The sequence below is a fragment of the Falco rusticolus genome, chromosome 7 (genome assembly GCF_015220075.1).
Source record: "Falco rusticolus isolate bFalRus1 chromosome 7, bFalRus1.pri, whole genome shotgun sequence".
Taxonomy (NCBI): Eukaryota; Metazoa; Chordata; class Aves; order Falconiformes; family Falconidae; genus Falco; species Falco rusticolus.
The window spans coordinates 5,690,490-5,944,350 of NC_051193.1; the positions used below are offsets into that span (position 1 = coordinate 5,690,490).

At 40.9% G+C, this 253,861-nt stretch overlaps 2 protein-coding genes and 1 non-coding gene across 6 annotated transcripts; 2 read left to right on the plus strand and 1 right to left on the minus strand.

The window, feature by feature from the left end:
• The first annotated feature begins 1,928 nt into the window (after positions 1–1,928).
• MEGF11 (multiple EGF like domains 11) lies at positions 1,929–217,022 on the plus strand. Of its 4 annotated transcripts, XM_037393890.1 has the most exons (24): positions 1,929–2,046; positions 4,547–4,648; positions 6,193–6,293; positions 26,435–26,527; positions 108,815–109,061; positions 110,732–110,852; positions 116,084–116,220; positions 121,728–121,940; positions 129,932–130,106; positions 150,524–150,644; positions 152,787–152,950; positions 153,355–153,457; positions 167,046–167,192; positions 169,851–169,985; positions 174,126–174,254; positions 177,138–177,266; positions 177,972–178,100; positions 180,644–180,772; positions 180,931–181,164; positions 187,895–188,013; positions 196,341–196,407; positions 203,219–203,275; positions 210,146–210,352; positions 210,914–217,022. In XM_037393890.1, exons 1-24 carry the CDS (start codon positions 1,931–1,933, stop codon positions 211,072–211,074), a joined length of 3,336 nt encoding a protein of 1,111 aa, XP_037249787.1. In that variant the 5' UTR covers positions 1,929–1,930; the 3' UTR covers positions 211,075–217,022. The 4 variants fall into 4 exon arrangements, with proteins under 4 accessions (XP_037249787.1, XP_037249789.1, XP_037249788.1 ...); XM_037393892.1 differs by lacking the exon at positions 210,914–217,022 and having other exon boundaries at positions 209,009–210,253; XM_037393891.1 differs by lacking the exons at positions 187,895–188,013; positions 196,341–196,407.
• RAB11A (RAB11A, member RAS oncogene family) lies at positions 215,918–235,149 on the minus strand. Its single transcript, XM_037393894.1, has 5 exons — positions 235,006–235,149; positions 226,880–227,075; positions 225,726–225,919; positions 224,652–224,732; positions 215,918–217,664 (listed from the first exon to the last, which is right to left on the minus strand). The coding sequence occupies exons 1-5, from the start codon at positions 235,043–235,045 to the stop codon at positions 217,525–217,527; spliced, it is 651 nt and encodes a 216-aa protein (XP_037249791.1). The 5' UTR covers positions 235,046–235,149; the 3' UTR covers positions 215,918–217,524.
• A 239-nt stretch (positions 235,150–235,388) lies between these two features.
• TRNAQ-CUG lies at positions 235,389–235,460 on the plus strand. Its single transcript has one exon. It is a non-coding gene; the product is annotated as a tRNA-Gln (tRNA).
• The last annotated feature ends 18,401 nt before the right edge of the window (positions 235,461–253,861 follow it).

Consider the following 253,861-nt stretch of genomic DNA (forward strand, 5'->3'; position numbering starts at 1 on the left):
GATTGTATTTCTCAAGCAGTTCTGCCCTGTTCATTCTTTGACCATTTCTGTTGATTAGAAGCAGGCTTTTCTCTAGTCCTATTTTTTCAGTCTTGCCATGTACCAAAGGTGTAGAGAATGAAGAAAGGGGTGTTTTGGGGTTTTTTTGCAACTTATAAATACAGTGCTCAGAAAAACTTGTCCTCTCTACTTTGGTATTGTTCTAATGGTAGCTAGTGTAATACATTAAAGGCATTTTTTGAATTTTTTTTATTAAAGGGCTGTCTGTCTTTTTGTTGAGCCTCATACTTGGGTAGCTCACATCTGTTGGTACATGATACGTTAAAAGAAAGTTCGATTCTACTCTCAGACAAGCTCTGAGATTTTGGACATTGGGTTTGTTGATCTTTTGTCCCATGAGCACTTGCAGGTCAGCCATTCAAGGCACTTTTCCTCCATGGAGGAAGTAGAGTCTAGGACAAGTCTATCATATGTCTTTTCAATAAACAGAGATACCTCTCATGTCCTTATCTCGTCAGCCTACTTAATTTCCAGAGTAAGCTTTTGCATTGTTGCCATGGGAGTTTGAAACAGCCTGCAGGTAGAGAATGGTCACTCATAGACTTAAATCCATTTCATGAGGAACATTAACATTAAATCATGTTAATTAACATTAATATGGCTTACATGGCTTAAGGCCTATCTTCGGGTTTAGCAGAGCTCTAGGAATAATTTAAAAGATGAGCTATTATTCCCATTGGGAACTTGACTTCGAATCCACTAAAGGCAATGGGTGTCCTTGAACTAGCTAAGAAGGCTTTGAATTGGGAGGTAATTTCAGATCAGCTTTCCTGGCTATCCCTCTGCTGTTCATTCTGCTTTCTGATGACTTCTTTATGCTGGGCTGTATATCAGTGCCATGCAGAGCAAACCCCTTAACATCCCTTTTGCTGTTCTGGACCAAGAGGCAATGAGCCATGTGGTTTTTAGATGATCACATGAGGATTCAGTCTATTTTTAGGAAAGTCTTGTTGCCAAGAACAATTTCTGGGACTTTTGATTTGAATGGTGGATTATGTGACGATGTAAATGCCTGAAATGGAGATCTAAAAATATTTTTTACTGACTTAATGTTTAACAGATTAACACCTCTGATACAGTTACATTTAGAAGCAGCTGTGTGTTTCCTAACTGTTTTGTAATTTTGACTGATGTCATTGGGAACCTCTAGGCAAACACCATGACTTGGGTTTCAAAGCCCCCGGTGAGCAATAAGTAGATATAAGTTGGTACACTTAATAGATGAACTGTAAGGTGATGAAGAGACCACACCTAATTTTATACAATCTGTTTCTAGCTTCAATTCAAATATTTTTATTTCATGTTTAGTGTTCTGCATAATGTGACCCAATATGTTGGCCTCCGTCATTTCAAGTGATTCCCCTCTAAGACTTGAAAAGTGGATTGATTTTCCTTCAGTCATCTAATAAACATATGTCTCAGATCTAGCCTAATATATTGACATGTGTAAAACTCATTTAAATAAATCAAAGGGGGTATTTGAGTATTCTTCCATTTGCCTATAGGTTAATGGAAGAATAGATTGTTTTAATACTTGTTACTTATTTTGTTGGTGCAGACAGCCAGGCAAAAAAATGATCAGTCAGAAATGTTCTTTGGAAGAATCATTGGGGGTATTGATATCTCAGGTGGCTTAATCATTAAATTAATAGGTTTTAGTAATTTTAAATGTATAAATTCCTTTTAGAATGCATTTGTACTTATATAAAAATTTACTGTTTAGTTGTTTGCTTTTTCAAGTATTTCAGTTTGTAAATAACTCCACAGTATTTGGATTTGCACAAAAGCAGGGATGAAAAGGCCTAGAAGGATGTTTTCTTCAAAATTGTCTTTAATGGCTATACTTTCTTTTCTTTATCTAGATACAACAATGGTGGCACATACGCTGTTCAAGCAGATTCTAAAAGGCTTTATTCTGTGTTTTCTGCTCAGAACTACTCTGTCCCTAAATCCAGATGATCCAAATGTTTGTAGTCATTGGGAAAGGTAATGTATAACATGCCAACATTTATATTTTTTACTAGCTGTTTCAGATTTTTACATTTAAAAGGCAAAATAAGATCTATAATTTGCTAAATATCACCCTGCCTCACAAAAGACCATGGATTTGCATGACAGAAATAGTACTTCTGGGTGCCTTTGAGGATTCGGATCATCCCAAAGAATTGGTTCTAAAGCTGGTGGTACAGACGGCATACCCCTGTGTCACCTGTCTGCTGAGCTGTGCTTTGGAAAGCTCCTCCATAGTTTCAGCTGGAGGACTGCACTCATGGAGAGACCTAGAGAAATGGTGGCTGTCTTGCTTTTTTCCAGTTGTTGTCAGGCAAGACTGTTAGAGTTTTTTACTAAGTTTTAAGCCCATCCTGCTGCAACATGCAGGCTTATTGCGTATGTCCTGAACTTTGTGGCTGTGTCTGCCAAGTTTGTGTCAGCATCAAAGAGTATCTGCATGAAAGCACTGAGAATTAAAGGCCCCAGTAATTCTTGTTCTTTCTATTGTTACAGTGTCCTACTCCTAAAAGTGGATCTGTGCTGGACAGTTCTTATGAGAACATAGAAACCCGCTAGCTTTGATAGGTTCACATTTATGCAGGGTCTGTTTGCAGAGACTAAAGTTCCTGTACACTTTAAGTTTAATTTGCTAAACCTCCAGTAATGTTCTGTGGTTTAGTTCCACGCAAATATGCAATACTGTACACTTTAGCAAAATAAACCCCTTAACAAGAGCAAAAATGCAATCATACTTTAATGGCACTGTGTTTTGAATTTAGAGGCCTTAATTACAGAATTAACTGTTTGTACGTAATGCAACTGCAAAGAAAAGACTATACAGGAAGAGGATTTTGCAGTCTGTGTTGTGAGGTGAAATGCATTCAGAGCACAGGAATAAAATATTGATTTTGTCTGAAGAAAGTCAGCAACCTAGAGACCCAATCAAGAAGAAACAAAAATTAAATACCAAAATTGATTGGTTGTACTGACCAAGATGACTTTGTTACTTAGATGTTAATAAATCAAAGGGAAAAGATTGTTAGGGCAATTGCTGGATAACAAATGGAATCATAAAATAATAATCAACATTTGTAAGTGTTACTGTCTTACATTAACAATGAGCAATATAAATATTTTACATTTTGGGATTAGTAGAAATAAAAACGTTATCACAGTTTGCTGGGTTTGACAATAAAGGGCAAAAGCAACACCTGGTAGAATCTCAGCTTGTCTAGAAGGGGCATGGCTAGCAGGGCAGTAATAGTCCGATGTTTGATTTCAAGACAATCAGATCCTCCAAGCAAATATTTTGGTATTACTTTACGGGTGCAATCTCACAGGGCTTAATCACATCAGCAGTCCTACTGATGAGAAGGAAATCACTTGGAGGATTAAGACAATCAATGTAATGAATGACTTGAAGGATCTAATTCCTGGGTCTTGACCCTGCCTAGAATGATTTCAGTATCATTCTCTAAAGATATCGTAGATCTGATAAAGTAGAGCTTGTTTCAAGATCAGGCCCCAAGATTGAGTCTCTTAAGCAGTGCACACTTACTATAGGGCGATACAGTGTTCTAAAATGACTGACACTAACAAGTCAATAAGATTTGTGTTCCTATATCATGTAAGAGACCTGGACGCTTTCACTATAATAATAGTAATTAATGTAGTACCTGTTGCATGAATAAGTAGTCTTTTGGGGAGGAGAACACTGAAATCTTAGTATTGTTGGAGCTCTGTGTTTTTTAATCGATTTGCCCAGTTTTTGTTTATGTCTATTCATTTGTACAAAGAGAGGCAACCCCATTCTAACTGTATGTCAAAGTGCTCCAAAACTAGATACCAGTTAACTCATGTTACAGTTTTCTGATAGTTCTGAGGTTATTTTTGCTACAAATTAAAAGGATTAAATTTGTGCAGAAAAATAAACACTCTTCAACCTTTTACAAATGATCCTATTTGGTGCACCCAATATTTGAAGTAATGATGCTGCTTCATCATAAAATGAAGTGTGAGCATCACATCATGCTAGCAAAATGCGGCAGTGCTGTTAATATGAGCTGTTATTAGCATTGTGGAATTCAAACAAAAAATCAGTCGTAAGGCAACTGAGACATTTTAAAAACATGGTGCATTCCTCTCTTTTAAAATTTGCACTATCAAGTTATCCAAATGCCCTTTTCACCTTCTAAACTACCATGAATTTTAGCAACATTAAGTTTCTTTTCCAGAAGGGAATGGTTTTATTACTCAGACTGAAATCTCTCTGCCTATTTCAGTTATGAAGCCCAAGCTGGAAGCATTTTCAAAATTTTCAGAAAGACCTGTGGTTGAAGGAAGCCCTTTTCTGGTTTTTGATAATGCCCCAAGTTTGTAAGACTATTGATTTAATTATTTTTCATACTGTTTTTAGATGAGTACCATATACAGAAACTGAAGCTTTTCATGTTGCAACAAACAGCTTTTCACTTTCTTTCTTGTCCACTCCTAGCTACGCTGTGACAGTACAGGAATCTTATGCTCATCCTTTTGATCAGATCTATTATACAAGATGTACTGACATACTGAACTGGTTCAAGTGCACTAGACATAGGTAAGAGCTAATCCCCAGGAATTTTACTTTTATTTTTCCTTTTTATCTCCTCATGTACCTTTTATTTATCCAATTTTTTGTCATATTCTAATGATATATACAGAAAGATGTATTTTAGTACAATAGCCAGGGTGTTTGGCATTCTAGGGCATTGGTTGAAGTAGATTTTTGCATGAAATTGGAGTGAGATTAATGGTAGTCAGTCTCTTACAGGGCCATTCAGGGGTATGTATCCTTGATGTTCACCCTGCCATGTGATTGGAAGTGTTTATTACATGATCAAACATGACCAACTATCTTTTCCAAGTGATCATTGCATATCCAGGTTGATGGTAGGAAGTCCCTGCAGCTCCTAAGTCTTGAAAATTCAGGCACTCAGAGGTTAGTGATAATTATAAATGGACCCATATTTGAAATACTGCACCCAAATCTGTATTGAAAATCAGGTAAAATGAGGATGGGTCCATTTCTAGCACTAAATGAAAGCTGATACCGAAGAGTTAACTTTTCCCAGGCTGCGAGATATCGCTGTTGTATTCATTCTGATTTCCAGCAGAAAAGTATCCTAATAAGCATCCACTAATATTTGCAATCTTTCAAGGGAGTTTTAGCAAGTTAATTGTTACCTTAACTTTCATGCATTCAGTAGCAAAGAGGTTGTTCAGCACCTTCCCAGTCTGGCTGGGGTTTTGTGTTTTAGCTTCTGCTTTACAATATGTGGAATTGAAAAGAGAGGCAGTGCTTTCTGGACTGTTGCGTAGACTGGAATGCAGCAGTGTAAATTCAACCAGTTTATCTAACATGAGGGACAATAGATTTTGTTCAATTTAGGCAATTTCAAATAAAGTAACATGAACAAAACTGTTTTGAAGTGTTAACTGTTAAAATATTCTCTATTAAATATTCCTTTTCTAGTGTGGTATCACTGCTAATGCTATGAGTAAGTCTAGAAAGCTACAGAATACTTAACACCTTTTAATTTATGTGGACTGTATATTGTGGTGGGGAAAACATGCTTTAAATACTGAATTGGAACTATAATATCATTTTGCAAGGCATTAGTGCCTTGGGAGGATTAGCAAGTAGGAAGAAATCACTTGGGGTTAACTTCACACTTTGTGTATTGAGAGGAGTTTCCACTATGGTGGTTTCTTGTGTAGCATGCTGGCACAGTGGTCTCTGTAGAAGGTTCTGTTCATTCCATTGATGATAACTGACCTTGCTGATGTGCAGAAATGAATCATTTATTCTTGAAGAAACTCCTTGCCCTTGATTTAGGATTGAGGAAATTTTTTGAAATAACAGTCCTAGGAAGGGCTATGGTGATTGACTGTCATGAGTATTGTGTTTATAATACAAGTTATATTTCAAGTTTCAAAACAAGTATTGATTTTTTTTTTATTGTGGCTTTTAATATCAAAAGCTTTCATGCATTTTAAAATAATTATTGAATGCTATCCTTACTATAATTTAACACAAATATAATTCCAACAGTAGGCATTGATTTTCAATATTGTCAAATGGCTTTCTGTCTTGCAATTTAGAATAAGTTATAAAACAGCATATCGAAGAGGACTAAGAACTATGTATCGGCGAAGATCTCAGTGCTGCCCTGGATATTATGAAAGTGGAGACTACTGTATACGTATGTACAGAGCTTTGATTCAGATGTGACAATTAAAAGTCATTTTTGGAGGAGCTGTAGACAAATTAAAGATGTATTGCAGTAGTAATATTAAGAGCTGATTTTCAGAGCTGCTAAGATTTTTCAGTTCCCACTGATTTCAGTCAGCAGTGCAGATACAGAACATTTTAGGTCATTTCAGGTATATGTATTTCAAGTACCTAAGTAAAATTTTGCTGAAATCATTGGGGAGGGAGTTAATCAAGTTCCTGAGTGCTTTCATGAATCAGACCTTACGTTAGGGAGTAATATATGCAAGTATGCACTAATGTTAAACAATTAGGGGGAATGAGAACGCTCTTAGGAATAAACTGTTACATAGTTTAAGAAGCAGTGTAAAGTTTTTGGCTTTTAACTTTGAGAGCTCTTACTTCAGGTAAGAACAGTTAAAATTTTATTGTTTTTCACACAGTTCCTGTCAATAATTTTGCTCTTTTTAAAGCTTTGCAAATGTCAGAAGCACTTTGTCCTAATTACACTGTGTAAGTAAATAAAAAGCTCTGGAGCGTGTTAGGTCAGTCTGAGGGGAGCAAAAAGCAGAATGGATCTTTCAGCAATGCCTAAGAGCTTTGTTAATTAAAAATGTCCTGTACATTAATGTCACGTGTTTTCAGGATTGCAACTTTCTAAGTACTTGGAGACAGAACACATTTGCTACACTTTGCTGTAAAGGAGTGTGGAGCTGGGGCTGTCTTGTCTACGTCTTATTAGAATGGGATTATGACATGAGAAAAACACAAGGAGGTTTTGATCAGCATCAGAATTCGAATTTTATTGACAGGTTTAGAATGCCATAGAATAATTTAAATATGAAAGTGATACAATTATCCAGCTAACTTTAAATATCTTGACATATAATGCTTTAAAGCTATTTCTGTCGAGTCCTGTTGGTGTTTTTATCTAAGTACCTGTATTGTACTTATAATATATGAGCACCTCAAAAACATGGGCCCTAACATCATTTTAAATGACCTTTACGCCAAACAGTTACTTTAAAGGGGCTTTAGACTGTGAAAAATTACCAGCCCTTTGAGATAAGGCGTTAGAATTATCCTGATTTTACAGAGAGTAATAATTTGATCTTTTGAAGTGCAAAGTACTGCGAGTCCTGATAAACATTTAATGTAACCTATTATATTTGCTAAAATCCTTCCTATGTTAAGTATGTGCTTACCTTTAAATTTCTCAACTGTCAATATCATTTCAACAGTTGTTCCACATCCTTTTATTACCAATTTGAATTTTGTAACTCAAAATCCTGTCTGGCACAGAACATATTTATTTTCACTTTTCTCTCTCCAATCTATTGATTATTTTTTTTAATTTTAATTGTTAATTGCCATACTGGCTGCAACAACATTTATTTTAAAGTGCTTTTTTCTTAGTATTAATGCTCAAGAGCTCTGCTGCTACCAGGCAGATTTTGTCTTTGTATTGTGGAAGAAGAACAGCATACACCATACACCAAAGTTTTGTTAATACAGAACAGACAGCAGGTATCTGGTTAGACCAGGAGTTTCATGTTTGACACAGTGCATATAATAGTTATATTCTCTCTGTTGTTCACATGTACAGGAGTCAGGTTCTCATATTTCATTATTTGCATGATAATAAATGCAAAGTGCATGCCTCAGGGACATTTTCTATCTATCCTTCCTCAGAGAGATCTGAGCAGCAAGTGCAGCTGAGAAAGAAATAAGGTAAAGGGGGAAGTTCTCCATCATGATTGATTCTACATACTTGGTCTTGTTGTTTTGATATCACAAGTAGCCATATAGCAAAACAAACAAAAAAGCTCATCGAAGCCCTCTGACCCTGCAACCTACTGCCATTCAAGGGACAACATCTAGCTAATGTGATCCTTTTCATGTCATCTCTTTTGTTTCTAACACATCAAGCCCTGGTGTCATTGGTTCTGGTTTGCATTGTTTTTTCCAAAATATGTTCCTGTGCCAACAAGCAAATTCTTCCATTACTCATTCTTTGCAGTCAGCACTGAACACCATTTTCATTCCTGGTGGCACCTCCCTGCTTTTGCCTCTTTCCTTACCTTCCCTTTCCCATTTCTTTCTTTTCTTTAAAGTGGTATTTTCTGCCATTTTGTACCAAGGTAGTCTAGTACTCCTGTCCCACATTCCTCTAGACATACATGTTCAATGCCTGCTCCTTTAATGGCAGCTGTGACAAGAGAGATGTCAGGAGACACCAGGAAAGCCATTCCACTTGGCTGTGCTGTCACAGGGCAGCACAGTCTGGAGGTGAGAGTGCTTCCGCTAAGCCCCACTGACGCGAAGGGACGAAGCTCCAGCCCTGCAGAGAAAGTCCTCCCCACTCAGCCAGCCCTTTAAAGACTGTTCCATTAGCAATCATGGAAGCCACTACAACATGGGGAGGAGAGAATACATCCCGCAGTGAATCTGATGATCAAAAGAAAGTTTGATTAAAAAACAGTTTGTAGATTAAAGGCTAATTGGTTCTTCTTTCATTAATAGCAGTCTTTATTTCTTGCAAAAGTTAAATAGCTTTGTAATTAACAGTGACATGTTTAGACTAGAGAAGGCTGAGTTTAAATATCTTTTAATGATGGTTTCTTGGATTTTAAAGCAAGAGTGAAGGCTTTCAGCTACTGTTTTGATCTTTTCCCTTCTCATTTACTATTTCTGAAATGAACATTAGATACATGTTGTTATCTTTGTCCTCCTGTTGGAACTTACTAAATGGATTAGGTCTAATAAAATCTACCCTCAGTTCTAAATAATCAGTTTGACCCAGATATTCTTACCTTGCCACTCTTTGGTGTCTTCTTTGCCTTTTTGAGATCTATGTATGCTACTTCCCCATAAAATGTGGAACTCAGGCACAAGGTCAAATAATTTAAATTCTTGACTGGCAAGTTATACATCTGGCCAGCCCATTAGTACTTAGGCTAAAGAGTTTTGGGGTATGAAACTGTCTTTGTGCCTATAAAGGGCTAGGAATATTTTTGGGTTGTAATGGTATTCAAAAAATACCACCTGAAAATGTTGGAAATGCACATCTGCATTTTTTTGCCATTGATGTCTCAGAAATGGTTGCTACCATACTGGTAGTTTTGCAGAATGATTCCCCTTCTCTGAATGTTCTTATACATGACATAGCTTTTCACTGAGCTGTCCCTGAAAACAAACAGCATAGTCTGGGTAGTAAATCAGAGCAACTATGATTTACTAAGGTAAGCTTTTGGCAGTGCAAATGCATAAACTGCAGAAAATCTTTTTTTAAACAACCATAGGGTTCAGCTGCCCTTCAAGGTTTTCATAAGGATGTTTTAAAATGATATTGCGTAGATTAATATCTGTGGTAGATAAAGCATCTCTGAATACTTTGCAGCTCAAAGAAAAGAAAAAGAAAAGGAATATTACATGGCTCTTTCGTGATTTTTACTCTTTGAGTAGATGGTAATTGAATACTTCCCTTTAAGAATATGTCAGGTGGAAAGATTCCCTGTGTACTAAATGGATACATTTTTGTCTGAGACACCAATGCTTTGTTCAGTCTGTCCATTTTAATCTTATTCTTGTAAAACAGATTTATATAAAAGAGACGTTCCTTCTAGGTAACAAAGGGTCAGAGACCCAAGCACGAGAGAAAAGATGGGACTTCAAGGAACATCTACTTATGTCTGACTTTTTGGCAGAAAAAACCAACCATGAAACACAAAGTTGAGAATTCAACTTTTCTTCATAGATTGAGATATTTTAGTTTTTAATAGTTTTATCTTTCACTCTCATAATTTAAACTATTTTTCTAATGTATAAATCTATACAATGTGACACGATGTAATAATGACAGGATTAGTGATTTAACAATCTTATTTGCTGCCATTTATCTGTCATTCTAACCTGCCAAAATTCAGTAGAGTTATAGATTGACCATTTCATGGTTCTTTCCTTTCTTGGCCAAGATATTATTGATCTCAGATTGTTTCTCAACATTCAGCTTTCCATGCTACAATTGCTACAGCCATCATCAGGGCCCTGTGACTTTGACAAATCTTTTTATAGAGAAAATCTTGGTCTCACTGGTTGAATATCAATTTGTCACCTGGAGTGGTAGTTCGTTCAGGCCAGAGGTTATGGACATTATTATATTCGCATGTAGTTATTTATGCATCTTTACAGGTAGCCTATGTCTGACACCTTTAATGAATTTAAAAAACAAATTAGGAACGTTCTTTTAATAGCTGACGATGAAATTATGCAAATTTGAGATCTGATTCTTTTCGGGATTTTAAATAATGTTTCTTTCATAAATTCTGTAATTCCAATAGATGTGCCAACTTCATAGCATGACGTATGCCTTTATATTGTAGCAATATGAACATTCAAATATACCTTAGGATTGCACTCAAATGTACAAGGCTGTATGTCTAGTGTAGCTTTTGTAATCTTTGAAAAAGCTGCCGTATTGGAGCCATATGGCTAGATTGTTAAACATCTGTACCATAGGAGTAACAATTCCAAAGCTTCCTGCCATCTGGATGAATTACAATACTTGCAATTCAATGCATATGTTACAGCAATGCACCAACACCAGAGTGGAGTGTACTTATGATGAAAAGAAAAATAATAGCTTATGTGATCAATGTAAAAGTTGTACACACTTAGAAAATGTTGAATCAGCGGCTTAAACTTCCTGAATATTCATAGTGTTTGTTCATATGTCAGATTTGTTGATTCTTTTCACTTTATAAGGCAGTAGCTCATTAACATTTTAGAAGAAATGTTGTCCCCCTGCTTCTCACCTCAATTTTAAATTCCTCATGGTGAGCATTCCTGTAACTTGAAAATATATTGTTTGAAAACTGCTGGACTTAGGAAATATATTTTTCTTATCTTTATAGACACACATTAAAGCTGGTGCTAGTGCTTTCTGTAAGAGCCTTACTGTTACATTATTCAAGTACAGCATTCTGTACATCAATAATGCAACATAAATTAAGGGAAATGATATAGCAGTACATAGATACTTTCTATCAGGAGACATTCTTTTTCTGATTTGGGATGTATGAGTGTGAGAAAACGGGTGGAAGGCCATTCTGCATATAGGGTTATTAATTATAGAGTTGAAATGACAATAGGGGACGCTTTGAAATTTCTCCTTTTATATGCATTCAAGAAGACTTCATACATCTTTTTCCAGTGAACAGTACAGGGGCAAATAATTTGGGTCCTGTGTTCCCATCTGAGGGGAAACTTCCACAAGAATTAAGAAATTTTGCTTGTAATAGTAGTAGTCATAGCCATAGTAGCAGCAACATTCTTACCATGTGTGGTGACTGGGAGGAATCCCTGTTTTTTATTTAATGAGCAGGTGGGCTGATAGGAAAGCAACAGAAGGAGCATGCAACAGATCTGGTTATCTGCATTCGGCTTCTACTACTGTACTGCAGAGTGTAACCTAGAAGCTGTATACCAATGTGTAATATGCCATTTTACAGAACACAGTGGAGCAGGCCACAGCTCTGTAAGCAGGAGAGGCCTTTGCTTATTCATTGTGAGCATCTTGGGAGGCAGATGTGTGTGGACAGGAAGAGGGAGACCAGCCTTGTAAGTAGGCCAGTTCATTTTGTGGCATAGATGAAGATGCTGGGTTACTATTTAGCCTAAAGATAACAGAGAGACCTTTTTGATGGGAAGGTGAAAAAATCAGTTCTCATCTCCCATCAGTCATTTTATATTTACAGTCGGCTGCTGGATGCTGATAGATTTGCAAAGATGCTCTTGTAGAGCAGTAACGAAATAAGGGAAGGACTTCTGGAAGAGATGCAGTAGAGGGAAGAGAAACAAAATGTTCATACAAACGAATGAAAATAGCATGAAGTTGGAAACGAGAGTATGCTGAAGCTATATAATGTCTCAAGGGGCTTAATAAATATCAGAGGAAAAATTATGCAGGCATTATAGTTAGAAGAAGATTTAGCCTATTGCTAGTGTAGTCGCGAAAAAGCTTTTCTGGCTGCTTTAGGCAATCTCAGATCAGTATAAAAGAAAACTGTGGTGTAGACACAGAAGGCGGTACTGGATCCAGAGCTACTCATAGTATTCATGCCAATGGCCTGGATGCCTGGAAGCTTCAGCAGGATCAGAAAAAAGGCACAAGAACCATAGGTGTGAGTTCATTGTTGAATTCAGAGAAACAGCCATGCAAAATGTAGTCCATTAGTTTGCTTACTTTTAGCAAGGACATGTTGGTCTGCAGCTGCTGTAAATCAACCCAAATCCACCATGTTTGAATGGGTATCTTCAGTTACTTCATCCTCACTTCCACATCTTTAATGTCTGGAGTCCCTTTTGGAATCCCCTTCCTCCTTCTCCTGCTTTGATACACTTCAGTGTTGTTAATGCTGGTTTGCACTGATCTACAATGGTGTGGAGGGCACCGATGCTAATCCGCAGTAGCTTTTATGGCTCAAACTTCCTATGTCGCTGGTATCCATTCACTTGTGTAGGCTTATAAAAACCAGATCCCATCCACCCCATATATGAGTGGAGATATAGACACAACACACTTGCCATTTATCGAATTATGAAGGCACAGAACTCCAGAAGATTTTTCCCTCCAAAAGAGTTTGAAGTTCATTAGTAGTCCAGACGTGTGGTGAGCTGGGTTAACTTATTGAAATCAATAGGGTCAGAAAGAAGACAGATGTATGAAATGAAACACATGTTTAAAATTGAAGTTGTTTTCTTGACTGCTCCTTTACATCCTTCTCCCATTTAATAGATTTATTTCCCTTGGCTCTGAAGAAGTTTTAAAGCCTGGTAGAAAAGGAGGGGGGGAGAGAGAGAGGAAAAGAAGTTACCTAAATCTAGATGGCCTTTAAAAAGAGCCTCTGATGTACATACAAAATCTGAGATAGTATCTTTTTCCATTTCTTTTCTATTGTAGTTTCCTCTGGCTGTGACCTTCCCCTGACCAGCTCCAGAGTCTTTGTCACACATTAACTCTAGATGTCTGGGAAGCCATCAGTCAGGTGTGGGGGAGCATTCTAAGGCAGATGCCTTGTTGATGAAAAAAAGAACTACTGCAACCTATGCCAGCTGTAAGCACCAGTTGCCCCTCTTCCTTACTTCTAGTCATTTTATAAGACTGAAACCATAAATGTCTGAAGTACAAACAATAGAATAATAGCATAGCACAGTGTGGTGGGTTAACCTCAGTACCTGCTTGCTCACTGACCCATAGAGCCACTCTCACTCACTTCCCCCCGTGGGACAGGGGAAGAGGAAAGGAAAAGTAGAAGAAAGAAAACTTGTGGCTTGAGATAAAAAAATAAAAATAATTTAATAAGCAAAATAGAAGTGGAAGAAGAAACAAAACAAGTGATGCAAAGGCAATCACTCGCCACCTCCTATGTGTAGATTGATACTAGCCAGTTACTGAGCAAAAGATGGCTAGTCTCCTAAAAGGCCCTCCTCTCCCTTTTTATTGCTGAGCATGACATTACAGTGCATGGAATATCCCTTTGGTTAGGTTGGGTCATCTGCCTGGTTGTGTCCTCTCCCAACTTCTTGCACACTGCCAATCTATTCGCTGGGAAGGGTCAATAGCATGAGAAACAGAGAAAGCCTTGATGCTGTGCAAATACTGTTCACAATGTTAGCATTATCAGTGTTGTTCTGGTCACAGATCTAAAACTCAGCATCATCCAAGCTGCTATGACGAAAATCAACTCCATCCCAGCCAGAGCCAGTGCATACAGTCAAACTGTAGTTAATAAAACATACTCATCAATATGATCCTCATTAAATTTCCTTATGGGTTTTTTTTGGTCTTTCCACCTCTTCGTTTCAGTAGTGACAGGGGACTACTTTGAAAGCCGATGTGAACCATTCTTTTCAAATACTTTTCACTCACTTCAGAACCTTGGAAAGGATGAGCTGACATCAGCAGTTCTCTGGGTGGCTGTGGGTTTGTCAGTCTTGCCCCTGTCACCCTCTGCTCTCCCAGCCATTTATAGCAACAGCTGTGGATGCCCTAAATACGCCAACCTGTGCAGGCAGGAGGAGGCATTTGGCTACCTGGGTGTGTTTACTTACCGTTCAGCTATTCACCATCTCCTTTATCACAGGAATGAGACTGACTGGAATCACTTCGCAGATGGAATTTGGCCCGAAAGCTGCAGGTTAGGCTTAAATATACCACTTCCAGCATCTTCCTGTGCATAGCATACATTCCTTTTATGCAAACTTTTGGAACCTGTATCTGTAATTATTATGTCCTTTTAGCAGTCTGTCTTAAAAATACTGATGACATTCACACTAGGAATACCACACAAGCCTGCCACAGGAAATAGAATGCCAAACTAGTTATATTTATTGATGTTGGTTTTTCAAATGCTAGGTAATACCTGGGAGTGGCTTTACAGGGTAGGAATTTAAAGAGGTTGTAGTTCCCTTTGTTCCCAATTAGCTTTGTCTTGTGTGTCATGTATTCCATGTCTCATGGTAGGTTAAAGACATGTTATTCCATTAATTTCCAATTGCTTTTGCAACTGCAACAATATCTGATGAATATGTGATAGCTTATAAAAATAGCCCAGCTACTCTGTAGTTTAATGCAAACAGATCATACTCTGCTATGACCATGTCTTCAAAATTTGTAGAAAACAATTATGTATGTTTAAAAAAATGTACTTGCAACTCTGAAGCCTAAATCATTTAGCCCAAAGTTTAAAAATACTAAGATGCCAAGTTATGCAGAAGATCACTGTGGAACTTTAGAAAATAAGTACCTTCTGCCTATTGAAACTGTACTTTTGCACCGGGAGCCTGGCTTTAAAAGGTGTTGAATGCTACAGTTTCCATCAACTTGGCTGAGAACTGTGGATATACACCATTTCTAAAGTAGCATTAACATCTCAACAAAAACAAACATTAACTGTTGCTGTTGAAGGAACATCTGATCTGCAGATTGAGTTGTGCTTTCATATGGATGTACTAATTTCTGTATCTCTACATAGCAAAGCATCTTCCTGAGACATTTGCGTGAGTGACTTTAGTGACATGAGTGATAGTGAAGCAAAATTGCAAGAATCCTTCATGGGACAAAAAAAGGGAGCGTGATAGAGCAAAATCAATAGTAAGAGTGAACTAAACGTGCCCAAAGTGCACATAGGTTTGCAATAGTCAGTTGGCAAATTGGTGTTCACTTTTGGTTCCCTAATTGTTCTCAGTGAAAGAGATGATGATGTCAGCTGATAGCTTGAAAAGCATCTGTTAACACTTCATACTCTAGTACAGTGTAAGAGTATTAATCAGATCTCAAAAAGGCTAATCAGAGACAGAGCTCTTCTAACCAGCCATGGATACTTCCTCTAGAACCAGGTATTCTTTGACTGTTCACACAGACGTTCTCTTTTTCTTTCTGTAACAGAAGTATAGTATTTCACTTCATATTTTTGTATTGGTGCATATGCTTTTCACTTTACTAAAGGTTTTTTAAGGCTCTCCAGGGAAATTTTTCATGAAACTTCAGTCCGTGGTCAATTTGATCACAAAACGTTTTTTAATAATTTATCTTAAGCTCAGTATTTCTATAAAAGTAGGTATTCATTTTCACAAACCTCACTTTCTCTGATGCAGTAAGTCAAGAGGTATTTTCAGTCTATTTAATCCCAAAGCTTTCCTTCTTTTTATCAAGACTTTTCCTTTCTGCATACTATCGTTTACTTTTATTACTGTAATGCCCAGAAATCCATGTGCGAAACAACTAAGATAGCCTTACTTGAAAAAGCTTACAACTAAAGTATACAAATTGAGTCAAATAAAGAGACTTTTTGGATTAAAAACAAGAAACTGTATAAAATGTTACAAGCACACTTACAAAGAAATTAAACCTGGTATTCGGTATAGCAAGCAACAAAAGGAGGCTTTCAGTTACAGCAGTGTAGTGCATATACAAGCTCTGCTGAAGCAAGTCACTGGTACATATCTTAGGAGCTGATATCACTACACCTGCATTCACAGGTGTCACGTTTCAGGAAAATTTACAGTTTAAATAGAATTCCTTTTAAAAGCAGCCAAAATGATCTTTTTTTTTTCTTCACCAAATACTGTGTGATGGTTTTCTTTACGCAAATGCCATGTAACATCTACCTGATAGTAAAGGGTAGACATCTGACATCTTCAATGGATTCTGATAATGCAGGTAAAAGTTTTTATTTCCAGCTCCCATCTTCTGTTTTCATGCAACAGTGTAAGTCACAGGAGTTGGAAAGTACATTTTACCACATCTTATTAGTAGAAAGTTTCTCTAGACACTTAGACATTCCTGAGAAATTGGGCTTGATCCGAAATCAGCAGACCCCCTGCAATCTAGAGTTGGTTACAGAAAGATTGAACTCCTGGCTTGAGACGAGAATCAGCCCCCAAAATTATACATTAATGTGTTTCCTGGGGTCTTTTTTGCAGCTCTTTTCAGTAAGTTGCTCTGAAACACATTGCTTCTGTTCCTTTTGAAATGTGAGAAAAGTGTCTGCATTTAAATGTTCCATCCCCGGTAATGTTAGTGTGGCTTATACATTAACATGATCTTCAAACAGACTATACTTCTATCCTTGATTCCATTAGGGTGACCTTCATTTGCAGTGTGTGGCTTGATCTTAAATGAAATCTGAAATGTGTTGGCCTTCTAGGGCCTGTGCTACCTAATAGCCTGGCTTCAATGATGGGTTTGCCTTTAGAAATTTGTCCATATTCATCCTGTTTTGGTAGAGAAACAAAATAAGGGTTTTTGTTGGATTGTCTGGATGAAATTTGGAATAAGAATTAAGAAAGATTTTGTTTGAAGATCAATAGTTTATTCAACGTGCTACTGGACTGACATTTATCTAGGAGAATCGGTGTCATTTAGTTTTATTAGTTGTTGCATTGCTCAGCAAAGATAGCCAGAAGTATCATTCAGTCCAGATGTCTTCATCTATCTACTTTTGATCTTTTAGGAACAACTTTTTGATGCACCCGTCCTCAGTCTTACACACAGCACATACCTTCTGCCTATGAAAATCAATCAGCAGTGGAGCTGTGTCATTTACTGACAGAAAATAGAAGTTTCTTGGCATAAGACCCACAATTCAGGGCAAGTCAGTAATCAGACAATTGCAGACATGTAGCAATGCTACCAGATCCAAAAATAAACATTTCACAGGAACAGTAATATGATGGAATTTGAACACAAAGACATTCACTTAATACCCTGAGTAGGTAACCAATAGCAAAATACGCAAGTGCTGTAACTTTGAGGTGATTTTCAGAGAAAAAGGCAAGATGACTTGGTTATTTTACTAGACTGTTTAGGCCAAAGTCCTGTTCATGTCTCTCTGACAGCCTGCTGTAGCATCTCTGAGAATCTTGCCCGTGTTATAAATGTTTTTTCTGATAATAGCTCATTTTCTTTGACATTATCCCATATGCTTCCTCTATCACTGCTTAAATCAAACAGCTATTCAGCCAGTATTGGAACCCATAAATTCTTGGTCTAAGTGATACAGTCATAGCAGGAAAGCAGAGGTAGCTGTGATATGAAGCAAGGCATAGTAATGTGCTAGAAAAATTTCTATAGTGAGGCTCACTCAGCTAGAAATGCCATCCCATAACTGGTGAGTTTCATACAGTTCTGCCATGTGTGATATAAGTACTTACCTGTTCATCTGTAATTTAGTTATCATCTTCCTCAGCTGTAGGACACTCTTACATTCCTCCAGTCTTTTTATGATGGAAATGTTTGTTTATTTTTGAGTTACCACTTCTAGCTAATTTTTCTAACTTTGTACTTTGCAACTGGCAGCTCACATTCTATTCCAACACAACTCCTAGGAGGGCCCAGACTCAGAAGAAGATACCCATACCTATGAGTGGAGAACAGTCATTCCTTCAGCAGTCTGTTGAGTGCAGTTTGGTACTACCTGCCGTCACAGGTATTTTGGTAGATCAGGTTATGCTTGCTCTTCTTCTGGTATGTTTGGCTGATTCTCCATATGTTGGCAGGAAAGCTGAAAGGACCAGGGATCTTAGTTAGGTATGAGCTTCTCCTCTATTCCCCAGCGTGTCAAGATTTTTATTCCCCCAGGCAACAAAAAAAAATATGCCCTAAGGTTAAGAACGGTATGATTGGGAAATACTTCCACTGGTTTTGGCACAGGAGAATTGCTTCTTTCCTCTTCTGTCCTCAAAATACCTGGAGCATCCTGCTGGCAAATACTATTTGACTGCATTTAATTCTAGTGGAGTGAGGTCTGCTATGTCAGAGAGAATGAAAGACAATGCAAAAGAGTAGATGTTAATATTTCTACATTACTTAGGAAAAGATAGTAATGCTTTTTGTAAAGGTGCAATATAAAGCACATTTGCAGACAAATTATCATTAAGTTTGCTGGTTGGATGAATCAAATTCTAGTAGAAAATTAACTAGTGAAAATGTATTTTCTACAAATTGCTGGAAAGAGTTGGTCAATTTGCCAAAATGGAAGGAGTAGAGAGAGGGCACAGAAGGGGAAAAGCTTTCCTGGATCATAGATTCTGCTCTGCTGATTCAGGATCTCTCTTAACCTCATTAGCAGTTTGAACTAGTGATAATGATTGTTTTGAACCCCACAATGGAAATCGTTTACCAGAATAAGTTAAATGCTGAAATTATCCCACAGAATGATATTGTATTAGAACATCGATCAGCAGAATTGATCTCAGCAGAAGTCTTTCCTCTCAACATGGTAGAATGCAATGATTATTTCTAGTTGAAGCAATAGCAGAAAAATGCATAAAATCAGTTGCAGACCTTTAACGATCAACAATTATCAATATGTAGCTGATCTCCAAATAGATGTCTGTGGGCTCAGATTAACTTTCTGTGATGGCAGTGAGAAAGACCGAGCCTTAGAAATGGTATGTGATTTGGGACTTACCTTAGAGTGGTCAGGACTTCACCTGACGATGGAATTTCACTCTTCACCCCACAGAGCAACCTCAGGTGCTTGTATCTCATGACCTCTGTGGAGCACTGGGGGTGAGCAGGAGACATCCCTGTGTGATTGTCATCTCTGACCTTGGTCTGAGGTCTTCCCTTTGTATGTGACATTAGTAATGAATCTGTTGACATCAAGGATTAGACAAATGCTTTGTCTTCATTGCAGAATTTGCCTAGTTTTTAAACTTAACTCCTTTGTGCCTTTGCACATATTCCTCTTGCAGAGCTCGGCTGTGACTAGCTACAGACTAAAGGATTAGTGCTGCTTTTACCCTACCTTGTAACCTGTCCACTTTGCAGGGCAAATGCATTTCAGTGATGAGTCCTGCAATGCCTTTCCACCGTTCCCTTTTTGTGCTCGGAAGTGCTGCAGAGCTCTTCTGTTATTCGCACAGCCAAAGATACAAAGCATTTCAGCTTACTGACCCCAGTTCTGCTCTTCTGACATTTGCTGCTACAAGGAGGCTGCTTTTCAGCTCTCATTCAAACATTATTAAATGGTAAGTACTGTCTCCCATTCCCTCCCTCTGCCAGGGCAGATGAAGCCAACGGGGCATCAAAATGACACTATTAAATGTGTGATTCCCATCAACCTCTCCTTTTGCAGGGCTCTAACCTTCCCCTCAATTATTGCCACTGGAACTATTCTATGGTCACTGGTGTGATGGCATTCCTCTCAGGGGTGTGCTGCTCCAGCTCAGCTGTTCCTCAGAACTACAAGACTGCAATTCCAAAAAGTGTTCTACCAGTCTTGGTTTTCTCAGGGTGCGTAGAAAAAGTGGTGGTATCTTCTCCACCTTGACCTTCCCCTGGCACAGTTTACTTCCCTAACTGCTGCCTACAGTAAAGGCCTACAGCAGGCAATAGATTGCAACGTGAACTAAACTAGATTCTTATCAGTGCCAGATCCTCCAGTGATCAGTAAACTGTGAACATTTCTCCTGTGAGGGACCTGAATGTCTAAAAACCTGAAGTCTGGCTGGAATTATTCTAGGACCTGTAAACCAGCCTGTGTCATCTGCCTGGGACACTTAGCTATGACAAGAATGTGGGAGGCCTTGTGTTTTCACTTTCTCATTAGTCATCGAGCCCCAGATTGCCATTTATCTGGTAATAGAAATCTAAGCTGAAACTATTGTAGATTTTATGCTTATTAGCAAATCTTCACCTCCTAGCAGACTGATATAGGGATTTACTGAGATTTTATCAGTGATGACACTGACATATGTCAGATTCTGCTCCTGGGAGAAGACAAAATCCTCAAAAATGTTTCTCCTCAATTCTTTTACTTCAGACATTCACAAGTCATCTCTGGCATAGCCTACTCCCTAAGCTTTGGCATGGTATCAAGACTGAGGATAACACAACCTAGCTGCTATTTTGAACAGATCAATATCTTGCTAAGGCAATGGTCAGAGATTCCCCATGTCCCAGACGACAAGACAGACCATTGATTCTGTTCTGATTGCATAGATGCGTAGTCTCTAATTCCAAATCTGCCAAAAAATGTGATGGAATTGCACCTACAGGAAAAGGAGTTGATCTTGCGACCCATTGCTTTTATATGATCTGCATCAGTGTCATCTTTCCTTTGCTCACATTGGTCTCCTTGGGTTTTCTAGTTTTTGATTAGTACTTTCATCAGCTACCAAGAGGGAGATGAAAAATAAGGGTTGCCATACATTGAAACAATAATTTCCTCAAAGCCTGACTGGACTTTGAGATCTCTTCATATCTTCATCTATTGAAGTTGCTAAACCCTACATTAAAGTGCTATCCGAGGTGATAAATTAATGGATCTCTCCTGAGTGATGACCACAGAAACAGACATTAAGAAATGCAAAGAACTATTATCCCACTTCATTGAAACAATTATCCAGGAAACCATCTAATCAGCATGATTCCTGCCAGATAGTCAGTAATTTAGAGAGGGAATCTTCCGTTCCACAAATAACCAATAATCTAAGAATGAGGAAAACCTACGTAGATGCCATTAGCTGTAGTCATCTTTCTCCTGCTATCAAACCTCCCTTTTATGAGCACATTCTAAGAATCTAGCCAAAAGCTGACTACAGGCTTATCTAATGAAGCTATTATTGTAGACTCAGCACAAACCAGATTCAGGCCAGTACATTAAGATGGAAACACCAGAGTAGCCCTGAGTGAATATGTATATTCCTAATGGATAAGGGATAAGCATCTTTTTCATCTTTTCTCATCTTCTTTGACCTCTCTGCATTATGTGAAACCACTGCCCATGAGATAACTGCTGTTTGACCTGACAAAAATATTTTTTCCCCTAAAGCTGGAATGAAGGACTGGGAGAATGTGCTAAAATGGCCCAAATTGTTTCAGGGACACATATTAAATAGTGAAGGAAAACATAAGCTTTTCCATTAAATTTCTACTTTGTATAGTCTAACAGCTATCAAGCATGGGGCAAACTGATTAGATGACCTGAAGTTAAAATACCAGCAACATAATAGAAAAAGTGCAGGTCTACCTTGGTTCACAGCAAGTAACTGAAATTGGTCAGAGTTTGGGTAAGATCCATATAGCGAATTAAAACTGGCAGAGACTGCCTAAGGTAGGACAGAGGGGAAGAAGAAAAGTATGTTGAAGAATTTGCTGTCATGGGGCAGTGTCCTTCTGACACGTGAGCAGTCACAATAGACAGTTCATTCTGTGTAGTTGCAGGAGAGTTCCTGTGTTTCTCATTGTGTCTGTGTTGTCATATAGTAGCATCTGTATCTTCATTTAGTAATGTTTTCCATTATTATAATGTATCTACATTTATTTATGCTTTCTATCACCTTCTGGCTGCACTACAAGCCCTGGGCAAAAAGCCTGCAGAGCGCAGGAAACTCATGCTGGAACACTCGAGCACATCTCTTCAGCAGCACAGGCTGCTATGAATGAGTGCAGTTCATGAAGTCTGTTTTCTGTGTTCTTTGCTGGGTTCCTTTAGACTTTGTAATTACACTGGTCTTTGTTTTGAAGGTATTTGCTTGTCTGGCACAACAAAGTTCCACCAGCTGAAGTGTGAGGGAGATGGAACTTGCTGGGTCAGTGGCTGTGAAGCGTTCCAGGTTCAAAGGACGACTGCAAATGTTACCACATTCCATCACAAGCACAAGACATTGGGGATTTTTGGCTCTGCTTTTTGTGAAATAAATACATGAGTGATATTTTTGGACAAGCTAACAAAACTTACGCAAGTTAAATCACTCTATATTTACTCCTCTAGAATGAAACTCTTCTCTAAATGCACTTTCACCTCTAGGAAAGAGGCTGAGAACGTAATTGTGGCAGGTGTTAGTTACATTGCTTAATGGAGTACAAGAAAGTCAATGGGTTGTTAATGTGGTGATGAGCAGGGTAACGGTGTGTATAAACAGTGCAGTACAGCAGGGTTAAACCCTGCGAAGTCATAGTTTGGGTCCATACAGAGGAATGCAGCACCAAGGAAGACAGTAGCTCTCCATCTCTGGACTGTGGCTGTTTTTGTCTGGGATGTACTAACTGTGGTGCCACTCAGTTGAAGTAGCTCTGCAGTGAAAGTATTCTCCAGGCAGAAGAGCCTGCTCCACTTAGCAGTGTACTCCTCAATAACAATATCCTGGCTATTTCATACACTGTAGGTAGGAGACACAGACAACACATTTAACATACCTAAATTCAAATTTGGGACAACAATTAAAAAATAAGTGCTAGTGTTAGAGAAATCTATGCAGTCATTTCAGGTGTGAAGAGTTTAATCTTTAGGTCTGTTTCCCTGAAGATTGACCTTATATGTTAAAAAAAAAGCACTGTTTGTAATTATAAAGTAAGTGATAAGCATCAAATGAATTGTTACAGAACCCTTTTGTTTACTTTATTCCATGATAAGGAGCAGTCGCTGTGTAACCTTGAATATGGCCAAATAACTCATGCTAAACACACTGCTACAAAGATGGCATTTTGGCAGGGCTTTGATGTAGGTCATTTTATTACCAGGCTGAATCAAACTACAAACTGATCTTAAACTCGTGCCAAGAATGCTAATAATAAAGTGATCAATGAGGTGCTGGATTGTTCAAGAGAATTGGTCAAGGGAAAATGCAGACATAAAAAGTCTGGAATTCCAAAGGTTGAACTGCTTGGGCTATTATACTAGGAGGAATTATATTCCTTGCATTAGTACAAGTTTTCTTTACTCCAGGGACCTTTAGCTGAGTGTTGAACAGGACAGTGTCAGAAAGTATACACTTATCTTTATTTTTCTTGACCTTTATGTGCAAGTAATTTTTATAGTTCCATTAAATAGTAAGATCATTTGCAAACCACTGTACAAAGTATATTATGAAGAATGCCTTGGGGACCATTGTGTCCTATTATGTTGAATGTTAATAGAATGAAAAATTAATTTAAATTCTAAAGATTAGAGCAAGGCAAGACTTCCCTTTTATAGGGGAAATTCAGAATTTTATTTGCTATGGTAAAACTTTAGGGTTGTACCCTGGTATGACCCTTGTACAGACCTTTATAGGCCTGATTCGAATCAGGCAGTGCAGGAATCTGATTATTTGCCTCCTTGAATAAAATGGCTTATACTCAAGCTTCCCCTTTTAAAAAAGGGGCACTTCTGTGACCCCCACATATGGGATTAGTCCTGTGTAATTTCAGAGCTTTAAATGACTATATAATAATGAGTACATAGCTGCTTTTTATTATTTCATAGTTAGTTATTATTATTTCATATTTATGTTAACATCGTTAAGGTGTGATATGTTTGTCTGGCAATATATCAACTACATTTAGACCAGGAATGAGCAGGAGTTTTGCTATTTGGAGGAGTGAAGAAACAGTCCACCATCAACCTTGTTGCTTACAAATTATTCCTTGAGCTGAGAACTTGCCCTAGTTAAAAGGATCAAAAAGTTGCACAATTTACATGTAAGGATGATTTTTTATTGTAAATGTCCATACAGGCAAGAGAAGAATCTCAGTTTCAATTTCCATAACTCTTATAAAACTAGTATGTAAGAGTCACATCAATAAGAATTGTATTCTTAGATAAAGCTATACAGGACACCATTTTTAAAATATCCCTATCCCAGCATATTGCATATCTTTTACTATCCTGTAGTTGTAATAACAACTTACAAGTTTGTGGCAGTTCTGTAGGTGGACTTCTTGTTCTAGATAACCAGCCATTTTTAAATGATTGCATCAAGGTGTGTATTTCTTTACTGAAAAATCCTGTTTATCTAATATCCTGTTTTGAATTTTATCTGACAGCTGTAGACTAGGGTGCCTCACTGTCTTCAGAAACCCTATCTCAAGTAAAATAAATGCACAAAAGATTAGAACAATTAGTGACTAGAGAATTAGCTATTAATATTTTATGCCCACTGCAGTACTGTCTAAACACAAGATATGAAATAAGAATAAATTACATTTTTGACATGCAGTGAACCTAGAAAGGAAATGACTAATCTAGAACAATCTTGCAGTCGTTATAACAAGGCAACATTCTACTCACTGGTCACTTGTGATTTCATGGATGAAGACAGGAAGATTTGTCCCATAGGATTATTTAAAGTTCACTCATAATTTGGAGTTGGATTTAAATATATTATGAATAGCTTAGTGGGTTTAGTCTGCAATAACTCAAACAGAGAATAAACAGCAAAATGTTTCCATGAACTTTTATGCCAGCCCGAGTAAAGATTCAAGATGTGATAGTCCAAACAGAATGTCAAATATAGCAGGAGTCCTTCAAATGCGCAAGACATTGGTGGAAAATTTTTGGCCCATGAGGGACCAGAGAACTGAAAGGATGTTTCATATGCAGGTCCAGTGCAACTTTGAAGAAGGTTTCCTGGCTGATTTAAAATGAATTGGGTAGTTCAGCCTGGTTTTCAGCAACAGAAAACTACTTCCCAAATCAGCTTTGCTGGCCTTGTTTTAGACAGGAATGAATTAATCTTTGTCTTGGAATAAGTCTTTTGTAGTCCGGCTTCAGCCAGTTCTTGGTTAAGTAAGCCCAATAGCCACATTTCCCATCTGATCTAAACCCACAGGATATACTAATATACTAACATAAGTTATGTATTATATAAATCATATATATTATATCCATATTTTATATATATTAATAGTGATCTCATTGCCACTGCATCATATTCATTAGTAACTCATACATGTTAGTCTAGATGGAAATTATATGTTGCAACTTACCCACCCAATTTGAATCACTGGCATGCTGAGGTTTTGGCAATATCCTAAGTGGTAAAATGGAAATAAGGTAGTAAGCAGGAAAGTTCAGCCTTTGAAGTAGTTATTCAGTATTGTTCAAGTTGGGGTTTTTTGTATGTGTTGGGCATACTGGCATACATTGGAAACTAAATCAGACACTGAAACAGCACAGAAGAAAAGTCTTAAAACCATGAGCTGTTCCTACTCAGGGAGAAGAAAAGGAGGTTCTCCCATGTGTATCTCTAGACAACTGGCAAGTGAGACAGTAAAACCAACCAGTTTTTCATAGTTTGAACCTTGAGGATATTGAATTTTCAGTAATCCAAGTGGACAAGTAAGATATAGAACACTGTAGTTAAGGGGAACTTGATGACCTTGAAAAGACAAGGCTGCACTTAGAGCTACTGCATCATGTAGTAGAATTATTTCTTTTCCTTGAGCTATTTTTTACAAATCTACTTTGGATCTTAATATACTTTCAAAACTGAGATCCGTTTTATCTTATGAACAGTAGCAACTTGAGTGCAATATAAGAAGCTGATATTTTGTAATACAATAATAATGTTAATTTGGTAAAAATTTTATTATGAAGCAAAACTGCTAACCAAAGTGATTTCTGGTGTTAAGAGTTTTTCATTACAAAGAGCTGAAGTGACAAATTAGTTTATCGCTGTCACGAGACCTATATTTCTTTTTTTGGTCACTTAGTATTAATTAAATCTTGCAAGTAATTATATTTTTGTGTGTTTGCTTTGTTTAATATTTTTAAACAAAATATTGCTCTCTAAGGCATAGTTTAGTGTGTTTACCAACCACTTAACGTGTTTACAATGCTGTGTATTGTTTCTTCTTAACAGCACTCTGCACAGAGGAGTGTGTGCATGGAAGATGTGTCTCTCCTGACACTTGTCATTGTGAACCAGGATGGGGAGGTACTGATTGCTCTAGTGGTGAGTAAAGATTACAAAAATATGATAAAAAAATATGTGCGCTACTATTTAAAAAAAAAAAAAAGGCCTTAAATAAAGCAGTGGCCTTAGAATTTGAATGCCTTAAGTGCAAAAATGAATGTTGTCCATTGGTTATTTTGCAACAATTAATGTGTGATGATACCCTTTCCTATGACAATGACTTTCACCTTTTTTGCTTGTTTTCACAAAGAAATGTTAAATGCAGTAGAGGATGCCCTTAATGCTTTCGGTCCTGCTATTAGGATACCGGTATGGATAACATGCCTCTATTATGAATTCTTTTCCTCTTAAATCATTAATACAACAGTCTTCATTAAATACTTTGTGGAATACTTGCAGTCTTTTGGAAAGCACTCTCTTTAGACAGAATCCTTGTCCTGTTGAAACCAGTGGGAGTTTTGCCATTGACTTTTCATGCAGCCCAAATTCTACCTTCTGACTTGAAATCGACACCTTAAATTATCCATACTGCAGAAGTTAGGGAAATGGTAGAGGTGGGAGTTCTGCACCTTTTGCTAAGAAATTAATTCACACTTGAGGCTTTCAATTCTCTCAGCTGACAAAGCTGTGTATGTTTAACTCTCTTAATTGGTAATGTTAAGTTTAAGTCTATGTGATTAGTTCATGCTGGAATGAAACAGCTAGCATTCTTTCCAGTGCAAACATCAGAGATGTTATGTAACACAGGCCGAATACGTTATTGACATAACAGAAATAAGCTTGTTAAATGAAGTCTATTTGTGCATCAGGCAAGTAAATAAAGCTGCATCAAGAAAGATGCTGTGAGTCATTTACTGAATGAATGTTTCATTTTGCTTTTACTTCCTCCCTTTCTCCCAAACTGATTGGGATCTTAAAAAAGAGGCATCATTACCAGGCAAAAAGATAACAGAAAAGCAATCTATAAAGAGAGAAGAGAATAGCGGTTAAATGACAGACCCTTCTCCAGTCAAGGTACCGGTGTTTAGTCTGCGGCTTTGCTGATGTCTCCTCAGTTACAGAAGAAAAGGCAATAGGGAGAGAGCAGGGAGGAAGGACAGAAAGAAAGGCCATACTTTGGGGTTTGGAGAAAACTTTTGGGATTACCTGACCTGATATGTAGACAAGAGGAAAACTGTGCAGCGTAACATACTGAATACTTATCCATAACAATATTTTAAAAACAAGAAGTAGTGCCTTCAGTTGTAAAATATTGTATAGAATCTCAGAAACTCATTTTAACCTTTGGTTATTTTTAACAATAGATATATTTAACCTAACGGCCAGTGAGTATTTATGCAGTGCATATGCACTTAGAGAAGTTAAAAATACTGTGACAACATGTGCATACACATATAGATGTATACATTTATAAACACATGCATACACAGAGTAACAAGCACTCCATTCTTTGTAAAAATGAAGAGGAAAGGATAAGATGTCAAAGTACAGAATGGTCTCATGGACTAAAACTACCCAGTGACTCTTATTAAATTGCACTAATCTTGCAAGTGAAGATAAAAAGAAAAAGAAGGTTTTTCCTATATTGAATATTTAGCTTTTTAAAGTAATTAGGAATATTAAAGCACTGACAATGATTGAGATAGAAACATTATTCATAACTTTTATTTCCGCACCGGGCAGCAATCCAGTATATTTCATTTATGAGGTTTCAGCAGTGGAAAGAGAAGCGTTAGCCAATTCCTAAATTAAATATGCCCTGTTAACTTTTATAAATGATAGCCCAGGATTAGCTTCAAAATTTAAGCTTTCATTTTATTAATATAATTAGTGTGCTCGCTGGACTATACTGCCCATTGTCTTTCATTCCATCTGTTAAACGTTCAGCAACATGCATTCTTGTCCTAAGGCCTGATCTGACAAGCACCGTCCGATGTAATGCCCGTAAGTGTGAATGGCCTTATAGAAGTTTGCTTTTACTACAGCCGAGAGAGCTGCTCACCTTTATGTCTGGCACTAGAAATTTGGATGACTGGCCTCTCTATTGCTGGGAAACTTTGTTTAAATTAAAAGGTATAGAACAGATATCAGCTGAATGCAGTACATTGTTACTCTTGAGTATTTCCAAGAGAGCAGAAAGAAGCTGAGAGCCTTTGCCTAACTGAAGTTAACTGTGTTTTTTGGATACATTGATGATCCACGTATTGAGTCGTGCCTTGCTGTTACCCAGTAATAGCAAGGAAAACGTTTTTCACTTGTGTTGGAATAATGTATTACCTGTGCCTACTTCTTCCTATTCATTTGTTAATACTGGGTAGCTGCTATGAAAGTTTCATGTTTGCAATGCCAAATACCACTTGTTGGATGTTTCTGAATGGCTGGCCCTGTACGGCTGTGCTCTGACTAAGCTGAAGCTGTTGGCTGTGTGCGTGCCACAGAACTTCCCTGTATGGTACTCAGTATCAGAGATTTTATTAAGTTGCAGGCATATTGCTTTTAATGTTGGCTGTATGAAACTTACTGGGAAGGGGATTGTTAGCCAAAACACTTCCCAGGAGCTGTAATTGTTTCCTAAAAACAATGTTGAGAAGTGAAGCCTACCTGACACTGGCAGTCGTCTATTGTCATTTACTTGGAAAAGATCGAGGGACACTCACTTTCTTTGAGATGGTATTTGAACACCCTGTAGACAAGACCATTATAACTTTCTAAAAGTTACACATATCTTTCATTTGGTTTGATGGGTGAAATTCAACCATAAGCAGAGCTCCAGCACAAGGTCCAAGTGTCACTTCAAAACCAGAAGTCAGATAAATGTGTTTCTTTTTTGGTGCACTGCAAAGACTGCCTATGCCAGGAGAGGGTATGAACTCTGACACTGGGCATGGATTTCCAATGGGGAGTCAAGGTTTTGGTGTTAAATGCAGTTTCCCAGTGTTACCGTTTTCCCTTGGCTAGAATATACTCGGCTAAATGATTTGAATAGTTACAGCTACAGCCTGTAGTCATCCAAGCAATTTAATAATCTTTCTCAGACTTTGCTTCATGCTTTCTTAAAACTCAGCCTGTAAGACAACAATCACAAAACTTGCTATTCAGTGCAGTTTTCCAGTGACTGATCATGGTACATGTTAGAGTTCATCTTATGTCAAGGTTAAAATAACTTCAGATGAATTGCTAAACAATTATAAAAAAACCCTGTGCCATATTCAGCTCTGCGTGGCTCTATACCTGTGTTTTACTGCATGCTGTTGTACATCTGTCAATGCCCACAGGCCTAGCCTTGATTTCATGCTATAAAGCTGCAATATATTAAGGCTAGATTACCATAACAATAAAAAGAGAAGTAATGAGGTATTAACTAAAGAAGCTCTTGAATAAAATGTTTTCAAGGTTTTAATGATGCTAAAAATTAAAAGGAAGTCTTTAAAAAAAATCCCATAGTTTTTCCCTTTCCTTTTAACTTGTTTTATTAAATCGTGCCCATTTTGTCCATGCAATCTGCACTGTTGTTTTTTTAAATACAAAGGAAAATTGCAAATGCTCTGTGTGAACTCACCTGCTCACCTGTCCAATTATTTCAAAGCAATTAACTTCAAACAGTATGATATGGCTTGAAGTTCTGGTAGGAATATAATTGACTATTGGTGGTTACCTGGCCTCTTGTGGGTCTTGATAATAGCCATCTGTATTTGCGAGCTGTTAGGCCCCAATCCAGCAAAGCACTTAAGCATATCCTTAACTTGACACATGAGTAGGACTTTTCATCTGCTTTAAATTAAGCAGGTGTTTAAGGATGTTGCTGAGTCAGTTTTGAAGAAACAGCTAAAAAGACCTCGTTGAAATCTAAACAAGCCTCTCATTGAATTTACCAGGCCTGTAAGGAATAAGGTGATTTTTCTTTCAAAATGCTAAAACTCATCAGGCAATGTTATTGAAGATCATTTTGACTCTCATAAGCATTTTTCATTGTGGGGAGATCACAGAAATCTTTCTGGTTAATAGGGGATTCACAAAACAGCGGTCAATGGGTAGGAAAAAGAAAGTTTAAAGCAAGAGCCCTGAAGTAAAAGCAAGAACTTTCCAAAATTGTGTGTGCCAGTTTGAGAAATTTCAAAGTAAACAAACACAGAGGTTATAATGAAAAAATAAAATGGTTTTCAAAATGTTTGCTTTGCTGTTAGTTTCAGAAGAAAATATGATATTTGCCCAAAGTGTAATTAAAGAGATGTCGGCATAATAATGCCAAATCATCTTTCTTCAGTGCTATGTCACCTCAGGGAGAGAGATTATAATATTGCTGTCTGGCATAGGCTGATCATTAATGTACACGTATGGATAACAGTTTTCTTTGGAAAGGATGTTTTGTACAAACTGCCATTAAGAGCAAGAACCTATTTTATCTTTATCTTTGTGTCAAAAATAGCCAAGGTCATAACAACAGGCAAGTATAACATCACAGCAAGATCACATTTAAGGGTATAGCCCTAGAGCAGCTGGAGTGCTTCAGTTCTGAGACTTGTGATGAATGAGAACTGCAGATACTTTGCTAAATCTGAAGGGAGGTTGTTTGACAAGCTATGGAAAGGAACAGTAGAAATCTCAGGAGAAAAATAGAGTATTCTGAAGTGAGTCTGTGGTGTTTTCAGGTTTGATATTGGCTTCCATGTTCTCAAAATGCTTTGAACTATTTCCAAAAAAGAAATAAAGTTCGAAGGAAAGATTCCTGGTTTGTGAGTACAGGCTCAAACAAAATTCAACCTGTTGTCAGGGACTGATCTGTTGGAATCATTAGTTAATTTTTTATTCTCAGGTTTTTGAGATAGGATTGACTGGGAAACCACCATGGTCCACCAAAGAGGTGCAAAGGTGCCAGACCCCAAGCTGTTCTGAACTGTTAGTGAGCTACTATTTAGGTTCAAGGCCTGCCCCTGAAGGACATCAGTCCAGGTCTCTTTTATGAGAATTTGTATATGCCATGGGTTTTTATCACAGTGACTGTTGTATCTAAGTGCCAGATGAGGTGACAGAACGGGGTACAACGTTTCTGTTTCCACCAAAGCCCATGTATTTTATGTGTCATTCCATTTGTTGGGTTTAGATGCAGATTCTAAAGATCTGTTGAAAGTTATTAAACTCCAGTTGGGATCCAGGCTCAATTATTGCTTTACCTGAAACAGGATTTCATATCCATAACATGTGGACTTTAAAGCTTTAATATGCTGTTTATTTAAGCCAAGCTCAAATTGTAGCTTTATTTTGGTGTGATTTGCAGACTCAGTGACAACTACATCATGCAAAGAGATGCAAATGTATAAAACCAAGCTCAATAAGGCTCGTACAAGGATCTTTCTGTAGCAATTACAGAATGGAATTGGTTTCTGTCTGTTTCAGTTCTAACAGTTTTCTCTTCCTTAAACTTAAAAAATATCCAAGCCCTTCAATCACTGCTGAACTGATGTAATCAGGTAAACAGCTTGTGTTTAATTTTTGCCTCTGCTGGATGTTGGGCCCACGCACTTGGGCTTGCATACCCAGGTTGCATGTGTTAAGCAGTCTCTGTAGCAGCATATCTTCATGGGCCCAGCCTACGCAGGACAGCCTGTAACCAGGGAATAAAAATGTAAACACAAGCTGCTGTTCAGTGCAGTTAGTAGCACAGCAGCATGTCCTGTATGTATTTTTACACAGATAATTTGGTTGCATTAAACTGGGCTAATCCATCATTTCTCATTCCGTGGAAATATTTTGTCTCTTGCTGATGCTGTTAATATCTAGTCAATTGTTTGTGGCAGTTTCTCCTCACTCTGTTAGAGATAAGATCGGATCCTCTAAGCTTTGGTGACTTAACCGCTTTGGAGGTGCTGCAAGCTTATGGAAGCGTATGAAAGTCATATTAATATTAGCCTTGGCTTTTTCCAGAGTAACCAGGGCTGAGCAAAGGACAATAGTCGATTCTGAAAAAGGAAAAGTAGATTCCAGATTTACTTTGGGAAGAAATTCCTTTCTATACTTCTGTGTGATTCATTGATGATGAATAGATCAGTTGCCAGTTATCCTAAGTCTATCACTAAAGAGAGTGAAAATTCAGCACCCTGTGTACTTTTACTTTTCACCTTCATTTTCATCTTCCTGTCAGAGTGTGGGAAAGGACTTCCTTCCTTAAATCAGGGGTTCCGTCTAAAGCCAAGGTAGTGACAGATCATTTCCCCCCAGCAGTCCCAGCCCTCCTTTGAGACTGCCTCTCTTGAACGATTTTGAAGAGTCAATCGGACTGACCGGACTGTCTGCTCCAGTCCCTGGAGTTCTGCCCTCCAGTGTGTGCCATTTCTCTTAACGTTTGATCTAGCAATGTTCTTCGTGCATATGAATGGTCCTTTTAAAGTCAATAGTGAACAACCTATGTTAAGTTAGATAAATGCTTAAGTCGTTATCTGAATGGGGACTTAAGAGATGACAGGGGAAATCAGGTTGGTGAGGATCTCATTTAGGGACCAAGAGTTATTGAGTATCATCTAGGCTGAGCGATGGCAGGTACTTCCTTCAATGAAATAAAACCACTGTCAGTTTCACCTGTATCAAGAAAAACAGGCTCAAGCCTAAGCCAGTTCTCTTTCAGAGCAGAGCATGATACACAGGTCAGTGATCTGAACATACTCCTTAGTTCTAGACAGAGATTATGTTTTGGCCTACCACATAGGTGAGGACCAGAGGATAGAGGTGGGCTAAGAAAATAATTTGGGTATGCAGTGTAATGGGCATCAGTTGTCCAATAAAGGTAAAAAAAAAAAAAAAAGAGTAAAATTTTATCAGAGTAAGTCTGCACAATTCTATGTATTTATTACAATATGACCTCAATTGTCTCCTATGTTGAAGCATCCAGTTCTTTCCATGTTTGGCTGCTTTGGTTTAAGACGTAAGCCCATAATGATTTGTGTACGGGAGTAAATACTCATAAAAGTCAGGTGATCTGTTAAAACCATGCTTCCCATTTGTACCCAGAGTAGTAACTGCTGAGGCTGCTGCATGTGAAGCATTAGTCTTCTAAATTGGCATGAGGCAGCAACATCATTTTAGAGTCTTTCTCTTGATGTAGTCTTTGTCTGTACACAGACTTTCTCTATATATTACTGTAAAGAAAGTGACTCTGTGGATCCACACTGAGTCTGCTGGAATTTATGTGGCCAGCTGCAGTGGTCAACAGATATGCCTGTATTGATCTGGTCCTTGAGTGCTTAACTGGGAATAAAAAATACATAGAAAAGGGTCCTTCCTAATCTAGATAAATGATACATTGAAAATTTTATGTGTTATATAATTAATAACCAACAATTGTATCATTATAATTTTTATATATTTATACATATACATTGCTTTAAGGCACATAGCTGACAAATGGGAGGTGAGGGGACAGGTTTAAGACCTAATGGCTATCTGGGTGTATCACCTTATATTTACCCTCTCACCAGCCCCTGGTGAGCAATATGGAAATTCTGTGTTTCATGTAACCAAATTATTAGGCAATTATATATGCTGGGTATATGTGGAAAATGAGGCTACTGGCTCTCTGAATCCAACACTGAATTCATGCTGAAAACTAGTAAGGGAAGCTGTGGGCAAACCTTGCATGAAACCTTATTGCCTGTCATTAGGACAGTGTGTCAGGGACCGATGCTTCAAAAGTGGGTGTGAAAAGACATCTAGATTTCAAAGAGAGTTGGGTGTTAACCTTTGGGAGCAAGCAGGGTCTTACATACTCCTGTGGAAATTCTGTACCAAAGCAAGACAATCATGTTGATGAGGTGTTTGTAACTGAACGTACAGAGCAGCTTTCCCCCTCAAAGCAGGTCTCCACTGAGCTTTGAGCACAACTGCCACATCTGGAAATGAACTTTATAATGTAGCTGTTCTCTTATCTGGGGAATGGCTTGATGGTTGAATAAATCTTCACACTTTAAGGATAATTTTCAGTAAATGAAACCATGGTTACTAGTACTGAATGGGCTAAATGCATTCCTGTGCAGGTTTTGTGTGGTTATGCAAAGGGGGATTTGGCTCACATACAGCTTTCCTTGGCTGCTGAACTGGTGAGAGCAGAGGAGACTTCATCAAAAGGCAGCGTACATGTGATGAGTTGTTAGTTTTATTAATCTGACTGAGGGTTTTCTCACTTTAGACAGGGCAATAGCTATAAAAGAAAGAACCTACTAAAATATCCTTTTTAATGAACTGAATTGCTAATGCTAAATTTCATTGCTGGAGCATCTTACAATAATGTGGCTTTAAATGTGCACTACACAAATGAATAGACTTTAGATCAATTTAAAAGTACCATTGGTATAATTTTATAGCCTGGTCACTAAAGAGCTGTCGCTTGGAGAAAAGAGCAGAATTCCCTCTCCCAAAGTGTAGGCAAAAATCTCGGACACAGACACCCACTCCAAAGTATTCCCAGGGGTTCTGCTTGCTTATCAACAGAAGAAAAGGTATAGTGGTCCTTTGGAAAGCGTCTAAACCAGTTGTCTCTGTGCTAGGTATGGTGAGGTATTTCAAGGAATGCTTGGGGAGGGCAGAGCTCAGCTCACTGGCTGACACTAAGGTATCAGGAAATCCCCTGGGAGCTATTTCAGGCACCTGAACCTAGAGAAGCCTCAGGGCTGCGCTGACTTCTGGGTTATCACAGAATCATAGGATTGTTTAGGTTGGAAAAAGATCGAGTCCAACTGTTAACTAAAGACAGCTCTTTGCATCTCATCTCATTACTGATGCAGAGCGGAGGTATTCTTGGATTATCAATAACAAATTTCAAAAATTCAATTATGACTAAAATGGAATAGCAGTGAGCAGGGAGAGTGCTGCAAGCAGTGATTTATTACTGAACCCCGAATCAATGAATAACAAGCTTCATCAAGTCCTTAGTAATGCCTTAGTGTTTTTTCTACAGAAAGGAACATACACATTGTAACTGTCTCCAAAGACACATGCTACGGCTGGGAAAGGCCCTACTGCCTCATTCAGTGCTCTTAGGATTTTTCAAAAGTGCTGTTCTTCCTACTTATACTATTTTATGGGCAGTCTTTAAACATTGAAGTCTAAAAGGGAAATGAAAGGTTTCATTCAGAAGGAAGACTTGAAATTTACCTTGGGTCCCCAGCAAGTAAAATTTACTAGAAAATAGCAGTCCTTCATCACCTAGGATTAGATGCAAGCCTTCTGGTGTACTGATACCTGAGAGATGAGGCAGTCAGTAAATCCATTCAAACAGCACCAGTGGGTACGCGCAAGCATGGGAGGAAATACTGCGGGGAGAAAGCATGTACTCAGCTTTCCCTGTTAGTGATTCTTTGTTTAACTTTAAATTCCAGCATCTATATACAAAGAAATTAAAATCCTTTGTTTCCAAAAATAGCACTTAGGTGTATTTAACTATACTTTGGCTGCTGTACTGAAGAGCTTTGTGAAAATGAAGCCTGTATCTGTCGTGTCCCCTCCCTTCCTATGCCTGCTCGCTGGCCCAGTGCTTAACGTAGGCAGTGCCTTTGCTAAAGGAAAATGTTACATGCTAAAATTTTTCCACAGACTTCACTCTGCTTTTGTGTGATCTTAGACAAGCCTTTACAAGGTGGGGAGTCCTTATTTCTTTTTGATTTCCGTGGGAGTTGAGTGTATTCATCATGTGGATTAACTGGGCCCGTATCAGAGCTGAAAAAGGAGGGCAAACTGCAGTGGTGTTGGTAAGAGCTTAGCCATCAATTAATATCCTTGCTAAAGATGAGCGATGCTGTAATGTGCAGCTGGCCTTGGTGTCTTAGGTGGGTTGCATCTAAAATATAGCCTGGAGGCAGCCTTACTAACCTTAGAGATGTGATGATCAGATCTGCAGAAGAGTATGCAGAAGTGATGCAACATGACAGTTTAAAATGAAAGAATGAAAATGCTGATTTACTTCATTGCCTAATGGGAATATGACAATATGTTGGATCATTCTATTATTTGTTGTTTTAATAGTTATTTCCATGCCAATAAAATATCTGTGTATGAGTAAGAGACTTCTTTTAGAACATAAGCTAAATGTGCCACTGTACAGGTAAAACTTTAGGTACCAATTTTCTTTGGAGTTTCTTTTTACCGTAGCTTTACAATCACTTGCATTTCTAGTAGCTTCCCAGTGCCAAGAGTAGGCCATGATGACCTTAAATCACTATGTGTGAGATGGGAAAGTTTCAGGAAGTTTTCTTCTTCGTTTTACCCAGTGTTTGTGCTATTGTAAGTGTGACAGCATACTTTTGAAGTGAAATATTTTCAGAAGTTTCTCTTCAAAATCCCGTTCTCCTAAATTATGCTTATGAAAATCCCTCCTAGACCCCTCTAATGATACCCTGATACGTATTTGTAGTCTGTATAAAACGCTGAAAAACAGTTTACCACAGGAGCAGATATCTTGTGTCCCCAATGAAATGAATGTTTGCTGACAGCTTGTCTGCCTCGGTGATGTGGAGAGAAATAATGAAATAGCAGAGGGCTTAACAAGTGCATATCTGACTGTAAATCCAGGGTTTGGCAGAACAGAGTCTTCACACCACTGCTCACAGGTGAGCATTTTGCTCTCACTGCTAATCTAGCTTTGGCAGGGAACGTAGAGGGCCCATAGTTATCTGTAAGGAAAAGCATACAAAATGAGGAAATGTGTTGTGACCAAAGGAAATAAATGAGCAGATGGTGAGCTAGCATCATACCTGACACTCCAGAGGAGATTGTTGTAGCATAACCACTGATTACAAACATATAGTTATGAACAGAGGCCAAATCCAAGAAGAGCAGAGGGAAGGTGATATGCATGGAAGCATGGAATAAAAAGCAGTGCAAAATAGAGATTGAGACATGACAGAGAAGGAATTTGGGGGAAAAATAGAAAAATAAGATGGGTGAGACAGCAACGAGAAGCAGCTGGGGATAGGAAGGGAGTTCCCAGTGGGCAGATAACTGGACTTGAGGCAATAAATAGCCGAATTCAGATGTTTTGCAAAATGTACGCTGCAGCATGTGAGGCACCAGAATTTCAGACTTGTGAGCAGATAATTATGGGTGATTCTACCAAGTAGAAATTACAGATTTTGCCAAAATAAGGAAGTGAAATGGAAGGAGAAGGGATAGATTGGTGGTGGGAAATACCATAGCCAGGGCAATAAGGGTGAAGACTGCAGTGAATTTGGGATGACAAAAGGAACAGCAATGGTAAAGGGAAGGAAAACTTCAACATGCCAGGAATTGCCTCAAACAGGAAAAGCCAGGATGTTGGAAGAATGTCTTTTTATCATGCAAGCAGTTTAGTAAAGTTGGAAAGAATCTAATGCTTCCAAACCAGTGGTGATAACCTGACATAAGAAGGATTTGGAGATGAAGTGCTCTGGTTAAAGTGGCATTTGTCTTTTTTTGGTGTTGGCAAAGAAACCCATTTAAGTGTTTATGGAGGGATGTAAACATCTATTCTGTAGTAGTCATCGGCACTATAGCTTCAATAAACACTGTTCAATGTTTAAACACAATGTATTGAAGTGGGATGCTGGAAGTTATAGCGCGTTCAACTGCCAAAACTGCCTTTCTTAGCCTTGAAGGGTAGTGCAAAGAAAGAAAACACAATTTTCAATCATCAGTTTTTATTTTGTAACTGACAAAAATTTTAGGGGAAATACCAGAAATTTTGCATATTAAGGAGATTGTCTACAGTCAAAAGTTCACTTGTATTGCTGTACTCATGAAAATACTTTACACTTTCAGTCTTAACCCTTCCTTATGCCATTTGATTGTCTTGAACGTGTGGTCTATAACAAGCATACCCTCCAGTCATTTCTTTACAGCTAAAAAAGACTTGATTCAGTGCAGATGAACTGCAGGATTTTATTTATTGAACATGCCTGTGATAACCCAGCAGAATATCTGAAAGTTTGGGAGTGTAAATGAGAGTTCAAAAGACCTGAAGCTTGTTCAAGAAAGCATGGTGAAGGCCATTTATCAGGGAAGCTGGGAAGAGACCCAAGTGTTACAGATATGGGTGTCACTCTCTTTGTAATGGCAAGAACCCATGAAATACGATCAGTGACTTAAAAAAATTGGTAGAATCAGATAATAACAATGCATGTTGAGTTTCTGGGTTGTGGAGTAAAATAAAGAGAGATCTACTGCTACACATAAACTCATGCTTAAAGAACTGTAGGGACTTCACTGAAGAAAGGTAAAAAAGGGAAAGCATGTGAGAAAAAAATCTCATCCACAGCTACTTTGTAACAGTAAGTTTTAACCACTTTCATGGCTTTGGTGTGTGCTGTACAAGAAGGATTTAGCCCCCATTAAGAACAACAGTAAATGCCAAGTAGAAATGATGTGTGTATTATTACTGAGAGTATTTTATATCAGGAAGAACTTTGTGGGCATCAACCAGAAAGAAGAGAGATAAAACACTAGTTCTTTGATCTTGGAGGGTGGTCATTCAACAAAAAAGTCTCTGCAGTTCATCATTTTCAATAGCTTTTCTGCCTATCATACAGTGCCTATTCGTATAAAGGCCAGAGACGGCTAGGCTATGTAAGCCCTGTCCAGAATACTTAACAATATGTGCATCAAATGCAGGGTAGATTGGGTGAAATTAGCCTGCAAGATTCAAATTTTAACAGAAACAGCTAAAACATGAAACAAAGGACATTTGTGGCAGTAATAGAGGTAAGGGTTTCTTACACTTCTTACTGTCTGCTTAAATCTCACCTTTATGAAACCTACGTACAGAGTTGCAGTGTTCTAGTTATGTAGCAGTATTAGTAAATCATGAAAATTGATTGCAGGAGTTTTTAGCCAAGGACCAAAGTCTGATACCTTATCTCACTTAGATTGTAGTGATGGCTTTCTAAATAAGTATCAAAGACTAGAAACAAACTGCCGAAGGGGGCAGGTTTGCAGAAGGATGTGAGAATTCACATTGAAGGCCCATTTTCCCATAGAGACTGCAAGATTTGCTGCTGGGCTGGGAGGTAGGGAGGCATGACTGTAAGCTTGTTGAATTCCTGGGAATCCAGAATAACCTTTGCTTCATGATTTACTTTAGCCTGTCTGTTAGTGCTTCCCAGTTACATAGTATCTAGTTCAATTGGGATAGCAGTAGGAAAATACATGCATTTCTGCAAATACTATTTCGGTCTTCTAGGATAAATTCCAGCCACTGAAATTCCCCAGTTTTCAGTCTGGGGATAGAGGGTGGTAACTCTTCCTTCCAGATTTGGTGGGGTTATGCTACACTTTGGAATATGAGTTTCAGGAGAGCCTGATGAATTTGTTTTCAACATCAGGTGATTAATTACTTTTGTTAGAGCTTATTCAGAAGTGTATTGGGAAAAGAGTCTTGTTATTTAGCCTGTTCATAGAATCTGATGGCAGCAGCCCAGTTCTGGGTTTCTTAGGGACCACCACTCTGTGAGGTCAGTAAGCCAGTCTCACTATCTTTGATCCTCAGCAGCTGGGTTCCAGGCTTCAAAATGCTTAGATTCACAGTTTACTGAGATCACTGAGTATAAAAATTTCCATTTAAGCATTAAACCCCTCTCTTTTACTGTAAGGGTGATTAAATACTGGAATAGGTTGCTCATAGAGATTGTGGAGTCTGTCCTTGGATATACTCAAAATGCAACTGGACACAGTCTGGCAGCTTGTTGTAACTTATCCTGCTTTGAGCAAGGGGGTTGAACTAGACGATCTCCAGGGGCCCTTTCCACATCAACTATTCTACAATTCTATGATTCTATGAATTATTTTATTCCTGTAACTATTCTTTGAATCAGAGCAAAGGACTTACTGAATTGCTAGATAATAGAAGACAGAATATATAAGCAGCAGGTCAGAGTATTCTGAAAGCCCATAGGAATCTTCTGCATATGAGAGTAGAGCTTTATTATGGTGAGCCTATCCAAAGAGTTATGTGGTTATTCTCATTTTGAAATCCTCAAGTGCCATGGAAATTCTCTTGACAGAATGGATTTGGGGTACCAGTAAATTCAACAGTACTCAAATTCCTTACTCATATTCAAGAATTGAGGCTCTATTCCCAACTCTGCTTCTGGACTGTGTCATTCTGGACGTGTCCCCTTCCCTCTTTTTATTTTTTTTACCATTTTATGAAATGGTGAACCTAACCTCCTTGTGTGGGATACTAGAGTTTCTAGGTGAGAACTGCTACAGAAGAAATAGGTGTTCTCATTAATTTAGTAAGATCAAATGTGAATGTGTGTTCTGTAGTGAATGTATGTGTCCTATCTGGCAGAAAGAAATGATGTTAATTAATTACTTTGACATGCAGTCATGATGTTGCAGTCTGTATTATAGATGTCCAGATGTTGGGTTATTCTTTCAGGATGCAACATGTTTGAATGTATTAGGAGGTGCATTTTTTCTTTGTGTATGACTATGACAAATTGAGGCACAGCCAAGCTGCTAACTTGCTTGAAGGCATCTTTCACGCTTCATCCATTATATGAGTGATAGATGGTATTAAACCACTTCTTTGTGAGGAAAAACACATTGTGGATAATGGAAAGGAAATCATCAGCGCTAATATTTATCCCAGCTTTGTTTTGTATCTGCAAGATCAATGTTTTTTTAATTCATGTTTCATTCTCTTTTGCTTCATTTGCTTTGTTGTTGTAAAGGACATGTCACATCTTGGGAGAGCATTGGATCATATTTTGATTGCAGTTTTATTAATACAGAACTACACAAGTAGAATTGTTCTGGATTCATATAAATGGCAGCAGAAAGTCACCCATAGCCAGATTTTTAAACTCAGTATTAAACATTTCTGGGTTGTTTCTTTATAGTAGGTACAACTACTCATCAGAATTTTTTTCTAGTCTGATTAGAGAAGACGTAGGTAATCTTCATGTGGGCCTTTTGTGTTTCCTGCACTGACCAATTCATCCAAATCTGACGGGTTGGGAGAGAGTTCAAAGTTATCAGCTTCCTGCATGTTTTGTGAAAAGTGTTGTCTGGATAGAGCAGGGAGACACACATTTGTTCCATAGTGAAGGGAAGCTTTATAGATCAACCTCAAAATTATTTATTCAGTTTGATTTGTCAGATTACCATTCATTATGCACACCCAGGCCAGCCAAGCAGCACGTGGTGCTCGGAAACAGGAACAGGTTTTTGGTTGCTCTTTTGGGGGTTAGATGGCATAGGAATGGTCTGTTAATGCTGAGCAGGTGTGGCAAGGGAGAGACGTGGAGAGGAGGAACTACAGATATTGCAAAGGTGTATGAAATCGCAGGGAATTCTATGGATTGGGCTGGCATCGTGATAATGGGAGAGCAGGGAAACAGATCACAGACCTGTCTGTAGGAGAACAATCTTCATTATGTAAACTAAAATTTAAACCTGAATTCTGATTCTCAGGATCTTTGCAAATCCTATTTCATCTATGTTTTTGAAATGCCAGTCATGTGACTATGTGGTCAGTGCACTGCCAAATGAGGGAGTTACTTCCTCTTGAAGTAATATGGTTTCTTTTAATCCTTTGTCTTCTAATGGCCAATTTTTCCTCCCTTTTGCTCAGTTAAGACATAACAAGCAGAGTCAAGATGAGAATGATCAGGTCAAATTAGAGGGATTTATGCTTTTCAAATTTCCATGGTTTCCTTTACAGTGGAGACACTTCTGAGAACATGGAGGGACCCAAGTATCTTCTGTGCTTAGTTCTGAATTGATTCTGCAGCTACTTAGGACAATTTTAATAAATGTCTGGTTCATGAACATTTAAATGTGCTGACTTTTCCATATGGCCTTACACCTCTAACTGTTATTCTGTTATTATATCATTTTTGTCTTTGCCTTTGCAATTTTAGGACAACTTTTAGAATTCAATACTAATTATTTTGTTCATTTAATTAATTCTTAAACAACATTTTATTTCTCTCTGTGTTTTCAATAGGAATTAATTTTTTTCTAAATTATTCTGTGCTCTGCTAGATTCTCTATGCAAGTTCTGCAGGCTTTAAAATACTGAAACTGAAATTATTTTAAGTACTTTAAAAAAAAAAAAAAAGGCCAGTAAAGAAACAGTTGTATTCTCTTGGTATCAATTCTTCCTTTCTTTTAAAATTTTCACAAGAAAACTCGTTTATTGTTTTATTACATCATTTGCCAGTGATACCAAGATCATTGAGTCTCTCTTGGTACGTAAACCAGCCTAGTATTCAGATAATACTGTGCAAAATTTGTTCCACTGGATGATTATTTTTTTATCAGACTTATTCAGGAGTAAATGGGGCTCTTAGTGAAAACAGGAATTTTGAACTAACCAAACTGTTTCTCAACGTAAGATGGTTTTGTCAAGTTGAAGACTAGAGGAGAAAAATTACCAATTTTTTAATATTAATTATTTTTTCTTAGAAAAGTCATAAAAATGAATTGTTTCTAATCCTATAACAATACTGCCTTTTGAAAAGACACTCCTTCCAGTTGTCTTTTAACAAGGCGGTTCCTCAAATTAAGATACAGGATGGCTTCACTCCTAATTTGCAATTAAAGGCTGCCACACAGTGCTCTGCTGCAGATAAAAGTCCAAATTCTACCTTTCCTGTAAGTCTTTCACACATTAAAAAATATGAGTAGCAGAATAGAATGTTGAAGTAAATAGAAATTCTAAAATTCTATGTCAGAGCAGAGTACCAGTCTTGACCAAGATATGTCCTGTCTTGATCAAGAGATATTCTGACTCAGTTCGTACCATTTTCCATGATGCCTCCTGTGCTTGTTGCACAACACAGAATTTCCACGTTTCTGTACCAAAATCAAATACTTCCTTTCATAAAATAAGCAGTGATCAGCTCAGGTACACGAGTCATGCGTCTTGTATATGGAACAGAGAGTTTCATAACATTCAAGAAAGGCAAGTTAAAATTATAGTAAATTAGGTTAAAAATCCTATTTTTCCTCATCACTGAGAATTTCTTCTTATATTTCCACTACAATGAGATTCAGGAGGGACACCTGTTTTGAAATTTTCTATTTGGGATATGGCACCTTTGTGAAAAAGTTATTTTGTCAATGGAAGTCTCTACACCGAGCATTTACAGCTATGCTCAGTGTTCTGTGAGGAGAATTATGAGGTTCCTCTACCATTTACATTTCACTGAACATCTCAAAATGGGTCTCAGATCTAGCTCCTATCCATCCTAAATGAGATTTCAGTAGTTAATGGATCTAGTGTGAGCTCTCTGCACAGAAACTGAACTTTACATTCCCCGTACATTGTACATAGGAAAGATGTTAATTTACCATCCAGTAACTCAGTGACTGATGAGCTTATATTTACTTCTCTCTCAGTGTCTTCCTCTAGAGCCACATATTTTCTTGGTTTCAATACAGAAATAGAAATTAAATGTCAAACTAGTCTCTGATATTTCAGAAGAGACAGACTTGAAAAACAGAAACATGACCAGAAGAAATGTTTAAAATTTTATTGTCCTCAGATATCTAGCAGCTGATTCTGTCTGTGCAGTGGCTGTATGTAATTGCCTTTTAAGTAAGTGAACAGACCAGTCTCAGTTGCAGGATGTTTGTTTTACTGTAATTAGGTAAATTAATCAGTACATTAACTTCCTAATGCAGAGCACAGTTCTGAAATGAATTGCAGATATTCACTATTTTGATAAGATTTAAAGAATAAAAACCTCCACAGCAGCTCAGTGTTACAAGGCTACTAGAGCTCTGTAAATGGGTAATAGCTTTTAAACTCCAGAAAAAAAATGTATAGAACAGAGAAAGTTACACTTGGGTTACTTTTTGTTTTCAAGAGAAAGAAACAGGTTCATTTGAGTTAGTTATTCTGGTTTCATCTAACCAGAATATGTAAACATCAATGCATAACTAGCCTTGACCTAACCTATAGTTAATGAAACTGTATTTCAAAACCATGAAGCAAAGTTCTTCCTCCCTGTCTTTTGTCTGCTTGTAGTGTTCCCACCGACATCACTCATATGATCCCAGAAATTTGTCTTCTATATATTTGGGATTGTTTCATGTTCTGCATAAGGGACAATTTGTGTAGCACCTGGATGATGGCACTGCCAGACTTTTCAAGGTCCAATGCTTCTCTTACCAGAATACTTTACATGCAGCCCCCCCATTGTTAACAAAGGGACATCTGACAGTTAATGGTAAATATAGGATGGTGCGTTAAATGAGGCTTTCTGGTTTCTCCTGACTCATCCACCCTTTCATGTCAGGCTTTCAACACAGTGATTCTCTGGACACATTAAACATGAATCAGTTCCGTTGTTTTTAGTAGTTGGGTGCAGTCCTGTATCTCATTAAAAAACTAACTCACAGTGAACAATGTCACATTACTAAAACTTTTTTGTTTCTCAAATAAATACAGGCCAGAAAGCAGGCTAAGTTTTTTTCTCATTGGGAAGGGAACTGGGGTTTATACTGAGTCATGGCTGGCATCACCAGTTCCTAAAATACCCTAGTCATGAGATGCTACTACTAGAGCAGGCTGAAGTTAAGAGATGATCCTTTGTGCTGGACCTAGGCTCTGACTGCCTTTTGTCCCCATGTCCCCCCTTCTGTCTCATATCATCTCCCTTCCATCTCATTTTTCTCTTGATTTCTGTTTTATCCATTCTTTTTCTTTACTTCCTCCCTTATTGCCCTTAATACCACCTAACTCCTGGGTGGGAAGAGAGTCAGATACCCTTGCTCTCAGGACCAGTCTGCCTTACAGCTAGTCAGAGGCCACAGGCTTGTTTGTGCAGAGGCCTCCTGAACTCACAGCTCCACATGGTGAGCTGCCTTCCTGATTACGTTATCCACTGGGCAGGGAGTAAAGTGGGTTTCAAGGAGCTGCCTACTGTTTTACCCACAGTAAGACGTTGCAACAGAGCAACGAAATGGCTCTCAAGCAGATCAGTGGCAGGATTTAGTACCTCAAGTTCTCTGTTATTCCCTGTCTTCCCTAGATTGCCCTGGTGCTGCTTAGGTAGCCTGGCTAAGAGACTGCAACACCATTTTATATCACAGAAATATTCCTTTAATGTATTTCAAAATTACAGTCTGCCTTTTCAGGCTATGCATCCACATAACAACTGTTCAATGTGGTTACTTTCTTAGCTGAGTCGCTATTTAAGTGGAAACTGCCAAGTGTGCCACTGGTGTCACACTGTGGTCCCCCTCTCGCGTAATAGTGGAAAACAGAGACAGGTGATCAGCAGCACTTATTTAATGTAATCTGTGAATTGAGCATTTGCAAGGGACGCCAGGCTGACACCCCAGGGGACTTCAGCAATGTATTTCTATATTTGAACTTAAAGTAAGGGGAGGAGAAGACAGGGTGGGGAAAGGGAAGAGATGTATGTAAAGGTTTTAGAGGCATTTTCTAAAATTTGGGAAAGAGTCTGTAAAACACTTGAGGATTTGTATTCACTTTAGTTCTATTAATGGCCAGAGGACTGTTTCTGCAAAATCATTGATTGTTGAAAGCATCATAGTCACCATCTGAGCCTACTTTCAGATAGCTTTTCAGTACAGGTGTCCCTGCTCCAAAAACCTAATTAGAATGAACAGTCTCCATTTCTTTAGAAATTGAACCCAAACCAATCTCAGATGCTGGCAGGTTTTGAGAACAGGTGGGTGTGATTAGTTTTCTGACTCCGACCATATACTGCGCTGAGTCTCCTGGCACATGGCACCTAACTAGTGTCTTTTGTTTGCTTATGATCATTAAAAAGTAATTAGTGAAATTAAGGAGTTCTTCTGACTGTAATGTACTGTCTATTTGAAAACAAGATGGATTTTGGTAAAGACTGTCAATTTAGATCCTGGCGAGCAGTTTACATTCTATGTCAGAGACCAAAGCATGCAAGGACACACGTCTTTGCCACATGTAGAGTAAGTTATGCCTCATGCCTCAGGGAAGAAGAGCCTGTAGCTTCTGCAGCCTACTTTGTATAGTGCTGAAGGGTGTGGAGGGGCTGCTCCCCACTGCCATTTCAGGACACAAATACTCCATAAATCACAACTGCTCTCAAGCAGCTCTGGCTATTTCTTCAGCTGAGCGAGGGGTTGCATTGCTCCAAGACAGAGAGCAACCAGCATGTTCTTTATGTAGGTGGGGAGTCCCAGGAAGCAGCCTGGTTAACAGCAGCATCATCTGTTGATATAATACCTTTCCTACCAGCCCAAAAGATCCTAAACAGGCAGTGCTCTCGGGCTGAAATGTCGGGAGTTGTTGAGGGGCACTACTTAAATTGCCACTGCAAAGCTGTCAGTGATGTTTTGACTTGTTCTGTGATGGTTTTGACCTTCACTTTAATACATAAGTCAAACGCTAACTGTAGTTGTGCGTTCACTCTGGTAGAAACTACTATCAGGACCCCCAAAACCTACCCAAAGTGAGATCATTAGCTGTGGCTTGAGAGAAGGTGAATATGCAAATATTCTTTCTAGTTGCAAGGAGTTGAATTATTTGTATCCAACATAATTTTTTAATGCACTCTTTTGTTCAGCAATTAATATTTAATGGTCTCAAATAAAACTGTCAAACAATATAGTCTTTGCAATACAGTTTTAAAATATCTACCAATCCTTCACACTCTATTATAATAAAATATTGGAATAGCTAATGTGTTGGTGATTTAATTTGGTTATATTATACAAAGATGAGCTTTAATAATCCTCTTTATTTCACTTAGGGTTTTTGCGTGTGTGTGTGCAAGAGAAATGCAAGGAAATGCGAGTGCATGGGGACATTAATGATTTTCAGGTGTCCATTCAGTGGCTTTTCTCTTAACCCATTTGTAAGTTGCCCGGAAATTTATCTCAACCTAATTCTCTAGTTATAAGCAATTTGCAACTTGAGCAATAATCTTCATAACCTTTGCTACAGTTGTGTCCTTGATGTAATAGGGAAGGTAATGCATTAGTAGTCACATGCTGAGCTCTGGCGGTACCTGAGATTTAATGATATTTAACTCTGGACCTAATTTCAGTTTACAAGCGATTACATGCTGTCCTCTGGGACACTGCTGCAAAGAATTTCCAAATAACTTGCAAAATAGTGACGAATTAACTTGTAGTCTTGTCAAAATCAATTATGTTACATGACAGCTCAACTACACTTTTCTATTTGCTGCACTGCAGCATGCTAAACATCAGCCAAAGTGTAAACATAAAGTCCTTGTATGTCAAACTCTGTAGTAGATTGATCTTGTATTTCATGTGCATGCAAATCTGTAGGCTTCATAAAATGTTTTACTTACGTTCTCAAAAAGAGAATATTCTTTCCTGCCATGTTTATAAACTGTTGCACTATGCAATCATATACATTTGATATAATATGATCAAACATTCTTATGGATGTTGTCCTTGGTTCATCAAAGTTCAAAACCTCCTTTCAGATTGATTCTAAGTCAGTACCAAGTGAGATCCTCCAACAGGCGCATGCTGCAAACTCTTGCTGCAAGGCAGTGGCAGTACGCCTGTCAGGTGAATGAAATGATACCTCCCTCTCCAGGCATGGTGGAACTGCTTTCAGACCAGTGATGTGACCAATTTGAGACCGGTTGTACAATATGGGAAATAAGCATGTGGTCTTTCGAAAAATTCAACCACCAGTCAGATACAGCCAACCCCCTCTCTGCACCTGATGGGGTTTTGGAGAGGAAAAGGAGAGCTGGAAAGACCCCATAAAGTCAAATCACTTTTTCTGTATTGAGGAATTTAGAGTTAAATTGCGCAGCCTGGAAAACCCAGTGTGATTTAGCTGCACTCACAGATCTCATTGGTTCCTTCTGTTTATGAGAAACTCGCTCTGCACAGAGCTGTTTTTTGAAGTCTCAAACATTTGGGAAAGCAAGACTCCTTCACTTCTTACTCAGTTTATAGTTTTAAAGGCTCCATCACACACTGCATGCAAAGAGGCATTATCTGTGAAAGCACAGACTTTTGTACAAAATTCTGTAATTACATGATTATAAAATGCACAGAGCCACTTTATTATAGTCTATATATGAAAGATAGTTAAGCTGACAGGATAGCATTATGCTGTAGGGTTATGATTGGCTTAAGAGAAATAAAGGATAGTAAAGATCCATCAACATCTGTTTAGGTCAAAATCACTGCGGGAAAGGCTGCTAAAAGTTTTGAGTGGTGTAGTGCTAGAAATCTGTTTTGCAGGTTTAGCACTTGAGTTGGCTATATGGAGAGGCCTGTCAAATGTTACTACAGAGAGAAATATATCTAGGACTTGTATCATTTCCAAGCTTTAATTTCTCTGATATATTTTGGAGAACAAGTGTTACTGAAATAGTAGATATTCCTGCCAACGGATTACTGAACCCAGAAAATACTATTTCAGATGTAGTATCACTAGATAATGAAGATAGAATAAATGACCCAGCCACAGAAAATAGCATCAGGCTGAATAATGACTGTTTGGTTCATTTAAATCCAAGGGAAGTAAAAAAGAAAAAAAAATGACATCTCTATAAAACAAACATTCAAAACTAAGAAAATTAATTTTGAATGTCTTCTGGCCTGGAACACTCAGGAAATTTCATATGATAGATGCCCCCAAGTCCAGGTTCTGGGAAAACTGTCAGGAATCAGCAACTTAAGCTTAAGAGGCAGGAACTTGTAGCTGGAGACCCTAGAGCCATTTTCATATTAGTTATCAAAGGAAAAGATAGTAGAAATAAATAGAGATCTGTAAGGAATGGAAAAAGGAACTGAAGAGCAGGCACAACTACATCTTAGAAGTCAAAATATGTTAGGGATAAAGTGATATTTGTTATAGTCAAGTTGGGTTATGCCTATCACGGACTATTAAAAAAATAGCAGCTGTGTAGGTAAAAAGAGAAAAGGATGGGAGAGTTCTGCTTTAGTTGAAATGGAGTAGGGCACCAGTGTCACCAAAACTAGACAGATTGTTTCTCCAGAGTTCTGCAAGAAAGGTAAATATGGGGTCAAAAAGAAGATAAGTAAAGGGGAAAGAAATAACCACAACTGAGGTAGGAGCAAAGTTTGAAGACATTAGTATGCTCAGGTAAGAGAAGCCAGATAATCTGCCAGCCATGCATACGAAATCTGACCTGATCGCGAGGATTTGTTAATAAATCTTGCCAAGGTGAAAGGGGTACTTGTCAGAGTCCGATATATGCTGACCAGGTTCTTGCAGATATTTATTGCACATGTGTGGGGTTTAATGCTTAATACAAAGATTACTTATTTGAAGTTACATGGTGTTTTTATTTAGCAGGGTGATACAGCAATGCACTTAAATTACAGTACAAGCAGAGTGTAGCAATTGCAGTTTACAGCTGAATCACAATACAAACATGAATTTCATTACTGGTCTTTATAAGTCACAATGCCCTGCATCCCCAGTTGCTGGGAAGGAGTATGTGGGTTGAAACCAGCTCAAACCCATGCTCCCTTTAAAATTAACTTCTTCGTTGTTGATTTTTTATATTCCATGTTGGGTTGTGTCAGGTGGACAGTCCCAGTGCTGGTCTAGCTGGCTCAGGAACACGTATGTTTGCATTCTTGTGATTAACACAGGGAAAAGCAGTTACAGAGGTGGTTGATCCACGCAGCTGATACAGCCAGTGGATCTAGAACAAAGGCTCCCCTCTGCTTCCCTTTTTGTTGAGAGAAGATCAACTTCCTTTGTAATCACTGTGATCAATCACTCATTCATCCCTGAGCCTCAAGGACACATAGCCTTTGTCTCTCCCTGCAGAGTCTTCTTCCACTGTAGCAGTTCATTGATTGGTCACAGTATCATGTACTCGAAGTAAATCAAACATAGTTGCTACAAAATGGTGGAAAAATAGCTCACATAGCTAGAGGCCTGTTTTTCCAATCTCAATAATATAAACATCATAGAATACATTTTGAAGGAAATAAGAGAATCAAATGCCTAGAAGTAAATGAAAAATGGGATAAACTACAACATATATTTATCTAAGGTACTAAAGGAAGCTGATAGCTTTCTTTGATAAAATAACCAGTTTTCCAGGCAAAGGAAAATGCTTTGTAAACATAAACAAGTGGAGGCAAATTGCTGGCTGATGGGTTCACTGTAAATGTTGCCTTGCCATGAATTTTGTAGCCTGTCTTAAGAAAAAAAATTGTATTCAGTTTATTTATATGAAAATATCAGTGTGAACCATGTAACACATACTAGGAAGCCAGCTACATTGTGTGTGCAGTATTGGAGCTGCCTCCTACTTGCCAAATACAGTTTTAGATGTTTGGTCCAGGTGGGGTTTACATCATTCTAACATATGCACTGCATGCCAGAAGAGGAACCCTTGTTCCTCAGTATGTGGGACTGGCACTTAAGTGACCCTTGGCCCCCATGTCCAGGATTCAGTTGTCTGTCTTGGATGCTCTTGTTTACCGGCTGCTCTGTAGCTAATAAACTGCACGTGTCTTGTAGGAAAATGTATGGGAAGGGCAAAGGTGGTGGTGCTGGGGAATATGTGTATATAACTGCGGAAAGCAGAACAGAGCCTTTAGTCTTCCTAAGAGGATGTTGCAGAAGTTTTAAATGTGCCATTGGCAAAGAATTTCTGAAAGAACATTTGTTTTCTGATGAAAGCCCCTATTTAGGACTTCACAGTTACTTTTTAACTATTAACTCAGCCACAGAGTTGACCTCTATGGGTGGTTTGAGAGTCTGCAGTTCACAGTGCAGGATGTCCCATTATGAAACCTCTTTCCATGAATGTAAAGATTGTTTTCGTACTGGGTGCATCCAATTCCTCATCTTGTTGACAGTTCCCCTGTTCTCTTTATAGGCATCACTGTCAGTCAGCATTTCAGCTTAAAATACTTTCCTGTTGACCCCTGCATGTTAGATAAAGGAGTTAGTTTCTAGCTGATGTGTGTAAAGAGCACTCTTTTAGTAAAAGTAGAAATGTATTTTTTGGTAAAATTGAACTTGGCTATTAGCCTTATAAAACAATTCATCAATATTTATACCTAGTAGCAGTGGGAGGGATACCCCAGCAAGATCAGGACTGACTTGTGAGAGAAATCTAGATATCTGGGCTGGAGTGACCTGGCAGAAGTTTCTGGGTGCTCTAATCCTCATTTAGGTGCCTAAACAGAAGAATAAGCTCCTGTGAAAACTTTATCCTGGGAATTTTTAAGGATCCTGTGACCCTGGAATGGAACCTCTGCCTTTAGAGTTCATATCTGACTTCACCACTCTTCTGGTTTTCAGATACTTTTCATCATTTTTGGTATTTTTTGCCTTGGTGAAAGTCTGAACACTTTATCCATAGAGCTCCATTATGCTAACTCAATTTTTCACTCTCATTTAATAATAAGAAGGAAAGGGAGTAGTTAACATACTGAATTAATAAAGGATGACATGCTAGTTCTGGAAGGCAATGGGAGTTTTGGAATTGCCTTCAGTGGGGTTAGGATTTCATGCACAACATTCATTTCCTTTTTCAGGAATCTTCGTGTCTGCTCTAATGTAAATAAATATTACCATGGAAAGTTATCCAACTGCAATTACTTTTTGCATTACATCCTAAATATCTACTTGTACATGACATTTACTAAAGAAAAACACTTGCAAATTACATGTTTGATTAACATTACATCTTTCACAGTTTAAAAAGGGTATGGTAATTGAAAGCTGCATTACTTAGAAACCATGAACTTTATTTGAGCTCTTCTCTATATAACTGCAAATCTTCCCTTTTTTATTGAATATTTCACTCTGGATTTATGAACATTTATAATAGGTGGAAGGAAAGTCCTCTTAAAGCAAACATCCCAGAACATGAAGGTAATGAATATTTCCTGCTTTGTCACTCAACAAACAACGATGCGCATGAAAGGAAAAGTGGGTAGAGTGATGGTTCAGGTTTTGCACCATCGGTACCTTGCACAGCTGACCACAGTTCAGTAGACCTCTACAGAGGGCCTAGCTACACCACTGATAAAAGTTACCAGCAGTACTCCCTAGCTTGTTGAGAGTGTATATTTTTGCACCTGCCAAGTGTGCAAACAGGCGTTGCCTTTGAAAATAGCCAGCCTTGAAAAGAGTAATAATTAAATTCTATCATTTAATATCACAAGCAGAACAATATCCCATGATGTTATTCATGTGGAATGACACTTGAAACACTGTTCTTTCAACTCTGGTGTCCAGATCCCACATTGGTGCAGTTCCAATGACTAGCAATATATTAGTTGATGCCCTCTCAACATCAGTGTTGGTTTCTCCAGGTGCTGTTAGATGAACTCCTCTATGTGAAGCTGAAAGGAGATGTCTTGTTGCATGCAGTACATTTTTAATTAGAAACGAGCTCCTCAGTTTTGGGATTGAATATACGGGGAATACAACAGTGTTCCTGTGGGAATTTATTTGTGCTGTCTTCCAATTCCTGTATCAAAACTAAGCCCAGAGTTAGACAGACAGTTGTAGCAGTTCCTTTTTGTCTTGCTGGGAACCTCAGGTCCTCACTCTGTTGGGAAGCAAGGCGACGAACTTTTCTGTTTGGGGGAACAGGGTTAGCATGAAAATGAATATGAAGAACACTGGCTCTAAACCTAAATAAATCTCACCTGTGCTCTTTTGTTGCCTCCTTATGATGCATGTATGACATAAATTCTCGAAATCTATTTTTATGCTATTGCCAGCAGCCTAGAAGTCGAGTAAATAAGAATTATGGCAGCCATAATGGCATCGCTTATGAGGAAATAAAAGAAAAGACAAACATGTCCATACAGTACTTACAAATCTATTATAAACTGTGGTCTATGCTTTGCTACAACATTCTTAATTTAATCTCCATTGCAGTGTACAGTTGATACAGTAAAGAAAATGTACTGTGCATTAAAGTTGTGAACTGATTAACTTGTTTAAATATCAGAATCAATTTTTGTATGTGTGTATATATATATATAAACCACCAAAAGCTTTTGAATATATGGTGGTCTTGTAGGGGTGAGATTTGTAAAGTCAGTTGGCTGTTAATTTGAAATTGTTATTCATCTATAATTGCAGCCAGTTGTTTAGAAATGTTCTTTCACAGCAGGCGATGCTAGGGCCACGTTCCAACACTGGCTACATATTGCACCTTGGGACTGATGTTGCAGAAACAGTTACTGCACTGATGTGCACCTGATGGCAATAAGAATCGCATGTCTTGCTCGAGTTGTGACCTGGTTCTAAAATGAGAGTCATGTATTGGGTGGTCGTAGCCCAGGTTATTTGCTTATGAGTTAAATGTCCTGTAATGGGATAATTTCACTTCATGGGCTGGTTTCTAATGTGAATGGCAGCCTCTAGTGAGGGATTCGGCCCATCTCATCCAGTTTGCTGCTCTGGGAAGCGTAATTCTTTGCCAGCCCTGTAATGATACAGGAAGTGGACAGTGCTCTGGTGACCCTGGTATGTCCCGTTTTAGTAGTTTACTTTGAGCTGGCCTATGCCTCCCCCCTGAGCACATTTGTGAGGCTTTGGGGCTTTGCCTTGTACCCTTCCCTCTGGCATATGGCGTGGTCCTGGGGCAGTATTCTAGAAAAGATCTGAGTAGCAGACAAAACTGAATGGAAACAGAGGAGTTTTGTGAGAACTCCTTTCGAACATGAATGCACGGTTAAGTCCTGTTGAAGTTTCCTCTCTCAGACAGAGGTTTGTGATTTTTAACCCTTCAGGCCACTCAAAGCACATTCATTTTACCTTCTCATCTCATTATTCAGAGGTTTGCCACACAGCTCCCAGTGGCATTCCTAGAAATGTCATGACTTTTTTTCCTTTCCTTGGGGCTTGACCCTGTGCAGCATGCTTATTTTCAGTAAGCTGTGCTGATTAATAACTGTATTTCTATCCATTTTATTTCTCAAATGGCCTTTGCACTCACTGGAGCAGCCAGGTCACCAAGCAGTAGAATGAAAACTGGAATGACACATAGTCAAAGCACTCAGTTGAAAAAGAAATATATAAATATAACACATGCTTTTTATGGAAAGCATTAAATAAACTGAATCTAAGAAAGATACCACACTTGCACTATTCAGGTCTTTGAAGTACAGTTGTATAATGTATTATTTGTTGTGCATCTGCCACTACTGCAGTATCAGCTAATAGGGGAAAGATGTTCCAGATGTTACTTAAGAATGTGATTTAGTGAGTCACAGGCTGTAGGAAGGGCTTTTTCTACTGCTAATTCTGTGGCTGCAGGTAACAGAACTTACTTTTCCTACTGAATAGTAATTGAATACATTGCAGTCCTGTCCACAGAAGGGAGACTATGTAGCTTTAGCAGCTGATTTGATTTTCATTAGATGAGTCAACACCTCTAAGAGTGAGTATCCTCCTCCCTCATCAGCATGGCCCCACAGCCCCCAGGCCAGTGCGGCCCTGGGAAAGGCTGGCTGTGTTTCCACTTGCTTTGAGGAACTGGACAGGTGAGCAGCTCTGACGCCCCAATTCCCAGTGCACAAGCAAGAGTTTAACTCCCACTGAGATCACTTGGAGATGGACTTTGGCTGCTATCCCTCCCCTCTTCATAGCCTACACCACAAATGCTCCTTTGCCAGGACAGGAGGCATTGGCTTTAATACATTTGCATCTGTTGGTGTCTTCACCAAACAGAATGCATCTGGTAAGGATTTTCAAAGAGTATTTCATTCCCACTGTTTGAGCAGAGCTATAATTTGGGAGTAAGTCAAAGAGAAAAACCCACCTTTTACCTCTGCTTCTAATTCAGAATCCCAACAAGGAAGCAAACGTGACTTTTCCTTGGTGACAGATGAACTGAGTGGGTGATGTCTCGTCTGCTGCATGTTTGGTGGACGAGATATGAATGCTGAGGAATGTACACACAGTACCTTGTTTTGCGAGGGAATGTCTCTGGTAGTTGGAACAAATGACTGACTCTCATGACTGGGAGAAACCTCCGTCCACTCCAGTGGCCAGTTCTGACCATGGACCTGGTGTGGGACCAGTGGCAGTTTGTTTAGTACCTTGTGCTTCAGTATTGTCACTGAAATGATGGACATAAAACTTCATGTAAGATTTAATACTGAAGTGCACCACGTTCCTCAAAAGGAAGTCTCTGCGTGAGGGGAAAGAATAACTATTGCTTCAACACACTGCTCAGCTGAAACGATTGTAAATATCAGTAAAAAATGTTTATTTAAAAGTTGCATAAGCTCTCACTTACTACTGTACATGAATTAGGGAGGATCCTGTTTCAATGTTACTGTAATTCTCATATTTGCCACCGACAGCCTATCTACATTATATAAATAATCTCTAGAGCACCTAATTTAGTACTATTACAGTCCAGATGAAATGTTTATGTAATTTCCCTTCTTTTGATATAAACTTCAGATACAGAGAGAAAATTGACTGTAAAAATGACATCGTAGGACTCTATATTTATCTTCTCTCAGTGATTTCCATAGCAAATTTACTCCATTTCCAGTTGAAGGCTTTTTTTCCCATTGCCTGTTTGTAAGCATGGCAAACTGAGCATGAAATTGTAACATCATGGTGTGTTTCTCCAAATCACACTTGTCACACTTGTAATCTCAGCAGAGGCAAAAGACAGCTTTGGTGTCTGGGCTGCACTTGTAGCAGTGATCCCTATGTAATTATAGAAAGGCTGTTTTATTAAATGATACCACACCTCTGCTATTCCTAGTTGGTAGACAAAGAGGATCATGTTGGTATTAATATTTACAGTAGTGTTTTGCAGCCCCAGTCAGGAACTTACGCTTTGTTGTGGTAGGGATTGTATTATCAGGAGACCAAATTTAAAACCTTTGCCTCCTACTTGTTAGTCCAATACGCATCCTTTGATGCTTAAAAAGAGGGTTCTTTTCCTCAGGGCAGTAATAAAATCATCCTTTTCTGTCTCATTGCCTAACTGCAGCCTGAGGATTGCAGCATTTTTGGTATGCTACTGGTCTGCCAAAAGCTGTTGAAGTTGGCCAGTGGGTTAAAATAAGTTCCTAGTGAGGGTGGGAGACAGGCAGGTAGGCAGGCAGGCAGGCATAGACACACAGTGACAGTATAAATCTTACTTCAGGAAGAAAACAAAAGAGATCTTTTACACCAGTAAAATCAGTGCAGCATTGTTTCAGCGCAGAATCTAGTCTGAATGCCCAATGACTTTGATAAGACAGGGAAAACATTAAAAATATTTTGATAATGTTGCAGAAGATAAAACACTGATCTCAGGCAGGGTTAGGAAAACCTCAGAAAATCCATTGAAATGAGTAGGCAATCATTAAACACCTACCCCACAGGATCTAATATTGTAGAACAACTAGCAACATGGGTATATGTGTGGACCAAGAACATGGAGCTAGATAGAGATCTGATGGACCTGGAGTTGTGTACTGTAGATATATTTAAATATCACATAGATTTCATGAGGTTCAGAGTATGTGCTCAAGATGAGATTAGGCAGCATATGGTCTTGGTATCTGTCACTGTCAACACATCCCTTCTCCCTTCATCCATAGAAAACTGTCTTCAAGAGGTAACCTGCTGGTGGAAAAAATCACTTATTTATTGGCAGTCTACTCAAAAAGCCAAACTTGAAAATCAAGAGTGACATATTAGAAAGTATCGAAGATTAATTCCAATTAAATAACCTTGTGAAACTGTTTTGATAAAGGGCTATATTTGAAGGGAGTGGCATACCCATTTTAGATAAAAAGTAGTGCATTTCTGTGATTTTGTTTTGTCCACAGAGGCACAGTGACATTCAGTGAAAATCTAATGCACAACCTTTAAACTGCTCCATCCACTACATTGTCTTCGTGCCAAAAGAAATTTGGTGTTCAGTTTTTCCTAGCATTAACGATGGGGGAGGGAGTTTCTGACTAACATCCATTTTTGATGTGCAACAAAAATGCCATATGGAGTCAAATTGGTGATCACTGCTGCTTCAAATAGAGTGTTATTTCTTATTTGTGACATCTTTTAAAAAAAATCACTTAAAGCTTGTCTTTTAGTGCTGGGCATTCATGTGTTGGCCAAGTCCATGATGAAAACAGGGAACAATCTGTAGAAGTCGATTTTTGCACAGGGTTTTTTCTCCATTTTATTTCAAAGGGCCTATTATCAATAACTTGTAAAAAATGTTATTTTAATCTACTGATATACCTTCTCATTAACATGAATTCATTTCCTGTGACGACCATGGTAATACAAGGTGCACCTCTGTAAATTCTAGCTTGGGCAGACCTGAAATTGCAGCATTCCTGCACTTCGCTGCTGCAGAAGGCATGGTGTGTTTATAACTCCAATTTACGGATGGCAATTAGCTTTCTAAAACTACCAACCTTTCAGCCTCCTCTCTCTTCTCACTGGGGATAATATTGACATTTAGAATCTGCAGACAAAAGCTGCAGTAAGAAAGTGAATGTTTTTTAATGGAGACTTGTGCCATATCTGTGAGGGTGTAAATGTATGTACACAATTTGCATGCATTTCAATATATATATCCTGTTGAATTTCAGTGGGCCATTTTATTCAGGGGGAAAAAGAGCTGATGTAGTCGCCATAATTGAATGAATATTATTTTAAATATTCCAATGTGGGAGAAAATCCTTCTCTGCAGAAGGCCAAAACCAAGCCTGTAAACCTATGAAATCAAATTTCAGTCCTCAAAATAGACCTGAAGTAATACATAGACCTTTTGTTCGCTTCTGGAACAGAGATAAGGCCCACAAAAAAGCTTGATGACAGTTATGTATCTAGTGTACTGGTAAGCCTGTCACTGACAGGGATCATCTTCTTGTTCCCTTTTGTTCTCTTTGGTTTTAGACATCTGTTGCCTCCTGACTTAGACAAGAAATATGTCTGCATTACAGCTCATTTGGTGTGACAGTCGTGTGTATATGCATGTACTCTCAAAATTTCTTGGTTGACACGCAGGGGTTTCAGCGTAAGTGGAATGAACTCACTCAAGGCTCTGGCTAAATAGGAGGTGCTGATGTCTGAAGTTTGGGAACTAACTTGTATGCATTAGGGCAGGTTGCCTTCACGCCTCTGCCCCACAGCCTCGACTCCTTAGACAGTCACCTCTTTGTGGCAGAGACTGCATTTTAGCTCTGTGTGTATCATGCTTAGCCCAGTGACATAGGAGAACACAACTAATGGTAAGATGAATTTTCTCTGACAAGCTGCCCCGCATCTGACTTACCCTTTTCTTTATTAGTGATGTGGGAACAACCAGGGCACTCAGCGTTTCACACTTTGAGCAAAGGCTTATCTACCACAAGCCGAATCCTTAGGGAGTTGCTTCTTTCCCGTATTCTGTTACAAACTCAGCTTTACCTTTAACTGTGTCTTTTCCTTCAGCAGCTTTTTTTAGGGTAAAGAATACAGAAGAGTTTTAGAAGATTGTATGGAACCTTGTTTCATCCCAGTGAAACACAGTAGACACACCTTGTCTATACATGTTTTGAGTTACTCGTTAAGGTCTTAGGTTGAAGACTTATAGCAAAAACTATCCAGTCTCATCCAAAATTGACACATTATATATTTGGTTGTCAGCATTAGGCAGCTGTTGAACCAAAGCCAGACTGTTGAAGGATACCATGACTGGTGTTCCTTGTTCTCCAGTTCACTGTTTTAATAGTGAATCAACTTTAGGAACACAAAAATGTTGTTTTGCTTTTCACAACTAGTTTTGATATTAACCAGTTGGCCATGTTGGTTTTCCTAAGAGCAACAGGATGTCATTCAAATCTGAGTTGTAAATGCTTTGAAGCTGGCTGGTTTGCAGACTGATGATCTTCTAACTCCACTGAAATTAAAATAGAAAATATGGATTGAAGAATCTCATTAGGCAGGAACTTACATTTCAATTTTCTCTATGAATGTTTGTTAACCCTATCTTGTTTAAGATTGTCAAGTGACTGTGAGCACCAGAATTACTTGTGGTATTATTCATAATATAATATTTTTATATATTCATAAGAGTTTGTAAAAATTGGTCTTTCTTTTCCTTTTTTGTGGATATGAAGCAGGATATTTATTATTCAGTGAAACCTGATTGTTAGAGAATTCAAGACAAGAATATGGCACAGAGTGGAGCAGAAGCAGCAAGGTACCAGGTATTCTTAGAACACTGTTTCTGGAATAACTCGAGAACAGCAGCTTTTGGCACTGAGACTCCCACTATTTGTACCATGGCACAAATGACTTTGAAGTTTTAAGGGCATGATGGAAGTAGGAACCAAGATAAAATGTGCATTAATATCCATCCTTTACCAAAGGCAAATTGTACAAAAGTGACAAATTCAGTTTATTTCCGTGAAACCTTCAAGTTGCCTAGAATGTGAGGAAACTATGTGATCCACCTAGATTTTCTTGCTTGTCTCAAATCTGAAAGGAAATCTCTAGTCCACAAATGATCAAAATTAGTATTTGCTTTGCTTTCATGAAAGGTTACCTGTAGAGTGCCTCACATTCATTGTGAAATTTATTTCCTGATGAATCCAATTTACATTAATGTGTGCTCATTAAAAGATAATTATTCTGCTGAGAAGAGGACCACAGCATACATCAATAGAACATCTGTAATTGTTTTAGTCGTATGATAAAGAGATAATTCTGAGTTCAGCTTTTCATAATGCCACTCTTATAAATGTCAAAACTGGATTCTTATTTTAACAGTTATAGCAAAACTTAATTACTGTGATAATTATTATCAAGAAGCAGATGCCTAGCACCAGCTCACCTTCTCTCCATTAGCACAGTATAGAAATCTCAAATGTTTTAACAATTATGATTCTGAAAGAGACTACTAGGGTCACAAATGTTGAAATATCTGGATCAGCTAAGTTTTGCTTAGAGGAAAATAGTACTTCTAAAGTCAGCATTTGGAAGACACTATTAAACAGTGGTCCAGTTCCAACACCCATCTATATAGTTTCCCAACACAGATAAAATTTGAATAGATTTAGCAAAGATCTTAAATACAAGATTCAGTTTTATCTGGTGAATTTTGCTCCATGTTTGGAAGTACATACTAGAGTTTTGTTACTATTAACTGGCTTGCCCTCTGCTTGACATTATACAATAATAATAATTAATGGATACTCATAGCTATATACCTTCATGTTCCAAGTATTACATAGAATTAATCATCACAGCAGCTGCATAAACTAGGAAGATACACACTACAATAGAGTTCATGTTCTTTAGCCCTGGCATTCCAGAGTAACAGCTCAATAATTTCTTCTTGGTGTATGCAAAGAAATGCTTGATAACACAGTGGAAAGAATAAAGATGAAACAGTCAGGAAAAAGCAGAAGGGCAGATGAAGGATCCAGTCCAGTGCTAGAAATCAGTGGAAACACAGTGTGCAAGGTGGTGTGTGGTCTCCATGTGTACTACTGGTAGAACAGTTAATTCCCTTATCTGTTATGAAGTACGTAATAGTCAGCCAACAGAAAATATACTAATAGATAGTGTCATAAGGACCCTGCTTTTGGAATAGTGAAGTTCCTTCTTTTTTGTGGGCTTTTTCTGTATCTCTCTCTATACCAGCTTACTGCAGGGTTTCTGTTGACTTCCAAGGGCACTGAACTGGGTCAAAACTGGAGAGGGTGAACACTGATTTGCTTATCTTGCTGCTTGTGCTGCTACACCTGTCACAAAACCAGTCTGTAGAATTAAACGTGCACTTATGCATGTACATGTTTAAGATGGCAAGAGTTTGTACTTCCACAATCAAGGCTTCTCATGAGGTTTTAAGGCCTGAATTCATAAACCAATAATGCACAGTCTGTAGTGATGTAAAATAGCATGGAATCACTGACAGTGAACAAAACTTCCAACCTTCTACAATTTTCATAGCTGGAAGCAAAACTGAATGGACAAATTGACCTGATGTAGCACAAATGCATCAGTCTCAGCAGCTATTCTGCCATACCATGTGCATCTTTCTAGTGATCATTGACCAAGATTCTTTTCTCTGCCTCACTGGGAAACTGATACAGAAAAAAACCCCAACATTTATTGACCCCTTTGAGAGTCAGAGAAACAAAGCAGTCAAGAATAAATTTGTAAACACACTTACTAGCGGGGCTCCAAGTGTTCAACAAAAAGAGAGGACTGAAAGAGTAGAGAAAAAAATCAGCACAATTGGATGTAAAGAATACACTATACATTCTCCTTCCTAAGAAGGTTTCTTTTCCCGTTTGTACTTATAGAAGGCACTTGTAATTGTGAGGATATTTTTCAGCCTGAAACTTTGCTCATCTGTTTAAAGAACATCCTCACTAGGAACTGAGTCACGCATTTAGGTTGGGTGTAGCTGCTGCAATCTACCACTTTGATTAAAAATTCTAATTTAAAATTAAAAATGTATTTTTTAAATAATTCTTTCAGCTATATGAATGTTGAGATTCTTTGTAAAGTGTAGTACAGTCACTTTACTCTGTGAAATAATACAGTTCTCAGTGTGTCTCGTGTAACATCAGACTCTTAGATATTCCAGCTATGCAATGAATTTCACTTAATAATGGGATATTAGCACCTTTCATCTGAAAATACTGAAGTAATATAAAAACAATACTTAAATGTCAGAGAAGGCCTTCTGATGGGCAGACCAAGGCACGAAATGTGGGACATTATTCATGTTTCACAGTAGGTCAGCCACTTCTCTTTAAATGCTAGGCTCTCAGATCATTTCCCATACAATAGGCATGAAGCCAGTTTTAACATTGTATTTTTATGATACTGCAAAGCAAAAACCACCTCCCACTGCTTCTTACATTTCACAAAGGTGGGAATATGACTGTGATAAGGCTTCAATTCAGAAGTTCATCCATATTTAGAAACATATTTAGCACATCCTAGGCCAAGTTTACATATGCATATGCATGTGATTAAAGCAAAGCAAATGCTGTAAGACTGCACTGAATTAGCATGAAGGAACATCCAGTCCTACGACATGGTCTAAAAGACTACAACAGGGTGAGTTTGGCATGTAACCCAATCCTCTGGCTGCCCCAGCTGAGCGCTTTCACACTTCAATGCTGTTCTGCCCCACAGCCTTTATGTGCCACATGCTTTTCAGAAAGCGTGTCTCCCAAAGATATTCCAAAGACATGCAGTATCATTTTACTAGAATTACTACAGATACTGAAGTTGTCATAAATTCACCAGTGCAGATCGCTGAGGTAGTAATGATGCCTGCCTAAAATAGTTTGCAATTGCTTTCCGATGGTTTCTGTGTAAGATTTTCATCTTAAGCCATCCCATGATTGGGAGAAAGTTCTGTATATCACAGTGAAAAGCTGGGGTTCTTGAGTTCCCTCCTGGATTTTTAAAGGATTATCACTACCACATACATGGTAAAGTAAATATACCTGTCTGTGGGAAGTTAGATGGAAATAGGTACAGACTATACCTCCAACTGAAATAAGGAATAAAGCTGTTTTCAGATGAAGAACACACATCTGAAACACTCTGCCACATAGCTTCCTCTCCTAGGAAAAGGTGAAATTGATTTGCTTACTGAATTGCTCACAGGAAAAGCTAATGTTGAAAGTTAAAGTAATTACAAAGAATGGAAAACAGTTGCATCCCAATAGCAAGTTTTTTAAATCACTTCTCCTCTATCCAGTGCCTTTGACTTTTGCAGTAATGTAGGTATCTATTCTTGTCACAGTGAGGATATGGTATGCATAAAGACATGATCACTGAGTTGCGTATACACTATAATGCCTGAAAAACAGATCTATAATTTCTTTCTTCTCTCTCATGCTTGGTTTACCAAGCTGTCCCTGGGGTGCTCATTGTTAAACATATTCATAAAATTGCTTCAACTTAAACAGAAACAAAAGATAGAGAGAAAAATCCTACTTTGGGCTATAGCAGAGCAACACCAGTAAAATTAGCCAGTGGCTCAGATCCTCACTTGGTGTATAGCAGCACTTTCAACCCCAGATGAAGTTTCGTCAATTTACACCAGCTTATTTTGTTTGCAGCGTTGCAAGTGACAGCTGAGTTTGGTTTGTCCTGTTAGAACAAATAGGAGAAGGAGAGATACTTTGCCAGCACTTTCCAGATGATCTTTCTTTGTGATAGAAGTGTTTGTGTTTTAGTAAGTGCCTTTTCCACACAGTCCAGCTACTTTTGCTTGAGCCTGCAGAGAAGTGGTATAAGTAGGTCCTCAGTGGATGTCCATTGATGTAGCCTCAGCAGCGTCAATGGAAAAATTTTTAAAGCATAAACCTATAGCTATTTGCCTACAGCATTGTTTACTATGAGGTGAGGCTGACAGAATAGCCATGAGGAGCACCTAAATTATGCAGTGATGTAATACAGACTGAATTTTTCCCACTGAGGAAGTCCCCATGCTTTCTTTAAATATTGTGCAGAAACAGTTCAGGTTTGTTACACTCTCTCCTTTCTTTGTGTTAGAAAATAATGTGTACTCTCCGAATTGTGACTTCTTATAAAATCTCGGTCTTGTGCTTTTAAATCTATATCATATGAAATATCAACTGTCCACTTTTTTCTCTCTGAATTATTTTTCTCTCTGATAATTGAATAATAATCATAAAGCTAATAACAATGATTGATAGAAAACCAGATCCACCTGAATTGAGATGGGCTAGCTGAAAACCTCTGTTGATTGAAAAAGAGTTAAAAGCCATGTCATCTTGTCACCTTCCACTGTGACAGTGCTCCCTGCTCACCCTTCATTTTCCTTGCGTCTTAACACCAACTGCTACACTGACAGTACCCAGCAAGAATCTGAGGGCTGGAGCACGGCAGCTTGGACAGACAGTTAATCCATCTTTCCTCAGCTGCAGCTCAGCGGGGGGTCAGCAAGCCCCCAGTTTTGCTGATTTGGAACATAATGCTTAGGAGTCTCTGCCTGAGAGAGACTCAGCAGATCTTGAATAAGCAAACAGCACCATCAGTGCTATTTTTAAAAAGGCTCTAACCTTCTGTTGTCCTCATCATTGATTTGTGATTGGGAAAAAAAAGAAGAGTAGAATTTGATAGGTGACCTCTGACATGAAAGGGTACAGCAGTTACACAGCCAGAAAAAGAAAGAGAGATGGGGAAAAAAAGAAAGGAGAATGGTTTAGATACCTGTGATGCATCATATATACATGTATGACTGATAAAGTATAAGAAACCATATGTTTCTTATTCTAATTGTCCTCTGCACCCCTTCTCTCAGAAGAAAAGATAGTAATGAAGTTTTATTACACATAAAATCAGCTTTGGTAAGGGCTGCCATTAACTAGATAATAAAAAGAGTTGCCTGAATGTTGCAAAAGAATTGTTTTTTTAAAATGTCAGTTAATTGCTAAATGGCCCCAGCTCCTATCCAGCTACTTCATCTTTGCAACAATGAAGACTTCAGCAGCTGAGTGAAAGGTTTTATATACTTCTTCTTTGTTCCCTGCAAGGAAATGCAAAAGACAGAGCCTCTTAGGCACTGCAGAAACTTTTGATATTAGAGCATCTCATCTGTCCCTGACCCCTTTAGTGTCCCTAGGACAGACTGACAGACCAACTAGTCAAGCTCCTTGGGATGTTCACCTGGACTTTGCCAGGCCCTGGCTCAGCCCTAATATCACTTGGACTTTCCAGAAGGAATGCTGCCAAAAAAATTACCGCACACATGCTTTGAGGCATAACTGAACATCAAAAGTGGTGTTCTGCAAATTCGTGGGGAAAGCTCTGTGAACCCTGAATGAAGGTTTAAACCCATTTCAGCTAAGATGTACTTCTCTGAAATCAGAGATGAACCATTCATGAACAAGCAGACAAGAGGGAAGTGGCACAAGGGGGCAGGTGGAGGCGAGGGGAAGATTCACACCAACAGGAGCAAAGTCTGCATTTTGAATCCTCTTTCAAGCATGTTTATTACTCCTTCAGACCTGACCCTGTGATACTGTTTACAGTACAGAACTGCTGCCTGAAAAGCAGCTGGCCATATTAAGTCGGAACATTAAACTAACAGATTGTAACATTTCATTACCATTGTGCCATTTGTGTGAAAACCGCGTCTGTGTTGTTGTTGGGGACAGTCTGTGTCAGGCTGGCATCCCATTCCTGCGGGCCCGTGGGACCTGACTCTGCTCAGTTTTGGCTGGCTCCAGCTCTGTGGTCGCTTTTGTGTCTGTTCTCCTTGCTCGCAATATCTACTTATTTAAACCTAGTTCAACAAAGCTTTTAAGCACATGTTTAAAGTTAATCGCATGCTTTGCTGAATAGAAATGGTTTTAAGCACGTTTAAATCTAAGCATATGGGTAAGTGTCTGGCTGGAATAAGTACTGTCATTATGAGCAACTTTTGAAAAGCCTATCAATTGTGTGCATAATGCCTGAGCGTCCCCCTGCAGAGCACTTCTATTTGGGAGCAAAAGATCCTAGGGACCTAGACAGTAGACTTTCTGGCTTTATTCGCAGCCTAAACCACCATTAATAATAGAGAATTGTATCACTTTGTCTTACATGTTCATTTGTTCTTAAAGAGTTCTGTTTAATTTATTCTATAGATTAGTATGAACAAGTTTTGCTTTGCTTTTATACAATGTCGCTGTCTTAGCATGCAAGCTCTCCACATACTGCATAGAAAAACCACTACTTTCCATCAAATCCTGTCACCTTTATCCTGTTCTTCTTGGATGAAATGCCTGTTGACTCAGATGTCAAGATTAGTTCCTGTTTTATTAAAAAGTGATAGGAACACATACCAAATACGTTGAATTTTCTCCAGCAAAAAATGCCACCTCTAGACTGTGGCTAGGCTCTGCATGAAGTTTTAATAGGGAGCTCAGGGAATTAATTAGGTATGTAAAAATTGTCAACAGTGATGAGAACTCATGTCCATCACCAAAAACATAACCTATGGTTGAAGAAAACATTGCTTGGGGACGCATCTAACATTGATTTTTTTTATGTGACATCCCATTCACTTCAGTGGGAATTCACTTATGGAATGATAGTGGAATATGACACCCTGGTCCTTGTTCCTTAAGAGGCTTTAGCTGCCCCCCAAGACAAGGTGGATGGTCTGAAGGTTTAACAGAACATGGTTCTGAGATGAATGCATAAGTGATGTAGAAAAGCCAGGTATGAATTAAGTGGGTCATCTGAAGTGCATGCAAATAAACCCAAATAGTCTATTTTAGATAGATTTACAGGAAAAAAAATTATTAAAATTTTGCAGAGTTAAAATTCATATTTTTGAGACAATTTTCCATATCATGGCACATGTAAATTTCATTTTGGTATGCTGGTGGTCCTTCTGTATGGAGATCAAAGGAATCTTAAATGTCTATAAAGCAAATGAAGCTCTCCAGATATTGTTGTGCTTTTGAATATGCAAAATATCGTGACTGTAATGTCTTTTAGCCAGGAGTATACTGAGTCTCTGAGCTGATATGTTGTTTAGGCCATTGATAATCCAAGAGTTTCTCTTCTCATAATGCTGAAAGTTCACAGTTCTCCATGGATATAGAAGCCCTATAGCTGTTCAAAGGGCAATTTTTCCACTAGGTGTAGTTTTAAAGAGATGGAGTAAGGGAGTTCTGTAGCCTGGCCAGTGGGCAAAGGTAGTTTTGTGGGATGACCTCAGAAATAGCAGCAGCTCTAAACTCAGAAGTTTGATTTTGTACTGGGGAGGTGGATTAGTGGGCAGGCCACCACTGAGGTGAATGGAGTTGGGTTTTATTTTTTCAAATTTATGGTATGGATTTGCATTCTTTCTCAGAGTATGTGTGTGTACTGCTTACATAGAGGCACTGGTGTTGACCTTGTTAAAACAAGAGTTAAAAAGCCTGTGGAGGACCCCACACCGGAACAGGGGGATGCCTGAAGGAGTCTGTGACCCTGTGGGAAGCTCACACTGGAGCAGGCTCCTGCCGGGACCTGTGGCCCCACGGAGAGAGGAGCCCAGGCTGGAGCAGATTTACTGGTAGGACTCGTGGCCCCATGGGGGACCCATGGTGGAGTCCTGAAGGACTGTGCCCTGTGGAAGGGACACATGCTAGAGCAGTTTGTGAAGAACTGCAGCCCATAGGAAGGACGGAGAAACTGAGGAAGTTTGTGGAGAAGTGTCCCCTGGGAGGGACCCCATGCTGGAGCAGGTGAAGAGTGTGAGGAGCCCTCCCGCTGAGGAGGAAGGAGCAGCAAAGAAAATGTGTGATGAGCTGAACACAACCCCCATTCCCTGTCCTCCTGAGCTGCTGCTGGGGAGGAGGTGGAGAATTTGGGAGTGAAGTTAAGCCCAGGAAGAAGGGAAGGGTGGGGGGAAGGTGTTTTAAGGTTTGGGGTTTTTTTTCATTATCCTACTCTGATTTCACTGGTAATTGGTGAGTGATCTCCCTGTCCTTATCTCAACCCATGAGCCTTTTGTTACATTTTCTCTCCCCGGTCCAGCTGAGGAGGGGAGAGATAGAGTGGCTTTGGTGGGCACCTGGCATCCAGCCTGGGTCAAACACCACAGTCACTTTTACGGCAGCACATTTGGATTCACTGTTTGCCAAGCTATCTCCGTAGTGTAGGCTCCAGAATGATTGGTGATTTCAGGATGTTGTTTTCTAAAGAAATTGAAAACACTTGGAAATGAACTACTAAAATACGACCAGGAACATTTTTAACTCTTTTGAAAAGTGTTTAGAAGTACCAGCTATTTGAGGGAGGTGAACACTGTGCATATTAAAATGATGCCTTTTCAAAGCTCTGAAGCTGTTACTAAAATGTTACAATAAAAAAGTCATTCCACCCAGAACACATTATCAGTTAATGCAAACACAGGATTTTAAAAAAGCTATTACATTCTTTGGTGCTCAGAGCAAGGAAACAATAAAATGAATACAATCTCATCAGGTCACACTTGTGACCTCATGTGGAGTGCTGGTACTTCACAGGACTCGCTGTAAAGCTACCAAAAACCTACTGTATGACTCAGTGTTTTCTGTTCAGACACAAGTCTCTCTGGAAAACATCATCAGCTTGGGACTTCAGTGGCACTGTGACTAATTAGGGGACAATAGGCAGGCAGAGCTCCTGAAGTTTTAAACGGGGTCAAGAAAACCTTTTGATCATCTAATAGAGGCATCTTAGGATGGAAGTCATGAATGCTAAAAGCCCATTTCAAAGCAACATTGGAATAGAATAAGCAACACTTCAAGCACCTGAGATCAAATAAGCAATTGTTTTGTAGAAGTTCTTGATCACAGTAGTTACCTGACTGGTGAATCAACAGACTGCGAGAGGGTGAAATAAAACCCGAAATTCAGATACATCTCAAGTTAAAGCAAGATACTGTGTAGACATGGGTAGCTGCACTGTGCAATAGCTGAGGATACGTCCCTACCTTTAGCACTACAGGAAACAACATAAGTATTTTCCCACTTGAGTTCCAGATGCAGGGAGAAAAAAGGATGTTACCAAGGGGAAAATGCAATATGCTGACCATCTGGTGAGGCACTTGCAGGCAGGGTGTGATCTCAGCTACAGGAACGGATCACCCACATCTTTCTTATCCAGACTGCCAAGCAGCAGCTGAGTTGCAGGAAAGGTTTGGCTATTAAGAGGTGCAATGAAATATCATCATACTTGAGAGAATTAACATAACGAAGTGCAGGCTTCAGCTTCTTGACTTTTTGCATGTTTTGCACTTGGATTATGTAACATAATGTAGCAGTAAGTAAGATAGTATTACATTTGACCATACGTTTAACATTAGCATGAATGGTGTCACACACTAGCTATCATGAACAAATGCCTATGATATCAACAGTTAATCAAACATTAAAGTTAATCAACATCAAACATCAACAATGGAAATGATGGGATTATACTGGGCAATTATTAGGATATATAAAATGCATCTCTAGTTTAATAACGGGGTTCTGAAGAACTGCTTGGATGCTTGCTTTCTAATTTCTTCATTTTTCTTTTCTAATTTGCTGCTTACAACATGCCTACACTTTTAAGAGTTTACAGTTAATGCCGCCTTTGCCTGTCAGTATACTGGCAAATCTGCAAGTAACTATGTTTTCCAAACCAGTGAGTGGTGTTGCCCCTATTGATGAGAGAGTTCTCTGTAATAAATGTATTAACATTAAACACTGGCACTTTCTTCCATGCCACATTTGATTAGGCCTTATTTTGTCGCCTTTTTGATCTCTGCGATGTAAAGCCTGGGGTTTTTCTGTGGCTGACCAATACTTAGATCACAGACTTCCATTTCTGAGTTTACAGAAGGTGATTAATCATGTCTTGAATCTCATACAGATGTATATAAAGTGGCGTATCGTCATCTTGTACATTTCTTTGCTTGCTCCTCATGAGTGACTTTTTGAAAGTCTGTGTTAGGAGACTTGCTCCAGATACTGAGGCACAGTACAGCAACTGTCAAGCAGATCCATGGTGATGAGGCTGGTCTGAGGTCAGGCCAGGATGGGCTCCACGGGCTAGGGGTCAACAGGGTTCATGGCCAGGCAGGGCCCTGGCTGGGACAGAGCTGGAGACAAACGCATCTACAGCATAGCTCAGGCAGGGACTGGAGGCCCAGGGCTGAGCTGAAACGGAGCTTCTGGGTCTTTGGGCAGGGACTGTGGGTGGCAGTCCCCGGGGAGGCTGGACAGGGCTGTCAAAGCCCATTGTGCACCCAGGACCCTGACAGTACAGTTCAGTATAGACAGCAGTACTTTGAACAGTATGTTCCAGAGGTTTCTCTCCAGTCACGGGCTTCCAGGTAGTCACTTCTGAAGTCGCTTTCAGCTGTGATAACCACAGCCTCTTCCTTCAGAGGTTTTGGTGTCTCGTGTCATCTATGTGTCATCATTTCAGTTTGACCAGTATTTCACTTCTGGTTAACAAATGTAACTTCCTTTCCAAGCTATCTTCTTAACCATCCCATGCCAGCATTCTTTGGTAACCTTCCTCTGAGTGATGGGTCAAATTTGGAACACATCATGAATTCCAAATTCTCTACTTTGACTGTGCAATGCAGAGGTTACATTAGTGGTCAGCCCTTTATATTTTGAAAGCTGTGTAACAAACCTAATGTTTAGAGACTATCATTCCTTGTTTCTCATCTTAGAATCAGACACAGCACACATATTTTTGATACATTATTAAATATATCCACCAGGTAGTCAGGTTGAACAGCATTCATCCTAAAGGCTCAAAAAAGAGTACATTGCAAATGCGGTTTCTACTTATTATGCAAGTCTACTTCTGCAAGCAGAAGTGAAGAGTGGGAGAGGTGGAGATACAATCCCATGTGTTGATGGAGTGATTACTTCAGAAATTCATTTGTGTTTTCAAAAAAACTTTATGCAGATTTGTCCAGGTCATCTGGATCTCTGCCTCTCAACTATACACATGCCGAGGATTATGAAACCCCACTGAGTTCTCATCTTTGGAATTCTTTTTATCTTGTTTTCACTTTGGACTGCACATACTGAAATTTAGTGGGAATATGTTATATCTGTAACTGCAAAGTTATTGTAATGCATCTAACATGGCCTGCATACCAATTACATTCCTGTAATCAAGAATACATGGGTTAAAGAGTCTGGAACAGCACATATAAAGAAATCAAGAATTTAGTTAGATTTTATAACCATGGGCTTATAGTTAGTGAGAAACGAAAATGCATGCAGACTTGGTTTTTCTTCTCTTTCCTTCCTTGGGCAGCTACCCAAATGTTGCATCTCTGAGTTATAAGAGGGAGTTCGATTTGGCTCCTGTACAGATTCCACATTCACTGAACTGCTTTCTTCATTTAGTTAACGGTCTTTCTGAGCAACACTGGGTTGCATTCATCTTTATTATGCAGTAATGGGAATCACTGCATGGGAAGCCTTGATCTTGAGTTTTGCATAATACTGCAGCTTGCAGATGCTCTAATCTTACAAGCTATTAGTACAATAAACTTGTAATTGATATATAGGTATAAATCTTCCACATCAGCTACCTGAACACCAAGAGTTATGAAATTTAATAAACTGCCTGTGTCCTTGGAGCTACAGTCTCCCTTCATTTAGGAGAACAAAATGTCCATCACTGCTCCTGACAATTATTAGAATAATTGTTAATGTACTATGAGAAGTAATTCAACATCAAGGCAATTTCTCAGACACAGTAGGCAAATTTAAAAGATTTTATTGTGTTAATATTACAGTTACAAGTGATATTTTAAAGCAATTTACCATGATAATGTCAGTGCAGGGCTAAGACAAGTAGTTCCTTTTAATGCTGTTCACAGAAAAGCTGGTATCCACATAGATGTAGAAAAGCTTCTGAAAAACTGGTTTAATAAAATTAAAAAGCAACATCAGTGTGATACAGTATAGTTGTGAAATAAAAAATGCTGGATGAATTTCTAGAAGTGTATGTAAATGCCTGGTATGAAGCAGTGTTGAGTAACATATTGCAGTCAATACATGCCATTGACTACATAACAGTGTGCAGTATAATTTATGTCTTTTTCTTTCTAAGAAAAATAGAAACTCTGTAAACATATGCAAAAATATTTAACTATTACCTCCAAGGCATTATTTCACCACATTTCTAGAATATGAAGACTAACTAATCATGTCTGTAATAACAAAATGCTGTTTTTCCTTAGCAGCATGCAAGGGAAGTACCTTCTTTTTAGAGGTATATATTTGATGAACTACAGCAATAGTTATTTGATTGATTTAACTATCGGAGAGGTTATAATAATCATAAACCAATTCAAAACATCGTTAACTAGCAGAGCATTTGAAATAATGCAAAGGAGACATTGATTCGTGGTCATGTTTAGATTTACTTTCATTTACTGTTGTGGTCCTTAACTGTTTAGGCTAGTTTACACATAATTATGGACACTTAGTACTGTTTTCTAAGAGAGACTCTTGATTATAGCTAGTTTGTAACCAAGCAGAAAACAAAAAGAGCATCTTGTGTCCCTAAAAGAAAAAAAGAAATAAATAAAATCCCCAAAGGGGTTAGAAAAATGCAGAAGTTTACAAGAGAGCTCAGCACGGGGTAAGAATGGAAACTACCTCACAACCATTATTATGGAGTGGCTGTTGTAACAGTAGATATTCGGCAATTAGTTACCTCAGATTTGGTTTGGAAGGCTTTGGAAATTTGTTATGCTTTTTTCATCGTTCTTCACCTACGGATGTCTTTAATTATGCATATGCATGCCTTAATGCAATTTTGCCTTTTTTTGCAGACAAATATTAGTGATATTTGTGAATGTTGTGTATGCCTAGGGTAAATGCTGACTTTTGAGACACTTACATGTGAGGTTACCGTGGGATTAAAAAAAATTAATTCATAAGTGCATTCATTTGATTAGTGAAACTTTTGAGTTTTCATTGCAGTGTCTTATAAAGTCCATACGTCTTTGCATAGGAGCGCTGACATTTTTGAGGATCATTAGCATAAACAAAGACTTTGTAATGATGGCTTCCCCATTCTTTCTTTCCTTCTGATACTGTGCACATCCTTTACCTCCAATGGGGAAAACTGATCTCTTGCACAGAATTTAGAAGCAACAGAAGAGGACTGGGAGGCTCCTCTTCCCTTTCTGAACACCACCAGAGACCAGATGGCCATAATGCGGGTATTGGATATTTCATTCAGATTTTCTACAGTTCCTCTTTTTTGCTGCAACAAAGGATTTTCTTTAACTAGGACACACATTAATGATCAAATACTTTTATCCTTTCTTGCCAGAGCCCCGAATCTTTTCTCCTATCCATAATGTTCTTTGCTGTTTCTGCTTGATAATCAATGTAATGTAGTCATTTTTATTAGTTATGGTACCCAATTTAACATCAAAAGAATCAGACCGCCTCTCTGGTGTGTGAATGACTGGAAGACCTGATTCAGGGAAGGCATAAGGCATGTTAAGTGTTTCATAAGAATCAGGTTTTCTGTCTGCCAGCATTGCTGACTTAAATGCAGGGAGAGCTAAGGGAGACACCATGGTGGGTACAAAAGCAGCAGTAAAGATTTTTTGTGCTAGATCCCAAAAGTGTGCCTGTGAAAATATTTCCTAAGGCAGTTCTCCATCACTGCTCATATTAAATCTTTTAAGTCAATGTGTAATCTGGGAAATCTTATTCATCCAGATAGATGCATTTGAATGAGAACTCACCCTGCGAGTAAAGACTGGCCGGTAGAAAGGTAACAGTTCTTATTTGTCATTCTCTATTATTGTAACCATATTACAGAGGATAATGAAGTGCAAGTTACAGCAATTAGTTGGTGGCAGCACAAATGGTAAGCACAGCACTATTACTTTCATATACTGTGGTGTGCAATGCAGCCTATTGATTTAATGGCAGCTTTTCTTTTTTCCCTTTCACTCTCTAGTAAAAAACAACACAGATTTATGTGAGCAGTACTGTTTTGGAATACAGATCAGGCTGGAGAAACACTGGGGTAAATCTTTGGATGCTCACTATTTAAAAAAAGACCAGTCTAGGTTAATTCATAAAGTGCTTTACAAAATAGGATGAATGCCGTGTGTTCCACAGTAGGGCTCCTTGGCTTTTTTCCTCACACCTGAATGCCTATTAATCTGCCTTTTAACTGTGCCTGCACGTAGCCACACATGGTTGGAGCCACCAGCAATGTATCTCTCTCCAGGCCTCTCCGAACTGGGTCACCCTTTTGCTGTTGGTTAGTGTTAAATTATTCCCTTTAAGATAACCAAGACACTCCATGGTGCTATCTATTGTCATATTCTGGCACTGAGATTTTATAACAGATTATGGGCAATCTGTCATTTCAGGCTGTTCAAGGATATATGAAAAATTAGACACATGTTGCTCTCTCACACCAAGAAATTTGAACAAAGACAACAAAACCCATATTTTTCCCCATTTATTATTCTACTATTATTCCCAATCAAAATATGGTAAATAAAGCACCTTGAAGCGCACCTTGAATAAAGAACTCTAATGATGTATGGCATTTGTCATTATCAAAATGTTCATATGGATTTCAATGGAGAATAATTTCACTTGTCTTGAGTCAGCTTTAATATGCAGCAGCTTCCACAGACCTCTTGGAGACTGAAGCCCCATCCTGAAAGTGGCTTTTGGTTGCACCAAAGAACACACTTCACCAGTCATTACTTCAGGGTTGAGGCAAAATGACTACAGGATGATTAATGTCTCCTGGTACAATTTCAAACATTTGCCTCCTCTTTTCATTGGGAAATGAGAACCCAGAAGGATTTTGTTGTTTATTTCATGGGGATTTTAAGTTCAGTCTAAATCATGGCTTTTGTATAGAATCAGACCACTAACGTTGTAGGAATACTTGTACAGACTTCAGGAAGTTTTGAATTTTATCCAGGTAAGTATCTTGTAGATGAGTGCGTATATGTACACCTGAATATTTCAGTTCTGGCTAAACAGTATACATTCAATATATATTAATCAGGTGTACATGTATTCTATATTTCATCTCTATGTGTTACATATATATGTAATATACATTTTTATAATCTGTATATTTCTATGTCTTTATATATGCATGTATGTGCCTTTCTGCATACAGATTTGTGCTTCTTGTACTCATGGCTGGCCATCTTTAGTCGTCTGTGGTTATGAAACTATATGCATGTGTAGATAGATAGATAGCTATTGTCTTTCTACTTACACACTTCCCCTCTGAGGTATTTCCTAAATCAGAAGCCATTGGCGCCGTTCAGGAGCTACTTTTGCCTTTGCCTGGATCGCTCCTTTTCCTTCTCTTTCCCTTTTGAAAAGACTTTTAACCTCTGTTGATTCTGGGCCTCTTCACAAACATGAAGGAGCAAGCTGCCCTCGGGCTCAATCCATGGTGCCGGGTGCTGTCTGGACCTCCTTTTCTCCAGTGCAATCACGGACTTTTCATTCTGGCATAGTACTTCTCTTTTTGCCAAGCCCCTGCAAAATGCTGTCTCTCTCACCCTCCTTTGACAGTGATGGCTGTCCCTGCCTCAAAATCAGTTTTGGTCTCCTTCCCTTCTCCATTTACGCATAATCTCATTTGTGTATGTGTTTGCCTACAGATGATCTCATTTCAAGAAACAAATTCAACTAGTATGTCTGTCCGGACAACTCACATTATTTGTGTTTCAGAACAGAAGTATTTGCATCCTCCTCTCCTTTCTCACTGCAGCCTGTCTACTGCCTCCTTCGGGAATTGCGAGGGACACCGCTGTCATTCTGTTACCCAAGCACACAACATGGTTTTATTTGCATTGGTCTTCTATACGTTCACATCCAGGCTATGTCAAAAGTTTTTAAGATTCTGGCTGCACAAAACCTCCTAGATTGATATTCCTTCCCCTCTAATGCTGAATTACATAATTTAGTGAATTGCAGGCTCAGAATTTAGCAGGGTATGGCTTTTATTGTGCTTGTCTCTGACAAATAGACATCGTCTGCCAGTGAACATGTTTAATATTTTCACCCAATATTGTATGTTAAAGAGAATTGTGTTGGAAAATTAATTCTGAAGAACAAGCAGTGAGATGATAAATGCCGTGAAAAACAACTCCAGTCACTACAATGCTTAATGTTTTCTAGTCTTGATTTTATATCAGTTTCCAATTACCACTACAAAGACAGAACACCAATGGTGATATAATTAAAAGACGTATAAGCAAATTGAGAATTGAATACATATTTCAGAGCTTAGAATAAACAATCCTAATAACCTTTTTACACCATTAAGGAAACCTGTTTTTATGTTCTAAAAAAGGGCATACTGGCAACGGTCGAACAAGGACTAGCAAGTAGTCGTTTTGCATGGAGGCAGAATTGGTGAAGAGAATGTTTTATTCTGGAATGAGTAATCCCTACCAGCCCTGTATCTGGTTTAGATTATTTCTCTTGCTGTATGTTTCCAGTACAGTCTGGATGGAGCCTCAACTCTTGGTTAAAAACAGAAAGCAACCCCATAAATGCTGCACTCCCATGCCCTCTGGCAAGTTGTAGAAGTAATGATCCAAAAGGGTTTAGGAGTTTTATTGCGGCAGGGAGGCAGCAGGGGTCAAATCTGCACCAGAAGACCTATAACTAAGTCTGTAATTCTTATATGGGCAAAGCTGCAGGGATTTCTGCTTGATTAAGGATTGCATGATTGAGGCCAGTGACATTAACAGGCACAACTTTCGCTCTGCATCTCAAAATGGTGATCTAACATGAAAGAAAAAGCCACGTAATAGCAAAATCCCAACACTTTCTTGCTGGTAAAAGTAGCTATATGCTTCCCATACATAGACCAATTCTGTAAATGGAATTTATTTCTCTATTTTTTTCTGCTATCAAAAGCAATTTTAGGAACTTTCCTGTTATATTTAATGCATGTCTTTTGCCTGCGTGGGCTCTGAACTTCAGCAGTATTGTTTTGAGGCTACATGATCAATAAATGTCAGCTTCTGAAGTGCTTTGCCAGTTTAGGTATCAGAAATGAAAACATAAGCTTCAACTCTCTTTTACTGGTCATGACAAATTGATCCTTTTCGGTCTACCTTGTGTTTCTATCACTTCATCCATCTGAAGAGAAGTGGATTTCTTACTGTTACCTGCTGTTAGGCCAACCTGAATTCCAAAATCCTTTCTAAGGTTTGTTCTTATATTTATCTGGTGGTCGTATGCACAATAAAATGGGAACCAGCGTGATTCTGAACATTCAAGGACTGGGAAAGCAAGTTGGGATGTTCATTAGCTTGCTTTAACTGTTCATAGAACCAAGCTTGAATTGCACATTTCCTTGGGCTAGTACCTTTATTAGTGTTCAGCCTTTGAGCAGACAGTTTGCAAAACAGGATCTAACATAACAGTTCACTTATATTTTGAAAGCTTCTGTGTTTTGGCAATTACAAATAGCAAAATAAAGACTGTATTTGCACAATAAATGTGCACTTGTAATTACAATTTGTACATGAATAGTCAGGGTTATGCAGTTAGGTGAGGAATTATATGCTTAGACGGTCACCTGGACACTTTATGGCCAAATAAAAAAGTAACCATTCATAAGTACAAGTGCATATATGTTTACTTAAAAAGAACTAACAAGGAATTGTTGGATCCCCAGCAGAGTGATGTATTCCCTTCCCCAGAAAACAAGAAGGCCAGCTTGTGATGAGGGAAGGAATTCTATCCTTAATGCAAGAAACCTTAGCAGGGTTGTTTTTCCATTACCGTTTTGACCAGCAGCACAAGTTCAGGAATAGATTGATCTGAAACTGTATTTGTAGTTCCCTAAAATGTATCCACAGTTTACTCTGTTTTACAGCCAGCTTTTGCTGAGACACAGAAGTGCAGCATGCACTGCAACTTGGTTTAGCTTTTTTTCCCCAAAAAGTCTGTTAACGAACACTTTTGTTGTTCTTAAGGGTTTGTGACACATGAAATACAGCCATTGCAATTTTGCAGAGTTAGTTAATGAACTGAGTGTGCATTGCTATCTACTGAAATCTGTCTCTGAGATTTCCAGTTCATTGTTGCTTAATTTCTGTGTTCTGGAAGTTTTAAAACTGTCAACGAAGATGTTTTACCAGTCTTCACATCATGACAGTAATGTGAACCCTAGTTTCATTAACGGGTGGCAAGGGATGCCAGTTACATTTCTTTTCCTCAGATCCCATAGGAGGAAGGGCAGGTGAGCCAAAGCTGCTGCTGAAAGAAAAAAGAGCATTTAAAATACATATCCACAGGAAAAAAATTAAAAAGGCATTAGTCATCTATGCAGAGCATATACAACACCTAATTAAATCAGGTTTCATTGAAATTAAAATAAATGGCATGAATTAATGAATGCATTTTGTGATGAACACTCGGCTGCCATTGTGCCAGCAGACTTTACAAGAGGCCTTTTAGATAAGACGTTTTGTGGGGCAGAAGCTGTCATGGACTGTATGTTTGAACTGCATATGAGGGCAACGGACAGAAGATAGATTTCTACCCTGGCATCTGGATGTATCCAAGCTCTTCTGCTTCCCTGCTGGGTGACCTTTGGCAAGTCACATCTCTTTCGATGTCTCCCTATTTGCACAATGGAGGTTATTTTGACAATCTGAAAGAGTTTTGTAGTCTACTCAGGAGTAGCAATATTTAGCAACAAAGCATTATTGTAACACCAATGCATGATATGCGTGTCACTTTATTACCCAGTATTGGGGCTTAAACAAAATTTATGTGGTATACTGGCTTGTGCTGGATCTCTGCACAGGAGTGAATCTTATCCAAGATCAATATAGTCATTCCCCAGTCCTGTGGTTTTTATGAGTTCCACAACATAAAGAAATCAGGTCCTTCCACAACAAAAGCACGATGCCTCTGCCATAATTGTTAAGCTTGGGAATTGGATAAATACTAAATTCTGTTCTTCTAGTGTTTCCACTGCTTCTGTAACCATCAATGAAATTACAGTCTTGCTAATAATAATATGACACCCTGTCCATGTAAAAGGTATGTGTGAACAATTTTGTCAGCAGATACAAGTCTGAGTGAAAAATGGAGGCCTTCACCTGTTGTTATCCTGCTGACTTCAATAAGTTTATACGTGGTTTTCAAAAATGCACAGGAAGTGGTAATTTTCAAGTTATCATTTTGATTTTCCATAAAATGTATCAATAGCACTTATTTACAAAAATTGTCATAACATTCTTTTTGTGGGAAATTGAATTTTGGGGAAAAAAGCACTTTTGGCAGAAAAATATTTTTTTGTTAAAAAATAGGTTGAGTTTTGCAGTCAGAAATGGTAAATTTTTCAATAAGAAGTGGCATTTTCAATGGAACAGACAAGATAAAAATAATTTTTGTAGTGCAGATTTGTTGAAATTTCCAGCTGCCTGTGTCTGCAGGTTAAGGACAGACTGCAAAACCACCCCGGGTGCCTGCCTGCTCTGGAGCCCTTGCGTGAACCTGCTTTTGTGTGAAACAGCTTCTTTATACCTGACCTGAGGCCAGTTAGGGTCAATGCAAAGCTGTCATTGACAGGCCCTAAGTGTACTCAGTATGTACGTGTAACAAAACTGTTGGAAGCGTTTGGTTACAGATGCTCCCTTTCCCTTCTTTCACCTCCCATGTCCCCTTCTTCCCTTTCTTTGTGTCGTCTCCTCCCTTTTCTCCCCATTCCGTGTCAGGAAGGGCCACCAGTGAAGGGCCAGGGGAGCACAGCACCGCACCGGCAGAGACTAGTGGGAACAGCAACTTCAACAGTGAGTGGTTTCCAAAAAATCCAATGGCTAATGTAGGGTGCCTTGGGTGGTGGGATCTGAGGGTGCTGCTTCCAGCCTTTCCCTGCGCATGGTTTCTCTCTTGAATGGCATCTAATCCTTTGGACCCCAGACCTGAGGGTTGCTGTGCCAGAAACTCAAGAGAATTGAGTAGTTTTGTACAGTGGTTCAGGCTTCCCAGGATTTTGTCATTTGTTACTTTTAACTGGTTTAACTTTTTAAACCTATCCCAAACCTGTGTTTTAGGCAGCTGAATGGATGCAATTTATAGTGCTATGTCTTTTAATGCCACCCTGTGTGCTGCAGGCCTGCCCGATGCTCCAGCTGTGCTATTTGACACCTCCAAAACACCACACTGGAGACACGAGATGCATTGCCTTCTGCTTTTCTCTAACATGGTCTTTGTAAAGTAAAAAAGGTGTCCTTACCTCTTCTGATCACTCAAGACCTTGTGGAACTTTGTGTTAAACCAGCACTTGGTCGGTATGTCCTGGCCAGATTTCAACGTGGGTAGTCATTCAGGGCCCAGAATTGGAAGTTATCACTCAATTTTTCTCACTCCTTATTTAGGCAAAAGCCACATAACACCATTTACTTTCTCTTGGTCATCTCTCTCAGCCTCGGTTATAAAAGGCACTAACCTTTCCTAAGGTTTGGTCTGCTGTCTTGATCTACAGGTTAGATAGCTGTGACTCGTTTGTTAAAGAATCTCTGTGTTGGTTATATTTTAGGTTAAATAATGCTTTGGCATTTATTTTGCCCCTTGTAATAAATAACACACACTGTATAAGTGAAAAATGTTAAAGTACATTATTTTCAGCAACCATTGGCTCCCTAACTGCTTTGTGCTGAGGTGGATTAGAAGTTGCTTTGAATCACTGTGGCTGGTTGAGCTAGTGACCCGGCGGTGACTGTTTTATGTACCTTCCTGTTCCATTTTGATGACTGTCAGGTAGGAGCAGTGCAGCTCTGTACTGATGGGTTGGTGATGTGTGTCGTTAGCGCTCTGAGGACCAGATCAGCTGGCATCAGCTGCCTGTGTAGGACTGTACCCACTTATACCCAGGATGAATTTGATCTTGCTTCCTTATGCAAAACACATAATGAGAGCACTAGAATTTCTTCTTAGTGCAGTCTGTGAAGATAGTACCTTTAGTGTATCGGTATTTTCCCCTTTAATATTTTGTCATATGTGTGGGTATATTTACAAAGCACGTGTAGTTAAATGTCATTGAAAAATATAATTAAAAATCGATTAAGAGACCATTTAGAAAAAAAGAGGTTGTAAAAGTGGAATTTACAGTAATAACCAGACTAAGCATTTGGCATTTACATGCCTGTACCAAATAGTGTTTCCCTTGTTAGCTGTGCTTGAGTGACAAGGTGCTCCCTTATCTCCTGGATATAAATTCCAATATTCTTGTTATTGCTGGGACAAATAAATACCTGCATAAAGACTTCTTGTACTGCCAACTGACACCAACTCATTAAATTCAGACAATTGGGTTTTTGTTCTTATCTGGGCCCAGTGCCAAAAATTGTATGAAGGGCCAGATTTTGCACTCAGCTTATGCTCAGTTAATGCATAGAAAATACTGGTCTAAGGATACAAGTCTAATCACAAAGAGACATTTTAAAATGTTTTAATTTCCTATATGAAACTTCAATATATTTAGAAGCAAGCATGGAAGAGGTATTGGCCTGTAACATGATAGGATGGCGAATGCAGTTGCTGTGACTAGAGCTGGAAAAAGGAAGACTGAGATGGGATCTTACGAATGTCAAGGGTGAGTGTCAAGAAGATGGGGCCAGGCTCTTTTCAGTAGTGCCCAGTGACAGGACGAAGGACAATGGGAGCAACCTGCTACACAGGGAGTTCCATCTGAATAGGAGGAAGTGACAGAGCACTGGAACAGGCTGCCCAGAGAGGTTGTAGAGTGTCCTTCTCTGGAGCCATTCAAAACCCGTCTGGACGCAACTCTGTGCAACATGCTGTAGGTGAACCTGCTTTAGCAGGGAGGTTGGACTAGGTGATCTTCAGTGGTTCCTTCCAACCTTGACCAGTCTGTGATGCTGTGATTCTATGACTTCTGTGAGGTCTAAGGACATAGATGTATGAGTGTGATTGAACGCTATGAGATACAGAAGTCCCCATGACACATTTTGGCTTGTGTCAAATATTTTATTTATATATATGTATATCCAGAGAGATATAACTGGCAGTGTCTCCACGAAATAAATCCAGTAGGGTGTGCATATATAGATGTGTAACATATGCCTGTATGGTCTGGATCTATAGCCATGCTTACATGAATAGGCTTTTACATGGTAAGAGTTCAAGAACTGTCTTGCTGTGGGATCAAGCATCCCAGATCTATAACCAAAACTTAAATCTTCGTATTTGTTAATATTTATAGTCTACTTCCCGCTTTTCCTCCATCTTCATCACAGTTAGCAAGTGTTTCTGGAGGTCTTTCTGAGGTTCTTGTAAGAAATGGCGATTAAATGTCTAAAAAACATTTTAAAAATCAGAAACCCATAGAAAATACTAGAATCAGTGATAATGTCCATCCGTGATGATTCCGTGGTTGAAGGGAATGGGGTGGGATTAGTCTTTGAAAGCTCTCAGCCTGTGCCTGCATTCGTGCCAGTTCTCTTCCTGGGCAATGGTGAGGTGGTTTGCTCTTCCCAAGCAGGTTAACTGCCTGCCTGCTTTGGAATCAGCCTTGCAGAGCAGGGAGGTTCTGCTGGCGAGCGGTGTGCCTCTTCCTGGGGAGGTGGAAGGTAGGTGGTATTTGCTACAATGGACCATTTCTCTCATGTTATGCATTAAAGTGAATGTGTGAAACATCACACATCCTCCTGTTTCATTCCTTGTTGATTGGGTTTTCCCCTTGCGTCTGGCTTTGGTTTCCACGATTTAGCTATTGCTCATTCCTCAATACATACACAGAGCAAAAAGAATCAAAGCCCTCTTGAAAATCTGACATTCCAGCCCTTTAGAATTTGGGTGACATGAAGAGTCTGTTTCCCGTATTTATGAGTAATCAGAGGCTTTGTATGTGCTACCCTGTGGTTTCATCAGCCTAAGACCCAGAAATCAGCCCCTTTCTTTTAACATTGCTTGCTTCTTTGTCTCTTCAGATTGTCATTAAAATCTTGCTGTAATAATCTGTGTTTTTCCTATTTTTTGGATCTATGGATATGCTTGAAATAGCATACTTACACGTGTTTTATGAGTATGGGTTGCTTCGAGTATTTTGTTCCTTTGTAAAGACTTGTTCTTGGGGTTTTTTTCTCATCCCACATTCAGGCATTTTACATAGGTCATTGCCTGTGACATTCTTGTGACACTAAAGCAGAAAGCACGCTGTTGTAGTCCTCACTATACATCTTCTCTCTGAACCATGTGATATGTGCTCAGACTTGGAGGGAAGATGGGTTTTTTGTGTTTGCATATGAACATCTGCTTCAAAATCCCAAGCCAAGAAAGACAAGAAGCAAATTAAACTATTTGTTCTTCTTTCTCTCTCTTTAATATCAAAGTCATTTCTTACATGCTATTTAAGCTTCCTCTTCTGATCTTTGATCAGGAGATATTAAAAATGGATCTAAACAACTTACATCTTAATCATACTCCTTTGTGAAAACAGGATAAGCGTGAGGGTGAGCTGGAGAAAAAAGCAATAGCTACTTTGCTGCTAATGCACACATCAGTAACCTATGCTATTAATTCTCTGCCCTGCCCTTAGGGCAGAGAGGTCTCCCTATCCCTCCTGACAAGCCCTGCTGCAGAGCAAGAGGCCTGTGTAACAGTGTGCAGCTTGAAATCAATCTCTGCCTGTATTGAAGCAGCGTGTGAGCAATTCCCTATTGCTCTTTGATTTGTGCTTGAGACCTGGAAAAGGGAGAGTTTTGAGGATGACTCAGATATTCCTTCTTTACCCTGGGATTTCTTGATATGCCAGCCCAGCAGCTAAGTCACTATTCTGGATGCCTCTATTGCAAGTTCTCACTCGTTTTCCTTCAGTGTCCTCTAATTTTAGAAAATGTCTTTAATGAAAAACAAAAACTTGCACATTTTCACAATCCTGAGCAGATTCTGGACAAGACGTTGTTAACTCCAGGCAGAAAACCAATAAATTATGGTACTAATTGGATGCAATCAATGAAAAATTAAAAGATAGGAATGAAAATGAACATTAGTTTTTCACAAGAATCGGTCATTCTACACAAACCTGATTTCATTCTTTGATGAGATCACAGGTTCAGTTGCTAGTTTTATTAGGATAGCTGTGCAAATATAATAATTTTTTAACATGTTTGATTCAATTCTGAAGGATATTCTCATTAAAAATTAGCACTATACAATTATCAATAGCATGCATTAAAAAATTGAATACTGGCTAAATGACAGATCTTGACAAGCAGTTGTCAATGTGGAATAATCATCAAATGTATTTTTGGTGTATTCTGGTATTAGAGTCACTGCTATCAATATTTACATTAATGATCTAAAAGTAAATATAAAATCACTGCAGATAAAATTTGTGAATGACAGAAAAACTGGCAGAGTGGAGAGTACGGATGAGGACAGAGCATTCATACAGAGTGATCTGCACCATCTGACAAATTATTTTAGCATTTCTAGAGGGTGGGTGAAATTTATCTCCATATTATCTGCAAGGGGTAGTGCTGCTTTTTGTAGGCAGCCTAGGCTCTGTGAACTGAAAGATGTGTGTGTAAGGCAGGAGATGAGGGTTTGTTAGGGTCTGCCAAACAAAGGGATCCAAGGAAACAGTAGGTATGTCGTTGGGCCAGGTGATTTTCTGACCCTGAGGTTAACTGGCACAGCCTCGGTCATGTCCATAGAGCTCAAATGTAGCGTTCTCCCAAATAAGCTGGCTGCATCCAGCCTGCCCTCTGGGATTAGTCCCTGGGCTCTGCTAACCCCTGCATGGCACCGAGGCATGGTCTGAAGAAATATTATTTCATGCTGGCCTAACCCTGTGTTATGAGTCGAGTATTCCGGGCAGTCACGTGCTGATACTGGCCCCATACCCTGGTTGGTTTACCGATATAGTTATAACTAATGAGGCAGAGTAGTCAGTGTGAGGGTTGATGAGAGCAGCATTCAGCACACCTGCTGCCTCCCTGCTGCCAAGTTTCTCATCTGCTGCAGCAAAGGAGGATTTCTAAGGAAAGAAGTGAAGAAGAACAAACGTGATACCTTTTCTGCTGATGAGGTATCTCTTAGAGGCAAGAGGGCAGCATGAGAGGAGACACAAATGCTTCAAGAATTTGTAAGCAGAAGTGCAGAAGGGGTCCACCATGATTTTCAGAAAAACATCAGCACTCCATTTCCATGCATCTGAATTCAGTTCAGTGTTTTGGTTTTAACAGAGAGACAGCTTAGGTCAGTGGAAAGATTTTAATTTATTTAGTAAGGTTTACTGCATGCCACAAACCATTCTCTTTGCTTGTAGCTTAAGGACACTAAGGAATGGACACTGTCATCCTTAAGGGAGACATTTAACTATGAGGACTCTTTTATACTTCTCCTACTTGTGCTAGCTCAAGCTTCATGGATAAGTTAAGAGCTGCTCTTTCTCCTGCTCTCAGCTTGGCCATGAATCACCAATACTAAAAACTCTTGGAACAGAAATATAACAGTGGTTTGGGGAAGATCTCGCCATGCCTTTAAAGGGGTGTGAGGTTTAGTGGGCAGCTGTATAAATGGCTTTGGTTTATGGACTTTGCACACTATAAAAAGCCAACTCACTACCCAGTCTTAATTAGAGTGCACTGTACTGTTAAGGGGGATGTGAGAGCTTTGTCCATGCCAGACAGAAATCACACAGTGTAAATCTTATCTAGGGCACAGTTTTTTGGGAAAAAAAAATCTCTATTTGGATATCCTATTCTAAAAATATCTGTTTGCAGTAAAGTGACAAAAAGAGACATTTCAAGTCTCGCAGCTCATGCCTTTTCAGAATAGCGCAGATCTTTGTGTCTTTGAGCTCCCACAGGAGTTAAATAATGATTTTTATGATAATTTGTAAAGGCGTTCCCTTGACTGTGTAATAGTTAGGAATGAGCCTTGCATATCTTACAGCACAAACAAAAAGCCTAAACCAAAATGCCCCCGTATACTGAGGACTTAAATAGCTAAACACAGTAAAGGAACCTTTATCAGTGAGCTGTCTGACATCCGTCTCCACTTCATATGTACTCTGCAGGTCAGTAGTTATCATAGTTATCTATGACCCCAGAAACCAATCTGCCAGACAGCTTAATCCTTACATCCCACCATTGCCTTTTTGCTTTGGATTGCAATGGTTCCAGTCAGAGTCGCTCCTTCCTCTAGTTGGCAGACATTAAGCTGTCATCTAGGAAAACAGTAGCTACAGGGGAAATCAGCATTTTTGGGTCGGTCACAAAAACTCATCCAAATCTTCCCAGGCTTGTTAATCTCACTCCACTTCCAGTTTTCATGAGCTGCTGTGTAATACCTCACTAACACAGTACAAACATCCCAGGAAGGCAGGGAGAAGAACTTCTTTCAGACCTTGAAAGCCCCCTGAAGGCAGATAGGCAGGAGGGACCTGTTTAGCTCGTGAGCTACAGCAAGGCTGCAGAGGCTGCAGTCCCACCTTGGCTTGTAATATTGTAAGATTTATTTTGAGATCTTATCAGCAATTCACTGTGGGCTGCTCTCTGCTGAGCGAGATTCATCCATCCATCTACTTCTATGGCCATATTCCAGCCTACACTGAGGTGACAGTTCAGTTCAGTCTCACATACACATTCCCCCCTTGGTCTGATTCTTCTTTTATGATGATTTAATTGATTGAACACACCCTCTCCTAGTCAAGAAGCTCTTCTCAGCTTAACTCTCACTTTAAAAAATTCACTGCTCAACATCTCTATAATTAGACTTAGCTGCTAAACCCTGTATCCAGGTGATTACTGGTATATAAAAGTGACATATCTGGAACTGATCAAATCTTAAGAAAAATGCCCTTGATCCCTGTTTCACAATTCGTTAATGTTTTCTGCTTTGGGTATTTTTCCTCTTTTTTGGTAGCTAAATAAAGCATGTAGAATTAGGACAGGGTTGGATTTTTTTTTTTTTAATTTGTATCCCTGTTATTGTTTGGGGAAGCTCAATATGGTTCATTAATATTGCATTTTCAATGAAAAGGGACTCAAAAGCCAAACAGTTCAATTATATTCTGAACCCTGCAATGCGATACAGAAATGTGCAGTGCAATGAGTTCCTGGGGTGGTTTAAGACCAACTACTACTGTTCCCTAGTCAACAGCACTGTTCTCTCCATAATTCCACAGTGCAGTGGTTTCATAATAAAAACTGAAACCAAATGACATGATTTGAAGGTTTCATTCAGTTTCTGATACTTGATTCAGGTTCACTGAGAGGCTCAGTAAACAAAAGAGTGGGTTGAGATCCCTGATAGACAGAGTATGACCCATCACGTGTACTGTGTTGACCTGGCTTCCGTGGAGGTGTATATTAAGCATATGCATTGAAAAGCTGACTGCATAGATTGTACTGCACTGGTAAAATGGGGGAGAATAAGCTAAGCTTCCGTTTCTACTTTTGCATTTTCTTGGTCCATTATTAACAATCAGAATGTGGTAAACTGCATCCAGAATTGTGTAGAATTGTGAACTACCCCTTTCAAACCTGACTGTTCCCCTTCATTATTCCCTGCTTCCCTAAGAGAAAGTCTGAACTTGCACTTGATTTCAATAAAAGCAAGATCATGCTTTATATGCAGAGTAGGCCATGGATTTTCCTGATGCAATGTGATCTGGTTGCTAGAAATGATGATACATATGAATTGAATATTTTTTTTCATTTTTCATCATAGAAGTCACCAAAGTAAAATTTTATTTTGCTGTATTTATGGTTTGATCAATCACACTATTATGAATAATGATTCCACTCTCTGACCTTGTAGGGCATCAGCTATGAAATTTGATATGATGGTCCAAACATTTTTACAATAGAACTCTTAGCTAGTGTATGACAGTCTATTGACTGAAACACTGTCAATGCACAAATGAGATTATAACCACAAAAGGTCTTGATTGCTTTGGTCTTTTATTCAATACACTCCTGTGTTACAAGCAACTTCTTGGCATTTTTTTCAAGATAGCCTAGACATTTCTTTTCTGACAAATGATGCATTAGTTGATCATAGAGACAGACTCTTTTCTGCAGTTTTTTCTATCTTTAGAAGACTTATCTATAATAGGACTCTTGTACTCTGTAATAGCCTTTTTGAGCCTTATTGGCTGTTCAGTTTTCCGGAAAGTCTGATATAGCTGTGATGGAGAGAACCAACACGTTTTTACATTGGGGTGGGGCATTGTTCCATAGCTGGAGAAGAAGAGAAGGATGGCTCTAGTGCCCAACTTTCATTTCATTTAAATGAGCAGAAATGCTTTACTTCCCCCAGAGGTATAACAATTATTAAGAATTTATATTGCTATTCATTCTGTATAATAATGAACAGAAACTGTTTTTGCACTCTTAACCTTTGCTGTTTGATAGAAATAAAGAAGCAGCAACAGTGACTACTATGAGAACTGTATATATCTACGCCATCATACTTACTGCCACTTTTTATGCTTTGGGAGACAATGAGTTTATGCTGTGTCATGATTGTACTTTCCCACTGTGAAAAATAACTAGCTAATGCATTTTTTACTTTCTTTTGTATGTTTCCAAAATAGATCTATTTATCACTTAAATAAATCCACCCAGCATTCCTCATGTATTCTGATTTTTCAGTTAAATAATGTTTGTATTTAAATATAAATATTTCCCAAAATGTAGCATTAATATTTTGCCTACTGAAGTGCAGTTCTGTATCTTATTAAAATTTAAACAGCCATTATGTACATGAAAGACTTTTTTGTTGCGGTTTGCAAGGTGGTATAACAATAATTACCAGAGTGCATCAATCATTTTTCATTGCCTCATTTATATCATGGGGATAAGTAACTCCAATTAAAATCCCATTTTACATAAATAGATATGGTTTGTACCAAACCAGTCTGCTTCCACTTCTGAAATGCTGGCCATAGGAAATCTTTCTCATTATTCAAAGTGTATGATGTGTACTGCTTATCTTTTTGGGCTTAAAAAGACATAACTGCAGGCAGGCATGCCTTACTGCAGGTTTGGCAGGGAGCAAATAACTGTTACTGTAATTATCAATGTTACTGTTCCAAATATTTTAGCCAAAAAGCGAACTACTAAAATCACATGTTTATTACTGACACATTATAGTTTGAGTAAGCAGAAAATGTTTAATATGAATTAACAGCTTTAGGAAAAAATCTGGTTTTTCTATTACTAGTGATTTCACCTCTAGTACAGCAGCTTTTCTGCTAAATCTGCTTTCATTGTCAACTATTGTGAAAAACCAAATAAGGGGAAACTTGGTTATCTTTTGCTAGACTATGATTAGCTTTGCAATGAAACAAGCAGATTAAAAGTCATACTTTCCCTTTCACACCTCTCTGCAAAAGCTGGTTCCAACCCCAGGCTATTCCTCCCTACACTTCAGGTAAAAGAATACTCTGGCCTGTGTTACCTGTGGTGAATGGTGTGACATGTCTCCGCCTTTCCATTGCATTCAGGCAGTAGCATCCACATTGTTTTTTCTTTTCCATTCTGTAATGGTATTTTGTCTGGCCTTCAGAGCTCGCTGCATATTTGTATAGAAACCTGGGAGCAGCTTGGTTCCAGAGGTATGGTTCAAACCCATCTCAGTTACAGTCTGTGCCATTATACATGCATATTCTGTGCTGCTGGCAAGAAGTTGCCATTTCCCTCTGGATTCCGATGCTTTTGATTCCTTTACTACAAATAGATTGAGGCAGTCACAGGTGAGAAATATTAGTTGCTCCACACCATAAACTAGGGCCACTCATTCCACTGCAGACGTTTAAGTTGCCACATGTTTGTGCTCTGACATTTTTCCGTAAAGCGGAGGGCCCTGGGCAGGTGTGCAACCGGAGAGCAGATTTCCTGCCGAGCCTTCGTACACTTTCAAACTTGGAGCATTCAGATTGCAAATAGTTAAAAATTCTCTATGCCACTACAGGTGGCTTTTTGCATCATTTCTGCAGAATTTGGAGCTCGATGAGCAAAAGGATCGCAGGACTCTAGCAAAACAGCTAAACAGGAGCTTGGACCACACTATGCCTTTTCTGTAAATTCCGTTTCCTTTCTCACCGCTAGTGCACTACTTCTGGAGCCAGCAATGGGCAGCTGCTGGGCACAGTCATACAGTGGCATTAGAATGAGCACTGACTGTATGTGAGCAGGTGTCAATGGCCTGTCCGCCCTGCTGCCCCTATAAGCACCCTCCCTAGATGAGCTGTTGAAAAAACAAAAAAAAAGGAAAAATGCTAGACTCAGGGTGAAAATTGGGCTGAAGCATTTACCACAGATATTTAAGCATGTGCTTAAAGTTAAATAGATGTTTTGGGGCGTCTCAAAATGAGGAATAATTAGGAACGATAAGCAAATTATTTAGTTCAGTTTTGCAAAGACTTTTCTAACTGCTGCCTTACCATTTGCTTTTTTCTTCAAAACTGTGTCAATCAGCTTTATTTTCCAGCTGCTATAGCTATGATTAAACTCCCTTATTTGTGTCGTAACTCAATCACCAGATTCCTTCTCTGAAGAGCTGAAGTAGTAGATAATGTCTGTGTTTTTATTTGTAGGGTCAGGATCACCAATTCACAGCTTAGGGATCATCGGCACAGTGAGCTGACAACAGAGTCAGTCCAGTTCCTGTTTTCTTATAGTCGTGCAACAGAAAATCAATGGTGTCAGGAACATTGGGATAATTCTACTGTTACAATCAATACATGCTGATTAAACTAGTTCTGTCTGTTGGGTAAATTTGCTGCATCATAATTAGAATTATTAATTAAAAATAGGAAATCAATTGACACAAATTAAGCAAAAGAGAAATCTGCTTTATTTCTTTGACACTCTCTCCAGAGGCCTCAATAGCTGTGACAACATGGACGTGACCGAGTGGCATTTGTCAGTTTTTTGATGCTGTCCTGAGTTTTAAAAATTGACTTCTAAAACCCTGCTAATAAATTGACTTCTAAAACCCTGCTAATGCAGCTCCCAGGAAATCAGACATCAGGTTTTGTATGTGCACGAAGCAGTTACTTGTTTTATTACAGTTAGTCATTATTCCCTGCTTATCCATGAGTGAAAATCAAGAGTCCTGTGCATGTCACTGGGGAGAGGAAGAGGCTGGGGGAATGAAAGCCTTGGGGAACAAGATGTAGCCTATCCCCTTATCACATTGTTTTCTGTTTTCAGTTAACAAAGATAAACAAATTGATCATTTCTGTGGTGGTTGTAATGGGCTACTCATTGCTGGCTACTTCCTATAATATGTTGATGACCTTCATTATTTTCAGGGACATATTATGTGGGACACTGTTTGTAAGGACAGCAGGCATGTATGTCTTCTTTCTTTTCAGCTGTTTATTTTTCTCTTGTTTCTGGATTTTGTGTGGTTTTTCTTTTCTTTCTTTTGACTTATTTCCCTCATTTTTCTTCTCATTACATACACTTTCTCCTTCTTTCCTCCTTGTCTTAGGGATTTTCTTATCTCTGTCTAATACTTTCCATCCTGTGTTTTCTTCCTCCTGTTCTGCTTGCACACATTCAGTAGAGGAGAGCAGCATCAAAGTGCGGGAATACTTTGGGTCTACATACTCCGGTGGTTTGCTCAGCCTACAGTCGAATATGTTCTCTGACCTTTCACACCTATGAAAGATCTGAAGGCAAAAAGTATGACTGCTTAAGGTAGATGTATGACTGGTAACTGGTGGTGCTGTATAATGTACTTCTGCTAAAAGCTGGTGGTAAACTAGTTATCAAACTCGTGATGCTTTGATTACTAAAAAGAGTTGGTCACTTATAAGACAAAATCTTTTGTGTGGAAAACCTTACAGGTAGACGAATGTGTAAGAAAGGGATCTATGGCAATTACCCTGTAAATAGTCCTTAACCAGGCTGTGCATACAAATGTAAACCTTGTCTTTGCTTATTTTTGGGCTATCTCAGGCATTTATTATTTTTTTTATAGATGCTGACTTATGAATGGCAGACTTTTAGGACCAGCTATACAAGATGAATGGCTTTGAGCTTTTCTCAAAAATGTGTGCACACCAGGGAGATTTAAGAATGGAGTGTGCAAGTATTCCCCTGAGAAAAGCTTTGCTATTGTTTCCTGCCATCAGGCACTGCAGTAGTTCTTAATGTCACAGCATACTTTCCAAGTGTTACACAATGGCTTTTCATTACCCCACCGTGAATTGTAATGGACATCATTTGTGTAAGCTCTAGCACCTTTATTATTATCTTTTTAATCTCCTTATTTTTCTCAGGAATACCTGTCCCTACGTTACTGTGCGGTAAGTAGTTGATAACCTGGGAAATCCATCTCAGTAAAAAATAATTCCTCCAATCTTCACAAAATGCAAGATCAAAACCTAATAAAAATCTTAACTGCTCCGCTATGTCCAGCTTAAAATATTTTGGGGGGGGAAAGCCCTCAGCTATTTTATTATGATTGCTATAAATTATATTTGGCTAAGGTCATTTGTAAAACAGGAAGTGTTTTATTCTTTTATGGGGTGGTGAAATGCTGATAGGAAAATAGTACTAAGCATTCCTTGGTTTTGAAGTTAACTGGTTTGTAGAGTTAACTGCTGTTATTATTTAGATCATTGCTGGTTATCAAAGTATTGTTGCCAGATATGCTAGTGAAAAAGATTAATATGACCAAATTCCTGTAGTTTTTCTAGACTTAAAACTGTTTTTAAGGTGTTTTACAATAACAGTATGTCATTGAAGTACATTTCCAAGCCCAGTCAAAAGTAACAACAAATAAAAATATCTTTAGTTTTAATGCCAAGACAGATTGAGTGGTTTGCAGAAGAATCAGGGAAAGCAGAGTTGTTAAAAGCCCTAATTCCAAAGACTTATGGCTGTATCTGAGGCGGGCTGAGCAAGCTGCCAGTTTTGACCTCACTGGCAATTGAGAACATATGGATAGCATGGAGGATCTTTCAGATATATTTGAGCACAACTGTTGAGCGCCTTAAAATTAAGCTGTAAAACCTTGGCATCAATAAAGAATTCTACAGCACTAGTGTAAATAGTGTAAAATAAGGTGGATGTACTCAAGCAGTCAGAACCTGTGAGGAGGACTGCTGGCAGCTACGCTCAGGGTGAGCTGTGCTCTGGATGGGACGTAATAAAGACCTCCCACAAAGAAAAAGTTACAATATTTGAGACTTGAGTAAACAAGGACTTGGATCGACATTTTCAATTTTTTTTTACTAAGATTCAGCCTGGCAATATTTTGTACATGGCAGCTAGATGGTCTGTTGCCAGAACAAATCTGAAGATCAATTGGGTTATAGGGCTACCTTTGGAAGACAAGTAGTGTCTTTTGCTTTCATTTCAGTGGGCTTAGATCAGGGTATTAACTAGCCTATTTACTTTATAAGTCTTTGTTGTAATATTTGTTATGTGTATAGAACGGCTGTCGGCATGGTAGCCCTACTCCACAACTGGGTCCTGTTGCAGTAAGTGAGATGTAAACAGACATCACAATGGTTCGCCTGTAATTGCAGGGCAGGCAGAAATCAATTGCAAGGTTATCTTTCTAGGTTGAGCTATGACGAGCTACAATTACTGTTTTTTCAGAGGCTTGGAAGATGGAATTAGTTAGCTTATGCATAAAATGTGCTCGTTGTTGCTTGGCAGTCAAGTGGTGTTTTGATTTTTAATGAAATTCAAGGTATTTGCATTATGAGGTTATAATTGTTTTAAGAGTCCATAGGTCTCAGAGTTAGCCTGAAGTCTCTTGGCTGGAGTACGCAAAGCAAACACTTTGAAATCTGTGTTCACCTCTGACATGCTTTAGGAACTTAAAAAAAATAGTGTTATCACCCACTAATTGTTGATTGTAGAACCCTGTATTTAAAAAATGTACAGAAACTGATACCAAACTTTTAAAAGTTGAATCCTTTTCCAGACTGCTATTAAAAAGTTGGCTTTAGCTCTTTTACACAGGTGCTCTTGCAATTCCTAGGAGGAAGAGCAGAGAACAGGACACTGGTTTCAACAACGACCATAAGCATTGGTGGCCAGAGCCAGCATCGCAGCAAATTAGGAGATTTTGTTATCCAGTTGCTGAAAAAGTGTTCCTGTATTGCTTTCAGCTCAGTTTAGCTGCTGTATTACTAGCTGCCAGAGAGTCTTTCCACTACTGACTGACCTGTTGGGTTAAAGAATCAGAAAGTTGTGAGATATAGTCTGAAAGAAGCTGATTGAATTGCTATGTTTACTGCAGTTCCTCAACAACTTCCTTGCTTTGCTAGCAAATTTAAAAGGTTAAAAATGCAGATTTTAAAAATTATGTGCACCTGTGTTCTCAAGTCTCAGTGGGAAGTCACCTTCTTAATCTTTTAAGTGCAGACCCAATAATTTCTACTACCTTACTATACTGATCCCCCAATTTAATTTTCTGTATGCCTTTCAAGAGCCAAGGATAATTCTTGGGCTCATAATGTTGCTTTCAAGTCTTCCTTCTTTCAGATCTGCCTAGGAATGAGTGAAATGAGTCAACGGTAGAGGCTTTTTTAAGCTTTCTTGAAGATTTACACCAGCTCACTGACAGAAAATGTTAGAATTCTTTTAGTTTGACAGAAATTAAGGATGTGCCAAATAGAGGAGTCTGCATATATGTGAGTTACAGAACAATAAAGCATTTAAACTTTGCTAGGTACAAGGTCTCTATAAGGACAAGTCCTTCTGGTACAATATGAATTTAATTCTTTTTACATTTAATGATTTTAATTAACAAGTATGTGAAGAAGCTCCAACAGTCTCTGTATGTGTAGTTTTACTGCCTTCAGAACCCTTGCCTTGCAAAAATTCCAATTCTGCAACCCTGGCAATCAATGGGGAAACAAAACGTACCAGCTCCCAGCACAGTCTGTGGAAAATCTTGCAGCACATATTGTGTAACTTATCTTGGTTTTTGTTTTGTTAGAGCCCAAGTGAGTAAGGAGATCAGCCCAGGTCTTTAAAAAACAATATAAGTGATAGTGATAATGGTGATGGAAGAAAATACAGAGAAACAAACTGTGGACGGATAATCCTGCCTTCCCTTAAAGAGAATGGTAGAGCTGGGACCTGTAAAACCAGGAGAGAGAATCATGTAAAGTGGAGCCTTTTTATTGAATTGCTGTATATAGTTTGTGTAAATGAAAGACTAAGATTTTCTTCAGTTTTTCTTCTGTGGTTTTCTGGTGCAAGCCAGTAAGCTTGATACAGCTGGGAAAGCCTTGGATCAAGAGGTGCCCCTTTTCTCTGTGCATCCAGCCTCTGTCTTGTTTTGACTGGAAGTCTGGACAATTGCAGTTAGAGAAAATGAAGACATGATTACTGTTTTAGCCATCTCTAATTGGAATCTCATTATGCTGAATAAGCATTTATTAGGGTTGCATCAACTTTGCAGTCAGAGGGGTGATTGAAGTAGGCAGCCTTGTTATTTCTAGCCAGCCTTTTCAATTACCAGCAGTAGTGAAGCCACGGGTAGCAAGGGCTTTTACGGGTGAAGTTGTCAGCACAGGTATGTAGGTGATTCTTACTTAGCCCACGATAAAGACGACACTGCTGAAGCTTCACTGCTCTCCTTGCCTGTCAGAGCTGGATTACAGCCAGCTCAATAGGCCTGTGCATGCTGCTGTCACATTGCCACATGCTGCGTAGATGTGGCCCGAGTGTCACTTGGTGTCACTTGCTGAGCTAGAAGTAGCTGAAACCATGTTGGTCGGGTGGTAGTGGGCATTCGTGGCTGGGTACCTTCCCCAGGACATTCAAGTCTGCACCAAGCCACATGCCACTTCAGTTTGCATACCAGTGCATGTTTGTATCAAGTTTACACTTTTTAAACACTATTATTGATGAAAGACAGAAAAACACTTTACAAATTAATTTCTGTATAAATAAAGTATCATTTTTCATATGTTTAATTCAGCACAGACCTATAAATGTAGTGAAGAAATGTACTGTAAATTATTTATAGCATAAATTTAGACTTCAGAACTTGGAGCTGTTCTGTCTCAGTGCTACCACTTACTTTCTGGGTAGCTTTGTAGTTTAATGTAATTTGACTGTCTCAGTTTCCCTTCTATGAAATGGTTTTAAAATGTATTTTCTAGCTCATAAAAGGACCATAAGAATTAGTCAGTGTTTGTATGAGACTTTGATGATCGAGGCAATTCTGTTAAATGTGCAAAAAACCTACACATTTTGATCTTATTGCACAATTTAGAATCCAAATTGTTGCATATTGTCATTTTTTTATTATACCAGCATACTTTGAATTTTATTTAGTAATGTACTCTGAATAATTAATTATTCAACTAATAATTATCCATTCAAATAAAACAACTTGATTACTAAGCCTGATGAGGAAAATCCAGTCAGGAAAGAACCCTTTCAAAAACAACAACATTCTGAAGATATCCTTAAATATTTAAAGGGTGAGCTATATTTAGTAAATTCTTCCGAAGGGGGTGGGGGGAGACAAACGGATGCTAATTTCCTGTGTCATCAGATTTGTGTATGTGTGTCAGCAGCATTCCTAAATCACCATCTACTACACAATCACCATCTACACAAGCATCAGGCAGCAGTCAACATTTCCCTGGGTGGTTCCTGTTTATTGGCAAGGCAAACAGTCTACTTTGGGGTCATGTCATTTTCTTCTCATTGATTATTTAATATTTGGTGGGAGTGTGCACTTGTTTGCTCTGTTCAGATGTTAAGTGGTAAGCAGAGAACCTTGCTTAGCAAAGGAAACATACAAGTAGTGGTGTCAATGTCATTTTCCAGATGGCATTAACTTAACCCACAATGGCCAGCCCCTATCAAAGACTATCACAGTCAACAGAAAGAAATTCCCTGGCTGTAAGGGGCACTAGATCTGAGTCCAAAACACTTGTGATGGGCATCGTACAGCATGGTCAGTGGACAGTTTTGATGATGGTTTCATCTGAAAACCTCTCTTTTTCCCTGTGGCTTTTTATAATATAGCTCGGCTGCCACTAGGAAAATATAGAGATCTGAACCTTATAGGGAAACTAGCATTTAAAAACCTTAATGCACAGATGCTGTGTTCTCTTCCAGCAAAATCCCATTCACTTCCCTGCTGCCACCCAGCCAGGAAGTCACGTATGTCTATTTTGCTTTTCACTTTTCAGTGACAGTTGTCACTAAAAAAAAGAGAAATTAAATTAATCCAGAGAGAAATCTGTTTCACATAGGCAGTTTCTCGGACTGCTGAAAGTGAGACTGAACCTCCAAGAACTGACACAGCAGAGCCGGGAACTTGAGCTGCTGTGTAAATTTTCCTGGTTTCTTTGAAGCTGACCCACTGATAATGCCAGAGGCACTAACACATTGTTTGTAAACAATGAGGAGAAAACATGTGGAGTGACGATTTAATTTTCTGCCTGCCTGACATTTGATTGCTTAATGCAGTAATCCACAATGGGTGAAACTGTTCTGAGTACTGGCTTCCATATGGTTGTGATTTTGTCAAAACATTTCAGTTCAGCAAACCCATAACTGATTGTGAGGATGAACAGTTTTGATCATCCTGTTTTTCAAAATGTAAAACAGTTTAAGAATTGTCTGTTTTTAACATCATAACAAAAAGTTTCATTTCCCGTTTTAGAGCAACTTCTGGTTTAGAAATTGGCATTAATTTATGCTTCTGCAAACAACATTTGAACATGTTTGGAAGTCAAAATAAAATAGCAAGGTTTAGACATCCAATCTCAAGAATTTATGAGATGAGACTTTATTTTCCTGCCTAGCTCTCCAGAATGAAACCAAAGCCTTACCAACATGTAGAGGAAGCCACAGGGAGACAGTGGTGGTGTCTTTTATTTTCTGCTCAGTACTTGGGGCTTGTGCATTTTGTGGCTGTCTGTGATGTGAGTGTAAACTGCTGGATCAGGTTGCTCAGGTTAGAAACCTGTGGCTGCTTTGCTTTCTCAGCATCAGCATCCTAAAGAAGTGGTGCAGAAGAGCTGCAGCAGTGTTGCAGTCCCAGGAGCTGCTTTAGGGACACTGGGATTGTACTAGATAAAACTGTCTTGGTGCTGGGCTATGTATCCTCTGCCATCCACTACCTGCTTCAAGTCATCCATACTTTAACTCATGGTATTTAAGCCATGCAGTATTCATCTACCCCTCTGATTATCTCTTTATTAACGGAACATCCTACATCCCAGTGCCTGAGCAACATGAAAATAGGGTCTAATGTTCTAGCATTTCAGTATTTTTACTTTTTTTTTTTTCCCCAACAGTTTCAGACTTGTTATTTTCCGTTGGTAAATATAAGAAAGGTTTTGCAGAGACCGTGCTGAATCTTGCAGTGTGGTTTTGATGAGTGAACATTCTAGTTTTCACTGGGTTACACAGGGCAAGACTTTTTTAAAAAAATGTTTATTTTTATGTGCCTGAAAAGGGCATTACTATTAATGGTTTATAAGGGAAAGATACCTCTGTTTCTAAGATATCTTGAAGGCATTAGATAACATTAAAGAGCCATGTGATGAATCAAGTATGTCTAGAAGAAAAGAGAACAGCAAGTAGCTTGAGTGGATACCTGTACATAGCGTTTTGTAAGCCTTTGAACTGTTCTAGATATAAAAGACACCCCTATTTCAAAGGCCAGCAGTCCTTCCGCTGCTCTCATTCTCTCCTGAAGTCCTGAGGTAACAGAATTCGTGCTAGAGAAGATAGGATTGTGCCTAGATTCAGTTACTGGAGCAGAACATCCTTAAAGCCGATGTTACTTGGCTCAGAAGCAGTGCATAGGTAGTAGACATTAGGGTGGGTCTGTGGCAAAGGGGAAGAAGCAGTTCTTTTTACTCTACAGCTATACTGGTAGAAATAAAAGCAAGTACCACAATCCCAGTGTTTACTTTGGGTTTCAATATCAATGCAATAAAATAAATAGCTTATTGACTACCTTAAAAATGACTGATGAGTCAGTACTGTGTGTTATGTTATGCATGAGGGATGTGCTTATACACCTCCTTGAAGGTGAATCTTTATGGTATAACCTGAAGCTGGCTAGCTAGCTGTAGCATTTCTTCCATATGCTTATCTTGATAGTACCATTTTATCCAGTGATCAGGCAATCTTCTCGCTCACGTCAATTTGCATGCTGACCTACGCAGTCGAAGGTGAAGGGGTACATACATCCCTGCGTGTGAATGAGAATGAGAAGGAACATGCTCAATAATGCTTGCTATTTTAGTGACAAGAAGCTTTTCTTCTTTAAGCACTGCTTTAACTGCAACTAAAGGTGTATTGCATATCTGGCAAAACATCAGCAGGGTGACCTTCCGATGCTCAGTTTATGTGCTGTGAAAAATAAAGAGCTGAGCACATCTCCCTGAGAGCTTTGCCAGACGGGGTTGATCCCACTCAATCCTATGCAGTTAACACCACTCCACAGTCACAGAAGGTGGATGTTGGTGCTTAGATCAGGTTACTTTCAGCATGGTAGATTCCTCAGGTGATGAGCAACATTCTCCTGCCCAGGTGCAGGGAACTTGATGAGGATGTGACTGAAGGGCATCCAGCATGGCTAGCCTACTGCAGTTGCCGAACTGGCCCTAGGGATCTGCTCTAAACTATATCAAAGTCAACTGGCATTAATGAACTGAGAAGGGGAAGAGGGTTTTTTCTGTTTCCACAACTATGCCTTGCTAAGCACTCAGCTAAAGACCATGCACTATTTAGAATAGCAAGTAGCTGTACGTAGGTAATTGCACATAGCTTGTTATAAGCCTCTGAACTGTTTCACACCAGGCACAGATGTTGTATCAACAGCTCCTAATCTCCAGTGGGAAAGACCTCTCTCTATTTCTGTGTAATTTTCTTTGAATCTCCTTAGAGCGATGTTGCTGTCACCACTCCAGAGCCCCACTGGTAGCCTCTCCAACACTTGTTTGTTGAAGGACGCTGGATGTCTTCCTCTATACCTGCACTGCAGTCTTTTAGGCGGTCCTTTTAGGCATATATTTAGTACTTTACCTATACATAGTACTTCTGTGCAAAGGCATTACAGAAAATTTCATGATATAGTCAATGAAAACATCTAAAGTCCATTAGAGACATTGAGAGAGAATGTTTTACCCAGTTGGAAGACAGAATTTGGAAGTAAGTTACTTGCAGATCTTATTATTACAATCCTGTCCTAGACAATAATAATGAAGTATTGATGGAAGTTTTGCCAGAGCAAAGACTGCTGGGTTTCATACAGAGAAAAGATAGTGTCTTCATTTAGTTTTATTAGACTCTTGATACTCTGCCCATGTTTTTTTTAATTCGCCACAGTAAAATTCTAATTAAAGAACAGACTTTGCCTCCCATTAATATGACACTAAAAAAAAACATTTTAAAGAATGCAGCATCTTCTCTAAAAAAATTATAATGAGAAGACAAGCTGCCAGTGTTGTATAGAATGTTGTCGCTCCCTTATGAAGCGTTTCATGATTTTAAGCTCCTTGTAACATCTAGAATGTCAGTAGAGGTAAAGGCTCATTAAACTGAGCATTAATTTCTACAAAAAGAAATAGGAAATATTCTTGGATTTTTTTTTGTGTTCTAATTTTCACTTCTTTTGAAGCCTCTGTCAAAATAGCTCGTGATGGAAATTCTGAAAACGCAACACTTTGATATCTGTCAGGAGTAGAAGTTGTTTCTCCCATTTTGCTGCTTCCAAAATATATTGAGTTCATTACAGGATTTGACGAGGCTGACATCCAAATACTCAACTCTTCTTTGACTTTGATTGTATTTTCATTTATCCCAAATAAAATTGTACAACTAGGCAAGTGTTCTGAGCACTCTACAGAATACTGTAGGAATGTTCTTTTAACAAGGATTACTTTGGATAGAAAATGTTTCCTAAGAGGATATAAATAAACTGCAGGGTCTCTAAAGTGCTGTGATTGAATTAGGTACCACATGTTGGAGAGTCAATGACTAATGAGATCATCATCTGAGATTAAATCATGACCTAAATCAGCCACATGTTTCTTATCTGATTCAGACAATGAACTTCAGAGACAATCAGTACAATCTTTCTTGAAGGATGAAAACCTGTTCTGTCTCTAAGAAAACAAACAAACACACACACACACACACACACACACACAAAATTAGATTAATTTCCTCCTGTGAGTAATAATCTATCCATTTTTGGAAAAATCAGCTGATGTTCCCTTCCCATCTTTTCCTTTCTATCTGGTGAAGAGTTTATAGAAACTTGGAAAATGAGATTGACTGCAAGTCCTGCCAGCCTCAGATTAACCTCAGGTTTTTGCCACTTGAGTGGATAGTTTTACAAATGCATATTTACATGTGCAAAGTACATTCTCTGGGCAGTGTTAGAGATGTAAACATTGAAACTGGCATTTTCTTCATTATAGTTTTGTGTGCTGTGACTGAAAGTCTGGCATTGGAGATAAAAATGCTAGTGCATACACCGTTGCACAGAAGCCCATGTTTAGGAACCTTAAGGCTGCAAAGCTACAAGCTCAGAAGACAGAAAATGCCAGGGCACGTAAATGGTAGCCTGTGCTCACATAATTAAAGAAAATATCATAATTCATAGGCTCAAGTACTGAATTACTGCTGCACTTCCAACCTTTAATCTGACATTTTCTTATTTTTGCGACACCAGCTTTGTAAGTTAAATGCCTTATTTTTATGTGATGTTCCCTGGTTTGTTTGTTTTTCCTTAAAACCAAATGGAGAATATGAAAAATCCCTTCAAGAGTGTCATCAGGCTGATGTACAGACAGTTCATCAGCATGGACCACAACAAACCTCTGACATGTGGGTAATGGACTAAGAGTAGAAGGCTGTCACCCTCTCTGTGGACCACTTACTACATGGAGATTAAACAGCCAGTGGCCCATGGCTGCTACTAGGAACAATTGTAGGAGAAGTCCTGCTAAGCCCCTGAAGCCTTTAATTGCAGATTGCTTTTAATACAGATGAAATCTTTAAGGAATGTAGGTAATGAATTATCCAGAGGTGGCACTGAGTGTCTGCAAATTGCATTTTTCATAGTCTGATCAAGTACAGGTGGATTTTCACTGGGGACACATGAGCATACCCCTGGGTGTGGGACAGTGCTTTGCCAGATTTCAACCTATTGCTCTGTACATGGAAGGTGTCCCAGCTTGTCAGTGAAAAAGATATAAAAATGTACTTTAACAAGCAAAAGCTTACTGATTTAAGCTAAAATCCCCTTACCTCTATTCCTCAAACCAACAGACTGAGTGAGCCTGAAGCTGAAACTGGAGATGGTAAATTCTGCATGACAGAAGTTGTCAGGGGCTGAACAAAGCATCTTACAGTGGAAACTGATCAGTTGTAGAATCATAGAACAATTTGGGTTGGACGGGACCTTTAAAGTCACTAGTCCAAGCACCCTGCAATGAGCAGGGACCTTCAACTAGATCAGGTTGTTTAGAGCCCCGTCCAACCTGACCTTGGATGTTTCCAATGCTACCAGCTAACTGCCTGTGACACAGTTCAGCTAATCAAAATTATATTTGGAGAAGGATTATTTATTAGAATCTATTGCTCATTTCATTATCCCTCAAGAAGGTATTTATTTACAGAAATCCAATCTATTTGTTGCTTTGACAGTTATAGGACCTCTCTGAAGAGGAGACCTGAGCAGGACATGTTGTTCCACAGTAGATTGAAGGACATGTTGCAGGAAGAAAACCAGCTGCAGTTTGAGCAGTGTGGCCTCACCTGCCTGTACCCACTAGTGTATCTGTATGGATGAGGTTTCCTCATTCTGGGAGCTCTCTAAGGTCTCTAAGCATTTGTAAGAACATTTTTGAAGGGAATTTCTAAAAATCTGGGTTATTTTGAGGACAGCCATTGTCCATAAACATGTGTTAGAAATTCCAAGGGTAAACAGGCTTGTAAGATAAACAGGTTTTAGTTTAGAATTGAGCAGATCAGCAAGTGATTTTTCAATATACTGGCTCATGCCTTTAGAAGAGTATTGGTATTGCCTGCAGTGCCAGCGTGTGAGGGACTCGGCGCTGCTCAGAGCCAAACACAAGGTGGTGTAAACTGTCATTGTAAGGGGATTCCCCCTTCAAGAACCTTGTTTCCAAAGTCCATCGCAGGCTTGGCTTCTGTTTCCAAAATGAATCATGTTTGTACAGTGAGTAGACCAGTTCAATATAGGGACTATAATTTTTCTATAGGGCTAAGTGAAGGGAACAAAAAGCTAGTAATTGATTATGTTCATTTTTTTATTCAATGCATCCAGGCATGTTTTAGCTTTTGCTGTTTCTTTGCCTGCTTTACGTTAGCTGGGCCAGCCATTTAAAATCCAGTCAGATTCCAAAACTGAATTCGACCAAAAAAAATCCACCCAGAGTTCAGGCTGCATTTCACCTTTAATTGGTATTCATAAAGTCGTTCTACAGCAGTGTAGTCATATTAAGGGGAGAGCCTAGCCCTAATTTCAAAATAAATTCTAAAATAATCTGCCTTAAACTATGTCCTCCTAGATTTAATACATTACTTGTATTTCCCGTTCTCATTTTTCAAAGGCCAGTATCTCATTTAAACATTTCAGACTGAATTTGGGATATTGATTATTGACTATAAGCTAAATTCTGTGCTTTAGAAAATTTGCGGTAAGTTCTTTTGTAGTGTGGATTAATTGAAGATCACCAACCACCAAATGTGGTCCTGAGTCCTTAGGCTAAGAAAATCAACAACTTGATTTTTTTCAGCTGTGCCTTCTGCAGAATGTTTATGAATGTCCCACTGACTTTGCACACCTAGAATACAGGACTGGTCACTGGCTATAAAAAGAGACACCTGCAGGCTTACGCTAATGAGGAAAAAATAAACATAGGCCTTAAGACTACAGAGTCTGGTGCTGCTGTGATAGAAGATGCTGTTTTCATATTAATAGCATATTTGTGCAGTGATGGAAAAGGACTGGAAGAGCTCTTTTGACTCTCTGGTGTTGGGATAAGTCACTTGATAAATGTCATCCCTTCCTTGGAAGTCCTTTTATATATCTGCTACATTTTCAAGCTTGTGTGTTTGCTTCATCCTTGTCCAACTTGTGCTGCTGCACTAAATACTGGGTAGCTCTATTGACCCAGAGCACAGCGATCCACTAATCATTCCTAGAGGGAAAACCAGCCATTTGGGAGTGAAGCAGCGCTTCCAATGTGTCCTCCTTGTGTGTTTAACAGGACAGGATTGGTGACAGGATGCCATGCACGACCATAGCGGCGGGTGTGCAGAGCCTGCTGCAATTAGCCCTCACTTCAGCAAGCCACTGAGGCTTTGGGGCGGGGGTAAGGACGCAGGGAGGAAGAAAACACTTTGTGCTGCTTTGAGCAAGCTTTCCACCAAGGGGTGAATCCCTCACCTGTCATACCACTGTATGCAGACAACTGTAATTATGCTTGGGCACCCAGCATCATCCTTTACAGAGTTATATTCATTTTTATTAGTGGCGATTAATCTCTGGTCATATTTTTGAAGGGGAGAAACAGTAAGTTAGCACGTTTGCCAGGGAATGTTAGCACGTGACCTGAAATATGGCAGCTCCCTTTAATGTAGCATCTCCCAAGGGAGTGCTAGCTATTTCAGACTCATCTCTCATGGTATTGACATCCACACACGCAGTCTAAAAGGAGCATTTGTACCTCCCTGACATCACCACTCTCAGGTTGCTTTTCTTATTGATGGTATAGTTAAAGCCTCTGTATCATTTTGACATTTAGTGTCATATGCATTTACAGTGTCGCTGTTGTGTAAGCTTTAATCAGCTTTCTCTTCACATGTTGTTGCTATTATTATTTATTTCTATTATGGTAACACATAGAAGCTATCAACAGGAGCAGGATTAGACTGTGCTAGACTTGGGTTGTGTTTTAAAATGGTGTCTGTTATGCCCACAGGAGAAGTGGTGCTAATGATCCTGAAGTGCAGTGGGCTTCCATGGCTCTCAGGGTGCTTTGTGCTGTATCTCAGAAACTGGAATCACTATCACATGTCAGCTAGGAGTTGCCACGCTGATGTATATGGAAAAAATATGTCTTGGCTGCTGAAGTCTTTGGTTTCTTCTGTTTTTTCATTTCTAGTGGGAGCTACTAGACTAATCCCATAGCTAGTTATGCACTTGAGTAGTCTCACACACAAACAGTCCTATTGAGCTCAATGGAATTACTTATATGCATAACTACTTGGATTTAGCTTAGCAACTCTATATCTGCCTACCTTTGTAAAGGTACAGAAGTTACCACAGTGCAGGTCTATCAGTTATCACAATATAAATATCACATAATGTCCCAATGAAATCACACAGGTAATGAATTTACTTGCAACTCCACAGGCTGTCACTACAATATGGGACTTAATGGAAAGGGGAAAAGAAAACCAACAGGAACTGATAAACTTTGAGCAACAAAGATCTTATTTTTATGTGAGATTAGTGCGGTGTAAAATCAAGTGAGGATGATATTTCATTATCACAAATTTTGCACTAACACGTTGCCAATGAATTTCACTCACTTCCCTTTGCAATTAATCAGCAGTGGATGAATTGATACTACATGAAATGGCTTTGCTCATTGTGACATATATAGGGCTTGAACTGATAGTTAAAAGCAGAACATCTTTACCATCGGAGGTAAAGGCTCACACCTAGAAGAGGTCAACTTGTCATTGTGTACATACGATCCCATCACTGGGGGGACAACAGGAGGTTCACCTTAGTTATGCACACATACTATGTTCACTTTAGTTATGCACACATACTATGACTCTGGTTTCAAACCATTTAGAGAACTATAGTCAAAACCTGCTAGTAGTTTTAGGAACATAAAAAAAAGCTGAACAAGTGCAAAGGCTGTATCAGACATTGTAAATGAGACACAGTACAAACCCCGTGTTTTTGTAATTTTTTTTTTATTTCGGTATCTTCCATGAGCCTTCAGATGTACTTTAATCCTCATTTTTATGTCCTTTCCCTGATAAATTCCCATGAAATTCACATTCTTAGTAGCTATCTGGTATGCCACGCTGGTTTTTTTCATAGATAGTTAAAACATTTTGGCTAGCTACTTTGGGCTAAGCGTACTGAACATTGTGATGTGTGCTCACTGATGCCTTGTACTTGGAAGCCTTGGGAAAAATCTGTCTAACTGCCAGCTGATTTTCTGGTCACTATAAGCTTCTTTTATTATCCAGATTTGGGTTTTTATTATTTTACAACCAATTGGAGGAATTTCTGCTCTTTACTCCAACATTTTGCTCTTCTCTTTGGCTAGATTGCAGAGTGAAATTTGGTACAGGGACAAAGCAAGCATGTGACTAAATATCAAAAGTAAGTAAGTGTTCAGATAAGAGTGACTTACATAAAAGGAGTTGTGTTTGGAGCAGACACCATAAATTTGAATCAAGATGCTTGAGATGATGATGGGAAATAGTTTTCCCTTCCTATAAAAAGTTTTCTTTCTCCTTCACTTTCTTTCAAAGTGAAAAACACAAACCAAGCAGACAAATCTGATGATTGGAGCACTCATTTGGGATATGGAAGACCAAGGATATAAGTCACATCTTCTAATGAGTGTTATTTATTCATATTAAGCAAATTAATTGCAGCTGGAATTATATCAGCCCAGAGCAACCCACAGGCTGGCAGTTGGGGCTCTGATGTGAGGTGTGCTAAGGTCAGAATCAAGTCCCTGAAGCAGGCAGGGTTAGGTTTGATTCCTGCATTCCCCTTCCCCATGCAAAGGGCTATCAGCTATGCTTGTGTGGTTTCGATCTTACCCTTTGTGGAGGTGTAGAACTGCATCCCCTGATGTTCAAGTTCTGCAGAAAACAAATCAGTGTTTCTGGAACAGAAATTGTTGGGATACTCCGTCAGCTCCCTCAGATTTGCTCCCCAGCTCAGAAGGCTTACAGAGTCTTAGCGAGCGTCTATGTGAAATAAAGATAGATCATCTCTTTCCACAGATTCTCAGTAATAATTTAAGACTTATAAAGAGTAAGATTTTGTTTGCTTGGCTCCCAGAGGTGTTAGTGAAGAACTATCATCCATGTTTACAGCTGTGGGAAAAAATGAGGCAAAGCAATAAAATACCTTGTGTGAGGCACAAGCAGGATTGTGCTCAGGGGTACATTGCATACTCTGCAGGACATGAAACCATCTTCCTGCACGTGCACCCCTGTAGGACCCTGCAGATCCTTTTGGAGACCCTGGAATTGTCTTCTCATGGGTTTATTTTGGCCTTTAACACTTGCTCAAGAAACACAAGTTTGTATAATCGGCAGTGCAAATTGAATAGTTCCTCTTCTTTTTCTGCTGAATAACCTCAGACTGACCAATGAGTATCCCACTTCTCAAGAAGAAGGACAAAAATATTGCTAAAATTAACTGATATAGTCATCCAGGGTGAGTTTACAGCCATGTACCGTAGAAGGCGGCAGCTATGAAGTTTCTAGGACGGGAGCATCAGGCTTAAGTGGGGTTTACATGTACCTTGCTAAATATGGAAACAGAGATCCAGGCCTGAGAAGCAGTGAGTATCACTTGGGGATTAGTTTACGTGTTTGCAAATAAAAGAGTTTGTGAAGACAGCTGTATTGCTGGGATTACACGCTTGTTTCCTACATGGCACTGGATTTTACACCAACAAAAAAGTTGTTAGTACGATTGATACCAGCTCTCTGAGCACAACCAGCTGTACCTGAAAATGATCTGTAACTGTGTCTTTACCAAGGATTTTGCCAGCAACTCTATTCTGAATAGAACGATGATTTTCTTCACCCTTGATGTAGCTATATATTAAAAGGCTACTAAGAGGAGGGTAGAACTACTGAAGAAATCCTTGGTTTTCTGCTGACTGTTCACTGATGAAACTTTAACCTCTGGGTGTTTGCTTTGAGTGGTTTTTTAGTATGAGTAGATCTTAAATGGGTATTTTGCAGGTGCTTATTGCTATTTCTATAGCAAATCAGGATCAAACTGTTCCCTAACGCTGACTTGCCTCTCTCATCCTGCATATGGTCCACAAACAAGGAGAAAGGATCAGACAGGGTTGTCATGTGAAGGGTTCTCACTGTGCCATAATGCATTCTATAGGGAACCTCCTGTCTGTGTGAACCGCCATAGGGTCTTTCTGTATTGCTAGTGCATACTGTCATTAGCACAGAAATTAGCTGATGTACATACTCCATACCTTCATCCCTAAACCTGGTCAGCCTCATGAAATCCCATCTCCAGTGTTATTGTGGTTTTTTCTTCCCTACTGTCTCTTTAGTCTAGAAAAAAACCCAAAACTCAAAAACTACCAAACAACCAGAAAAAAAAATTAACAAACCCAACCTCAAAGGAGAAAACCTTCTTTAGATTATCGTATTTATTATCTTATGGGAACAGTGCAAAGAAAATATTTGATGACATTATTAAATCTACAGGATTTGCTTGGCAGTACTACCTGCCATTAACTGCACTGCATCCAGGATGTGATCCTCTGCATCTAATTCCACTATAAATTCATTCCTTCCAGCTATCTAAGAGCACTAAGAAACAGGATATTAAAAGATCTAGGTCCTGATCCAATAAGGTTGTTAAACAAGTCCTCAAATTTAGGTATAATACTAGTGCTGTTGTCTCCTTGCATGCTAAAGTACGTTTCTGAATCAGGGGGTTAGTTTTAGAAAGTCTGAGGGCCCCTTATAAAGTTTCTGGCATTAACAGTGCCTCTGCCTGCTTGCCAACCTAAGCAGAAGAGGCTGGGATGAGATGCTTGCGATGCACTTTCCTAATCATTGTGGTAAATGACTGCATGTTTTGCAGGTTGCGATAGCGATCACTGGGGACCACACTGCAGCAACCGCTGCCAGTGTCAGAATGAGGCTCTCTGCAACCCCATCACAGGTGCCTGCGTCTGCGCGGATGGGTACCGAGGATGGCGCTGTGAAGAACTCTGTGACCCTGGGAGCTACGGCAAGGGCTGCCAGTTTAAATGCCAATGTCACAATGGAGCTACTTGCGACCATAAAACAGGAGAATGTCACTGTGCTCCTGGATACACGGGGGTATTGTAAGTTCAATGAAAGGTGTATTTTACTCTGCATCATTTAACCGCCTTGCTTTGCCCACTTTTAATGCAATGAGTAATTGGTAAAATTTACACAATCTATGTATTACACACATTGAGGAATCAGGTAATGGAATTTCAGAGAAACTAAATAAAGGAAATATCTTTTTTTGCTGCTAATTAGACCAGTCTGCAAAATAAAGTAAAATTTAGTGCTAAAGGGAGCTTAAAAAATCATTATGTTTTCCATCTTATACAACAGCTGTACCTGTTCCTAATTTCAGTATGTGAATACAATCCAAATTACAGTTGAGTTTTTATAAGCAATTGGACATTTGACTCATTAGCAGTCCAGTGCAGTATCTAATGGGAGTTACTATCCCCAATTTATTTGACTTTCAATCTAACTGAGGAAGTATTGCTGTTAGCTATATCAGCTTACTATCTAGGGGGTAAATTTTAAGCATAGTGAGCAGGGATTTAGCGGTGTGACTCCTATTAACTTTAACGAGAATCACGTAGATAAATCCCCATTCACCACATTGAAAGTTTACCAGTAGGATTCACAAAATCTGCATATTAATTTCAGGACAGCAAGCAATAGTTCCTTGTTTAAAATTGCCCACAGTGTAACATCAGTTCTCATTAGAGATCTTTTAGTAGTTTCAGAAGTAATTATGTTTTTCAAAATTATTTAAGGGGAAAAGAGAATTTAGTCACTGAATGTGGTTGGAGATCTATTACAGGTGACTTACTACTTTTGCAGTCTAATATTATTTGTTGACCTGCATAAAGGGGAAGGTAAAAAATAAAGACAATATTAACCTTCATAAATAAGTTATATGACTTTTGAATATTTTATTTAGTACCTGATTTCCTCGTAGGCTTGCGACCTCAGTCCTGGAAGTACTCACTGCTAAAGATTCTGCTTACTATTCGGAGTGGTCGCATTGACATTAGCATGTCAGTTCTCAGCAGTAAGCACTTGCAGGGCCAGCCCCCAATATGCTGTATGAACATCTTCATCAGAGGATAGTCAGTTAGAGCAAGAACCTACTGTAGTTTCAGAACCTGAGATTAGAGGAAAGAAGTGATGCTGAAAAGCACCAGTGCACAAATGCAGGAAGCACTGGTTTTTGCAGGCACTAGCCTTGCATTGGCCCCACTTGAATACTGAGAGAGACCCAACAAGCTTAAATAGCGTTTAAATGATGCTGAGTTCTTGCCAGTCTATTATACACTGCAAATGTGAACATTTAGTAGTGACTGGAGAGATTTCAAACATTTTAATCCCATCCTTTTATTCTTTTTGCAGCTTCTTTTATTGCCATGTCACATAATTCACATTGAGGGCTTCATCCTGCAACTCTTACTTTCCTGGGCTATTTTAATGGATATGAGTTGTCCTGTTGAGATGGGTGGAATTTGGTATGTGCATAAAGATTACACACATGCATCAGTCTTACAGGACTGGATCCATGGTAAATAAATAAGCCCAGCAGAAATAAAAGAAATCTTGGCTAATTGGTAATGCCAGCTGAGGCTTACTGAGGTTTCATAATTTGCATAAGGATTCCCATGATGACCCATCCTGTGGATTTTCCTCATGTTTCCTGTAAGTTCTTTCAAATGATCTCCTTTTTTTTTTTTCTTTTTTTTTTCTTTTCATGAAGTTGTGAAGAGCGTTGTCCCCCAGGCAGTCATGGAGCTCAGTGTGAATTGCGCTGCCCTTGCCAGAATGGAGGAGTCTGCCACCACATCACTGGAGAGTGCTCCTGTCCTGCTGGATGGATGGTGTGTAGTTTGTTCATACTCATCTCTCATTTAAAGGTTGGAATAGGAAGTTAAGTGTTCACTATTTCAGCAGATGCCTTGTGTGCTTGTCATGCCTATCTGCCATTTCTTGTCACAGGGCCCTAACAGTTCTGAAACTGGGATTACCTTTGTTGTGTCTGCACAGCATTTACACAGAGAGGCCACCAGTCTATGGCTGGTAGCTACCATCACAGAGTTAAACAACAGTAAACGAAGCAGTGCCTGCTCGTTACACTTCTGTGTGGGAGAAGAGAAAAAAAATGTCTCTGAATTATAGTTCCATGGAATAATCTCTTCACCCTTAGAAAGCTCAAAGCTCAGCTCAACATTGTCAAAAGCACTGTCCTATTTCCCCTTCAGGAGAAAGGTAGAGGGATAGCCAGAGGGAATTCAGTGACTCAGTCTGTTGTTAAAGCAGGACTATACATAGGACACAGAGACCAGTTCAGTGTCCTGTCCTTACTCAGACATAATTCACATTGATTGCAATAGATTTGCTTGCATCGGGGGTTGCACTGGCAAGAGCAGATTGCCCTAACCTTTAATCCTTTGTGTCAAGAAAGCAAGGCCAAACATTTTAAAAGTCTTCAACTTTATCAGTAATGTAATAATTAACTCTCTTGGGATTTGCCAAGTCTTACAGGCCTACATACCATTTAGCCGTACTAAATTTCCTGGCATTTTTCCTGTATCTGATAATTAGTCTCTTGGCAATCTTGCTGGGTTTTGATGCATACACGTGCTGTGACTTTTTATTTTAATACATGGAAGACCCTGAATATCATCATATGACTGTGGCTTCTCAAGTGGACCTTATACCTGTTGAAACATATAAGGGCTGAGAGAGATGTTTATGTTCCTTTTGATGAGTACAGCAAATGCTGCCTCCATTTGATCACACAGCTGCTTTTATTTAAACAGTACCAACCATGATGTTCTGGTGGCTATCAGGCAGCATCGTGGAAGAAGAACATTGATGCTCATAATTTTGGTGGAAGCTGCGTATGGAAAATCTCTAACTGATAGTCATGGCAAAGGTGTGATGGCATTATTCCATTTCAAATGATAAAGCAGGCGAAACTTTTCAGAAAGTTAAGTAAGAACATGAGACTTTACCCCAAACTGGCATTCCATGGAGACAAAGGAAAGGGTCTTTCCTGAAGAGTGCTGGAGCTAAAGCAGCAATTCAAATATTTCTGAGGGCCTGTCAGTCCTTTCTGACACTACCCCAAAAAAGTGATCAATAAAGTGATTATAATGAAAATATTACCCTTAGGGTATTTTTTTCACTTTCCCTTATCTTCTGCATGACGATATTTCTCAGGATCTGAGTTGTTCTGCTGTACTCTTCCTTACCTGTATTTTATCAGGAGTTTTCTCTTCTTTTTTTTTTATTGCAAAGTTGAAAAGTCACTGAAGAGATGAGAATATCCGAATAGAGCAGTAAGTTTTTAGAGGTCTCTTAGGACGCAGCATAGACCCTAAAGAAGAACCGCAGCACTGGGGCTGCACAGCAGCTGTGGTCATGTATTCTGGCCCACTTCTGCCCTGTTCCTTACAGCTTGGAATTTCTTCTCTGCATTTTTAGGGGCCCAGAGAGACTTTCCTGAAAACTGTGTTGTTGGCTGCTCTGTCCCCAGAGAAACCCTAGAGTTAACAATTGATGTTTCAAACAAGCATAACTGAAAATTGAAGAGAGAGATCAAGTATTCCAGGGAAAGAAACTCAAATTATAAGTAAAAGCACTCAGCTTGTAAATGTTGAGATTTTAAGAATAAAGGGTCTCTCCAGGGTTTTAATGAAAAGCTGGTAATTCAGTACACAGAGAGAAAAAAATATTTTTTCAAGCTATATTTTTAACTCTTGGTGGTTGGAATGGTTTGGGACGTGAGACATGAGTGGGCTGTAAACGAGCCAGCAAGATGGGATTGCTAGACAGCATTCATTTTCTTTCACAGCATGGATAGTCTTTCTTTGACATCAGGAATTTTACTTGCTGATTTTGAGGCTTGAGACTGCATGTATGTGTTGAATATACCATCGTGCTCGAAGGAGGGAATTCTCTCAGGATTTATACAAGTGCATAACCGGTTGGATCTTATTGCTGCTAGATGAGCTACAACTTTTATCTTTTCCTAGGTTGGGCTTATTAACAGCAGCTCAGCTCCCTTAGGGGCTTGGTTGCCTGTGGGATGTGCAAGGGGAGGCAATAAGTTGAATAGGAGGAAGTTCTAGGGTTCTGAGGTTCTTCCTTGAATCTGCCATCTTCAAAGCCTGGTTCTTTTATTACTTGTAACATTTCCTTCCTCCTGCTTCCTCCCACTCAGTGCAGATGCTCCCAGAAGCACAACAAGTTATACAAACTGTGTCCTGTGAGATTTTACTGTCCCATGGTTTTTTCACCAAGAGGATGATGGCTAACGGCATATATTGTTGAACTAGTCAACAAAATGTGGCTTCCAGCATACTATGATGTTGGGCTTTTCCCACTTCTGTGTCTTTGTGGCTGTGGGAGTTAGTGGGTGGCTGCTTTAGGGCCTCATTAACAATTTACAGGTTTAATTCTATACATCTTTCTCATTTGCAGCATTAAATTCTCCAAGTGCTCTCGGGAAGTAGGGAGAAAAGTTAAATTTAGCATTACAGTGCTTCTCAGAAACACTTTTGAAGGACTAGATCTCCGTGCTCAAGGAAGCAGGAATTTTTCCTTGCTATACAGAACATTTGTCACTGGTAACACACCCTGTTCGGTCACTGATCCTGTTTTCAGGGCTTTGCATCATGGTGCCATGTTAATTACAACTCATTCTGCTAATCACTTCTTATTGCCTCTGAGCTTTATAAAGCAACTGTAATATGTATTTTTGTCTATTTTTCTTTCTGTTGTGGATTTTAAAGTTGGGGGGGAAGGGGGTGGAGAAAATGGAGCAGGAAAAAATCTTTCCTATACTACAAAATGGTAATAATATAGCAAACAATGTCAAAAGCAGAAGCTGATGAGATCAGGGCCTTAAAAAAGGTGCTGATGGGGTGAATTTTACTGATTAGATGTATGAGCAGCAGGAAACGTTGGTCTGACATTTGATCCTCCAGAGACGGATGTTTTGGATTCCCTTAGTACATATTAATGCAAAAAGCATGCCTAAAGATTCTCTTGGCTCCGGGGGGATGCATCACAGAGTATTGCTTTCTCATCATTTGTTGATAGAAATCCTGTTCCTTTTGAGACATGAAGAGAGAAAGTATTTATTATCAAGATAAATGGATACTTACATTTTCAGATATATAGTGTTGTGTATTACTCAAGTCCAGAGACACCAGTTTTTTAACACTGTAATCTGAAAGTTCTTGAGCTGAGGCCAACCTGTCTGTTTTACAGCCAAGGAGCCACCTATCACTCCTTGGGAAAGGCTTGAAGTATCTTCTTTTATGATTACATTGAAGAGCAGCCTCTCCACTTTGGGGTTGTTGATATTACTAAACTTCCCAAACTGTTGAGCAAGAACCCCAGGGAATGAAATCAGCCATTATGTTCCTGTTTTATGTTTTGTATAAGTTGTGTCTAATATGTGCCTTGTTCAAAACTCAGAGCCCCTGGGCCTTGGTTGGGGAAATGTGGCTTCTGAGAGATTAAAACAAAATAATAATAAGGACAGAAAAACACTGTTTCTATGACCCCCTCTGCACACTGTGCATGGCACTGGCAGCAGCACCACTTGCTACCGTTGCCAAACGTTCTCGTTACAGGACCCCATCGTCAGATCACAGCAGTGCCAAACTTGTTTTGGCTGAAGTTACTCAGCTGGATACCAGCCTCAGATTTTATGTTTGCTCACATAAAAAAAAAAGGTTCATACAACTTCTAAGAAAGTCTAGGGAAGTCCTTCTAAGGTCTTAATATTTGGCAGGGGACATAATGCAATACTTGGGGGGAAAACCGCCTGAGTTCAGCAGATAAATTCTTCAAAGGCACAAGCCATGGTAAGCATTGTCCACCTTGGGGCTGGAACAAGGCTTGCCCAGCAATTGCTTTTCCTTATGAGCAGTGCCAGGGTGCGCAATCAAGAGTGACAGTCTGTCTTTTCTTCACTTTTGGGGTGCTTAAGCAGGGAAGGGAAAGAGAAAACAACTCAGAGGTGGGGTTTTGGGTCCAGATGAAGGAGAGGGCTAAAAGGGAGTCTGCACCAAGGGTTTGTGGTAGAGTGGAATAAAGAGGCAGGAAAGCAGAGGGCTGGGAGCATAAAATGGGAGAGAGAGCTAGCCACCAAGATGTGGAGTTGAGGCAGGTCAGGGACAGAGATGTGGCTCCAAGGCTGGGGATAAGGAGCTGGGAGGATGCTGGATGATGCATCCAGCCAGTGTTCAGGGATTAGGCAGATATTCCGCTGCAGATTCAATTCTTCTGGCGAAACGCTACTGCACTGCTAATGTGAAGAGTCAGATTGCTTCTGTGTCATCACTGGTGGCTTTCTGCAACTATCCTAACCTCTTGTTCCCATCCTGCCTCCTCAATGGCTTAGACAAAGAAATGGCAGATGCCGTTCTGTGCTGCTTGAAGAGATAAGTGTGGGGGCTAGATGAGATGGGAGGGATTGAAGTAGGTAGGATCTGAAGAGTAGTAATGGACTTCTGCAGCAGCTTTATTTGGTCTTCTTCATGGTTCATTGATGTGGGGCTGTCTGAACAGGGGAGATCATCATAGACTATGACAACTAGCAGAACTTCATCCTCCCAGTGCAGCCTTTCCAAGAATCCCTCTCTTCCCAAATGTTCACTTTGTGACACGTACCCAGGGTAGATCCAACAATTTTTCAGACCCTGTATTTCACAAAAACCCCCACCTGCACATATGCAGCTTTGTAGCCTTCTCTGATTGCCTTTAACCTCTCCCAAGCCCTCCTGCATCGATTCAAGGGGCAGTGAATATCCAGCCACCCCAGCTGCGGTTTATGGGGTCAAGCCAAGACAATTATCAGTGATTGTACAGTGGTAAGCAAAATCCCTTCTGGAGACAGGGTAGAACAAGCATTTACTCTGGTAGCAGAATTTTGAGGCTGTCTTTAGCCCATCTTAAACAGAAAAATAAATAAATATTGCCACTATTTACATACAGTTTTAGCAAGAAGGACAATAAAAATCCGAGCTGCTTACAGAAATTTATTGTATTATGAATGTTGACTAAATATTGCTCTTTCTGCAACCTTTACCAGGGGCTGGTGTGTGCACAGCCATGTCCTCCTGGAACATTTGGAATTAACTGCAGCCAGGACTGTCCATGCCACAATGGAGGACACTGTGATCCCGTGACAGGAAAATGCATCTGTACAGCTGGCTATATAGGAGACAGGTAAAAACCAAAACCCAAAAGCCCTTAGTTTTAACCATGGATTGGCAATTTTTATATCCCTTGCAGGACAATCTTACTCTCTGAAAAATGGTGTTATGTTTCTATTGCTCCAATTAGGTTCATCCTTCTGAAGCAGTTCAAGCATTATAAATGTGGCAATGTTATTACTTTTTATTGGCAGTGCTCCCCATTTACAGGGTTTTTTTAATATAACTTTTAAAATTTAATGGATTAAATTTAATTTAGATATTTACAGTGATAAATTTAATAGAGAGCATTACATGTTTACAAGATATGTAAATGAACTATATTTATAAAAATTAATATCCTCAAGAGTAAGCAATGCAGTAGTTTAACGTTTCCTTCAGCCCCTCTGTGCTGCTGCAGCACTGATCCATCTCAGACACCAACAAAAGGTGATAAATCCTCAAAATTTATAAACGAGAGCCTTCACTCATAAATCAGTCAGGGAAGATGATAATATTGTTTTACAAAGGTGTCATGGATTCAGCAAAATGACTACACAGCAAAGTCAAGGTGGGATTGTGACACGTGTTGGTTTAGCCCTCCAGCTAATCCTGCCAGCAGGGTTAACGGTGGGGAAGCTGCAGTTAAATAACCTTTCATACGCAGTTTTCACCAGGGGTTGGACTGTGTCACCAGGGTTTCCAGAGACTGTGGGCACAGCTCAGTAGTGTATGCTGTGCTAAAGCCCTTTCTCCTATATCTTTCCTTCTTTTATTAGCTAGAACAAGCTAGTATCAGTATACTGACATATGCTACAATTATACTTTTATGCAGCAATGCTTGTTGGAATTTCATATTTCTTGCTTCACTGTATAATCATCAGGTCTTTATAGCACACAAACATACCAACCTTCAGCACTGGGCTGGGGTTCAGAAGGCTGTGCTCTTTCCCATTAAATGTGCAAGTTCTTTGTTTCCATTTTATCAACAGCAGTAATCGGAGAGGGTTCTGGAGATTATGTCAGGATTTGCATGTGGTTGAATATGGTGGAAATACTAATTATTTCAAATTAATTTTGTAGAGAAGACACCTCTTCCCCCATCCTCCATCTGGAGACAGTGATTTCAGCCATGGTGTACCATATAATTACTGTTGCTAACCAAAGCTTTCCCTTTCTCTCCTTTTGGAGACAATTTCACTGAAGGAAGCGACTGTGCAGCCTGGCCACTTACATTGGTGACCACACTTCACTCCCAAGCTGTCCCCAGTTCTGGCCATGCTCAGGAAAGCTGACAGAGGCCCTCTGTCTCTAGATCTCCTCTTTTGATTGTTGCAGACCTAGATTGATTTCTGGCTGTAGGTAAATCAAAAGTGTCAGAGCTGTCAGGAGCTCCCAGCCAGCAGCCTGCAGCTGAGCCAGCTTCTTTGCTCAGCTGCCAATATAACCCCAGCCGCGAGGGAGGACATGCAGCAGAAGAGCTGGCTCTGCTACAGGCGTGTGGCACAGGGAAAGAACGGTAATGGAGTTGCCAAACAGCAACACTTAGGCACTCCAACAATAACAGAAAGGACTGTTGGGGGTGAGGAAAGGAGATGTAGAAAATAGAAGACCTAGTTTTGCCTGCTGTCAAAAGCAAAAAGGTTTGCTTCTGGTTGCCCTTAGAGTGGGAATGGAGAAGGTGGCTCCGGGAGAGACTGGGCAGAGGAGGCACTGCAGGGCAGACCTGACAGGAGTGCACAAGAATTGTCCTTGAGCAAAGGGAGTGTGTGCTTTTCAGAGCTGTACTTGGAGAAAAGTGAGAAAGATTTGGACTCCGAAGAGAGATGTTGCTTGCAAAGACAGAAGCAGGGAGGGAGAAAATAAAGCATAATCAGTTGGAAGAGGTGGAAGAGAAGCCAAAGGAAGATCCCATTGTGGACCCGCACCCAAGCAAAACCCTTAGGAATGGCTCACCTGCAGCCTCAAAGAGCAGCGAAGTTAACAACAGACACTGAAGGGAGAGGCAGAAGAGCAGAAACGCAGGTGTGCGGAAGGATGAATGAGATCAGGAGAAAGTTAGGTAAATGGGCAGTTCAGAAAGCTTTTCTAGCAGCAGGGAAAAACTATTAGCCTAAAAATTCTCACCTTTCAAATGGGTTGTCAGAAGGTTAAAACATGTTTATTTATCAGCCTTTAATGAGCCTTCAATAAGGGAGGTGAAATCTTAGGCCCATTATATTCCGTTGGAGTTCTGCCTCTCGCTTGGGCTAGGACAGCACGTTGCCTGTAATGGTTTGTTCTGAACAGGCGTGCATACCTTTGCTGTTAGTTACAGTTAGCTGATGGTAGGTTGCCCATTGATTTCAGTGAGGGCAGGAGCAAGCACAAGGTCTTAAAAAAGTCTAAATTGCTTTCCTTAGTTAAGCGTTCATACAGCATAGACAATGGGACAGATTAGTTAACACCACTTTAGCCTAAAGTCTATTTTACTTTCTGGATCCCATGCAACTATTGCAGTGTTACAGTACAATTGGAAGTGGAGCAGGAGAATGCTGCTGCACAGCAAAATTGTATTTTCTTTAAAATTTTACAAAGCATTGAAAAAATCTTGTTAATAATAACAGAAATAGTGAATAACAACAACAAAATGTAAACATACTTTATCTACTATCATTTTTTTAAATTGTCTATAAGTACTATATAATACTATGGTTCATTGTCTTGTGCAGAAGATAATAACTTCTAGTTAGATAAATATCTGTGGAGATTAAATGGTCATAAAGGTCTATGTAAGTGTGATTGCCACACTTCGTTCTGTACCTGTTTTCTAGGAAGCAGCACTGCACTAAATATCTAGGAAATTGGCAAGCACTATTAATAACTCCAGGAAGCTTTGTGCTCTGCTAAAATTACTGGGTATGTCATGTAAATGTATGTTTTGCAAACTGAAAAGGAATAATAGCAGAGGCACAGTTAGAAGCTGAGGATAGAGTGTCTAAGAATTCCGTGGCTGCCAGGAAAATTGAACATACTGTTTTAGTTTTGTTTCCCATATTGCCATTAAACCTAAAGATCGAATCTTAACAGAATAAATACCACATTTGTTACAACTATATGAGCAGACTTATTCTCTTGTTGTTGTGTTTGTACCTGTATCTTTTATTGACAGAATGGCAATCTCCAGGCTAGCACATTTTGGATGGCTTTTAATATTTCTCTATGCTACATAAATGCGATTACTGTTACAAAACAAACAAACAGAAAAGCTAAAAAAACATTACAGCATTATTCCATGAAAAAAAATTATCTGGAAAAAATGTAGGTGTATGTACTAAGTTCATCTGTTAAGCAGGCTGTCTTATGTTTAATATTTTGTAAAATTGCTTCCATTAATTCTACAGGTGACAGCCATATTATCCTATCCCAACCCAAATAATTATAGTACATATTAAAGTTCAGTGGATATTATAATACGAATCTCCCCAGATAGGCAGAAAGCAATGTAAATTAAACAAGAAACATAACTAGGGCTTAGCAGCTCATTTTGTAATTTAATTGAACAATGTATCTGGTTGTTAATGGTGCTATGGACACATTAGATTGATATGTTGCAAAGGAAAGATGTTTAAGTAGAAGGCTAATTCCTGCTGTGATTATTCTTATGTTCCAGAGGAGTCATTATTAGTATTCTTTGTATAAAATTCATTAGCAGTAGCTGCTTGATCTCCAAATAAATAAGTTGGTTAAATTGTTAGTAGAAAAAGGCTAATTATGTAAATGGATTAGGTCGTCAATATTTCATTTCCAGATGCTTTTCTCCCTGCTAGGTAATGCTTCATCTTCTATAAATATAGAATGATATAGTACACTATTGACTAAGTATTCATCTCGTTGAGTACAGTGCTCTCCTGCTAACTAGTAGAGCTGTATACAGCAATGGAGACATAAGGCATCTTAATATGTTCTTCATTGCATTTCATTTGCTTTAAGTGTTTCTAGTCCTAATGTTACCCGTTCTTTGCTGGTTATTTCCTCTGCAGCCGAACTACTATGAGAGCAGCAGGGCTAGCAGCCAGTACCGTTGATGATTCTCTGGGCTCCTTCCCTTCCTGTTTGTCACAGGCTCCTCTCTCTTTGGGTCTCGTATGAACTCCTGAACTTGGATTGTGTAACTAGTAACTGTGTTGATGCTTGCTGCAATTAAATCACTAGCTAGGCCTTTTGCTTTGTTCATTTATTTTTAGTAAAACGTGATAATATGAAGCTGCAAAAAGTAATGCTCTTCTTATATACTGACTGTGTTCAGGGCAGTTTTGCCTGGCTTGCATCACACATTAATCTTTTATTACTTATCATTATATTAACTCTCACCTGCCAGCTGTGAAATGACCTGCAGAAAGACATTTAACAATTGCCTCTATCCACTGAGTTTACAGTATACACTTTAATCAATGCTCAGGATTAAATTAATGCTGATAGGCAATTTCCAATATCTGGCATCCTTGCGATAAGGGAATTGGGCTTTTCTGGGCTTCTTTTTCTTTTTTTATTACTGAAAAAGGTCTATCTGTATTTCACGGTGGATCATGTAAACTGTAGTACTGACTCATTGCAGAATTTTGAAACCACTGAATTATGTCAAGCACAGAATCAGTTGCTTTCTTTAGGACCTTAGTTTAGCTTTTCAAAGTAGGAAATATTACAAACGCTTAAACTGGTTGCATAGGACAATGAAACATGACTTTTTGGCAGATTTCATAATGTATCCAGTAGGGAAATATTTTAAACAGTGCATGGGAGGTGCAATTTAAAACAATCTGTGTATAGCATTTGCAGGTTCCATTTTTATGTGTATCAAATATTAAACATGTTGACAATTTTGGAGAAGATACTACACTAAGGAGTATGAAAGTGATTTGTCTTGAGATTTTATACTACTGAGCATCCCTGGAGTAAGAGATTAAAAGCAAATCTGAGCTTTAGTTACTCGGAACACACACAAAAGGCAAGGGAGTATATTTTCTCCTAGTTGGTATAAAGCTACTGCAATGACAGCATAGGGGGAAAGTAAAACTTTTCATTGCAGGAGAACACTTTACTCAATATTGCTTAATAGACCACATTCCCTTTCAATCCACATTATCACTAAGAGGACTGCATGCTTTTAAAGAAGGTACACAATCCTTTTGTAATAAAAAGAAAGCAAACGTATGAGGGTTTTTTTTATAAAGTATCCTATTCTATATCAATTTATTATTGTTAATGAATGGAATTGTCAAGGTCCAGAAAACAAAATCCACTTTGTTAACTGAGGTAATATTAACTAATGCAAATTTTGTCGTATATATTTGGACAGACATTAATGCACTTTCAGTTAACAGCAATTTATGTGCCCATGATATCACATAACTCCAATGGTATCAGTTCACAGTATATTACTTAAAAAAATGAGCAATGATTTTGTACTTAATTCATTAGCAAAAACATTCCTATGTAGAAGTCATAAGCAGACTAAACTATAGCATTTGACTGGATCCTGTCTCACATATTTCATTGCAGGTGTCAAGAAGAGTGTCCTATTGGAACATACGGCTTTCAGTGCACACAAAGATGTGACTGCCAAAATGGTGCAAAGTGTTATCATGTAAATGGAGTGTGTATGTGTGACCCTGGATTTAAAGGTATTTATTGCCAAGAAAGAATGTGTCCAGAAGGATTTTATGGCCTCAAATGCAACAAGAGATGTCCTTGCAATATTACCAACACTCTCAGGTATGTACATCATAATATATACTAGTGCAGGGACTGCTCAAATAAATGCATTGGGGAAAAAAAATCAGTCAACTACACCTACTCCCTTTTTCTCTATAGTTAAGTTCTATAATTAAGAACACAGACAGTTCCTCTAGGTTGTAACCTTTGATTTAAATGACCTCAGGTTTGGAACCATAAGCATCAGTCCAGCCAGCTACTAAGCATCTGTTAAGTATTTAAACAGTACTGCTAAAATCTGAAACAATATGACATACGGCCTTATCCTGTAACTGCAGTCTTCTAGGCATAAGAACTGTCATATGATGCCCATATGTGTGTTTAATAACCCACTGAAGTTTAAAAAATACAGATATATTTACTGAAATCTATCATTTTGGCTCTTTATATGACATGCATGTGTTTTCTTGTTAGATCTATAGACAGCAAGTAGACTTTCAAAATGAAACCTAATTTGCTTCAGTTTATATCTTGTGGCAAATTACCTTGTGGAAAACACTTGAGGCAGGTGTATAAATAGACTGAAATCAATATCCCCAAGCCAGTCTATGGAACTGGAAGAAAGTCGACATTGTCAAGATAGACTTCTCATGTGTGCCTATTTTTGCTCTTCATTCAGTATGTGTATGTGTGCAATATTCAGGAAAATAAATATCAGGGAAGTATATCTAAAGTGGAATAAACCTCACTTAAAAGGTCAGGTTTCAATGTTTTATTCCCTTTTGGTTTTTTAAGGATCTAATTCTTGAGGTTCTCATTACTAAGAGCTAGAGCCACAAACAGACTTGAGTACCTAACATGAGCCAGGTTGCATTTACTGTCCTGTTGCAGGCTTGAATAAGTTTTCCAAACCCTGAAAACAGGAGGAATTTAAGGCTCTTCCCTATTATCCTATTTGTTGCCTTTTGTAACTCCTTTCCTTGTTGACTGACTGCTGGAATTGCTGTTTGGAGATTTCTTACTCCCTCACATGTAGTAAAGGGAGCCTGGGCAGCAAAAGCACTCTGGCCTGAGCTATCCTGGTGGACTAGAGTGCCCACATTTCCTTACCATGCCTGCAAGATGCTGAGCCCCTCAGCCCCGACTTGATTTCCTCCTTTTTTCTGTCCATTACTGTTATGCATTCACGGCCAATTCAGGATTGTGCAGGCTTCAGAGGGAGGTGGGGATAATTGATGCCCAAGCAAATATGCCCTTGATGCAGACATTCTTCAATTTTAAACCAGACAGGTAGGGACCTGACTGTCTTGCTGATGATGACAAACCTACCTTGCAATCTTGCAGCCTGCTAAAATATAAGCACTCTCCTCCATTATGTGTGCAAGCAATACCACCTAATTTGTGTGCGTGCACACACACACACACTCACACACACACAAACACTTCAGGCAAATCCGTTTGTGTGCTTGAGATAGACTCTATTTGTCTCAGTCTTGGAAATAAACAGGTGATCTTTCTTGTGAATTCAAGTTCAACTGCAAGCGGTGAGGGTTTGCTTAACTGAAAGTCAGAGCTCACAGTGGATTATTTAAAAGCCTTGTAATTTTGATGGTACGAGTCCTCTACAGAAAGATAGCTCTAGCTCCAGTGGGTTTGACAGCAAGGTTCCAAAGTGTTTGACACCTCAAAAGTAACTCTGTACAACAGGCTTCTATTACTTCTGATTATTTTGTGTATCATGAAATCATTGCGAAAACATAACATCCCTAAGGCATGAGCTGAGCATTATACACAAAAAGTTAACGTGCTGTACTGAGAATAGGGGATGTCTCCAGAATTACTGCAGAGTGAGCTAAGGTATAAATCCCTGTGTGTCATACTACTCTGCAGTACCTGCCAGTGTGCACGACTTAAACCTGCGGTAAATACCAGCTAAACTGCTCCTCAGTGAAAGCTGTTCTTCATGTGTACTGGAGGGTGAGAACATGCTCTTGGACTGTAGCTGATACAGTGTGCCTTCACTCCCTCTCCTAGCCTGCAGAAACCTCTTTGTGTGCCCATTTTCCTATAAAGGTTTAAATAGAGTGAAAAGACTGCAGGCCACAGGCAAGGCTGAGTTTGGCTGCTGTTCCTCAGCTAAGTGCTCAATTCCGTAAGTCTTTTAAGTAGAGGAAGACCGTAGGTTTGAGGGTGCTAGAATTGATCCTGGCTTACTCAAAGAACTAACTGGGAGGTGCTCTGGGGGGTTGTCAGAAGATCCTTCCTGAAAGAGCAGATTAGCACCATCCAGCTGTGAAGAAAGATGAGTTCTCAAGTTTGAGAGAGCTCAGGAAGGTGGAGGATTGAATCCTCTCACAGCTCTTCTCTGGGCATGTGGTCATTCTTACACACCATGTGCCTGACCTGTGCCTGGCTGCTGTCTGACAGATACATTTTATGCCTTCCCTCCCATCACTGCTCCCTCAGCTTCACTTGCAGCATCCTCTGCTAAGATGGTATCTCCATTTCCTTAATAAATGAGTCTAGTCTCTACATTGATAAAATCTCCCTTTTTGCTACATCTTATCACTGCTGTTATGGAACAAAGAGATATCAGTAAGCTGTAGATCTGTAAATGTTCTTTCATTCATCCATGGTATTTCAGCTTCCCACTTTTCAATGAGCTCCTCAGAGTGCTGTCAATTTCTGAGCCAAGGAGTCTTAGAGCTGATGGAAAATGACCTTCTCCAAAGGCACTCCGTATTCTGAACAAACCTTTTCACCGATTGTTTAACCAGCCTCATGCAGCACACATCTCTTCCCACCCACCTCCTCCCATTTCTCCCCTGAATTTTTATCGTTACTGGAACTGTGGTCTTCTGAAGTGATTCATTTACTGACAGCCATCTATTTTCCCCAGAAGCAGTTTAAACTGTTGGCTACTTGTTGCAATACATAAGTGTGTAGAAATATTATATAAAGACTTGAAAGAAGGTGAGGGAACTCTGCTTATTTCTGTCAGTGGTTTTGACTCATTTGATCTAGTTATTGGAGAGCTGGCTGGAATGGAAAGTTCTGGAAGCTCTGAGGAGCAGGTTCAGGAGGAACATTAAGAAATACACAATCAGCTTTTCTATTTTTGTAGATCTATCTATTTTAATGTCTGAAGAGATCAGTGTGATCATCTAGTCTAACCTCCTGCATAGTAATGGCTGAAGAACATCATCCAATAATTTCTGCATCAAAGCACACTGAAGGCACTTTGTACAGGACTTCTGAACAACCTCAGAATTAGGTAATTTAGAATGCATTGGTGACTTGGGCTGTCCTTCCACAGGGAAGGATACACCTGTAAAAAATTCCCCTATGCAAAAAGTCCACGTTGAGACAGTCTACAAGGCAGAAAGGCATAATCCTGGCTTGCTTTTCTGAAAAGCAGAGAGGGAAATGAATAGCTGGAATAGTCTAAGCCACACCCACCCTTCCTGAGCACTGGTGTGGAACCAGTATGTCTTCAGTAATGTATTTCCCAGGTCAGAGGCATGAGAAGGGAAGGAAGACACTGTTACAAAGTCAAATGATATGCATAGATCTCCAGAGGCTCTAATTATTGCTCTAATTGCCTCAACACTGAAAAGTTTGGAAGGATCAAACCCCATGGACCCTGCGTGAAGTTTTGCCTTGACCTAAGTCAACAATGTGCTTGAATGAGGCTGGCTTTGAAGATGTGCTGGACTGAAGTACTGGCCCTGCAGTCTCATTGTGGCTACTTCTTTAAAAGCAAGAGGGCATTTTAGTAAGGGAGACTGAATGTAATAATGTAGTATGAACACCAAAAGACAGAAAATGCTGTTAAATAAGGATTAGGGCTGTCGTTCATTAAGATGAGATGACTGATGCTAATGTATAAACAGAAAGTCAGGAAGAAGTTGTTTCGGTTGAAAGATATGTGAAGAATAAATTCAAAATCTGGAGCAGACTGTGCTGTCTAAAGCATTTCTTTTCCCAATTTACTTTAAGAAAGTTACCTGGTTTCCTCAGATTTCCTCAAAATTAGATGCTTAAAAAATTTAAAGGTCAAAATTACTTTCTGTTTTTCAGTTCGGGTGGTAAATTTAAAAAAAATAAATCTTTTATTGCTGTAAACGTGGCTCAAGAGCCAGGGGCTGCACAGTAGCTTGCAAACTGCAGCAAGAGCCATGGAACAATTTCCTTCTCGTGCCATGTTGTGCGCAGTGGACAGCTTCGTTTCCACCTCTGCTTGGCCTAGAGCCAGAGGAACACTTGGCTGCTTGCATTCACTCTGGGTTTTCTACACTATTCCTTCCTGTTATGCAAGAGATTTGAAGAAATAAAAGTTGTTAAGATTCAATGCAAAATACTAATGTATAACCCTGCCAAATGCTTCCAAGAGTGTAAGGTTCCCTTCCTGCTCAGAGCAAGTGGTTGGAAAGCAGATGTTAGTGGGTTTGCCTTCTGGGATCCTTTTGGAGGCCTCACATCCTCTTACCCATCCATTCAGTGATCCTCCTCTAGAGGAAATGTGTGTGTTTCTTAATTTCAGTTTATTGGGGGCATGGAGAAATGCCTTAGTATGCTGTAACCGTGCTGGCAAAATGTTAGATGGACTGATGACCTTGAATGGTACGTTCAGAACAGGAAGGGAAGAACTATACCAACAGGTCACATTGCTGGCTCTATTTCCTATTCTTTGCCTTAACACTTTTGTCATTAAGTGCCTCAAACTTTTCAACTTCTATGCAGCTAGCATTTAGTTCACTGCACAGTCTGGGTGCGTAGGTGGTTGGATGGATGATAGACGAATTTCCTAGCTATTGTTATGTGTCTGGGTACACAGTTTGAACAGAATGAAATTTCACAGAATGCCAGTATGAGAGAAACATCCTTAACTCACACATACGTGCATACATATACTGCTTCTACGTCATGAGCTGCAATGTATTTAGTATGTAACTGATCACTTTAATTACTGGAATAGTTCATACATACCAGAATAGGAAAAAACAATTAATAATAAAAACTTAGCACTATTTAGTGATATCAGCTGCAGATCTTAAAGGGGTTTCCAGAGGAAGCAAGGCATTGTTTTACAAATGGGAAAAATGAAGGCAGAAAGAGTAAGTTACATAGCCAAGATTTACTGACACGATTGGGAAGGCAACAGCTATCTTCTGAATTTCGGTTAAGCATCTAAATCTTAGCCATCTTCAAGTTAACACTGCATCAGGGCATCTTAATTGTTAAACAAGTATTTTTGATTCAGGGCATTGCACTGTATTCTTTGTACCTGAGACAAGTCCCCTGTGTCCCCTGGCCAGACACAGCCTGCAACCTCATTTCAGACCCAGCTATGTAGGTTTGAGGTCCTTTTGCTTGTTATGCTACTACAACACGATGGTGTGTGTTAATGTTTGGCTTGCCAAAAGCTTTGGAAAGATTTATTCTGCTACTGTCAAGGAGAAATTTCCCTTCCCCTGCTGTGCAGTCTATTCACCAACTGTTGCTACCTACACAGAACTATTGTTATGAGCACTGTAACTCTGGAGGATGTGGAGGATTTTTCCTAATCCTACAATGCCAGCACTCTGTGAGGCAGCAGAAGATAAGTATTTCAAATCACTGAAAGTCTGCAAGTGCTTAGCCTAGGAGAAAAACAAAACTGTGATATGCTCAGGCTGATAACAAAATTGTTCTTGCTTCAGTGGGAAGATTATATGGATGCAGTGGCCCCAAACATCTGCCTTGGACTTTTCCTAGCTCATAGCCTTGTGAAAGAGTAGAAAAGGCTTTAGGGGGGCAGAATATGGTCTCAGCCTTCTACTGGACCTTGTTTTGGATTCCAAGCCCCCTGTGTCCTGCAGACTCTTCTGCAAAGCCTGTTTGGTTTTTGCTTCTTATTTTAGTGCATGTTAGGATGGGGTTTAGTCCTTAATACATACCTTGCATCCCATGCAAAAAAGCTGTCCGTTTTGATGAAGGAGCCAACCTTAGAGTAGAAATCCTTACTGAGTATAGTATTTTCAATTGAATTGTCATAGACTGATTCAAACTGCCATGATCATATATTACCTCTGAAAGATTTAATTTAGCCAACAGATGCAGTTCTCATGGAACCGTATGATACGTGCAGTTGTAGTAAAAACAGAGAAACAAAAAATCCACTTTAAAATATTTCTTTAATGTTTAGCTTTCTGCTCCTATTAGATAATGATTAATAGATGCAGAGGGTGAAAAAACAAGCTTTTATTATTTTCATCTGAATGTTAAGAGGTGCTTTGTGAACAACCATAATTTCAGGGACTGCTTTGTCAGAAGAATTTCATGGATGGTAGTTTGTTAAGCTGATGAATTGTTTTAATTAGTCAGTAAAACACTATTTATGATGTAGCATATGACACTCACAAAATTTGATCATTCTTAGTCACAACAGTATATGACTAACCTCTCCTACCAGTAATTGCCAGAAACATACTTGGAAATTACGTTTTATGAGGTTGCCTTGAAAATTAACATATACGATATTAATTTTATAGGTGTAAAGAAACCCATTCAGTCATGTCTGCAATACTAAACTATAGCAATAAATAATCATAAAGGAAAATAAATAGTTTCTAGGAGGCAAAAAACCACAAGACAGGTCCACAGAGAGGTGCCACCTTGCAGAACTCTATTCTTTCTTGTTCTGAGAAAAATAAAGAAAATCTGATTTGTAGCAATATTATTTCTCATCTTTCTCACTGAGGGCTAGACAGTGCTATTATGGTACGCTCTTGTGGTGCAGAGGCCCCCAGAGCATAATGAGCTCTCAGGTGAAGCCTTACCCTCCCAGCTGGCCTCAGATAAGATAGGGTCCTTTTCCAAAGGTCAGATTCCTTCTCCATCCCCTGCTCTCTCTTTTGACCACCTTGTCTCTCCAAACTAGACATCCCCCTGTGCTCTCCATCCCCCTGAAACCTCCATCTCTTTAAACCAGGACTTAACACAAGTCCAGCCTTCTGTTCTTTCCTAGCCCATAGCCCTCAGCACAGCTCTCCTGCTGTGGCAAGTTAGTGCCCTAAGAACACCTGGAGATGCTTTTACTGTTTGTACAAGAAAAAGAATGGTGAATAAAGGTAAACTGTTTCATAGCAGGAGGAACAAAGGAGTAAGTCTTCCACCTACCAGGTGCAGAAGGACCAGGTATTGTCTTGTCTTTTGGACTTGATTCTTCCTTCTGTTTTTCTCTCTGTGTGCTCTCACAACACTGTGGAGTTGTCTGAATAGAAATGAAAGCCAGAGGCTCCAATGGTGAGCAGCAATGCTCATTATTCAGCACAAAAGAACTTGACTCATTTTCCTGCACAGCACAGATTTAGTCCCAGGGCTCCTGTTGACTCCTGCCCCAAGTAAATCCCAAGGCTTCGGGTAGGGATCAGTTCTGTTCACTATGGCTGAGTATTCCCTGCAAAACTCTTTTTCCAAGATTTTTCCCTTCCAAAGCACATTCCTTTCTACCTCTCCCTGCTGAAAAGTTCTGCTGAGCTGGCACTCATTTTTAAAACACAGAGTAGAGAGTAGAGTAGAGCAGAACAAAACAGAATAGAATAGAATATTGTGCCTCAGTACTCGAGTTTATCTTCACAACTCTCTTGATTGCATTCCTCCATCCACTGGAATTTCTCCTAACCCTGAACATCTTTACCGACTGTATTACAACCAAATATATGTCATACAACAGTATGGATTAATTGTGATGTGGCTAATGTCACTAATCTAATTCACATTGATTTGAGAATGGAAAAGCATACATTCCAAAGGTGTAAAATTATCAGTGCTGTGGCAGTTCCCAGATGTTTGGAAGTGCCATGCCAGGCTGGTATTTAACACCATATTCCCTATCCACTTCCTAAGTTATACGTCTGCTTATGTTCACCATCCTTAAGAGTTCTCAGGTTTCTTATGGTCTTAGTGTGACTCTTGCTGGCACTGCATGTAAAACATTGTACTGCTAGTTACAAACTGTATTTTTCTTCCATGTTCACATTTTGTTAATGTCTGTTTGCCTTCATTAGTTGCCATCCATTGTCTGGAGAATGTAGCTGCAAAGCTGGCTGGGCTGGACTCTACTGCAATGAAACCTGTCCTCCTGGATACTACGGTGAAGGCTGCCAGCTGACCTGCCCTTGCCAGAATGGTGCAGATTGTGACAGCATCACAGGGAAGTGTACATGTGCACCAGGATATATGGTAAGTGAGAGCTGGGAATAATGGGGCATTTCATAAAGTGCCTGCAAAAAATTAAAGAGGATTTAAATCTGTTTTCAAATAATATTTGCATAAAAGGGGCCAAATACAAGTAATTTTTCCCATTCTATTATAAGTCAACATAATTCTCCTTCGAGCAGTGTAAGTTATTGCTCCTGGTTATTTACTTAACATCAGTATTGTAAGTTTATTACTGTTATAAGGATAAAGACATAGTTTCCTGGTGTATATTCTGAGTCAAGACATAACAAAAAAGATGTCAGGTTATTGTCTGCCTGGAAACACAGAAAAAGAATTCTCATGGCCTTTCAGCATGTTCCTTGTCAGTCACACTGTGATTTTAATAGATTAAAATCTTTTAAAATGTTACAAAAGATAGAGCAATTTATGTCTTTTCTGAGCATATATGGCAGGTGTCTTTTACCTGAGCATCAGAAAGAGCTTCAGACATTCTGAGGTAAACAAGCATTACATTTTATAGATAAGACGTAAAATGGCTGAAGAAATCAGCCTAAATGAAACAACAAAAATTCATAATTAACAATTGTCAGGTTGTAGCAGAAGGTATTAGGACATGAATCCAGATGCCCAGCCGTACTACAGCTGGGCTTAGTGGAACTCTTACTAATAAGTTCCCTGGTCATCTGTATGTGAAGTACCTCTTTACTTCAGGAGCACACCTTGGAAGAAATGTGCAGGCTATGTTTATGAAACAGTACTTCCTAAAGAAAAAAAAAAATATTTTCAAGAGAGAATTCCACTGCAACTTCCTTAGCAGTTGTCTTTCTGTAATTTGTGTTCTTAATTTTACGTGATCTGCCCCCACAGGCCCATCTATATTTTTCTGTACTATTTTAGTAATTATTAGTTACAATTACTAAATTTACAAGAAATCAACCTTCAGATTCAAAGACATTCCCAATATTTTTAGAACTTCCACTGACTTTGAGCAGCCAACTAAAATGTGCAGCCTCCTACATGAGTTTTACCCTCTGATATTTTAAGTTACAACTTCAAAATGAGATGAATAAATATCTTCAGATACTAGGGAACATAAGTTGTGGTCTTTGACCATGTTGTAGATCGTTTGGTTTGCATTTATGAAATACGGTCGTCATCGTACCAGGTAGCTTTAGAAACAATAGGAGGTGAATGGCATATTGGATCTGGGCAGCAGAGCAGCCACGTCCTACCATCAGCACCCACTGCAGTGTTTAGGGTTTTCCAGAAAAAAACATTGTGGTATTCTGCAGGGTGATATGCTGTTGTCATCTTTAGGGGAAAGCTGCACAGCTGTGACAAGATCCATAGTGTGGGAGTCCTATATGAGATTAGTGGGATGCTAAAGCCTTTTGAGCCTCCCTCCATTTTAAATCCATAACTGATTTGATCACCTTGTGATCACCAGCTGTCATCTCCAGAACTGTGGAATTGGAGTTACAGCTTAAAGACACTTGTTCTCTGCATCATGTCAGCAGCTGAACCTGAAAGTTGGACCTTCCATCTAATTTCCAGGGGTACTCTCAATGCCAGGTATAAACAGATATATTTAGGTATGAGAGGCAGGACTGTCAGAAGTATCTATTCAAGACACGAGTACTTAGAGATGGGAAAAAAAAGAAGAAAAAGGATTTGAGGTTTGATTCGCCACTCACACTAACAGACAACAAGAATTTATCTCCTCTATACAGTGGTGATATACAAGTATTAATATAGAGTGGAGGAAAGAATGAAGGCAGCAGTGTGTTAGTAACAAATGCAAAATAAAAAGATACCAAGATCCTCTTTCTTTCATTATCAGGAATGCTGTTCAAGTTTGCAGCACAAAAATATTTTGGGACCCTTTAGTGTACACATTTTTTAAGAAGCTATTTTGCCCAATATATATTGCTCCAAGACAGTATTATTGCAGGCATGAAGCCCGGGAAGTTCCTATTGCATTGCTTCAAAATAATATTTAATCTCATAATAAAGAGCTTTCTTGCATTGACATTTAAACAGCTTGGTTATTGAGGATAGCTCTATAATCACTGAAGCATATTTAGGCATTAGTATCATTGCTCTCTCATAATATACTATAATCTCTGGCAATTAGTCCATGAGGGGAACTAAAGCCTTGAAATTGCTAATTTATTGCCTCTGAAGCATATTTGTCATTCGCATGCATGCCAGATGACTTGAGTTGCAATGTTTTTTTCAAATGCTGGAGAATATAAGCTGTAAAGAAAACTTGACAGGAACCTTTACTTCCTACCCCGTAACGGCGGTGCTCTGCCAAGCTGCTTTTGCTGTACACTCCATCGTCTGGGCAGGGAGAGGGTGTCAGCACTACTTCACAACGGGGCCTGCGGGTCACGTGAAAGATGCTGGGGGGCCAGAAACCTCAGGGCTCGAAGTGGCTTATCTCAATGGCACGCTCAAGACCAGACTTTGCCTTCAAATGTGCATGCCTGCCTCTCGCTGAGGCAACGAGGAGCTTTGCCTGTGGGTAGACTTTTGCCCTTGTGTTCGGCTTGCCTGCAAGCGAGTGGCACGACTGTTCATGAGTGCAGGATGTCTCTTTTGGCAGTGCTGACAACAGTGTTGCTAATACAGAACTGGGCAGAGCTAATTATTCAGAAAAGCCATAAATGAATCCCTCTTGCTTTTTCTAGCATGAGGCTTGACTGATGCAGCCACAGGATCAGAAATTTTGCCATCTGATTGGAAAGAATGGAAGTGGGAGCAGCACCTTACATTTTACTGCAACATTTGATTTACACAGTATATAGCAGAGCAGGCTGGAGGGTTTCTAAAATAAGGGGGAAAGGAAAAGAATATGATGGTACATGGGGTATAACTGCAAAATTTAACTGCAAAGGGAGAGATGTTGGACCCATAAGACTATTGGGTTTCTGGATGCCTAGAAAACATAGTGACCAAGAAATGGTAGTCTTTTCCTGACAAAGCACTCCTCCAGCCCATTTCTTTTGCACAGATGGCTTGTTTTTTAACTGTGCCCTGCCTCGGCTGTGTCAGGGCAGCTGGGCTGGGTTTCAGAATGAATCATCTGCAATTGGAGCCAAAACAGGGACATTTTGTTGGGATGCAGAACAAGCCATTAAAAACACAAAGCATCTGGTCACCTTTATTAAACGTATTAAGTGGAAAAGCAAGCATTCCATAGGTTGACAAGTACACGAGCAGAGCACTTAATTTTTGGAAGTTAAGCAGATTCAAGTTTTTAAATAAAAATGTACATTTTAGCTCAGAAAATAATACATTATTTATTAGCTGTGACATTTCCAAAAATTCAAATGCAAAAGCTAAATATTGGTGAGTTTGCAGTTTTGGACAGAATTTTAAAACATTTTATGCCTCCTTTTTCTTGACTAATATTTTTGGTCAGACTCAACAACCACATTTGCACATACCTAGCTGTAAAACTAAATTACACCGTTGCAAAGTTGTTACTGGGTACCGGTACAGGTTATTTTGGTGTGAGGTTCTGATATGACTGTGCTCACATCAGGGGATTGCACTATTGTAACTGTACGGGTGTCTAAACCACAGTGCACACACTATGTGAGATTTGACTGAAGAGAAAGTTGAGTGACACACAATTATACCCAAACCAGCTGAGTTCTTGGAGGCAGCATCCAAGAGAATAAAAATAGGATAACAGGAGTGGAGGGGAGGCACAACAAAATCTTCTTCCCCAAAATCACAGAGCATGTCTAGAGCTATTCCCCATATGCTCCAGCAGTCAAGTCCACACTGCAGGCCTGTTGGAAACCCTGTGTTATTGCGTCTCGCTTGTGAAGGGAGGATAAAGGTTGTATCAGTTTAACTAAGACGATTGCAGGGAATCATCGTTATAAGCATGCCAATAGGGCACTTCCCTGAAATGGGTACTTTTAATGTATTTGAGGATTGTCTCTTAGTACTGAAGTGATGAATTGCCTGCCAGTGATGCTTTTCTGAAGAATGGTTTTGAAAAGCCATTCTACTGCCATCTCATTTGTGGCAAGAAGGAATCTGATAAACACACACAGGGAGTACACAAAGATTAGCTTTAACAAGCATATATGGAGATTCTTGACTGGTAGACATTGGATCCTTATTCCCACATGCAAATAGTCGCTCCTTGCAAGAAATTACTGGGATGCAATTGCGGGGATGGTGAGAGGGGTTATACTAACTTATACCTCCCCCTCCTTCCAAATTCTGCTTTAAGATAATCTCTTATAAGCCCACTGAAGTCAGTTGTGCAGTAGGGATGTAAAAGAAATCAGGATTTGCCCTGTCCTCTCTTCTTTTGTTTTTGGTTCATTGAATTTTATTCCTGTAATTCAATAAATGTGGTGAAGAAGGCCAGAGGATATGAATTAAATATGACAGGAGACCACAGGAATCCTGACCTTCTGTCTCACAAGGAAATCTTAAATCCAACCCCCTGCATGTACCTATCAGCGTTCTAGCTACTGAAATCATTATAAATGCTATTGAAATACAAATAAGTTCACCTTCTCCATTGCACAGCTAATTGCAACTTTCCTGAAAACAGTAGCTATCTAGAGACCTCATCCTGTTACATGTCTTTGTTTCTTTATGGATGCTTTGTTTTCTTCCTTTGAAAAATAGATTTAACTTCAAATGCTTTCATTCTGTCTATTGTGGCATGGAGATATGTAGTTAAAACATTTCTCAGCCCAAGACACTCTGAGAAAACTTTAACACTTATCTATGGAATGTGTGGTCAGCTTTTACTTCGGCGAGCACTTAGGTCTATATTTCACATCTAGATGACAGTACTTATATTACTTTAAAGAGTTCATCTATTTATGCTGCAATTTTTTGAAGACCTGTCTGCTTTTATTGAACCCTGCATGCTGGCAAGCAAAGCTAGCACTTCATCACCAAAATGAAAGAATCCATTTTGACATTTTTCTATTCCTTGACTATATTGGTAGATCCCATACAAGCCAATCACAGTACAGGAAAGTATGGAAACTATAGCAGTGATGACCTCTTACTAGGAGATTTTTCAGCTTTTGGAATGTCATTTGGATTCCCTAAGACTTTCCAAGATATATCCCAGTGCTGTGCATCTCTAGCCATTTGCATCTTCTGTTGATGTCAACATTGGATTTTAAAAACAATAAAATAATGCCTTGCAAATATATCCTTATATAAGTGCTTATGTATATAGATCTCTGGCTCATCTCAGTGGGAATCTGTACTCTTAAGGACTGAAGCACAGGCTTAATCTGGGTCTATAAATCCATGATTTTGTCTAGCATGACAGAGTTTCTCAACATAATGTTTTCTCTACCACAGGAGTACGAATTGCTTCTAAGGTTTACATTGGAGTAAAAGTTTACAACCTGCCTGCACATCGGGGTAAAAATCAGTCCCTGTAACACACAACAAGCAATAGTTTGAGCACTTAGGACAAATAAATGTATATCATAGTGCTATAAATCTGTTGAAATGCATAGCAAATTATAGCAAACTTTGTAACAGATAGTCTCTCAGTTAGTACAAACACCCACACACAGTCTCAGGCCAGTTTTTTTCTGCCCCTTGCCTACCCAGAGAGTAAAATGACCCAATTTACCATTCTATAGAAATGAGGAGGACCATAATTTTGTGTTACCTATAGAGGTCATAAGGACTTTACAGGTCCAGCCTGTTGAGTATTCCAGCCATGACTGGCTTCCTTCTGGCACATACAATATATCTCTTGCTCCCTGAAGAAGATATACAGCAGAGAAAAAATAATCTTTCCCTCTATATTAAAAAAAAATTGAAGCCTGCTCTCCTGTCCTACACCTTTAAAATTCTCTCTGTTGTATAAAAGCAAAAAAAAAAAGTAAACAGAATGGAGCACCTTATCTTATCTTCAATTGAATTTTCCCTGAAGGACCAAAATCCCAGGTAGGTGTGGAGGAATTTCGAGAATCATTGCTTGTAGGTGTTTTCTAAACACTCAAGGTTGATAAATACAAACTTATCAGAATATTCCCTCTCTTCTACATATTTGCTTTCATCTTTATTCTAAATGTATCAACCTTTACCACTTCAGAAGGAAGCAGGAAAAAATGAATGAGACTTGTCTTATAAGCCCCTGGTTCAGTAGTAAAATTATTTTATAAATTTTACAAAATTCTTAATACAAAAAATGAACCCAAGGTTGGAGCTAATGGATGTGTTTTGGGGGCTTTAACTCATTTAAATGTTCTGTTTCTCTTTGAGATGATTCCAAAAGTACTTCAGTGGAAGCTGCTCTCAGAGCAACAGGGCACCTCATCAAAAGGTTTAAAAAGAAAAGACGAGGGGAAAAATTCTTCAATAGAGCCTGTGTCCTTTTATCCTTGATTTACCGAGCATATCAGTTACCCCCCTTTGTTAAGAGATCTTTTCATTTGTAGGTATAAAATAAATTCAAACATTTTATCAAGATGTTCTTGTTACCAGCCACCAGTATAAATTTTACTTGCTGTAGTTGGGAAGAAGGTTTTCTGGCACAGCAGTTGTCCAATTAACGGGAGTATTACAGGCAACAGAAATAGTTTGCCCAGTCTCATTTCATGAATTACATAGATGCACGAGGAAGATGCATTTTCTTCTCACTGGTTTTCTATTTGTATTCATAATCCAATGTCTCAAAACGGTTGTGAATGGCTAGCAGTGGTGGCCATGGGTACACAAAAAGGTGTCTGTACTGTGCAGGTGGGTTTGAGCGCAGGCTATAGCTGGCAGTGAGTGAATTTTTGATTAATAATAAAAGTAAAACAAGTATTCCTACAAGTAGCGGAGCTTAAAGAGCCTTGTTTTCCACATATTTCTATCCTTACTGCCCTGGCCTTTTCTACCCCACTGCAGTAACACTGTCTCTGTTAAAGTTCAGTGACACTTTAGCTGGCAAAGGACACTCAGATGAGCTCATAGAGCTCAAATTCACATAATCCCCCCCCACCCCCCGCATAACCAGGTTAAAAGTACCATGCATCACATTCCCTAAAAAGGAAAGGATTTTGCCTGAACAAAGACTGAATATGAAGTCACAACATGGAAGAAATCGTTTCCCATGCTCCCAGTCTTTGAACTCTTTCCTTTTTTTTTTTTTTTCTTTCCTTTGTTTCCCCTCAATTATTCAGAAGTTCTTCATTTACTTCATTTTAAGATGTTTAGGAATATCCTTCTGTAGCCATGAGTAATTCCTCAGCTGCCCTTGAAGTAGAGAGACATAGACAACGGAAAGGCAAACCCAACCCGGGTGGACTGCCACCGTTGATGCAAGAAGCACCACAAAAGGGAAAGTCCCTGCCTGGATACAAAAAGAGTAGTGGGATGCAGCCGAAGAAAGAGCAAAAAGACCTGGCAGTTTCAAAGTGTTCTGAACAGTTTTGAGAAGTTCATTTTGTCAAAGTCAGCAAGAAGGAAATGAAGCCTCTTTGATAACACATATCGATGTGAGTTTGAGGTCTGGGGGTAAAGTGAAAGACAGGGATATAGGAAATTCAACTAAAATAACTTTTAAAAAAATGGAAGATGTAACTGTGCCCTGGGGAACCATGATGGGAAAAGTTAAAAATTATATTCACATGGTGCTTGAAAAGTGGATAAAGATGAAAATGCTAGTAGTTGTGAGACAATCAGGTCCTCTATACTAACTATGGCTGCATCCTAGCTCCCCCTTTCCTGGTTCTGGTCTCTGAGGAATGCACTGTTCTTCAGACTTGCATGTTCTTGGTGTCTTCCAGATGGCGCAAAGTCTGAAAACTCATCTGAATTTTTTTTTTTAAGCTTACAAATTACTTCACAAATGAGTGTAGAACAAGAAGCAGATCTCAAGCAGGCAACAAAAAACACTCTGTTCCATTCAGCCTAATTAAGAATGAGCTGGAAAATTGTTCTTGAAATGAAAGCACTCTCACTTTCTAGTTGTACAGAAGTTTTTCTGTCAACTGAGCTCTGTGTTGGAAGGTCTGAGTTTATTAACATAAATCAAAGCATCTCATTCCCCATATTTTAGTACATTCCTCATATATGGATCATTTGTAGCTATCAGGATTTTTGCATATTCATAAACCAGAAGAAAAATACCTCTGAATGGCATCTTGAAACCCCTTTTCACTGATGACGCCTGAATTTTCTTACCCACTTTCTCCATGCATACAAAAGTACATATTTATGTGCATAAAATGGCTGTTCTTTTAGGTTTTTGTAGGCCATTGAGACTAACAACAGACTATAAAGTTTTGCATCCCAAGGCTACTAGGTCTGATCCAGGCCAGGTCAGTGCAGACTGCAAATTATCTTCTCTTGGCTGTGCAGCGGCCTGCATGAAATGACTTTGGTCTCAGTCCAGCTCCCTGTGGATCAGTATGTACATCGCAAACCCCATTTCTATCAGCAGTGACTGGCAAATTTCCTGGCAGACTGAGCCATTTTACCATTTTACCTTCACAAGCCATTGCTTCAGGTCAAGCTTGGCAGCGTGGCTGTGTGATCCATTTCATAGTCCCTGTAGAACGTTTTTCTGGGACAAACAGCACAGGTGCTCTGAGCTTTTGGAACAGCACCCTTCATAAGCATTGCGAGCCCCCCAGATTGTACTGCATCTTTCTTAAATAACAGGTGCCTTTCTGAAAAAGTCAGTCCACTTGTGAGGTGGCCCTGCTGCATGTAGACTAGGAAACAATGAACATCACCTCAATGCAAAGAAACTGGATGCAGGCTAAAACCAGTATTTCAATAACAACGCACAAATGGATTCTTCTGGCTCTGCTCTATTACAGCAGAAGATATCCTACACTCAGATCCCAACGGGGAAGATCATTACGGGGAGGCCACCTGTGTATTCCCAGGCTTTCAGACTAAGCTGCTCCCCTATTGATTTTTGTATCAATGAACCAAGTGCCTGCTGCCTATTAGGCTTGTTGGTGTTCTCCCCCCAGAGCTCCTATTGACCAATTAGACATTTCTACTGGAGCACCAGCAGCCACAGCGTTTAGGAGCCTGTGTTTTTCTAAACCCTAACAGTGTTCATGTCAGCACCTGGCTGCATGAGCCATAATGAAGGTCTTCTCTCACTTCAGGGCATTTGTTATATGCTTTTGAGCAAGTGAACTATTGTGCCAGAGTATTTAACAAGGTCACTGGATGTGCAAGACACAGTGGGTCTCCCTCAGTTGTGGAAACTGCATCCCTTTCTTTGGATTCAATAGAATTTTTCAGACCCTTTTATGAACTGCTGCTATTTCATTTTGTTTGCTCACTCTTTTATCAATGTACAAGCTGCAGAAATTGTCTGTGACAGCTCAAATTCTACTTTGTCAGCCCAAGTTTACCTGAACACAACTGCTGGCTTTGGTAGGATTGTCCCAGATATATGAGTGGAGTTTGTCTCAGTGACTGCCTCTACTAATGAGAACTTACTCAGTCACACACAGTGTCTATAATTCGGTAAGAACTGTTAGTAAGTCCCAGGTCTCCTCCTCTTTCTTCTTATATTTACTTTTACTTCTGGGCTCTGCTGCAGTTTTATTTACCTGAATAACTCCAAAGTTTTCGTAAGTGGGTCCAAAGGAACCAACTTCATATAGAAAGCCTGAATGCCTCTGCCTTTGTTGCTAGTTGACATATTTCCTGTATTTTTTCCTTAATTGGCAATGTGGTTATGTCAAATTGCATTTCTGTTCCTGTAGCCTCATCCAGAATCAGTGGAGCTCAATATTCTGTTCAGACTGAGTTGTTTGATCTGAATTTTGCAGAGGAAAAAACTGCTTGCCAATAGCAATGTCTCTTTTCATCTATTAAGCTTCTAAATGTGTGTGTGTGTATAAATATATCTTTAACTATACTATCTGTGGATCTATGGATAAACGTGTTGGTAGCTGACTCTCCTGGTAGTTCAGATTGCAAACTGACTCCATTAACACCACCTAAATATAGGATTTAAGTTATTAAGGTTAGTTTTTCATTTTATTTTCTGTCTATCTAACTGTACTGTCAAAGGAAAATACTTTATTCTTTGCAAACAGACATATATAAATGGAAAATCATGGTTGTGTTTTCTTATGCCAAAAAACAACTGAAATTTTGCCAGATCTTGAACTCTTGCTGAAGGGTTTTGGATTTAGGAATATCTGTGAAAGTTTGAAGGGGATTTCTGTGTATCTGCCTGTGTCTGATTGCTGGGTTATTTACCAGCTTTTCAGAAGTTACGTTGCAAACCCCATTAGCTTAAAGTTGACATATCTTTTCTTTTTTAGATGCTTTCTTTTTTTGCTTTGATCTTTTACATGTGGGTGGGTCATGCAGCTTAGAACCAAGGTCAGCTGCAGGTGTTAGCGTTATCAGCCCTGTATGCCCGTATGTGCATATTTCCCATCCACATTGCGGCTTCTGTGGCTGCAGTGCTCTTAGTAAGAGATCAGCTGAGGATACCAGCTGTGTACAACACACTTAACTCCTCCTGGACTCCGTCCATCCTGTCTCTGTGAACAAGAGTTTAGGCACGCACTGATGTACTGAACTTGTTGCAACTTCCACTACAGAAAGATGCAGGACTTGGCTAGTGACCACCCTGGTGAATGCAGTGTGCATGGTAGGAAGGTTTAGATTTGAGACTGTGCTTGGACATTATCCTTAACTGTGTAGTACAGCTGTAGAAGAATTCTAAAAGAATGTTTGCAGATAATGCAAAACTATTAGGCTTGTCAAATATAAAGATGGTAGCAAATTTGAGGAGAGGCTTCATGTTACTGAATGACTGGGTAGGTTGAAATTCAGTGTTCAAAAATGCAGAGTAATAGACGACGGGAAAACAATGTTAAGTAAATACACAAAAGGTGAGTTGTAATTTAATTCCTACCATTCAGAGAAAGAGATCAGGCAATCACAGGGGGAAGCTTTCTGAAAAACTCAAATGAGTGCTCGGCACTAGTCAAAAAACAAACAAATCCAGAGCGCCAGATAGAATAGTTAGAATGATCAGGAAGAGAACAAAACGGGATGGAAAAACCATTTTTGTGGTATTGTGTAAATCCATAATATATCTAAATCTCAAATTACTGCATACAGTTTGGCTGATTCCTGCTTACAAAGGATATAATGGAAGTAGTGAATGGTGACAAAGATCATCTTTTATATGGAATAGCTTCTATACAAAGAATGACTAGATAAGGTAGAACTCAGCTCAGAAAACAGATGGCTGAGGAGGGGTACGATAGTGATCTATGAAACTGTGGATGGTGCATAGAACATGAACAAGGAATGGTTATTTACTATTTCTAATAACACAGGAACAAGGGGCAACCAATTAAATGATTGCACAGCAGGTTTAAAGACAAAGATAGTGCTTTTCACAGAATGCGTAATTAAATTGTGAAATGGCTCCCATAAAATGAGAATAAGAGAGTGGGATGATTTTGCTTAGAAAAGGGGTCACCAAGGGTAGATATGTGAGAAGTCTCTTACACCATGGGGGAAGGGGAAGGCAGAATGCATGTTTGCTATTTATCAGAGCATAAGAAGTTTCCCAATTAAAAATCAGGCAGTGGATTTGAAGCAAACAAATAAAGATAATTTTTCTCCTTTGTATTTATAATTAAACTGTGGATCTTCTCGCCAGAGGACATCATAGAGGCTGAAAGTATAAATGATACTTTCCTGGTTTTTCTAAGGTGCTTTTTGCAGAACTGTTCAGATTTGTCAGCCAGAGCCCAAATTTATTATTGCAAGAAAGTCAGGAGGCAACAATTGTCCTACAAGGTAGATCTTGGACTGTGCCACTCAGGCTATGTGGACAGAGCAGAAACCATCTCTGTTTCCAGACAAAGATACTCCTGATGCAGGTTTGTCATAGCCAGCTTTTAATTCTCACTCTGAAATACACTGCACTGCACTGAAATCCTTATCTGTATTTCTAAGTGTCTTAGGCTTCTGTTAGCCACTGATCTATTCTGCCCAGATCTGGGAAAGAAAATGATGGAACTGCACACGGTGTTAAAATCTTTCCTTTACCACAGTGATAACTCCAGTTCAGATGCCTCCATTTTAAAAAGCAGAAGAAAACAGCTTTTTTTATTATTTGTCTTTACCACTAGTATCCAAGGACTGCGATTTAGTATTTTGACATACTTAGCTAGCTTCTGTCCCACAGTTTGGACACAAGTAGATTATTGAGTAGATCATGAGGAGCACATGTACCAAGTATATACTTCTCAGGCATGTAAATACTTTCCACTTACTTGAAATCGTGCACATTGTATGTGGACCATTTTACCTTTTGGGACATTTAATTGTGATATGGCTGTGTTCTTTGGAGCATTTTAGAATAGCAGCTGATGAACGTTGATTATAGGAACAGCAATGAGGCCCACAGATGTTTGACTCTTTATAGCTTCCCCAGAGTTAAGTTTAAAATATTCCGAGTTTGCTCCCTGCCTCACCTGAATAAATCTGAAGTGGCCCTGTTCCAGATTTATATTGCTTTAACTAAACAGAGGACTTGGTTATCCAGCTGGCCGCATAATGTATTTTAGTAATGCTCCTGATACAGGCATGATTGACCTGCCTTGATAATGTATCTCCCTGTTACCTAAATCTAAACCCATGTATGATAGCTGTTTTCATTTCCATCTGAAATATCTGCTCCATAAAAAATCTCCCCACCTCCACTGTGAACAGAATTAGGAGTTTGGTTTTGTGTCTTGCCCGCATGTAGCCCACTGCTGGGGCTGGCCAAGCTCTGCACACTTAGATGATTTAGCTGAACACTGACTCCATCATGTTTTTTGAACTGTGCGTGGCTCTGTTGCTTGTACTCCATTACCGGTTGCCTGTGGGAGGCTGTCCTCTCAGGTATGATGCGCCGTCTCACCAGAGGAAATGTCCCGAGGAAATGATGTAGGAGTTGTTTTACGCAGATGTAGGAGTTGTTTTACCCAGTCTAAATCCAGTCTCCTATTTTTGGAGAGGTCCCTCCTGGATAAATGTGTTTTGTGATATTTTATTAGGTGAAATGTGCTGACTGTATAAAAAAATCTTGTTCAGAGGTTGATGATCATCTTTTTTACTCTCCACACTACTTTCCTTGTGAATACATTTAATTATATGATGCTGTATTCATTGCCTCGCTGACACTAAAGTGCTCTGCAGTTAAGGCCTAAATACTAAACCAGGCAGATATTCAAGCGTTGTAAAGTTAGTCTCTCTTTTTTTTTTTTCTTTTTTTATGCCAGCAACAGTGCTACACTGATTTACAGGAAGCAGGTGGGGGGAGGGTGCTATCTTTTGCCTGCTCTTTTTATTGAATTCTCTTTCTTTTTTTAATGCCCATATTTAGGTGACTTGAACAGTAGGAATAGGGTTTTTCATTTGCAGATAACTGACTGGTATTGGGCATATTTTTGGTGCAAACTAGAAAAATATTCCCTGGCGATGAGGGGGATTAGAGTACTCACTGACAGAAATCCAACTCAGGTTTGCTTAGTTTTCGTATGCAAAATCCAATTTTTTAAATGAAAGTTTTATTTGTTTTCACTTGATTTCATGGAGGAAAAAAGACCTCACAAAGCTAGAATTTGCTGCCTTTATTCTGGCAGAATACTGCTCCACCTCATCGTCAGTTTTATTGTGCCAGAGCATTGTTCCTTTTGGATGTATGAAGCATGTTGGAAGCAAGCTGCTGGAGGACAGGAGAGTGGTGAGATTCTGCTCACCCCCTGCTTCAAAAGATGAGAACTATCTTGCACACACAGTGTCTACTAGTTTGCCTATGTGGGTTTACTGTACACAGATCGTGTGGTGCATGCACATGGTAAAACCCTCTCTGCGCCTGGGATGAGGGCACCCAGCTGTCAGCACAGCTCGCCTCCGTTACTGCCTTCCCATGAGTTAGTGGGACAGTGTCCTGAACTCCCAGTTTGAAAGGACCCCGAGCCAATACGCACTGCCTGACTCCTTAGATGCACAGATCCTTGCATCTCTCACAGCTGGGATTTACTGTGCTGGAAGCCATGAGCTCTGTGCAGTTAATTCCAGCTCTGCACACACGTACATGGTGTCCAGACTGAAAGGCTGCACAAGTTCTCTGATCTGGTCTGTCATAGCCCATGTCACTCCATCAGTAAGGCCACAGCAGAACCTGGCCAGATTCTTGTTTCTGGACTGCTGTGCCCCTAGAGCCTCTCAGTCCCCCTTCTGGGTTTTTCTGTTTCCCATTGCACAGCTGCACAGTTAATCCAAGGTACGTTAACAGTGTATTTGGGTTATTTTTATTTCAAAAACAGGAGCGGTCAGCCTGTGGTCCCAGGGCTGTATGGGTGTCAGAGCAACAACTATCTATCCATCTTCCCAGAAGGGACCTTCCCCATCACATTGACCAGGCACCTTGTGAAGCCTTTGGCCACAGCTGAGGAAAGCCTCTGATTAGCACTTGGCCACCTGGAGAATAATTTGTACATGAACCGCAGTTACTTTGGGTAACTTCTGCTGCCCTCACAGTCAGCGCTCCCAGCTTTGCTTTTGCACAATAAAGGCTACAGCTATGACTGCTAAAATGAAATTAAACAGTTTTTAATCAAGTACTGTATGTACTAAAATTGACATTATGATAATTTTGCTTACTACTCTCTTTATAACAAGTTTCCATTTTGTTTCTGTGCGTGTTTTGCTGAATACTTTTGATCAAACACAAAATTTAAGAATTAGTATCAGGCTGACAGGTTTTGAACTTGGCATTTACTGTGAAATTTACAGTATGAATTAGCATATTAGCACAAATTCAGAGGTGAAATAAGATGCTGACATCCATTTGTAAATGTTTGTAAATCCTTGTAAGATTATAGGAAGCAAAGCCGTGAAGTTCTTCCCACTCCCAAAGGTAGCTGTGCTTGGTCCTCAGGCATGTCCAGGTTTTACAGTAAACTCGGAGGACTGTGCCACCACTGAGGTGCAGATTGAGGAAAGCTTTGCAGATGGCTGTTGGAAGTGCTTCATGATTTAATGAAAGACTTCAGCATTCGGGACTGCCAATGGATGTGTCTCTGGATGAGTCACGAACTGTAAAGTCGCTTTTAAAATATAAGAAAGCCCTTTCCCATCCTTTCCACCTTACCCCATCTTCTTCCGTGAAAAGGGCAAAGGGAAAAGGAGGCTGAATAAGGTCATCAGCGGTGTTAGATGTATATCAAACTCTAGCACAACTATGTCGTATAATATTACAAAGTGGGTAAAGGAACATTTGTCAGATCTTAGTAACAGTGATTACCTGCAAACTGAACACTTGGCTTGTGCAAGGGCATAAGATCTTTCCTCAGCCTTTTTTTCTGCATTTTATCATTAGCACCAATAATAGCATCTGCAGGGAGTAATTAGAGACATCCAGAGGGGAAAGGAATTCTGCCAGAGGACATCATTATGTCTGGAAAACTAAAGATGCTGTGTAGTAAGGTCATGAATAAATTGTTTGAGTCTAGGGTGGAGGAGAAGACCAGTAAAAGTACAAAGTTTCCTACTGCTGCTAATATGCTTATGAAAAGCACATTAATTTCCACTGGAACACCATTAAGGAAATTAGTTTGTTCTGACAGTTTGTGTTGCTGGATACCATATGTTTACCTTGAGGGAATGTTTGTGGAGAACCACTTTGGGTTAATTGTAAATGTCACAATTAAATAAGTAAATATACAGAACTGTATCTATGATTTGCATCAGTGCACAGGCACTCTGTACCACTGGTGTGCCATGTAATGTGTGCACATATAAATATATACTTTTATGTACTATATCCATACCAATCAGCTTATCTGGACACACAGACATCAGGTACAAACAGCACCAGCATTTTGTCTTTCTGATCTGTTTATCATTACATACATATGGCACTGCACCATGCCCTTCCTTCTCTTTAATGCCTGCACTGTGAGCTCTGAGTACTGAGCATTGAGTTTCCCTGGTGCTCGTGACAGGTGTTGCACCTCTAATTCATCTGGCACAAAAACAGCGAGGAGGGGAGAGGAAGGAAATCAGATACCATATTAAAAATCTCAGATTAGTTGGAGTCACATTACGGATTACCAAGGTTCAAATACGTTGCCTTTCAGTGGTGTCAGTCCTACCTAATAATCTGCACAGGAGTTGAGGATTTTCAGCACCTTGACAGATTAAACCTTAAGAACACTCAAACAAACCTGTCACATAGGTCTTTATCATGCAAACTTGAGGCCAAGTTCAATAACAGCCCTGTTAGTTTTCTGCATTGCAGATGCCTTGAAAAATTGATTTTCTGTTTTGCCACTGACTTCAGTGGAACCAGGCTTTAGCCCTCCGAGGCAAATTTATTCCTGTAGATTGTAGCCTCTTCTGAAATTCTTAATTTCACATCCTTAAATAGTCAGTTTTGAGACAGACCAGCTATGGGTGCAGACTTTGCCGGGTGTTGCTCACCATTGCTGGGTTATTAACTTCCCTTATGGTCTGGGATACCCTTTTTGTTCCTTTGAAAATGCATTTCATGGATTTAAAGGCCTGATCCAAAATGTACAGGAATAAATACAAAACTTTGTATTGAACACTGGAAAAGGATTTTAAGGGGAGTTGGTCGTTGTTTACAGCAGGAATGTATTTTTACCAGAAACAAGAAATCCAGTCTGTTAGGGCAACATTAATCTGGGGAAAATCCTTTCTGAAGTGTCCAGAGCTTGTTAACACAGCTAACACCTAAGGCAGCAGTGTGTCTTTAAGCTCTACTAATATTGTACAATAATAATTTTTATGGAAGAAAATCTTCCCCTCTCCCTGAACAGAAACAAGACATATTATTGACTGCCATCCGGAAAGATGTATGCTCTGGCCCTCTGAGTCTATTAATATTTGATGCTGATGGATGTGAGCTGGCAGCCTTAGTTATTAATGGAGTTTGGTTCCTTGGACCTAACCCTCAATACATAGGGGAGAATTAACAATAACAAGAACTGTGTGCCCAAACCTCTCATGGTGCTAGAAAGGTCCGTTGTTTGGTTTCAGCAACTATTAGTATTTCTGAAGTACTTAAAGGTATGGAGGGTCATATAGGTGATGTTAGTCACATTGCTGCCACTGTTCATTTTCATTTAAAGGTCACCTTTTAGGGTCCCAGGGGTCACAGATCCCCCACCTGTATCTTTGCTGTGTTGGGATACTCTCATTGGATTTCGATTTCAAACAAAAAAATCTCACTTGTGTTAGCTTCTGAGCAGCTGCATGGAGATGTGGGACACCCTGTCCTTGGTTGCCCTGATGGGACATCTCGCAGATCAGAGAGTGGGAAGGTGTAATGCAAAGCAGAGGGATGGAACATGCTGCTTCACACATGGAGCAGGACATTTACTGGAGCTGGCCCTGATCCCACATGCAGTGAAAAGTTTTTCCATTGACTATGTTATAGTCAGATTTGAAATTCCCTGAAATTAGGAAATAATACATTGGATAGATTTCAGGGGTATATTTTGATGAAGTGGGCCTTCTAAGTGAAAATGATAAAGAAAATGAAGGACTTTTGAAAGCTTGTGATGTCCATATGGATCATTCTGACTTGGAAAATAGAGATGTAAAATACCAAGTTATTTATAGCTGGATTTCTTAATATAGCTGTAACATTTTCAGGGGTATATGTTTGATTGAATTAGCTACTCCTTCCTATCACGTATACCACATCCAGGCATTCCACTACTCTCATTAACCTCCCGATCTTAATAGAAAAAAGAATAATCAACATAAGGAGCACAGCTGTTGATTAATTTTACTAAATAGGATAGAAATATAAAGTACCATATTGCAAGAGTGAAGATTCAATGCACAACATTTGAAATCTGTTTAATAGAATATATAACTCATTAACAACTGGATAGACATATACTGCGGCATTATTCACTTGGGCAGGTGGTGAGAGGGAGGTGGAATTTACATATCTTTAACAGTACCTGAATGCATTTAATTTCATAGGTCATCCTCCCAAATCAAGTTCAAAATGTTAATAACGGGGTGTGCATTTATAATTAATAAAATCTTAGAGCCAGTGCTATAGTTCAAGTGCATTTTCCTCTTATGTAATTAAGAAGTTAAGTGTATTTGGCAGTTGTCACTCAGACAGCTCTGAAGGTCTCGCTTGTCAAACCCAGAGATAGAAATCTCATTAAGCCAGTTATTTTTTCACTTAAGGTGTGTTTGCAAAGTAAGTGCGTATAAGGTGGACAGCCAGAATGACCAAGCTCTGTTAGTCTATAAAGTACAGTACATTAAAGTAAATGCCAAAACTCAAAGACACGTTGAATAAAAATGAAACAGCTTGATGTTTAGCTTGTATACCCTACCTTTTCTTTGGGATACGCAAAGTGCCTGTGTCTGACTGCTCTCCATGCAAAGCCTACAGAAAACCAGTGAATCCACACCAGCCTGTTGTGCACATGGCCGTGGAGAACTTACTGCATAACACAAGCTGATCTGCCATCACAGAGCGTCAGCTGAGGAACTGTAAATCCACCTTCTGCTTCCACCCATGGCCCAGATGCTGTTTTAGTTAATCTGGTTCCCAAAGGGATATTTTAGTTCCACATCACTCTGTTCTACTTTCCTTTTCAGAGGAATTTTCTTTTACTTCTAGATCACTAGTTCAGATCCAAATAAGGTCAGTTGTCACAGAAATTATTAGCAGTACCAGCAGTTCTGTGTTGTACATGAAATGAGTTGGGAGTTTCATTCACACAAGATACAGCTTTCTAAGTAGCACTAATTGGCTGTCTAATTGTCACACACAGGAGAAAGGCAGAGGATTGATTAGGCGTGGAGACTGAATGCCCCTCTGCCATCCTGCTCGGCTCTGGGTTCCTGTAGCACATTCTGTAGGCATGCTGGCAGGGTAATGAGGGGCAGCATGCTCTGGATTTTCTGGCTGTCAAGACATCACCTTTTACTGCCGGGCCTTTTCAGGGGAACTTGTTTTACTCCACCAAGGTCAAAGATAGCATCTTTTACAAACACTGCTTTCACTCAAAAATTAGAGACTTCTAGGATTTACTTCTGAGCAGTACGTATTTTAACCATTTCTTTTACTTCCCCCGAAAACAAAGTTTTTAGTATAAAATAGGATGAGTCATACTGGTGCTAGGCAGAACTGCTACAGCAAGCATATGGGGGTTTATGGTGCTTAGAAATCTGTTCATATTTCCTTTTACTGTCTCAGTGTCTGATGCTGTGATATACAAGCTCCTGGAGGTACTTGCCATGGCATAGGGAAGCTGACATTTTGTGCATTTATCTCCTGAAAAATGGCTGCTCCTATCAAACAGTGAAGCCTCTCACCTGCAAAAATACATTTTGACCAGTATCTTTTCCCCTGAGCTATGGTATAGGTCACACTGCTCAATGTAGTTACTATTTAACTCTGGAGTAGAATAGCTTTCTCTGACATAAAACTAAATTATTAAAGTTTGACTCACTGAAGAAGTGAATTCAGGAGCTAATTTGTGATATGAAAGTCAGGACTACACATAGTAGAAAAAGGAGCAAGAATACCTTGTATATGCTAGCATAGGTAGACCTGACTACGGGACTCGGTAAGAAGGTTTAAAGGAGCTGTGCTCCCATTTTAATTCCCTTGTTGTATCAGATCAACAATATTAGTAAGAACTATGTCTCTCTTTCAGCCACACAAGCTAATCAGTGCATACAGCGTACCGTCACTTACTGCTGATACGGTCTCCATTTCTGCATTTACTCTCCTTTCCCCTACTTTCCCCACACCTAAAGCAGAAATAGGACAGAGACCGTCTGTTTCTGTGTTCTGCTCTGTGTCCCTCCTTTCTGACATGTGCATCACTCCTTGTTCAGCATTCTTCCTGGAGTCACAATCTCGTGCAAATTAATTGAAAACAAATGCAGGTACCAGCTATGCCTCAAAAAGGTCTAATGCACCTGCCATGGAGTTTTCCTCCTTGCCAGTCTGTGGAAGATGAGCACGTATGGGATCCTTTAGCTTTTTAACAACCCTATTCTTAGAATATATTTTTCCAGAAATGCAGAGCAATCTTTGCACAGTTGCAGACTGTATATTTTGTGATTAGTGTTTTGTAAGTGATGTTTTGCTTAATGATCTAACATCTGTTCTAGGAGGTTTGTTTTTGTAACTTCCCCACCTCCTGCTGAATGAAAGCCAGAAACTTGTCCCTTTCCTCCAAGTCAATCAAAGCACTAATTGCATCATAATCATGGGAAGCAGCAGTGACTGCTCAAGTGCTGAAGACTCAGCAATCAACTCATAACACTCTGTTCACTGTTTTGAAAGAGAAAGCCTCCCTGTGCAGAGATGGGAATTTCCTGCAATTCAGATTTCTTTGGCTGACACTGACTTTTTTTTTGGTTTGCAGGGAGATGACTGCACCATTACCTGCATGGCAGGAACCTACGGAACCAATTGCTCATCAGTTTGTAATTGCAAAAATGATGGTGCATGTTCCCCTGTGGATGGTCTGTGCTATTGCAAAGAAGGTAAACAAAATTCAGATTTAACAATTGTCTGCAATTTGGCATCGATGCTTCTCCCCTTTTAAAGTGGCACAGCTGTGCAGTCAGTAACTCCACTATTTTCATGTGCCTGTCAGTAATTCGACAGTCTGCCCAAGTATCAAAACTCAACAGGGGCTTGACTGTATGTTTTGTCTCTGCCCTGAACAGGGGCCAGACTTAACTGCTCTGCTGCAAGAACAGGTCACAGAACGAAGAGTGCTGGCAGAGCCACAGCTCCTCTCCAGAGGAAAGGCAAAGTGTCATGGGTTAACCCTGGCTGGTAATTAAGTAGCACGCAGCCACTTGCTCACTCCGCCTCACCTAGAGGGATGGGGAGGAGAGTTGGACAGGAATGTAAAACTCGAGGGTTGAGGTAAGAGCAATTTAATAATTGAAATAGAATAAAAATGAAAGAACAATAATAACAATGATGACAATAACAGCTATAATGAAAAGGGGAAGGGAAAGAATAAAATCCAGAGGGAAAGAAAGAAAGAAACATGTGGTGCACAATGCAACTGCTCATCACCCACTGACCGATGCCCAGCCAGTCCCCGAGCAGCAACCTGCCCACCCCAGCCAGGCCCCCCGGTATACGTACCGAGCATGACATCCCGTGGTATGGAGTACCCCTTTGGTTAGTTCAGGTCAGCTGGCCTGGCTGTGTCCCCTCACAATTCTTCGTGCCTTTTTACTAACAAGGCCTGAGGAACTGAAGAAGTCTCACATCAAAGCTAAAACACAGCACCGTACTAACTCCTAAGAAGACAATTAAGTCCATCCCAGCTGAAACCAGGACACAAAGCAATCCCCAGACCGTTGGTGTCTTTTCTCTATCACTTTGCTGCCTCATTTCTCTGGGACTGAAGCCCCTGTTCTCCCCTCCATGCCCAGGGTGGCACAACTGGGCAAGGGAGCTGAGGCAGCCTCCTGCCTGTCTTTTCTTCAGCCCACTGCGCTGGGCTGTGCCCAGCCATGGTTATCCTCGCCAGACCTGACCCTGACCTGCAGTCTGGCCGCCTGTCTCGACCTCGGAATGCTCTCATTCCCACAGGCTTTCCTGGTGACCGGGGCTCCTAACCCATCCCAGCTGCCAACCCTGCTGTTGGGCAGGCCCTGGCTGTCTGCCCTTGCTGCCATCCTCAGGTCCCCTTCTCCCTGTACCCTGACACTGTGACAGCCCAGCCATGTGCAGGTATCCTCTGCCTCCTGAGCTGGTACGGGGTTGCAGGATGTGGTGGTCTTTTATCTGGGGAAATTAGAAGTCTTGCCTGCTCCGGAGTCTCTTTGCAGGACTAACATCTTTTCTTCCCACACATATGTCCACAATTGCCTTCTGTTCTCAGTAGTGAGCGTAACCTATGTATCTAGTAATCACCTGAGAAATCTTGTACTGTTCCGTAGCCCAGTGTCTCTTATGTTCCCGGTGTAGTGGTGCCTTCCCCCAGAATACCAACATGAGCTATGCCTGTATGGCATACATAAGTCCTAAAACAGAAGTGAGGCAAATAATGATAAAATCTGGCATTTCAAACATGAATTAATGGATCACTGTAGAACCCCATTTAATGAGGGTGTATAAACCATGAGTTACTGCTCAACTCCATTACGTACAGCTGCAGTGTAATGAAAGCCATTGTGCAGCTGGTAGTTAAGATTTGAGCCTTAATGGTTAGAAATGATGGCCTTGGTCTTTTTTTAGGTGTAATAGCTTCTTTATATTAAAGGGTATTCTCAAAAATATGAGGTAAGAAACAGGCAGCATCAAATGGCAAGTTTCTCGCATCCTCGCTGATCAGCAGGCCTCCAGCCTGCCAGACAGTACTGCACCCTCCTGCTGCCTGAGCAGCTCCCAGAGAGGCATCAGACATCTTAATCTGGTAAACAGCTGACACAGTGATACCTGTATTGCCCTTCTGTATGTATAGATGCTAGTAGATTGGGAGGTCATAATTAAAGGGTCAGTCTTTGACCCCAAGATAGTCTTAACTTAGACCAAGATCAGCAGGAAACCGGTCCTAGAATCAAAGAGCTGCAGTTCATAAGGTGCCTTTCTCACTGTCTTTACTTTTTTTTTTTTCATGAAAACATCCCAAATGCTGTTTCTCTCGTATGTTTCTTTAGGGTGGCAAGGAGTGGATTGCTCTATTCCATGTTCAAGTGGAAGCTGGGGTCTTAACTGTAACCAGACATGTTACTGCACAAACGGAGCAGCCTGCAGGCCAGCTGATGGCTTTTGTCTCTGCTCACCTGGGTGGCAAGGGGACTACTGTGATCAGCCATGTCCTGTAAGTACAGCTGGGATGCTCTTGCATCCCCTTTAAAACCGTAGTCCATGTAGCTCTTCTAAATGTACAGTAGGTCACTATCTCATTATGTCTAGGGATATCTGAAGGAAATCATGTGTAAATAACAGATTGGGGTTCTAGCAGTCAAGTAGATGTATTATACTTTGCATTGTATTTTATCAGAGCTATTGCCGTGTTATCTGCATTTTCTTGAACATCATTTTTTAAAGTGATTCCTCATTTGGTTTTATATAGAAATGTTAGGCAATGAGTTGTTTTTGTTGTCTCTGTATGTTAATTTAAAAAATGCAACTCAGCATTAAGAGGGACATGATAGATGATTTTGCACGTTTTAGAACAAAAACCTGATTACTGAGAGACTTTTTTATTTATGTTTTTGGAAGGATGGAACATATGGTCTTAATTGCAGTGAGCGTTGTGACTGTAGCCACGCAGATGGGTGTGATCCTGTCACCGGTTACTGCTGCTGTCTTGCAGGCTGGACAGGTAAAATTAGCACTTACTTTAGTAAACCTTGGGGATTTTGGTTTTTGGGGTTTTGGGCACTTTTGGTGTGTTGTTCTGCTTTGCTGTTGCATCAGTGATAGCATTGGACTTGTGACTGCAAACTTAAATAATAGATTTGGACAAGATCAGCTGAACTTACCCATATTTAAATCACTCACGATAGTGACAATAATTGGCATTCATTAAATTTGTATTCAGATTAGTTGAAGATGGCTCCAAATCTGGAGCCAGATGTTAGCCTTCTGTAAAAAGAAACCACAGGAGGGATGCAGATCATCTGGAAATCCTGCAGAGTTTTTCTCCTTGAATAGCCCTTTCCACAGGGGTGTGGTTGTGGTACGGTGAATCCTGGGACCATCACACCTGGGGATGCGGAGAGATGTTTTCTGAATGCTAAAGTCATTACAGCTGCTCCATTGTACAAAATCCAGTTTTGTCACAAAGCATTGTCTTTATGCTTTTCCCATTTTGCCATGCTTCTTGCCACACAGAAGGGTAGTTAAGGAGAGCAGATTGATGCTGGCTTGACAAAGAGTTTTCGTGATTACACAGAAGCAGGAAGGAATATTCAGTGAAGTCACAGAGTCCAAGCTGGAGATCCCAGTACAATCAGACCTGCACTTGACTCCATACTGATACGTCTCTTTGCCAGCTTTTGACAGCTCACATAACAGCAGCAGGGAGCAAGTTATTGACCCAACCAGTATTTCACACTTTGCTGCCTAAAATACTGGTTAATCTTCCTGAGCTCATTGTAGAGGCCCTGGAGGGAAATAAACTTATATTCTTGCCCATAACTGCAGAACCACCAGTGGCACAGACAATTAAAATGCATTTATATTAACAGCAATTCATTTGGAAAATTTAATTGTTTTTCAAACAAGTACAAGTTGGAAGAATGTATGGAGCAAGGCAGGCTGATCAACCAGCCAACATTTGAGTTGCTGTCACCTACACCTTCATTTATGCCTTAAACCAATGCATGCTTTCTATTTCTGATGGAGAGAACGTCACCACAGCAGCTCAGTTTCCAGAAGCATGAGGCAGCAGTGAAATTATACCTAGAATGTACAATGGAAAAAATCTCTTCAGAATTTAATAAAATTAAAAAATGGGAAGTTCTACGTGCTGCTTATAACAAGGCTACTTTTCAAAGGTACTGGGCATGCATCCCTGAAAGGGGCATTTTTCCACAGGAAAATCCATTTTATAAGCTCACTAATGTGTCCCCCTCCAGCTTGCATTCTTCACTCGCTGGACTGCATTCATCTTTCTTTGAGCCTCTTTACCATCAATATATACATCTATCAGGCTTTAAAACTCTACAGTGCATTATTGATGATCATCAGAGAAACAGTAGGCTTTCCTGTAGTCATTGTGAGTTTCTTCAAGGGAGAAAATGGTTTGTAAAAGTACAGTAAATTAAAGGGATAGATTTATACACTCTTACTTTAGAAGTTTATTACACATCTTTCTGGATGTAGCATTCCAGAGGGAACTTCAGAAGATGTACTTTGCAGACAATGCAGACTAAAGGCGTGGCTTTTTCTTAAAGGCATTTGCAACAAATACTTTATACTTGCTCCCATGCACATGTGTAAATGTACTTCAAATGCGGTTACAAATTACTCCAAGTAAAGATAAGAATAATTTCTGGGACATCCTTCTTTTTTTGATTTCCGTATTGGGCAAGATAGATGTCTATTAACTTGCAGGGGACTTACTGCGAACTAACCACTTTATACTCCAGTGTGCCCCTGCATTTCTGGAACTTCCTTCTTCAGGACCACATTTCAGGGAGGAAAATACTATGTTAGTATTTGAGAGCAGGTCGGAGCTGAGATGTTGACAGGGCCATGTAAGGTGTGCACTGGAAATGTTTATAGGCAGAGCCAACACATGTTTTGTCAATTCTGCATCCAGTGTTTTTTCAACTTGGCTTAGCATCAGACACAAGGATAAATTCTGTTCATGCTAGTTTGAAAGTATGTAATTTAAGAAATTCTTCAGCTAGATAATTATATTTTCATATTAAGGAGTATGGCATCAGTGAAAGATTAATCTTATCTGTAGCTGTTGTGAACTGGGCTGTGACGTGTATTGCAGTGCATTTTATAAATACGTGATAAATAATTCAGGCTTAAATTTTTGCTTTCTGAATTTGGTACTAATTAGGCATGGCCTGCAAAAAGATCAGAAAAGTTCAGGATCACAAAACATCTGAAGGTTTTCCTGCCCACTCACGCCAGACAGAGAATTCACATGGCTTTCTGATCCTAATAGCCACAAAACTTCATCTGAAACAGCATATTCTGTATGTTCATCCCACACGTGGGACTCCCTCTTGATGTCAGTGTTTTATGTAAAGATCAAGAGGAAGATTGAACCCATTTTCTTTAAAGTGGTTTTCAAGATGTTACTGATAGAAACCTTCAGAGACTGATAGATGGTAGGAGCGTGGAGGAAGACTGGGAAAAGAAGAAAAAAAGGCATGTAAGGAGTAGCATACAATGTAAGTTAATAGCAGTCTACCGTCCTTTTATTATGTTATGACTGCCACCCATCAAGACTATTATTCAGGACGATGCCTTTCTGAGTGTACCAGCTGGGGGAAGGTAATTTTCAGGAGCTGAGTGTACCTGGCAGATGGGAAGATGATGAAGAGATTCCCACATATCAACCAGGAGATCACAAAGCTGTGCAAACCAGCTGTATGCATAAATAAGCACACTGGCAACAAGCTGCTTAGAGACATGCATACACAGTTTCCATTAAGTTCAGTGGGGAATTGCATGTGTGTTACAGCCAGTGGTTGAGGTTAGATCAGATCTAAAGATGATTGCACCCTGTCGTTATTGCTGAAAATTACCTAACCAGGTACACAGGCTCATTGTATCACAAATGGCATTGTAGAGCGCATGGCAAGCATAACATTTGTACATGAAAGAACAAAATCACATTGGCAAAAGGATCTCATGGGATACAAGCAAAGTGAAACTTGCTCAAATGTGGGCTGAAATCAGATCTGTGACCTGCTGACACAATGCAGAGCTGAATTTTCTTCCACATGAAGGAAGTGTCAGATTCAGTAACGGTAAGGGCTCAGCCTCACACTGGATGGACTACTCCAGCTCGCACCAGTACTGCATATACGTAACCTCATATATATAAATAGTACCCTTGAAATCAAAAGAAGACATGTTCATATCTATTGCTAGGTTAAAAAGGAAAAGCATAGCCTCCAGCAGGATCAAGGCTTGACTGATTAGACTGATTGTCTTCTAAAGATTAATAGGGTCTCTCTTACTCCAGATCTGCAATGAACTTTAGATACACATTGCTTCTGTGCTTTGCAGCTCTATGCCTGTCTATATGTGTGCACACAGATACCTTAAAGCTCCCAACATACTAGTTATTTGTGGAAGAGGTGTTATTTTGTGTACATTCAGGTTAAAATGAAAATGCTTGAAAAATGAGTCCTTCAGTGCTAATTGAATTTGGTTAATTAGGAATCTTGCACACACTAAATCCACAGAGAGAATGGAAGTACAGAAAAGCTGTGTGTGATGGAGCATTTCCTGGAAGTCCTTTGCAAGCAAACAGGCCCCGCAGATGCAGGCATCAGTCTCATCTCACCTAGATGCAGCCTCCTTTCCTGGATGCTCCATGACAGTGCTAAGAGCATAAATATCAGTTAGGCCTCTTAGTGAATAATCTGAAACTGGACAGAAAAGGACCAGCTGCCCTGATAAACTTGTCGGATGGATTAGAATCTAGGGAGAACATGGGGAGGCAGTGTCCCTCTGTTAGCTGTAATGCTGTGTGACTGGAAATTACAGCTCCAGCTAAGCCATATGGATTTTGCAAGCTGAACTGCAAACCCCACAACGTTGGTCCTCTTTCCTCAAGGTGGCTGCTGGCAGCAAGTTTCATACCAGAAACGGCTTCCTCACGGATACCAGCCTTTAGCTGGTTCACTCAGTACAACCCTCCGTAATTAAATTGGTCATAGCTGCTGGCCTGTCCTCTAATTTCTGGAGGTGCTCCCTTCGTGCTTGACCTGAGCCAGGTTAGCAGGACTCTCTGGGAAGCCAGATGCAGCCATTGCTCATCCTGTCTCTAAGACCTGAGTCTGTCCGTTTTCACAGTCAGACATCCCGCTCGCAAACAGATTACAGAAAGGAAAGCCACAGGCCTGGCTGATATTCACAGCAAGCTCATTTCCTCCCTGTAACGAGTCAATGTGCTTCAAGTTAATTGTGGCAGTGTGTATTTTGTTAACCTTTCAGATATTACAGTGGGATTAAATAGGAAGCGATCTGCAGGGGGATATATTCCATTCCTGCAAACGTTAAGGTCAGTTAAAATCCTGTTTATCTGAATTCCTTTAATCTGAAATGCTGTCTTATCTGAATCTTGGTTCTGTCTGTCTTTTTTTTTTTTTTTTTTTTGTATCACGCTCTGGTTTTTATAGAATGCTGCAGTCGTGATGCTATCTCAATTATCCACTGAACTAGTTTACTTTAGCTTTTCTGAATATCCAAAGCTGAAGTTTATTCAGTAGATTTTAACATCCCCAAAATGTGTGGGGAAAATAGGATGGTACTGTAAGATGGAAAATTTAGAAGTATGCATCCCATAGTTAATTATAAAAGAACTCCTCACAGATTTTCCTTCATTAATCAGGACGGCAAATACAAGTATGAAAATGATATATGCTGGTAAGGAAGAAACATCTTGGTACTGCATTGGTACTTTTCACCTTCAGGCATCATTCATGTCTTGTAAGAGCAGCCTCCCTCTTTGCCATTACATATGGGAAAGCAAAATATATATTTCACTGTCCTTTACAGCCTCAATAACATTCATACGTTGCCAGCAACATAAACCTAATTGTCTCTTATCATGTCAGAAATATTGTACAGTAGTTGTGGTAGTCTCGAGTTGTAGGGATTTCCACGTGTGACTGTATAGGCGAGTTAATGGGGTCAGGAGACGTCAGCTGGTCACAGATAAGGTGAGCTTTGAGGAATGAGACTTCATGTTTGTGAGAATTTGCAGGCTGCGAGTGACATCTGCACTGTCACTCAAACACAGAAACATGTTTCTTCCCTCCTGTGGACACATTAATTCAGTAAAACTGATAAGTCTGTTACTCAAGGGAAGCCTTTTTGAATTTTAAAGAAACAGTGACCACTTTGACGGTGAACTCTAAGGTATTTTTAACTTCAGTTTTTCTGAGTTCTTTGCAAGAGAGCGGTGGATCTTTGAAGAAAAAAACTGCCTTTCCATCTTGTTTTCCGTAAAATGCATTTTGTTTGTATTAATATGAGTTTTCTGCCATTGCAGCAATTTCCAGTTTATAATCTTAGGGCCAGATCCTGTCCTCAGCTGTACTAGGTAGCCAAAATAATTATATTGTCATTAACAGATCAACTCCAAGAGCATACTGATTTAATTGGTAGCTGCCTTTTCCATGCATCTTTAAAACCAGAAAAAATCTAGGACTCATTTTACGCACCTACAAGTTTTTAGCTGAAGAGATCCACAGTATTTTTGAATTCACAATGTCGTGGGTTGGCTTGCTTTTTTTTTTTTTTTTTTTTTCACATTAGACTGTTACGTACTCTCTTGGTTTGTAGTACAAAGCCTATAATATCAGAATGGAGCAATAGTAAGATCCTATTAAACATGCATTTTCTAGACGTCTAATCCCATTATCGAAACCATATTTTGAATTTATCACTTTTGGCAGTCTTATCCCAGATTTTTAAATTAATAATTTATTTCTGTGATTACTCTGTATCCTTACATTAGCTTTAAAGAGACAGAAAACCTAGGAATGTTTAGAGTCAGTCTAAAATGGTACATTTTAGTCTCTTCCTCTGGCCTCTGCCTTTCAGTTCTGAAAATCTTTTCCATATGAAAAGATATGCTTACTCTCTGGATTCGACAAGTGCCCTTTAGTCTATGAATGTAACATAAGCTTATTAGAAATTAGCTTTAATTTTTCATTGACTTAATTTCAAGTGAGTTGATAAGATTTTAATGTCAGGCTGTGCTTAAAAATTCTCTCTTTGACAGGAACCTTTAAGTATGGTTCCTGCTGATATAGGGCTAATTTTCAAAAATATGAATTATGAAGTTATATCAAATACTCCATTGATGTCCTGACATTAATTATGCCTGTGCATTCCTCGACAGATATCTAGGGGGCTCCAGATTCTCATCCAAGTGAGGTTTAGTTGTGTTTGTCCTGCACCAGATTTAGTATATATTTCACCTTTCCTGAAAGCAATTGGATTTTTGCCACTTATTCAGTGGGAGTTGGATCAGACCCTTAGACTATAATTAGAATCTGCAGCAAGCCTACTGCTAAACTTAAGCATGCGTGCAAATGATTGCAGTATTAGTCTTACAAACACGGAAGAGATATGGGCTCATTTATCTTTGTATTTATTTTGGGGTTTATTTTCACTTATTAAAGGACAGCTTTAAATTTATGTGAAAAGATAGAGCTTGGATGGCATCCTGGATTATGCTAATTTAATGGGTTCTAAAAAAATGAACTTGATGCTAGAGATATTCAACCATTTTCCATTTTAATATGGAGGCATTCTATATATAAGCTTGGCTGTGTGTACAATGCATTCACCTATAAATAAATGTGGGCAAGAAGCGGTGAAAAATTATTTGTGAACATTTCAGCAGACTAAATAATAGTGGATGCTGGCATGCTGGTACTGAAAGAAGAAAAAGGAAAGATCATTCAATAAACAGCCAGCAAGCTAAAATGTTGTATATATATGTTATTGGTGAAAGTGTTTGCAGTGACAAATGTAAACATCTTCCTTCCCATTCTACACAAAGGAGAAAAGGCTGAATTACAGTCAATGTTATTAAACAGAAATGCTTGCACACAATCAGTTGTACAACAGCTCTTGCTAAGCTGCGTTCTTAGCTCATGGCTTAGCTTGGGGGCTTGAACATTTGAGTCAGGAAGGTACATTTTTTTCCCACTTGCAAGTTCCTCCCTTACCTGCTGATGGTCTGCTTGGATCTCTCAGGCTTCTCTTCCTTCCTGTCTTGAAACCACATCCAGAGTTTGAGAAATACTAGAAGGAAACGTCCAAAAGGTGAAGGAGGACTGCATAGGACTGGACCCCTTTTAGTACTGTTTTCTTCAAGGTCTGCCCTTTCTGCTAGTGGCGATGTTTCTTCCAGCAGTAGTGCACCCCGGAGAATAACCTGTACCAAAGGGAACCAGATGATCCTTAATTTTAGCAAACATTTTGACTTACTCAATTTCTTGTGAGGTAGGCCTCTTGTCTCAAAAGCTTTTATTGCATAAATTCCCTGAGTTGGATGATTCATATCTGGAGTTTTCTCTAGATAATTAAAAATAGGGGTACGATTAGTGCTCCACAGAGGTGCATTAGGCTCTAAGTATATTACTTTCAGAAAAACACTTACACTAATGGGTGCATAAATCGGCCATGCAATGATGAGAGGAGAGACAATTTAGAATTTTCACTGGCTGCAGAGAAAGCCTTATTCTTCATTATTTAGGACCAGATCATAGGACTTTCATTTAGACTGATGGGCCGTTACACACAGGACTCACCCCTCTGAAGCCCACCGGTGAACAGTGCTTAGCAAGGTAAGAAAGGGCTCCGCTGCATCAATTTGAAAAAAATTCACAGTTAGAAAAGCATTTTGAGAACACCACAAAAGTTCATAGATAATGTGAATGTGGCTGCTGTTATCTCTGCCGAATAGCTTCACTATATAAAAACAAAAATAGCTTATTTGCAGACTGGATGAGCAGCTATCAATTCTTAATGTTTCCATTTAATTTTATGAGAGATCCCTTTATGTTTTCTTCTATCTGCTGCCCTCCCCAAGCAGATTTTCTTGTTCTTCAGCATCCTTAAATGCTGAGCTGTCACGAATTGTGCTGTGGTGTTTCTTACTGAATCTGAGTCAAATACTTCAGGGTTTGCCTCAGGTAGGAATAAATATGAAGATGCAAAAAGTGATAGAAAAGCATCAAGTATTCCTTATGAACTCTTGTTCATATGCTGTCATCAGCTGAACAGCTGATCCAGACTTAATCGGACAGTTTTTTCTTATGTTCTTATTGAATTTTGTTTTACCTTTTATGGACTGAAGCAGCAAAATATTCACTACTTAGGAAAGCACGCTGATCTGATCTCAATACAAAGCTGATTTGAACAGGATTTATAGGGAAAATGGAAGTGTAACAGCAATACAAGTACTGGGGAAAGAGAAGAGAATAAAGTTAAAAAAAAACCGTGAGCATGAGATTACAGAAATCTTTATTGGAAATAAATGTATGAGTTAGGAGGCCAAGGCAAGGCTTCCAGATGACTTCAGTGGACTCTGGCTCTGACCCTGGTGTGAAAACCACATGCCTAGAAACCCCTCCAGGGCTGACAGTTTGGTGGGAGATGTGCTACAGCTGCCAAAGGGATTGCTGCAGGTGGGATAGTTCTGCGTGATGGAGACCAGAGGGATGGTATCGTGCAAAGGAGCCAACCGTTCTAGAGATCACATTCAGTGATAAATTCCCATACCTCTTTTCAGTACAATCAAGTGCTTGCTGGCCCACTTTCCACAATTACTTATCTAAAATAGCCTTGCAGCTATAATCATCAGGCTATTTTCTGCTATTTGAAGCAGTATTGCTACTGTTGTGTTTTTGTCGCTGCACACTGTGTGTCAACAGGTAGACAAACCACCATTATGAATAACTAGTGCCCCAGACAAAAGCCACCAGGCATTCCAGATCAAAGCCAAGCGTGACTCACCAAACTTCAGGTTTCCACTGTATTGCCTGCATAAATCCAATGCCTATTTATGCATAAAAAGCAGTTCTTTCCAAAGCTATTCAAATGCCAGAAATAAGAGATTATTATGACTTCTTGTCATGTTGAAAGACAGGTGGAGGAGAGCACAATGTTTGTGTTGGATTCAAATGTCTGCTGAAATAATTCCTGTCATTGCTAATTGATGTTGCATCTGTCTTTAGATTGTGACTATTAAAATAAAAAAATAAAAAGCTGAAGATCCTATTCAGAGAAATAATTACAGTTGTACACTGGTAGATATAAAATTAAAGTACATGGGGGGAGGGGAGCTACATCCTATAATTTATCGAATTCTTACGTCACTAGAAAAATAATTAGATGCTGGGCAGCATGCAGGCCCTGCTGCAGAGGCTACTGTCAAGGGGATAGCAGTGGTCAAAAATAGGCCACTGGCTCTCATTTATTCCATCCATTTTTGGTCTTCTGTTGTGTTTGGAATATTAGTTTCCAGCTTATCTAGAGACAAAGCAAAAAAACAATGGCAGGCTTTATTAAGAGCTAGAGGTGCAATCCCTAAGCACAAGTGCAATTGCACAAGTAAGCTGGAGAGGGAAAAAAGAGAGTTCTACTTACGTTTGGCTTTCAGGAATTTCACACTCAAAAGTCCTTCAGCGTGATATAGTTACAGGCAGTACTAAATCTGCATTACTTTGACAAACTTTCATTGAAGCCATTGGAGATTATTAGTGGAAACAGTATATGAAGTAGGTCTTCAATAGATGCCTTACATCCCAGCTGTATGGCTCGGGTTGTTTTTTTCTTTTTCTTGCTTCTTTTCGTGACACTTGTGTGGATGTTGGTTGAATCCTTCACAGCTCGATTCATGAACTTTAATACAAAGAGCTAACTTCATCTGGTAAAAATTAACGCTGCTCCTTGTAAGCCAGAGACAAGGTTGTATCACATCAAGTCACCAGACACACACCTCTCTAGGTACAGTGCAGCAGAACTGGACTACAACATGTGATGTCTGTTATAAAACGTATGTGCACTGCCAAGTTTCCATCAGCCAGTGCTCTTGCCAGACACTCTTCCCTCTACTTCTGTGCCTACCGCTTTGCTTTACCAAAGTACCACCCTCAGCTCTGCACTGGGAGACCCCTGCACAACCCAACTGCTTCACCCTCAGGAAGTGTGGGCTGGAGATACACCAGATAGTCCCGATCTCCCAGACAGCAGCTGTTTTGCCACTTGGTACTAAACTACCCTGGAAGGACCGTTAAGGAAAAGGAGCTTGGAACAGCTCTCCCATGTAGTTATCCCTTAAAAAAGTGCAGTCATGACTGCTCTGGTGGGTCAAGTTTGTTCCAGGTTGGGTTTTCACAGCATACACAACAGCAATTTGGGCCCTAAGTACTGTTTTTCTGACCCACTGTGTGTGCAAAGGAGGATGGGGTGGGGAAGGGGGAGTGAAGCCACTCCTGGGACTGTCAGCTAAATTTCATGGACAGAGCAGTCCAAAGGACAGCAGTGGAAAACCTACTAGAGATCAGACAGTGTTTGCAGAAATCCAGTACCCCAGATCCATGCTGGGACATGGAGGTTTTGTGGCTGCAGTTTTACAAGCTGAATTAAAAGCCACAGTGGACCCTGCTCTTACCTTGGCTCTGGCTTACTGCATGAGAGTGCAAATGTCCTTTGCCCACGTACAGTGGGTAACTGTAAATTTATGTAAGTTATGTGAATTTCATTTACAATTCACCCTCAGAACATTGTTTAAGGTCTTGGAAGTGTAATTTTATACTGGTATCTGCAATGGTGAACCACAGCCTCAGGCAGTAAGATAATTTCCTGGTAGCTAGGCAATAGAGTTTATGTATAGAACTCTTCCTGCAGCTTCAAGGACTTCTGATAGTTGTACTTCTAATTTCTACATCATGCTTGTGAAACAAGGATTTTGTTCATAAATTAGGAATCTGTGGTTGTAACATGAGATAATACAGAGATGTGTCAACTTCAGCATTTTTTTATATTTCTGGAAATTGAAAACTAATTGCTTATCAGAAATGTTCATCAGCAAGTTCCTAAGTAAATATTGAAGTTTTACATTAAAGAAGCTTACTGCTTCACTGACTCTGATTGTAAAGTAGCTGGGAGGGATGGACTCCCCCTTCATATGCTGTCAAGTTAGGGAATTGTAAAATTAAGGTGCTTTTTTTAGCACAATTCCATACAACATGCATGTCCAGATGCAATTTTAACTTCTCATTTACATTTGCAATTCACTGTGTGTAGGAGCCTCCAAAAATAAGTCTTCCATGAGAATTAACTTAGAGTAATATAAAGTAATAAAAATTGATTGTGGCACCTTCTTGGTTGTCTTCTGAAAATTTATAAATAAATAACTGCTGTAATGGGTATCAGTGTCTTCTAGAAGGTTTCCTTTTCCCCCTTTACATTTCGTTACAACAGTCGGCTTCACAATGACTCATTGCCTTCGTTAGGAGCGGGAAGACATCCCTCATTATTCATTACTAAAGGAAGGACTTTGCTGCTGCAAAGAACAGCCATGGCATTCTAATTGAGCTACCTTTCAAGAGAAAGGAGTCAATGTCATTCTTCCCAAACTTTGCCAAACAAGACAAGAAATAATGCTGTTTAATTGTCTCTGTTTATAAATAGCCCATTCTCAATGAGAAAATTGTATTTTTAATGCTGCAGTCAGGAGGAAAAGATACACATTTTTCTACATTTGTGTCTGAATTTCATTTCTGGGAGCTCACACTGAGACTCTCGAAGCTATAAATGATCATATATATCTGTGTAAATATGAAATGCATTTATTTATTTACAATTTATTGTCTGACTTTTTAATTGCAGAGTACTGTAGATGTATTACATAAATGCACACACAAAGCATTTACTGTTTAAGTAATCTAAGGATATGCTTGATTGCAAAGGGAGTAGGGAAGACTGTATTAATATAATTGTTTTTCTTGATTTTACTAATACAAATGTTCCTTGTCTCTTTTTGCATTTCTTTTTTTCAGATTTATTTACTTGGTTATTAAAGGATTAAGCTTGTATTATATTTTTACTGTATTTTAATGTGTTTTTTATTAAGCTCTACAGCAGGGACCATGCCTCTTTATAAATAAAGCTATGATCATGTATTACTAGAAGCCCCATTTCAAACTGTACTTTTGCCAGACTTGGTTAAGATTTTCTAGGAAGGGACATTATAATTGTGTGATTAATCTTCAGAAAGGGGAATTTTGGCTCTGCAGTATTCCTTACTGTATTAACTTCAGAGATTTATAAAACCAAGTTGAAACTGCACTGTAAGTGTGTTTATAATGACTTTTAGCTGATTTAATAATCCTCTAAGTTTGGTGACTGTACAGATCACAGCTTCACAAATACAGTCCATTACCTGTAGCATCCAGATGAAGTTATCAGAGGTGGAGGAAATTACTTGGGATTGTATTTCTCCTTAGCGATGCACTAATCCAACCTCTGGGTGAGGCTGGGGCTCTCAGAGCCCTTGTCTGCATTTATCCCATTATGCACTGGGGACATGTGCATGGATGATAAAGAACATCTTCGTGTTGAAAGTCTAGCCAGGGCATGTGTATACCATCAAATCTTGGTGGCGCAGTTCTAAGGCACCCGGTGTGGTAATGCTGTAAGGAAAATTTTCAAGCCAGTCTGTGAATCATTTTTTCTGTTGTTATCAGTATCTCCAGCGTGCTACTGCTAATGCCACTCCCTGCAGCTGGCAGTGCTTAACATCTCTCTTAGTTCATGATCCGGCAAACTTTTTTCAATCCAAGGAGCCCTTGATCATGCAACTAGCTCTGCTAATTGCAGGTATTGGTACTGTCTTATCCCAGTGGAGTAAGAGCCTGTCGGACAAGTAATGGTGTGCAGGATCAAATCCTTAGATATTTATATGTGATGAGCCATGGCACAAGATTGTTTTCAGAAGTCACCAGTTGAAACAATGCCAGAAGCCTCATGTTAAGCTTTCTGGCTGTGTGCTTTTTTCAGTGTTTCCAAGCTTTGCTTTTCATAATAATAAATATCAAACAACAACCCTGAGAATCATTGGGAGCTGGATTGGCAGGTCTCAGTCTCCATTTAACATGCAAATTATCAGCCTGTGCCCACATATGGCCACTTGCTAGATCAGAACTCAGTTCATTAACACAGAACTTGGAGAGCTCTGGGTGGGAGTGGGGTATGGGCATAGTACCCCAGAGCACAGTGCTTTAAACCAGGAAGAGAACAATAAACAACATAGAACTGAATTTATATATGTTCAAGAATCCCAATACTGGACATGTTTTTGCAGCAACCCAGTTTTTCTTATTTTGGTCTTCCAATTCACAACGGTTAAGTAATCAGGCCTCAATCAGCTGCATATTTTCAGACCAGTTATTTGTGATATTTTGTGACTTTAAAGCGATTCCTGACCTTCATCTCCCAGATGACATGCAGAGTTTCTTTAATGGTGCTAAGGACTGAACAGGAGCTCACTAACACCTACAGAATTCACCTCTTTGGCACTTTCTTAATTTTCACTTTATTAAGAAGATAAAAGGATAGCTATTTCCTTTTCAGGCTCCCTTGTTTGCTGTGTGATGTACTGTGAGATATCGGTCCAGGCAAACATTTCTTTAATCAATGAGCAGAATAAGTTGTGTGAAACCTAACTTGTGCCTTTATGTCTTTAGGCATCCACTGTGATAACATATGCACCCAGGGCCGCTGGGGGCCAAACTGCTCCATCTCCTGTAACTGTGAGAACGGGGGATCCTGCTCCCCAGAGGATGGCACCTGTGACTGTGCACCAGGATACAGAGGACCCTTGTGCCAGAGAAGTAAGGTTTTCCGTAGGTGTGGTGGCAGAAGCAAAGCAGATAGGTAGAAATGCTCTGACAGACATAGCTACAGGTTTCTGAACTTCTTTAGCTCATGACATCTTAAGGGCAAATACTAGCCTAAAAATTGCTTCTTGACCAAGAAATCAAGACTCCACTGCATTGAGTCATGCCTTGTGTTTCTTCTTCTGGCCTTCCACTGCACCTGGAGGTCACAGATGACCTGAAAGAAGAAGCAACACCTTTACATGCCAAACTTGGCAGGACCTGGGCAAAAAAAGATGTTTAAGTCATGGTGCACTATAGGCTACCTATTAAACAGTCAGCTACAACCCATGACATAATGACAGGTGGATGAGTGTTGGCTTTCAAAATAACAAGACAATGATTTCTTATGTGCCAGAAAAAAAAAAACACAGCAGCCTGAAATAGCTCCTGTCTGATGCTCTGCTGTTACATATTAAAATGTGCCAAGGAGATAAAAATGCTCTCATTTGCTTTATCCAGGAAGCCGCATTTGCCCCTTAGGGACCCTTATTTGCTGATCCAAACTACATTCAACCATCTTCCTATGTAAACAAGAAATGGATTTGTCTTTCTTTTCTGCAGCAGCTCTTGTTCTTCCTGTAAGACATTCTGCATGCCCAGTTCATATATCCCCTTTGATTTCACCAGTTACACTTGACACTAGAACACACTCATCTCTAAAAATAATTTGTAGCTGACAGTTTTTATTTAAAGCCATTATAAGGATGACCTCTAGCACTGCTGTAGTTAATGGCCTATAAGCATTTCCATTATAAACCCTGATTTCCAGGTGCTCCAGCATATCTATATAGTTGTAAAACCTCTCTCCAAGGCTAAATTGTGGTGCTCAGAGCTTCAGGGAGTTGGTGAAGAAATTGTTTTACAAATTTGAAACCTTAAGAGTGCAAAACTTCCAGAAGTTAATAGTTTCTGACCTTTCTGAGATGAAAAAAAAAAAAAAAAAAAAAAAAAGCAAGCTTTGTTTTATCGGCTGATAGCACATTAGGCTGCAACAGGCAAACCATGTTCCCCAGTTTGCAACTCCAGTAATCAGGCTACTTCTTGGGGACTTTTGCTAAGGACCTAATGGGAGAAGATTTCCTCCGCACTGTGGTGACAGCAGAGGGTCCTGTGGATGCTTCTGCCATTGCCTGATGTTGCTGAAAGGCCTCTCTTAATACGCAGCTGGAGAATTGAGCTTGCTTCTACCTCCTCTGTGGGATACAGGCTCGAGGCTGCCTTATGAAAAGGACACGTCCGTAGGTGAAGCTTTAGCTTGCTAAGTTTGCTCTCAGAATCATTCCCATTTTTGTCTTGAAAATTCACTTAGAAATAGAATTTAGCTTGTAAAGGGCAGTACTGAAGATGAGACTCAGCCAGCTTGTTCTGTCTGTGTAATCAGGATTACATGAGACACCAGGATAGTTTACTGCTCTTGGGCTTGCAGAAATGTCTCCAGGAATGATCCAGGTTGTTTTACAGCTAGTGCATCATCAACAAACCTGTCAGCTAAGTTCCAGCTGGAAATCTGCAGTAGTGTAAGAACCTGACACCCTCTGTGAACTTACAGACCAAGAGAAAAATTCTCATTCGGTGAAAAAATAGAATGGACATGATATAGTAACCACTGAGCCAGAATTATATAACAGAGAATCACAGGAGTAAAAATAAAAACATATAAAGTCATTTTTACAGTCACTTACTGCAATTTAACATTTCTTTGTGCTTATATATCGCAGTGAATGTTTGGACAGGGGATGGTTTTTCATTCTACATGTGCTTAGAAGCAACAGTACGCATTTATAAGAGATACCAAGCCATAATCTTGCACTATACTTTATGTACAAATTCTATAATAATTTCAATCCAGGTTTTAGGCAAATTAAGCACACAGTTCATGACAAGTTTACTCAGCTATCCAGTGTTATTAGTGATGCAAATTAGGTGATTTTGTATGCAGTTACCATAATTACCGTTTTTAGATTCTGTTCATCACTGATGAATGCCACTCCTGCAATGGCACATGTAAACTGACTGTCCCGATTGAACACAGGTATTACACCTACTATGTTTAGAAATCAGCTCTTGACATAGTTGTTTACACTTAAAACACTGAGAGCTTCCTAATACACCTTCCCTGATTTCATAGCTTAATTTCCAATGGAAATGGAATTCTGAATTTCTGTTGTCTGTACCAGTGTGTGAGTGTTTCTCTTCCTACTTACCTTAAAAGCTTCAGAATATGTGTTACTAACCATATCTGCCAGTAGGCTATGAGGTCTTGAACTCCCGTGTTTTGTAAAAGAGTTTAGCTGGAGCAGGCTAGAGAGACTCAAACCATTGTTCTGAGAGAAAGAGGCTGCTGGGAGAGCTTCACTGTATTATTAAATAGCCAGGGACATACATGAGGTGGTAGTGTGGTGTGAATGTTTGAACCACAGGAGCAGTGTTACTCAGAGCTCACACTTTATTAGACATGGAATAATCCAACAGGCTTCATAATTTCAGCTGTTCACAAAATTGTGGTTTTATAAGTTAAGAAATATTGGTTTGGGATGAAGACAGAATTCTCAAGCTCTCAGCAATGAAAACTCTGAAAACCTCTGACAGCTTATTTTGTTTTGTCTTCAGTTTGTCCCCCTGGCTTTTATGGACACCACTGCAGCCAGCCGTGCCCTCAGTGCGTGCACAGCAGCGGGCCTTGTCACCATGTGTCAGGACACTGCGATTGCTTGCCTGGATTCTTTGGCACTCTCTGCAACCAAGGTACTGAGCCCAAGACCCCCAGATGCCACATCCTTTCCTGAGTTTCTGTGTCTGTGACTTTGCAGCAAGGCCGATCACAAGGTTCCTGCTTTTTTCCCTTGTTTCAGCAGTTTAGATCACAAGAAATTCTTTACTTCAGAGGGGAAATGCAAATAGGTACTTAGCCACCCTTTTGTAAATATGATGTGCTCCCACTTTCATAAATAAAACAGGTCTCTGTATTGAAATGAATATGGAATGAGACACCTGCTGTAAATATATCGGCCGCCCAATGGTTTCGTCTTCCTTTCTGCTAAGCCCATCATATCCTAAATGTCGATGGCACCTTCATGCACTTGTCTTCAGCAGGAGGTGTAGATACTAGTCAAGGTAAAAGCCAGCACAGGTGCCCAAGCTCGAACACCCAGTTAATGCATGGAACCTTATTGACACTGTCTAGGACCTGACAGGGAATAACTAAAATCATGCACACCCAAACACAAGTGCAGGAGACAGAAAAATTTGCAGTGAGGCAGGGGAAGCAAATTAATTTTCACAGGCGAAGAGTAGCTTCAACTCCCCCTAATGTCTATCACCTTTCTGTACCTTTGAAAGTCAGTCCACTTCTAACCTTGGGTTTCATTTTCAGTTTTATCCTAAACATCATTACAGTATTATGCAGAGTCTCCGCTATGGCATACTCTCGTGGGTATTTTCTACATACAGATTTAAAAGAGAAGATTTGTAATGGCTACTGCCCTTGTGAAGTCACCATCCCTGTAAAAATTGAACTGACACTTTTTAATGACCTGCTTTTCAGTAAGTTAGAAATTGCAGGCAGCACTTATGCAAAATCATTAAACATAGATTAAGTATAACCATGTTTTCTTTTTCCTGTGCTGTATAGTCAACTAAACATTATACCAATTAATTTATTAAAATGAACATATTTCAGTGAAATTGTCCATTTTATGTGAAAAGTTAGCCAGATTTCAAAGCGTAAGCATGGCTAATTATCCTCTTAAGAAAACTATTTTATTTTTGCTCAGATGTTCAGCACTTCTGGTTTTACTTTGAAATGTTGATCTATCCAGCAAATTAATTTTAAAATATTCATGTCCTAATTAAAATCAATTTGTGTTGCAGTTTGTCATAATGAGTTAGCATGTAACTTTATTTTGTAGAAAGAAAAATGCTAATTAATGTTTTCCATTAGAATAATGTGAAATGAAGAAATTTCACTTTTGAATTTTCATCTCCTTGTGCTGTCTCTTTTCTGGCAGCAGGAACGTTCTTCCATCAGCAGCACATGCGTGCAAGGAGCTGTGTAACCTCCAAAATTGCACAAGTTGACTTGACTGTGCTAAGGATTCTGAACAGCAAACAACTAAGCAGCTGTTTTATGAATATCTTTCACAATCATGTAGCAAGATGGATTGATAATAACTTGTTATTACTGCTAGAACACACCTGACGTCCCACAGGGACTTTCAGAGTCCCACTTCAGAGCTTTTATAGCTAATTAACATCACTATCTGCATTGTACAATCAGATTACTCCTGGAAAAAACGGTATTAGTCCTTACTTTACAGCTTTGTTTAAAAATGTTTAAGACATTTGAAAAAGTGCTTCTATTTGGATCTCCCATCTTTACAAGAGAGTCACTGCTTCAATTCACAACTAGGCTACTTACATTAATGCAAACAACCATTTTGGCAGGATTGGTTTTGTAATCCTTCTGTGTTGATGTTCTGGGGAGCATCATACTATTTCACTGAGACAGGAGGTGCTCACACGGTAGGAACCCCTCTGCTAGATCTCACTGTGTGGACTCAAAGCATTTCTTTATGAAATGTGACCTATTGCCTTTGTCAGCATCAGTGTCTGGATCACAAATCTTTTCTTGATTCATTAGTATTCCATGTTGCAGTGCAAATCAGCTCCTATTTTAAGTAAGTCTTTTGAGAACCATTTTTTGTACATATAAAAAATCCAGCCTTCATTTAAGTGATGTTATCTATCTACAACTTAAAGATGCAATAAAAATACTGCATTGAACTGCTCTATATAGAGCATTGGAACCGAATAATGGTGTAGCATGTATGAGAACCTAGGCTGACAGATCATTTTAGTTTTTGCTCTTTCTGCGATACGAGGGCTTTTCTTTCCTTCGCTTTCTTGCTCTTTGTGTCTGTGTATTGTTCGTTTCATTGTCTCTGTATATTGTGTTTAGTTTTATCTCTTTTCAGTTAGAGAACTATTTGGTTAAGCACATAATTTGAAAGTCAAAACCAACTTTATCCACTCCTACAGATAAGTCCGTAGTATATAGAAATGCATGCGGAAAACAATAGTACACACATTCTTAGGCTTCTGCCATAGCAAGAGTAGAGGATGGCATATTGTATAAAATAAAATGAATCACAGCTCAGGATTTCAATCTGTGGTTGATTCACAGTCAGGATAGATTGAGGTCATCTGCAGAGACTACATATGAGAAAGGGAGAGTGGCTGAAGTGGTAAAACAGTTGCATAATTCAGGGAAGTGCCTTAATCACTATTTTGACATCACTATTATTTACCAGGATACAAGTCCAGTTCCATTTGTTACATTCTTTGCAAAGATGGACTGTATGTTTTATCTTGTTTTGAAAATACATCTGTTTTTGTCAGGGAACACAGCCAATAAGAGCACAGAAATTAAACATTTCATTCATTACTGAGCAGAGCTTTCCATCAACTTTAATGTTAAAGATTTCCAATAATATGGTGGGAGGCTGAAGATCTACATGTCTATTAGTTTTATGTCACTGTGCTTAGGCTGTTATAAGATGACTGAAAAAAAAATTGGTTTCTTTTCTTCCAACTTCAGGAGTAAACTAGGTAGACAAACAGGAATAGGTGCTGATTTTGTTAGTATGCAGCGCATCAGTTTAACAACTCTCAGCCAAACACATATATAATCTTTGGAAACCACATTTGCAACCTAATTGAACACTTACTACAGCAAGGGGTACTGGAGAAGAATAGGTGAACAGATACCAAAAGACAAGTATGACATTTCAGCAACTGGATATGTGCTTTATTTGTGGGACCAGTCTTCCACCAGACTTACATGGTAAAAATACTTACAGAAACAAGCCTTGCTCCTGGTTTACTCCCTGCTTGCATGATTTGAATCTGTGAGATGCTGGGAGCCTGCCTCCCGCCAACATTGCTGAAGGTTGGTCTTCAGCAAAGCCTAGTGTATTTAGAGGCAAAGGCACCTTCCTCTCACCACCGCTTGATCCAGAAAGAATCAGGACAGTGATGAGATAGGTACTCTAGGTGCCCAATATTGCAGCGCTGCACGTTGCGTAGTGCGTATCGTGGTGCTAGTGGGATCGCAGGGGAAAGGACTACAGCTCTTTCAGCCTCTGCTTGCAAGCTTACCTGCCATCAGCCATTTCATGGACACCGGCCTTCTAGTACAGTGCTCATGGCTAGTGAGTCAGGCCATCATACCAGCTGGTAAGTTTTTCAGCTTTTGGTCCATTAATACTGTCATTATCAGTCGTACAATACAAGGGAGTTAAGTTCTAGTGACAGACCTGAGAGTCCCCATTGTTCTTCGTCATCTCAAGACTTCTTCACTAGGGTTGTATTTAGCCTAAAATGTTCCTTTCCAGCTTTTCTTGTTCTTATTATTGAGCCTGTGATCCTCCGAGCCAGCGCAGAATCCTATTCCAGAGTTTGCACTAAGGAACCCCCTTGGCCCCAGATCGATCCCTCCCAGCCACTTGTGTTTGGTACTACTCTTTGAATTCTCCTCAACCTTACTCTCCCAATAACCCCTTTTCTCTGTTTTGTCTCTCCTCTCTTTATCCTTCCATAATGCCCTTCAATAATTGTAATCTTCTAACTATATTAGACTAATTTTCCAGCAGAAAAATGGATTTTGAGGCAACCGTTTCCTGTTGGTTTTATTCCTAGGATGTAAGCAAAAAAATGTGCTTGAACTCTTTCTGCCTTTTCCTCCTTTCCAGTAGAAATTTGCCCATTTGGCTCAGCAAAGAGGAAATGTTGTAATTACTTTTATCTCTAATTGCTAAATGTTAAGTCCTATGAATTCCTCATATTCATTATGAAGAGCCTTCAGTAAACTGCCTTATATTTTCACAGTCTGTCCCAGTGGAAAATATGGGAAGAACTGTGCCGAGGCCTGTCAGTGCACTGAGAACGGGACGTGCAATCCTATTGATGGATCCTGTCAGTGTTTCCCAGGCTGGATAGGGACAGACTGCTCTCAGAGTAAGCAAAGTGTTATTTCTCCACCTCCACTTTCAAATAACGTATTTTCTTGTTTAGTGTTTTCTGAAAGTTAAAGACAGATTCTGGGGAAATCCCTGAAGTATTACAGCAGCCAGTGCCTTACTCTCTTTATAATTTATTTCTTTTAATTAATCTAAGTTAGCTTTGGCTTCTGCATTTGGAATTTGCAGAAGCTGTTACTATTTTGTGTTACAGGAAAGGGAGGTCACAAGCTCTTCTCAGAAAAGAAAGCCTCATGCTCCCTTTTAATTTCTAGCTAGATTCCCTTTTATTTACTTTTTGAAAAAAATTTCTTTCGGCTATTACATTAGAAATTATTAACCAGTAAATGTTTTCATGTACCAAGCCCCCAGAATTGAGAAATTAGGCAGCTGAAATATTTCTATTAAATGTAATTTAATTGTAGAAGTCATTGTGGGCTTGGAGGGATGGAGGATTTCTTCTTGAAAATTGCCCAGGTAGAAGATTGGCATTTTCTGATCCCAAAGTGTCATTTCCTGAGAGCATCCCTTAATTGAAGATAGATCACAGAGGGAAGCAATATCCTATCATTCAGAAATGTTACTTCATATTCAGGATACAACTAGCATATTAGACAGCATTCCAGAGTAAAATATATTAAACTTCAAGTGATAAAGTAGGAATCGGATAAAAACAGACGGCTGTAATTTTGCTTTTATTGTGTGTCTTCCACAGACAGAATATTGCTGTCACTCAAAAATAGGAAAAAAAAAGAAAAAAAGACAGAAAGCTCCACAGATTCCTCATTATATTTAGCCATGTAATTGGGAAATGACTGCTAGTTTCTGTTAACCTTGAAAAAAGGTGTTTTTTCTTACGGAGTGAGGCAGGCCAGCAGCAACGATTTCCAGTTTAGCAGGCAGAAGGACCTGGCAATAGCTCCTTTGTATTTTGGATTAACTAAGTGGGAACCTTACTGTTACTTCAGTTACCTTCTTGTAAAGAAAGTGTAAATCTCCCAATATGAACCTGGCCTCACACCAGGCTCCTGTTGGCACCTTGCCTCAAGTACCCGAGCCTGGTACTGAGCTATCGCAGTTCAGACCTCCCTCCGCACCAGTTAACCTGGAATGACTGAGAGATGGAGCTGCAGAAGAGATAATTTTAGCTCCAACCCCACAGCCAGTTCTGGAGAAACTAACAGACCCTGCAGCTCTGGCTTGCAAAGGCATTGTAAAAATATTTCTGGTTGCTTATGGCACAAATACTTTAGGCCAAATCCTGTTCAGCTTTACATTGTGTGAGTTCAGTGACCTTTTGTTTAATTTACGTCATGGCAGGGTTTTTTTGCTATTCATTCTGGCTTTAGAGATGTCTGTCATATGCCAGAAACTTGCATTTAGCTTCAGAATTGGAGCCAATGGCATACAGGGAAATAGGCACGGTTTCTGTACTTTCAGGTTTCCTGGGAACCATGCCTTATTAATTCATGTCTTTAATAGGAAGCAATGGAAAGTGCTTTTTAAAGCAAAAATATAGTTGTTATATTGAAGGGTTATCATCATTTTGGATCTTTTATTCTGGCACTAATAACTGTAACTTACTGCATTCATTTTTGGAGGGAGCCTTAAAATAACTTTTGAAAATGTATTAATATTGTACTTGTTGAAATCTATAATAGACCTGCAGATTTTAATTTAATATTAGCCCATCAACAAAAGCAATCTGATTTTGTGGATGGGAATTTATACTGTAGGAAGTTTTCTTTACATTTTTACGTAATTTGAGTAGCACTCTATGCTTCAAATGAATGTGGTAATTTTAGTAGTTGATTGCATAGCAAAAGTAAACCATGAATAGCCATACTTTATTATACAAGAATTCCAGAATATCAAAAAGAAAATTAAATTACCTCCATATCTTAAAACCCTGTCTAAATTGTCTTCACAGAAAATGCCAATAAGGCAGGGAGAGTGGCTGGAGCACTTAGAGTAACGTAGTTGAGGGTCACTGTTTCAGTGGTTCTCAGTGCACACATGCAGTGAAGACCTGATTCTGCCACCTGACCCACACAGGGGATCATAGAACCATAGGATGGTTTGGGCTGGAAGGGACCTTAAAGCCCACCCAGTTCCACCCCCTGCCATGGGCTGGGACACCTTCCCCCAGCCCAGGTTGCTCCCAGCCCCGTCCCACCTGGCCTTGGGCACTGCCAGGGATGGGGCACCCACAGCCTCTCTGGGCAGCCTGTGCCTCACAATGAAGAATTTCTTCCTAATATCTAATATCTAATCTACCCTCTTCCAGTTTAAAACCATCCCCCCTTGTCCAATCACTACATGCCCTTGTAAAAAGCCCCTCTCCAGCTTTCCTGTCGGCCCCGTTAGGTACTGGAAGGTGCTGTAAGGTCTCCCTGGAGCCTTCTCTTCTCCAGGCTGGACACTCCCACCTCTCTCAGCCTGCCTGCATAGGAGAGGGCTCCAGCCCTCTGATCATCTCCGTGGCCTCCTCTGGACTTGCTCCAATGGGTCCATGTGCTTCTCATGTTGGGGGCCTCAGAGCTGAACACAGTGCTGCAGGGGGGGTCTCACCAGAGCAGAGTAGAAGGGGAGGATCACCTCCCTCAACCTGCTAGAAGAAATCCCTTGTGCCAGGGCTCGACAGCGTGGGTGATGTTGCAGGTTGGCAACTGGGTTTGCAAAGTAATCGTTAGCAAACTGGTCATTGTCAGAACTGGTCATTGTCAGGGAGATGCTGCAGTAATGCCAAGCTCTGCAATGCAAGTTCTGCCTTTGCTGGTGTCTCACAAGTTCTTCCTTTATTGTTGTTCCTCCGCAGCATTAACACAGTATCATTGCTTTTTTTGTCAGCTGATAAATCTTTTTTTTTTTTTTTTCATAGCTTGTCCCACTGGTTTTTGGGGCCCTGATTGCTTTCATTCATGCAACTGCCACAACGGAGCAATGTGCAGCCCTTACGATGGAGAATGTCGATGTACTCACGGTTGGACGGGGCTCTACTGCACTCAGCGTAAGCCTTTCAGAGACAGTTGTGCCAGGGAATCTGTCAAAGTATGTGCTGCTACCTCGTGTCTCTTCCAAGTATTGCAGTCCTTCCTCTGAAATCACCTGCTTCTGGGGATAACTTCACATCACCCCGAAGAAAATACTCCTAAAGCTTTTCAAGGTTTTTTATGCCTTTGGCACTTGATAAAGGAGGGACCAACCATTTAGATTATTTCTCCATTGTCAGAGTTGGCAGAGTCTGTGTCATTGCTCGTTAAAGCCCCGGTATATGTGGTCTGGTTTAGGAGAATGTTTGAGATTTCTCATCCTACTAGTGCCAAATTATCAGCACCGCAGGAAAGAGAAGATCAAATTCTGGTGAGCCTTTTAAGAAGGCTCTTTCACTTGCAAGTGATTGATTGATCTCTGGCTCTTTAGAGATTTTCTGTTTAGTGATCTTTCACTTCTTGAAAATTTAGTTTGTATAGATGGGTCAAGATTTCGTTCTTCTGAAACACTTAAGAGGCAATTCTGTAAGGTATGAGAAACACTACCTCAAGAAAATTGGCCGTCATAGTATCTCTGCATTTAGATGATCAAATAAATGTTATTAAATATAGAGAAGCTGAAAATCCATAGATTTATAGGCGCACATATTTTGTGCTGATAATGCCTCTGAGTTTGTGATTCAGCTTCTTTCTTAGTCTTTCCTTATTCTGATTCCTGAAAGGTTGCCCAGCTGCTTTTTATGGAAAAAACTGTGCCAATGTTTGTCAGTGTCAGAACGGAGCGGACTGTGACCACATCACTGGCCAGTGCACGTGCAGGACTGGATTTACAGGCAAACAATGTGAGCAAAGTAAGTAGCAACATGACTTCATTTTTCTGTTTCTCTGGGGGGGGGGGGGGGGGTGCGGGGTGTGTAGTTCAGAATTCTTTGCAGAAATAGGCTCTTACATGAGGTGTTGATGTCAGCAATACAGTAACCCCAGGCACCTTATATAATCCGTAGGGAGAAGGCAGCATCTCTGGAAAGCTGGACAGTCTGTTTACGCATAAAGAAATATAGAGAAACCCCTGCAAATTAGGCCTTACCCGTTCTCAGCCTAAAGTTAGGTGAGGTAGAAGCAAGTCACTGCATTCAGTGCTGGCTGGATGTAGCCTCCCCAAACAACATGTACCTAATTAATGGAAAAACACAAGCTTCATCATGCCTTGCTAATGCTGTTGAGAGCAGCAGCATCAGGTTTCCCTAGGCATGAAGGAGACACAAGGGTTAAAAGAAAGAAGTCCTTTCTGCTCTCTGCCTTCCAAGGAACACTGGGGCTTTCTTCCATAAGTTATTCTCCTATAGATGTGGACCAAATGAAAATTCATCTTTACAATGAAAACAGATCAAGGAAAAAAAAGTTGCTTGTCTCTTTTTGGAAGCATCTGTGTTTAACTTGAGTAGTGAGCAAGTGTTTAACAATGAACTTCAATTACCTTGCAAGGGTACTGGCATATCTTACTGTAATTGTTGTCAATGTCTTGCTGGCATATTTAGCTCGCTGTGCCAAATGGCTTCTTTTAAGAACAAAGAATTAGGGTAGTGGAAACTGTATGTGCTGTAGTTGAATAATTACTTGTTTTTCTAGTATAGTAAATCAAAAGAAAATTCTCATGCACATACTTGGATTCTAAATGCAGGGTGAAATCCGTCTCACCTTACCAAGGCATTAATTCCACAGTGTTCCTTTCCTTTTTTGGCAGTAAGGTAACACAGTAGTATTCCTGCTAGATTTGCAAGTGAAAGCTTCTTAACTGTAGCTTACTACATGGAACATTATGAAGGTATTTTCACATATAACTAAATTCATTAACATCTTTTCTTTTTGCACATACCGCATTCAGCAAATCATGTATCTCAGGACCAAATCTGCATGCTCATGTGGGGATTACATATGGCGCCACTGTAACTCTGTAAGTGGCCAACTTACCGTGAATTTGTGTTCACCCTTACTGCAACCATAAATAAAATAGGAAACTAAAAAATTCTATAGTAGAACTGCATCATAGCAGATGTTATATAAGAAGCTATGTTTATAATTCAATCTCTGTACAAAGCCGGGGGCTTTCTTTTCTATCCAAACTATGAATGTATTTATTTATTTGTTTTTCTACCATTTCATCTAAAAGTATCTGTTCATTAAGACTCCTTCCTTCTCAAAATCCTGCTGAATGGGCGGTCCCACCACATTGCAGGTGAAATGCCTAAATGCAGACTTCATTTCTGTGGTGCAGTCCAAAAATTTAGGCTGTACACTTTTTAAGTAGGCTACAGAATATCAGAATGCCAGAATAAGCATCAATTGTAATAGTTTTATTTGTCTTTGAGTCTTGATTAAGGATGAAAGAAAGAGATACGGGAACTTCAGTATGCACTGTAAATCATTAGGTACTGGCTACTGTTCATCACTTAACATTAAATTGTGGCTACTAGAAGTTACTTAGAGACTGACATTGGGAAGGTATTGTCATGCTATGCAAAATATTCGCAGTGACACACAAGAAATCACATCTTAAAAACAAACAATATATATCCTAAAGAATCATAGCAAGTGCGCATACATTCAATAATGCATTGTCTCCATAGAAATAAGTATGATGTGACAGAAGTTGTTTCTTTCATTTTATTATTGAATAGTGCCTCACAAAGTATAGTAAGCTGCCTACAGATTTATTGTAATAGCCCATCATGGTAATTGTATGAATAAATTTCTCAGCTGGACATTCAATCATTTTGTCTTTGACAGAAATACAAAGACAAGATAGAAATTCCTTCTGTATTAGGAAACCTAATACAAAAGCAGCGCAAATCAAACCACTCAGATGCTCAATTTTGTAATTCCACCTACAATGTTATATATTCATCTTCTAGCACTAGTAGGGGATAAGTATGAAAGCATGCAGGATTTGTTTGGCAAAAGTCTATTGTGTTCATATAAAGGTACATTAAAACTTCTTTGCACCTACCCCCATGAAAAAAAAATACGCAGAGCCAGTGGAGAATGCTATGCTCTTTCAAGATGTACTCTATGGCTTCTGAGCTCATGCCCTGTTAAATTCTGTACACTTGTAGTATTTATCAAGCCTTTTAAAATCTCTGTACATATTATTGGTTTAATCCTTGTGAAGGCTTGTATGAATTTCCCAGAAAGTTACAGCTTAGGAAGTAATACCCCAAATTGTACATGACATACATTTATTTCCTGCTTTAAGATAATAATAATGTAACACTAGGGTGTCATCCTAGAGATGCTGAAACCAGGGAGACCTTTCTCCTGAATTTTCCATGGCAAGTGTTTCACCCATCCCTGAAAAAAGTAGAATTCTTTCCAATCTTTCTCTTTGGCTTCCCAGAGTGCTCACCAGGAACATTTGGTTATGGTTGCAAACAACTATGTGAATGCATGAATAATGCTACATGTGACCATGTCACAGGTACTTGCTACTGCAGTCCAGGCTTCAAAGGAATCCGATGTGATCAAGGTACAGTGAAATTCTACCTGTAAAATATCTATATCTCTCTCTTTTTCTCCCTTTCTTTCTCTCTCCCCCTTCAATGATGTACTTGTTTTAAAAAAATAGTATCTAAGAAATGAAATGCACAATTCAATTTACAGTGTATTATGAATTACTTTTAACAGCGGCTCTCATGATGGAAGAATTAAACCCCTATACTAAAATTAGCCCTGCTCTTGGATCAGAGAGGCACTCAGTGGGAGCAATCATTGGAATTATTATTCTCCTTCTAATTATTATGGTCTTGCTGGCACTGTTTGTGTGGTATCGACGGAAACAGAAGGAGAAGGGCCATGACATGCCAAGTGTATCTTATACTCCAGCCATGAGGATGACTAATAGAGATTACTCACTTTCTGGTAAGGGTCTTTTTATGTTAATCAAATATAGACTCATATTTCTGTATGCTGGGGAAATACAAGTTTCTATGATGTATAACATGCGTTATTGAGCCTCAAAAATAATGACACTTCTGTTCTTCTCCTGAATACCATGATCTTGGAACACTTAACAGGGACAGGAAAGCAAATATAACTTAAAACTGATTTAAGCTCTTTTATATCTGAGACTTTACTTAACATGATACAGGATATATCTAGGCAAGAAATATGCTGCATGGAATACATCAACTTCACTTTTTTAAATCAGCTGCATTCCTATTTCAGTACAGAGAAATTTTCCCTTTGTGAAACCTTCAGAAGAAGACTTTTTTTTTTGCTTGAGGAATGGGATTGACCTGGTCAGTCATAAGGTTTTATTTTTATCTATGTTGCAGTTTGTGATTTGAGGCATCCTATTCATTGTCACTTTCTTCTGTGTACAGACCAGTCCCTGTCGGCTAGACAGCTGGTGTGAATTTTCTTCACAGAGGCTGATGAAAGCAGGAGAGAGGAAGAGGAAGGCTTGTTAGGATCGAAAAGAAATCATACTGAGATCACATTTCTCGCTTCTATCTTCTGCTACTGCTATGGAGGACAGCTTTTCTTGACAGATTGGCTAAATTTTGGAGGATGTGATCTCCTTTTTAAGACTCAATTCTTCTTCACTCCTCTATCATGAATATGAGATAGGATGCCAGTCAGGAGATGGCTTTACTTCCTTCTTGTTTCCTTCAGTCTGTCTCTAATGGGGATCTCCTCAGGGTCTGCTGCCCTCTGACTGCACTTCACTTCTTCACTTCCCTTTAAATGGCTGAACCTGTAAGTCCAAGTAAATACAAGCTCCTGAAACAGGCAGAAGTTGGCCTTGCAGCTCTGCTTTCCCAGTCCTGCATAGTCTTTTTCTTTCTGCTTTCTACTGTAAATGCATGAGGTCCAGCCACTTGTTGCTGGCTCTGACTTGGCTTCTGTGCTGTCTCGAGGTGGCGTGGCTGGAGGCTTTGTTCTGGACTTCCCTGCCTGGGGTGCACCTGGAAGGAGCCTCTTCCACTGAGCCACAATATTATTGCCTGGCTACGACTGGGAGTGAATCAAGGAGCTTCTCTCATGTCACCGTGACTTCAGTCTTCATATCAGGGGCATGGTCTCCAGTGGTGGCATATCACACATCATGGACTTTTTACTGAACATCATTGACTAAACCCATATTTAGACCACTCAGACCCAAACTAGCGTTCCTCCTTCTGACAGCTACAAGATCAGGAAAAAAATCAGCCTTGGACCTCTTCCCATTGCCTCTTATTTTTGAATTTTAGCTTTGCAGGCTCTTGCTTAAGCTGCCCATTTGGGTAAGAAATGTATGAAAGTGTTGCCAGAGAGGGCTCGTCTGATCCTTGGCTAGTTACCAGCACAATTTGGCCTGAAATTTGTCATTTCAACATCATTTGAAGAGCCAGACCATGAACACGCAAAAGACAACTGTGGCACATCTCAGCAGCAGCGAGGCTCCGAGTTCTGAGAGAGCAGATCACAGCTGCTGGCGTGGAAAAGCGTTCTGAACTTTTGAGTGATACATTTCTTTCATATTGGCACCTTATCCATTTATTTACAAAGCCTGCTACAGCTCATTTACTTCTATGCTTTTCCAGTTAATGTGTGTGTAACTCAGCATGCTTAAGAGGCACAACTTACAAACCTCAAAATAAGGAGAAGAATATTGTTTGGAGTTCCTGACTGGAATAACTGAGCTTCCCTTTTCAGACAAGGGAACAAAAATGCCTTCTTTTCTCCCCATATTTTACCATGAATGGAGACTTCCCAACTGACCTGCTGTATCCCAGTCTAGCACTCTGCAAGGTCTGAAAAAAGGCTAATGCTGAGGAAGGATTCTTTCATCCTTCAGAGTTATCATCGACAGAAGACTCCTCCCCAGCCACAGAGAGAAAGCCATTGCATTTCATGATGTTGGTAGCCCAGAACTGCCCTTGCAGGTTGTGTCTTTGTGGGCATTGCGTGCCCCTATACAATGTTCTTCACATTCCTTTCAGGTGCAGCCACCTATCCCAAAGTTCCTGATGCCACATGATACTTAAGTACTTGAGGAAAAAAAATATTTGGGGGATGGCTGAATTCCTGGATACATCATAAATATCTGAGGGATCACATCCTTCAGCTGCATTGAACCTGGGGTCTCTTCTGGTCCTTGGGCAATGACAATGAATTTAATTCTTGCCCTTGTGGCATTGCTGCTCTGTGTCAGCTCAGTTTGTAAAAAGTCTGAACTACCAGGTCTTTGCAACCCCAAACAGCACCAGGTCAGTGGTGTTGTATGGGCTTCTCTGGAAAGAAATTGGGTGATGTTTCCTTTCTGTTCATCTCAGTAAGTGATGGGGATGCAGAGACCTGGACTTTTCGTTCTGCTTTCTTCTTGCTCTGTGCAGTCCTTGTAGCAATATAAATTTTATCACTCAGGAAGCTGCAGCGGAGTGGGGTCAGCCATCTCTTTCTGCAGGCCACAAGAAGAGTTTCCTTTGTGCCTCCCCCTTGAAAAACTCTGCTACGTGAGCTTTCAGAGGAAGACTACGATGTTAGAAATCACAGTGCTCCACCTTCATCTCATTATAAATTGTATGCAGGTATCAACATCATTTCAGGTTTTGGACTTTGTTTTAGAAGGGCATTTACAAATTCTAGACAAGGGCTTCTGAAAGCTCTCTGCCAAATTCTGACTGTCCTCCAGTACGTTCTTCTGCTGAAACTTTCTACCCATCAGTAACCTTCCCAGCTTTGGCCTTACCAATGCTGTTTCCAGTCTTTCACTTCCATAGAACAGAAAGACCGCAAAAGGTGCTGATGTGCATCTTCCCCAGCAGAGAATGGGGAGATGGATACTGAGACAAGATGACAGATGAGAAACAGAGACTCATAGCATGGCTGGATGGCAAGAACAACGCCTGTGCGTATGAGTGTATGTATGTGTGCATTTGTGCGTTGCAGAGGATGCTGAAGGACAGTAACAGTATTACATAGAGGTAACAGGGATTTCAACCTTGACCTGGAATTTTGAATGTGAATTAAGGGCAGAATATTATGCAGATATACTTGTCCAATTAATATAAACCCACATAAACCCATGGACTTCAGCAGGAATTCCACCTGAACAATGACTGCAATATCCAGCCCTATGCGGGTTGTAACATTTTGGCTAACCTGAATCACCACTGTTGTTATTTTGCTTGTTTACTCTAGTTAGGGTACTGTTGTTTCTGAATAGAGTCACATATGCAGATGTCTAGCTCCTGGAGGCAGTAATTTCTTCCAGCACATTAATTTATTTCTGGAGGATGTTTTTGGTCTTTACGCCTTCAGCTTTTCTGATGCTGATAATCCGTGCATGTGTGTGAGAGAGATTATAAGAAAGGGGAACCCCCTGGGCAGCCCGTAGACTCTTTTGCATTTGTGGATGAAGGATGTGGCAGCAAAGCACACACTCTGCCCAGCAGCCAGTGGGAAAGAAATCCATCCATGCTGGGAGAGCTTAACCACAGCACATGGATCTGAAAGCAGACTTTAAAATGGTGCTCCTCAGCACGAGAATGGTCCATTGCATCCAACAAGAGATTTTCAACTGCAGCTTGTTTAATTCAAGGAGATAGGAACAGAGGGGAAAACTATGTGGTAGTGCTAAAGAGCAGCAGAGATTTCTTTTCAGGACTGTCACAAAGACTTGGTTATTGGCTGAAGTGATGCTCAAGGTCTTATCAGGGTCTTAACAAACTTTCTGATATGGGTGAATCCTGTGCTGAGAGCCAAAACCTAAGCAAAGCTCGATACAAATAGAGCATCGTGGATCCTGCAGCCTAGATAAGACATTTACAGAAATGATCTGCAGATGATGTGTAGTAGGAGGTGGCAGAGTGAACCCTTCTGTTTGGAGTCTTCAGCCACCCCACTGACACTCTGTGTGGGTGGAGAAGAGCCACACAAAAAGAAGAAGAAAACAGTTCCATTTTGCAGCTTGACATATCTGGGTTTGTATTTACTGCAGAGTGCTTACTTACTCCCTTTTTTCATGGTTGGCCTTGTGCCCAGTTTCCACACTACACTGTCCTGCTGCCACTGCAGGATGGAGACCAATGTTCTTTGTGTCATTTCACAGCCCTGGCTCGGGGCAGAAGCTCAGTCCTTCAAGTTATAGAGCAGTCTGGCCTTCATCCAGACCTCATGGGTCTTCCACTGGAGTACAGCCTCAGGCTTAAGGGGCTCACGGCAGGACTCAGTCGTCATGGATCCCTTCACAGGACTCATCTCCCTGTGTTAACATTAACATAACCTTTGGATTTTTTTTTGTTTTGTTTTAATTTAAATAATTCCCTTTCTTTTAGATAGTTAAGTCTTTGCTTACTGTTCAGAGCAGGATAAAACTCATCTGTGGGAAGAGAGGGAGTTTTGTGGGCTGTTTTTTGGTGGTGGTTGGTTTTTTTTTTCTTTTAACTGGGATAGCATTAGGTTTGAATTTGATGTATTTCCAGCCAGCAGTTATAAGAGCTTCATGAATAAATGTGTAGAAAATGGACTATGCTATCAAGGTAAATCAGCCTGGGTGGGTACTTAAGTATCGACCAAATGGAACTGTGTGGAAGGAGTAATTCTGAGTATATGGTCCTGCATGCAATGAAGGAAGAAAAGGTTTTTGGCGATGCAGACTTGTGTATGAGCTCAGGTTCATTAATTCAGCACTGTGCTAAGTAGAGGGCAGTCTGTTAGACTTTTCCTTCAGCTCATTTCGGGTGCACAAAACAAGCTACGACCAGATAAGCTGGGTGTGAACTTGTAATGTGTCAGCAGGCTCACAGAAACCTTTGGTACGTGCTCTCTTATCTTGCAGCAAAGGCAGGGGACTGTGCCTCTTTCCCTTCGAGCTGGTCCTTCTTGCCCACAGCTGAGCGAGAGCATGACAGATAAGGGAAGGGGGAAGGCAGAGCTGGGAGCTGGTGTGACTCAGCCATCAACACTCACCTACAAAGCAGAAAGGCATGGCTTCAAGTGTCTATATTTAACCGGGACTGCAGGTTGTGTGAAGGGTAGATGAGCTGTGCTCCCCTGGTGAGCTGCCAGTCCCTCATTAGCAGGTTCAAGGCATAGTATATGCGAGCAGCTGTGTTTGTGATGGGCATACACTGATCGCAATGTTTGGGTTCCAGCCCCAGTTCTCATTTGCAGACCCCAAGAGACATCTGTTTCTTGTTAATTCTACTGCAAATATCACAGAGTTACAGTTAGGGGAGATGGCAAAGTCCTGGCAGCCTGGCTGCTGAGCTGGGCAATGGTTAGCTGAAAGAAGGTAAATGCAAAGACTTTACTTCTGGAACCGCATCCTGATCTGAGATACTTCGTTAGCAACAGCCTCAGAAAATAGCTAGAACTAAAAAGCTCTGCACTTACTGCAAAATAGAGCTGACTTCAGAAATTGCTCTGTATGTTTCAGCAGAAAATAAATGCTCGGTCAGATACGCATGTGCCTGTGCAGTTTCCTCTGTCAGCTGTGTGCCACAGCACTTATGTAATAGACACCCTGCAGATAAACCCACTTATTTGAAACAGGATATTTTGCAGTAAATTAAGCTAAAACTAGATCTCCACAAGATGTCAGCAAAGCAAAATGCATGTTCACAGGAATACAAAGGGCAAGAAGAGATGGTTGATGGTGACTTGGTACCCCCCTCCCACAGACCGTGCCAGCCAGGTCCACCTCCTTCCTCACCCATCTGCTGCCAATCTTCATTAAAGAGCTCTGATGATGGGGACAGGCAGCCACCCCAGCACTTCATTACCCTTTCTGTGTGAGGGTGTTTCCTATAATTAACCTTTCTGCCTTTCTAATTTAAGCCCATGGTTTATTAAAGCCCATTCATTTACTTCTTACAGGGCTTGGCTTTTTAAATGGTGTTGCTTCAGTTTACGTTTTTCATCCTTTCTTCTGATGGCACTTTAAAATATTTATCATTTTATTATTAAGCTGGAAACAGATAGGGATTGATGTTTTCATTAGAACTGCCAGTATAAATATGATGCCTTTCCTGGTAAATCGTTTTGTTTGGTAAATGTGCTCATAAGTTAAAGTGAGGAAAGAGATTAAAATGTCTCCAAGCGTAACAATGTAATTGCCCAAGTTTGCCTTTCAGTGCTGCAGCTTTCTTTTTTTCTCCAAGCCTTTGCACAAAAAGCTATGTAAAATGTTTTGGACTCTTTGGTATGGTTAAAGCACCTTGATTTCTAACATTAACTACCTTTTTTTGTAACAAAAAAGTTTTAATTAATTGTTTCATAACTACAGGGCTTATTCTCATCAGTAGCTCTTACTTGCGTATAAACTAAGGAAGAAATGGTGTTGCCGGTCATGTATTTCCTGAGTTTTGAATTTCCTCCCTCACCTGAAAAGCAGCTGGCCTGTCAGGAATTCCTTTTTTAAGATCTTCAAAAAGATAACACTGTATTAATTAAATATTGTGCGCTTGTATCGTATGTTTAATGCTAATAGTCAAGAGCTTCACACCATGATAATGCAGGATAGACTTCATCTGCAGATGTTTTGTAACACCCAGTATATTTAACAAAGTTTTCTGAACTAGGTAATCTCTACCATGTTTTCAGTTTCTTAAGAATCATTATGGCTTCCAAAGTATTTTGTGATGACTTGTTTTCTTCCCAGATATATCCCAAGGTAGCGGCAGTGTACATTGTTTTTCCAATCCAAGCTACCACACTCTCTCATGTGGTGTGACTTCACGCTTCTTTACCAGTAATCTGGATGGAAACAGCTCCAGTAAGGTAGATATTATCCCACCCCACTTTAGCAATGTTCTTATCAGTTCAAGGAAATCAACCAAAGCAATGCCTGTTGGACCCTGTTGTCTGCCAGCATTATTTAAAAATCCAGTGCAGCAATTCCTGACACCATAGCTCTTAACAGACACTAAAAGGTCTCTGCTTTCCCCTGCCTGTATCTTCGTAATCTCTGTGCATGGTAACTGGAGTTTCAGCGCATGCCTGTCTGGGTCAATAAGGCGTGGTGTCTTAGCAACTATAAGGTATGTTTGCTTCTCAGAAAAGATAAATAAGTGGATTATTGTAATTATCTGTTAATATAACAAAAGTAATCAATGAAGCATTAAGTCAGTAATCTAACTTTGCTATATCATTGTTTCCCAGATCAGTAGACACACAAATCTGCTGCTGACACAGAGAAGCAGATAGATGCAAGAAGGTACTTGGGGTCCTTCTGAGCACTGTTCTTGTCCAGGGATGTTCTGAGAGCTCTGCTGTTACTCATGGCTTTCCAGCAGAGCTGTCCAGACTGTATTGCTTGAACATCCAGGAGTAGCTTACTTATCGCATGTTGCTATTGATCCCCTAGGACCCTTCGTAGACAACACTGTTACTCAATTCACCACTTTAGGAATAGATTTAGATGTGCTAAATGGTAAGACAGCTCTTGCTTTAGAGCCTTGATAAGCCAAGGTGGGGCAAAGGGTAGGGAGCAGAGGAAAAAGGAAATGCAATTGATTTAATCAAGGTTGTCAGCTTTAAAAATGATGGCACTTGCAGGCTGTGTCACCTTAACCCAAATGTAGCTCTTCTAACTGGAAAGCCATGGGAACAAAATTTAATGCAAAAAAGGCACTACTGTACAAGATGTATGCAAAAATATTTTTACATGTGCTCCTGTAAAGCCATTTCTTACTTATTAAAAGAAAATCTCATTAAAATGTAATAAAAAGGCTGGCTCCAGAGATTTCTCAGAGGAAAGTTTAGACAGATGTGTAAATATGTTTTCCAATGTAGATGGTCCCCTTGCATCCTGCATTTTTGCTCCCCAAATTGAAAGTGCAAATGCTTATAATGTCAAGTTTAGGATGAACACCATGAGTGTGGGCCTGGACCACCAATCCCATTGCCGTACTTTAAATGAATTCGGAAGAGGTCAAAGCAAGCACCTCTCCTGGTTTCCCAGCCCGCAGTGCCATCTTGTCACGGAGCTACTTCAAATACTAAGCTGCCCAAAAACCGGTTTAAAGCCCGAGTGATGCATTTGGACTAGTCGTGAAAGCGGCTCGCCTGCTGTAGAACTCACTGTCAGTAGGTCAGCAGGTTGTTCTGACATTCAAATAGTAAAAAAAACAATGGATCTGGTATTTTCAGGGCACTTATCAAAATATATGGCCTGATATTTCCTTTAAATCTCCCACCATCTTACTTATTCATGAGAATGCTTTGCAGTGCTGAATAGCTGGGGATGGCCAAAAATACGCTTCTTCCGTCTATGCAGTTCTCCAGCCAAGTAAGACAAAAGAGCATATAAAGCCCCTAATGGCTGCCTTAACGAGTTTCATTTCCAAAATCAGTTTGTCTGGTGCCATTCCCACTTTCTGCAGGGAAATGTGCACAAGTTGTACTTGGAGGATTCATTTCTTTATGGTGCCAGCTGGGGTCACAAAGGAGCCAGCACAGATGCAAAATGAAAAAAAGTGGCAGAGGAATCTCTGAACTGCTGAGCCAGAGCCCTCGATGTATTATCCTCCCTGTGCTCAGAGGAGATCATGCCTTGAGGCAATGGACTGGAGCCATTCCTCTAGCACTTCTTTCGGAGAGACAGCTTGGGCAAAGGTACAAAGAGAGGGAGGGCAACAAGGAGATGCAGCCCTGCTCCAGTTTGAGAAGGCTTTCTTTCTCCTGTGCTCCCCCTGCCCCTCTTGTCCTTTTCTTTTTTTCTGTGTCTTACTTTGCCTTTTCTCTCCTCTTCCCTTGGTGTTTGCTCCACTTTATTATCTTTTCTGGGTTTCCTCATATCCATTTTCCTATTCTCTTTTCTCACCCAACTATACACATATTATTTCTTTTTCCCTTCCTGCTGCCTCTGCTTCCCTCTCCCAGCCCTGTACCAAGGGTCAGTCTGGTTGTGGGGCACCGAGCACAGCTGTCCTGTGCTGTTGTCTGCATTTACTGACCTTGCTGCTGTTATCGGTGCACACAGTGGGTACCTCACTAGGGAATCAAGGTGGGGACAGATGGCTGATAGCAGAAGCTAAAAGGTCCAGCACTGCACTGAGGACCGCAGTTTGTGAGACGGATATGCCTTCACAGGGAGGGAGCAGTGCTGAGCTTTCCTGTATCTTTTCTAGGACCAGAGGGAAGGTATCTCACCTCCTCATCTCCCCTCTGCCAGACAGATATTTTGGCACTGCTCAGGACCCTATGCACGTCCTGAAGGTAAAAACTCTGAAGCTGCTGAGAGACAAGTAGGAGTGGAGGCATTAAAACCCTCTGGTGTGTACAAGACTGGTCAGCGGTGCCAGTGGAGTGCTCAGACAGGAATACGTGCAGGCAAAAGCAAGTGGGAGGGTAAGGGGGAGCGTATGAGAAAAGGCTAAAAAAAGGCTTGACTTCTTTTATCTAGCAAAATGAATGCTGAGAGGGAGTATGATTGCCATCTATAAATACAACGAGGTAAACACTAGGAGGGAGAAGAGCTATTTAAGTTAGATGACAGAGCTGGCACAAGAACAAATGGGGATGAAGTGGCCATGAATGCATTGAAGCTGGAAATTAGATTTCTAACATCAGATCAGTGAGATTTTGGAATAGCTTCCCAGTAAGACTAATGGGACAAAGAAATCTGATTACTGTTAAAATGGAGCTTGATCAGCTAAGTGATTATGTGCCTGGGTGTTTGCAGTAAAAGGTGGCTGGACTCAGGGACTCAGTGATCAAAGCCCTTCCAGTCCTTTGTCCCTGAAGTCGTCTCCAGCTGCCAGCAGGAGTTTGTAGGGCTGAGCTTTGTCTCTGTGCAAGGTCCAGGAGAATGGCACTGCATCTCTAGGGTTAAGGAGAAGGCAGAGGCTCCTCCATCTCAGTGCAAGTTAGTAACTACCAGCACCTTACGACAAATAAATGTCTTCCCATGTGAGTGAGCTTGCAAAGTCAGCTTGGGTTAAATAGTTAAATATTACTATTTAATGGTAAAATATTAAGTCAATAATATTTTACTATCCACTTAAGTGACACCAAAAAGTGACCTTTGCTTATTAGCTCCTACAAGTAGGTTTGGCCTTTATTTTTATGACCTGTGCCACAGCGAATAATAATGATGATGTGAGTTACCAAGGAGTATCACACATGAACTCAAGTGAAATTGTGCCACGGAATTACTGCACGAAAAATTTCCAAAGCAGATAAACAGAGATACACACTTACCTCCATACCCACGTCTTCACATCAGAACTCTCATTGCTTGAGTGAGAGACCAGACTTTCAGATGCTGAGGACTCAGAGGGAGTTCAGTGGGACCATTCACAGAACCACTTCTCTATGCTTCGATGCCAGCTCTGGATTTGAGGTTTTGAATTGGGCGTGAAGGTAGGAATATAGCTCACTTATTTTGCAAGGCTGCGAAACTTTGTGAATACTCAGTATAAAGCACGAGGCTGCACAGGTGTGTCACAAGCAAATGGAGGATTCTCACCTTGCACTTTTGCAAAGCTTTTAATTCCACCCTCACTCCCTACCAAACGAGAACAGCATCGCAGCTAGAGTCTAGGTGTTGCTGGTTTCTACAGTCATCATAAAAATCAATTGCTATTAGATGTTCTGAATTTTTAAAGCTAGCAGATTCATATCCATTAAAGGAAGATCTAAATTCTACCAAAGACATCACATTAAATTAGAAACTGCAAAACAGAGGTCACTGAAAATGGTCTGACTGGATGTCACCCAGCTAATAAAAAGGAACTCAACCACAGAAAGCATCATTAAAGTACCTTTGACTAAAACTTGCCCAAGGAAAAGGAAGACTGCAAATAATACAGAATGGCTGCAGAGTGTTCAGAATAGCCATCTAAAACAGAAACACAGGCTTGGACTGTGGAAATCTGAAGTCAGTAGTCAGGAAAGTGAATGCAAAACTCCTATTGATTGCTGTCCTGGAAGATAAAGGTATGATGGAGTTCCTGCCAGCACTCCTTTGCCTAATCACCATGGTCTCTTTGAAAACCTGAGCATTGACAAATGGCATTGCTGGTGATCAGCTTGCCCCTGTGATCTATCTAGCTATTTCAGACGGGCAGATAATGGCTTTGCTTTACTCATGCTAGTATCTCATTGATCTTAAAGGAAAAGTTGCCAGATATGAGGTAGTTCTAACCAAATTGCTAAAATTACAAGCTAGGATTTTTAGTGGATAAATTTACAATGAAGTATTTTTTCCTCCAGAAAAGCAATTTTGCTTCACACTAAAAATTGAAGTATCTTCTATCTTAAAAAAAAAAAAAAGTTAACAAATTATAGTGTGTTAAGAAATGATAGTAGCACAAAGAGACAGCTATAATCACATTTCTTCGTAATTACTGCATTCTAAAAAACTTAGAAATGTCCCCAAATCATTTCATTAAAAAAAAATCAATTCTAGCCTATAGCTCTTCATGCCAAATTTTAGGTTTGTGAGCTGATTTATAAATCCTGCAAAAACACAGCTTTTAATAGAAACCCCAAGACTTCAATAAATGTGATCTAAGTGGTGCAGCTGGAATGAAAATCAGCATTCATGTTATTCTGCAAATTTTGGAATGAAGAAAAAAGCCATGGGCTTCACTGATGAAAACTGACAGTGCCGTTAGTCGGGCTGCACTGATTTACACCAGCCGAGCGCAGGGCCAGGAACGTCAGCTTCTCTGTGACCACATTACAAACCCATCTGCTTTTCATTGCCTTGCTGTTGCTCGTCTGCTCTGACTGCCCCATCCTTCCATACTGTGCATCTGCTGCCAGTGTTTGTGTCCTCAGTTCTGGGGAAGTACAAGGAACTGCTGAATGACAAAGAAATGACTCTTGTGTTGTCAACTGGGAGATGCCAGATGCACAGTCCGTGCCAGGAGCAAGGATATGCTGTCGCAGCCACTGCTCTTGGGCAATGATTGCTCTAGAAATATTGCAGGCAACCAGCTTTATCAACTTTCTCTCTGCGCTGGGCATGTCCTTGAGGAGAGTGGCTGGTGGCAAAGGTGCCTAATGAGCTGATGACACGTTACCTTAGTGGGAATATATAGAGACAGAAAATGAGAAGGAACAGGATGAGGCACTAGGTACAGCTCTCACTGCGCTGCTGGTGCTGTCTGATGTGAGATTCATGGACTGTGGGGCCACGAGGGACCCTTGTGATCACCTGGCTTTGCTTCCCACACAGTACAGGGCACAGAACCACGCCGAATTAATGCCTCTTTCAAGAGCAGTGCTGGTGGCTCAGCAGCAGGGTCCCTTTCAACCAGAGCCTGGCTCTCAGATGGATTTGCAATGGGCTCCTTTCAGCGTGCTGGCATTAACCTGCCTTTGTCTGCCTGTGTGCCTGTGTCTATACTTTTATATACATGTATATTTATATATATGTGTACACACACATCTGTGTGTGTGTGTGGTCAATGTATTTGCACTACTGTGTGTCCTGAATCTTCCAGGCTGGAGTTCAGCCCGTTTGGAGCACAATTACATGCTTTGCAAATGATGAAACCTATTTGTAGAAAAGCTTCAGCCAAATAACTCTAAAAACACTCTGCAGTTGCTTGTAGAGAGACCCAGCACCTCGTGTGTGTGTGTGCGTGCACAGCCTTTTCTCTCTGTGCTGTCTCCTGTGCCTCTGTGCAGTGCTCACACTGTGGTTTCTCCTAGGTCTGTTTAAGCCAGGGCAGATTACATTTGGTGTACAAACACATCAGACCACTTTCTGCATCCTGAATCGGTGGAATTCTATCAACAGGATTCCGTCAATGAGGGCAAGGTTTTGCCTGTGGTTGTTACAAATCTTCACCCAAATGAAACCCAGTTTCTGTGATCAGATAAAAGCTTCTAAATGCACAGTTTGTAATATATAGTGTAGTTGTCCTAAATGTGGTGCTCCTGGTAGAGAAAGGTATTTGCAGATGCTTTCCCTAGAGATAAGGACGAGGCAGCAGGGGTTTGCAGCTTCTTCCTCAGTGACCCAGCTTTGGGGAAGCTCACAGAATGTTTTCCTGGCTGCGAGGATCCTGCTGGTTCCCATTGCCTTATTTATAGAGGAACTTTTGCCAGAGGAGCTTTTCTGGCCCTAAGCCCTCCCCATTGTGGTCACTACCTAAAGCAAGGGGCAGAGGAACTGCACGGCTGCCCAGCCCCATGCCCTCCTCCTCTCTCTTGGTCCGGCATCTCTCCTTCCTGCTGAATTTCTTCACCTCCTGTGACAGTTATTCCTTGCAGGAATGTCGTGTTGTGCTCTTTGCAGCGGATTCAACTGGCTACATCACTTTGCTTGGTCACTGCCCTGCCCCTGAGATCCTGGCTGTGTTACACAGCAAGGTCCCCGACTGCTACATGGGAGAGCCCTTTTACCCCTCCCCATCTGGCTGTTTCCTTTAAGGCAATCTCTCCAAAATAGGGTGTGGGCTACCGTGTCTCTTTACCCAGCACCCTGTGCAGGGCAGCTCACCCTTCACCGGGCTTCTGGGCTGGTAGCACAACATAAAGATATTTGTGACCATGCACTCAGGGGGCACTACCTGCCCTGAGAGCACAAGGCCATGCCCCCCTTCCCTCAGGTGGCACGTGCACTGTCAGGTGTTTCCAGGAGTGGCGGGGGACTCTTCCTGGGTGTCCGGGGACAGCGGGTGCTCTGCGGGCACAGGGACAGTGCGGGGCTGCTGCACCCTGGAGTGGGGTGGCTGTGGCACTGAGGGCTGTTGAACAGGACTGTGAAGGTGTGGTTGTAGGTGCTGGGTACCAGCTGGGATTTTATATCCCAACAATACATACATGGGGGTTTTTTGTTCCAGGTCTTAAAACCCATTACAAAAGCTAAGCAAAAATTAATAAGTGATCAGGAAAAATGTTGTGGTAGTTTTGAATACTTTGTTTCAGTTTTTACCTCCTTTATTGTTAAGCATTTTCTTGTAAATACAATAAAATGGCAGAGCTGAACCCTCTGAAACAGAGGCAGGAGGAGGCTTTCCAGTTTGGAAGCAGACACAGGAGAGCAACAAAGGCTTCATAACTCTAATTTTTCAGAAACAGGGTTGGGATTTGCTCTTCAACTGACACTTCCCCAGGACCAGCTGTACTTTCAGCAGGTGTGGCTTTCAAGGGAAAAATGTCAAGGTGGAAAACTCAGCAGCTTTAGCAACTACAGTGATTCACCTGATCACCATATGCTTTGTAGAGCCACTTGTGCTGTGGTGCCCCAGTCTGGCAGAGCCATGCACCCCCAAAACAGCAGCCCCTCTCCTTTCATTGACCCCACCAGAAGAGATGCTCCAGCAAGCTCACTCCAGGTCCCCAAAATCCCCGTCCATCAGGCTGACACTGTGCTTGCCTCTTGGTGTTGTGCTTAAGCGCTACCTAGCTCAAGTGGGACTTCTACAAACAGCTGAAAACCCAAGAGCATCTTGACACGTGTGCCTAATACAACAGCAGCCTCCTCCAGATGGTACCACCGTGGTGGCCCAGCTGTGCCCCGCCGCCCCTCCAGCCACACTGGCACAGGAGCCAGCTGTGCCCTGGGCACACGGAGGGTCCCAGCTGCCACCCTGCAAGAGGTGTTTTTCCAACAGTAGCATCTGGATGGCAGCTCTGGACTCCTCTCTGCTTTTGCTGGCAGATCTGCACGGGGCTTTATGTTTCATTATTACCAGTGTTATTTTCCTTGAATTGAGAGAAATCTTGTAGCCATTACATCTCTTTTAACTAAATACACAGATGTATTAGCAAACCCCCTTTGTTCCAAGCAGCTCCCCTCTGCATGCTTACGTAGGTGGTTTTAATCCATCCATCTTCATTAGTTCTTTTGAAACTGCCAGCATGTTACTTCACGTACACAGGCATTCGTCGTGATTACTGGTTACTGAAGGAAATCCTGTATTTTCCAGCATGCTTGTGTTCATTGCTTGGTGAAGTGACTTTCCTTTGTGATTTTCCCTAATGCTAGTGAACAACTCTCAAATTCATACAGATAAAGAACTGAAATGGTGAGGCCAAGGTAATAGTCATCTCCCATTTTTATTCGTGACATCATTGGGCTGTAGTCTTGGGTGGGAACTGTCTGTTTATTTCAGCATTAACCCATTATCATACTTTTTGAACAGCTCAGTAACAAAATCCTTGACAGAGAAACTGCAGACTGGAGACCCTACAGCTATCTGAATGAACTAGGTCAGTAATTTTTAAACAATTTAATCACTTTAGTAGACTTTAGAGCAATTCCAAATCCAAGTCAGCCTTTCATAAAGGCATTAATAATAAGGAATAATATCGGTGTTGTCTTTATTTCACAATCAGAATTGCCAGTAGTGAAAGATGGAGAATTGAAAATTGTTTCCTTTACCACAAATCATTGATTGGGAAAGCAGAGTCAATATTCATTGTAGTCTCCCTTCCTAGGTTGCTCAGTTGAATGACTGTCATCTACTCTATAAATGCTTTTTTAAGGTCTAACTTAAAACATTAAAAATTCAAATTTGGAATTTTTTTTTTCTTTCATGCTTAATAAAACTTAGCACTAGATACTAGCATCTTGATAAAATTGTGGAGCCTCTGCAGGAGCTGGAGCATGTGATACACCCTGTTATCTCCCAGTTAATCATACAGTGGCCACTTTTCAGGCAATTTTGAATGACCAGCCAGTGCAGACAAGCCAAGAGTGCAGTTTAATTGCCCTTTCTGAGTTTATTCCCCCTGGCCTCAGTTTTAACAGGGTTTTTAGCAGCTGTTATCTCAAAGCCTATCCAGATTTAGTGCTTTGGATGCTATTTGTTTTCCTATCTGCGCACTTGGAGTTTAGCTTGTCAGTGGCAGAAAGCATTTGCCCTTTCCTTTACTGGGATTACTCATATCTTACTGAAAATTTGCAGTATAGGGGAAAGTGCAGTATTAAGTGGTATTATGGGATTTTTAAGGTCAACTATCTCGCAGCTCACGTGGCAAAGGAATTAACATAGGGGACCATCAGGCATCACATCTTGTCACTGCTCTTTTGGTCACACACCATGCCTTGCTCCAAAGACCAAGTCTTCCCTGCATCAGGAAAATCACAAACCTGTCAAGCTTCAATGCAAAACCTTTTCCATCATTATCAACCATCTATGTTTTCTTCTGTATAATAAGCTGCAGAACTGCTGTTGTGCTTATCTGTACGTGACGTGGAGAGTTGGGGGTGGTGAGGATTTCCAAATGCTCCTCAAATCAAGTTAATTTTCCTTTTACCATTTTACGGCTTTGTGCACTAGCTTTGTTTGGGTTTATCTTGCAGTGTCCTGAACTCCCTGTGTGCCACATTTGTCCTGTATTCACGCATTTTATTTTGCTAGCAGAAGCGATGCTAAATGCCTTTGCAATAAGAATGATGTAGAAGTGATAAATACTTTAGCTAAGTGGTCTCCAGCAAAACAGTCACAATTTTTTCCATGGCATTTTGCATCCCAGATACTTTTTTTACTTTTTTTCCCTTTGTTTCTTTCAAAATCTTTTTCACACTAATTGATAAAATGAGATTTTTTTCCTTCCTTTTCAGTACTAAATGTAATGCTTGCTTATGCTAACTTGGCCATTTTTACATGAAACTATTTTTTTTTTTCATTTCATGGTATTACTCTTCTGCAATAAAAGCTGCAGATTCTACTTACATGTGCAAATTTCAGAAGAAAGTGGAAAACCTCAATTTTTAATTGTAAACATAAAATACAAGTGAAGCCTAATATGGTCACATGGGGGATCTTGACCTCTAAACTGCATCACACTTGGAAGTATCACAGAGTTGAAGAGCTGTACCACCTTCTCATCCCACTACTACAGAGATGCTCCAGCTGATGATGGAATGACAGCCAAGCATTGTGCATAGCTGGATTCCATTAAAAATAGTTAAAACAACAGTGGACAACTCCTCTGTTGTGACCCCATGAAATACTATAGAAAGCAGATGTGCGAGTTAGCTAGAGGCAGGGAAGAGAACTTAAAGGGAAATTGAAGAGACATTTGGAACAGATAGAAAACCCTCAACTCTTCTGGTCACCTCCCTGGTTCTTCAGCCAGCGATGACTCCGGCTGAGGCAGTAATCCCAAAAGACAGGATCTTTGGACCAACCAGATGAGAAAGAGTATCAGGCTCACAAAAATGTCCGTAGCCTTGTTAGAAATTGCAAGTGTCAAAAATATGAATTATAGTTGAAGGGAAAGGAAATCGTAAGAATATCCATGTGAAAATTAACTCAGACACTGATCTTCTAAAACCTGCAATCATAAGGAGTTTTCTTAAGTCTCTTTTTTTTTTTACCCTGACCTGTGAAATGTATTTCTGCTCAAATACAGTGCTCAAAGTTGGACACTGTCCAGACCTGCCCCAGGCTGACACCTTTTGTATTTTGAACTGCAGCATGCCATCATTTTCCAGAGTTATGACTGTACTCAGACTGGATGTAAGGATTCAGGGGCTCTCCTGATGGGGAAAACCTTGCTTCTCAATACCACGCTGGATCCAGGCTTAGATTCCCCTTTGATCTCACAGCTCAGGGAGAGCCGGAGAAGCGGCTACTCCCAAGGAGAAGATGCTGACTTGCCCAGAGCAGCGGCTGGCAGCTCAGGAGAAGCCAGGGGACTTTCTAGCAGAAGCAGAGCGCTACTGCTCAGCTGATTGGTGCCATCATGCCCTTTTCTGTGTGCTTGGCACCACAGCTCCTCACTTCCAAGCAATGTATCTCTGTATCTGTGTCTAAAAGAGGATCAACAGAATGCTTTCAGGAAATACCATGTACTTTCTGTTTGCTTGTGTATCTCATAAAAGCAATCCCATATGAGTGCTTTAATTAACTGCTCTTTGCTTGCCTCATTCTTGCAGGCTGCACTTTTGCAGCTTTGGAAAACACCTTTTGATTGCTCACAGTTTGCATCATTGGCCTTTGCTCAGCCAGAGGTCATTCCTCAGACATTTTATGTGGAAAGGAAAAGAATGAAAGATGTTCTCTGAGGGAGCAGAGGAAGGGCGGTTCATACCGAGGGGGCTTATGGCCAAAGGAACAGCCATTTCAGGGTCCACCATGGTCCTTATTCCAGATGCATGTCCTACACACTGCCACAGCAGCACAGATCAAGGAGATAGATCAAACATGGCAATGAAGTGTGAGAGTGAATCCACCTGACCCAGCACCAGCTTCCTGGGAGGAGTGCGGGTCAGATGGCCAGAGGCCGTTTGCTATACATGATGCTAAGAAAAACTATTTAGTCTTAACTGAGGACCCAACGTATCTCCTATCTAAGTCAATGTGTATGTTCCCTCTGATAACAACGGGGCTTTCTGAGCCTAACAGGAAGAAATTGTGTAGAAAAACATGAATCTTATGTATGTGTATGCATACCTATGCATATATACTATAAATATATATAAAATTATACATAGGTATTCCACTGTACATACATATACAGTGGATCTTGCCAGACTGCAGGTATTTTGCCTGTTTTGCAGGACTTCAGTTGCCAGGTTTCTGTTCTTCCCAACGGGGAAATGCAAGGAGCAGAACAAAGCCTGTACTTTCACTGCTGGCACATTTGCTTGTGAGCTTCAAATATCAAGCCTTGTCAGCGAGATAATCGTCTCTGTTAAACGGATGATTAGCGATGAGGCACAAGTAATTCTCATGGATGTGTGCTTGAGAGATCAGAGTCTGGGGAATCTGTGGTGCCGGGAAGAGGCAGCTTTGTCACACTGGTTGTGTGTTCACAATGTTCACCTGTTCAATGCAGCCTAGTCCTACCAGTTTTGAGGAATGGCTTATGTTTGCATTTTCTATTTGCTGTCTCTTGTTGCAGAACCAGAATTGTTTGCCCTGTGACTAATCTCTCCTGCACTAGTCCAGTCTGCATTAAGCAATTGCAGCATCCAGCTTCCAGCTCCTATTCCAAGCAAGTCAAATGTCCTAAACCACCTGCTGAGTTCAGAAAAGGTTGTTATGCACATTAGCTTGAGTGCTGGGCACATCGAACTGCAGACAGAAGTGGCTGTATCTGTAATGGTTTTTAACAGCAGCCTTCAATGCAAAGACTAAAGTGTGATTTGCAGCACATCTTGAGTGACTCAAAGCTGCATTTATTCCAGAGGACCAAAGCCACAAATTTGAATCAGAGCTGACTCTGCATTTTTCTCAAAGCCAAGGGGTGTGGAAAAATATTTCCAGCTGTGACTCTGATTTCACCCCAGCAGACAATTTAGCTTCAGACTTAAGCCTAGACTTTCCTGAAATGCCAGCTTCCTGGCCTGTTGAGGGCTTTTCCACATTAACTGCTTTTGCAGTTTGAAAAATAATGTATTCATTTCACCTCCTGAGGAATGCAGTGAATACACAAAAATGGGTCATAAAGCCCACAGAATTACAGCAGACATAAAAGAAGACTACAGGCAGAATTACAGGAAATAGGTTGGGAAGGGCTTTGGGGGGTCCTGTAGCCCTCCCAAGGCAGCACCAATCCTACCTGTATCTTTCCTAGCAGGTGAATCCCACCTTTTCTTAGCCATCCTCCTGTAAGGATTCTCATTTTTCTGTAGCTACACTGGAATAAGTGAAAACTGAGCTCAAGCATGGAAATGTGCTATTTTGCAGCTCAGTGTGGGCTAGGACTATCTGTTACCCAACTCAGAACCAGAAATCAGGCTCACTCAGATGAACCCTGTATTAATACAGCAGCCTGCCCTCCGGGGTGGTCTCACAGCAAGGTTGGGCTTACTGAGAGCAGAAACAGTGATCTCTGCTGCTGCAGAAGCCCTTCCAGACGTGCCTGTTATTTCCAACAGGACTGGCAGGAGCTCACATGGAGCTGAGCTAACAAAATACGCTCAGAAGGTGGAGTTCTTCCCCTCCAAGCTGCCAAAAGCGCTGGTTGATATTGCTGCACCCTCACAGCAGCCCCAAGGCTCCAGTCTTCATTCAGGTCTTCGCAGTCACAGTGGGAACATTTCTGAAAAGATCTGGTGAGGATGCTCAGAACAGATGCAACATTCTTGTACAAGCATGGACTGTGCAATGAGCACAGCTGACCATTCCCTGGGTAACCTCTGTTTCAATAAGTCATTTATTCTTCATGGTCCTTCACTCCTATGCTTTTTGCTGCTTGCTTTGTCTCTAACTCCAGCATGGCTAGTCAATATTTTAAAGTTACTAGGGAGGACTAGATCATGGTCTTGAGCAAAGCTGTTCATCCCAGTCTTCTGTAGCCAGTGTTGCTGTTGCACTCTGTGAGCAATGCCGTGCCCAGTGCACATCCCCATGGGTCAGCCTGGGTCTCCTTCACTTCCCTGCTGCTGCTCTCTCTCCACGGGTACGGCCCCCTTCACCCTGTAACCCCAGCTGTGTGCTCACCAGCTTCTTATACGCCCACCTTGCTCTGTGTGAGCTGTTTCTTGCCCGAGGCACCCTGCATGTTTACCTGTGAAGCTGGCCCAAATACTGCCTGGGCATGCCTGCCCCTGGGGCCTTGCCCAGCCCTGGCAGGAGGACCCATGATCACCAGGGATGGCCTTTGGGAACACTGCTGCTGGGAAAGAGAGCACCAGCCCTGTGGATGTGGGCCAAGGGATGAATTAGCTCCATCCTCTTCACTCAGGACTCTGCCCTAGCAAAATACACGAGAGGAGAAAAGCACACAGCTAATACCGTTATGTGAAAGAGCTTCCCCACTGTGCCCAGGCTACCCAGTCAAGTTTGCCCTCTGCACCTTCTTTCAGGGGGTGAGTCTGGGAATTGGCTCAGGACGAATGGTGGAAAACAAAGCAGAAGGTGCTCAAATGCCTTGGGGTGGGGTGGGTGGGTGAGTGTCACTCTTGGCCAGAAGGGGAAGAGCCCTATCGCAGAGAGCCAGTGGTGTACCACCAGCCCTGTGCTCAGAGACAAACTCTCTATCAAAGCAAAGGGATTTCTCTCTGATGAGCCAGTAACACATTTACTGTCTAATTTAGCGATTTTCCTCATTTAGCAAAACCCAAAGCTGTCATGAAAAAGGGACGGCATTGTCAGTGGTGGAGACAGCTATTTCTGTAGAGGCCAGAAGACATGCAAGGACAAATAGCTGGGAGACCTCTGGGACATGCTGTTTGCAGGGCTTTTTTACCAGCGTAGCTTAGTTACTTGATTGGGAATCCCATAAGCCACAAAGACATTCTATCTCAGTAACCAAATTTGTGTTGATTTTGCTAGCTGATAAGAAATATCAGACTCTATAGTTAAAAAGATTTGAAGCCTTACATTAGATTTTCCTTTTGGTTGATATCTGGGATAATTTGCAGCAGTGAAAATGGAAAAGGTTCCCACCCATTCCCTTCTATCTCTGCTTCTGTAAGGAACAGTAAGTTCTTCTGGAGCTGCGTAAGGCAGAAGTCTTTTCTATCACTTCTCTGCTCTCGGTGCATTTTCAGACCACTGTAGCAGTCGCTTAGGGACTACTGTCACATCAGTTCTTGAACTTCGCAAATTTATAAGCCAAGTCATATTAGGTAATTTAGAAAGATTGCACACACTTTAGATTCTAAGACTGTGAGTTAAACAACATACTATCCATGAATGAAACAAAACCTAAAACTAGTCACAGGGTAACGTAAGGTAACCTGCAGACTCAAATTTGAAGGGATATGTTTTAGGCTTCTTTTACTAATCTGACCCAGTGTTTCAGTAGTGAAGGTATTGGCAGATGATTTTTTTTTTTCTGTTCTCCTGATGGATAGCTGTTCTTGGTAATGAACAGTACCCTGCTTCAGGAAAGTCCTCCCTTCCAGGGAAGCTCTTAAGCATATGCATAATTTTAGGTGTGCACAGAATCCCTGCTGAAGCTGAGTGCATGCTCACAGCTGAGGATGTGCTTAAGAGCCTCCCTAAATGAGGGCCTTGATGTACAATTTAGAGGAAAAAATATATGCTGCTCAGTAGTCAAAGCAATCCAATTTACATAAATATTTATTTGTTTTCCATTATATATCATTTTTATGCAGGTGCTTGTGGGATGGATAGACGTCAGAACACATACATAATGGAAAAAAGCTTCAAAGGTATGGTATCCAGTGCCTGCAGTCACCCTGGCAAAGAGTTTGAGGAGGGTGTCGTAGAAGAGGTGAGATAGGAGACCTGAGCACCCGGGAGAGTGGCCATGCAGACAGAAAGGGACAGAGCAATAACCTACAAAACACACTTGCGTGGCTCAGCTGGCAGCACTTTTGACTCTGAGCCAGATGTCTGGGGCCCATGAATTATGGATGCAAGTCTTTACAAGGCCATAGGCTCCTGCCTCAGCAAAGCAGCGTTAAGACAGAAAGGGAGGGCTTTGCTGCAGTGACAGGTACAGGTGGAGCTGTCTGGCCAGGGGAAGCTCTTTTAGGACATATTAGCCATCCCACAAGGGCTTTCTGGTGGCAGTTGCTGATGACAGACTGGTGCATTTGCCTGCTAAGTTGTGGCTCAGTAAGGCTCTTAGCCATCCTGAGCTTAAAGAAAGCCACTAGAAAACAAGCTGACCCTGCTATGTGGCCCTTGCTGAAAGAGATTTATAGCAGAGCTTGAGAAAAGACCTCACTCAGTACATTAAGCAGTCACGCTGGCACGAAGCAATTAATGGGCATTGACTCCAGGGCACTTCTAAAAAGGGCTCATAGACGAGTCATGAGCTCAAGGCCCAATGATTTTAGATTTCAGTTGTCCTCCAGGTTTACATTCAAAATATTCCAGTTATGTATGGACTACAAGACTGCGTGGCACAGTGGTCCCCACAAGCTTCTGATTGACTGGGCTGGGGGTTGGCACACTGAACTTGTGGTCCAGAAGATGGAGCAAGGAGTCTGTCTCATCCAGAATAGGCAGGTTTCAGCTGAGGTCCTGGAACTGAACTCAAGGCTGTTGCGTCTGTACACACCAGCTGGAATGTCCCTCCATCAGGCAAGGAGGTAAATACTGCACAGCCTCTTTCCGCAATGGCCTTCAGCTGGTATCGGCCGAGCAACGGGGAAAATTGCACGTTCACACAGAGTTAGTTTCAAGACACCCACTGGTCCGCTGTGGCCGAGGTGTTACAGAGCAGACCTTTATCTGAACTAACAAGGAACACTAAAAGCGAGTCCATATAAAAAGCAATGACCAGCTTACAGCCAGGCCTAGAGAGCACTTAATCACTTTGTAGCTGCTGTTTACAAAATAAAGTGATATAATATTTCCTAAAACATCACCTTACCACACAGAATCACCAAAAAACCCCAGTAATCCATGACCAACTGTTTCTTTATAAAGCTAAATTTAAACTATTAAAAAGATTATGTATGTAGATTTGACTCAATCCACTGGTTTCAATTACTTTAGTGATTCTCTTTCAGAAAAAAAAATCTTACAGCATAGCTAGTTGTTCTTTTTACATGGAACTATTAATTTCAAGATTAGTTTAAACTAAATTACTGTGTTTATAGTTTAAAAGCTGCTTTAAACACATGCAGTAGAAATTCCCATCCATAGAGTCACACAGAGAGTGGGGTACCAGTGTGAACAAGAGAAAAAGAATTACAGTAACAGTGAACTGTGAAGTCTATTTTCTGCTGCTACATATTTTGTTTATTATTTAGGATCTAAGCCATTTTCTTTACATGTTTACCTCCTTATAAATTGAAAAATCAGGCTTAGAAGCCATGTCAGAGAAGTTGCCGTGGTTTTTTTGTGGCTGCTCAGCAGCTGCAAACAGGCACAGCTGGTGCTGACAAGGGCAGGGTGCTGGGGATGCAGGAACACACCTGACTTCCCAAGGATTTTCAGTAGCCAACCTGCAGGTAGTTAGCAGCTGATGAGATTTTTCAAAGTGTCTGCCTTTGGATGGCTAAAGGTTTCCGACAGCACAGTCTGAAGGTCAGTTTCTGGGTGTAGGCAGCGCCAGGGCTCTGGCAGCGGCGTGGGCACTCTCAGTCCCAGATGAGCCTCCTACCAGGAGGAGCTGGGTGACATGCCCGGTGCTCAGTCTGCAGCTCTCCTTGCCCTGCCAGGCGTTGCCTTGGCCCTGAACAGCCAAGTTCATCTAAGACGGAGAGAAAGCCTCTGCTGAGCTGGGTCATTCACATAAAAGAAACTCCCAGTCCCAGACAGTTAAGATTCTGTCAGCAAAAGACTTGGCAGGTGGGTGCTTTGTTTTCATATACTTCTACGTGCTTTAAAGATAATGTCTTTTCCTATCAGGACTTGCTAGGTCTGACTGGAGACAGCTTGACCTGCAGCTGAAAATTGTGTTTGGCACTCCTGACCCCAGCCCAGAGCATTGCATGGGATGCACTGCCAGGAGGGGGCACGGGGGTCCTGTGGCTTGAGGGCACCTCAAGTTCAGGCTGTGGTGGAACTGGCTCACCACTCGCTTCCCCTAGTTCTCCTCGGGGAAGATGAGAGCCCCCAGCTCTGCAGCCCCTGCTCTGCGCTGGCCTGGCTGGAGGCTGTCCCCAAGCAGGGCAGCTAGGAGAGGGATGTCCCTTTTGCAACCTGCCACTAGCAATGCGGTGGCTGTGCTGCTAGAGGAGGCCCAGGGGGTTAGGCACGGTGGTTTCTGTTTGCCCGGGCCACCCACAGGCAATCCCAGCTCATGCTGCAGTGTCCGACAGCTCCTTGTGCTGACAAAGCAGCAGGAACCCTTCGGGGCAGCGAGGGGCTGGATGCCATGGTGCCAGCTCTGAGCCCTGTGGCACCTGGGGACAGGGGTTGACCAGTCGCAAGGTTTTCAGAGCAGTTTCTTTCCTGTGCATGGTGTTCAGTGACACCTCTTCCAGGCTCTTCCTTGCAACTGAGTTCTTCTGTCTTTTTTTAGTTGTTTTGTTGTTGGTGGGTTTTTTTTTCAAATGAATGCTGATGCACTGGTGGAATAATGTGACTTCAGGCACTAACATTTTAAGGAAAAAAAAAAACCTCTACGCTTTGCATGATAGCCAGCAAAATCCCAGCACTTAGAAACACTAATGCTCAGGGACTCGGGACTTGGTTTAGTGCGGTTCATTTGTTTGTTGTACAGGAATGCGTCCCCACAACTGTGTCACGATGACAAGCAGCAATAAGCTATCGCTATGTTACTGTCCTAGCAGCAGCGAAGGTTGGCCAGGTTAATGAAAGCAGCCAGAAAGGCATGCTACACTGAACGGCATCCATAAATGTGGTTAAATAGTTGGAGAGCATGTTTTACCTGTGTGCATCATATTTTCTTAGCACTTCAAATGTGGCAGTAGGTACTGAGGCTTGTCATTAGTATGCCAGAGGATATTCAGGGCAAAAGAGAGGAACCCGGTCTGTGGGAGGGACAAGTACATTTCCAGCCCCTGGTAACAAAAATAAAACCTCCCTCAAAGGTCTGGTGTTTGGTATCCAAGCAACACAGAAGACAGGGACTTCAAAATTAGAGCATGTTCCCCATATTTCCTTAGCGTGTCCAGCTGATCAATGCTTACAGCGAGTACCAGTGCTGCCGGTGGCAGTGGCGTGGGTCGGGCTGAGCTTTGCACCTCCGTGAGAGCTCAACCTCGGTCATGGGAGGGTGATGAGGCAGCATTGCCGGAGCTCACATGTGGCCTGCAGGGTAAATGGGCTGAGAATTTCTAAATATGTTTGTTCTTGGTTAAATTAATTCATAAAATGAACTTTGACAATTGATGCCAGACTTCTTAATTAGCCCCAAACTACCTTAATAACAAAGTAACCCAGATGCTTCTGCATCCTTTAGAGTTAAGTTCTCCATGATCTTGTGCTTAATGTGTCTTGTTGGCTAATGACTCCCTGGTGTATAGCACATTACCAGACATACGCCGGTGCTCCGTGAATTATACTGTATCCAGAGCAAAGGGTCTAATCCCTAGCTAGACACAGGGTTCCCATTTACGTCAGCAGGAATTGGCTCTTGGACGTGCTGTTTCTCAATATCTTCTGAGAAAAGGCAATTCCCAGGAGAGGCCAAATGAGTCTGGGCGGCCCAAGTGGTATTTCACTGGTCTTCTCTGACATGGTCCTGGGAAGGGAAGGGCTGGTGCTGCAGCTACAGCTGCCTGAGAGGTAGTGTCAGCCCTAGCAGCAGTGCAGGTGAATTTTAGCTTGGGAAGACAGAAGTAGCTGAGCTGGACTTAATAAAATACATGATGTGCTGGGGGTTTGCCTATGCCAGCTCTGATGTGCCCGCTTCCAGAAACAGGCCAGCACTGACATGCACAGCTATTTACCTGCCTGCTACAGCACCACAGGAGCAGGACTTCTCATCTTCCCCCTTGTTCACTGTAGTAGCCAGCAGTCCTTTAGAATCTACATTTTATGAATCTAAACCCAGCTCTGTGTTGATTTGTTCCCTCCCAGGTGTGGTGCCAACAGGGAGCGTTGTGTAGTGGACTCGTGGGGCACCGGCAGCCTCCTGCTCGCACACAGAGCTCACTTCGCCCTCTCGTCCTCGCACAGTCCAAAAGCCACACAGACCTATTCACGCTGCCTGCTTTCGTGAGCTCCTGCTTTTGTGAGCTCCTGCCTTTTGCCCTCATGAGCTCAGCAGCATGGCTTGAGACAGTTTATGACCTCTTTCTGTCCTCTTGCCCCAAATTTTAGAGCTGGCTTATTAAGGCTACCTGCGCTCTCCTAACGAGCACTACATACTTGCAGTAGCTACCAGAAGCTCTAACTTGCTGGCAGGTAGAGCTGAGCCTTTCTTTGGCTAAGAATGAAATAAAAGCCTTGGGGCTGAGTCTCTCCTCCTCATCCAGGCCGTGTCCCTGAAGCAGTGAGTGCTCCTGCACTGGCATTTGCTCAGGCAGCGCCAGGAGCTTTCAGCTTCTTGCCAACATGAGACAGTTCACACATGCACAACCTTCCCAGTGACTGAAGAACAGGGCTCAGTCCGTATAGCACAGGTATTTTAGCCTGAAGATTTAAATTCTATTATAGCGTTTGTTAGTCTTTGTCTATTGTCTCCTTACCTTTAAACACTAATGGATCCTAGACTGCGTGGCACCTTAATTTAAATCATATCCATAGCAAAACCTAGTAACACTGAGCTCATTCATGTGCAGAAGTCCTTCAGTCTTGCAGGGTTGCTCCATTGCTCGTTAGGACAGAACGGGACAGCTTGTCACTGACTTGCCTGTACTGGGATGGGGTCGGTAAAGCTGGAGGGCCAAACCCTGCTGCCAGCAGCTGGGGAGTATCTGTGTTGCTTTGGTTCCTGTCTCCTGTGATGTACCAAAACAGATTTGTTTTGCTTTGAAGCAAAGGCATTGTTAATCTCACCTAGGCTGAAGTCAGATGAGGAGTATCTTAATTTTATTATTACTAAATAAACATTGCACTGGTGGCAGGGCTCTGCCAGCCGTCATGTCTCTGACAGGCCCAGCATGGTCCAGCTGGTTTGCTTTGCGGTAGAGCTTCCTACCAAGCTGGTTTCGCTAACCCTGAGAGCCGAGGACTCTCAAGGTACGCTCGTATCACTGACATCGGGAGCAGAGAAATGCAATAGCTTGCTGCAGGCCACAGGGCACGACCTGACACCTTGCTCTGGACGCGTGCTCAGTGCTATCCCCCAGCTGAGCCAAGACGAGGGGCACCAGGCCTGGGGCTGATGGACACACACACAGACACAGACACAGAGCTGACAGAGGGATGATCGCGCCACAGAGTGAAGCAAACTTGACAAGTGAGTTAGCAGGACGGGGCGGCTAGGCACAGAGATGAGGTTTGTAAAGGAGAAGCGATATCTTGTTGTCTGTCTATTTCTTAACCTGAATTTCTCTTTTTGTCTCCCATACTAGATAGCGGGGGCAGCTGGGATTGCAGCTATTTTGCAAGTCCCGCTATTTCACCGGGAGTATTTCATATATACCAGGATCTGCCTTTGTACTGTAACCCAGCACAAGAAAATGCCTCATCTTTCATTGCATCGCTCTAATTCTAAATTAATGGCACTGCCCAGCAGGATGCACACAGCAGCAATGGCACGTTCTTGAATGTCAATGTTAAGACCTATTTATTCTCTATTGTTTTTTATTATTATTATTTTTAAAGCAAGACTGGCGCTGTACCTTGCAGCAGGCTGGCAAACCCCAGCCAGGGTCACAGACATGGGAGACTCGTGGTTACAACTCTCATGCCAACCTTGTTCTCCCTGTGTAGCGCCTGCTCCATCACCGTCTCCTGTTTTCTCCAGCCTAGGGGAGAGGAGCAGCAAAGGGGGGGGAAAAAAAAAGTAAAGCAAAAGCGAGGCTCAAATGGAGGCTTGTCCCCCCTGTGGAAACCCAAGCATTCCCCACTAGCAGGAGCAGCCTCCTCCCAGTCTTAATGGCAGAGGGAATACGAAGAAGTCGGTTTCTCCTAGTGCTGGATAGCCCCAGAAACTGGAGCTCTCAGGCGACATATGCACATGCGCTGCACTGATGCAGTTCTAAGCCTGCTGGAAATGTTTTGCATTCAAACATACGGTGTTTGGTGTTGACGAAAGCCCCCGGGTCACTAACCCTGTAGCTGGCCCAGCAGGCCAAGTACCAGCAGAAGGTCCTGCTTGCAGAGCCGACTCATCGCGGCTGCATGAATGGGTCAGCGGGGCAGGCGGAGCGGGATTAAAACATAGCTCCTTAGGAATTAGGGGGAGGGAGGAAAAGGATTGCCACCTCAGATTAAATACTGCAGTAAATGACAACTAGAAGCTTTTACAGGAAAGCCTTCGGTATTGAGCAGGTTTTTATCTCTGTCCTGCCCGTGATTTGTGGATGCAATGGTCTGGATGCACCCAGAGCACAAGCGTCGGGTGACTGTGCTGGATGCTTCAAGGATCTTTCTTACCCCCTGCCCCTTGTCATCCCCACCCCCACTCCCTTCCTGCAGAGGTTCAGCTGTAATTAGCCTAAGAGAGCTAACAACTCTAACACTCCTACACCACTCCTGTTTTGCAGATTATATGAAAGAATCTGTGTGCAGCTCCAGCACTTGTTCTCTGAACAGCAGTGAAAACCCATATGCCACCATTAAAGACCCCCCCATTTTAACATGCAAACACTCCGAGAGCAGCTACGTGGAAATGAAATCACCTGGTCACAGGGAGTCCCCATATTCAGAAATGCCAACTTCATCAACAGCCAATAAAAACATCTACGAAGTTGGTAAGTGGGGCGAGCGGCAGGAGGTCTGTTCCTACAGTTGGTGTTTTTGTTGCAGATGCCGATTATTCTTTTTCGTTTCCTGACACAAGTAGCATGGACTTGGCACGGTGCGGGGAGGTGCTGGCTCGGGGAGAAGGCCCGTGCATTAGTGTGTTGGTCTGGGAAGCTGAGCCCTCGGTGGGAGCTTGTGCTGTGGTGGTGGATGTGAGCGTGGTACAGCACCGAATTGCTCCTCCGGCCCTGGCAGCAGAGGGCTGCAGTCCCCTCCTCGTGCTCTCCTTTTAAACTGCTGCAAAGTCCCAATGCAGGATTCTGAAAGTGCAGAAGTGTTGGTCTTTTGAAGACATTATCTGCAGGGCTGAAGGAACTACCTGCCCTTGGATCTGTTCGGTGTTTTCCTCCCTGGTCAGCCCCACGCATTGCCTTGTGCGCTGCCAGTAAAGCTGTGAGGGGAAGAGATGGTTTGGGAAGCTGATGTTCTGTGCTTGTGACAAAATGAACGAGTAACTCATTTTGGGAGTGCTGCTAGTTACCATAACTGCATTTTCCTTGCTTCCCCAGAGCCCACTGTCAGTGTGGTCCAAGACGCCCGCGCTCGGAGTGCCAGTTACCTCCAAAATCCATACGACCTGCCTAGGAACAGTCACATTCCTAGTCACTATGACCTCCTCCCCGTAAGGCACAGCCCGACGCACGGGCCATCTTGGGACAAGCAGTCTTAAAAGGGATGAACTTCATTGTGCACTGTGCTGCAAACACACGCTCTGAGGAAGCAAAAGAGAAGACAATCCTTTTCTGCGCTGCAGGATGCTGACGGGATTTCAGACTGTCTTACGCAAGGACCTAATGTAACACAACATCTGCCTGGGCCAACTGCTGCTGCATGATGTTATTTATAAAGACATTTTTATATGGGTAACAGGAACTAACGAGAACCTCCTCCACGTGTGACTGGAGTACATCACCCCAGGAAGGTGGCTACATACTCCAGGCAAAAACTCTGTGGCGTGTATTCTAACCCTGGCTTTGCTGTAAAATAAAACACAAAAACATGCTAAGTAGACGGACTTATACTACCAACTGCATCAAGAAACCTTTTACTGTTAGGAACAAAGTGACTAGGAATTCACTGGAATATATTTTCATCTTTGTCATGGAAATGGACATTTTTTCTGAATGAAAGCAGGGAAACTTGTCATTTCACTGTCTGGAAACCTCATTTACTGCCATCACCATGTGCAACCTGTGCAGCTCACACTTGGTAATGAGCACTGAGATTTTCATCCTTATATTCAGTACCAGGGTATTTCAGTTGAAGCGTATTAGCACAGACACATTCTGTACAGTTTTTTAAAATGTAACATCTTGGCAAACATCCACTGATCTCTGCTAATGACTTGAGTTTCAACAGTGAGTCTCACAGCCAACCTACCACACTTTTAAAAAGCTATAAAGTATTTTGATTGGCACAGATAGGCATTAATTTTCCTTATACAGCTTTTATTTTTTTAGATAATTCCACCAGCTTTATCAGGCAGTGTAAACCGATGCACCTTCACTCCCGGCCCGGGGACACAGCCGGTTTGCACAGACTAACCCTGGTTTGGTTTCCCTTTCCTAAAGCTAAGACACGTCTGCTCATCTTTACAAACCATCTCATCACGATTCGCTTAACAGCATGCCGTTTGTGATACCCTTTGATTTGATGTGCATTACCATGTAGTGCAACTTTATCCGTTGATGATTCTACCTGAAATGTCATTAAATTGAGCTGAAACTGGGTTTTCTTTTTCAGCACCTGTTTGTGAACTAATTATCAAGGGGTTGGCCCATGGTAAAGTTTTGGACTAAGCCACCATGAGTATTTTTTTTTAATGATCTTTATTGACCTAGATAGTAGAATACTTGCCGTTAAGCAGTTCCTTGTAGATTTTGAGCATGAAATAGTATTGATTCTAAGTACGTAATTTTATTAGGCAAATGTGGAAGCAGCAAGTTGATTTCCTCTTAAATATATAAAAAAAAATAATTCTGTTGCACATTCATCACTTTGATGGAAGTAGAAGAGAATGAAACCAGCATCAATCTGTTTGCTCTAAGCATGATCATTCGTGTAACCTGCTGGTCTAGGGGACGGGGACAAGGAGCCTTCCAGCTCGGAAGCAGCAGCTTGATGCTGGCTCAGAGTCAGACCAGGCATCAGATCACTCGGAGCACCCTGATGGGGCCGAGCCCGTGTCCCGGCAGACGGGCTCAGCCCTCACCTCTGGGATGGAAACCCCTCACACAGTGGTACTGAGCCACCCGCAACCTGCACAGCACCCCTGGGTGCACCACTGCAACACGCTCGTGTATCAGGCTGCGGGGAGCCCCGGCGCGGTGCTGCAGAAGGAGCTGGGACCCCAGCGGGTGGTCGGCTCGGCTCTGAACCCCACTGTGCAAACCAGTTCTGCAGTGAGGCAGCTGAGCTGAGCCCAGAGATGCCCCAGGCTTCCAGAGCAGCAGATTTTCATGTTGCAGGATAATGCATAAGTAGTTACATGAATGCTGCATGTGTGCATGGGGCCAATGACTGATCAGCAATAGTAATTTTATTTTCCAGGAAAGCCTTATTTGAGATGTAAGTAGACAATTATTTTGTAGGGCCAGTAGAAATATATTTTATGTACCTGAATAGAAAGACTTACCTCAAATCTATCAAGAGAAAGGCAGTTTGGTAAGGAATACTCTCGTTAGAGACCTACCTTGACACCTAGCACAAGCAGTCTCAGCTGCCGGCCTGACCAATCTTTGTGTGTGTTGCTGTAAAGCTTCCGATGAGACTCCAGAGAGCAGAGTTGTGCTCAGTTGGGGTTTTTTTCAAAGCTGGATTTTCAAACCAAATGCAACAGTGTGCACAGAGCTTAACAGGAAAAAAACAAAACAAAACCAACAAAAAAGTACCTTCTTGTATATTAGCATTAGCTTAGGAAATAGGCACCAAAATGGCAATACTTTTTTAAGGCAAGACAGATTTGTAATATATTTGTTCACTGTGCAAAGGTATTCACCTTGTACAAAATAAATTGAACTTCTCTCAGTGTGTATTTTCTGAAACGTACTCATTTGCAGACTTAAACAGGTCAGAGTCCTCCAGGCGACGTGGCTGGTCACAAAGGGGCTGCCCCCTCAACAAAAAAAAAAAAACAAACAGGAGGCATCAGGTTTACAAGCCAGAAGTCACAGGATTTCTCAGAAACCACAATGTTGTAATTCAGACTGTAATTTGGAGTTCATTTCAAGTAACGCCTAAGTTTAAAACAAAACGTAACTGGCTCTGTACGTATCCTTCTTACAATTCCTCAACAGTTTAACCTTAGCGGGTCTGAGCAAGAGACCTCGATGATGCACAAACCCAGCCGGACCAGATCCTGCACACCTACAAAGAGCAATCTGCAGCAAGTACCAGCACCAGGTCTCTCTCCGATTTCCACGCGATGCAATTCAGCGCGTGTCAGGACAGCCTCTGTGCCACTAGCGGGTCGTCTTGCCTTCAGGTGGGCGCTGGAGGGTACAGGCCAGCACAGCGTACCCTACTGCCCCTGCAGTGATGAGCCAGGACACATGGCAGCCACCTCAGCAGGTTTGACAGCACTCCCAGGAAGCCTAATCAATAAATCACGAGCATAGATTTGCAGCAGAAACACCTTCAGAATTAATGACTCCCAGGCAATGCAGCTGACTGCTACATGCTGAAGCTTTTCCAATATTTGTGCTTCATATTTCCAAAAATCTTGTTAACTAAAGCCCAGCATGTAATCTTCTTATTTGACAAGCCATACTCAATAAGCTATTTAAAGCTGGAAATTCATCAGGTTTGAACTGATAGAATAAGTAATTCTAGCTTAATAAAAATGTCTTTAAATCAGAACAACTCCATGTCCTTTCTGCTTAAGAGTCAGAACCTCAACTCCCATCAAATACAAGAACCACTGATGCTTGCTGAACAGCTTCAGAATTGTTAAGGTTGTGACTATTCAAATATGTAAATGACAGCAAAAGCTTTTTGGCAAGTAAAGCTCATTTTGCAGCATTATAGAGAGTTCCCAGAAACTCCAAAAGCTCATTTCAGGGCCCAAAAGCAATATCTGTTATAATCAGTTGTCTCTTATTAGCAGAAAAGAGACACTTCAGTGCAGAAATAACGCCAATTACAGAAGAGAATGATTAATCAGCAGCTGAACAGGAACAATATGCCGTTGGGTCAGTGTTCAGACAGAATAATGTCTTGCATTGTCTCTCCCAAAGCACTTTGTGAAGCACGTTCTTGTCCCAGGAGCGTCACCCAGCCCAGGGCCAGCCAGGATCTGCTGCCGCAGCACTGCAGTGCTTAGTCAGGAAAAAGCAGTATAAAACCATAGAACACGAGGCAAAGGCTTTAATGGGTAAGAAGTTACATCCCTGTATAAACTCTGTTTGATTTTGCTTTAGAAGTCGATGGCTTATGAAGGCTTTACAAACTATTGCATGAAAACATTGTTCTATGTTGCAGCAGTTCGTAAGTACAAAAGCAGATTTTGCACAGCATTTCCACCCAAGGCCTGATGGAAAAAAAGAAATTAAGAGCTCTTACTGTCTCTAACAGCACCCACAGCCATTTCACAGCTGCCCAGGACTTACACACAGCACTCTCTGTTGTGGACCAAAGGAAGAAGCACGTGCAAACTCTGCGTGGGGCAGGGGTGGCGTCGGCCTCCAACAGCCATCTGTGCTCCCACAGCCTTTGTCACGGTTGCATTTGCTGCAGAAGGAAGCAACTTGCATAAAAGCACGTGAAATCCAAACCTGACATGACAGCTAAGTCAAGTTGCCTGCTTACATGAATCAGAAAAGAAAGCGAAGCGAAACTCATCCTGCATTTCCAGTTGACAAATTTAGAACTTGGCTGCTGCGGTAATTTGGTTAATTCCAAAATATGCTCTGGTCTGGTTAGAGAAAATGCTGTGGGAACAACTCCCACAGTGAGCAAGGGCCCAGCCTGACGCCTTGTCCTTACGCTCTCCTGCAATACCAAGAGGCCCTACATAGCCTTTGTCCCCAGAGCCACCACACGTGCGGGGGCAGCTGCTGCTGGGGACACTGGCAGTCTGGCGCCTGAGCACCACCTCTTCAGCAGGACCCACAGCAGGATCACAAAGCCATAATAATTTGCTGTAGAAAGCAATACCTTGCTGTCCACAGAAGTTTCTTACTGGTGACAATATGGACAAGAAAACCCAGACAGGTTTGTAAAAGCTATTCAGAGGTTTCACTGGAGTGAACCCACAGACCTCTCAGAGTCCAAGAGCTCCCTGACACTGCCAAACCGTCATGGCTATGAACTGCAGCAGCCCCAAAAAGCTGCAGGCCTGGTCTGAATAACGAAGGCAACTGTCATGTAACACGACCCTTTCGGTTCCTTTTCTGGGTGTACTTCCACTTCAGCATCTTCTCAGAACCAGTTCAAAGAAGCTTACTAGCTTCCAGCACATAAAAACCTTCACGTCAGTTCCCAGTTCTCCCAAAAAACCGCACCCAACACCACACTGAGTTGTCCCCTGTAATTCTTTATTAGAATCATGGATGAATAGATTTTAAATCAATCTAAAAAAATAATGAATCAAGGTACAGTACATGCATAAAATACAAAGTAATTTACAAACAGATCAAAATAGCATCTTCAGAACTAATACCAGGAGGAGAAATGGATTTAAAAAAAAAAAAAAAAACCACAAAAAACAAGTGACCGACTACAGCAATGCCTTCTGTGTGCCTTACACATCATGAGCACCGCAAGACAGAAAGGTTGGGTATGAAACGCAGCTGGTAGTGCCTACCCAGATCTGGATGTTCCAAGTGGGTCATATCAGAGTTTGAGAAACTTCCCCTACAAGCAATTAGTTCCCTGTAATTGTATAAATAACTGCAGCCATTTATACAACAAACAGCTCTTTTAAATACCGTAGAAATTCAGCACCTATAGCCCCTAAATCTCAGTACTAACGATGCGTTTCGGAATAGCACACAGCGAGTGATATGCAGTGAGCGATATGCAGTGAGCGCAGTGACAGAAGGCACAGTTCATGTATCCCTGAACAAGCAAATCGAACAGATGATTTGTACTGAGCAACAGTCCACAGAGGGAACGCATCCAGTAAGAAAACTACTCCAGATGTTTCTCTTAAGGAACATATAACAAACCACTGGAATAGTTTAAAAATCCTGGATGAAACAGAACTGGAGACTAAGACGAGGTTGTGGAAGTTATTGATTCATCAACTCAAGCATTTGAATAAGCATGTAATACGTGACAACACCCTTCAAGTCTGTGGACCATGAAAGAAAAAAGGCATCTTCAAATCCTGATACCACCAGCACTGCGGGGGCCAAGTCTCGGGCAGCACAAAAACACGCTGCAAGTTCCAGTGATGGAGTGACCCTTCATCAGTTAAGACTGCTCGTGCTTTTCTTCATGCACAAGAGGCACCTCAGTGGGAGTGCCACCAGCGTCTCCCTGGCCAGCCTCCCAGCAGCTCTGCCTCACATTACAACCTCTGCAGCAGGTGCCAAACCACAACAGCTCCTTCACAGGTAGCAAGAACCCTGCTGCTATGTTCACAAGAAATTCTTTTTCTCCCCCATAATATTCCATAAAAAAAAAAATCCTTAACTTGACAATCTGAAGATATAGCCAAAAACATTTAACTTACATTAAAATTGCACTTCAGAGCAATGGGCATTTCATCAAGCTTTAGATGCAGTATACAACACCTTAAGACAAGGAAAGATTATCCTGCCCAGAGATATTTTCCTAGTTCAACCAACAGTAACTGTTTTGCGAGGAGCAGAATAACGTCTTCAAGTGCTCACTAAAGGTGTCTGTGCTCTGACTAGCAGGCATCACGTTGGAAAGAGATCAGTTCAGTTCCAAACAATTTACTGAACCAAAACCGACAAGTCAGTGTTGGAAAAATACTGCAGCCACATAGAAGTAATAGATTCATTAACACTGAAATCAAAGTGTTTAAGACATGGAAAAATTCAGATGAAATAAGCAGAAACTAAAAACAAGAAAGTAACCACAAGAATTACAAATATATTTAAATCTCGGACCTGGGGAATATACACAGCCTTTTAGGAAAGAATGAACAATTCTATATATTCTGACAGCACTGCATCTTTGGTTTGTTTTCAGTGGTTGGAGGGACGTGAATGGGAACCACGTTGTTGCTTGGAGACATATCGTTTTCACGTCTGTCAGACATTTGCTTCTGGGAAACAATACGATAGATCTCTGGAAGATGAGAAAGATCTAGTCATTACACGTACACCAGCAAAACACCATCAGAAAGTTAAAACTGGGGGAAACCAAGCATAAATTATATAAAGATTTCCCACAGTTTTGAAACTATATTGGTAGCGCACAGAAGGTTTCACAAGAAGTTCAATTGTGATGCTTTCTATATTCAGAATATAAAATATGTGTTTGCAAAAGAAATGAGGTTTTTAACAACTGTTTTACTTCCCTTGAGATAAGAGTTGGTAAACAGGCAGAATTCACAGGGGTTTTTTACTAGGAATCATAAACTATGTGCCCCGTCAATTCCTTCTCATGGTTCTTAAGGCTCCAAGGACAGTGGTCACGTGCTTGCTGACGTACCCATGGACAACAGCAAGATTAAAAACAGCCACTCAGAATTTCTGATAGGACTGCAAGGGCCATTGCTTCCCTCTTGGCATGCCTATCACATACAATACCTCACCTATCACCCAAATGGTTTTAAATCTTCAGAAAAGGTTGACTGGGGCCCAAAAGGGGAGACTCAGCACCTTAAGCAGCACACAAATCCTTTAATGAATTTGTTGCTGTGTTAGCATAGCTAAAATTCAAAACTATAGAAAAGAAATATGGACTCCAGATGAAAAAATTGCAGCATCAACTGGAAAGCATGGGTTAAACTCCTGTGCCTTCCCCAGCAGGCACCCACTGGGGAATGCCTTTGTTAGTGGTTGATGGCACTCACTGTACATAAACTCAGAGTAACTACAAAAGCACTTATTTCAGCTGCACAGAAGAAAAAGTACAGCATACATAGTAGCACTTCACCCCCAGAAAGGAAATCAAGGACACCAAAAATAGAACACTGCAAACTCACTTGCAAATTTGACTTTTAAAACCAGTAAAGTTAAAAAAAAAAACACCAACAACAACAGGCTCACTAAACCTCAGTTTAACAAACAAGTTTGAAAGCGTTTCAGATTCAGCAAAGAGCCGACCCCGAAATGACAACATCGCGTATTTTACTTTGCACAACAGAAAAGCGTGCTGGCAACAAACACAGCAGCACTGCCAAGCAGCAGAGCCCCGAGAGAAGGCAGTTGATGCCCACACCCGATTTGCACACTCCAGCTCACTGCCCTGCCGTAAGGCACCGGGTAAGCCCAGGCTGCAGAGTGTCTGCACTTCACTCCTCGCAGAGGGAAGCAGGGATGAGCACAGCTCGCAAACAGCTCTGGCAAAACAAAGGTCCAAGTTCTTCTGAAGTCTCTTATCAGCCTGAATAACGACTGTCCAAACACACACCTCTCCTGACCCCAACACAAGACGCATCTTTTCCACCAGAAATTTTGTCATTAGTGAGTAGCCTTTGTTCAGAATTTTGATGAGCTGCTGCTGCTTAGCGCACATTCTGACACCGTTTCAGTACTGGAAATTGAGCAAGCAGCCTAGTGCAGAGAGGTCCTCTTTGCTGCCAAGGGCTGAGCACACAGCTAAGCGCCTGCTTTTATGACAACGGGAAGAGATGGCACCGAGGAGCTGAAAAGGGTCCTTGCCAAACAGGGCTTGAAAACCTCAGCCTTGATGCAGCGAGCCTGCACTGATTTAAGCTGCCAACACAGAGGCCAAGTGCTCCCCAGGAAAAGTAGCAGCAGGGCTGCAAGCGTCCACGGGGCTGTTGGCAAAATAAAAATCTGTCACGTAAATACTGTGCTGTATCTACAGGCTATAGAAGCAACACCAACCTTTGCAAGCGGCGCTTTGAAGGAATCTGCCTGCCGGGCCTCCAACTGACCGCTCAGACTCAGACAGGGCTAAACCGTTCAGGAAAATGGATGGGATGCTACATACACGTTCAGTTACAGATAAAGCCACTGAGGCAACCAAGAGCTGCACACATAAAAGGATTTTCTGATTTCACCCTTTCTCGAGTTCACTCTTCTTTCCAACAGTCTTACACATAAACAACTTCACAAGTTAAATGAATCCCATGAAATCAGATCTTTAAAGCCACCTGCAACCCCGTGTGGGAATTTGCAGATAAAGATCAGCTTCACCCTGTGGCAGGCCACTCAGCAAGGCTCGGCAGAGCGCTGGGGTGCAGAGGTGGGAGGAGCACAGCTGGAAAAGACCTACCCTGCGTTCTTCAAGTTTTCTGATCCACTGCCCTGCCCCAGCACAGGGCAGACAGCCGGCTTACCCCCAAGTGCAGAACACTGCCCGCTCCCAGTCATTGGCAGAAAGCTCTCACCACCTCCATTACCAGAAACTCTCCAGTAGCACTTTCAGCAGCAATTCTCAATTTTCCAGAGAACTTCCTGAACAAGTTCATACTCGTCCCTAACATGAGCTGTCACACACTTCCTCCAGCCCTATGAGCAAGGAATCTGAACAGTGCCCTCTGTGTAACACCCTCACCTTACAGCAGCCCTGAAGCCTTAAAAACAATCCTAACAGCACCGATTTCTCTGCCGATGAAGGGTCTATCCCCTCTGACTTGGGAAGGCATTTCCATGTCCCCACTTCCACCACCTCCCCAGCAACCCTGCCAGGACATGTAGCAGCTGTGCTGCTTTAACCAACTCACAGCAAGCCCCAAGGAGTTGCTTGCTGCTGCTTCTCCCTCCTCTGCAGCGCAAACCTTTGCGCAGCCACGTTGTACTGCCCTAAAAGCCTAAATGGCTAAAACCTGCATTTCCCTGGAGCAGCTGCATGCTCCTTCACCACACAGCTGTGCTGGTGTGAAAGGGGAGGCGGGAACAGCTTAAACCTGCTCTCACTGGAGCGAACTGCCCAGAGGCATACACAGAAACTGGTCTGCACAGAGGAACGCCAGGCTAATGAAGACATGCACTTTTTAATGAAGACACTACATTTTATGCTCTGCTCAGTAACTGAATGAGACCTTATTAAGAACACATTCACAGAATGCATCACTGCATAATTGGTAACTGTGTGAGACAGGCCTTGCACTGTAAAGACGGCTGGGAAAAAGTGACACTGCTGCCTAGGAGGAGCTTGACCAGACCCTGTCCGCTCAGCCTGCACTAGCGTTTCATTCATTCTCAGGTGTACAGAGCTAACAAACGAGGAAATCCCTAGGTTTTTTGATGTTAATGCTCTGTGATTGTGTTTCCTTGGAGATGGGATTCCTTAGAGATGAAACCACGGCAGAAGGCAGTGCAGGAATAGAGACAGTACAGAGCCAGGCAGGGAACAGAAGCAGACTCCAGTTTACTTTAAGGATGGTTTATCCTGCTGTGAATGCTCTGAGTAGCTAGGATTATAATACCAGTCTCTCCTACTTGCCAGATGATACAAAGCAGCTTTGTGTGCACAACAATCAGCCCTTAGAGTCTAGACATCTTGCAACAGAAGAATTTGGACAGGGACCATTACTCTAAGCCACAGAAGGAAAAGGTCCCCAAAACCTCATCTGGAATCCACAGCAGGACAGGAAGCCCACTAGATCCAAGACATACCCCCCCTCTAAAAGTCCTCTGTAATACAGGTAGAGGCAAGAAAAGCTTCCTCCCCCTTCTTCCACCTGTACAGTGGAAGTGTAACAGCAGAACACACACTTAGGCTTTTCTAACTATAATGGGTTCGTATTTCCTATGCCCAAAGCCATCCATTCAAAGTGGCTTAACCTGAGAATCTAGGTGTGGACAAGCTTAACACAGACCCTGCTACACCTCCAAGGGAAGTACTCTTACAAGTTTCCAACACTGTCCCAACCAGACCAGCTTCAGTAGGGCTGCAGGAGAAAGGAGTTTTGCTACAGACCTTAGTTGTGACACCCTGTATCAGGGGAGATCTAAGCAGCTGTGTGAAAGGCACTGGGAGCAGCCTGGGATGTCTCCGTGGTGCAGCTCCCAGCACTGCAAATACTAGCAGAGCTGGTGCGGCAGCGTGCCCTGCCCCTCCTTCTGCCAGCCACCTCCGCCCACAGCCTGTGGGCAAAAAAGCCTGTTGGCTTTACCAGCTTCCTTCTTCAAAGGACAGTGAGCATTCCACCTGCAGGCACTATGCTTGGAGGCAGCCTGGCCAAATACACGCGCTCCATGATTCTGCAGGGTCACTCCGAAAATGACATTCCGCAGATGACTGCTCCCCTCTTTCCTCCAAAGCAAATCATTAACAGAAAAAGCCAGCTGTGAAGTGTTATCAAGAAGTCTATTGGCAGAACATTCGTCCTTAGCATGCCAGTCACAGCCGAGATGGAGCCAACCTGCTGTTAATGCATTATTTACTTCATCTTTATCTCCCTGAAACAGGAGCTCCTGTCTGGAGTGAGCCACATGCCCACTAATCAGCAGAAGTGTTTCTTCCAGCAGAGTTGAACCAAACCCTCCTAAACAAGGATCCTGTCCGCAAACCCAGGAGCTCTTTACCCAAAATACTGCCACAGCAACACACAGGGAACATTGACGTTTGTGGAAAAGCAACAGCCTCAGCAATCTGTCAGAGTCCACCAAGGGCAAGTTTTAATCACTTGTTCTTCCGTTACAGACTGCTCCCCTTACAGAAAAATTCATCCAGGGGAAAATAAAAAAAAAAAAACAACAAACCTCCACAAATTAAAATCCCAAGTAACTTCTGGAATAAAAGGTACTAGTGGAAGCATGCGAGAAGAGATAAAGAAACAGCCTAGCCTGTGCCCAAGAGGTGAACTGCTTCCCCATGGCAATGGCAGTGTATCATCTGAGGTCACACAGCTCTGCTGAAGTAAAGCACCAGCCCAGGGCATGCAGGAAACTTTCCACCCCTTCAGCCATCACTGTTAGGGAACAGAACGGTCTAACGGGTGATGGGCGCAATTAGGTGACTGGCGTGTATTGACTATGACAGCCACCACTGCCCACCAGCGAAGGGGTAAACAGTGCCTGATATATTTCCAGTTCTGTTTTCTTAGTGCTGTTGCTGCATAAGTACGAAAGTTTATTAACTAACCTTCATCTGAGGGCCCTGATCCCCTCTGAAAACTGAAACAACAAGCAGAGAGGCTGTTTGTTCCACATTACACGCAGCACATTTGGCCAGAACCTGACCTCAAAGTTCAGTCTAGGTGCTCCTGAGAGGAAACAGGTGACAACCAAGGACATATGCATAAATGGAAGACGCTTCAGGTTTTAGCAATTACAAATAAGCAACAAAAATGTCTTTCTCCTGAAATTCCATGCCCAAATTCATGAGCATTTTTGACAGGACTGCCTTTAGGCCCGTGAAGAAAACAGGAAGTCCAGCAGGCACCCCAGATACCATGGTGTTCAGCCACTCCTTAACCATCCACCCTCTTGACGGCATTAGTAATTAATTAGTCATGTAGGGAGTAAATGTATAAGCCAACATCTCTTTTTCTAAAAAAAAAAAAAAAAAATTAAAAAAATTGTGCAATGTTGAATTACAACCAGATGACAACACTGAAGTTAAAAGGGAACCACATGGTGCAGCTAAAGAGGAAACAAACTCAAACTTTTAGTCCCAGCACTGTATGAAGCAACAAGATGACAGGCATCCCCATGCACTGTTTATTCATCTAACACGAACACACTTTTTTGCTAGTATATGGGCAGGAGCACTACTGCTTGGGGATCCACTGCAAAGACCACAATACAACCAGAACCTCTCAGCAGCCTCTTACAACTAATAAGACAACAAACAGATGGACACAGGCAGGTAACACGCCAGCATCCTAACAACTCTCTTCACTGCTAGGGTGCTCATAAAGCATTTCGAACTCCTCAAAAAATTGTACAGAATTTATACTTCTATTACAGTAAATAGCTTCCTCGCTGCCTCCTCACCTGCATGTTCCAGTATGGCTAACAAGTCCTTTTTGATGCATTTTTAATAGAATGTCTAAATTAGCAAGCAAAGAGGAAAAAAAAAACCCCAAAACTAACGAGGTGCCAACGTCACGGCGATGAGATCTGATTAACAGAGACACACAGTTTAGAAAGTGGGGCTGTTCCTCACACCAAGCACATCACGCAGCCCGGCACATGCTACATCAGAAAGGAGGGCGTTTAAAATTGCAACTGGGAAACATGTTGGAGGCACTTGGAGAAAATGGAAACACTGCCTGGCACTTCTAGAACTGAGACATACCAGAACAGAGGAGTCTCTCAGGTGTTTTCAAGACCAAGAGTAGAGATTTAGAGAATCATTTGCCAAAGCAGGGAATGATGACAGCTCAAAAGGCATGCACGCCGCTGTCGTTCCACTATGCCCTGGCTACAGGCAACAGGGTACACAGTAACACAAGTCCCCCGCAAGAACTAGTGATTTCCGTGCCAATTTGTGAATTCCTACCCTATCCTTTATAAGCCATGGTTAAATTAAGGCCCCCCATGTCGTTGTAGTTCAATGTCTCAAGAGTCTTAACAAGTTTTGCATATCTAAAGATGGATTTAAACAAAAAGGAAGTACTTTATCCACAGAGCATAAAAAACACAGCGCACTCTGCAATCACATGTTCCAGAGGCCAAAAGTCCAGCCAGGACTATTAAACGCAACGACAATGACTACCCTGCAGTTCAGGAGTCACTATGTCTCAGACTACCAGTAGCAGTATTGTTCAAAGGAAGGATCTCTACACTTTCATCCCTCTTCCCTTGGCAACTGCTATGGTTACCATTAAAGATGGAAAAAAACTAGATTGACTTCTCCTCTGATAAACAATGGCTGTTTAACTTGCTGCTTGCATGAGCCAATTCTCTCCCGTGGGCACTCCCTATACCATACACAAATGGGAAACTGAAACGAACTCGGGAACGAATCCTTGTTCACTTTGATCTGCCCCAGGTTTCTAGTCAGCCTAGTTCAAGGCTGGCCTTTCAACTGTGACACTTCAAAACTGGACTTCAAATCTTACAGCTGTGAGGAATGATTAAATAGCAAAATCTTAAACACTTTATAGGCAAAGAAATGCCTATTTGCATCATATCTGAGCAGCCTTCTGCCCTTCCCCCTTGAAACACAAAGCACTAGATGACTCACCTGTCAGAATAGTCTGGAAAGCTGCTTCCACATTTGTAGAGTCTAAAGCAGATGTCTCAATAAATGACAAACCATTCTTCTCTGTGTGGACAGAAATGCTATAATTAGAGGGGTACATCACATATCTGTCTTACATCTGGAAGAACTTCTGTTCCAGATTATATGTGCAGTGTTTCTGATGAGATGCACAGGTATCAAGTTGTGGGGTTTTCCCCCTTACGTGATCTGAAAGCAACACCACCACTAGAATTTAGACTGATTCCCGAGCACAGGGGGATCAGCCCAGTGCTGTTTTACTTTGAGGCACATCTCCCCGCGTCACTGAAAGTGAGAATTTGTTGCACTTTCAAGAATTGTGTAATGAAGCTTCCGGGATTTTCTTTAACTTCATCAAGTTTCTCCACCTCCCACCTGCTAGTATGTCATGGCAGCTTATTTTATTTAGCAGGGCTAGCCCTAGCCCCGCCAGGGGAATGAGTGTCTTCCACCTGCAGGCAGGGATCCTCAGCACAGGCCGTAATCTCTGCAAACGCAGCTACAGCAAGCCTTAATGTAAGAAACCCAGCTACACTCCTGAATGAAAGAAATCTGGCCTAAAACAAGGCAAGATTTACAGAAACCAGAATTAATTTTTTTTTCACAGATCATTATGTAACAAGAGTTGGAAAGCCAGTTTAATGGAAGTCTGTTCAGCCATGGGCATCTGCCAAAGGCTCCAGATCAGCTGGTGCAAAGAAGGCAGTATACAAGTAGGTGCACAGCTACCCACCATACAAGAAACTCAAACCTAAAACCATGGGCAGTTTCTGCAAGAGTAGCAATGCATAGGCAAGAGAATAAATCTGGTTTAAAACCTTCAAGTGCCTCTTGCTGATTCTTTACACCACGTCAGCAAGCACATTCTAAAGGCTTCCTTTTTGGCTGAATTATAAAGGGGCAAACATCAGTATGTGACACAGGAACATCACCAGCAGCACTCTTTTTCATTCTACCAGCACACTCACCTGTATCTAAGACAAGGTAGGCAGATTCCCCAGACAGTCAGCATTAGAACATTATTTTGAATTCACCAACCTGCAAAAGCTCTGGCCTCATCTGTAGGGACCGCTCTCAGGTGGCGCAAGTCACTCTTGTTCCCCACAAGCATGATCACAATATTGCTGTCAGCATGGTCTCTCAGCTCTTTCAACCATCGCTCTACATTCTCGTAAGTAAGATGCTTAGCAATGTCATACACCAATAATGCCCCTACAGCTCCGCGATAGTACCTGTGGGTGAAAAGGCACATTAGAGAACCAGCGAGAAACACGATTAGAAGCAGTAAGTTACTGTGCAGTAATGGGAAGTAGCTATTACTAAGACAGCTAAACAAAAAATACCCAGAACCAAGCTACATGGGACTTCAAACAGCCACGTAGAGCATCCAGACCAGGGTTATGCCACAGAACCACCAGAGCAGCCAGGGCAGCTTGGAGTCTAGGGAGTAAGCCAAAGCTTGTGTTTGCGGGGAGAACCCTGCATCCCAAAAATGAAGCTTTGGAATCTGTGGGGAACTACTGTCGCCTTCAACCTCTGACCCACTCCTGAAAAGTCCCCCACCCATCACTGTGGGTGCACGGCCCATAGTGACAGAAAGACTTTAGAATGACTCACTGGATCATAAAAACGTCCACCGGCTCTATTCCCTTTATAAAAGGCCACAGCTGATCTCCTTTCAGACCAGAGAGGCACAATAACACATACAAAAACAAACAGGCTGTGTTCTCCCACCCTGCAATCCCCTCCAGCTTTACTGAAATGCAGCTTTTCCCACGCTGTTCTTTTTCAATTAAAAAAAGTGTGCAAAGTGAGCAGTCTTGCAGTCTTTCCTTGCTGCTACAGGAGGGCTTCTGGTCCTAGCTACCACTGATAAAACCTCCTTAAACACTTGATACTACTTTATCAAGTGCTTGCATTGAAATAAGTCTCTCAAAGGTCTGCATTCTAGGCTTGTCTTGCTTCCAGTTACACATCATGAGAGCACTGAGAAGTAAATCAGTTTGCGCAAGCACACACTGTATCAAGTTTCTGGGCTGAATAGTATTTAACCTTCTTTCCACCATAAGTTGTGGATACTACTCGATAAAATAGAAAAACACCCCCTGTTTGCAGTTTCTGAGGAATCAGAAAGGCCCAGAATTACCCTCCTGGGCAAAAGCTTCTCTGCAGCCATACAAACTATCACTTACGCTGATGTTATAGCTCGGTATCGCTCCTGCCCTGCCGTGTCCCATATCTGAGCCTTTATTGTCTTCCCATCAACTTGAATGCTTCTTGTTGCAAACTCTACTCCAATGGTACTTTTGCTTTCCAAGTTAAACTCATTGCGAGTGAATCGAGACAAAAGGTTGCTCTTGCCTACTCCAGAGTCTCCAATAAGTACAACTACAAGACAAAAAAGGACGTAAGAATCAGATTCCAGATGTAGATAAGACATTGATAATCACCTGCAATAAACATTTATTTTCCAGAATGAAGCATGAAGGAAAACAGTGGCAAAACCACTACCCTTGTCACAGGCCTACTGTCCAAGTCTTGATATTCCTAGAGAAACAGAGCCATCACATTCAGCAGCATTTTGAACAGACATTAGACTTGACTTTTACTTGTTACATTTCAGTCTCCTCTACCCAACATGAAAGAACATTCCTCCTCCAGGAAGAATATGCATGGTTGTCACTCCAAAAGTTGGGAATTGTTTTTCATGTATTTCACATCCTCGAAACAACACTCAAGCTAAAAAAACAAAATGAAAAATCTACACCACGCAACAGAAATCCGTTTTGCTGAAGAAGTCTAAAACATAGGGCAAGCAGCAGACTCTGCCTTCATTTTACACTCTCTATACCTTTGCAGAAAGCAGGTTCCCTAACTGGGGAAAAGGAATAGAAAAGAAAAATTTATGAATAGAAAAAAAGAACCAAACCCATAGAAACCCACAAGACCACCGTCACCCTGATGGACAGTTCAAAATGTTAGCTGAGCTACAGCACTGTGCCCTTCCACAGTCATCCTCTGCTGCTGCAACTACCGGCCATTTTAGGCCAGAGCCTGAAACTGCTCTAAAATGCTGCTGGGCATTGCTAGGCCTCAGAACCACCACGCACTCCCCCTTCGCTAGCTCAGCTTGGCTCATCATGGCACCAGTGCCAGCAAACTAATTGGAAGGATTCAGCTATGCTTGACAAGACATTGACAGAAGGTTTAAAGTCCAGTTCCTACAGGAAAAAAAAAAGCATCGTGAGGATTTGCTGCAATATCCTGTAATGCTGAGTTGAAACGTGCAAGTTTAAGTGTAACTTAAAAACTCACTACCAAGATGCAGGTCACTGGATGAAACATTCACAACCCAGAACCACACCAACAGAAGCCTTTCGGGATGATCCTACGAAGATAAGGTACTGAACTGCTAACAGCAGGAAATCGAAGAAAAAGAGGATAAGTAAGAACCTTGAGAAGGAAGGCTGATAACTTTTACATGTGGCAATGAATCAATGCCAGTCCAAGCAAAAGAATGTACACTCCGACGACAAAAAAAAAAAAAAAAAAAAGGTAGTTGTGGCTATGCTTGTTTTGGAAAAAAACAACCCAACAGAAATATCTACTCAGTAACATACATCACATACTAGTTAAGACACTGCAGCACGGTGTTAAAGATTCTGTGTGGTACAACAGAGGAATGAGTGCACCAAACACTTAAATCGCGTGAGAACCCTCCCCGAGGAGTCTTAGTCTCACAGTGCAAATACTCCCATCTGCTGCTGCACCACACAGCAGCCCTCTGAACGCCATCCTCTATTCAAATAACATAAAACAATTCTGGCAAATGGGATTCTCTCTGACTTTAAGGGCAGAGCAGCACCTTTTAAACACCCTGGACAAAATGAAAATTGCAGCAAATGCTAGCTTCAAACACAGCCTTGTGGAGAATACTTCATCAAAATAAACATCTTTCCAGCTTCCCCTGCCAGCTGACTCAGCACACAGCCGGCCAAGCTGCAGAAGTTGCACAAAGCACAGAGTGGTTCTGTTAACCACTTCTGTTTATGAAGATCACAAGTGCAGGTAGGTGGCAAGCACATGTGCTGAATGCAAACAGGATTCTGCTTTCCTACGTGACAGGTCAGCACTGTTCAGTGTCGGCTGCCCTGACACAGCTGAATAGCCTTGCCGGCACAGAAGATGCTAAACTAATGAATTTGGTGCAGGGGACAGGGCACCTAATTGCATCGTCACCACCTGGCAAACTACCATAGCAAATAAGTTCTTTATACAATTTTGGCAGGTTTAGGCCATGGCTTTAGATGACATCACATTTGTATTCACTGGGACATGTTCTAATTAAGTTCCTAGGAGGCACACCTCAGTCCTGCTATCACCCAGCACTAGCTTTGGCAGCGGCTGAAAACTTCTCTAAACAGGAAAAGCAATACACATACGTAATTTCCTTTTCCCAACAGGATGCACCATATACCTGTCAAGTATTCCACTCAAACGTATTTCTGTTATTCAGTGCATATGTCAAAGCACAGCTTTAAGTCATTTCACAATAGACAGATCATTTTAATTCCACCACCAGGTGTGGGTTTTTTCCTTACCTTGTCTGAATCCCATGCTGCTTATGTTCTGAATGGTTTCCTGCACCAGATTAATATGTCCCAGTTAAAAGTGGAAAATATTAGACTCTCCTCCTTGAAGTCAGCTATTTCTTCTACTTAATTAGGCCAATGCAGCTCCTCTTGAATGCGGACACAAGAACAGCTTGCTGTGTCAGCAGGCACCTATGGCCCCTCACATTTTCTGCATTTCTGCCAGTCTGAGCAAGTATGACCCTTTGAATACAATTATGAACTAAAACAGCTTTAACAGCCAGTCAGACTGTATTATTAATTTTAAGCTTGCTTTCCTTATCAAATTACCTCATTTTGATGCTTTATACCACACAGTGTTCCCAGGTATTATATTCTTAGCATACAAACAGAGCAGGAATGACCCTGGATGTCTGAGTCCTATTCTAACTCCCAGGCAAACAGTTTCTGGGAGGGAAATGACATTATCTAGTTCCACGTTAAAGCTAATTGTTCCTGCACACATACTTTTATTGGGCTTTTCTTCCAGAAGCTCACTCCTAATGGTTAGAAATTGCCTTCTAATTTTCAGAAGAAATTAGCGGTCAGCTGATGGTGGTGTTCATGTGCCAGCACTGTCCATTAGCTTATTAGTTTCTACTCCCAGTGGTGTTTACACTGGGGTATTTACAGAAAGCAACCCCATCTTCTCTCGGCTTTGTTCTACTAGCTAAATAAGCCAAGTCCCCAAATGTTTCCTTATAAACAGACAGTCCATTTCCCCAAACATCCTCCCTAGAAGTTTTTTAATTTCTTTTCCACACAGTGAGAACTGTACACATCATTCTAAGCAAGGTCTCCCTGTGACATATACATGAAATTTACTATTTCCATCTCTACCAGGCATACCTAGAGCTAGAATTACCTTTTCCTGACACCTTGATGGCTCAACCTGGGATCAGACCTAACTGTTCTAGCTTTAAGTTGGCAAATTTTACTTTGCCAAACTCCTGTAAGTCCCCAGGCATAAAATGTTACATCCTGAATCCCACCTGATTTGGGGGATGGTAGTCCTCATAAGCACACGGCCCTTCCAGTGCTGCACTCCGACTTTCTCCTGCACCACTCACCTTGCATCATCAGCAAATTCCTTTACTACATCAGCGCTGCAAGGAGGAAGGTCTACAGGAAACATTCAAGCAAGTTCAGCAACAGGATCTACTCTTGTAAACCTCCATCAATAACCTTCCCTTACAGCAGCAGCGCCTTAGAAAGCTTCACAATCAAGGGAGATTTGTATTGGCACATTGTGGAAATCATGAAAGTGATCTCCTTGCCCCAGGTGACTGCTACTAGGCAGGTCATTCTTACTCGTTTACTGATCAGCGAGTTCAATACTTGCAAGCATTGCTCTTCAAATCAGCGCATTTGACTATCTACAGCATTTACCACCCCAAAAGGTTTAAGACAAGTATTTGGTGGAGGGGGGAAAAAAAATAAAAAAGTATGAAGTCTATGCTACTGCATAAATTTCATTCTGTAACTCCAGTTTTATTTCTGTAGAAGACCAAAATAAGAATTCAATTTCCTAAGTTGCATAAAAAGCAATTTCGAGAACTACATAAAGAAAGGATTATTAATTTTTCACCAACACTCCAGCTCACTCACCCAATTTTTATTTCTGTTAAACCTTTTAGCTGAAGTTTTCAGAAAATACTTTAATTATCTCATGAAGTATATTACAGACAACCTAATCAGGTTGAAAATAGAAAGTCCAGCATCACTAGCTTGTATTGTCTATGATAAAAGTTACTACACAAGTCATACATTACACGATTTAAAACAAGCTCACCAGCACTAGGGAACTACAATGTCTGAAAGGCCTCATCTCTACACTGAGCTCGGCTATTAAGAGGCGCAGCAATGAAGAACCTGGACACGTCTTCACGGCCCCCAGAAGAACCCGCTGACGAACACCTCTTCCTGCCCACTTCAGTTGGAGTTTAAAGGAAACCAGAGTAAGATGACCCGATTCTACATCTTGTAAGTAGCTGCTGACAAACCTAACACGATCATGTCCTATATTAATCTCCCTCCTCACCCGTGCCCCCCTGCTTTATTCACCCACTTCCTGTCGCAGAGAACTGGCATCTCAAAGGCACTTCAGGGTAGGGCTTGTTTACTACCTGTACATACTACACGTAATGCAGAGCTGGGCCTCCAAATGCCTCTGTAGTAAAATGTCTAAACTGGCAGGTTATGGCACAAAAGGGCTCCACATCTAACACAGTGAAGGCAAAGGGCCTGCTACCATTGTAAAAACCAAGGCGTCATGCAACCGCTTTTCCCTACAAATTTCTCTAAACAAAACAAACAAGGAAAAAAATGTGGTTTTTAAAACCCAAAGCAACGAGTTTATTGCATTTCAGAGCATTTCCTCAATATCAAAGGGAAAAGCTGGAGAAAATAACATGCAAAGTAGGAAACAGTCAAAAATGTTTTTCCTAACAATAAGCTGAATGGCACCACAAGTCAGGTCAATATTCAGAAATGAGAAGCTTGACCCCAAATCCAGAGTGTCCAGATGGTCAAGGTGCAGACATAACCTTCTCAAGCTTTGTTCATAGAAAACACAGACGACATCTACAAGTGAGGGTTACTGTGATAACTCTTCATCTACTGCAGGTACATTACTTTAATCAAAGAGAGTAAAAAGTTCCTGCATTTAAGCCAGGCTTAACTTATTAAATAAAGTAATATCCTTATATTGCCATTATATTTCCCTCCCATTAAAATTAGAGCAAAATTCCTACAAACTGGACTTCATAGGTCTTGCATGTCTTCAAACGCAAACAGTAGGCACTGTTCTCAGCTAAACCCCAAAAGTAGTGAAGACTACAAAGACACGTGCAGCTGGACAAGAAAAAATTGCCAGAAGCTGCCTCTTTACAAGCTAGGCTTAGGCTTTAGCCTGTGCTGAAGCGGGCAGGGTCAGGAGAGGGGTAGTTTGTAACAGGTACTCGATTTTATTGTATGGTAACATAGGTGGGCTCAGCTTACACCCACCAGCAAAGGCAGCCTGATTACAACATACAGCTGCTGTCAGTGGCTGACAGGACAAAACCAGGTCTCACAGACACATGACAGTTTAACTCAAGAGTAATAAAAGACAGCTTAGACTAGAGAATATCACCCAATTACTTTAAACCAAGTCAAACCCTGAACTCAGTCCCACCAACCTACCATGTCCCTTCAAGTTCATAAACCCACAACCACTGTCCTACTGGATTAAGTGTCCTTACAGACCAACACCCAGTCTGACTGTCAGCAACCGATGTCTGAGAAACATTCCGTGTAACACAACAAGCTAATCTTTGCCCTAGCAAGCCCCTGAATCTTCAAACAAGCAATACCTTCTGGCTTGTCATTGAAACCATTGCACTGAAATGCTCCAACAGACATTTCTCTTCCTCTGTAAATTTCTGTAGCTTTTCAAACCCCTCTGTAGTATTTATGGCACTGCAGCACTCAATTTACATATACATCTGTGGGACTTTTATGTCCTTTTGTTTTCCCCTGCTGCTCAATAAAAGCAGCATTACAGATATCCAGAGAAACTGACAAAACCAGTAGATAACTTCCCCTATTTGCCCTTATCAATCACTGTTTTAATTTTGATAAAGTTGTAGATCACTTCAGTATATGGGATATGAATCTATTAGTTCTCTCTCCTGATTATACTGATGCCCTTCTCCATCTTTTTAATTCTACAATATCCCTTTCAAAATGGATATACCCATTCCTGCCTGTATTTTCCCCTCAATCCCCAAGATGCTCATGTTTCAGATTCAAACATCAGTTGAACATTCCCCCTGAGTTTTCATTTCCTGTTCCAAGAGGTTTTACCTACCCCTTGCCTTTTTGACCAGCACCTGGTAAAGAGACATTCATTTCCGAGACCTACTTGCAGTAATTTCATGATCATTCCAGAGTGGTGACAGCTTGTTCAGAACAACCGTCACCTTTGGCAAGTTACAGAAGTTTCCACAATTTGTATTACTCTGCATTTGTCATGTTATTTCAGCTGCCACATTAATCCCAGTTACGTGACACTGCATCAACTTCCTGCAGTCTACTCCAGCTTTGCAAAGCCTGAATCACTCACCTTCATAACACCATTTTCAAAGCATTCCCTGAACTCCCAAGAGCCTCTATAAACCAGTCTAAACAGAAAAAGCTTTAGAAAGGGCAACCAATTAAACTAGGTTTGCACTTTTCCACGTAACTGGATCACAACTTTATTATCTTCCAATTACATAAGGAAGCAGGCCTAATGAAAGATAGGACCTCTCCCAACAAACCCTGCATCACTGATATTCCTAGGCCTTCACAGCTAAAGCATTACTTATAAACTGTATGAACAAGTAAAAATAATGCAATGGTTTTGATAACTCATACACATGAGTACCTACAGTAAAATTGCTTGATGCAATTAAGTTAAGCTGTCAGCAAGGCCCTTGCCAACGCTGCAAGCTGAGAGAAAAGGCATTTCTGGGTACTTCCTGATTTTATTTTAATAGCAGTGCAGATGACCGATTTACAGTTAGAAATAATGCCACTTTGCACATGGCAATTGGATAAAACAGGCAACAAAAAAGAATGTAATTCCTCAAAGTTATTACATGAGCTTAAGGGTACAGAAAGAACACACTTGATGTTTTTCTTTACCTAAGTTTCATGATGAAAAGCACTGGGTCCCTCACCATTACAATGCAGTAAGAAATACTCTAAATCCTAAATTCGAATTCACAATACCATTGCAATAAAAACCCTACTTTCTACAATACTGTGCTTGCTTTTAGAGTAGGACTTAAGAAGCTGGACTGTCAACCTCAAACCAGCAGCATTTCCATACACAGTTCACAGCGTGCTTTACGAACCTTTTTACAGCAGGCTGGTATTTTACTCTGCAGGGAGCAAAAACTGGGTAGTTAACTACAAGCCGCAACACTTTAACCCAACTTGCGTTGGCAGGGCCGACTGCAAGGGCACCACCAGCCCTGGAGGAAAAGGGGGGGAAGGTTCCCCTGCCCCCAGCCGGGTGCCAGGGCAGGACGCGGGATCACAGGGTGTGAAACAGCAGCTCCAGTCGCCCCTCGTGAAGAGCTCAGAGTGCAGAAAGCAGTAAATAATCCCGCTTTATTAAATTAGCTGCATCATCTACCAACGCTGAGCGCATAACTCAATTCTCCTTCCTCTTCCAGCTATTAAAAAGGACTGGGAATACTCCTTATCAGCCCTGGGCATCGCCTCCAGCGATCCCCGCCCGCCAGCCCAGAGGGCGGCCGGCGCCTCGGGCCCCGAAGGGCGCAGACGCCCCGCACAAGCGCGGCCCCGCCATGGACACCGGCCCCAACGGGACATTCTGGTGGCGGGGCAGGCAGCGGGGCCCAGCACCCCGCCGCGTCCGGGCCCAGCGACACGTCCCGCCGCCCCGCAGCCCCCGCCAGGCCGGCACAGAGCCGCCCGCGGCCCCCCGCCCCACCCCGGCGGCCTGCTCCCTCAGCGGAGCGGCGGCCGCGGGCCGGGCCCGTCCCCGGGGCTGCGCGGGGGGCAGCGACGGGGAGCGGCGCCCGCCGGAAGGTCGCGCCGTGAGGAGGCCTCTCGCCACCCCCCGCCAAGGCCGGGACCCCCTGCGGAAGGTGACCCCACCGGCTGCTGCAGGGAGGGCCCGGCGCCCCCGTTACCTTTGAAGAGGTAGTCGTACTCGTCGTCGCGGGTGCCCATGGTGGGGTGCGCCGAGGCCGAGCACTGGGAGCGGGAGCCGGACCCTCCCTGCAGCCGCCGCAGCGCTTCCGCCCTCCGCGGAGGACAGGTGGTTCCGGGGCAGCGCGGCGGCGGCGCGAAACTACTTCCGGGGGGGGCAGGGCCGCCGCCGCGCCCACCCCGGCCTTAAAGAGCCTGTGCGGCGAGGGGGAGCGGGGCGTGGGCGGTGTGCAGAGCCCGCGGGGAGCAGCCGCAGCGGGGAGAGCCGGGGGGCGGGCGGGCAGGCAGATGGGCTGGCTGCGGCAGGAACGCGGGGGCCGCGGGAAAGGGACTAGTGCTGGGAGGGAGGGGGTGTTGGCAGAGCGGTTCCATGGTGTAATGGTTAGCACTCTGGACTCTGAATCCAGCGATCCGAGTTCAAATCTCGGTGGAACCTGGTCTTTTTTTCTCCCCACGGCTTTTCCCTTTCGAGGTTTTGTCGAGCTGCTCTGCCTCAGTTACAGCCAGACGTGCCCCTCACGGGCAGAGGTGTGACAGCCTCACCTCGCTGCTCGCGGCTGGCACCCACCAGCGCTCCCCTCAGCGCCGTGCGGGTGCCTGTCTCCTGCCTGCAGGGGCAGGCGATGGCCTCCACCCTGGCATTGGCCTCGACCCTGGCCATGGCCTCCACCCCAGCGCTGCCTGCAACCGCGGCCCAGCTTGAGACCGACGGGCAGGACCCCCCAAGGTCTCACAGATCTTTCCTGCATGGGCTGAGAGCGGCGTGTGTAGCTGATGGAGCAGCTGGTGGAGGCATCAGAGGTGGCGATGCGCTCTTTCAGCTCTGGAGGTGCAAACAGGCCCTAAGCACAGGCCCCTGCCCCGCCGCCATGCCACTGCCCGCCCCGCGCATCCCCACCCGCGAGGGCCCCGCATCTGCCCTGTGCCGTGGGAGACACCAGCTGTGTCACCGGCTTCCCTGGGCACAGTGTTTAGACCTAAACAGAAGAGGATAACAAACAGCACTTGCGTCCAGATGATTAAACCAAAGCCCTTAAAACTGCTCTTTGCCACCAGCCTGCCGCCAGCAGCAGCGGGACGGGCACCTTCCCCACAGTCGGTGGTTCTGCTGTCGCTCCTGGGTGCGGAAAGTAACCCCTGGGCATTGGCAGCAGCACATGCATCCCTTACTGTCTGCTGGAGCAATAATGAACCATAATGTGGTCCTCTGCATTTAAAAATAAATAGTCCACACTGCCTTGGAGCTTCTGAGCAGGGAAAACAAAGCACTAATAACAACGACACGTGATGTGACCACAGTGCCTCGCGCCGCAGGAGCACAGTGCTGCTGGTGGGGGGTCTCTGGGAGCACCGGGGCGAGCCTGGAGCTTTGGGGTCTGGGCTCAGCACGTGTCCTGCTGCCAGCACCCCTGGCAGATCGTGCACCTCCAGCCTCTCACGGGTACACAAAACCCACCAAGCATTCGGGGCTTCGCATCCCCAGGACCCTGCTCCATGTGTCCCGTACAAATAATTGCATGTGCCAGTTCTGTAATGGCATTGCAAGGCCAGGCCTTGCAGGAGCAGAAAGCACTCTGGTAGCATAGCAGCGAGGTCTGCAGGAGTCCGCGTCATCTTTGGATTCATCCTTTTTATCTCCAGATGAACCCAGAACACCCAAAATCTTGAGTCTGAAAATGCTCATCCTGCTCCTGCCACCCTTGGCAATCCTACCACACTCAGTAGTGCATTAAAATTGACAATAGATACTTGTACGTGTAGAGGCTGGGGTATATTTATAACCCTGTAGTTAAGGTTTTCATCTCACATCCTATTTGCAGTTCTCCATTTAATTTGGTTGTTTAAAAGCTATTAATTTTCAGTCTGTGTTTCTCAGGCCTGGTTACATTCTCCAGAATTGTTATTAGTTGTAAAGAAATAAAAATAACACAAATGAACTATTTTTAGTTATCCTCCTGTAAGAGCTGTTCTCCTTTTTGTGTTTTGGATTTTGTTTGTGAGCCTGGAAACACCCTTTATTTACATCTTTCATATACGTAAGCATTACTTCCTCTTGCACCAAATTGCAGACGTTCCTCATCTGGAACTGGCTCATCCTATGCAAGACTTTAGAGCACAAAGTGAGGACGGCGTCTTTTCTGGTGAGCTGAAAAACACAGTCCCTACATTGCTGTACCGCTGTCACTGGCTGAACGTGAAGACATTACGCAGCAGAAGCGTTTTTGCCAATTGTGCAGTGTAACAAACATTTCTGCAGGTTGCCATGTATGTGAGCAGCAGCAGGGGTTATTTCTAGTTAAGCCTGTTTAAATGTGTTTGATCATTGGTAATGAGGTTCTTCATGGTGAAAACTGAAACAGCAGAAAGAATATTGCATCTAAACAGGAACCAACACACAGCGGGGCATGAGGATAGCATTGGACTAGCAGGGAGCTCCAGGAGTAGAAGTCTTCCATGCTGTTCAGCCCTGGGTTAATTTTGTTCCTGTTCGAGCAAGCCCCAGATGAGAATGTACAAACCCTCAGGAAATGTTGCTGTCAGCGCTGGCCGGTTTTGGCTGCTCTGCTCTTCCTTTGTGTCCCCACCTGGAGCGCGCTGCTGTAGTTACGGGATGGCCTAGGACACCTGCCATGCCTATGAAACATGGCCAAAAAGCAGAGGTCAGGCCTGAAATAACAGAGGACAGTGTGCTCTTCGACTGACAGCTTTTAATGTGAGAACAGTCATTCAGCGCTGGTGTTTCTGCTGCATTAATTGCCATTAGTGTCATCCTTGCGGGAACACTAAATTCATTGCAAACCTTGAATTAGCGCCGTCTCGTAATTCTTCAGTTTGTACTTAGACACAACCATTTGCGGAGGCAGCACGTTCCAAGCAACTGGAGCAGAGACAAGGAATGATACTCAGCTGGCCCTTGGATGTTCAATTTAGTGAAGAAAAGAAGCAGAGGTCACAGTCATAACTGCATATTTATGGTTCTGTCCTGGAAATTCATACAGCAGCTGCCAAAAAGGCCCCAGCTTTTGCCTCGGCAGCACCATTAACGTGCAGATGTGTGTCAGGGCTATCAGCTCAGAACTGCTCAGCCCCAGGCACTGTGCACCAGGCTCTCCCCGTGCCTGATTCTCACTTCATTCTCCCACTTCCCTCCTGCCACCAGCTCCTGAGACCCCAAGAGAAATCCTGGCCTAATAAAGTGGAAAAATTGCCACCATTTTTGAAGGTTGTAGCATTCCCACAACGAGGTCAAGGTCTCTGCAGAACACACCAGTGGTATTTGACATGGAAACAGAAGAATGTGAAACGGGCATGGCCAGTATTTGCTGCTGGTCCCAGCTTTTCTGACTCTGAAATCCCCATTCACACTTTGCAAAGCTCATCGCTTTGCAAAACTCAGGGAAAGATTTGGAACTGGAAATCACAATAATTCAAAACCGTCCTTGAATGGCTGTTGACCCAAATTCCCATTTCCCAGATGAAAGGAGCCCCTGGCTTCCCCAGGGCAGAAGGCAGAAAGGACAAAAGCCCCAGAACCTACTCTGTTTTATCAGAGGAAAAATATTTCCTAAGGGGGAAATCCAATCAATACTTTGCAATTTTCTAACAATCCATGAATCATTGCAATTACGCAGAGATAATTCAAGCTTTCCAATCCAGCTGCTAAATTAGAGAAAAGCATACTCTTATCACTCACTACCCCCAGTCTGACATGTCAGTCAGAAAAAAAATGCCTTTAAGTATAAAATCCATCCACTGAAATAATAATTTAAAAAAAAAAAAACCAACCAAAACACCTCTCTTTTTAAAACCCTGGACCAAATGAAAGGGTCTATGATATACAAGGAGTTCTGTTTTTCAGGTAATTCCATGCCAGAGGTAGGAGTAATGAAAATGCATAGACTCAATAGGGATTTTTCAGTTGATAACTCACTTGAATTGCAGTATCCGCGATATTCTTTTTCTAGTTCTACAGCTCTAAGAAGAAAATAATATATAAGAACAATTGGACTCAATCAATTTATTTTCTGTATCAGCCTTTTCTTTCCTAACCCTGGAGTTGGAATAAAAAAGGACCTGGATCTGAACAGAGACCTATCCAAAATCAAACCTCATCCTGGTTTTGCTGTTCTCCAGGGATCTCGGTAGCACTGAAGAAAGAGTGGGAAAGGAGCAGCTCTAGAAAAATTAACCATCTTCTGGAGACATTTTTTCACTAGGACAATATTACCGTAAACAGAAAGGAAGGAACATTTTCAGTATGCTTTGGGAGCAGGAATTGAATGCAACAGACCTGATGACTTGGTGTTTCTTGTGATGACTGTCAAAATGAAGTCATCAGTTTCCTGCATCCATTTTGGACTCAACACGCATCTCCTTGTCTGTGTCTGCTGCCTCCAGAGACATATTAGCGAGATAATACTGGCAGCTTCAGGATAATTTCTGGCCAAGATATAATTTCTGTGACATGGTTCAAAATCTTTTTCCTCTTACTACACCCTACTACAGGGTTTTATTTCCTATCAAGGGTCAAAATCTGCTTGATGTTGGTGTTGCTACCAGACAGCTACAATGTCAACGACAGCAGTGCAAGCATTATCACATCACATCCTATTCTAGTTTGGATTCAAAAGATCAGCCCTGGGGAATGAAGAAGGCAGTTTGATTTCTGTGGCCAATTCATTCACTGCTGAAACAACCAACAGAGCTGGCTGGCTGTGCTCAGCGTGGCAATGCTTGTTGTGAAGCTGTACAATTATCCGGGGAGCCAGGCTGAGACTATAAAACTTTGCTCATTAAGATCATTAGAGAGCTGTCAGATGGAACAACTGGGATGGCTTTGATCTGGCAGTATACCCTTCCTCCTGTTCCCAGACCTTGGGAACCATCCAGCTCCTCATCTTTTTTTTTTTTTTCTTTTTTTTTTTTTTGTCATTCAAACAAAGCTCGTTGGTTTTTTATAGAACACAATAACTTCTTCAGGCAAACCGGAGGCTGTAACAGCTATAACAAGATTAATTTATTAAATAGAAACCCTGATTTTACAATGATTCCTCTCTAAATATATTCGTCGTTGGTTTTGCCAAGAAAATGACAAAATGTTGCTCATAATCCCAAAGATATTCCCTATAAATCCACTAGGTGTCCGACTGTTTCCAAGCAATTAGGTTCAAGTTTGTTTGGGTTTTTTCCCTAGTTTTGCCAGTGAGGAATTAGTTTCAGTCCCTAGTGGAATTAGGTCTAGGTTTGCAGGTACATATGCTTTGTGCAACACAGCAGGACATCTGGCTCACAGCGGCAGCTCTTCTGGCAAATGCCACTAATGTTTCCCACAGAGACCGACTCAAGGTTAGAGGCTAGAAGAGAAAAAGGAAAAGAATTTGCCTTCCTCTCTTGGGAATGTTAAACCAGATCCATCAGAGCCAAAGCCTCTTCTCAGTCAACCTTGGGCATCTATTTATAGGGCTGCTAAAGTGAGCCCAATGCTGACCTCAAAGGTGGTGGCAACACGCGTTAACCTCCATCAGAGCCGCTCTGCACAGGCTGCAGTTTTGACATTCCTGGTCACTGTCCCAGTCCTTGATGGGTGTCCCGCTGCTTGCCAGCGCTCACGCCTGTGTGCAAAGGCCAGCACAGCACCCGCTCATGAGGTGTCCTGTCACTCCGAACACAGAGGGCATGTCAAATACATACGAAGAAAAGCAGACTGAAAAATAGCCAAAGGAGAATTTTTTTCATTCCAGAAAATACTTGGGGTGGAGCATGGCCATTGGAAAGTGGCTGGCTGCTCAGCTGCTCCTTCATCGTGCGACCCAGAGTATCCAGGTGTGCTATTTGGGACATCCCTCAACCACCTTGGGATCTGTTACTTGTACTGAGTCCCAGCATGACAGTTTAGAATTCTCCGAAACAGTCACCTCCTTGGTATCTAAAAAGCATCTTTCATTATTCTGGTGTCTTTCAGCGCTCAGAAATGGGTCTTTGCAATATATCAGCAAGGGAGGACTATCGGGTGATTTTTATGGTCTTGTCCCTGAAGCACAAATCCCATCCTGTATGAACCCTGCCCTTCACCAAGCAGCGACTGCTGCATTTGCAAACACCCCTCCCATTCACTCCAGTTTCACAGGGATGCCACATCTTGAATCTACCCCAGATCTATGTAAGGCAAGTGAGGACAAAATCAGGAGGTTTTGTCTATTTAAAAAATGCCAGAGGCAAAGATGCTCTCAAACAATGAGGTTATCTCCTTTTTCAGTAGGTGCTTCATGGCCAGGAGTACTGCCCATGGCTATTGGCTGTGCAAATAGGCTCCGGGCAAGGTGTCAGCACCAGTTTAATCACAAGCTGCAAGGGGGAATCAGAGGGGGAACAAGAGCCTCCTGTCCTTGGCCCACCAGGATTCCTTGCCATCAGGCATTGCGCATCACAGGAAGTGCCTAGCATCTGTCCTCTGCCATGTGTTACTGCACTGCCTCTATTTCTTGCTATTTGTGTTGAAGGTATGACAGTCATTTTCCTGACAACCTGAAAGAAGAAAAAATACTCCAATCTCCTGACTGTATGTATATATAGATACCTGCTGTACTACCATCCATATGCAGCATGCACCATATGCTAACTGTGAAAGAGTTTAACCTGGTCCAGCGCATGTGTTTGCTGTTATACATAACAAATACCTCAAGCCTTGCCATGATTCAGTGCATTATGCATGGGAGCCATCTGGTCCCGTAGCTGAAGAAGCAAACTGAAAATTTGATAAAAGCACAAACAGTCACAACAAGAGAGACTGAAAAGATGTGTTGATATTCCAAGCAGGAGCCGCCTTCCATGGGGGCTAATCTCATCACCCATTGCCTCTTTCCTGCTCCTTTCTCTGGAAAGCTGCTGTCAGACAGGTTGCATTCTCAGCTCTGTGAGAACGCGCACCTTTGGGAATGCTAAAAATGCATCTCGTGTGCTCGAGCAAACCTTCTGGGATAAGATTCCTCTCAGTAGCCAGTTGGGCAGCAAGGAATATGTGCAAGATATTTGGAGCAGAGCACATTTTATAGAATCATAGAATCATTTTGGTTGTGAAGCCTGGACCGATCAAAAAATCTGGCTGGTTTAAAATGCACTCTCGATTACAATTAGTCATTAATCTTGTCTCTCTACTGTGCAGAATTACAGCTTACGGCTTTGACAGACTGAAAGGAGGTCTGTCTCAGCTTGCCTGGATGTTCCCTGCCCTGGAGTGGAGATGTATTTTAGAGAGGCTGGAGCACCAGGGGAACAACAAGGAACTCAGTGCAGTGGATGGGGTAGAGTTTGGGATGGCTTGGACTTCGCCAAGAGTTTGTGTACAAGTTGGCTGAGATATTGGGTTACTAAAACTGGCTTAATTAGATTTTGGAGCCAGACCAGGTTTCCCCCATGCTGCCCCTGGTTTCTGATGTTTGGAGGGCACAGAGAAGGCAGGCAGACAGAAGATGCCTGTTTTAGTACATCTCTGAGGGGAGCACACACGCTTCAGACAGGTACACATTTGTTTCCTCTGATACCAAATTAATGGGAATTGATGCATTGATTCTGCAATTCTCCTAAATATTTCTTCAAGTGTTGGCCTGTTTCCAAGCTGATTACATGCTACGTGCACACACTTCAAGACAGATATTTAATTATTCTAATATGAATACAGCTTCAATAATTCAGTTCCCTGTGAAATCTGGAAGATAATAGCATCGTTTGCAGCCCAGGGAGTGAACTGTATCCTGGGCTGCATCAGCAGCGGCGTGGCCAGCAGGTCAGGGGAGGGGATCCTCCCCCTCGCTCCGCTCCATGAGACCCCCCCCTGCAGCACTGTGTTCAGCTCTGGGGCCCCCAACATGAGAAGCACATGGAGTAAGTCCAGAGGAGGCCACGGAGATGATCAGATCATATACTGTATTTGTGGACTACCGTAACATCTCGGTGCCAGGTAGGCCCTTAGTCCTAGAAAGAGAAAGCATCTTGCATTAGGGATGGAGTATGTCTTGTCTTTTCTTGCTTTGATCACTGTATCTCTGCTTTTATGGTCTCACTAGGAAAGTTCCTCGATGTTTCTTTATTTTGAGTGTCAGCATGGCTCCTGCAAATGTTTGAAGTCATCTTTGTATTTCATTCATTTTCTGGCAAAACAGCATCCATCTGCAGTTTAAGAGTACCACATATAAAAAACTGCATACAACTGCAAAGCACAGAACACAGAATTTATGGGCAAAATTCTCTTCTCAGTTACACTTACATAACTCTGGAGTAGTGTCTTCATCTTTCTCGTTGTTACTCTGAAATCCATTTTCATTGCATTGCGTCAGATCCAAAGGATCTACCATATATGGCTAAATCCGATTTCATCAGAACTGTTGTAATTTCCTAGCCAAACTTACAATCTCAGAGAAAGTACATGAAGATGCATTTACAGTACATGGGCCTCAATATTCTCAGAAATATGCTGCTGTCACTTGTTCTCTGTTAGTAGTTTTCCATGCAAATGAAAGTACTCTGTAGGTGGAGAACTGCTGAACTATCTGGAGCAGAGATTTTCTCCACATACACAAGCAGAGAATCTGCACTCGATGGCTGAGCTCATTTGTAAAACATCATTTTCAACAGCTCTTTTTTTAAACAGAGAAATGGTTTGCTCAAAATTGTTTGCTGTTTATTTTGCATAACTCTGTTCCTTGGCTGTCCATGCTCTAGCAATGCCGTTATGCTACAAGAAGACAGATTGCCTGGACTGGAAGCCCCAGCCCTGATTCAGGGAAGCACATGGTTTCCTTACAATGATTATAATTGCTATTCAGTATATGGCACAATTGTTTCTGGTGTTTAAACCAGAACAAAACAAAACAAAACAAAACAAAACAAAGCAGTTTTGGAAAGGAAAACAGAACATTAGGAAAAAAACCCTGTAAAATAGGAAGTGGTTGACCTTCAGGAGATAACTCCATCTGCAGTGTCTGCTATCCAGCGTTTCTAGTGATCAGAAAATGGAAAGAAAAAAACCCCATTAAACATCTCAAGACTCCTTTAGAAAATAATGCACCTCCTTTCCTGTAGGTATAACATTTTACGTCTCCTGTTCAACAGCTGCTAGTGTCAAAGGCCAAGCAAGCAGTACGTGGAATGCAGAGCCTGAAGTTTCTCAGCGGTCGCTGAAGGCAAAACCATCTAAAGCTGTAGCAGATGTTCACTTGCTTCCTGCCTGCTTATCAGCCCTGCAAAGACACTTCGGTTTTGTACTTGTTATGCCAAGTGTAACTATGGAGATCTAATACAAGCTGCGCAATAGTGATAGTGTGAACAGTTCTTTACGTATTTGGTTATGAATGATCAAGCAAAATATTATGGTTTCTAAGAACTCCCTCAAATTGTTCCGTATGTACATGAGTCATTCCCCTCACACTACAAGAAAATGCCAGTGTAAAAAAGAATGTAAAAAATACTACATTACCGCAGGTCTATGAAGATTAATTTAAGTATCATTAATGAATTGTGTCTCTTTGGACCTTCCATAGGATCCTTTCCAGTTTGACCTGGCCTTTTGATGGGGACTGTTGACAGAGAGGACGCCACGCAATGCCTTTATGTTACAGCAACTGAACAGCAGTTACATGTGGTGCTTGATGGCAGTCGCATGCTTTAGGTTAAAAAAAATTAAAAGTGAATTAGCATCTGCTGGGTTACATCTCTGTGGTGAAATTTTTCACCGACTTCAGTTCACATCCCTTGGTATAGTGGGCAGAGTGAAGGTGTTAGTTTGGCCTCACTGTGCTCACATTTTATGTGTTGTTTCTAGTATACCATGAAATAAGGAGTGGTACATCCCAACCAACTGTACTCCTCCAAGGCCTTTAATATGCTACAGAAGAGAGTTCCTGACTGTCAATTTAAAAATCAATTAAACATTTTTTGTTGCACCTCAGGTGTTTTAATTCCTGTTTATATTCATTATGAGCTCCTACAAATTATAACTTTAATATAAATGACTGTATGCAAGTGTTAAAACAGTATTCAATCTATTTTAGGGCTTTGAGCTAATTTAATGAGCCTGATTTTTACACTGATGTATTTAAATTGATATGCATTCCCAGTAAAGGCAAGACCCAGGGCAATTAAGTTTATTGCTTAATAGGCAGGAATTCTTTTTCTTCCATGAAATAGAAGGCATAAAGGAATTTACTTTATGTAAAACCTAGCACAGATGTTTTTGCTTCAAGTTTTTAACAGTAACAGAAAAGGATGGGTTTGGAATGGTTCCTTTGCCCATGCTGAAACTGGAAACCAGAAGTGACAGCTTTGGCCCATCCCTGGTAGACACAGTTATAGATATTCCCTGGGGGGAAACTAAAGGTTTCAGAGCAACAGTGGCTCTGCAGATACTTGCCACATTTCACATAATGCTGTCAAGGAAAAAGAGCACCAGGTAACTATTATTGCCACTTCTATAACGTCAATAGCGTTGCAAATCTGTCCTGACCTGGAAAACGCAAACAGTGGGCACAGCGGTTCCTTGAGCAGTCCTTCTGCAGGTGACGATCTGTTGTATTACAACATTAAGGTCCACGTCCTTGAAGGAAAGGAAGCACTTTGGGACAAGTGGTTCCAGGGGAAATAGGTATGGATAAGCTTCTGAGAAAATGAACTTCCATCTGAAAGCTGTAGACCTAAAATTCTGTCACCTTCCTTTCTCCAAAGGCAAGAAACAACAAGGCAACACATGAAGCACAGGAGAAAAGTTGTTGAAAATGATGATATGAGGGACTTTATGCAAAAGGCAGATTTGCAGGAAAAAGATGGATCTGATGAATGCAGCGATGGAAATTGCCTGAAACGTCTAGGAAAATGTCACAAGAAGTAAAAGCTGAAAGAGGAAAAGGGAAAAAATGGGGACCCAGGGGTTAAAATCATATGAATGTGGAGGAGGTGAGCACGATAGTTTGGGTGAGTTCCTGGAAGGGATGCAGTAAATATATTTTAAAAGCATCGTATTGGTACTATGACTGGTTAAGGGATTTTTCCATTAAAGTATTTGGAAATAGAGGTCAGTATTGAGACTTAGACTGTAAGGGGTAGCACAGTAGGAAGCAGGATGGATGAGATGGCTTAACAGGGCTTCATTGTAGTCAAATTAATTCAGTTTAAATAATTAATTCTCTTTTAAATTGACTCTACTCTGCACACTTGACATTTTGGAAAAGCTGCTGTTGCCTGGCCTTCTGGTAAATGCTTTTGCATCTGTTTTCCATTGTTTCCTTCTTGAAAAAAATCCTTGTCACTAACAGGAACCATCAGCAGCATGGAACAAATTGACTTGCCAAGGACATTTCCTCCAATCTCATTACCTATATGGGAAGTATTCTTTTTTGTATTAAAAGTCAGACTGTGATTTTTTACATTTCCATATATTAATATAATTTTGTTGCATCATTATGAGTAAAATTCAAACTTGGTTACATGAACTACTTCTATTGCATCAGCATTTGATCGTACTTTTTTCAAGAAGGTGATGAAGGAGTTTAATTAATCCACAGTTCTCTCTGCCTGCCTTGTTCTATAGAGCTCCCTCCAGCTGCAGCAGAGGGCCTCCTCCAGGTATGAATCCGATCAGATACGACACTCTTCCTCTTCTGCTCTCAGCACATTGATTTTGGGACTTAAGTGGATGAGATTGAGCAGATCCATAGTATTATTTGGGGCAGCTTGGGCTAAACAAGTAGGTTTTGTGTTTTACTCTCAAGGTGCTTTGGTTTGTGTTCACTCTCCTTTGACAGCTCCAGGTTATGGACTAGCTGCTACGAAACCGTTCATCTCCTCCAGGCTTCCATGTCGAGGTGTCAGTCGAAGGAATGCAAATGTAAGTTTGAGTTCTGACTGCATGAGGGGTCTGTTGAGGTTAGGGGCTCCTTCAGGTAAGCTGGACCAGATCATCAGAGAGCTCAGAAAAGGGCAGAAGCTTGATCTGATCTGTACTCACGATGGCTCACCGCTCAGATGTAATGTCGTTACTCTGTCTTTCCTCAGTTTCTCAGCAGTTGCTCACATTTTAAACAAGTACACTCTCACCTAACCGAATCGATACGTGAGTATAATTAGGACCCAATATAATAAGGCCAGTATTTGCAATAATATAAGGGAACATTCCAAAGCAGTTACAGAAGAAAAGAATTTCAGATAATTAGGAGAGGAGCTGGGCAGTGATACAGATACAGATTTTAAAACGACCCAAGATACTAAAAATATCAATATTGAGATGAAATCCTCATGACTCAGTACTCGGGACAACCTCCATTCTTTAGGACTTAGTAAGAAAAATGTCCAAACAGGGAAGATTGTATTGTATCACCTTACTCTGGTGGGCTTACACTTACACTTCAAAGAAGTGTCTTACGCTGAAAAAGGATAGACACAGGTCTGCTTAACAGGGCAACTGCAACATTTTTTTGAACATGTTCTGTAGCTGTAGCTTTTAAAAAATTGGTGAGTTTGTTTCTACCTAGAAAAAATTCTAATAATGAGTGTTCTGGATCTTGGATGGCAAAAGCACTAACAGCAGGGCTTGACGTGCGTTCTTTCAGTCAACCAGGACATATTTTTAAATACCTGTGACTCTCTAGCTAATAGCTGAGGAGTGAAGAATCTAGATTGCAAATAGAAACATGGAAGTGCCATTTCTTTCTTCTTTCTCTTTTCTGCATAATATGTTTTCTGACAAGATGCAAAATTTGAAGGTACTGAAAGTATTTTGAAAAACAGAAGTATTTTAAAAGGTATGCTTTAATGCTGCAGGGTTTCAGAAAAGCAGAAAAACTGTGTTATGAGGACATCGGCTATAATCTGGGTCAGATTTTCAGTGCAGATGTGTCAGATGCATTTTCTTGGAAACCCTCCATGACAGTTAGTGAGAAGACTGACCCAATGTTCTCTCACCGCACAAAATAACTGTTCTGTTTGGTGATGTCATGTGGATGAAGCACGGCTTGTATTTCCAAAGCGGGTCTTCTTTAAGCTTGTTCAGGAGCCGAGATTTTTCTCTCAGAACAGTTTCAAACAGGGAGTCTTGCAAATCTCTTTGGTACATCTTGACTGCTCTCAATCTGGCTTGTCAGTTTTCTGAATGTTAATGATCTATTTCCAGATAATGACTATTTATGTAAATGAGATGTCTTTTAAATAAGTATGGAAATTATTTCATAATATTAATTACAGGCTTTTTGGTTCAAATACTTAATATATTAAAGGAAAATCGCGATGTGGACTGCCTTTGAGTTTATTAATTTAGTGATTTTGGTCGTTTGTTGTATTTTAATCTGACTTACATATATTGGACAGTGTTTCCTGAACTAAAGCAAGCTATGTTATGTGCCTGGATATATCAAAGGATGTCAAAGGACAATAAAAATCAAAATGCATCACACAGTGGTGGTGGAAAATGGAACCCCCAATTTCAAAATGTTTTGTCTAAGAATCAAAAAAAATAGTTTTACTTGGAGAATATCAGCTTAAGTGTTGTTAGCCATTTACTCAAAAATTAGGGAGTTTTAAATTAATTTTAATCCTTTGCACTTCTATAGCTGCTTCTCTTGAGAATCTCGATAGCGTTCTACAAACATTAATTAAGCCTAATAGTACTCCTGAGAAGTGGTTAACTGATAGATACACTTCACTTAACCCACCATGACATAAGTGTTCTCTCCAACAAAATACAAAAACTTTAAACAGCAGGACTGCACCAGAGTTTAGAGCCTGAAGTAAGTATCTTGGCCAGACAAAACTGTGGGGAACGCTTAGGTGTGAAATGCAATTACTTGGCCTAGGCATGACCTGAAGTTAAATAAAAGTGCAAATAATAAGGAACCGAGATGTTTAATGAAGGAAAGTGGGTTTATATCTGATGTGAGAGAAGATACCCACAGCACCACAGTATCACATGGTGTGGCTCTGGGTGATGAATTGGACTAATTCAGAGAAAAGACTGCTGTTTGCAGAAATCACCTCCAGATGGGCCAAAGAGCATGAGTCCAAATTGAACCTTTAAGGCTGATGCACAAACAGCAGAAATAGCAGTTAAGTCCTTACTCTCACCCATGAGGGTACAGGGACTGCTGAAAATAGCAACGAAACAGCAGTATCAGTGTGTACATTTACACCCCGAGACTGTTATTTTTGTTGGCGGATCTGCATGCATAATTTCCTTCCTGATATTAGTCCACAAAGAGAAGCTTTTGTTCTCTTGCTTTACTGATGAGAGCAATACGTAAACCAGGTTAGTGCTGGAACAGACAACAGGTTGGGTTTGGTACGTGCACTAGGACTTGGGTCAGCCTCAAGCAACCCTTCTGCCATCCCGTTCTCAAACAATCTGCTGCAAGCATTTCTTTTGGAGCTTCCAGTGTCTATGGGAAGAGCCATTCCAGAAATATGCTCCAGCTGTACATCCCTATTTGCCTACTATCAACAGGAGAAGAGGTATGGCATCGCTCCTTGATACCCCTACTGCCAGCAACACAGCCAAGCATGATGTTAACTGTTTTCTCACCAAACAATACCAATGGCCATCCACTGGGTCTGTCATCATTTGATATTTGATAGCTGCTGCCATGCTGCAATGCCTTGTGAGTAGTTCTAGCATTTGCTGAGGGAAACTTTATGATGCACAGTCTAAATTCTCAGATGCACACTCTGAAATCCTGAGGAAGCAAATCAGTACTGAAAAGTGAAATGATAATGAGTTTGCATCAGATTTCTATTTATAGAGGTGACTTGGAAACATTTGGGTCTCCTCTTTGGATATATTTTCTTTCCTTTTTGTTTCCCAGCATTTCTGTGCTTTTGGGACTAGGAATTCTCACATAAATATTGGCAATAAATCCTTGCTGAGAAAGTCTACCTGCTGGAGAAAAATCTGCTCATTTTATCCAAGTGGAATTCCTAGACATTGCAATTAGACTTTATCCTTACTCATATACAATAACATTCTTCATTTGCATTTGGTGAATAGTAATTCATGACATACATGAGACTGGTGCCTAATGAACCCTCCCGCAGTGCTCCTTCTGAGTTCAGCGGCCTTTGGATCAGGCCCTGTGTTCGCTTCATTTCTCCATATTTTTAGCTGCTTCAGTAAGTTCTTTATCTAGAGAAGGGTCTGAAACCTCTTCTTTTTTTTTTCTTTTTTCTTTTCTTTTTTTTTTTTTTTTTTGCATACATGCATGATATTCTATTGCCTCTTCTATAATTTATGATCAGTAGTTTCCCTGGAGTGCAAAAAGCTTTTCAGAAATACTATACTTGAAGCAGTAAAAGGAAGGATAACTGCACTGTTGTACTGCTGCATCATAATATTTAAATACTTTATTATTTCATAATCTGTCCTAGAATTTAATCATCCCAAGCAGGGATGGTCTCTTTATGTCAAAAGGGATAAGTTCCAGATTTTCAAATGTGCATATATAAAAAAACCCGCAAAGATGTTGCTTCATTTCCAGCGTGATTCCAGCTTGCCAAAGGCTCAATTTCATTGCATAACCCTCCGGATGTAGATCCATTACTGCACCGTAAAGTGGGTTACTGGACAGGGTAAGGCAATTCATCCTCTGAAATGCAGAGTGTTGTTTTGCCAGTTACATGGTTTATAATTATCCATTATCATTATCTTTATAGTTATTTTTACCAAGGTTACAGATATGCTGTGTCTACTTGAAAGATGTTGCGTTGGGTTCTTTTGGAGACTCATTCTTCCCCCCTGTAGCCATAAATGAGCAGTGCACATAGCACAGCCAAGAGACTTCAAAAGGAATAAAACTGCTAAGAAAGTGAACAGATTAAGCCCCAAATTGTGTACTTAAGAAACTGAAATAGTTTTGCCTATGGAAGCCAGTCTCTGCCAGGAAATACTGTCAACAGTAATAGCTGTACCATCGTCATTCCCCCACCCCCATTTTTTTTTTTTTTTGCTTTCCTTTGAGCACTGCTAAAGCCTCATGAATTGTAAGCAGTCAAATCTCACAATCCTGAGACAAAATCTGTTAAAACCATGTCCTGGGACAGGGAAGATCTCCATTCCATTCCTGGCTGTGTCACTGACCATCTGCCACTGGTCCTCTGCCTTGCTTGATTTTACCCATGTGTAAAATGCACTTAAAATAAGCTAAACCATACTTTGAAAAGGACTTCAGTGCCACAAGCTAGAAATTTGGGGTTGCAACATGGAAAACAATGGTTCTGTGGTTGCCTGTCCACAGAAACCCGGCTCGTCTCCCTGGCTGCACTCCTGGGGAGGCTAAATCTGGCTGACGGTGCTCCACCCTGCGCTTGCGAGGCAGCAGAATACCACATTAAGCATGCTCGATGCCTGCCCCCCTAGAGCACATGCAGTTGCTAACTTGTTTAATTAACTCACTATGCTCAAGAATCCGATCCAACACTAACTGAAATGAATAGGAAGACTTGTCTTGACTTAATGACCTTGGGGTCCCCATGTGCATGTAGAGACCACTGCCGAGAGATCCCTGAAGTCCCCACGAAGGGAAAGGCTTTGTTTGACTGACACACAGACACATTTCTGTGCAAGGAGCCTGCAGGAGCTGGGCACACAGTAAGTCTGTACAGTAACACCATTCACTGATGATGCTCTTTATTCAGAAATAAATACAGCACTACAGTCACTATGTCTCATAGAATCTTTCGCATGTGGCTTTAGACAAGCCTTAATGTGGAAAACCGATGACAAGCTACACAGGGAAGCTTTGTGGCTAGATATGTTAGGAAAGGTGACTTGATAAAGGTGGTGACAAGCTAATAATGAAATGGAGCATTGCAATTAAATGTGCTGGTGGGGGAGAAAGTATGCCACGGCCAAGACAGCAAGCGAGTGGCAGGTAGGTCACGGCCAGAAAGCAGAAGAGGCTTGATGGAATAGGGTGGGAGGGAGGGGGAGACACAAGAACAAGAAAGACAGGACAGAGATAAGTCCTGTGTTAGCTGCGATGGTAGGACTGGGCAGAAACTACTTTGGTGTTTGTATCAGGCCTTGCACAGTGAGATCTGCATCCCTGGCTGCAGTTTGTTGAGACTGACACAATATGTAATTAAATGCAGATAAGTCCTAGAAGGACAGAAAAAGGTGGAGGGAAACAAACTGGTCGGGCTATAAATTACCAGCAAATCAAAGACGTCTACACAAAGTTTTACCTATGACATGAGCTGAAAAGTATGAAAACTGCCACAGAACGTTTAAGAATTATGTTTCTCTCAAATCAAAGTTTCCATGAGAAAGAGTCAAGTATATTTTAATGGTTATGAACCTAAACTGTGCGAGGTGAAGTATTCATACATCAGTGCAGTGATTTTGCCTCAGTATACAGGCAGCTGAAACAATACTCTTAGAACTAGGAACAGGCCCATTAATCTTCGATGTTAACACTGAAGCCTGAAAATTATGCCTACATGAAAAACGAGCAAGAGTAGAGAGCACAGAACAGTTTGCATATCAAAATTACTAGCACAAGCCAGAAGATGGGCTTCATTATTGCTATTTATTTGAAAAACATTTCCAAAATTAAAATATACCATCAACTGTCAAAGGATTTAGAAAAATTTCTGCCAGCACACTAAATAATTTAAGGACTCACTACAGAATGCAGACCAGCTCGCTGCAAAAAATCATGAGGTTTTGGGTTCTTGATCTCTCACTTATCACGCTGTGTATAGTTGAGAGAGACGTCTTTATAAGCATGGCTAGAAATGCATTTTATGTAGAAATACAACGAATGGCCAATGTTGTTCTTGTAGTCCCTGCCTGGGACAGGGGTTTGACACATTCCTTAGTCCGTATGCTGGCTGTTGAGAAAAAAAACAAGAAGAGGCAGACTCAGCTCACAAGTATCAAACCTGACAGCGCCAAGCTGCGTCTGCATGTGCAGGCTTGCACATGGGTGCTGCTGCCTGAGTAGAGATCGGCTTGTGTCAGCCGCTCTGTTTGCTACATGGGGGGTTAGGAGGAGCTGCATTGCTGCTATAAAGCCACGTTAATAAACGTGGGGTGGGGTGGAAGTCTTAGTTTGTACTTTTTGCTTTTATATTCGCCTGTTTGCTGTGTTTTTTCAGAGGGATGAGGTCAACCCATACAGTAGGTTTGAACATACATAAGCATTTACAGTCCCGTCTGTCTTTATGAGCCACATATAAACCCTCCAGCCAAACGTCCAGAACTGAGGCAAGTTGGAATTCAAAGCCAAAATTGTATGGTTGATGCCTATCCCTAAACATCACTTCCAAAATAGCACATGGCATAAAATGTTGAATCCCATGGCTGCTCAACACAAGGTGCTGGAGAAGCGGCATGCCCGTGCGTGGCACAAGGAGGGCTCACGTCCTTGTGCTCAGCAACAACCTGACACGCTGCACTAATCTTAGCCGCACGCTCTTAAAAGATTATTTTTGTCTCGGGTTCTTTGCTAGTCTTTGATGCAACAGCCTGGCGCGGGTTACACCAAGACTGGAGAAAATCCCTGGTTTTCTCTTCCCTCGTTTTCCAGACAGCCGGCACCTCCTCCGGGCCCTCGCAACGAGCACCGCAGGTGAGCCAAGGACGGGCATTTTTGGACCGGAGATTAATTAATTTTACATTAAAGGTGCTGCCGGCGGGCGGGAGGCAGGGACAGTCCGCGCGTCCCATTTGGGGCCGCGCCGAGGGGCTTCCGCTGCGGGGGGCGCGCTCCCCCCCCCGGCTCAGCCTCACCGCCCCCTGAGGGAGCGAGCAGCGGGACGGGGGCGGCCGGAGCGGGCCCGCCCTGTCGGAGGGCGCCCTCGGAGGCG

Excerpts from the sequence above, each read along its gene's own strand:
- RAB11A (XM_037393894.1), bottom strand. The coding sequence starts at position 235,045 with ATGGGCACCCGCGACGACGAGTACGACTACCTCTTCAAAG. Across the intron at positions 227,076-235,005 it reads GTACGACTACCTCTTCAAAG|TTGTACTTATTGGAGACTCT; the intron begins GTAACGGGGGCG and ends TTTGTCTTGTAG. Across the intron at positions 225,920-226,879 it reads TACCGAGCTATAACATCAGC|GTACTATCGCGGAGCTGTAG; the intron begins GTAAGTGATAGT and ends TTTCACCCACAG.
- MEGF11 (XM_037393890.1), top strand. The coding sequence starts at position 1,931 with ATGGTGGCACATACGCTGTTCAAGCAGATTCTAAAAGGCTTTATTCTG. Across the intron at positions 4,649-6,192 it reads TTCAAGTGCACTAGACATAG|AATAAGTTATAAAACAGCAT; the intron begins GTAAGAGCTAAT and ends CTTGCAATTTAG. Across the intron at positions 26,528-108,814 it reads AGGTACTGATTGCTCTAGTG|GTTGCGATAGCGATCACTGG; the intron begins GTGAGTAAAGAT and ends CATGTTTTGCAG.